At 40.6% G+C, this 234994-nt stretch overlaps 17 protein-coding genes and 1 long non-coding RNA gene across 28 annotated transcripts; 8 read left to right on the top strand and 10 right to left on the bottom strand.

Moving 5' to 3' along the window:
• Positions 1-4583: 4583 nt before the first annotated feature.
• Positions 4584-9494, bottom strand: LOC142382752 (solute carrier family 2, facilitated glucose transporter member 11-like). The gene is made up of 12 exons (XM_075468872.1): positions 9429-9494; positions 9203-9301; positions 8652-8812; positions 8422-8546; positions 7335-7464; positions 7032-7180; positions 6360-6547; positions 6134-6244; positions 5531-5632; positions 5361-5436; positions 5146-5273; positions 4584-5027 (listed from the first exon to the last, which is right to left on the bottom strand). The coding sequence occupies exons 1-12, from the start codon at positions 9492-9494 to the stop codon at positions 4833-4835; spliced, it is 1530 nt and encodes a 509-aa protein (XP_075324987.1). The 3' UTR covers positions 4584-4832.
• An 829-nt stretch (positions 9495-10323) lies between these two features.
• Positions 10324-32497, top strand: LOC142382320 (uncharacterized). The gene is made up of 13 exons (XM_075468040.1): positions 10324-16416; positions 19579-19690; positions 21527-21620; positions 22264-22318; positions 25150-25290; positions 25389-25549; positions 25641-25739; positions 26347-26492; positions 26673-26844; positions 26963-27075; positions 29330-29417; positions 29734-29793; positions 29949-32497. Exons 1-12 carry the CDS (start codon positions 16305-16307, stop codon positions 29785-29787), a joined length of 1347 nt encoding a protein of 448 aa, XP_075324155.1. The 5' UTR covers positions 10324-16304; the 3' UTR covers positions 29788-29793; positions 29949-32497.
• Positions 32498-32603: 106 nt separating this feature from the next.
• On the bottom strand, positions 32604-50358 carry aifm3 (AIF family member 3). Of its 4 annotated transcripts, XM_075468037.1 has the most exons (21): positions 49825-50358; positions 45007-45318; positions 42391-42604; positions 40435-40544; positions 40248-40357; positions 40100-40144; positions 39916-40012; positions 39659-39771; positions 39250-39336; positions 39081-39172; positions 38370-38500; positions 37380-37495; positions 37054-37125; positions 36155-36218; positions 35989-36065; positions 35792-35909; positions 35582-35680; positions 35340-35415; positions 35119-35223; positions 33958-33978; positions 32604-33842 (listed from the first exon to the last, which is right to left on the bottom strand). In XM_075468037.1, exons 2-21 carry the CDS (start codon positions 45035-45037, stop codon positions 33800-33802), a joined length of 1821 nt encoding a protein of 606 aa, XP_075324152.1. In that variant the 5' UTR covers positions 45038-45318; positions 49825-50358; the 3' UTR covers positions 32604-33799. The 4 variants fall into 4 exon arrangements, with proteins under 4 accessions (XP_075324152.1, XP_075324154.1, XP_075324151.1 ...); XM_075468039.1 differs by lacking the exon at positions 33958-33978 and having other exon boundaries at positions 49825-50357; XM_075468036.1 differs by lacking the exons at positions 45007-45318; positions 49825-50358 and adding an exon at positions 43293-44976.
• A 2343-nt stretch (positions 50359-52701) lies between these two features.
• Positions 52702-54155, bottom strand: cldn26 (claudin 26). The gene has a single exon (XM_075469055.1). The coding sequence runs from the start codon at positions 54153-54155 to the stop codon at positions 53499-53501; it is 657 nt and encodes a 218-aa protein (XP_075325170.1). The 3' UTR covers positions 52702-53498.
• A 1410-nt stretch (positions 54156-55565) lies between these two features.
• lztr1 (leucine zipper like post translational regulator 1) lies at positions 55566-62224 on the bottom strand. The gene is made up of 19 exons (XM_075468035.1): positions 61611-62224; positions 61460-61522; positions 61321-61377; positions 61161-61240; positions 60948-61056; positions 60609-60692; positions 60456-60513; positions 60207-60346; positions 59916-60117; positions 59534-59644; positions 59306-59398; positions 59084-59179; positions 58577-58763; positions 58305-58474; positions 57805-58088; positions 57540-57689; positions 57007-57112; positions 56798-56878; positions 55566-56382 (listed from the first exon to the last, which is right to left on the bottom strand). The coding sequence occupies exons 1-19, from the start codon at positions 61775-61777 to the stop codon at positions 56266-56268; spliced, it is 2355 nt and encodes a 784-aa protein (XP_075324150.1). The 5' UTR covers positions 61778-62224; the 3' UTR covers positions 55566-56265.
• Positions 62225-65648: 3424 nt separating this feature from the next.
• gal3st1a (galactose-3-O-sulfotransferase 1a) lies at positions 65649-71914 on the bottom strand. 2 transcript variants are annotated; one of them, XM_075468033.1, is made up of 3 exons: positions 71430-71914; positions 67520-67661; positions 65649-67017 (listed from the first exon to the last, which is right to left on the bottom strand). In XM_075468033.1, the coding sequence occupies exons 2-3, from the start codon at positions 67636-67638 to the stop codon at positions 65868-65870; spliced, it is 1269 nt and encodes a 422-aa protein (XP_075324148.1). In that variant the 5' UTR covers positions 67639-67661; positions 71430-71914; the 3' UTR covers positions 65649-65867. The 2 variants fall into 2 exon arrangements, with proteins under 2 accessions (XP_075324148.1, XP_075324149.1); XM_075468034.1 differs by lacking the exon at positions 71430-71914 and having other exon boundaries at positions 67520-67704.
• A 1072-nt stretch (positions 71915-72986) lies between these two features.
• On the bottom strand, positions 72987-81030 carry pes (pescadillo). The gene is made up of 15 exons (XM_075468031.1): positions 80873-81030; positions 80584-80663; positions 80078-80231; positions 79741-79850; positions 79374-79545; positions 79167-79256; positions 78737-78853; positions 78540-78617; positions 77062-77151; positions 75539-75669; positions 75307-75432; positions 74840-75024; positions 73866-74002; positions 73603-73770; positions 72987-73355 (listed from the first exon to the last, which is right to left on the bottom strand). The coding sequence occupies exons 1-15, from the start codon at positions 80894-80896 to the stop codon at positions 73281-73283; spliced, it is 1737 nt and encodes a 578-aa protein (XP_075324146.1). The 5' UTR covers positions 80897-81030; the 3' UTR covers positions 72987-73280.
• Positions 81031-82371: 1341 nt separating this feature from the next.
• On the top strand, positions 82372-87176 carry p2rx2 (purinergic receptor P2X, ligand-gated ion channel, 2). The gene is made up of 12 exons (XM_075469054.1): positions 82372-82538; positions 83022-83157; positions 83255-83326; positions 83440-83515; positions 83605-83701; positions 84115-84195; positions 84292-84442; positions 86065-86195; positions 86301-86391; positions 86479-86544; positions 86646-86723; positions 87078-87176. The coding sequence occupies exons 1-12, from the start codon at positions 82372-82374 to the stop codon at positions 87174-87176; spliced, it is 1245 nt and encodes a 414-aa protein (XP_075325169.1).
• A 1460-nt stretch (positions 87177-88636) lies between these two features.
• pole (polymerase (DNA directed), epsilon) lies at positions 88637-107684 on the bottom strand. Its single transcript, XM_075468030.1, has 48 exons — positions 107361-107684; positions 107115-107250; positions 106948-107028; positions 106796-106840; positions 106620-106712; positions 106360-106514; positions 106096-106240; positions 105923-106003; positions 105701-105808; positions 105492-105602; positions 105286-105371; positions 104592-104711; positions 104381-104513; positions 104170-104283; positions 103851-104063; positions 103659-103766; positions 103410-103538; positions 103229-103331; positions 102994-103140; positions 102760-102905; positions 102497-102645; positions 102261-102353; positions 101711-102013; positions 101389-101584; positions 100973-101187; positions 100535-100637; positions 100344-100424; positions 100134-100256; positions 99819-100028; positions 99488-99700; positions 99239-99382; positions 99006-99146; positions 98699-98852; positions 98414-98520; positions 97507-97683; positions 97079-97302; positions 96759-96979; positions 96469-96673; positions 96170-96343; positions 95059-95184; positions 91534-91666; positions 91239-91440; positions 90967-91098; positions 90650-90843; positions 90347-90547; positions 90122-90247; positions 89092-89181; positions 88637-88994 (listed from the first exon to the last, which is right to left on the bottom strand). Exons 1-48 carry the CDS (start codon positions 107426-107428, stop codon positions 88872-88874), a joined length of 6882 nt encoding a protein of 2293 aa, XP_075324145.1. The 5' UTR covers positions 107429-107684; the 3' UTR covers positions 88637-88871.
• LOC142382315 (uncharacterized) lies at positions 99459-101192 on the top strand. Its single transcript, XR_012769929.1, has 3 exons — positions 99459-99591; positions 99836-100152; positions 100961-101192. It is a non-coding gene; the product is annotated as an uncharacterized LOC142382315 (long non-coding RNA).
• A 289-nt stretch (positions 107685-107973) lies between the features above and the next one.
• On the top strand, positions 107974-135155 carry acacb (acetyl-CoA carboxylase beta). 6 transcript variants are annotated; one of them, XM_075468025.1, is made up of 55 exons: positions 107974-108034; positions 108287-108493; positions 110720-111296; positions 115666-115798; positions 115911-116049; positions 116178-116287; positions 116411-116492; positions 116581-116679; positions 116746-116855; positions 116969-117079; positions 117180-117389; positions 117481-117651; positions 117759-117920; positions 118015-118178; positions 118477-118627; positions 118726-118829; positions 118928-119009; positions 119093-119238; positions 119320-119470; positions 119587-119721; positions 119910-120056; positions 120138-120326; positions 120458-120558; positions 121493-121581; positions 121675-121799; positions 121904-122017; positions 122185-122298; positions 122397-122486; positions 122573-122691; positions 123268-123291; positions 125658-125798; positions 125902-126001; positions 126100-126207; positions 126311-126367; positions 126629-126670; positions 126759-126974; positions 127098-127253; positions 127582-127785; positions 127911-128066; positions 128145-128267; positions 128358-128627; positions 128727-128824; positions 129095-129215; positions 129293-129403; positions 129562-129705; positions 129798-129918; positions 130015-130111; positions 130199-130295; positions 130383-130518; positions 130933-131110; positions 131222-131334; positions 131417-131571; positions 131664-131834; positions 132140-132276; positions 133958-135155. In XM_075468025.1, exons 3-55 carry the CDS (start codon positions 110740-110742, stop codon positions 134082-134084), a joined length of 7308 nt encoding a protein of 2435 aa, XP_075324140.1. In that variant the 5' UTR covers positions 107974-108034; positions 108287-108493; positions 110720-110739; the 3' UTR covers positions 134085-135155. The 6 variants fall into 6 exon arrangements, with proteins under 6 accessions (XP_075324140.1, XP_075324139.1, XP_075324141.1 ...); XM_075468024.1 differs by lacking the exon at positions 108287-108493 and having other exon boundaries at positions 107975-108034; XM_075468026.1 differs by lacking the exons at positions 108287-108493; positions 123268-123291 and having other exon boundaries at positions 107975-108034.
• A 659-nt stretch (positions 135156-135814) lies between these two features.
• Positions 135815-140837, bottom strand: foxn4 (forkhead box N4). The gene is made up of 9 exons (XM_075469053.1): positions 140758-140837; positions 138446-138612; positions 138023-138135; positions 137821-137931; positions 137608-137735; positions 137422-137518; positions 137120-137327; positions 136640-137032; positions 135815-136065 (listed from the first exon to the last, which is right to left on the bottom strand). The coding sequence occupies exons 1-9, from the start codon at positions 140835-140837 to the stop codon at positions 135815-135817; spliced, it is 1548 nt and encodes a 515-aa protein (XP_075325168.1).
• A 14051-nt stretch (positions 140838-154888) lies between these two features.
• myo1ha (myosin IHa) lies at positions 154889-164449 on the top strand. The gene is made up of 31 exons (XM_075468021.1): positions 154889-155017; positions 155120-155235; positions 156477-156675; positions 156771-156851; positions 157316-157495; positions 157588-157686; positions 157784-157897; positions 157974-158045; positions 158133-158252; positions 158328-158395; positions 158795-158900; positions 158983-159063; positions 159143-159234; positions 159462-159556; positions 159672-159718; positions 159911-159991; positions 160154-160259; positions 160348-160465; positions 160551-160664; positions 160756-160832; positions 160910-160978; positions 162224-162308; positions 162402-162564; positions 162652-162735; positions 162862-162955; positions 163030-163085; positions 163168-163303; positions 163393-163463; positions 163666-163763; positions 163851-163950; positions 164042-164449. The coding sequence occupies exons 1-31, from the start codon at positions 154895-154897 to the stop codon at positions 164066-164068; spliced, it is 3072 nt and encodes a 1023-aa protein (XP_075324136.1). The 5' UTR covers positions 154889-154894; the 3' UTR covers positions 164069-164449.
• Positions 164450-164518: 69 nt separating this feature from the next.
• kctd10 (potassium channel tetramerization domain containing 10) lies at positions 164519-169949 on the bottom strand. Of its 2 annotated transcripts, none has more exons than XM_075468023.1 (7): positions 169872-169949; positions 167376-167589; positions 167110-167279; positions 166396-166482; positions 166254-166306; positions 165930-166125; positions 164519-165818 (listed from the first exon to the last, which is right to left on the bottom strand). In XM_075468023.1, the coding sequence occupies exons 1-7, from the start codon at positions 169872-169874 to the stop codon at positions 165600-165602; spliced, it is 942 nt and encodes a 313-aa protein (XP_075324138.1). In that variant the 5' UTR covers positions 169875-169949; the 3' UTR covers positions 164519-165599. The 2 variants fall into 2 exon arrangements, with proteins under 2 accessions (XP_075324138.1, XP_075324137.1); XM_075468022.1 differs by lacking the exon at positions 169872-169949 and adding an exon at positions 168420-168533.
• Positions 169950-170204: 255 nt separating this feature from the next.
• ube3b (ubiquitin protein ligase E3B) lies at positions 170205-181584 on the top strand. The gene is made up of 27 exons (XM_075468020.1): positions 170205-170745; positions 170923-171091; positions 171322-171439; positions 171875-171934; positions 172023-172127; positions 172225-172321; positions 172408-172493; positions 172601-172683; positions 172792-172897; positions 172999-173119; positions 173249-173426; positions 173982-174148; positions 174239-174406; positions 174503-174674; positions 175105-175223; positions 175326-175440; positions 175545-175644; positions 175729-175848; positions 175943-176119; positions 176221-176331; positions 176424-176561; positions 176676-176741; positions 176821-176879; positions 177010-177192; positions 177450-177561; positions 177655-177747; positions 179127-181584. The coding sequence occupies exons 2-27, from the start codon at positions 170931-170933 to the stop codon at positions 179316-179318; spliced, it is 3207 nt and encodes a 1068-aa protein (XP_075324135.1). The 5' UTR covers positions 170205-170745; positions 170923-170930; the 3' UTR covers positions 179319-181584.
• A 349-nt stretch (positions 181585-181933) lies between these two features.
• On the top strand, positions 181934-186048 carry aldh3b4 (aldehyde dehydrogenase 3 family, member B4). The gene is made up of 10 exons (XM_075468870.1): positions 181934-181992; positions 182474-182669; positions 182803-182913; positions 183204-183324; positions 183425-183510; positions 184516-184597; positions 184677-185066; positions 185150-185316; positions 185415-185514; positions 185590-186048. The coding sequence occupies exons 1-10, from the start codon at positions 181934-181936 to the stop codon at positions 185787-185789; spliced, it is 1512 nt and encodes a 503-aa protein (XP_075324985.1). The 3' UTR covers positions 185790-186048.
• A 54-nt stretch (positions 186049-186102) lies between these two features.
• mmab (metabolism of cobalamin associated B) lies at positions 186103-188700 on the bottom strand. The gene is made up of 9 exons (XM_075468019.1): positions 188563-188700; positions 188257-188315; positions 188065-188158; positions 187101-187158; positions 186931-187003; positions 186746-186843; positions 186601-186665; positions 186448-186507; positions 186103-186358 (listed from the first exon to the last, which is right to left on the bottom strand). Exons 1-9 carry the CDS (start codon positions 188646-188648, stop codon positions 186274-186276), a joined length of 678 nt encoding a protein of 225 aa, XP_075324134.1. The 5' UTR covers positions 188649-188700; the 3' UTR covers positions 186103-186273.
• A 144-nt stretch (positions 188701-188844) lies between these two features.
• mvk (mevalonate kinase) lies at positions 188845-198039 on the top strand. Its single transcript, XM_075468018.1, has 10 exons — positions 188845-189208; positions 189493-189640; positions 190329-190473; positions 192021-192176; positions 193346-193449; positions 193601-193646; positions 193785-193875; positions 194241-194360; positions 194499-194652; positions 197166-198039. Exons 1-10 carry the CDS (start codon positions 189131-189133, stop codon positions 197315-197317), a joined length of 1194 nt encoding a protein of 397 aa, XP_075324133.1. The 5' UTR covers positions 188845-189130; the 3' UTR covers positions 197318-198039.
• Positions 198040-234994: the final 36955 nt, after the last annotated feature.

Below are 234994 nucleotides of genomic sequence, written 5' to 3'. Positions count from 1 at the left end.
CCCTCCCCCCTCACCAGACCCTTTACTCCACATCACCCAAGGTCTCAAAAGGATGTCTCTATCCCAGCCAGGACTCCAGCGACCACCATCAACCGAGAAACGCAGGGCACCCCCTCCTCCTCCTCTTACATCATCTGTCCTGGCAGAGCAGGGCACAAGGGGATGTGCAGGATGTTCAAGGAGCAGCAGAACATCCAGAGTTCAAAACAAAGATAGTACTGTTCAAACCAAAGATACCATGGCATGATGTGTTCAGGGTCCCTGCATTAGAAGTCTGACTTCTGACAGCTGTTCTGAGAACAAGCTGGGACCCAATAGGATTCCTGTATTAGTTAGTAAAAGAAGGAATCGAAAACAGTCAACCTGCTGGGTGAATCAATCTAATCTGTTATCGATACCACGTGCAACTCAGAATACAACAGAGACCACTGTAAACTCCACAAAGCTAGCCTTACTTAATATTAGATCTCTGTCCAATAAGTCACTGTTAGTTAATGACTTCATAATTTCACACAATTTAGATTTTCTTTTTCTGACAGAAACATGGTTAACAGAGAGCACAAGTGCTACTGTTCTTAATGAAGCAGCCCCCCCCAAACTTTAGTTTTATGGATAAATGCCGAAATGGGAGGAAAGGTGGTGGAGAAGCTGCCTTATTTAAAGATACATTCCAGTGTAAAGTGATCTCATTTGGGGAATTCACTTCTTTTGAATATCTGAGTTTTATTTTAAAGATTGTTCCTAAAATCCTGTTCTTAATCATTTACAGATCTCCAGGATACTGTGCAAGTTTTATTGATGATTTTTCTGAATTATTGTCTGTTATTTCGACTGATTTTAACCATTTTATCTTGACCGGGGATTTTAACATTCACATAGATAATATGATGGATGGTAATGCCAAAGAATTTTCTTCTATGCTGGACATGTTTGGTTTGTGGCAACATGTAACAGAACCTACACACCTTTGAGGTCACATTCTGGACCTGGTCATTTCTAAAGGTGTTGATATTTCTTCTGTTGTGGTTATTGATTTATATTTTGTTTTCAGTCCATGTTTAGTTTTGCCTTAGTTTTCCCTTCACTTCCCTCACCCAGGTAATTAGTTTATTCCCCTCACCTGTCCATTGTCTCCAGCTGCACTCACTCTCGAATCACTCCCAGCCCTCTATTTAGTTTCCGGTCTCCCCTGTCTGTTTGTTGGTTCCTTATCTAATGTCAGTTTGTAACCCATGCCACGATTCCCATGATTGACACGTTTTTGTCAAAGTTAAGTATTTATTCCATGCCATTTTGTTTTGTTTTGTTTATAGCAACGTTTTTAGAATCCGGCTTTGCCGCGCCTTTTGTTTTGCACTTTGTTTTTTGTTAATAAATCACTCTCTTTGAGAAAAGTCCGCATCCGTGTCCTCCTACACCACATCCTGACAGCTATGTTACCAACAATCAGCGCAGAGTCGGTTGAAGGAATGCTGGATAATTTTAACTTGAAAATGTTTAATGTAATGGAAGCTGTTGCACCGATAAGAATCAAGAGCACCTTGATCAAACAGAAAACTCCATGGAGAAACACCACTACGGTCAAAAACCTGAAAAGAGAATGCAGGAAAGCTGAACGTAAGTGGAGGAAAACAAAGCTTCAGATTCACTATGAGCTGTACAAAGAAAGCCTGCGTAGTTATAACAATGAGCTGTGCAAGGCCAGACAGCTGCATTTATCTGAAATCATTAATAAGAATGTCAACAATTCTCGAACTCTGTTTGCTATGGTTGAAAAACTCACAAATCCTCCTAAACAGTCAAACCCAGACCTCCTCTCCACTGAGAAATGCAACGAATTTGCCAACTTTTTTAGCCAAAAAATCAAAACGATTAGACAAAACATTCACGCAACACAAAACAAGAAAACTAATCTGTGTCTAAAACCTAGAACTAACTCTGATGTTATGTCACAATTTAATATTGTAGATTTAAAAATCCTAGAGGAAACAGTTCGGCATCTGAAATCAACAACTTTTTCTCTGGACATAATACCATCCGACTTTTTAAAAACTGTTTTTACCTCAGTAGAAAATGATCTCCTACGAATAGTTAACAGCTCACTGGCATCAGGCATTTTTCCCAAGTCACTAAAGACAGCTGCCATTAAGCCACTCCTAAAGAAGAGAACTCTAGACGCCTCTATGATGAACAACTACAGACCTGTCTCTAATCTCTCTTTTATAGCCAAGATTAGATCTGAACACATCACACCAGTTTTAAAATCTTTACACTGGCTTCCAGTCAGTCACAGAATAGATTTTAAAAGCCTGCTGATGGTTTACAAATCCCAGAACGGTTTAGACCCAAAATACATCTGTGATATGTTCAGAGAATATAAACCCAGCAGAGCTCTTAGATCCAAGGACTCAGGTCAGCTGGTCCAGTCCAGAGTCCAGACTAAACATGGAGAAGCAGCATTTAGCTGTTATGCTGCAAACAAGTGGAACAAACTGCCAGTGGAGATTAAACTTTCACCAAATGGGGACATTTTTAAATCCAGGTTAAAGACATTTCTGTTCTCATGTGTCTATGCATGAAATATCTTTTAACTTATCTGGACTGTTGCTTGTTTTTAAATTCATTTATATTATTTAATTTGTTTCTCTTCATGTTCTTTTATGTATTTTTAATGCTTCTTACACTCCCTGCTGCAATGCTTTTATTTTATGTAAAGCACTTTGAACTGTTTGTACATGAAATGTGCTATATAAATAAATTTGATTTGATTTAGTGCCTCATCACCCCCCTCGAAGGCGACAAGTTGAACCAATGCCTTCACAGCAGAACAGAACCATTCACCTCCTCTACTGTAGCTCCTCTCTTTTTTTTTTTTTAAATTTGTCAAACGTTTTAATAAAGCAAACATAAGCTGTTTGTACTGAATAGATGCATGAAAAAATTATAGTGTGGTACATACACTGCGCACGGAGAACAGGAGGCTGGAAAGCCTAACCCTTCAATAAGGGTCATGAGCTTGGGTTTGCCTTGAAGCCCTTTATGGATTAAGATGGCCATCTATGGCTTCTGTTTTCAGTGGCCTGTTGCTAAAAATCAGTAGCACGTTTAACAATCTTGGATTTTTTTTCTGCCAAGTGAAGCACATCAGATGTCAGCTGCAGTGCTAGACTACTGAGCCTCAGTTATTTGTGTAAGCTGCATGCCATGAAATTAATTCAATCACTCATGGTTTTCATGATGCAGTTTGAAGTTAAGCATACCAAAGGAGATAAGAAATGACCCAAAAACTCATGACCAGATTTGGTAAGGTTATTATTTTTGAGCAGCCACCCTTGCAACCTAACCCAGCTCTACTTGCTTGCTTGTACTCAGTAGTTAAGCAGTGTTTGGTCACTCTCTTCAGTTCCAAACTCGTTGGCAGGTTGGTTTTGGATTTAACATTACTGTTCATGAGTTCATGACTGTTCACGAGTTCATGACTGTTCACAGTGCCAAAGCCACTTTGGCAACTTTGCTTACAAATGTACCCACCCTATTGACGTTGTTTTTTTTTTTTTTAAAAAAGAGGATCATTGAGACTGCATTTAAAGAGGTGGTGGACTGTAAACTCCAGACAATGCCTTAAGAGAAAAGCTCTTGTCTTTGTGCAGAGCAGGGTGCACAAAAGGGTGTGCAAAGAAAGACTCAGAAGGTCAAAGGAGAGAGATCAGCCTCTGTCCCATGTTTCAGTATAATTTGGTACGCTTCTTTATTTATGTTGAAGAAATGTGTGAAGTACTTACAAATAATCAAGTTCTTACATTTGGTAGACTGTAGCGTGCTCTCGGTTTGGAAAATCAGAATGTTTCCTGACAGAGAAGCTAAAGCTACTGCTAAAAGCTATTCAGAAGGGGACCACGAGAAGAGAAAACATTTTGCCATGTACAGCTACTCAGCTCTCAAAAATTTAGAGTGAGCGCTGTACAGTATATATTATGGATGTTTTCGCTGTGTCACATCTGCATCATGCAGATAGACTTACTGGACCCATGTAAAGTGGTCTTTGTTGTAACGTGACATTGCAACCCAGCAGGGGTCCCGATGGACCACACACTGTTGTTACACAGAAATTCTGCGAAAAACCATGAAAGCAAGAAGTGGCAAAGTCAACAACTGTCTGATGCCGACACTGAATACACTGATACACACAACCCCATGCTTCAAAAAGCAAAAAAAATAAAAATGGCTGAGGCCAACATCCTGTCCTCAAGAGTGTCTTCGAGATATTTGACTGGAGATGGAAATATGTTGCTACTATTCAGAAAACTAACAGAAAGGATTGGCCTTTTGCTCACCAAGGTGGGAAAAAAAAAGTCTTCGTTTCATTCATATTGTATGTATATATGGATATAAAGAGGTGCAGTCTCTCTCTTAATTCAATTACCTTTGTTAACAAGCTGTCCAGGTAGTAAATGCATAAACCATTCGTTTTTTCAGATCATATGGGTTAGAAAACGACAGTCTTGATAGCATCCAATGTTTCCTTTGATCAAATTATCTTTATTGAAAAATCTAAACAGAGCACCTTTTATAGAGATGGTACAAATCAACATTTAAAAAAGCCAAATGTTACATATTAAAATAGCTTTAAATTATAGATGACCAAAACAAATACAACTACATACCCAGCACTTCTCTGAAGGCCACCTTGGATTATAGTATAATTCAGTAATACGCCCTCATCTCAGATATATTGCGTTATGTGTTGACTATGAATCCTCTTTACTTTGTCATCTAAATATTATCAGATGTAGAGATTTTGTAAGGCATGGTTAGTTTTGCTCAGTCACATTTCACATGGAAGATGATGAGAGTATTGTCCCTGCACCGTTAGAGCTGCAGAACTTTCTCTTGCTGGTAGACTGGAACTCATTTTGGATCTCCACAAAGGTTTTATTCTTTGTTTCCGGAACAACAAGGAAAATGTAGATTGCCACCAAGGAGCTAACTGCCAAGAAGACCAGGAAACAGTACTGCTGCAGCCCGATCTGTGAAAATTAAAAATTTTTTTTAAAAAAAGTCAGCGCAACAAACATGCTAGCCAGGGTCCTTATTCAAAAATCATGTGACAGGGGAAAAAACATCTCAACAATCTTGAACACCCACTACAATGAAGGGGAAGACCAGGCCAATGAAGAAGAAGCTCAGCCAATTCACTGATCCTGCGATGATGAATGCTGCTGGGCGTGAGGTTTGTGTGAACAGCTCGGTGGTTAAGATGTTAGTCACACCTCCTTTAGAAAAGAAGAAAGAAGTTGAATATATCCTTGATGTAACGAGTGAGGATAGAGCAGGGGAAAGCTACTACTTAATTCACTTACCTGGTCCTAAGCCAAAACTTAAGATAAATGCAAAAACACAGGCCATGCTCAAGTATGGAAAAACTGGGCTGACATCCTGGTTGAGAAGAAATCACACAGAGAAAATGTTACAACAAACTTAAATTATAGTCCAAATCTAAAAACTGAAATCTGGTTTTGAGGTTCATTACCTGAAAAGTGAGCGTCAGTGTGAATAAGATACAGCAAAAGCTCATCAGTATGTATCCTCCCGTGATGAGCACTTTCCTTCCAAGACATTCAATGAGCATACCCTGTGAGACACACAGCATGTCACAAGACCAAAAACACTCCCCAGACAAACACATGCTCTGAGGTTTAATCAGACCTTTTGTGCAATGTTATTAGATTTGTTCCTATTATATTCTATATCTTTACAAGATAACACCTTTTTCTATATTCACGGTGATCTTATACATACTCTTCCTCCCCCTTGCTGCTTTGTGTTATTGTGTTAGCTTTGTTTCTCTTGTCCACAACCCTGTTTCCAAAAAGACCGTATGAAATGTACATGAAAACAGAAACCATGATTAGCAAATCATTGAACCTATATTGAAAAACAACCTAAAAGGACACTTAAAGTAAGTTGGGTTAGGGGTGTGTTTGTCCAGAAGACCAGGTGCTTAAGTTTTGAGAGTGAATTGTCTATCCATTCTTACCTGATATGTAGATATCAAGAAAAAAAAAAAAAAACAGACATTAAGGGCTCACAGCAGGAACGTTCTTACAAATTTTGATGAGAAACTCATACTTACACACGTTAAAGCAGTGATGCATTCACAAGCACCGGTGCCGACAGTCGCATATGGTATTTTATCAGTGGGAATACCAGATTGTCTGAACACATAATCTGCGTAGAAGTAAATCTAGAGAACATGTAAACAGAAAAAATATTAATAATTTTTTTACTTTCTGAATAAAACTTTTTCCTAATTTTCACAAAGTCATTCATGTGGTTCATGTGAGGGACGTCATACATACAGCATTGATGCCGTTCAGCTGTTGCGCCATGTTGAGCAGAATGATGGTGAGGAGCTGCCAGCGTACAGTGCGATCAGAAAATAGCTCCCAGGGTTTTTTGGCCTGGAAACCTTCCAAATTGTTCCGCTCTCTCTCAATATCCTCCAGTGCACCATCACAGTGAGCTGAGCCATACAGCTGCCTCAAGGCTGTAGATAGTAACACATGACACAGTCACTTAAATCTTCTGAAGACACCATTCTTCTCATCTGGTCAGGCTACACGAGTCTGACTTTTAGGATTCGATCAGAAGGTTTGCTGCGTCAAACCACTTTCTTTTCATACCGGCACGAGGTCACATGCTTTAACTGATAGCCATTATAAGATAAATGTCTCTGCCTTTAGCAAAAGGGTAAGCGGTAGATCGATGTATTTTACGTTTCAAGACCTGTTGGTTCATCAAAAGGCTTTACATGCCACATTAACCCATTCACACACACCTATAAATTAATCCGAGGCAATGTGGGATTCAGTATCGTGTCTAAAGGTACAACAAATTTCCTAAAAAGAAATCACTGAATGAGCTCATATCAGGAACACTTCCAGAAATCATTGTCTGTGAACACAGTTCACTGCTATCCGCAACATTGATTTTTAAATGCAAGTAATATAGCAGCAGTTGCAATCTTTTACCTTTTTTACATCCCTCATCATCTCTTTTATCAATTAGCAGGTAGCGTGGGCTCTCTGGAAACCAGGGCAGGATTAGGAGCTGCAGAACTGCTGGGATAAATGTCGTGGAGAGCAGGATGGGCCAGTATTCCTCATTGCCCAGGACTTCTCTGTATAGTCACACAAAGCCATCTGATCAGCATGCCTTTTCAGTAAGTCTTTAAACCAGAATGCTCATTTAATCACAAAGCAATTAAGAAAACAGATTTGACTGTAAAGGAAATATTTCATGGCACTATTGTGATCTTAGTGTTCAGCATTTACTTGAGACCCATCACTTGTCCCGTTAAGATCCCACCAGTGATGAAAACAGAGGTTCCCATTCCCATGGCACCACGCAGGGCAGTTGGAGCTATTTCCCCCAAGTACAGAGGTTGAACGCATATGGCAATGCCTTCAAAAATAAGTAAAGAAATAAAAGCAAAAACAATCAAAGTTACATTTCACAAAGCTTGATAGGCAGCCTCATATAAAGTTAGTTTTGGAATTATGTAGGCAGCTTTTACTCATGAGTATTCACATCTACTGTAAATTGAAGGAAGGATTTAGGAATTGCAGCTCTTTGATATATGTAAAAACATTCCTGTGCTGAAATGTAATTGGACAAATGAATATATCTTCTTTGTCTTCAAGGTCCCCTTGGTTGACTTTCCAGCATGTTTTGAGTCCTTCTCAATTTGCATTATGAAGCGCTGTTCAATCAGCTTTGCTGCGTGTTGGCTGAATCTGAAACTTTTACACTTGAATGAATCAGGCTGTCATGTCATCAGGGATCAGTGCATATGGAGGACAGACACGCTCATTTCAAATCATCTCAAAACTTTTTTCTTCCCGTCATCATGGGGGAGATTTGTCTTTGATTATTCTATCATAATCTTTTGTCCTCCTGTTATGGGTTGCTAAGCTCAGCAGCATGCTCTGATTTCTCTCAGTTTACATAGCCAGTAATGCCCCTGCTGTCTGATGGAGTTGTTCACTTGCATCACATGCTGTGGGTTCACAACAGCAGCTTTCAAATGCTAATGCAACACTGAATGAACTTCAGATCTTGTGTCTGCTTAAGTGATAAAATAATGAAGGGATAACCCACACCGGTTCATAGTACAGCTTTTGTGTTCTGTCTGACTGCTTTAGCTCCTCAAACAGCTGTCTCTCTAAAATCCCTTCAGCAGTTTGGATGTGAATACCCTCAAATTACCCTGGAATGTCTGAACTTCAAGTCAATATATTTGTAAAACTATAACTTTGATATGTTTAAAGGTAAATCAGTAACAAAAATGATGTCTGTGTTTAAATATTTCTGGACTTTGCATCTGTTTGAAGGCTTTGCTTGTGTTCTTGAAATACTTACCTGCATTTATTCCACTGATAAATCGTCCAATGATGAGTAATTCAAATAATCCTGCATAAGAACTCAGACCCATCAGCAGAGCAGCCGTCAATGCAAATGCATTATTGGTCAGCAGTGTCCTTTTCCTGATACAACCACATTACAGTACCAAATGTCAAACCTTTAGTACAGACAAAAGACAAAGCCATTTTAATCAGATCAGAATATCATTACTTGATATGGGTCCATACCTCCCCAGCTTCACAGACAAAGTCCCACCTATCGATACACCTATAAGTCCTCCCAGGGTGAAAATGGATACAATGGTAGACCAGAGAAGGGTAAGGAGATCTGCCGATATGTTACTTTGGTAACGCTCCATCCAGGTGGTGTTGATGAAATCTTGTACATGCTAAAGATAAAAGAGGGAAAAATAAATATATGAATAAATAAAAACAGCAGATCATTACAAATAATTTCTTCATTCACAAACAGCAAATGCTACCTCACATGGCAGTAAAGTTTAACATTAGTTCAATAAGACGAGTTCAAACAGTAGGTGTGTGTATATAAATACAGCTTTAGCTTACAGCTAAACTTGTTCAATCATACAAAAATATTATGGAACGCCATTTTACAACTGATAAACATAATCATAAGTGACTTAGACTGAATACTGTGTTTTGTTAGAGAACCACTTTAACTTTACCATTACTACCATTTATCATTAGTACTCTCCACTGCTCTTTGGATCTATAGTCTTTGGTCAAGCCATAACAATTAGAGGCAAGATAGTTATTACCCTTGTGGGCGCATTGATGACAGATATATTATATCCATATTGAAAGGTTCCACCAACACAAGCAGCAAACACAGCCAATAGTAGTGATTTGTTTGGAAACTGAAAGTAGAAAAGCACAAACACACACATATCATTTCAGATAAATTTCAGAAGTCTCAGAAAAATGTAGACCTTGTAGACGCAACCAGCTTTTGTCAAAAGTTAAAATTCATTATAATTTACATACCCGCTTTGTATCTTTGATCCCTTTAATGAGCAGAGGCTCGTATTCATCTACAAGCTCTTTTGGCATTTTGTTGCTCTAAGTCTAAGTTGCTCTAACTTTCAATATCTTAGTATCCTTCATGCAAGCGCTCCAAAAAGTAAAGTTAAATTCGACGGGAGGATGTATTTATGCTGAGGATCATACAATTGAACTGTTGTCAGGAAATGAGTGTGGAGAATCTGCCCCACAATTTGGCCATTCCATGTTTATCAAGATTTAATGGCATTACCACTGCACTCAAACTCTCAACACTGCTCAGTTTGGTACTTGTACAAAAAGTAAGTAAGTAAGAAAGAAAGAAAGAAAGTGGTAAAACAGGCAAATTGAATGTCTAGTATAAAAAGTAGATGTTTAGAATTAAGGACTCTAATTGGTGAAGATAACAGCATCAGAGCTTTCCATTGACTGACCTCATTTGATTATGTCCGGATCTTATCTCCTTTTTGACCCACATTTTCATGAATCACAAACCTTAAATGTCATTAAAATGAGGCCAGAATATGTGCTTGTGTAACGCTGATGACAGATGTTAAAGGATTAAAGATACAATAACTTGTTAGATGCTTAGAAAAATGCCACATACAATCATGAGCAGTAAACACACAATGGGTTGACTGTTTCACTCCATGGGACTAATGTTTTAGTTGCGTTTTTGTATTCAGTTTAGGTCCAGGTTTTGATTTTCAGTCCATGTTTAGTTTTTTTTTTAGCCATGCCTCAGTTTCCCTGCACTCTGTTTATTAGTTCATTCACTTCACCTGTGTTTTTTTCCCTCAGCTGCACTCACTCTCCAATCACTCTCACTCCCTATTTAGTCTCCAGTCTCCCCTCTCAGTTGGCCGGATCTTTGTTTGCGCTCCATGCCAAGAAACCTGTTTGTTCCCTGGTCCTCGTCCCTTCCCAAGATAAGTATTTATTGCTATGCCAAGAGTTTTTGTTTGTTGGAAAACTGTATATAGATTTTCATTTTGAGTAAACAACATTTTATAGACAGACATGTAGTGTGTGAACTTTGCTTGGTGTGATACAAAGTAGTTCAAGTGAACTGTGAGAAACAGGGTGCTCTAGGATAATGTGCCACAACTCAACACATGGGGAACAAGATGTCCCAGTGAAATATTTGTTGCATCTTGCTCACAAGATTATTTTATGTATGCTGATTGTAACTAAGCTGTGTAATAAAAAGAACTACACGGGGAAAGTCGGATGGAGTCGTTTGAGCACGGGTGAAGGAGTAAGTTCTGTCACTCCGTCCGGCTCCTCTTGCAAGTAAAAATACAATCTTGTGCACTGTGTTTTGTTGTTCACTGGGGTTGTCTTGAGTGAACTGTGTTCCAGCTGGGTTAACTTTTAGACCCAACAGTTTGCTTTTTCCAACAGTCAAGTTTTTTGAATCTGGCTTTTTAGGGATTAAAACTCAGAACAAAACAGATGATTAGGTTACAAAACCCAAAACTGCAAGAACAGTGAAGATTGAAAATCACGAGGGAGTTTTACAACTTGCCAACCCTGAAGTTGTTAAAGTATTTCTTTGCTGTTAACAGTAAGGTAAATTAAAGATGCATTACATTTCTTAACCCTTAATAAACCCTGTCTTTACAGAAGGTGGTAGACTACATTTTAGATAACAAAATTTGAAATCTGACAGTCACATCTCGTTAATCTATTTTGACTCGTGCGTCCTGTCATAGATTTCAAAACCAAATACAGTGAATTAACACTAACTCCCCAGTGCCATCACAAAAAACAATTCAAACCCTCACAACAAATGGCTCAGTTTGAAATAACATTGACAACATCTAAAACAGAGGGATTTACCACCAAATAAAAAAAATGAATATCATGCAAACTTGTTCTATGCATTGTAGACAAAACCCTTCCCTAAGAAGCAATGCTGCCAATTACCTTAGCAAAGGAGCCACGCTGCATAATATTCAGGAAGGAAAGTTATTTAAATGGAATCTGCCTTATAAAGCCAGCAAAACAAAGGTTGACAATGTAAATATTCAGCAGGCTGGTTCATTTTAAACTCACCTCTTTCTTTGACTCTGAGGATCCCTCATTTAAGGTCATTTTGATGGCTGCAGTAAAACTATGTTCAAATAAACTATTAGACATGGTCCCTCTCAGTGGTAGAAACCTTCTTACATTATGACCGCCAGTTGTAAGGTGCAGCATATGACCTGAGCTCTGAGGCAGTGGGGCTGATAAACTCCTTGAAGCACATTCCTGCATGGTGCTTGGCAAAGGAAGGATTGCTGACCCGAATATAAAAATATCAAGCAGGCTTTGTAGCACATTTGACACTTGCAGCTTGTTTGAAATTAGTCTACATTTCACCCAAAATAAAAAGAAGTGACTGTTTTTAGTGGCAGAGAGGTTATAAGTAGAGCCGTACCTCAGATATTCAGCTGTCAGGAGAGTATTTGTAAGTATGATTGTGGTTACTTGAATAGAAGCATTATGAATTATTAACGTGTTTTAAAATGCTATTTAGGTTAAAAGGCAATTTTTCAGTCAACCCAAATGTATCGTTTTCTTCTCAGAGTATTTGAAAAGCGATCAAAACTTTTCTGGAACTCTACAATTAGCCCTTGGAGGAGTGTGTAGTTCTCAAAGCTGAATCCAAATGAAAGCATTTGAATGTAATGTTGTGCACTTGACAGTAGACCTTACACAACCTCTCACCCTAATAGTGCTGGTGACATACAATGACACAAGATTTGTTATAGTAACAAACGAGTGCTCCCAGCAAACAACTTATTTAGATTTGTCAGAAATCTATTTGACCACTTAATAAAACCATTATTCCTGCTGGCCAGCAAACAGTCACAGTTAGAAAAAAATTGATCCCTTGAGAAAGATTAAATGGATCAGATTTCATGTATTTCTTTTCTTCATAATTTGACCCTTTTATTTAATCTTTTAAGGTTACCAAATCAATTTTACTTTAGAAATGGGAGATGAGAGTTGATTCATCATGATCACCAAGATGTGATGCCCAGCAGTGACTTCTGAAACGAGGCAAGGCTACAAGGTCCTATTCTACAAGGTTTTACTCAATTATTTTTGTAAGTCAAGAACTGAAAAACTTAAATGTAGAGACTGGAAAGGCAGCTGTGGCCAACTTAGAGTCAACATCGATGGAGGAAGCGCCTCTTATCTTTTTAATCCTTTTTGACTTGTGAAAAGAATTCATCATAACAAGCTGTGTAAAGTTGGGAGGACGTATCAGTCAGTGTGACACTGCTTCAACTATTTGAATTTTAAACTTCTGTCCAACCGGTTGGGCCAAATTTCTAATCTGTAAGATTTCCCCTTCGCTGACCTTATAACCAGAGACAACCCCCAAAGTCATTTTGGCATTGTATGTTGGTAGCTCTTATAAACAAAAGAATGTCATCAGTGAACAACTCTATTTTGTCCAGAACAACCCCCCATTTATAATTTTCTCAATTTGGTTATTGCAGTTGAATTGAGCCATAGAGAGGGGGACGGGTAGACGAGTTGGGCGATGAGACACATCCCTCTATTGGCAATGTAATGTTTGAGAATATTTTACTCCGCTGTTATTCGGATATGCTTTGTATGACCATAGGGATGAACAGATTTACTGCAGACAAGAATGGACAGCACAATATACTGAAAGAAAATCAAGTGCCTGCAAGGTTTTTGGAAAAGAATATACATGATTAGATAAGACACAGGTTTAAAACTCTCTAAAAAGAATGATAGAGAAAAACCTAGATGAAAACATATCAAACTGAAAATGTTTTATCATGATACTTTCCCCACAGGCTCCCACACAATGCTTCGACAGTTTGTTGCGGACTGTACTTCCACTAATAAATGTTTATCTTTTGTCATCTATTTTTTTTTTTTTTTTTTTTTTCCCCCCACTTGTGTGGGTGTGAGTGATTGACAATATGCACTTATTTAGCACATGTATCTAACACTAGCAGTTACAAAACAGGTTAAATTCAGTATCTCCACCAGATACTGTGGTGCTGACAGAAATCCACTGTCAATATAATGGATTCAGTCTGACATTGTAGATAGACAAAGAAGCAACTAATCAAATCAAATTTATTTGTATAGCACATTTCATGTACAAACAGTTCAAAGTGCTTTACATAAAATAAAAGCATTGCAGCAGGGAGTGCAAGAAGCATTAAAAATACATAAAAGAATATAAAGAGAAACAAATAAAATCATTTAAATGAATTTAAAAACAGGCAACAGTCTAGATAAGTTAAAAGATATTTCATGCATAGACACATGAACAGAAATGTCTTTAACCTGGATTTAAAAATGTCTCCATTTGGTGAAAGTTTAATCTCCACTGGTAGTTTGTTCCACTTGTTTGCAGCATAACAGCTAAATGCTGCTTCTCCATGTTTAGTCTGGACTCTGGACTGGACCAGCTGACCTGAGTCCTTGGATCTAAGAGCTCTGCTGGGTTTATATTCTCTGAACATATCACAGATGTATTTTGGGCCTAAACCGTTCTGGGATTTGTAAACCATCAGCAGGCTTTTAAAATCTATTCTGTGACTGACTGGAAGCCAGTGTAAAGATTTTAAAACTGGTGTGATGTGTTCAGATCTCTTAGTCCGGGTTAAAACTCGAGCAGCAGCGTTCTGGATGAGCTGCAGATGTTTAATGCTCTTTTTGGGAAGTCCAGTTAAAAGAGCGTTACAGTAATCGAGTCTACTGGAGATGAATGCATGGATGAGTTTCTCCTGGTCTTTTTGGGAGAGGAAACCTTTAATTATGTTGATGTTTCTGAGATGGTAAAAAGCTGCCTTGGTGACAGCTTTGATGTGGCTGCTGAAAGTCAGATCTGAGTCTATCAACACTCCGAGGTTACGAACTTGGTCAGTGATTGTAAGGTCCCGAGTCTCAAGATATTTACCAACGCTGACCCTCTTCTCTTTGCTACCAAACAGAATGATCTCAGTTTTGTCTTCATTTAATTGTAGAAAATGCTCTCTCATCCAGGTGTTTACTTCCTCCAGACACTGACACAGTACGTCTGCTGCGCTGCAGTCGTCCGGTGACGGAGACACATAAAGTTGTGTATCGTCTGCATAACTGTGATAATTGATGTTAAAATTCTGCAATATCTGACCCAAAGGGAGCATATACAAGTTAAACAGAAGAGGTCCAAGAATTGACCCCTGGGGGACTCCACAAGTCATGGCCACTCGCTCAGATCCATAGCTGCCAATTGTAACAAAATAACTCCGGCCTTCTAAGTAGGACCTGAACCAGTTAAGGACCGCTCCAGAAAGTCCAACCCAGTTTTCCAGCCTGTGCAACAGGATTCTGTGATCTACAGTATCAAACGCAGCGCTGAGGTCCAACAGAACCAGGACTGAAACATTACCAGAATCAGTATTCAACCTAATGTCGTTTAACACTTTTACCAGAGCTGTTTCAGTGCTGTGATGACATCTGAAGCCTGATTGAAAGTTATCAACACTTCCACTTTCATTCAGAAAGTCGTTGAGCTGGTTAAATACACTGCCTGGTTAAATATGTGCGTTGAAGTCCCCACACCACACCACCTTTTCCCTTCCCATTTGGACTATTCCTTCCAGTAGCTCCACAGATAGCTCGTTACATGGGTTGTAATAGTTCATTACCACAATATTCGTTCCCCCTGTCCACCCAACCTCTACAGCCACACACTCACTTTCACCATTCACTTGCAGTTCCCTGTATACCAGCCCTTCTCCTATAAACGTGCAACACCCACCCCCATGCCCTTCTTGTCTGTCTTTCCGTACTGACGCGTACCCTGGAATATTGAACTGCAATTGCGGCAATTCGTAAATAAACTTTTTAAACTCTTGGCCATTGGCCACTAAACTTCTTGCGTTCCACTGTAATATTGTAAGTGGTTTTACTGTCATTCCACTAACTGTGATGATTGCATGTTGCCCTCCTGCAATAATTTTGTCACCTGTTCTATGGTCACATCTGCCATGTCTAAGTGGGTCTTTGCTGCGACTCTCTTTTTTGGTTACACAGTTAATCACATATGCCAGGAAAGCTAGGAATTGTGTCTTATCTGCAATCATTGCATTTGGCCCCACCTGACATCTGTGAGCCTGGGTCGGGTGCCCCTCACCCCCTAGTGCCCTATTCTGGCTTTCTGTCATTCCCACTGCTGTTACCGGCATGTGCACAATACATGCCCAGTAATATTGTTGTAATGTTTTAAATACTTGAACGCAGTTTTTCTAGAGAAGATAATTGCTTTGTATTTGGGAGTATCGTCCCTTGACTCTTTTGGGCTTTCACATGCGCGAGTGTACAACTAACCAGTGAGTTACATGCTGTTTATAAAGTTGTTTTGTAACGTCCCCATGCCAGTAATGTGAGAACCATGCATATGGTTTTGATGGTAAGGCTTGTGACTTTATTGTCGGATGGTTTATAAAGTGGTGTGACGTTTCTGCAGTGTGCAAGTTGTTGTTTTACGTGGAAGGGTTAGCAGTTGCCCCTATAGCCACCACGTATTAGCCTCGCATGACATGCTGTGCGGACAGAGCGATCTCCACACAGGGAGCGCAGATTTGCACCTGTCTGTGTCCTACTATCAGTATTTGACAACCTCTAGCAATGGAAATGCGCTTCAAATGCCCCGGAGTTCCCCTTTAATCCTGAGTGTAAATGGACCCACGGCTCAAACAGACCCACGGCTGTGCACATAGCAGTATTTGGCCACGGGGCGGCGCGTCTTCCGCACAGCAGCTCAATGCGTGTGCAACCCCGAAACCCTTCCCCCTTCGTAGTAACTGCAGTGACGGTTAAGTGGCCGTGCACACAATGTCGGGCAGAAAGCCCCGGTCTGTGGCAAACCCTCTGGAGTCTGCGATCACCACACCGAGTGAGAGGATACTGAAGGAATGCCACAGTCTGTATGTCGACAGCGAGAACGGTAAATATTCAATAACCGGGATTACAGCAAAGTTGAAGCAGAAACACAGAGGTTGTCATGTCATGCAGCTGAGCGGTCCCACATTGAAGTTTATGGTCTGGGGTTAAAAATGAAATGCTCCCCGTTTGGTTTGTAAAGGGGTCTGGTGCGTACGACAGCTGCTGTCAGTGTCACACACATGACACCGAGCAGCGGAGAGGCTCCTCTGCGGCTCCGCAGGGCAGCGCCCGTAGCTGGCTGTGTGCAGACTCACAATGTCAATGTCATTTCCACTGTCACGCTGCATTACTGGCTTTTTGAACACGTTATCCGAGCTTAAAAACAGCCTCCCGCTGTGTGATGTATAATAAACTGTCTCCACGTCGATGTCCGTTGCTGTTCTGCAACCGTGGTCCTGTTATTTTGCATTATTCCCTCAATCCCTGTGTTTGTGTGGAGACTTTTACTGTTGAGACACTTGAAGAGCCCTTTGCCATGTTACTGTCTTAGTTAATGGAGTGTGGACGGTTATTGAAGTGCGAAGGGTTAACTGAACAGAAAAGACTGAAACAAACTGAACATGTGACAAAGCAAAGCTTGGTAAGCTCCGTCTTCTCACACTCACATTTCCACACATGCACACCCGTGAAAAACAGTGCAGACTGGTTCGTGCTGGCAGCTGCAGTGCAGCAGTTTGCTGCTCAAAGCCTCTTAAATGAAGGAGACATAGAGGGGTTCTCTGACCTGCTAAGATTCTATTCAGAGGAATGAGACTGAAAACGTTTGCTGCTCAATTAACTGTATATAAGGATATATAGTTTTTTTTGCTGGAAAAAATACAGGTCATGCAATATTTGATGGAAAGTAGAGATCACAGTTCTGCTTAGTTATGTATTTATCACATGTGATAATAATAATAATAATAATACATTTAATTTAAAAAAAAAAGCGCCTTTCTCAACACTCAAGGACACTTTACAACACATTAAAAAAAACACAATAAATAAAATAACAAGTTAAAAAAGAGGCTAGAGGGAGAATGCAGCTTGAAACAGATGGGTTTTGAGTTTTGATTTGAAGAGGGGTAAAGAGTCAATGTTGCGGATATCTGGTGGGAGTGAGTTCCAGAGTTGGGGAGCAGAGCGACTGAAAGCTCTGCTCCCCATGGTGCTGAGACGGGCAGAGGGCACAGAGGTGGAGGGAGGAGGATGACCTGAGGGAGCGAGATGGGATGACAATGGCGAGGAGATCAGACAGATACGGGGGGCGAGGTTGTGGATGGCCTTGAATGTGTACAGTAGGGTTTTGAAAGTAATTCTGAATTTGACCGGGAGCCAGTGAAGCTGCTGGAGGACGGGGGTGATATGGTGAAAGGAGGGGGTACTGGTGATGATGCGGGCTGCAGAGTTTTGAACCAGTTGAAGCTTATGAAGGGATTTGTGAGGGACACCGAAAAGGAGTGAGTTGCAATAATCTATGCGGGAGGTGACGAGGCTGTGGACCAGGATAGCAGTGGTGTGAGGAGTGAGAGAGGGGCGGAGACGATTAATGTTACGTAGATGAAAATATGCAGACCGGGTAATGTTATTGATGTGGGAGTGGAAAGAAAGTGTGCTGTCGAGGATGACACCCAGACTCTTAACCTGAGGGGAGGGGGACACGGCGGAGCTGTCTATGGTGAGGGAAAAACTGTCAACTTTGGAAAGGGTGGATTTGGTGCCAACAAGGAGGAGTTCCGTTTTATCACTGTTGAGTTTAAGGAAGTTTGCAGTGAACCAGGATTTAATCTCAGAGAGGCAGTGGGTGAGGGAGGAGGGAGGGAGACTGGCGTCAGGTTTACTGGACAGATAGAGCTGGGTGTCATCCGCGAAGCAGTGGAAATGTATACCAAATTTTCGAAAAATATTGCCAAGTGGGAGGAGGTAGATGATGAAGAGGAGGGGCCCCAGGACGGAGCCCTGGGGAACACCTGAAGTGACAGGGGAGGGCTGAGAGGAGAAGGACTTGAGCTGTATGAACTGAGTGCGGCCTGTGTGGTAGGAGTGAAACCAGTGCAGGGGGGTGCTGGTGATGCCTAAGGAGGAGAGTCTATTGAGGAGGATGGGGTGAGAAATGGTGTCAAAAGCTGCACTTAGATCGAGGAGGATGAGAATGGAGATGAGACCGGAGTCAGCTGCCATGAGGAGGTCGTTGGTGATCTTGATAAGGGCTGTTTCTGTGCTGTGGCATGGACGGAAACCAGACTGGAATTGTTCATAAAGGCTGTACTTGGTGAGATGGGAGTGAAGTTGGGAAGCAACATTTTATCCAATGTTGAAACAGTGATTTCTTTTTTCTTTTTTTCATTTCAAATAAATAGCTACTAATCTTTAATTTGATGCAAGCATTATTTCTTCATAGAAGTTGGGACTGGAGCATGTTTACCTCAGCATATTCTGGACTGGAAGTGGGTCAGTTTAGGACCTGGACTGTTTCATTACAGCAGTGTGTTGCTGTAATGAATCTTGTGTCTTTTGGCATCATCCTCATGAAATTAGCGAAGCCTTGCTTGAAAAATACCTCATCTGGAAATCAACAGATGTTGTTCCAAAACCTGTGGATGTCATTCAGTCTGGGTTGTGCCCTTGCAGATGTGCAGGTTATCAATAGAATGAGCACTAATGTGTCCCCATTACTGTCATGGATTCTGGCTTTTTGACATTTTCCCAATTATCCAGTTTGTACCTCTCCCCTCTAGACAAGAGGCCAGAGACGTCCATGACTTTCAAAATTAATTAAAAATTCTATAAAGTCATATTATTTCACCTTAAATGAGCTTGAGCCCAGTTTTAGTGTTCACGCATGATTGTTTTCCTCATGGCATTCCTGTCTTTTAAAAAGAGGGTTGTACCTGGTAAATGTGCATATAAAGCTGTTTTCCTCTTTAGTTGTTTTTGCTCACATTAGAGATAAAAACATCTTTATTCCTATGTTAGTATTTTATGTGATCTCAGAGCCAGTCTAGGCAAGGCAAGGCAAGTTTATTTGTATAGCACAATTCAACTACAAGGCGATTCAAAGTGCTTTACAGAGACATTAAAACAGTAGAAATAAAAAGCATGAAGCAGTCTAGTTCATTACACTGAGTTACCCCCTCAGTTGCTGCAGTCCCCGACTCCTCCGTGACTGTGTCCGTGTTTTCAGGCCTGGTGAAGATTGCCAGCAGCCTCGGCGTCCGGCTCCTGCCACCGAGAAAGAAGATCTTTGTGATGATAATGGGTAACCACTCCGCAGGAAAGAGCTCCTTCATTAACTGGTAATAAATCTTTCTTTTTTCGTAGGATTGGTCATTTCTGTGTCACACTGCCTGACCACCACCACATCCCCTCCTCCATGTGCAAACCAGAGTTTGGTATATAAGGAGTAGAGGAAAAATATCTTCACACGTGACTTCAAGAAAGTGCTTTTTTGATTTGAGAACAGTCCAGTAAAATGTTTATTTTTTTTATTTTTATTTTTTTTTTTTAGAGATTTTGAATGTTGATGACCGAAGATACACAGGTTTTTTTTGACGGCAGCTACGATGCGAAGTTGTTTTCTCCTGCAACACAGTTGGTTTCTTGACAAAAGCTGCATTAGTATTTAAGCCGATTAAAATCAAAATGAGAGAAAATATTGACCAAATTGAAGATTGTATAAAATCCTGGTCATTAGTGTCTGCAACACAGTTTCAGAAGCATTGAATTAGAATATCCTTCAGCGTTGTATAATGACAATATTCTTTTAAAAGTTCAACAAAATATAGGCTTTAACATGTTGCAATAAAGATCCAAACAGTAAATTTGTCAATGATAAGTAGTTTTCTGGATTTATTTAAATTTGTTCCTCACTTGTGCCTAGTTTTTCATCGTTCAAATGACAATAATTATCCAAGAAGGGATGCCGTGACTGCTTAAAACTGTTCCTATAATACAGTTATGGAGACATGAAAAGTGTCTGAGACCTTTGGCGGGCTTTGAATGGATAAAAAAAAAAAAAGCGACGGAATCAGAAGATTACCACAAAGAAGTTAATAAGTTTCTGAAGCAGAGGTTTAAGTTGTAGGTTTCGGGCGTTTCAACAAGAAAACAACTCGCTTCTCACAAACTTGAAAGAGCCTGAACACACAGCAAAGCAAGAGTGGCAGAAACTACCAGCAGAAAGGAGCAAGAAGCCTCGAGGCTTCCAAATGATATATTTACTAAAAGGCGGCCATCTTCCTCGATGGGACGCGTTCAGGGAAAACCTTAACATTTTGCATTTTTCCTGGAATTAATATAAACAAGTAAACACTCTTCAGATGTCATTGTTTCAGCATTATTTAATTAATTTACCAATGGTTTTGTTTCTACATTTGGAAAGTTTGGAGTTATGAATGGTTTAATAATGTACAAGGTTAGCTTCCTGTTCTGAAAAACCTTCACAGTATTGTCCTGAGCTAATTCGGCGCAAAGTTCTGAACTTCCTCCCTCCGTAAGTGAAAGGTGTCAGCCGTGCTAAGTGAACCTCGTTTGTCTCGGCTGGATCCCGTCCCGGGGTCTGTAGGCGTTTGAGCATGAATTTGGATGAGGGTGAGAGCAATGTAGACATTGTATCACTCTTGTGTCCTCTTTAAAATACCACCAGGTTATTTCCAGAGCCTCTGTTCAGTTGATTTATCTGGTAACTTAAACATCCTTTTATGGTGACATTTGTCATTTGGGTGTTGATTGGAAATTCAATTGAAAAATGTTTGATTTGAGGTGGTGGCAGTTCTCATGGCTGTCATTTGGCCTTGTGGCATTTATTGTCCGGCCTCCTGAGCTGCTAATTCATTAAAACCTCAGTGATCATACGTTCACATCCCGCCCTCTGCTAGTCATATAAGACATGACTTAACATTTTACACAGACCTCTGGCCAGTCTGTTTTATTTATATATATATATATATATACACACACACACACATATCATTATACACTGCAGAATAATGTTGGTCATGATACAGTTGGTCTCGTTTGTTTGGCGTCCTACCAGGAATGAGGTTTCATATCTAAAGCTTTTATTACAACAATGATGAAGTGATTGATTTTTTTTTTTTTTTTTTTTTTTTTTTTTTTTTAATGCTTTCTAGGTATGTTGAGGAGCACATTCAGAAAACGGGTGTGGCCATTGAAACTCAGGGGTTTACCTTCATCACAAGTGGCCGCAAGAGAGAATCGCTCACGGTAAGAAAAGCGTGAAGACAGCCGACATGTCCAACAATGCTACAGAGGCACTTGGTATTCATGGTGTGTGAGATTGGAAAATGCACCTAATGCTTGAAAACGGACCATTATAATGACCTTTTTCACTCCAGTTTAACGCCTGCACATCTTTCCCAGATCGATATTTTCTGTTCAGACGTCACCGCTCGACGTGTAGGTTTTTGAATCTTTCACTTCAGTGAAGGTAACTGAAGCTGCGGCCGGTTATAAAGGCAGATGAAGCAATACGTTCGATGTATGAGTGTGTGAAAGGCACTCCCCGCACTGAGTAGGGATTTCTGTATGCTGCTCCAGTGAGGCGCTGTGTTGCACCTTTATGCATCTTTCCCCGTTCATAAACAGGCTTGGGAGACACCCGTCAGTCCTCTCTAATCCATTCACTCGACTCCTCTTTTCACATCGTGCTGTGGTGAAGGTGATGGAAATAATAATATATTTACAGTGCAGGACTGACTGCAGAGTGGCTAAAGCTGGCACCCTGAGCTGCAGCACAGCAGCCGATGTGTGCAAAGTGCTATGAGGAGAGAGGACTCTGCTGGAGAGATGTGGTTAGTATTTATCTCATCAGGTTCTTTCTCACGTTGTGTTTTTGTCTCTTTCTCAGGGGAATGCAACGCTACATCTCTACCCTCACTTTCGACCCCTCCTTGAGTTCAAAGGTAAGACTCGTCTTTTCTTTTTTTTCTTTACACCCTCTTAATGGGGTTTTTCTGAAAAGTGCAGTTTTCACCGTATGTTATCTGGAATCATAACTCTGTTCCCAAGAGAAAATGTCCCTCTTCTTATGGATCTGACTTCATAGCACTCCGTATGTGATGCACCAGATAGCAGTTTTCTTTTCCAAAAGGTTTCGCGGAAAAGAGCGGTGTAGGACTGGTTTTACCTGCGGTGTTTCTCGTGAGGATAATCACTTAAAATCTTCAGGCTTTGTATCTCCCTACTTTTGATGTTGAAAGCAGCACAAGATATTTTCCCCCTCACTGATAGAATCAGCACTGCGGCCGGCACATCACTGATTCATTAACACGTCTGAAAACTCTAATGAACCTAATTAATGTCGCCTTTGTTGTGCATGCAATTAGAGAAATGCATCTGTTTGTGCTCTCTGTTGATTGGGATTGCTCTTTCGCCACTTCATAGGGTGAAAAAACACGGATAAAGTGTTAGAATGCAGCATTAGTCCAGAGTCGCTACGAGGACGGTGAAAAGGATGAGAGAGTGAGAGAGATTTAAGATAACGCTCTGCTGTGCGGTCCATGAATAGTTCCTTCTGGAATTGTGCTATTCAAAGTGTTTGTTATACACTCAGTTCAAGAGTAAAAATGAAGTGTTTTTTTTTTTTTTTTTTTTTTTTAATAAGAAAAGAAAAAAAATCCACAACATCCCCAGAAATCCTCACTGTCATGCTGGAGATGCTTATGTGTTTCTGCTAAGCACAGGTCCGGATTGTGTTTTGTAATTTCATATATACTTGAAGTGCTTTACCTGGATGACTCAACACGGATCCATGAACTTAACGTGTTAAGGTCGAAATCCCTCTCCTGCTTTTTCCCGTCCCATAATGTACGTGCCGTTTGTGTCGGATAGATCCGAGTCGAGATGAGCCTTGCGTGTGAGAGAGTGTGAGCATGTGTGCGTCAGCAGTGGGCTGGTGTCACTTGTCGCGGGCGAGCGTCTGGGTGTGCCCGAGCGGGGCTGTGCGGAGAGGGTGGGGGTGATGTGAGTATGCTGACAGGGAGTATGTGGAGAGCGAGGGTTCACTGGGCGTGGACTCACGGTGGCGTATGAGTCACACGCCCAATCGACAGCAGTGCAGTGTAGTCAGGAGGAGCTGCTGAGAAATGTCACAGCCATTAGAGACAGAACGGCACAGCCCAGGCTCCAGCAGCAACAGCTCTACTCTGCTGGCCTGAGCGATGTGCTGCTGGAACACAAGCAGGATTTTTTTTTTTTTATTTGAACTTCATCGCTACCTCTGGAAATACACCACATCAGGCATCTGTTTCGTTGTCACAGTGACTGAGGATGACTCATCAGAAAGGCACCACATATCCTTACGTGGGAGCAGCTGCCTGGTTATCTTTTTACAATGAACTTGTAGAAACCTTTTAGTCTTATTCAATACCTGCATGGCTAATATTTAAACCTGAATTCTGTTAATCTTTGTACCCTCAACCTGTTGTCAAGAGCTTAGACCACATTGACATCACTGTTGTTAGTTAGGAAAGATGTTTGACTGCTCATTTTATTTGTTACATCAAGTCTGGTTTGATCTGTTTGGCCCAAGTTCTTTTTGAAGTCTTAGATTATGCAGCTTTATGCAGCCTTTACTCTTTTCCTCGTGCACAGGATCGTCTGCGTAACCCTCTCGCTTAGAGTCATTCGAGGATCTTAGCAGCAGATAACAGCGAGTTATCACTCTTGTTTTCCTTTTCCCCATTTTTAGAGAACTTTCTTTTAATCTTCCGCATGGATACATCTGTACTGGGGGCATTTAATTTACTGATTTCAGCAGCAGATGCATCCATTTGTTCTGTAGAGATGACTGACTGTAGTACTGTAGCAATAAATTAAATGACTGTCTTAAAGCACAGTCATCTTTTGCACAATTTGAATGTCTTGATGTTGTCAGACTTTGTGAGTTTGTCTGCAACACTTGTGATAGGAGGCAGATGTATTGATATTGTGGCCATACTGATGTAAGAGAGACATAGGGTTATGCTAATGTGCCACAGCAGCAATGGCCCTACTCTCTCCAGCAACAAGGATGTGATTTGTGCTGGGTTTTGACACCTGCCTCTTCGCATGAAACAGCCTCAGTGTCATCCCAGGCCTCTGCTGTGTGTGTGTGTGTGTGTGTGTGTGTGTAGAAGGGTGGTGCGGTGGGCTTAACCATGGGGATGTGTCCTAACAGCCATCCGGTTCTGTTTGGGAGCCGTGAGGGTGGGGTTCATGTGTGGTGATTGTGGTGGAATATCGTAACCTCGCAGTGCGTTGCCTCACAGTCGTTCTTCACTGGCTAGCTTTATGTCCCACGCCCCACACTAAAGCTGCCAGTTGAAGAGCTGTTGTGTGTAACCATGACAACACATCTCTCCACAGATGGGACAGTGAGAAATGTTAGAACTGACAAGTGCTGGGAAGAAAAAAAAGAAAAAGTATGAAAACTGAAGTTTTATCCGTGAGGGTGCGGCTGCTGCTGACCATGAGAGTTGAACCAGAATCCGCTTCACGCAGACGCCGTAAACACACGCGCCTTTGCAATAACAAACACAAATGATTCGAAAATGCAAAGTCGCAAGCGCACAAAGTTGACTTTTGAGCTCTTGATTTCAGTGTCACCGATCTCTCTCAGGTCTCCATGTATTGACCGCACTGCGGCTTCCAGTCACCCATAATGATAGAAACATTAGAGACAACAGCTTCCTGCAGGAACTCCTCTTTAACACTGTGTACTCACCCCTGAGCACGAAAACCTTGTGTTTTCCAGGTGTTACCGACTACCTGTCTTCTGAGATCTCTACCTCAAAGCAGAAGAAGTTCAGCCTGGTGACATTTGTGGACACTCCAGGTTTGGTGGATGGAGACATGATCTACCCTTTTAATGTCAATAGCGCCATCACCTGGTTGGGTATGTTTTTGTCATTAAGTTTTGCCTCTGGCGCTGTCAAATATGTCGTTGTGAAAGCTGTTGTGTTTCTTGAACGGATGCCTTTTTTTTTTGTGCAGGAGAACAGGCCGATCTGATATTCGTGTTCTTTGATCCGATGGGTCAAGCACTGTGCAAGCGCACACTCAACATAGTGGAGAAGCTGAGTGAAAAATGTGGCGACAAGCTGTTGTTTTACCTCAGCAAGGCCGATGAAGCTGGGAAGGAGACAGACAGACAGGTCTGTCCACTTCATTTGTTTGCTCTGTAACTCATTCCATTTAGAGTCAGTAAAAATGACCTTTTTTTTTCTTTTCTTTTTATAAACTCAGAGGGTAATGATGCAGATTGTTCAGGAACTGTGTCGCCGTCCAGGTCTGAACAAATGTGGATTTGAGATGCCGACGATATACATCCCCAACCCACAGAAGGTAAAAAAAATAATAACTTTGTGCTCCTGTATTTGTTATTTACCATGTAGCTGATTTGAGTTTGTGATTAAGGTTTGAACATCTAGTTTAACAGACAGATAAAACCTTTATTTGATAAACTGAAGCTTAGTCATGGAATTGCGCAGCTCAGCAGTGTTTCCCTCAGATCTCTTTAAGGATCTGGTTGTGAGGCTCTCTGCTGTCTGTGGGGCCAAAGAGCCATCAATCGAACTTTGAATGTAAATTTTTCACTCTAGTTTTCTTGGTGGTCGTTGATTAGAGTCATCCAATCGTAGGGGAGGGGCACAGTGATCGTAAACCATGGACTGCCTTTAACAATGGCAGCCGCAGTCCTGAGTTATTGCTGCACCACCTTGTGATCTACAAGCGCAAGGCTCCACACTGCATAGTAGATTTGTGTGTCCCTCCAGACCTCCAGTTGATTTTTGCTGAGCAAGTGCAGCTTCACTCCCTGCTAAGTGCACAAGGCTGCCTGTCAAAATACCCTCAGGATCTTTCATGGAAGTTTACAGACCGTCCATTCACTGGGATGCAGAAAATGTTTTTACTCTCATTCCAAATCGGATGCGTTTGTTTTGCTGTTTAGCCGAGCAGGTGTGTGAACCAGATCGATGGCGTTTGTCAGACCATCGAGAAGACCATCAACCAGGCTGTTCAGAAGACTTTGGATCAGCTGGAGAAAGACTCTGACCTCATTTGTTCCACCATCAGCAGCAGACTGGAGCAGGACAGGTTTGAGTCTACATTTAATGCTGCTCAAGTTATTGCTAAAGGTTTGATATTCACCCTAATGTATCATGAAATGTGGCATCTTAATAAACCATATCATGTATAAACGGAGGATGTTACTGGCATCAGATATTATCGGCTGCGGTAAACGTGTTAAACCAGATTTCCTCTGTGTGCACTCAGGGCCGATGTGGCTTACAACAAAAGCGTCCGCCTTCACTCATTCCTGTGTGGGGCTTTAGGCGTTTTCCTGCCTTTTCTCTTCATCCTCAGTTTCATCGTGAACACCTTTTCCAAAGAGCATCTGGACGAGCTGTTGGGGGAAGGTCCAACTCGTACTGTCACAATCTTCACAGTAAGTCCAGAGAAACCTTTATTTGAGCGGTGAGCGACGGCAGCAGTGATGCAGCACTACGTTTCGTTAATGAGGTGCAGCTTGTTTTCTGATTGTTCGTTTAACACGTGTCTCACAGGGAATAGTTATGTATTTGTGGGACTGGATACCAGAAGACGGGCAAGTGGTGTTTGTGATTATTTTTGGGGCTTCTTGCTACTTCCTGCTTTTCCTGGCAAAACATTTTTTGGGGTAAGTGATTCGAGTGTTCATCATAAACATTCACACAAATGCATGAATAGCTCGAATGGTTTATTTATCAAAAAGTTTGAAGAATTCATTTTCTAAGTCATTAACCGCCCACATTCAGGGCCAAACCTGACTTGACTTAATCTGAAGGAAGAATAAAGATTACAGAAGGGTATATATCAAGCTCCTTAACTGCGTATTGAGTGGCCTGATGGTGAGTTGAGTTTATCGGTGAAGTCTGACATTTCTTTTTTTTTTCTTTTTAAAAAATGCCCTTTTTGATTCGGGAATCTGGGAACTTCACTAAAATGTCAACTGAGGTGACATTCCTGCCTTACCTGAGGTGATAGACTGTAGAAGTGGGCTGTTTTTGGTTGAGAGTATGTTGTTATAGACATCTCTCTCTGATGTAAAAACTTTGCTACAAATCTGTGCGAAGCTGTCATTTTTTTTTGTCTTGTATTGTATCCGCCTTCACACGACTGTAGCCATATCTGTATGATCTTCAATATACCAATAATTAAATGATATTACCCACAAAATGCAATTGGAAATGTAAACAGCTGTTCATAAACAACTGTTTTTAGAGCCTCTGTGGACCCATTGCTACAGCTCACATGTAAATGTAAAACAAATTGGAGCGCTGTGACAACTTATCCACTAAAACCTTTACTGTTTAGACTGAACCACTCAAGTTTCAAATATAGTTCCTGTACATGTATTACTAATGTTTTTTTCAAGTCTTATATCTCAAGGCAATAAAAGAGACAAACCCCTTTGTGGTTGAGAACTCTGAGGAGCAGTTTTTTGCTCGCCAGGCAAGGAAATTGCAATAATCGCGCTGCAAATGGTGGCACAATCCAGCAGTTGCACTCTCCTTCAGCTCCTGCTTCCAGGCCGCAATGCACGACGGCCTGTTTGGACTGATGTAATGTACAGTTCTTTACGCTAGTTTTTGTTTGTTGTGTTGAATTTGTAGTGCGATATAAAGCGAAAGTTTAAAATGGCTGACTCACTATATTGTGAGGAAAGAGTCGACAGTTTGAACAGACTAAAGTAATAACACAGTTGAACGAAACAGAAAGCCAAACAAACAAAACTTAACACAGAGGCTGTAAAAAAAAAAAGGAGAGAAAAAAACATGGAAATCAGAACAACAAGAAAACACAAAAACCTAAAACTTAACAAACTATGAGACTATGGCAAACACTGAGAAAACAGAAGAGTTTAACAGCAGAGAATCTGACATTATCAACCAATGAGCTCTGCTACTCAGTGAGTTTAGAGTTTTCAGTTAAGCCTGGTTTATAGTCGGTAACGCAAGACGCAACGCAAGCCCTTGCGCGGTTGCAAGCCCCCCCTTGCGTGCTTGCGTGTGTCACCTCAATTTTCTAAACTTCACGCAAGACGCAAGGCGCGAGCAGAGCTATAGAGTAGCCACTCTGGACGTGAGCACAAGCCACTATCTACATCACATCTGGCGGCGTGTTCATCTTCCGGTTTCATCCCCTAATAAAAGACCTCTGTTTTCAAACGCCAAGGTAGAAAGCGAAGAAGAAGAAGAAGAAGCATGAATCCCATAGACATAATATATATAATATATTGTCTATGATGAATCCACTCGAAGAGAGACTTGCCGAAGAGGTCCTGGCGGTGAATTTCCTTTCATTGTAGTAGGCTTGTCATTGAAAAAACCCGCTACTCCACCTACTGTCCTGGCGGTGAATCGCCACGCAGCACACGCAAGCGCCGGCAAAGCTAAATGAAGCATAAACGTCTCGAGCCATTAACACAAGCGCAAGACGCAAGCGCAAGGGCAGTTAAAAGAAGTATAACTCAGCCTTTAGAAGCTCCTCACCCACACTGCTGACCCAAGGTTTGCACAAAGCCTGAGAAGGGGGGAGGGGGGGCGGGGGCAGGAGCCACAAGGGCGAGTTTCAGACAGAAAGGAAGAGAAAGAAGGGCTACGAGCCTGCAGCAGATTAATGAGCATTTATTTTTCATTATGCACAGCTGTTGTAGTGAAGTCCTGGAGTAAAAATGCAGAGCTGGAAATTGTCATGATATATCTCCTTTAACTCTCAGAATGGTTTATGGTGATGCTTTTATCTTGGCTAAAAGCTTGTGTGCTTAATTAGAAAGTGAATGCAAATCAAATACTCATCCACTTTCTCTCGCACGCATCGAGACCTACACGCACACAAGCAGGTAAAGTTATCTAATTCCTCTTTCTTGTCTTTATGTTCTTTGTCGACAGCCGAGGTAGTAAGACTCTGACGAAGAAAGAGAAGAGGGCGATGGCAGAGTACAGTGACTATATCCATGATATCGTCAAAACAAAGAAGGTCAGATTCGTATTTCATGCCATTATGTTGTTTTCTTCAAACCTTCTGTTTTGTTTCATCTTTTGCATTAACCACCGTTAAAGCCACAATGCAGTAATGACTAAAGAATTGCCACCAACACTGCAGTTCTTCTCAGTGTCTTGCAGCTGTCGAGTCTTTGGATTGACACCTCAAAGCTGTGACGCTAAATGTTTAACACAAATTGTACTGCTTAATGCGTGTCAGTGTTGTGTTTTTAAGCTAGTTCCATTACCCTCTAATGGGTACGAAAAAGCATCATGAAAGAGAGTCTCACACAGGTCGTTTTGCTCCACAGGCTAAGCTGTATGAATGGTACCTGCAGCAGTGTGCAGCAGAATATGACCTCTGATTCGGGGTAAGCTGAGGACCATCTGCATGCGGATGTTGTCATGTTATTGCCAATCATGTGTCCCAGTGTGGCAGTTGACATTTAAAGTACAATCAGAGGGACTTTTTTTTTCTTTTTCTGTGACAATCATCCACTGAATAACCAGATTCTCCTCCTCTCAGTCGCAGGTGTAACGTCTAATGCCGCAGAGATCACTGCCAAGATTTTATCATCTCATCAGCCAATTTTAAAAAGTGCCTTGTTTACTGAGCGCAGGACAAGCTGTGATTGTAGCCGTTTGATAAAAGTAAAATTCACAATGTGACAGTTTAGTTTTTCTAGTACATCCATGTAAAGTGCTAAAAGAAAAAACAAAAACCAAGAAAAAAGGAAGTGTTTACAAATGAAAATGTATCTCTTTTAAGCTCTGCTTTAACCAGCAAATATATTTTTGTGATTGTTTCATGTTGTCATGGTCCAAAAATCTCACTTCCCCGTCCTGGCTGACACCCGACCTGAATGTGCTTTCATGCTGTGTGTATGCAATAAAACTCCAGTAAGCAGTGCTGCGGTAACCCCTGGATGGGCATTACAGCCAAGTCTGTAGAGTCAGTAAACCTTTGACATTTACCTCAAAAAAGTTCATCTGACGGGAACCGTCTTGTTCTGGTTTGTGAGCCTCAGCCGTTAAATGTTTTTATGGAATTAACATTGTTATGGACTACTTTAATACAACAGTATAGTAAAGCTGGTGAGCAGGGACGGCACCGCACTGATATGTACATCCTAGTTTGTGTCACTGCGCACTGAACCCTGCAAGTCGTCTACAGACAAATTCAACTGTTAACAACCCTAAAATGCCTTCACTCTCAGTGTTTGTGTTGTATGAATATTTTATTAGTCTCGACAGATTAAGTGCTTTTTTCCGAAGGATGCATCGATCCAGATCACCCCACTCGGTGTCAGAACTGAAAGTGGCCATTTTGTTGCCACATTAGATATAGCTTTCTTCTCAGTTACTTCAGGTAATTCAGTGTTTTTACTGTCGGATCATCCAATTGTGGTGGGCTAACAGCTCGGCTCGGCACAGCAATTGCTGTTGTCACATTATCAGACACAAAATAGATGAGGTGATTGAGGTGGTTAAGTCTTTCCGTGCTGGCAAACCTACCTTAATTCCCCAAGTTCATGTCATGGATTTTCTTAGAAAAAAAAAATAAAATAAGATGATAATTTAAAAAAATATCATGAAGTTTTCTGGGCCTTGGAGAACCATAACAAATACTTTTTAAAACATTTTTTAATGTAGTTTTTAATTATTAAGTTAGTTATTTTTTTTTCTGATTCTTTCCAAACCCAATCGGCTTTACCCAGTAATTTGCACCTAGAAGCTGAATGTCTTACAGAAGTTAAATTGATAATGATAAATATTTTTAAACTCATATCCCCAATTTTCACAAATAAATATCTCCACTAGTTTCAGCTTAATTTATATAGTTGTATTGCGTGAAGGCGTTTGAACAGAACAGATGTTTTACTCTTAGTTGAGGTTATAATGGTTGGGGATGTTTTATAAAAATTACTTGTACTTGTACTTGTCTTGTATGTTAATAGCTGGACATAAAAATAAACATAGGGTAGAATTCATATAGTTAGCAAAAACCTCAAATTAAAACTGAAATGAGGAACCACTGTAGAAGTGACATTTATTGCAAAGAAGTAGTAAAGGGCTTGCAATAGAGTTCACGAGATTGGGGTAACTGATGAGGTGTCCGGTGAGTGTAGGGAAAATGAAAGACTTACTTAATAATTAAACCACTTAATGTTTTTACTAGACTCGGCACAAAGTCCTTATTGGTAAAGAACACAACTCTAAATCTGTGGCTGTCAGGTTCTTAAAAAAAAAAAGATAGAACTGTATTAAAACTGCATATAATTAAAGTTTGCCTGCAAAAGCTGCAAAACTAGTCAATTTATAGATTTATGCAATTAGATGAAACATTTTTCACTTGGATGGAAAATTGTTATAATTGCATTTGTTTACTACACATTACAGTCAGCGACAACTGTATTTATGAATGATCCTGAGGGTTCATATATCTGTTATCTATTAGCTGTCACTTAATTAAAGTTCATATAACTCTGTGACAGTTGAGGCTTAAAGACGTGACGAAATTATTCAATTTTGCTCTCGAACATAAAACATTCACATGGTGTTCGGGGTGGACTTTTCACAGTTTCAAAGTTTTATTTTATGTTATTGCTTTTTTTTTTTTTTTTTTTTTTTTTTTTTTTTTTTTTCTTGATGAAATTCCATGACGTGAACCGTTGGGAGGGGTTTCATCAGTTGGAGTGAAAAGATTGAAATGACTCCGCATGAAATCTCAGTTTCAGAATCTGTACCCGAAGCTAAAGTTGGATCAGTACATCCTTATGGCTTATCCAGAATAATCTACAACAACCTCTATGGGCTGTTTGCAATATTATTGTAGATACTTTCAGTTTATGTTTTATATGTAAGATGCCTCCTAGGTATTATCCTCCTTAGCTATTCATGTTTTATTATATTTTTGAGTTTGGGAAAACTTTTGAATGAAACAAATCTGTATAGTTTTTAATATTTGTAATGTATTAAACCTCAGACTCAACAGATTTTTCAAGAAATGCTCTTGACATAGAAGCCATGCTCTGTCTCTTGCTTGGAAATTATTAAAACTCTTTTACAAACTCACAGATTTGACTGCTTCCTGGTTTATTATCAACTTCAGTCAAGAATGTGTATGAATGACAGTCGGAGAGACGTGAAAGATTAAACAAAGTATGGGAGCGGTGAGTAGTTATTGTTGGAGTACTTTTATTTCAAAGTTTTGATTATAAAAACGCCATTCCAGGCTTTTCTGTAGGATGAACAATGCTTTCTAAATCGCTGCAGTGAGTCCTGTGTTCGGGATGAAAATAAGTGTGGATCTTCAGTACATCAGGAAGTAATCAAACATCTGCCTTTTTTTTTTTTTTTTTTTTTTTTTATTTCATCTCGGGGCTTTACAGCTGCTTTTTTTTTTTTTTTATTATGAAAATGAGGGAAAAAACTGAGCTTACAATAACTGAAGGGGCAAAATACTGAAGCAACAATTTCTGCACATGAAAGAACCAGTAAGCCCTCGACATAAACCTCAGTTCCCTGAGTTAGTAACAAACAATGTCCCTATGGAGGTGGCAGCTATAAAACAAACAAAAAAAACCCTTAAGCTACTTTTGCATTGATCTAGATGAGTTTAATCTCTGTTAGAAAATACAATTATCTATTGTGCAAGCACTAGCGTATTGTTAGTATAATTAGAAGTTTGATTAAAATGTCATTTCGCACTCTACAAGCAAGGCAACCAACTCAAAGAGGTACGTTGTCGTTCTAACAATTAGTCATGAATTAAAGCGTGTGTGTGTGAGAGAGAGTCAGTTAAAGTAGCATTCAGGGTTCTGCAGAATGCTGCAGATTTAAGCGTTATTTTTTTTTATGCATCTGTGTGGATATTTCTCTGGTTTGGGGCTTCATTTAAATTGTTTTGCCATGCAGATCTAAGGTCTGCATGCACGCACGCGCACAGCCAAGTCTGTTATTCAGCTTAAAACTCTCTGCTCTTATTTTGTTACAGTGCATTCATATAACTATATACAATGTTATTTGTACAAAACAATGTCAATGCCCATCCCTGGCTTCGTATAAACAAAAGTGTACAGGTAGATACATCTTGCAGCAGCTCGGCAGCTGAATCCAATATTGCTTTGTTGTACAACATTGTCAATAAAATACTTGCCAAGACAGTGAGTTCTGACCGTGTATGGCTCCATTTGTCACCTTAAAGTGTCTCAGGAACAAAACAAGCTGCTGTGTTGCCCTCAGAAAATTGGGTCTCAAACAGACACAGTCACTATCTGTGTGTGAATAGCTGCTCAGTGTCTCAGCACCATAAGTGTCCGTATTGAGGTGTCCAGTGGACTTTGAGTCTGCCCTTTAGAATCTTCAGCTGTTCAGTCAATGAGAGCCTTTGTCAATCAGCCAAGAAATGTCTCCAGTCCTGTAAAACAAATCCAGTAATCAGTGAATCACAGGTTTCTCACATCGAGAGTCAGTTGATAAGTTGCTGTTCCCTATGTGGTCTTTAAATAGGAAAAGTTTGTATTTTTCCATACTTGCCAAGTCGCGCTAACATCCTTCAGTTTTGTGTGCGTTATAGGAGACGAAAAACAACATGAAAAATGAGGGACACTGTACTTTCATTGGAACAAAACCACAGAGACAAAATGGGAAAAAAAGCATTCAACAACCTTTATCCATCACCAATACAGTGACATTACAATGTAATGGCTTTATGACAAGGCTCTGCTATGTATACAATAAAAGAATTGCGTCAACTAGTTGTAATTACAGTGGATATAAATATATATGTCGACAACTATAGATCATGTAGAGCGCCAGTTATAAACAGTTTGATTACCACTGTGACACTATATGCTTTTGCATTTTATATGAATTGCGATTGCAATTCATGAATGTAATTAACTTTAAAACGTTGGATAATTTACTTTTTTTTTTAAATTTTATTGAAGTTCTGCAGCTGAAAGCCTTGAGTGAATAATGTTTTTTCTTCAAACTCATTTTTGGAGAAGAAAACCATCAAATTCAGCATTTCCCAATGAGCTTTACCGTGTTTATGAACAGGTTTAATCCTGCCAATAAATGATTTCCTACACACTTCAGAGAGCTGTTAATGGAAGCGATCAAAAGAGTATTATATGTCAATATAACTTTGTTTCACTGTTTGAAATCTAACAACATTGATACCTTGTTACGACAATTAAATTATTTAAATGATATTTCCTATGTTATCAATTTATATTATCATATTCTTTTGCAATATAATCTTTATTCTTGCTCGAATAGAGAGTAAAGGTATAGTGGAAATTTTAACTATGTAAAAGCAACTTTTTAGATACCATTTACGGCCAGTCTTTAAAAATACAACGGAAGTCGTATTCAATTTGCTGTCCCAGAATATGTCTCTCCTTAATTTTTGTGAAGTAAATTTTTTCCAGGATACTGAAGAAAATATTGATTTGTAAATGTAACCTATGAAATGTTTTTTGATCAACAAGGTAAAACAATAGCTGATGTTAATGCCTTGTAGTGTTTCATGGTCTTTGGCTCATGTAATACTTTTCATGTGAGTAAAGTCACAAGCTCCACCACTCACTGTATTTTCTGTCTGAGTGACGACATTTCTCTTCTTTTTTTTTTCTTAAATAACAGCTATTGTGACCATGACCAGATTTAAATCTCAAAAGGAGACTTACTCCACATCTCGTTTCTTAATCATCTTTCCAGATCCTAAGACCTCCGCCACTCGGGATACAATGGGGTCATAATTCATGCTGGCGACAGCAACCACCTCCTCACTCCTACAGACGGAAACAAGGAGAAACAAGGAGAAGGAACCACCATGAGAATAAGTCGACCACTTACAATGAAAGAGTGTAACACTAAACACTAAAAAAAATAACTAAGGAAATGTTACCTGGTATAAAACGCTACAAATCGCAGTTCATCCAGATCTCCTTGTATAATGACATCATCAAATCCATCACCATAACCTCCACAAATGGAAAGAAGAACATGTGAGGTTTTTATTTTCAGACTTTGGTTTTTCTTCTTAGTTTTAACAGGTAGGTGGCAGTGACGTCTGGTCCCTCTCTTACTGCATATCTGCCTCATTGGTCTGATTTAATCTAAGGCTACAGCAAACACAGGCCTTCCTACCTGCATAGCGAATGGTCTTCCCAAACATGGCTGACCAGAAGTAAGGCACAGTTTTGATTTCAGTGGCTCTACCCATCATGCTGAGAGCTGCCACCCTGCCTGTCAGCACGGATGACAACAAAAAGCATTCATGTGTTTGTCCTCAAGCACATCACAACAAGTATTGACTGCTTTTTATCTTCAGTCCGGATCAAGCTGTCACACACTCACCATGTACGTGAGCCATCTGCCAGTGAGGGATGTTCACCTTCTTGTTGTTGCGAGGTGGGAAAGGAAACATCACCACATCTCCTCCAGCAAAGACCCCGTCCACGTTTGTCTGCATCATCTACGGTGGAGGGACGGACCACAAAATCTCAAAATGGAACAAAAGCACTTTCAAGCAGGCCTGTGGATTTGTAAAGTACCTTATTCACAGTGATGAAGCCCTTGGAGTCCAAGTGGATGCCGCTCTGTTTCAAAAAACCTGTTGCGGGAACGCTTCCTGCAGAAGGAGACACATTAAAGGAGTTAAATGTGGAGCTTTGATGGAGATTTGACAGAAGGTATGTTTTGCCCTCTGCTTGACATCACCTGCTCCGATGACACACACGTCTGCCCTCAGGACTTTCCCACTCTTCAGTACAACCTCTTTCAGCTGCATAACAGGAAAAACAAAATGTTCCTATCCTAGCGTGCAAAGAAGTACACGAACACATTTCACACTAAATGGAAATTATATGTTAAGGCGCAGGCACAAATATTTTTGAATGCTATTAGAAGTTGACCCTGTACAAAGCAAACACAGTTTTCTGCCAAAGCTTAAGCTGTTTTAATCACTGTACCACATTGTATGTGGTCTTGTCACCTCTGAATTTCAAGTTCATCATCAATGTCTTCTAAGATAAACTCAAGTGAGCCAATTTTCTTTCAACATAATATTAAGTAAAAATGTTCCAAGTCACTGAAACAGTGAAACATGTGTCCATGTGACTTTGTTTATTTGTCTTTGATTCATTGAAGGAGGACGATTCAGAGGAATTCACCAAATGCTACAAACAATTCTGTCCCGCACGTACTTTTAAATTCACAACACAAAATCTTTTTTGTCGTTCTTGTCAATAAATGTAGGTATTTATTCATTAAAAAAATAATAATACTGCTCACTGTAAACTACTGTATGTAGTGTACGATTTTGTACTTGAGTCAATATCTGCTGTCAGTCAAATTTGCTTAAAAAACAAATGTTTTAACGAGTAAACATAGTATGAAAAAACAAATTTCTTCTTTTTCTCCCAAAATTTTGAGGCTGAGTTGCTCAGTTAATTTCATGTTGTATGTTAGTTTGGCTTCAACTTACTCTTTTGCTTTGATTTTGGTCAGTGATTGTGTTTTTTTTTTTTTTTTATCATCTGATTTTCACCATATATTGAGGAGGAGAGAACAGTGCATCCACGCATCATGTCATGCTGTTTCTCTCACTTTCTGAATACCTGTCCATGATGGCCAATCATCTCTGACACCTCGTTCAGCATGTAGAACTTCACCCTGTTCGCCTCAAACAGCTGCAAAGACAAACATACCGCAGTTACAGTAAGCGCATGAAACCCACAAGAAGCGGAGTTCATGGCTGAATTTCCATCTTCCTTCATGATCAGTTGCTGCTAATGAGATGATCTACACTCCCCTTCTGTGCTGCCGTATTAACTTGGAATAAAGTGCGATTTTTAATTTGAACTAATAACGTCCCTTGAGGGAGAATGCTGACTATAGTACTTGTTTGAAAAAGGACATATTGCCCAGGAGTGTGTGTCTTTACCTTCATTATGGCTTTCCCTACTTTCTCCCCGAGAGCTTTTTTAAAGGGAACTGTTTCAATCCCGATGACAGAAATTGAGTGGGCCTTATCAGTCAGAGCCGCAGCCACCTCCATACCTTTCAACACAAACAAACAAAAAAAAAACACACAGTATTTTGGTAAATAACAATAGTTAATGTTGAATGATGCAGAGATTTGACAAATTAGAGGAAACCTCGGGGTAAACGAGAGGAGAAACTCTTAAGAAACACGGTTAAGAGAATTTCTTAGTTTCATAGTTGTGTGTAGGCAGACAGTTTAGAAACTGGACTCCTTTACTTTGAGGCCATACTGTTGTAATACTTATAGAACACGGTTTGTCTTAGCCAAAATAAGTAAGGCCTTTCTGGAAAAAGACATAATCTGAATGTCAGAATGTTTATTGTCAGACATCAGTGGTGCCATCATAGATGCGTAAGGTTTCCCTCCCCATGTTCTTCTTATGCAGTCATGGTACTCATTTGTTGCCAGTTAATCTAATAATAAGTTGAGAAATATTCCTCGAGGTATCTTTTTTGGTTGCCCTTTTTCCACATTCCATTAGAATTTCTCAGTCTCAACGTTTGATGCATTTCCTTTGTATTATTTCAAGTATACAAAGCGTTCAATTAATTTTCAAATTATTACATTCTATCGTCATTTACGTCTAGCATGGTATCCAAACTCTTTCAGAGACAGGATTATGAATGATTATGTGATCACGTAGAGCTGAGAGTTGATTACAGACATGATTCCACATTTTTCTTTTGAATAGGAGCAGTCACAAAAACATTTTTTTAGTCTTCACACTGACCAAATAATGCCTTTACTAAATAGGTTTCCTAAACCATTCTTCAGTGAAAATCCTCGAGAGGAGTTTTTGTATTTTCTGTTAAAAATGTTCAGAGCTGGACACTTGTACTAAACAGCTTAAATGAAAGGATTTTGTTCAGAAAAGCGTCTTTGTCTCACCAATAAATGATGTTCCCACAATCACAGCGTTCTTGTTGTTGGCTAGCCTTGCTATGCTGTTTGCATCTTCAGGTGTCCGGAGGTGGAACACATTCCCGACGTCTTTACCCTTGTAGTTCATCAGCTTTGGTCTTTAAAGCAGTGACATAGAAGCAGTCAGTCATCATGAAAAGCATTTGGTTGCTTGATAATGATGTAGCCTGGGAATTCCCATGCTGCTTTGCGCGCGATTTCATTCACACTGCAAAGGCAGCCTGGAAACCACCGCCCTTATTTTTGCCTGAGTTAGGGAACCAATCACAGACGACGTCTATGCGCGACACCGAAGCTTGTAGAGTGTTAATCCAACATGGCAGCGGACACAACGTTACCGTTCGATGCAGCCTTACAAAGTGTTTTAAGTAGCTTAGAACGCATGTTTACTTTTATTTTACTTTTTTTTCTTCTTCTTCCTCATCGAATTTCTGTCGCTCTACATACGTCATCTGGTATAAGTGATACAATTGGCTATGAATCGCGCACAAAGCATCATGGGAAGAACCAGACGCCATTTGATAGACATTCGTTGCGCCCAATAAACGGCTCTCGGCATTCGTAAACCACGCCTCAAATACGAGAAAATGCACACCTAGTTCCCAGACCACCATCTCATCGAGATGTGGACGTGTCAGCCAGGCTAATAATGATGCAGAATAAAGAAACTTCTCTTACTTGCTTCCTGTAGCGATAAAGAGTTTCCTGTACTCCATCCTCAAGCCATCTTCAAAGTTCACGGATCGAGTCTTCACATCTATTGCTGCAACCTAAAACAAATATTGTAGACTTGCGGTCATGAAAGTTGGATTTTGTGCAACTTTTCTCAGAGCTCACTATGTCCCACCTCTTTCTCTGTGAGCAGTTCAATGTCATGGTCTTGCAGGAAGTCCATGGAGCGCAACCTCAGCTGCTCTGCTGTGCTGTCTAAGGACTAAGGGTAAGCGAGTTAGTGCTTTGTGACAAATAAAAAGAAAAGAATCCTTCAGTCCAAATGCAATCCTTCCCACTCTTTTTTGACACAGACTAGAAATGCTATTTTCAGATAAAAGTCTGAACATCTCAACAAAAAATTATTGTCAACCACATTTTCGGTTATATCTGTTCGTGTCTTCATTTTATTCAGTTTGGCAGCTTCAAAGTGTTCCCTGAAGAGCTCTTCTTTTAGCATCACTGAATGAAGCAGCGTCCCTGTAGTTTGTTTACTGGCAAACTGTGCTCTGTCTCAGCATATGTGGTCAGGTCTGTGTACAAACCTTACTCAGTTTAGGCCTGTCGTATGGAGGATGCCTGTCCATGGTGCACATGACGATGCGGTCTGTGAACCCTTCTTGCCTCAGCGTCTCTGCACACACCAAACCTGCTGGACCTGCCCACAAATTCACTACTTTACCTAAAGAGGTGTCTTCGAAAAATGAGAAACTCAAAGGAAGATGCTGGAATTAAGGGTCAACTGTGAGATGTGAAAGAAACAGGCCTGCATCCCTGTAGTGATGAATAAGAACCCACCAACCTGAGCCAATGATGAGAACATGGCTGAAACCGGAGCTGGAGTTAATGACGGCTGAACATCGAGCCATGGGTTTTGATCTTTTCTGTGACTGAAGAGCCTGGAAATGTTTAAAGAAAGATCATGGGTCCATCAGGAGGCCTGTTTACTTCCTTGTATAAATTCCACGCCTTATTTTTCTCATTACCTGCTTGTTTGCACGAATGATCACCTTGTCCTTTTCAACTCTGACCTGAAGCAAACATACATGAGCGATGTGTACATTTTTTGATGCTGCTTAAAGACATGATAAGGCAGGGTATGTGTTACGAGACAGCGCTGGTATGGAAGGTCACCTGGAAGGTAGGCAGACTGTCCAGACCAGGGAAGTCCTCGATGTCTCCAGTTGCAATGTTGAAACAGGCACCATGCCAGGGACAGCGCACATGTCCTTTTGATAGCACACCTGGAATGTCATCATGTAAGTCATGTGTATTCTTTAGTATAGACTAAATGAATCTCAACCTAAAATATATGATTTACCTTTGACCAAGGGCGCACCGTAGTGGGGACACTTGTGGGCCATGGCGGAGAACTCCCCATGTTCTTTGATCAACAAAGCTCTGCCGCTTCCTAAGTCGACCTCTCGCATTCTGTCAAAGACAGAAAATCAACAAGGTGTATATTTAGGCATGAAGAAAACTATTTCTGTTGTTCTGCTTTGGAGGCAAATTATCTAAGCCACAGCTAACTTATAGGGACAAATATACTCTGTTTGTGGAAACAGGGCATACTTGTATTAGTTTGTAAGTTATCTAAATACAATATTTCATTACAAATCAGACATGGAACATTTTTTAAAAACAAAAAAAATTTGCTTTTTGTGAGTCTACTGACATCAACGCGTTTCTAGAAGTTGAGCCAGAGGCATGTTAACCATTTCGTTGCATGAAATCTTCTTTTAACATCATGTTGTAGGCATTTATGGTATTTATAGCATTCAGCTTGCACTACAGCTCCTTAGTGTCAAGTCAAATTCCTTGTGAGTGCAAACCTACTTGGCAATAAACTTGATTCTGATTCTGATTCAAGGCAGCGAGGAGGCCAGCTGCTGTTTTCTTTGAAAGTAAAATGTTTTCTAATACATGCTTGATGAAAATGTCAGCTGCCCAACAGTGAAAATTCGAATTTATTAATGCGCTAAATATTTTCAGTGTTTGGCAGGTATGGACTACCAGTAGGCCAGTTTAGCAGTCAGACTCTTTTACCACAGACCCATGCAGTACAGAATGTGAGTCGCATTGTTTTGCTGAAATATGCAAGGCTTTCTCAGAAAAGCAGCATGTGTCGCTCCTCCAAAACTCTGACGTGTTAGTCAGCATTAATAGTGTAATTAAGTATACACTTACACTTGTGCAATTTCATACCAGTACACACGTTGGCTTTCAAACTGTTCGCTGATAACAAACAATGTGATTCCTGATTTCTTTAGCTCAGATGGCCCAGCTTCCATGATTTAAACATTTAATTAATCATACCACAGGAGAGTTTATCCACTTTGCCCCTCTCTCTGCATCCCAACTGCAGCATTTAAAGTGATTTGTTCTTTGCACAGTACTTTTGATTTGCATTTGTGGATGTAGCAACATACCGTGATCACTAACAGTGATTTCCTGAGCCAATGTAGTGATTTCTACAAAAGAATCGTGTCCGTTTTTAATGTAGTGCTGCATGAGGACCATGGCTATTTGGTAAGGTTATAAAGCATTTTCCCAAAAGTTCAGAGATTTCTAGAGATTCTTGAAAGCTTGTCATTGTATTAAATCGCAGATGAGGATGACAATGTTTGTCTGTGGAATTCCATGATCAGATATTTGCTCCTGTAGTGTTTAAAAAATAGTGACCTCTTCCCAGTCTGCTTCTAACAGTAAATTTAATGTGAGAATATATTTCTTAAAAGAAGAAAAATAAATCAATAACATAAAATAGAATGGAAATAAATCAATACAATGAAATAATGTTTATCAGTTTAAAAATTTGGATTTTAATTATTTGAATACCATTGCCCTCTATGTTCTGAACAAATGCCAAATGTGGTTAATTTGGTTATAAGAAATGGTCAACTTTTAAGGTTGGAAAGTTTATCTTGGTATAATGTTGGAAGAAAGGCAACATTTTTCTCTCTAATTTGGTAACTAGACAAGTTCTCGGAGAACGCAACCTCTTCTAACACTCGAACCAAATATTTTGCATTTGCGAGAAAGTGATCTTGATTTGCATTAAAATGTAATGGGATCGCCACCCACTTCTCCAACTAGTTTCATGAAATTTTGCCCGGCAAACACGGTTCTCCACCTCACTTTTGCTGGAAAACTAAATAGATCCCTGATCAGTTTAATACTCAATAACTCCTTTCTATTTGTTACTGTGTGTTTTGGTTTTTAGCATCATTCCATAAGTGGCACGATAGAGGATTGTTGGATTTTCCCATTTACTTACTGTCCGTTTTCCAGGTCCTTGACATGACACACAGAGGCCTCCACATAGTCCCGCGGTTTGTGGTTGAGCGGGAGCAGGGTGGAGTCCTCATCAGAGCCATGTCCCAGGGCCCCATTAGGTCTGCTGTCGGCAAAGGGACTCGCTTTTCCATTAGGCGACAGACCGTCCACCTCTTTTTCTTTGTCCAGGAGAGAGAGCTCCACTTTAACTTCAACTGCACAACACAGACACATCTTTGTTAGATTAGATTATTGACAGTGCCTGACCAAACACCTACAGTTCAATCACTTCGACATGATGTTCTGAAGCTTTTAAAAAGAAGGGACTTTAATCTGTTTCACCTTTAATGTCCACACTGAGGAAAAAGTAAAGGAAAAATGTTTCTATGCATCTTTTTGTTTCCAGTAGGGGTTTTTTTTGGAAGAGATGGTTTAGGTAGGGATAGTTCAACACATTTTCATTAATGCAAAGTATGATCACTGGAAAAGGACTCGAAATTATTAAGAAATATACTGAAATTATCTTGGCGAAAATACTGTAAATGTAATTTTCCCTCAAACTAGGATAGAAGTTTGTGTCAAATGGAATCAAACATCTCGACAACTGAAACAAATGAGAGCTGGAATCACCCTGAAGGCAAACTTCAGTATTCTTATTCCTTTTTTTAAACTTTCCTTTTTAACTTTCTCCTTCGTTTTGTTGAAAAATTAAACGACTGTGTATATATTCCAACTAAAATAACTTTGACAGGAAAAATGATGCCTTTAAGTCATGTAAGACACTGATATCAGAACAACTTAAAAAAAAAAATCCGATTTTGCTGCTTTCCTGAAGAGTCATCAGAGAAATCTGAGTGTAAAAGAGTGAAGCTGAATAATCTCAGTTTTTGGACACATAGTTACCTTTGGTGGTGATGTGCTGCTGTTGGCTCTGCATTAATGAACATTAAGAAAAGGTTGTGTAACTCCCTTTTCACTGCAGCGGGCCTTATCTGTTGGGCTGGAAAAATGTGCTGATCATCCGGTTCTTACACAGTAATCTGGCTGGAATTTTCTCCTGCTGAGCAAGTCTTAATTAAAATCAATGGAAAATCATAATAGTGAATGCAATCGCAGGAGAGAGGAAAGAGAAAGCTTTCCGTGGCCGAAGAGAATCTCCAGATGCTGCTTTAATACCAGCGTCTTAATCACCACATTGATGGTTCCTTTGAACAAAACTGAGGCGTCATCAGTTCAGAACGTGTCAAAATATTTTCCGTCGTGCTTTCAGTTTGATCCACATCCGCATTTTCTTGATAGAGAGGACAGGGTGTTTAGCTGCTCATACTGTAAATCACTTCACTTTACCAGTAAGCATTCTGTATTTTTGCACATTTTCATACAAATGAAGTATGCAGTGTGCCGTGTCTTAAAGCCTTTCCTCCCTCAAAGATCTTTTATTAGCGCCAGTTTTCTCCCACTCACACTCCAATGAAGAGACTCATGCAGTACTTACTGTGAATCTAAACTGGAAGCTTTCATCATCGACACATCAGTTTAAAACTCAAAGAAGGATACTTTCATATTTTCATGGACAGCTAAAACATTTTCTTTTCTTATCTAAGTAACATTGGAGTGTAGGAAGGAAGGCAAACACAAAGATACTTTGACATCTCGTGCCCCATTTTGAGCTTCTGTAGCACTCAGACACCGCTCTCTTAAGAGTAGAGTTTGCCTCTTACAGACTTTCTCAGAATTTCCGAATGATTTCAATGATAATATCAATAAGATGGAATTATGGAATCGGTATCAACATACATAATGTGCTTTGATAGAAGGCGTAAAATCTGTCGATTTCAGATTAAACAAGCTCTTACCATCACAATGGAGCATGACAGATAAATCTAACTTTCAGTCGATGTTCGCACTAATAAAGTCACAAAGCCATCGTGTAAAAATGTTTCCACCTTTCCCGCTGTGTGAGACTATTTCAGTAGATGTTCCTGTTCATTTATTCTTGTTAATGGTGGTTCTGCTCTCCATCATTTACATATATATTTTTTCACTGCTTCAGGTGGCGCACTGAACACGTGATTGTTGTTTCACGGGGGCTGCAGTGGGTCACATCCATCTAACACTGAAATCGATACACATACTGTTTCAATATACATTTGTGCCTCAGTATGTAATCCTCTTGACTGTAGATGGCACATAGAGCATTTCAATTCCTCCCACACAAAAAAACACTGTACTGCAAACAGAGGAGGCTGAGAGGATGTGGAAAGCAGGATTTGGAAGCAGCAGCTAAGATGAATATTCAAATTATCTGTAAACATTTTACAGCAACTTTTAATCTTCAACACACAAAAATAACTGGATACGGTTTCACTTATTGATATGTACATTTCCTTGAAAATCAACCCTGGAACTACGACTCTGACTGCAGCATTTCTTTAAAACATTTATTAACATTTACAATTGTTTTTATATTGTAATTAGACGTTCATATTATATCTTCCTCTGGTGGGTCAAAGTACAACAATAAGTGTTTTTATCTTACCCACACAAGCTTGATTTGTAGATTAGTTCAAACTAAAGCAGTCCACCACTGCTTGAACTGGCGAAACATGTTGCTCACCTGGTTTGGGTTTGGAGAAGCATCCTCCCATGGTGGGCCCAGGAAAGAGGGACGCCAAGGGAAAGGGAGGGAGGGGGGAGAGGGAGGGGAGGTATGGTCAGATCTTTGGGCCGGGCTGCCTGCTTGGGAGGGAACAGTAACACAGAACTGGCAGTGTGAGAACCTGCAGGTCCAAGATGGCCATCGCACACGTCAGCTCTTCCATATGGTCTGCGTGGACAGAGGGAGCGACGTCGTCAGCAACACACGCAGCACAATGATGTAGCTCTCTGACGTGCCCAAGTGTGACGTCGATTAGGATGACGAATAGTGCTGTCGATTTAAAAAAACGGCATTTTAGAAAATAAAAACTGCATCCGGTTAAAAAAAAATGCAGCAACTATTTGTTGACAGTTTTAACATCCACATATCTTTATGTTTCTTCCTGCTTATTTGTGGTCGTGATTTTGTCATTCCACATTTCCGCTCATAGTTGCAAATTCACAGGCTAAGGAGAGCAAACCAAACCGCTATTTGTGTGTTTGTCTATCTGACATGTTAGTGCTTGTAAAAAGGAAACAATCTTGTTAATTAGGAACATTTCCACATTCATTGTCACCTTTGTTCATGCATATTGTATGGGAAACTGTTAAACAGTAACAGCACTCTAACACCCATTAACTTTCTCATCACACCGCGTTTTAAAAGGGGAGTAGGGCCCCCTGAGTTTCAAAATCCCCCTTGTTTTGTTCCAACATTGCCCTCGCATTTCTCCCAGCTCTGGTATTTCACACACGCATACTGTAGTTGGTTACACACACAGATCTGGCAGCTATGAATCTGAACACACACAATGGCAGGTGTATCACTCAGTGTGGTATAATCCATCAGCAAATTATCCATTTGAGGTTCAACCAGACGGACTGCTTGATATTCTGAGCACAACTTAATGTCCTTGAACTTCAGAAGAAAAAAAAAGTGGGCAGTGTTGAGTAGCGTACTGCTTAGAAAAAGTTCCTAAGGATAAATGAGAAATGGAAAGATCTCCTCAAAAAGCCCCAAACTCAAGTATTCTAGTAAAATTTTAGGTTTGTTCTCTACTTAACTCAACTTAAATACACTTGACTATACGCTTGAACATTAATCTAAAACCTATTCTTATTTTTAGGAATGGCTTTGCGAGAGTTTATTTAAAATGAGAGTAACAAATAAATTAATTATTTCAAAGTTGGGGACTTTTGCCTATGTCTTAGATGATGTGTAATAATGGTATAAAAAAGAGATTTCCCCTATAAACCTTTCAGATTTTTTGGTTTTATTATGATCTTTTTTTTAAACAGCTCATTACTCAAAGATGACAATGAGGCAAGACCAAAAAATTGAAACAGGTATTTGTTGCACATCACTCGTTAATCCTCTTGTGACACCTTAGATTTGTCATATCACAAAATTTTTAAGGAAAACTTTAAAGTTATACTTGCTGATAATTTACTTTAATTGAAATCATTGTGAATAATTGAATGCCAACCAATTTAATGCCCGTTCCTGATGATTTTTTGCTTTTAGATTGGAGGCATTTGACAGCCACCTTTTTATTGTATAAAAACAAATTACTTTCTCCAAAGACAGTGACTTTAAACCTAAAAATCTGAATAAAGCTCATTCAGACATTTGCATGGAAACATGTTATGTGTCATAGAAAACAGTTTCTTTAAACAAAGACTGAGAACCTGATTTTGTTCAGGATTTTTAAGATTTAAAGAGTGGGTATTTAAAACAAACAATACCGGCCCCCGAGTCTAACATTGTGATGTTGTAAAAAGGTCTACTATGATGCATCCTTGAACTATCTGCTTATCTGACAGTTGCGCAGCAAACTGTTCATCACAAAAATGCATCTTTACTGAATAGCACAATTTGCAGAACTTGGGCTGTGTACTGAAATGGCTGCCGGCGGATTGGAGCTGTGGATCATCATCAACATCCGCCTCATTTTCACCTGGTAGCATTACATGTTTTTACTGGAGACAGCTGATCTTTGTGCCCCACTGACACGCTTCATCATAGCTGGACAGACACACCTCTCCTGCTTGTGTGCTCAGTGTGACAGTTCAGCCAAACTGTTGGTGGGACATACCCATTCTGCAATTTATTTCACAGTTATAATGTAACCAAAATATTTAATAACAGAGTAGTTTGATTCAGTTAAAACAAACTCAACTTTGTTTGTCTTGATAGAGTGGTTCATTTGAGCTGGTCCGAGATCTGTAGATCTCGGTTATCCCTCGCAGACATGCTCCATGCATCTCAAAGCGGAAAGTACTCATTTGATCATAATATTCATTTTTCTAGGATTTTGAACTCTTTGATTTTGACTTTGTTCTTCTCATTCATGTTTGATGGAGTGGTTTTTAACTTATCTGAGATATAAAAAAACTCAGAGGGCATATTTATTTCTGCTTTACAAAGACTTCAGGTATGGGACAGCTTCTTTCATCTCTGTTAGCAAGTGTTGCTTAAAGTGTCGTGGACCAATTGTCAAAATATTCTCTCCAATAAATCTATAAATTATGATGATTTATGAGTTTGAATACTAATATTTTATCAGACTTTCCATTCTGACAGTCTTCCAAAAAGTGTAAAGCCTGGTTTTTTTTCTGCACTTTTGACAAGAACTTTTGTCCTGCATTCAGCTACCAGCCATGCTAATACAGCAGAGGCTTTGATGTTGTGGATCTCAGTAAATGTGCGGAGCAAATCCCTTCCTGATGTATGTATGTTTCTCACATATTGCCCCTTTAATAACTTGTCAGCACTGAAAATTTGATCATCGATCAACACATTGGATCACCGAGAGCCACCATACCAGATTTCCAACAAACCCAAGATATTTTATGAAAAAAACTAAAGTAGGTTAAGCAGATTTGGTCCTCCGAACATATGACGCAGATCCCGCTTTCTCACTGTTAGGCCTGTCCCCAAGCAGTGCTAATAATCCTGCCTGCAAACAAGCTGTCAGTTTCACTACAAATGTAATACCTGTTACTGGAATGTTGGAGGGGAGAATTAGCTAAATGCAGTTTCTCATTGGAGGAGAGGAGGCCCATCTGCTAACTGACTGTTAAAGCTCCAAAGGCAGTGCCCTTTAAAGGTCACAACCATCACTCAGAACTCAACTCAATCTTCAACAAAAGTTGTTTTGCAAGCGGTAATAATTTTGTTACACAGATGAACACATCAGATAAGCACATGCATAAAAAAACAACCATTATACTCGATCCTCGCCCGTAACCATCAGCGAAAGAGGAACATCCCGAAACTTAAAAATTTAATAAAATTAAACATGTAATTATTTTATGTTATTTACTCTATATGTCACTTTACAGCCCTTCTTAAACCCAGAAGATGTAGCATCGCCTAAATTAAAGAAGATCTGCTGTGAACTGGCTCATTCCCCCTCTAACTGTGCTAATTTTGGTTGTCTAATCTGTTAATAAAGTTGTCTGACCAGTTAGCCTGCAGTTAACGACTAGAGCTCTCTGATCCTCAGATGATAAAAGGGCAAGAACTTGTAACGCTTAATATTTGACAACACCTCTGTCACTCAGTCTGCACATTCTCCGGGTTTGTGAAGTACAAGATAAGCCTGCTTGTCCTCCGATTGCGCAAACCAGCTGTTGAGCAAATGTCCTTTCTTGCCATGTTACTAGTGGTCAATTACTATGTTTAGTGTCAGCTCCGTGAATAAGAGATGCACATGAAATTGGAAGATGTTTAATTGTTTTGGCATTTCTCACTTTAAGCAGAAGGACGCAAGAGCAACAGTATAGCTTGAAAAGTAAAACTAATTTTTGCTGACATTATAACAATTACAATAACCACAATCTATATTAAGGGACTGTGCAAGGTGCAGTCATACATTCTGAGCAAGTTTATCATTCTTGTGCTGGTTTGTTAAAAGTTTAATACTTGTTTACCCGCAGCTGAATGGCAACAGGGATACTATCGCCTTGTGCTAAACATGTAAGTAGGCTATTTTTCAGTTTAACAGAAAAATTAGACTAAATTTAAATATAATACCTGAGATGTGGGCCATATTTTCACCAGATTACAGAGGTCACAGTTAAGCTTCAAAAGGAATTCAAAAACTAAATTAGGTGTTAGCGATAATGCACACTATAGATGCCACGTGGAACTGAAAAACATCTCATTCAAAGTGTTTACTCTTTTACACTACAGAGTTCATTAGGAAGTTTAAAGTGACTTTATGAATATTGTATCTTAAACACACCAAGTTGACCCAAAATCTTTGCATTTTACGTGTACATTTTCCATGAAACTGCAGCTGCCGAGCAAAGGCACAAACGAATTGTATCAGATCATTTTGCTGCTGCTTTGAGTGATAACCTCTCCATGATGTCATGGAAAACTAGAATTGAGGTTTACAAAGGGGTGTACACCCCTGCAGGGGAGCTGTGCTTCCATGTAACAATTCTGCTAATGGCCAGTTTCTCAGCAGGCAAACACAGACACACACAGATAAAAAAAAAAACACCGCAAAAGACTAATTTATGATGTGCTATGGAGCGTTTGGTTTATTGGTATTAACAAATCAGCTAGATTGTGCTAGAATATCTTTATTATGATTTGATAAACTGCAGCACCAGAGTCCCAGACAGAAAACAACTTTTTTCCAAGTACTGTATGTGCCAGCACTGCAGGCAAAATGCATTTGAAGAAGTAAGCCCGTTTTTACACAGAGCACCAAACAAACACATCATATAGAAAGTAACAAACCTGGGTATTTCCCTGGTTGTGAAAATGAATAAATAAGCTCACCAGTGTGCATGGAGCAGGTGCACTGAGATCCTGTCAAACTCCCTGGAGCTCAGCTTCCCCTGCGGAGCATGGTAGCATATTACCACTAGTGTCCTCACAGTCCCTCTCAGGGATTGGCCCTCTTTGTCGGAGTATTCCCAGGATATGTGTCCCTCCTCCGCTCTCTTCTTCTGCTTCTCGCTGCAGCAGAGGTTCCAGAGGGTGTTAGAGAGTGTGTAATTGTATGTGTGTGTGCTCTGCCCCTTGCAGAGAGCCCCTCCAGCAGCAGACTGAGCCGATCAGTCGTGGGAGTTGTTCTCTTTCTCTGGCCGAGCCTGAAAATGCAGCACGGAGGACCTTTGCCAGTTTCTCAGCTGTATGCAGTATTGATGGAGTTGCTGAGGGGATGCTAACACAGCATGAATCCTCATCGGCTCCCCGCTCTCTTCCTCCCACCCTTCCGATTCTCTTTAACCAGCACAGACTGTATTGTCTCTCTCTCCCTCTCTCTGTTGCAGCTTCCCCCGTTCAAATGTCAAAGACCTGACTTGCCAGTTATACCTGATCAAAGACACGCTGTCTTTCTCATTGCACTGCCTGGTCTGACTGCCCACTCATTGCACTGCCTGCTGTCTTCACATGTATAGTACTGCATCCCAGATCTGCAAGGCTATCAGCTCTTAAAACCTACCAGTGAGGCATTGATTGTATTTACTCTGACCACCAGGAAACATTAAATAACTTCTGTTAGACTGCTACAAACACTGACACAGTTCTTATAGTTTGCTCCATTTCTTTTCAGTGTGATCAGCAGAGGGTGAAAGCGTGAAAGTGCAGCTGTTGCAGTAAATCCACGTTTCAGTCAGGGGGAAAGGTGGAGCAGGATTAAAAAAGTATACTAAGTCTTAAAGAAATGAGCTCCCAAGATATTTCCATTCCTCATGGCGCTACCGCGGGAGGAACTGTGCCCCCCCCCCCCCTCCCATTAGATAACTGCTGGGACAAGGTCATTCGCCTGTGAAAAGTCGATTAATTTCTATAAAACTGATGATGAGAGCAGTACAAATGCAGTAAATATAGATGATGAATGCTAAAATGCAGATTCCTACTGTCAAAAGTCTAATACAAACAAAAGAAAAATTCAATTACAACCTCTTAGATTGACCAAATCTAAGAGATTTGTGGGAAAATGCCCACACGGTGTAATTGTATTTCCACGGGAGCTGATAGTTGACGTGTGCACATGAACTCTGCTGTCAGTATGTTTTTGTTGCTCTTTGCATGCAAGCACTGGTAAAAGCCTGTTTGAGTGGAAGCCAAGATAGGCGGTGCACATGTGCACGACAAAACGACCGATTGGGGTGTCCCAGTGTGCAGGGAGGACTACCTTACATCGCTGAAACATCACGCAGACTAACTGAATTACAGGAGGACTCTCATCTGCAGCAGCCAGAGAGAACTGCAACATCTAACATCCCAGGCTGAGAAACAAGTAATTCATACATACTAAATTATAAAACCACAGCATACCAACAGTTGTTCGAAAAGATTCAAACTGAGTGTTGATTAGTGAAGCAAATGAAGATGTTGACTACAGCCTAACTGATATGATGTGATTTATGACATCCAAATAAAGCTGTGATGTGTTGCCTCCTGTGCTGTACACATCCCAGCATGCAGCAGAATGACGAGGAGCTGATGTTACGAAATATTTCTCTGAAATGAAATTCAACACAGAAAACTGCAGCACCGTCATACAGCTCCTGTTAAACTATCCCCTCCTGCTCTGGCGTTAGGTTCAAAGACAGGTTCCACACCACTAATGCTGGACCTTTTCATGAATCTTCAGATTCGTCGTGGCTTCCTGTGTAGCGACCTTTGATCGTGGATTTTGATTTTTCATATCACACTGTATTTGTATGTTGAATTAACATTCTATACCGCACTGCTGCCACGTGTATTTCTATAATACTTTTAGATCTCAAGCTGAGCAGTCAACAAATCTGAGCGATTACCCTGCAGACCCAGTCCACGAATAAGACGAATTTCAATTAGAACTTTCTCATCTGTGGAAAGTAATTATTGTATTGGCCTAACTATTGTGTCCACAATGTAAACAGTTTATTCAAAACCGAAATATGCTGACCTTTGGTACATATCGAGGTAAAAATAATTACCAGGCATGTTCACATATCTGTTGAACAGGTCAGTTCAACGCTTATGGCCTACAGGTGCTGATCGGAGCTCTCCTTCAGAAATGCTGCTGTTCCACAGGCTGACGCAACAGTTCTGAATGACATTTCTTTAAATTTATCAAGCTTTGTTGCATCCTAATTAGCGACTTAAATGTGTTTACATATAACAATGCGAATCAAACTGATTTACTTACTAACAAACGGCCTTAGAAAAATTGTTTGTCGAGGGAGAGAGAGTCCAAAGAAAAGACAAAGGGAAGTAAAGAAAATAGAAAATATATGTACAGGTATGTTTATACTAGCAGTAGCTGGATTTAAATCCACAAGGAGCTTTTGAAACATTGTGCAGTGCTTTATTGATTTAAGTGTAAATAAGACCTGAAATATCTGACTCAAAAATGATTAAGGTGAAAACATAAATTCTAATGAGGCGAAACACATTTTTACTCTCTACAGCATCCCTTAGTGGTCAAAATGAAACTTATTGTACCTCCTCATAATAGGAACCCGACTCAGTGTTGTTGTGCTATAACCTCTGTTCCAGTTTGCAATAAGGCTTTGATAAAGTATTGCATTCAAACATCAAAAGTTCAATAGTATTTTATATATATATGTTGCTTTTTTTTTTACCCTCGTTCTGAACATCATCTTTGCCAATTTTGGGGATGATTGGAAAAAAAGGCTTACAGGCTACACAGCTCAGTGCAAGTTTATCTTTTTATTTCCATCAGTTCAGTCATAATCCAATTCTCATTTGTCAAACATTTTGATTTATGAAAGAATATTAATTTACAGTTATGTGTACGGTATTGTGCTAATGATCAAGGCTGGATTACGCAGGATAATTCTGCATTTACATTTTTATTTGAAAAAATAGGGAAAAAATATTTTCAGCTATTTCTTTTTCGCGAGATTGTCTTTAACGTGCGCTGAACATTAAGTTGAATGCATAAAATGACATCTTAAACTATAAAACTTTTAGTGTCATGTATGTTTTGAAATCTGTCCTGGTTGTCATTATCGCAATTTTAACACACCGATATAAAGAGCAAAGCTTCCATATTCTTACAATTTTTTTCTTATTCATTTACTTTTGTTGACAAGTAACTGTTGTATAACTGCTTCAAGTAAAATTATATGTACACTACAGAGCATGTTTGCTGCTAAATAAAAGATCCTGTCTTATTTCTCTGGGCACTAAAGATTTTCACAAGAATTAAAACAACCACAGTCGCTCATTATTTTGCTTTACATTCATAAAAACATTTTCAGTCCCATCACAGTTGCATCACATGCTGATATGTCTATGGGAGGCCACAGAAATGTTTTACTTCTGCCAGTAAATCCAGTGAAAAATGCAGAAAGAAAACAATGATCGCCCTCAAACTTGTATAAGCCGCTGAAGTAGTTTACAAATGATTGTTACATCGTTCAGATGCACACGCTGATGTGCTTCCATGTCAAAAACATGACTGGGCAGAGACTATACATGTTGCAAAGCTACAGAACCTCTGTCTTCAGGTAGTGCTTTGCCCTGTGGTTCACCTGCAGGTTGTTTGGTACTCTCAGCGGCCGCTGGTCGTAGTCCCCCATGCATACAGCCACAAAGAACAGGGTCCCTCCGATGACCAGTGCCAAACCTCCAAACCATCCAGAGAACATTGCCTCGCCATATTCCCACCGAGGCATCACATCAGGAAAACCTTCATCCCAGAACTCTACCACAGTCGTGTACGCCACAATAGAGACAGGAACCAGAGTAGTGAGCCCCGATATCCAGGACAGCACCCCGGCGAAGATAAGGAGCCCTCTTTTTACACCAGGCTGCCAAACGCACATCTTAACTCCCTCCAGACCTGGGAAGGCGGCCAACACAGCTAAACCTCCAGTGCCTATAGACATTAGCATGAGAACTCTTGAGATCTGCAAATCCATCGGGAGTCCCAGGATGGACTCATAGGCCTTACACTGAATTCCCACCTCCTCAGTGTAGAGGCAAGTGTGCCACAGTCCTGAAAACCAGTTCTCCACTTCATTGAGATCAGAGTTCATTGTCTTCCACAGAGGTAAGAAGGTTGTGATCAGAGATGTGACCAAGCCTCCGAAAGTCACAAACAGTGCAGTTCTTTGCATCATTTTAGTGGTGAGAAAAACCATGGTCTGCATACACAAAGTCTGAGCTGTGATTCAGCTGTTAGAGTGAATGGAACAGAGGAAGAGATCCAGAGTGGCTCTGAAGCCCGTCCCACCTGTTGGAAAGACCCAGTTCCTCAGCCTCCGTAATGAAATGCACCTGATAAGAAGGAGATAATCCAGGACTGTGGCATTACAATGGACACACTGTGTTGTTTCAACGTTCAATGTCATCACAGTGGATAATGAACTCTGTTTTCAGATGAAACCAGATATGTCCAGTGGAATTCTGGGCTGAGTGAGTGCACAAGTCGGCCTAAATGAATGAAACATGAGCGAGCTCAGCATGGGCGACACACACACACACACACACACACACACACACACACACACACACACACACACTCAAAGGAAATAAAAGCTGCTCCAGGTATAATGGAATATTTCTGCATAACTGTGAAATTAGTCCATCTCTTTGAAAGGTTGACACTATATGAGACAATTCTTTTGCACAATTGTCACTGATGAGACTTATGCATTATTTAGAACTAAGACATTTACATTCTAAAGAAATCAAAAGGGAAGTTTTTTATTGGCCAAGAGTCTCAAGTATCTGGACACTGAAAAGCACTTTGTCCTCATTGCAATGGTCCTTTCAACGGGCCTTTAAAGCTTTTGCAAAACAAGTGCCTGCTCACAGAAAACCTTCCCTGTGTTGAGTTCAAGCTTTTTCTTTCCTGAGTCCTCAAGTCTGTTCAGGAAAAAACAGAAATAAATCTCAAAACCTTAGTTGTCCACAAATGATTACATTTGCTTTAAATGTCTATTTTAGTCAACACATGCTTAGATTTCAATCCTTATTTTGCTCATTTGATTTTAACATCATCTTTGCAAAAAAAAGTGCAAAACTTGGTCAAGGCTAAAGGAATTCCTCCTCTCAAACCAGGAGCACTGAATGACCTTACCATCCACAGATCTTTGGAAAATTAAACCATAAATCTAGATCATTCGATGAAAGGCCAAGGATTAACCTTCAGCTTTCTCACATAGTGTACATAGCAACAGTCTTAACTTATGGAATCAGCCTGTGGAAGAGTTTCACATTTGCAAAAAGTATTTGAAACGAAAACATAAAGTGAAGATATATAAATATTTCAAAACAGCTACAAGCACTGGACTACTGAGAGAGAGGGAATGGCATCTACATGAAACTGTATGAAAGCAGTGAGGCTTCTGCAGCTTCAGGAGGCACAGATATTATACGTATGCTCGAGTGAGCGTTAGATTTAACAGCATTTAAAAGGTTAGGTCAGAGCTGGAGAGAGTGAAGTCACTTAACAGAAGGATGACACAACCTTTGCTGTAAGGCTTTATCAAAGGTCAAAGCACCAATACCAGGACAAAGGGGAGCATAAACACTCATAAGAATATGACTCACTTTTACATTAGATTTATTAAGGCTTGAAATACATTAAACCCATGTAGGTATATATTTCATAACACTATACTGACATTACACATTACAATGTTGTATGCATAGATTTTGTCATTAGTAACGGCAACATTATTTTCATAAAGATCTGAAACAAATGGTTCCCACGAACTGGATATTTTTATGGTTTTATAACTGTGTTGCAGCTAAGAATAATACAAGTAATTCATAACGATTTAGATAAATTATACAACTGTTTTAAATTAAAGAACAGATCTCTTACAAACAGCCCTGGTACATTTCTAGTGTCAAAAAAAAAAAAAGGTTTATACAATAAGCTGCAAATTTATATATAAAAAAAACATTCCGACAAAAAAAAGACATTCTGAGCCAAGAATATCTTTGCGATTTTTTTTATGTATACAAAATAAATAAACAACAAAGTAAACATGAAAAGGGGATTTTTTTTAAAAGTTTTTTTCTACATTCTATAAGATTTCTAAGCAAGAAACCGGTTTCACTCCTGACTCGCGTGCAGAGCGCGACACAAGAACAACCTGATACAGTGTAGGTAAAAAGGCAACTATTGTACAGAGGTCTGACACATGCAAGGTCCGAAATGAGGTGTTAGGGACGGGGGAATGGCTAGAATTAGGTGTGGCAGAAAGAAGAAAAAAAAACAAAAAAGCCTTAGGAGTTATCCTAAATATCGGAGCCCATCTCTGCACACTGTTTGTCTGATATGTGTGTAGCTAGAGACTCAATGATGTCCAACAAGAGCAGCTGGCTGAGAGACCGCAGGTTGGGGAGCTTGGATACCTTTGGGAGGGGAGGAGAACAAAACAAAATGAAAAAATGCGACATAACTTAAGACAATGAGTCAGTGTAAAACGGGCAATAAGCAGCTGTTGTTTGCACATGCATGAAAAATGAAAAACAGCTGAAGGAAGCTTCACAGAAACATCAACAGCAGAGCTAACACTCCAGTGAAGTGAAAATTGAGTGCTTCACTGTTTCTTTGGATAACAAACAATAATCAGAGTGCCACTGTGACCCTTATGCTTATTCAGCCGGCCAAGCTGTAAACAGTCTCATCTTTATGTAGAAGATGGAGGGTGATCCACTAAAAGGCCAAAGGTGTCAGATTCCCACAAAGAAGACACGACTAGAGGGTTAGCTCAGCTGCAGCGACCGGGCAGCACACCCTCAGGGCTCCGGACACAAGCCCACCCACCTTTATGAACTGGTGGACAATAATATGGAGGCAGTGTTTCTTCATGTCCAGAGCCTGGGTCTTGTCAGCTGCCTCCATAATCTGTGGGGAGAAATATCGAGGGAGAACTGAGAGAAGAAATTGTTCATTCTAAAAGAAAGGGACATCGTGGTACAACTAGGTCACAAACCCCCCCCCCCCCCCCCCCCACGGATGAAAAACATAAATACCTGCAAGACATTCTCCACAGTGACGTTCATCTCCAGATTCTGCTTACAGTAAGCCTGCAGCCTGTTATTGGAGAACCCATAGTAATACGGTGCAGCAAACAAATAGCTGTTCATCACAGGTCAAGGAGGAGAAAGACAAGTTCTCTATGTGCATCACTGACATGACAAGTCATAAGTTGTCATAAAAGGAGTTTAAAAGGTGCTTTGTTTTAATGCATCACAGAGTTGTGTCCCAAATCTTAGTCACACTGAATCACTACCAAAAAGTCACTTCTAATTCTACCTTGAACAAAACCATTCCCAACTGTTTACATAAGAATACAAAAAGGCATTTTTCCTATCGGAGCAAAACTTCCCATTTTAGTGACTTAACTCAAGCAGCACAAATTTCTGTGTAGGAGCACACAGTCTAATATTTTTAAAGATCTAAACAGAAATTATATTTTTTTTAAAGTAGACCTTCTAGCACAAAGTAAACATTTTCAGTGTATTTGTTAAATGATCTGGTCTTTGCCATAGTTTGAGAAGGATACAGGGAATCCTCTGGAGGCATGTTGACATCACCATAATAGATATAACGCAGCATAGACTCAAAAGCCTGCTTGCTGGGGACCATCTCACCGATGGATATATTTACCTGACCGTCCTCTGGCATGAAGGAGCGGAACATTGCCTCAAAGTAACTGCAGGATGTCAGTGTAAAGATTACAAGTCATGTCACCAAGCTCAAACGGAGCAAGATTTCAATGATTTAGAAAGAAAAAAGAAAGTTCACACGTAAAACATGTGTTCCTCTACCTGGATCGGGCTGCCAGTATGGCTTGATGTGCAGGTCGTGGGTGGCCATCCAACAGCAGAATAATGTTGCAGAACTCCAGGCCGCCTCCCTCCAGGTAAGCCTTCATGTCCTGAACCAAGGAGGTCCCAATGTCCACAGGTTGGTCCGAATAAACCCTGGGCGGAGGCTGCTGCTTTCGCCGCACTATCTCCACTATCAGCGGGGTGGAAAGACGCTCAAACTCTTTTGTCATGATCACTTGGTTAAAGTGGGACTCCTTCACCACAAAATTAAGACAGTGCTCCTGGAGAAAGAAATAGATTTTTTGGTATTAGTGTGAAAATCAATAATCACCTCTCCCCAACTTTTTTTCTTAACACCAAGCCGACTGGTTGAAATATTTGAACCTCTTACTTCTGAAACTTTAATTAAAGCACTTTGTAATTCAACCACTAGAGGTCAGTAGAAACAGCGTTTTCAACTGGGCTTTTCAAGTCTTTTAACTGTTATCTGGATGTACCTTAAGCTGGTCCAGTTGCAGCTTGTTGGCATTTTCACATACACTGAGAACATTCTGCAGGTCCACAGATGCCTCGATGTACTGCACACAAAGCTGCTCCAGCCGTGAAAGCTTAAAGCTTAAGGCCAGTTTGTATACATCCATGATCAGAAGAACGTCCTGGACATGACCTGCATAGACAGTCGAGACAAAAACAAATAGAATCTTTTTCATCTTCTTGAATTAATTGCATGCGCCATAAAAAAAACAGAGAAGTATGAGGACAGAGCTACCTCTGCGGGGGTACTGGATCTTGTCTGTGTAGAGAAACTGCATTAAGACTTCAAAAGGCTGGGCCTCTGCTTCCCTGATGGATACCTCCAGCAGGGGCTGTGTGCCCGATGGTCTATTGCTCGCTGGGATATCCCTCGGGCCTCCAGCAGCCTCGTCAATTTCCTCACTGCTCTCCTGTTTGGTCCTCTGCAATACAACAAATGAAAAGAATACTGACCTCCTGCTGTTACAATTGTTTTGTTTCAATTTGGACACGAGATGTGTTGATTTTGTTCCTCAGCTACACATTTACTTATTTTCTATTTAGTTCAAAACATCCAGTGCCTCATACCATTGTCGCCGTAGCTTTTCTAGACAGAAAGGAAAACGGTCATATCAAATTTGAATATAGAACAAGGGAGTTGGAGGTTAGGCAAATCCTATGACCACTGTGTGATTTCAGAGATATATTCAGACACTCCTGCTGTCACAGAGGATATGAGGTGCTCTGGCTGTGTGACTCTGACCTGCTGCTGCCTATCACAAGCCTGCAGGATTTTCTTGCGCAGCCACTGACATCTCGCAGTCACTATGGCAATATGCCCCAAGACTCTCTCCTCTCTCTGTAAATAACAAACAAGGAGGCAGAGCAATGGGAAAACACACGTTAGGCAGACCACATAAAAGTCCCTTTGTAATCTTAGTCAGCGGTTTAGGGGTGTCAGCCCTGTACAGCGATGAAAACCCACCTCTCCCAGTATAAACTCCACGTCACAAAACTGTCGGTTCTCCCACAGTTTGCCATAATCCTCGTGGAGGGTACACTTTGGGTAGCTCGAGAACTGCAAGAGACACATTTCTGCTTCAGTTTGTGATCTCACCTTTAGGCAGCAAAGTGTTTTTTTGACCAGTGTCTTAATGACATAAAACATTCTTAAGCAACATATGTGAATATTTCCACAGTCATTCACACCTACCTGGAATCTGTACATCTCACCGCTGCGTACGTTGTTGTCCACTGTCCCTCCGAAGATGTACATGGCATCTTGAATCACAGCAGCAGCATGGAAGAGTCTCCCACTGGGCATCTGAGCGATAAGAAATAAATAAATGAATCAGCTTCTGTTGGGGGAGTGTTTCACCACTGCTTAACAACCTGTAAGGTTCAATAACAAATGTGTTTAACTGCATATTCGGGGTTTGCTATAGGGAACGTCATACTATTGTGAGGAGGATCGATTCTGACGTAAAGTGCTAAACAAATGTATTCTTGTACTATGTTAACAAAACACGTTTGTGATATCACTCATCCATTGTAACATCTAATAGCAGTTATTTCTGATTGTTTTTGGTTCCTACCTCACTGTCAAGGCTGGGCAGGATCACCTCCCAAGTCTGAGAGTCCACATCATAGCAGTGCAGCTCATTGGGCAGAGTGTTGTCAGCAGCACCTCCAAATACATATAGGTGGCGGTCAAAAGCAACCATTGTGTGCCCATAACGTCTCTGGGGAGGTGGCGGGGAGCCTCGCAGTAAATGCTCAGTTGGGATACGTGTCCACCTGAGAAGATGGATTGAGAAGCACCATTTCACTTCAATTGATATCAACAACATGAGTAAACAGGCTTTGTAATCAAAGGTTTTGCTTACATGTGGCCTTTAAACTCAAACTGAAAGAGGTTATTGGTGATCTTGGCTCCACTCTGACCAGAAAATACAAACATCTTGTCCCAGCATACAGCTACCGGGAAGTTGCAGCAAGAGGGGGGAATCTCACCGCTCTGATCAATCTGATGGGCGAGAAGACAAAGAGAAACATCAACACATGTGCAGCATTTCTGGGCCTTTTAGTTTAAATGATTTTTCTTTTTTTAATTCTTGGTGAGGACTTTAACCGACCTCTTCCCAGCATGCATGCTCTCGATCCTGCAGATTGATGGTCCACATGTCATTCAGCCTACACACAAAGAAAAAAAAATAAATAAATCAATCGAGACTGAGCACATAAATCAATATGCGGCTCTGAAAAAAGGAAAATGGTTTCAATCATACCTTGCATTTCCATCATAGCCAGCAAATATCCACAGCTTATCATTGTAAACTGTAGCACCATGTGCGGATCTGGCCACTGGCAAGCTACAACAGACACATCAAACTGATGAGTCCAGGTAAGTACCTGCTAGGTAAGCATTAATTTCCCTTGTCCAGGCTTTTAATGCATATTGCTAATATAAACAAAGAAATTCATATAATGTTCTTTCTTTAAACAAACTGTTCAAATAATCGTCCTTTCCAGGTGTTAAAAGATGTTCATAAGTCTCTTAAGAAATACAAATGTATGAATAAAATTGAAAATAGATGGATGGATGGATGGATGAATAAACATGTTACCTTCCTTCCACTTTCCATTCGGTCCACTGCCCTGTGGCAAACTTGTACTCAAAAAGGTCATTTTTATTTTTCAGGTTTGAATTTGAGTAGATGTCTCCAGTGTAGCCCCCTGAAAGATATCAGAGTAGAACATTATAGTGATACCACTTAAGTTTGAGTAAAGGTTGAATGAATGGAACGTTTAAATATGAATTTAAAAAAAATAAAAAATACCAAAAACAAACATGCTGCTGCCATAGACCACAGCAGAGTGGTGGTATCTGGGAGCTGGAGGAGTTCCAGTGGTGAAAGCCCTGTGAAAAACATCATTAACTGGAGTTCAATCATATTTTGTGTTCTACGTGCTTATTTCTTAAGCATGCTGCAGCCTTACCGACACCAAGAGCAGTCCTTCACATCAAAGCGGAGCAAATCATTCAGCATGTTCTTCCTGTTGGGTGGCACAGAACTGTGACATACTGTTTGTGGTGTCCACACAGACAAAACACCTGTCAGTGTCAAGCAATACTCACCCGTTGTCTCCCCCAAACACGTAAATGGCATCCCTGTAAGCAACAACAGTGTGTTTGCTGCGCCTGTGTGATGATACACGAGTCTCAGGGTGAGCAGAAATAAATATGTGGGATGATTTGTGATGATACTTTTCATCTGTCAGCATGTTACCTTGCACCAACAAACTCATCACACGGAGGGAGTCTTCTCCAACGATGAACAGTCTCAAATGGGCCAAAGTTTAGCGTCAAATATTCCACACTGTCGGAGCAGCTGTGGTCGAAATCAACACTCGGGGCCACTTTCGTTGATTTGCAGGACATTTTTCGCAAACTCATCCAACTGGGTCAGTCCTCAGGGCCACTCATCCGCAGGCACCTCCTCTGTTAACGGCATCGTCGATGACGGTCCTCCAGCTCAAGAGCAACTACTTCTACCACCGCTAATTCGGCTGTTGCATTAGTGTAGATTACACTAAAGTCAGCTTTGTGTAAAGGTAGAAACTCCGCTCCTTTGGCTGACAGTTAGCTTTTAGCTATCCTCACAGCTCGGCTTGGCTAGCTAGCTTCATGCTACTGCTACACAGCAAATAAAGAAACACTTTCAGCGAATAAACATGAACGGTTGGCAGCTCAAGTTACACCAAAATATCTGCTCGAACGGTCTGATACTTCGTTGAGTTCAATAATTATAGAATGAGTTTGTAGAAGGGTAATAGGTACAAAAACTAAACTAGCAAAATAAGAGTGCCGCTATCATGGAGATCAGACAACTACGCCCCCGCGAGACTGGTGGGGACTTCACTTCCTGTAATGTTGGAAACAAGATACAGGACAACCATAATCTGTATTTGTGTGCAATGCAGAAGTTATAGATGCAAGAGTCACCCAATGAATAAATAAAGTTATTAATTATATATAATTATGATCCAGTGAGCCCTTTGCCAACAAGTGTAACTGTTATTTACACGATTTACATGTAATTATGATCAGATATGCAGTTTGTACATCCGTGAATGTGATCATAATAAGGCGCAACAGTTATAAATGTGTTCGGTGACTTTGGACAGGGCAGGAGATGTTTTTGATAAAAGCTGTTCTTATCTCTGACTTTTTGCCACACGTAAATTATTTAGTAACACTATTTAAAACCTTTAGTCCAGAAGGTCTTAATTATCAGCGTCATTTCTCACACACACGTCCGTAAGGATCATATAAGCTTGTGTGGAAAGCAGCTGGACAAACTCTTTTGAATTGTTTTCTCAACTGTTTCCTCAGTTTCAGCTGGCTGGTCGTGAGTCACAGGCCCTTGACCTTGATCAGCACTTCGTCTGTTACCTGGTCATCATGTAGGTCATCAATTCCACCTATTGGTGTTTATTTTTATTATTATTATTATTATTATTATTTTAGTTTCCTCAAAAAGTTGTGGAAGGATTTGAATGTAAGCTCATCCAAAGGTGTGATATGACCCAAATGGAGGTGATGCCTTTTGGGTGTTGATTCCTATCCAGGTTTTTGTTGTTGAGCCTTGGCAGAGATATTCTTTCTCTGATTGTTTTTTTCTTTTTTCTTTTTTTTTTTTTTTGTTCCTATGTGAGATATTATGGTGAAACCACGTGGTCTCATTGCTTTCCACTGTTGCGTAAGCCACTCCCAACTCTCTGCCTCCAGCTCTGAACACAGCTTTTAATAGAACATTCGCCCTTCTAATTGCCCTTCGGGGATAAATAAAGTTTTTTCTGATTCTGATTCTGATGAGAGATGTAAGTGTTGACTGAGCTCATAAATCATTTTCTTTTTCTTTTATCTCAGCCAGATTACTGTTGCAGATGTAGATTGCTACTGCTTCATAGAAATCCCTGCCAATCGATTTACTTTATTTACACTTATACATTACATGGTTTAACAAAGTACTGTTAGTATTAGTAATGCCTCTGGTACTTTCCTACCAAGATACATCAATGTCTGTAAAGAAACAAATAAGGATTCTCATAGACAGTTACATTTTTTCTCGCTTTACCTTTATGTGTCAGAGTCCTGTGTGTGTGTATATGTGAGTGCGAGTGTTACATCTTTCCTAGTGAGGATCTTGGTGGAGAACCTGGGCAGCCTCACAGGTGGAGCTCATCAGCCTCATCAGGGTGCTGGGAACAAAGGAACGGCAGAGCCTTCACTCTGTGCTGGATGATTAACGTTACTGGTAGTCTCTCTGGCCTTTTGTTGAAATTTCATGTTAAAGTTATCGACTATGTCCTGTGTACTTACCAGATGACTTGTTGACTTCGTGTTAACTGCCTCCAGGTTATCCCATTGGTTTCCCCGAGAAGAATCTGTTACGCCATCTCCTTACCTGTGGAGCTACCTACAAGCTGCCTGCCTGCCCGCTCTGCCGTTCCTCATCTCACCACCCAGCTCCACCTGACCCTTGGCTCTCTCTGGAAAGACCACCTTCCTCGCACCACTCTAAGGATTCTCCACACAGGACTCTGGACCACTTTCTGGATCTGTTTATTGTCTGTCTCCTTGAAAATAAAACCAATTCCGTATCTGGACTCTGTGGAATCTGTATTTGGGTCAAAGGTAAAATCTGAACATGTCATTATGTTTGCAAAGCGATCAACATGCTGTAATTAATGCGAGCAGCGTCTAATTTTCTTATCATTATAACAATTTTTAACAATTTAATGAAACTCGTGCGTTTCTTAGGAATATCTCCATCTTTAAATTCTATAAATGTGAAAAACACATTTTACTGTAATTCATGAAAAATAGGATTTTCTTATAAACAGAAGAAATATCTACAAAGGTCTGGTGTCGTCACCTTGGTGTATTATCTGTAACCAAAGCTTGTTTTAACAGGACAATCTTCTTATATAAATCACTGTGAGTTTAAAAGCTGATGATTTAACTTCACCTATCATTTCAATGGGAGATGATACATATTTATGCGCAATGGATCCAGAGCAGTCTTTTTCCCCAGTGTAAATATATATGATAATAAAGATGAAACAAATAGTTAAAGACAGAGAGGAGATTGTGAGCTTTTTAAACTGTTTTTTCATCACATGTAATGTTACATTTTACTTTATTTTAAGAATAAAACACCTTGCTGCAGTGGGTCATTGTTTTATGTAAATAGCTGGTAAATGAGTAACTGAATCCATTGATTTGTATGTACTGAAAACAATAAGAGTACTGGATGCATGAAAAGAACAATATATCAGTGGATGGATGCAAATGAGGACATAAGTGAATGATGCAGAGCATTAACAGGTGCGATATAAAGGTTCTGTAAATGCACAAAGCTGGTGCTTAACACTGTTTTGTCACTGTCAAACTCATTTGACTCACAGTGATTACATTTTTTTACACTCAAAATTCAAATACACCATCAGTGTGAGACAGCTGGTAAATGCAAATGCCGTTAAGGTTTCGTGCTGTGATATCAGCAGAAGGGGGAGGGCTGCCTATGACTGCACAGTGCCCTGGAGAAACTAAAATGCTGTATCATGTAGCAGAAGGCTCAGCAAACGCCATGTACTCTGAAATGAACTTGAGTTTATCTAATGTTTTCTTTACGTGTACTTTGTAAGACCTTTTCATGACAGGCGCTATGTCTGTAATTAACTACATGATATAAATGATGATATAAATGATGATGTCTGTTTCACATCCATACAGCCGCTGCTTCACAACCAAAAGTAACCACGTTGATATCTAAAGAAGTTTGTTTTCACAGTATTTATGTCTCATGGCTTTTACTGTTTTTAAAGGGAAACATATTTCCATGTTATGAGATGTAAAAATAACGTCTGCTATTACCAACCCTCTGTGTGCTAATATGCGTTCTTTTCAGATACGGACAGTTTTAGACTTCACAGACATCAACGTTTTTACATCAGCCTTTCGCATGGATCCAGTGTTTTACAACGTAAACGTTTCCACTTGTGGCGGGATAGACTCAGACTTTAAGATAAAATCCTTCTAATGCTATGTACGATTCTCCATGTCTTTAAACAACCTTCAGAAATTGGCAGGGCAACAATCAATCCTTAGTTTCAACTTAATTAATTGTGAACTTCATAGTCCATGCAGGTGCTCCATTAGAAAACACACCTATTAGAGAAAGAACGTTTTAATGTTTGAAAATTGACTCACAAACATAGAACAATACTAAGCTTCAGCTGCGTGTAGCATACGTGTTCAGTATTTGCAGATTGTGAGGTCAACAACATTTTCAACCAATCGGGTACTTTACAGTGCACAATCATGTATTATGCAAACAATTAAACCGTTTACATTTCAGCTGAATCAGAAAAGAAACGTGGCAGAATCTTTAAACCTCTCAAACTATGCACAGTCGGATATCTTTTCTTGGAATACAGTTTTTCAAAGTTGAATGAGCCTCTCTTCCTCGCATGTGTAGTCACCAGTTAATGATGTCTCGGACATGTCCCCACAGCTTGGTGATCCACAGGTTCACCCCAAGTTCTGTTAAGTATTGGATCTCTGGCATCAACATCTTACGGCACAACTTCCTATGTGCTTTGTCCACATTCTTCTTCAAGTTATAGCCCATGATAGATTTCTCTCCGATCGGCTGCCAGGGCTGCATGGCTGTCTCCTGAATGCTTCCAGCCTCCACAGCACGCCCTCCCTCAATGCAGATAGATGCCATCTTCTTGTTTCTCTTCCTCAGCTCTGCCACGTCCTCAGCCATACGCTGCCGTCCATATGCGTCTACTTTTTCCCAAAATGTTTGGTTGAAATGCTGGTATACCTTCCAGTCAATTGCATTCCACTCCAGGGCCCTGGCCCTCAGCTCAGGAGTAAGTTTAGACACAGTGGATCCTTTGCGGGCATTCAGCTTGAAGAAGAGCAAGTCATCCATCTCCCAGCAGAGTGCATCTTTGAGCAGGATCAGTGACTCCTCAAAGTATTCCACCAACATGACCAGCTGGAAACGCTTAGAGATGAATTTGATTCCCTTGTCTACCTGTGGATCATTCAGCTCCAGAGTGTTGACTTGTCCAAAGTCAAAGAACAGCAGATTTTTGAGGTAGAAAGAATTAAAGCCTTCTGGATCAAAGTAGCTGTGAGGGTCACGCAGGAACTCTGTCAGCTTGTCATCACCTGGTATCTTCCAGGTTAGAGGCACCAGTCGGCCAAAATAATGGAACGATGACTCGAAAAGCTCAGCAGGATCTCGCAGAATCGTGATGTAGGACGTGTCTGTAGGTAGCAGCTTTGCCACCTCAGGTGCATTGAAACGCATATGATTGCAGATGATATTGAAGCACATTCCAGGTCTGTAGTCTTTCACCTGTGAGCGCTGGAAGAGGGACGGATAGAAGAAGTCGTTCCTGCTGTCTGGGAAGGCAAATTTGAGCCGGTGCTTCTCACCGAAGCGGAAAAGTATGTTGAGGAAGGTGCTACTTGCTGTTTTGTGAGTCTTCATGAACATGATATCCACTTTAGGAGAACAGGGCCGTTCAGATGGTTTTTGTGAGCTGTTTGTGGTTTGCTTGGTTTGGAGCTGGGATGGACGGTGGGCACAAGAGTAAGGTACTGGGACCCTACAGAGAGGGAGACAAGCAAAGGATAAATATGCTGATGAAATATATGCAGCAAAGAACTAAATCTGAGAAGCTGGAACCAAAAACAGAGGCCATTTGGAAACTTCAGTCATTAATTCTCTGTAAAATAAGTGATCAATTTCGCTCTACAATACATTAGCAGCAGAAGAAATTAGAGAAATTGTACAACCCACTTTACAGAAAATTGTGACACTATTTAATGTATAAATAAATCATCCAAAATGTATTTTTATTGTACTATACAATAAAATTCATGCCGGCATTCCAGTTTCGGATTTGAAATGAGAACATATTTTAAGATACAATTAAATTCTCTATCTCAGCATTTTCATTTAAATAATCCAAACTATAGGTATTCTGCTTTTTACTTGCATTTCATTCAACATGCCGACCTTTTTTTTTTTTTTTAAACTTTGACACAGCTTTATTTCTACACATACGTTTTTCTGAAATACATGTACACCAGCATTATTAGTCTTACTCAGGCAGAGTGAAGTGGACCTGTGGGGTGGAGAGGCAGTACAGCAGGATCATGAAGCTGGTCAGTAGTGTACCCAGGACCAGGCCTTTGCACATGGACCTCCCTTTCCTGCCAGTCATGGTCCAGCTGAGTCAAATGAAACCTTAAAGATGTACAACATATCTCTTTTCACATATTTGTTTTAATAATCCATCTTCACATGTCACATTTCCTGCCTGCATGCTGCCCAGACTTTTTTTTTTGTTATTCTCAATTACAAGAAAGCTGAGACCTACGTTATGTTGTCACAGTTTCGACCAAGATCCCATCTAATAAGTATTAAGACTCTTAAACACAATGACCATCACACGTTGAATGAGTAATAGATAGCTGCTTGGTCATTTATTAGGAAAGTGACCTCGATGTGTAGACCTTTGTTCTTTGGTTTTCAGAAAGGTGGACATAAAAACAAAGAACACCTGGAATATATGAAGCGGTGCACTGTAATAGCCAGTGACAGAGAAGAGTTAAGTAAGCTATTTGGATATCAATAAAAGGCAATGTTCAATTTATAGCTTTTAGAATTGTTTTTTGGACATATAGGACCAAAAGATAACACTCACAGAGAGATAAGGAAAAGTCCTTCATATGAACAGGTACGTTGTCATAACTATTTACGGTAAATCGCTAATGGCAGCTCCACAAATAGTCATCTTTATGTGGATTAGAGTATAGCCATGAGGTGCACCATAATTAAAGGTACCAAAAACATGGAGCCCACAGGGAGGACACACATTCACAGTTCACCATATTTCCCATTGATAAGCCATTTAGTCACAGGGTGTGGTAAAATTGTAGAGTGAGCTACAAAACCCCTAGGCCTAGAAATGACTAACCTAGTGTTTCTTAGCTGCTCAAAGGAATAAATTATGCACTACCGTGGAAAGTGATATACTGTTCTCCCTTGCAGACTGTGGTAAGACGAGCTACCTGCTGACTCAGCAACATAAGACACAAAGTAATACCTACCACCTGGAATTTGTGGCATTATATGACCCTGTATTACCCCAAAGCAGTGCAGGGACAAGGAGGTAAACCCTTTAGAAGAAAATGTGACTCTATGTGCACAGTAAGAGAACAGTCCTTGTTACGTCCTTATCACAGTTCGAGGACATGGACTATAGTCTTCGACTTTAGGAGCTGCTGAGCAGTAGCTCAGGAGGAAGAGCAGTCACCCACCAATGAGAAGGTCAGTGGATCAACTCCAGCTTCCCTGGGCTACATGTCAAAGTGTCCTTGGGCAAGACACTGATGACTACCGATGCATCCATTGGTGTATGACTGTGTATATGAAAGCGTCTTGTTATGTATAGACTTAAGATGTGCTGTGTGAATGTGGTCTGTAGTGTTAGAAGCGCTTTGAGTGGTCAGCTACAGTCAGCTACCATTCAACCAGAGGCTCAAGAAGTTTTTTTAAAACTTAGGTAAATAAAACCAATACTACGATGTGAAATCTCAAACAAACAAAGTAACAAAAGTACTCATTCTGCAATAAAATATTCCGTGTTTACTGTATTTTTAAGCTTATCAAGGTGGGATGGATTTTAAATACTTCAGTAGTTCAGATCAGTAGTTTTCTAACCTGGAGATTGGGCCTATCCAACGTGTCACAAGACCAATGTCAGAAGACATTAGTTTAACAATGAATAATACATAATAATGATAATCTAATAATTTTTTTCTGGATTTAATCATAGAAACTGCATAAGAAGTTTGAAATAGATTTAATATTTGATAAAAACTACTTTTTGTACTTTGTAATCTACAACCTGTTTTCCCTGAATTCTCAACCTGCAAAGGGTAACTGTGCCGTCAGCTGATGGAGCACTATAAAATACAGTAGGCCTACTTCCCATAAAATTAAGATAACATCATGGAAGCAGCATGTTAATAGAAATACATAAGTAGCTTACAGGACCTCAAATCTGCACTTAAATAGTATTTGATTATAGTCCACAACAAATAAACACAAACTGTACACTCACTGTGATGTGCAGACTGTCGCGTTGGCCTGTTATTCGCAGAGTGAATCTTTCATTTGTGGCATATGACGTGAAATCACGTATTTTAGATTTGTAGTTGATTTGTTTTAATTCGAACTATATCATGATTGCATAAATAAGCCAGTATAGTAACCAGAATGTGTTCATAAGCTATTAGGATGTGGTCTGATTTTTTGTCCGAATGAATCAACACTTTCAAATATCTCACTGTTGGAAAACCTGTTTAAGATTATTATCTATTGTTATACCTAATGTTATGACAACTCTTGTCATTCTGTAGATATTTGTTGCTCAAAAGGATTTTAGTAAAATAATTATTTTACTCTGCATTGTTCTGAAAAATCTTTCTTTTCTTATTCTTATTAGAATACCAGTGATTTTACTATGATTGTGAATAGCCAGTTCAGTTCTGTGTTCTTTATCACTTTTTCACATTTGTGTGTCCTGCGATGTTTTTTTTTTTTTTTTTCAACATGTGTTTATAACCAGTTCAGCGATGAGCCCCAAACTTACCGGCAATATTCAGTGTCCGAGGGAGCGATCTGCCCTTAAAAACGGTCTAATCTGAGTTGTTTTTTTGTTTGTTTGTTTGTTTGTTTGTTTGTTTTGCTAACTTCTGTCTGATAGAAATCAACTCGGGGAAACACGGAGGTGCAAAGATGGTTCCCGTCCAATTCTTTGGTTGCCATGGAGACAACTCCTGCCCACATGATAGGTGTTCTGAAAATGATGACGACACCAGCGCTTTTCTTTAAAAACAACCGAACGCGAGGGCGCGAAAAACACGTAGTAAACTGTACTTTTCTTTAGGCATCCGCAAACTACCTGCTGCATGGTAATACTGACAAAAGCATCTTGTTCCAAAAAGGCAAAAAAAAAAAAATGCTAAGGGGATAAATAAGCCTTTCTTCCTTGACGTGATCGGTGGGCCACTTGGAAAACTCGCGAATCTCTCCATTGCCCTTTCTACCATAGGGCTGTGGAGTACCATAAGGGTCAGTTGTAGGACTACTTTTTAACCAGTATAACATCCGACGCCTGAATAGTGGTTAAGCCAATTATCAAAGCCTTGATAACTTGAACAAAAGGTTCACAAAGAGAAGATGACTCTGAAATCAAATACACTTCTTGGATTTAAGGCTCGTGTCTTCACAATGGTTGCTTGCCAGTTTCAAAGTTGGCTCTAAAACTCTGTTTTTAGCTCTTTAAATGTTAACCTCTCTGAAAATAACATTTTACAAGCCCGGAAAGCCACTTAGATCTTTCAGTTCTTCTCTTTGAGTTACTCCACGAGGCAGAACAAAAACATTTGGTGACACTTTTAGTCAATATGCTCCAATGAAGTGAGATTGTTTCCTCTGCTGAGTATGACTCCAATCACAAGAGATTGTATTGGATAAAGAAGCTGTTACTTTCGTAGTAGAGCTCGTTGTTTGCTTGAGTTTCCATAGTACAGTGCCATGTAACCTAAATGTGTTTCCTGATTGTACATAAGTAAAACTCTCATAAATGTTCACTCTGCTCAACATTTAGACTAAGCTGAGCAAATTCAACAGCCCGCATTTAGAATAACTTGATTCAGTTGATATATGCATGGCTGCACATTAAATTATCAATGGATTCATCTTTTAACATATTTTCCAGTCAGAACAAGTAAATCTAGACCAATATTAACAGTAAATACGGCTATCCTAAAGGATTGTAGTGAACAACATCCTTGTCCACCTTTCATGCGATTACATGACACAGTAAGTTCTTGCAAATCTTGTTACTCAAACATAATTACAGGGATCATCGGCAGTTTTACAGAGCATTCAACGAGGTATTAGATCAAATATTTTTCAAACTACTAGAGAAGGATTCCTTACCCTTATGCATAAACGCAAAGAGAAGCTATTGAAAGTGTTGCTTGTCCTACTGCATCGTGTTGTCCATCCAGTTCCAGATGATCAGTACAAGTTAAGCTCCCTCCTATGGTTTTTCCTGTGCTTGATCTTGACATACTCATTGTTTCAGACCGAGCACAGTCCTGTGCTCCACTTATCGCATGTCCAGTGCTGCGGATCCCATTTATCTGTTTGCTGTTCCTCTTCTCCTCTTTCTCTCCTGCCTCTCTGCATGCACACCTGATGCCTCCGGGCTGCCTGCCGCCTCCTCCTCCTCCCTCAACTTCCAATTCAAAAACTGATCTCACTGAATGAAGCACTGCGGGGAGGTTATCGAGCCACCTGTGACGTCAGGGTCCCTGCCAAGGGACATGCACTTGTCAGTTAGTGTAAAAGAGGCGGGGAGGCAGGGCAGGAGAAGAGGAGGGAAGACAGGGTATGTATAGTCCCTATTCTGTGTCTTCATACAGAGGGCCATTGAGAGTGGAAACTGAAGTTTGAGCTGCAAGCTGATAGGAGGGGTGGAAAACGGAATAAAAAGAACAAATGCAGAAATGCAAAACACAAAGGCCCTAATTGTTCCAACTGATCAAGACTGCTCTGTCTATTGTCTGAAAGGCTTATTTAGCAAGCTATGTCTATACGTGTGCACAGCTGTAAAATTTTGAACAACAGATGAGCAATTAGACAAACAAATAAACCCTGAATTGTCATGTCAGTTTTATGTATAAACTTAGAATAGCTCATCCCAAACTAACAAAGGACTCAGATAAAAATTTGGAATTTAAAATAAGGAATCCACGTTATTGCCTTGAATCATGTAAAATAGAGTGAAAACTTTAAAGCTGTGCTTGTACAACTGCCATTTTTCTCTTATCTTGTGAGCAAAAGAGAAGCCATTTCAGTACAGATTGAAATGAACATTCAACCACGAGGGTCGAGTCTATTTCAGCAGAATGTAGCAATATGTGGCCACAATGCCTTACCCAATACAGTACACACCAACTCCAACTCTTTATAGTCAGGCCCAGATTCCAAGAAGGCGCATTGATCAGGACTGCTCATCCCACGCTTGTCATGCTGAAGCACGACACTGCTGCTTTTGTTCCAAAGGGAGTGCCTTTGCACCCAGAGTGCCAGGCTGAGACCTGAACTGGGTGGGCATGCGTGGAATGCTGTTCTGGGTGTCACGGGAGTGGTGGGAGGGGGCAGCAAGTGTCACAAATTGTGCTCGGAGGCTTAGGAGTGCAGGGCATGACTGTCCTGGCCTTTGGCCCGCGGGGTTGCAGCACCACCCCAGAGGGCATAAGGGCGAGCGCTCATTCGTCATCAACACCCACTGCCAAAGTGCGGACCAATCAGTTAAGGCATCCAAAAAACGGCAGCAAGAAAATTACCTCAGCCTCGTCACAGATGTGAACTCTTCGGCCTAGTGGTACATACACCATTTGCATCTTTTGGTGTGAAAAGACTGATGGGTTGCCTAAATCATAAAGAATCATCAAATAAATGGCCAGCATATACACAAAAAAAACAGACTCAATACACTGTTTTTATTTTAAAATAGATACTAAAATGAAGTGGCAGGAGTCTGGAATAGATGTGGTCATACAAACAAACAGAGGGCAATTACTTTTACATCAATAATTATACAATTTGCATAAGCAAACATCCTGCACTTCTGTATGAAATTATGCGGAGGTCATGCATCTAAATCACACCTCACACAGAGCTCTCCAGTACACTTAAAGGTTTTATGACATGTCAGCTGTAATGCACTCTATCTCATGAAGTTTTATACATAAAGTCAGTCTGAGTGTGACTTCATAACAGTTATTTTCTGGTCTTCTTCTTCTTTGCTTTTTCAGCATCATCATGGGCTTTCCTCTTGGAAGCGAGCTTGTTAGCCTGTTAGAAGAGATTGAACGCAGTTAATAAAGAGACAGAAGCATTTTTTGGTGTTGGTGAACTCAGGGGGTCATGGCTGGGTTCTTCACACAGCAGCTACACAATACTGACAAACATTCTTAGATAAAGAGCAGGTACTAGCAAAGACTAACAAAGAACCCAAAGTTAAAAATGTTGGAATGTTTTCTTTTCACATAGCTGAGCAATCTTATCTCCACGTGAATACATACTCAAATACAAAACGCACCTCTCTGATTTTCCTTTTCTTTCCGAACATGATCTTGTCGTAGAGATACTTCTCCTTTTTCTTCATCATCATGATGGCGAGACGTTTCTCCTCGGCTTTCTCCTCCTGCTCCAAGCGGGCGGAATTTTCTGCTTTGACTTTTCCAGGCGTTACTTTGACTTGCAAAGACTGAAAAGAGGAGGCAAAAATCAGAACAAATTTTATAAAACTTTATAAAAACTGCCACAACAAGTGGCAAGAAAACAGTATAAGAAAACTCTTACTTTGCCCTGGGATCTTTGTTCTTCCATCTTCTTAAGGTTGATCTCTTCATTTTCTTCCTCCTCATCCTCCTCCTCCTCCTCCTCCTCCTCCTCTTCTTCTTCTTCTTCTTCTTCTTCATCTTCCTCCTGATCTTGAGCTATGATGGAGGAACATGTTGCATGTATTCAACCAGTCTAAAGCTAAGCAAATAATTTGTTTTAAGGGGCAGAAAAATATTTGAAGAAGTAAAATGAACTTAAAATAATCTTGTGTATAAACAAGTACATTAACTGCACAGCAATATTTCGAGCTGTCTTTAGGTAATCCACCCATCTGTCCATTATCTTACGATTATCCGAGGTCGGGTCGTGGAGGAAACTCTGATATTCCTCCACCCAGCGACACTCTCTACCTGCTCGTGGGGGATCCCAAGGCCAGAAGGAATATGTAATCTCTCCAGTGAGTTCTAGGTCTGCCTCTTCCCATTATGCCCAAAAAAAAAACCTCCAAAAGGGAGGCCACCAGGATGCATCATTACAAGATGCCCAAAACACCTCAGCTGACTCCTTTTGATGCGAGACATGAGAAGCAGCGGCGCTACTCCGAGCTCCTCACACTATCTCTAAGGTTGTGCCCAGCCACCTTCCCGAGTAACCTTTCTTTAGAAAGAACCCCGTTCTTTCCAAGTAGCTTATTGTAAGCAGACCTGGCAAATGCGGAGACTAAGACATGCGTCATAAAGCTGCAGTGTTGTCGAATGATGGGAAAACTTATCGGGGAAACATTTCTATATAATGCGAGTAAGATCGGTAATAAGAAAGATGCTGTTTATATGTCAGTGTCTTACTCAAAGTAAGGTTTTCAATGAAATATTGCAGTGAACATAAATGTAGCCCCAGGCTGTTAAATACACTTTCACTTAATTATGTTATTACTATTTAATGTTATCAGAGCGCTGTAAGAACACAGATATCAAGAGATTGCCAATACGCACCAGTTTTTTCTCCTCGCTGTAAGGCCATTATCTTCAGTTTCTCTGGGGGAACGTAATCCCCATCCTTCTCAACAACAAATGGAGACAGGTGAGGAGGAAGAGTCACTCCAAGGAAATAGTCTTCCACGGGTAAGAGTATTTTGGCATTGGCACAATCATACACCCACTGAGGCTGGATGTAGTACCTGAAAAGAAAAAAAAAACAAAGGATATTAGAACCTAACGGCAGAAAGTAAAATATGAAATGACGAGCTTGCCATTTCCTGCTTCTCTCTTCCTCACTAAGATGAGGAACAGGGTACGGCAGAAAGATGACAGAAAGGAGGAACGGTAAAAGACATGGGAATGTAAAAGGAACGCAATCGGCACGCTTCCTGTATTCAGGATTTCTGCAAGAAAAGTTTTGCACTTAATGCTTAAACAGCAACAGAATGATAGAAGTCAGGAAAACCACGATCGTTCTTTACCTGTTCATGTACTGTTTGTCAACGTTGGGTCTATCAACAATTTGATGCGTGATCGTCTCATCCGTCACGTCGTACTTGCTTCCAATGCAAACAGACTTGTCCCAGGACACTTCACCACCAAAACATCTGGAAGACAGCAGAAGTGAAAAAGATTTGAATCAGTTTGAGATTCACATTGAATTCATTTCTTTCTAAAGGTTCTGTGAGTTTGACTTCTACATGTCATGCTCACCTGATGGCAAAAGCTAGAGACTCTCTGGGCACTTCTCTGTTAAGGAAGAACTTGAGCCCCTCAAAAAGCTTTTTCTGTGCTTCCAGCTGTTTCTGTTCCTTTTCTTTAGCTTCCATCTTCTCCAAGTCCTCCTGGAGAAAAGAAATAAGGGAAAACATTAAATTTGCAGTTTCTCTCTCTCTCTGAATACCTTTCAATGCTGGACCCACGATAAAAATGACAAGGTAAATATGTTTAACACATTTATTGTGTGTCCCAACATTACACACATTGTCATCTCATGGCCAGTTTCCCAGTCAAACTCAAGGTCTGAAAACCAAAGAAATCTCTTAAAAACAATAACACAACAGGACCTGACATGAAAGCGGATTTACTTTGGTTACAAGCACGAATACGGAATGAATTACTCCTACTTTAATAAAAAAAAAAAAAAACATGCATTTGTTTTCGCAGTGCACAGGATTTTTGTGGCACTGGAAGTCAAAGTAAAGACTAGGGATGTCACGAGAGCCGATACTTCGGTACCAAGACAATTCTGAAAACGTGACGGTACTCGTTTTTCTGCAGTACCGTAGATACCGTTGGTACCGGGGATGAAATTCCTCCGGACGTAACCTGGGTACCATATACACCTAAAAGTGTTCTAGTGTGTCGTTAAATGCCAAAGAAACATGGAAGACGGCAGCTGCAGCGACAGCTCCGTCTCGACTCTTCGAAAAGAAAAATAGTAAGAGTCGTGTCTGGAAGTACTTTGCGTTTGAGGCGGATGATGAGGGATTAATAATAGATTCGAAAATACCTATGTGCAAAAGAGCTTTTCAGACGAGGAGGAAACACTTCCAATTTAGCCAAGCACCTCAAAGACAGACATCCAGATTTACATCAAATAATGTATCTCCTTACATTGTAAAGACTAAAGTTGCGTTCAAAAGACGTGCGCAGATCACCTGTGTGCCGGTAAGCTAAAGCTACAGTGCACATGCGCGATAGAATATCCCACTATCATGGTTCTGATATTGCCTGATCTCAATTCAAATGGATCAAATGTTAACAGTGGTTTATTTTTTATTTATTACTTGTAGGCTACATGCCAGTGCCACCGTTGTTTTTTGTAATTTTCAAATGTTTTTAATAAATGAGTATGTTGAAATATATGGAATTGTTTTTTTACCGTGGTATCGAATTAGGTATCGAGAATCGTGGAATTTCACTGGTAGTTTATAGTTCCTAACAAGGTTATGCATGTCTGTGGAAAGTCCCTGTGGTGGGCTAATGGTTGATCATTTTAAACCAAACAGGGAAAAACAAGATTCTCGAGTGAAAGGCACCTCGACTGTAGCAACCACATAAAGCTGCAAATCCCCAGTCGCTCCAGACAACAAAAACTTTTCTCACCTCAACCTTCAGAGATTAATTAGGTCATCAAGCACTGTTTTTGTGTACGTTTTCATTACATTGTCTTTTTTTTTTTTTAAGCATCATTGAACCAAGTACAGAAAATCTTATGGTGCGAGTTTTCTTACGCCTTCAGCAGGAAACTGGTCAAGTTGAGCCTCCTCTTCTTCTGCTGCAGAAACCACACGTGCCAGACTGGCACTCAGAGCCGACAGTTTCTGCAGAGGGAAAACAACAGGATCTGAACCACAACCTTTTCAGTACATTAAACTGTAAAGATGTATTATCTATACATCTATACAGTGGATAACTATATTAGGAGAGAAGTTGAGTTGGGGAAAAAAAACTGCATGAACAATGCAGGTTTAGATCACCTCTGTTAAAACAATGAAAGATGTGTGGCACCTTACATACACACATATGAATCAAGAGGGAATCTTATCTTATCTGTATATTTTTTGAACTGCTGCCTTTAGGTATAGAGATGGTACTTTGCATTAACGGCAACAGATGCCACCTCACAGTGGCATGCCTCTGGCAACCAGTCAAATTTTAGTTTACATTCATGTCTGGCACAATGTTTCCAGGCGAAAATGCTTCAAATGTGGATGTTGCTGCACATAATTCTAAAATGCAGATACTCTGCTTACTTATCCAGAAACAAACACTCAACTTGGCTGTTTAGAAAACCTGTCCAATCACTACAGTTTTAATGTGGGGACCAAGAAATAACGACCCATGTCTGACCTAAAGTAAAATGCAGTTACAATCTCCCATGCTTTCCCTAAATTACATTGTTAAATGATAGCCAGAGAAGAGTTGTTGGTGAACAGTATGAAGGGGATTACAAGGGAGTTCAATTTTGCCATAATTATCTTCCGCATTCTTTGATTATGGGAAAAAACTACTTCTGTGAGGCCCTAAAGTAGCATACATTTGTCCAAATTTTTTAAAATTTATTCGAGTCCAAATGTACATTTGCAAAACACTTGAAGGAAGACATTAACAGACAGATGTAGATGTAGCTGAAACAGAACCCCTGCCTGGTGGGAAATGCATAAAACCTCTATAAGAAATGAAAAAACAATAAGGCCTTATATCAAACATTAGACGGACATATCGTATCACATACCAAAGATCTGACATTCCCACTCTCTTCACATCCTAACTGACCAGCTGGGCAATCAACTAGAAGACTTTGGATCTCTTTCTTCAGCACTCTGTGAGCACAGCTAAATACAATGCCATCACTGTCTGCCTGAAACTGTAGCTCTATTGCTATTTTTAACCATTAAATCTCTGCAGTTGCTCAGAGCAACAATAAATATGTTTTATGTCCCACAGTGCCGTACAGAACAGATTCAGCAAGATAATAACTAGATACCCAGAAAGACAAAGATTTTAGTTAAGTTAGCCATAGTTTAGCCTTTTTTTTAAATTTTTTTATCAAGAGCTTCATAAACAATATTCCACACATCCTTGTTAAAAATGGCAGATAAAAAAAATGGATGAGTAAAAAAGTAAAATATTAATCCTAAAACCATCAATGTGATAATGCACCCAAACTAAGAGGTCTAACAGGTTCATCAGAAGTAAAGGGACTTACCTCTGAGTAGCTCTCTGAATTCATGGCATAGTCATCCTCATCCTCTTCCTTCAGCTCTGATTCCGTTTTGCTATCCAGCTGCAAGAAAGAAAGAAAATTAGCAGAGAAAAGGTGAGCGAGGACTTGACCCAACCTAACATTCATAAATAATCTATTTATGAATACAGAAATTTCATTAGAAATAGAATCTGAGATACCTTCGGTGGGTAGACCAAGTTGAGAGAATGGTAGAGTCTAAAGTTGACAAACCCCTGGAGAGTTGTGTAGAACTCTGTGAAAGTTGCCATTACTCTGTAGTCAACATCTGTTGGGTGCTGAAAGAGCAAAACAAAAATCTCTTAGAACCAAAAAAAAACAAAAACATTTGTTTCAGTTGTACGGGCGCAAACATTAATAGTACTTTTTATCTTAAGGAAAAAAAAAATTGTGCAATATGAGTTTGGAAATTTTAATCAAATTGCATCCTTAATAAATATATACAGCAGTGAACTAACTGTGGTCTTCATGTTTGTTAACTTGGGTGCCAATTCTGACAGAGCTGTGCCAGGCTTCAGTGTACTGCCATAGCAACAAAACAACTTCATTAGTATAATCCCTGTTGGCCACATTTCATCAATCTGCACTTACATCATGGGAGAACTGATATGGTACCAGCCATGTAATGAGCTGCCCCATCACCTCGGCTTGATAATATATTCCCTTGATGGAGATGAAAACCTATCAGGAGCAGACAAAATGTTCAGTGCATTACAGAGTACAGTCAAACTCTCACAGAGTCATACAAATACCCTGTTACCAGTCCCTTTTCAGTTATTGTTGTGTGTAAACTTTCACCTTACGAAGAGCACGAGCTGCAATCACATAGTTCATCCACTCCACAGTAAGCCGTCTGCACAGCTGGATCGTCTGCACATGGCACTTTCCTGTTCTGGCGAACGTGGAGAAGAGGAAGCACATGCAGAGGGCGTCGTCGATATCACGGAGGGCATCGATGAAGGAGGGATACCTGTCATATAAAGGAGCACCAGTGAGACGGTGCAATTTAATATGCGACTGTTCCAACCTCACTTTTTTAAAAGAAACAAATGACTGCCATGCCACCGTTTAGATGGAGAAATTCCCAACATCTTATTTGACACTGAGAAAAATCTATCAAGTTAAACTACGCCCTCTAAGGTTGAGTGGAGAATAACCGTCTAACCTTTCTTTGATGATGTGGTCCAATTTATAGGTGGGCTTGTTTTCTCTCAGCCTTTCCACTGCAGACCACTCTGTTTTTCCATAAGCCTTCTTTAGTTTACGCACAAATATCTGTTGGTATAAAACAAGTAGGCAGTTAAGACTTACAACACAGCTGAACTACAAATGAAATAAACCGAAAAGACAGAGACACATATCAACCATTTCATTAAATCAATAGAGAGAGAGAGAAAAAATGCATCATTGACCAAAGACAACAGAACAAGTCAGTCATTTTTTTATAGGTCAACTCTTTAGAGCGAGGCATGTTCAAACAAAGGTGTCGGATTTTAAAATACCTTGTACTCTCTGAACTTTCCCACAATTGGCTCATGCAGAAGAAAGCGGATGTCTTTGAGCAGGTAGAAGGTCCTTGGAGCAGTTGAGCCCTTATTGACCTTCTTCTTGTGTTTTGGCTCATGAGGATAGATGCCTTTAAGGATGCATAACCGCCTGGGAATCAGAAATGAACGATATGCTTTTAACATGACTGCTGGACATCCAGATTTGGAGCTCCATGAAGAATTAAGATCATCAGTGGTTTATCGCTAGTCTCTGAAACAGAATATTTCAAGATCTGGGCAGATAAGATTTTTAGCAAAAACACGTGTATGATTTCAGACTTGGTTGTAAAAGATTAGATTCATAACTCACATAAAAAATAAAAAAAAAGGATACGAAGCGTGAGAAAACGCATTGACATATTTCAACAATAAATAAAAAGATTATAAAATGTCAGATTGCACCGTATAAAAGCGTGCATTTGCAGGGCACAACCCCAATCCAATCAGCACTGTGATGTTACCTGAAGTCCGGGAGGCTCAGCAGTAGCTTCTTACGGGCTCTGTTTCTGGTGATGTAGTTGGTGGCTGAGCCCCTCTCAAACTGCAAGACACAGACATAGGTTGATCATAAACTCACACAAACTGCCGCATAATCATTAACAAAATGCTTCTCGTGCACATCTGCATCCAACGGACTCTACTGTATCAGGAATAACAAACTCGCAACTAGCTCTGAGAGCTAACAGCCTAGCTTGGTAACTCCTGTGTTCCTGTCTTTTAGCTTAACTTCTGCGGTACGTCAACTCTTACCTTTTTCTTTTGGATACCTCCCATTGAAAAATGACAAGAAACTGTCCAAACTAGTCTATTAAAATGTAATTATCCAAAATAATTAAGCAGTTCACAGCTGAACTCAACATCCAGCACCACAACCCGTACCGCACGTGTTGTTTGACGTGCTCAGGGGAGTTGTGTTGAGCATCAACCAGGACCCAGGGGTGACCGTTTGTCTGCCTGTTAATAATACTGTTTTTTTCCACGTTCTTTTTCCACGTAATTATTTTTTGCTTGGTGAATATTTTTAATTACATACACGACTGTTTCAACATATCTGTCTTTTAAAACATTTATGGACAATTAGCATATCGATCATGTGTGTCCAAGAGGGTGTTCTGATATTAATTCAGAGAAGACATAGAAAGAAAATGAATAAATAAATTAAAATTAGTTTTTTGTTTAAGCTTGGTCATCGTGATCCTCAGCACTGAGTCTTTATTATAGCGATGTATAGCTGGGTATTGAATTTTTCCTTTCTTTTTTAAAATCTTTTCTTTCTTTTTCCTATCTTTGCTCCTTTTTTGCATTTTAAAGTGGGTCAAATGAGATTACTTCCCCTTTTGTTAAAAACTAATCTTACGTTCGTCTTCCATTTTTAATGAAAGTACAGGGGATTTAAAGCCCGATCACTCGTAAAAAAACGCACAAAAACAAAATCAATTTTTTATTTCTCTTTACAAAAAAGGCAACGTGTGTGAAGAAACCTACCTTGATATACACTGAAACATAGGCCTCTATCATGTTTGGATATAGGCCAAATCAAATTATAACTTTACAAAAACATCCTGCATACAAATCTAGGTGTCCTGCACAGTTTTTATGAATTAGTTTTTTAAGATTTTGGCTTTTTACTTGTTTATTCTTTTAAATATTTAATTTATTCTAACGACATACCATTGTATATGACATCTAAAATGGATGCAGTTATATATTTTTGCGATCTAATTGTAATATGCAAAGTAATTAATAATTTAACTACAGTGAGCCATACATACACATGATAGTACAGGGGTTTCTAATAGATCAAGGCAAACTTTTTTGTTGGCCCAAAGACTACAGTAAAACTGCCCTCTGTCTCATGAAATGAAACTGAAACAGTGTATTGCACATTTTTTCCTCTAATGAGATTCAGTGATGAATAGACACACTTCTTTGAAAAGTGAACAAGAAGGCTTGATTTTCTGACCTTTCTCACACAGAAACAATTTAGATAAGGTGACCATTATGTTTATCCGTATATCTAATTTTCTTTCACTTTATTTACATCACTTACTTTTCATATTCAGCATGAAGAGCATGAGATTCACCATCTGTGGGCCCCACCCCCCTGTCCTCTCCCTCCCTCACTGGTACCAAGGATGTTTGAACTGGATGCAGGCTGGAGCAGGGCAGCAGCAGAGAGTGAGAGAAATAATGTAGAGAAGCAGAGATAGACCCCTTGAGAAAATATTGACTTAATCACATCCGTGGATATGAGTGAAGCATTCCACACCATTATCACGGGGCTCCGTGACTTTATAAAGGATTACTTTCAAAGTTTCTGGGACTATGAGACCCCCAAGGTGATGGTGGTTAAGAACAGTACTCTTGGAGTCATTTACAGAGCTGTTCAGTTTCTTGTGATCACTTATTTCATCTGGTAAGTTATGAGCATGTCTGTATTGATGCATGACAAAGAACAATAGATACAATTCAAATCTTGATTGTTAATTTTTCTGTATAGGCTGCCATAAGATAGCATTTCATATCGAAGATAATCAGTATTTCTTTGAGTGTATGAGATGTCGAATTTTATAAAAAGGAAATTCAGCTTTAAATTTTCATAGAGAATTGTCCCTTTTTCATGGAGAGCTGCAAAAGAAAAAAACTAAAGAAAAAACATAACCAATGAAGAGAGCAGTTTTTAGAGATAAGGGGTGTGTAGATCTAATAATTCATGTAAGCATTTCAGAGCTAATTCATCTTTTAGTTTTGGTGCCTTGGATTGAAGTGCGTCATCTTCTTTTCTTGGCTTCGGCGAAGAGTGTTGAATAGATCTGGAGTAACCCGATACCTCCCATGGACTTTCACATTATGGTAGCAAATGTGATGATTGCCTCTGTCTGTTCTATCTTCCACAAAGGTATGTTTTTATAAGTGAAAAAGCATACCAAGAGAGTGAAACCCATCCAGATAGCTCCGTTTATACTCGTATGAAAGGCACAGCAGACCACGGAGATGACATCCTGGACACTGTGGAGTACGCTCGACCCTCAGAGGTGAGCTGAGAATAACTAAATACTTCCCAGACTCTAACAAAAACATAATTTCTTCATGCTGGAACAATGATCTTTTTTTTTTTACCTTTCCTCTTAGGGTGGTGATGTTATCAGTACATTACTGAGAAGAGAGTTCACTTACGATCAGAGGCAAGGCACCTGTGCTGAGGTTAGAGGTCAACAAAATGTCTTTTCAGTAATAACAGCACATGAAGCATAAAGTAGCAGGTATAAAGACCCTTTCATCCTCCCACGACTAAGCTATGTCTTTTGTCTCTTCAGTATTTCAATGTTACCAATGCCAACTGTACGACAGACTCTGACTGTGTCCAGGGGGACGTAGACTTTGAGGGCCACGGTACTACTGCTCTCACGTCATCTTTCCTCACATCTGGTTGGTTGGTATTCACCAGGTTTTTTTCCTCTAATTCAAACTCTTTATTACAGGCAGGAGGACTGGAAGATGTGTTCAGTACTACAATCATACCTTCAAAACCTGTGAGATCCAAACCTGGTGTCCTGTTGAGGAGTATGCTGTAGTACGGTAAGACAGGTGATTCATAATCTACCAGTTTATATGCACAAGACGAGGTCCAAAAGGATCTCAGCTTGACCCTTAAAGAATATTACAAAAAACAAAAAAAATGTTGCAAAGATGCAACTCAAAGATACACCCGAGACTAAAGTTAATTATATTTGTATGAGAAAAATTGGATACCACAAACAATATGCCATGAAAATGTGTTATAGAGTAACAGGATATTCACATGGATTGTCTTTTGGCTGTGGAAGGAGGCAGAAGATCCAGGAGGAAACCTATTCATTTTTAAGGAGAACATGGAGACAACCCCCCCTAAAGTGGTCCCCATCAACCCGATGGTTCAGAACGTTACTGATGTGAGGTAACAGTGCCATGGTGCCTTCCCTTGATAATTCATTACTAACTGTCTTCAACAGAGAACCACCACTAGTGGAGGCCATCAATTTCACCGTGTTCATCAGGAACTCTATCCACTTCCCCAAATTTAAGGTTTTGAGGTAGAGTAGCTCCAACTCCCCCCTCCCCCCAAAGTCAATGATTTTGGACCTTTCGGTTGCAGATTTTAATAATAAGCAGATTCTTCTCTTTTGCAGGGGAAATATAAAGGAAGCCCCACACAAGAAAAAAAAGAGATACCTAAATAAGTGTCATTATCACGAGGATGAAGACCCCTACTGTCCAAACTTCCGTCTGGGTTACATCGCAAATCAAGCAAGGGAGAATTTCACGGAGCTCTGCAGTACTGTAAGTATGAGGCCTCTATTGCTAAATGGGTCAGTGGCTGAAACCATGAAGATCGTTCCTCATTTGAAAATGCGTTTTTTAGATTTTTTAATTCATCATTTTCAGTTTTTTTTATTCATTCATGTGACAGGTTCTTACTTCCTTTGATCAATATAAGTAAGAAATGTACGTGGGCAGACATGCTACAATGGGAATGAATCATGTGATATTTACAGACCCGGCTGTATTAATGGATGCACTAAAGCATGCAGACCAACACAATACAAAATAACCAATTCAAATGTAAAATGGGTAACCAAGTAAGCAAAACTGCTAAATACTAAAGAAGTTTTGAAAATGAGAAAGAGTAGCGGATTACTGAAAGATAACAAAACAAAACAAAACAGCAGAATTCCTCACGTTACTTCAGTTAAACTTACGTCTCTGGTAGTTACAGTTTTAAATCCAAAAATCCAGATCTAGAAACTTTGTCATGAATGATATATATCGTCCTGAAATCATTACAAGTTCCTCAGGTACATTGAACAAACTTTCAGTTTTTCTGCAATTGGCACAATTGACAGATGAGTTGTAACATTTCCTCTTCCATTATCAAGCTCGAGCCGGCGTCAACAGCTGCATTATTAAACTGAACAGAAAATATGTTGACTGATAAACTGGCAGCTTTCCATGTATCTGGAAAAGCCTTTAAAATATTTAAAGTCTCATGATGTTTGTAAGATATTAAGCCAAAGACTCCCTCTGAGACTTAAACATTACTTAGAAGGTATTGCTTGTACTAACCAGGCATTCACAAAAAATCTGCTCAAGCAGCAAAAAGCTGCCCAATCTCAGTGGCAAAGTACTGTACTTAATTAGGCTTTCATGATTCTAATGGATGTCCTGTAATTTACTTACATTCAGATTTCCTCCTTTCACTGTTTCAAATGTCCATCATAATTTATACAAGTCCATTTCTTAGTTTGATACCACATTTATTTCATACTACTTCTAACCACACAAACAAGATAAACAAATTTTTTTAAGCCTTTCTCAAATCAACGGTAACCTGTTTTGTCACGTCTTGTCATTGACCAGCTATGTGAATTTTCTAACCATGTTCTGTCAATGCTATTTTCGTCCCCTTACGTTCATCTCAGATATTCAGTCTTTCCATTTTGTTTGGACCGACACTATTCAAAACATGTCCAAGTTCACTCTTAAGAGCACTGCTCAAATGCTTTTCAGTGAAAGGTAGTGATATGTGACATGTGTAAATGATTTATTCCATCTCTGGCCTATTTCTAACTATTAAACCAGGGCTTGAGAGGGCATTTTTGATCAGCATACTTCATAGTGATCATCTATGACCAGCCATCATCTAGCAGTAGTTGTGTTAGTTTTTGAAATTAGATTCCCTAAAACTGTAACCTCATACCCTGAGTATCCCCTCAGTCTTTGTGTATTTCTTTTAAACTTACCATGAAAAATGGGCAATACAGAAGAATGATATCAACAGACATGTAAGATAACAGAATAACGTACTGTCACAGTGATTTGTAGGAGGCACATTTATGTGTTAAAGAAGAAATACCAAACAGAAAGGCATTGCTTCAGATATTTGTTATGCTGTTTGTGTTCAGGGAGGAGTGATTGGGGTTTTCATCAACTGGGATTGTAACCTGGATCTGGATCCTTCACACTGTAAACCTATGTATTCATTCCGCCGTCTCGACCTCCGAAAGGATCAGGACAACTCTGGCTATTATTACAAGTTAGCACCGTCACCCAACAGTGACTTTGATACCGTATATTTGACTTGAATTTAGTCACTTAGGCTTAAGAAAAGTGTAACTGTTTTTATCATGCGATTGTCCAGGTTTGCCAAATATTACAATAGGAATGGGGTAGAGTCTCGGACACTCATCAAAGCCTACGGCATTCGTCTAGATATCATAGTTCATGGACAAGTAAGAGAATTGTCTTTAAGCACAACAGTGTACTTTCTGCTCATACTTGTGATTATCAGTGTATCACTGTGTGTCAATTCTGTGCAGGCGGGTAAATTCAGTCCCATTCCAACCATCATCAGCACAGTGACAGCTATGACCTCAGTTGGGATCGTGAGTAATGACTACATGACATTTCATACAGAGACTTTGAAGTAACAACAGTTTTCACCACAATATTACTTACTGATTTTTCCTCCTCTCATACCCTCTAGTGTACCATCATCTGTGACTGGATCATGCTGACATTCATCGACAAGAATGAAGTCTACAGTGAGAGAAAATTTGATGAAGTGAGTAAAAAGCACTGGATTTCCATCCTTAACTTTTCATGAAAGGTTTCGTATTTTACGCAATGTGTGAACTGAGATAAATGTTAAATCATTTCAAGTGACCATTATATACAAGTATATAAGTATACATCTGTATTTTAAATGTAAAAAACAGTCGGATGTTCCCCTTCTCCATGCACTTCCATAGAATTCCCTCTCAGCTTCTTACATTTCAAGTAAACGTCTGCAGAAACCACTCTGCTGTACTTAACAACTATCCTACAGCATGGCTGTCACTCACACATAAAGGTGTTTTGGCATATTTTTTTTTACATGTAGTTACGTGTCTGAGTGAACTCTAATTGTACTTTGCAGGTGATTAAGGAGCCCACAGTGCACATTCCCACAGAGCTCAGCTACATCAGCAGCTATGGCTCAAACCATTCGGACCTGTCAGACGGTGTTCCACTCTGATGTGCTCAGAGCTGCCTCAGCTCTCAATCACCAAATACGCCAATTCACTTCCTCCAAATGACGGTGGCAACAGCAGATCCCAGTGGTTTCTATGTTATCTGCAACATCTTAGTGATGGATTCACAATGCTGTGCTGTGGTCAGAGGGAATACACAGAGAACCACGTGCCTATGGCAAACCCTTTGAAAGACAGCTACTGTAGTTCTCTCCGTGTTACTTGATATACAGCAGGTTCAATTCCTATCACCTCAAATCTCTATGGACTTCAGATTTTCACCGTGGAATGAAACCTGCTTCTCTCTAACTTTACAATATGCTAACACCATGTAGAGAATGTGTTTATTTTCTCAGGATGAAAAAGCTATTTCATAGCAGAACCATAAGTGAGAATCAGATTTACAAACCATGCAAACTATACTTCTGTATTGCAAACCTTCTGTCCATTAATAAATGTCCGCTGTTAACTTATGTCACAAACACGAGTGTTACTATGTTAGCCGCATGTTATGTTCAAAGAATACAAACGCGATGGTTCATTTTAATTCTCCAATTCGAAGGACAAAAGGAGCCGAACAGAAGTGTAGGCAGCACGATAAGAAGATACAAGAGGAAAGGAAATACACTGAGGAAACGCATGAGGGGAGCAATGAACTAGTAATCAAATACTGCAGACAGTTCCCATAAAATGGTTTCCATAACAAGATTGCGGGGGAGTGTGAATCCATCTGTTTGCCTGATAGCATTACAAATGTCAGCGGTGAAATAAGACTTTAGGATCGATGCTGGCCATGATGGAGGGAGGAAACGAATGGTCGGATGTATGGTTTGGAAATGATGTGTTTTATATTAAGCAAAGCGGAAATTGGAGTTAATTTCACTTCAGTTTTTTTTTCTCCACTCAACATTTTTTTAATATTAGTCTCACGCCATGAGGTGCTCCAATTTTCCCTGTGCGTCATCCAAGGAGCCGATCTAATTGGGCCTTAGTTGGCGGTTTGAAATGCGATTACTCGTGCGGGAAACAACTATCAGCAGGCAAACACCTAGGTGTGTAGATTTAAAGCATTTGCAAACCTACTGTATTTACAATGTCCAACCTATTGTTTTTGGATAACAGGAAGAGGAGATAAAAGTAACAAAACCAGCCAGATATGCCAGTTTCTTTATTTTTTTAACATGATTTGATTAACATGCAGAATCTAACCAGACGAGGTTATAAACATGATACCAGTAAGTGTTTCACTGCTGGCTGCCGTTCAGGTCACTGGAGTTGCACGAAAGCCACCACAGACACATGAGCTCCCAAATAATGAGGAAAATCAAGCAATTTGCCTGCAGATTAGCGAAAGTCTCCAGAGTACCGTAGATGGCACTCAGGAAGGCCATGTTTTTTGTCAGAACTCCAGTCTACAGCACAGAGACAAATAACAGAAACTCTTAATTCAAACACTTACCAAAAATATGCATAATTTCTTTATTAAAATGTGAAATTCGGATATCCATACAATACAAAGCTGCAAAGTAGTAAAAATCAAGTTCAAACATATATACAGCGCACACATTTTTCAGTGTCCTCGTTACATGTGATGACAAAGCACACAGACAATATGGCTGCGAAAGTGCATTAAGTTTCAGCACTGAGTGTCTCCTCGATGCAGTACAGGAAGTGTCAGGCCCTTTTGTCGCATGTCACATTTACTGAGTGCTCTGGCTGATCTGAGGGCTCATCACAATTAGCCAATCAATGGTCTCTTCCAGGAATCTCATGTTGTAGTGGGACGCTATGTTCCGAAACACAGTGATCTGCTCAGAGAAGCCCTTTAAAACAGAAAGAAGAAGAAAGCCGAGTCAAACAGAACCCATCGTGGGCTTTTATCGCTAAATTGAATAATGTAATATGTTTAAGAGTGGAAACCTTGGTTGAGAAAGTCAGGTCGAAGTCTCCGGCACATCCACAGTAGAGGGGCATGTTTGCCTCCTTCACCCCTTTGCATTTGGTACACACCTTAAAAATCACAAAGAGTTTTGAGTAGTGAACATCAGTTACACGTTGTTTTTTTAAAATTGGATTGGGTAGAAATTTGTATGACGTGTAATACACCTACAGTGCACTCACTGTCTCTACTAAGCTTCCTAGTGAGATCCAATGCAACAGCTCTGGTATTTATTCAAAGTTCTTGTTGATTTCGTCACCGTTTTGATCAACATTGAAATGACAATTGGGAAATTATTCAAATTTAATTCTTAAAAAGATGAAAAAATTGTTGTCTCGTCATGACTACGCTTCTAACTAACATTAGAATTAAATCAACTGATCTACGCTGGCTGACAGAACTCAGCATCATATCAAACTAAATACTGTTTAAAAGCTGTTTTATAACTTCACAGTGGTATCAGTCTGCAGCCCTCTCAGCCTCCGCATTTTTCAACGCAGGCGGACAGACACGCAGTCCTAAATTAAAAAAAAAAAAAAAAAAAAAAAAAAAAAAAAAAAAAAAAGGCCAACAACATAGTTTTGGGTGATTACACACTGATCCAATACTGACTGGTTGAAAGTTAGCTGGAGCCGGAAGGGGCTGACAATAAGCGATTTTACAACAAAGAGGACAAAATGCTAAAAGCCTTGAAAAGCCAAAAGGGTAATTACAATTACCACAGCTGCACTGAACAATCTTCATTAATTAACATTAGGTTGTCTTTTCCACAGAAGAGCAAAGCTCAAGTAACAACAACAGCATTTACACAGCTGAGACCAGCCCACAACTCATAGCATTCTGCTGCCTCTTGAGGACAGTCTCTAACTTCCTGCAATTACGAGGCACCAACAGACAACCCTGTCCAGCCCTTCACACTAAAGATAACAGGCGACGTCATGACAGGTTGCATCTTTATGCTCAGAGTGCTAATTTTGTCAGCAGAGTATTTCTAAACATGGTGTTACTCACCAGGTCCTGCAGCGTGTAACTCATAAGTTTCTTCTGCAGAGCTTCTACCAGAGCCATCTCAACAGACTCCATCTCATACTGCGCCTGGCAGTTTGAACAGAACCACTGCGGCAGGACAGATCCGTCCTGAGGAAACGACACAGTTCACGCCCACGCCCCCTTAGATTTTTGAAAAGGAATTACAATGTAATAATTCTGAGGCCGTTTGTACGAGCTGTAACTTACCTGTGCCACTGATGGGTCCTTGCAAAGGTCGAGGTCCCGGCAGAAGTTGCAGTGGTGGCAGATGACTTCGGGTAGGATGTAGGAGTTACACGGGTCCCGGAACTGGGCTTCCTCTGAAAACTCTCCGACATCCACGAGACGCAGAAGGTCTCTCTTCAGCTTGTTCACTTGATTCACAATGTTGCCATCAAGTGAAAGAACCTAAAAAGAGGAAATATAGGGAGAAATCTGAAGAACTGCTGCATCAGTTGCAATTTAACTACAGAACTTGGGCGGCCCATAATGGGGCACTTAGCAATTTACCTGGCAGACATATTTGATAAACTCCAGCGCCGGGTTGTTGAGTGCCAGGTGTGATCCAGGCAAGACGGGGAACATCTCTGAGGTCTGGGTCACGCTCCTGGTCCCCGTCACCTTTTTCTGGATTTTCTGAGTGATGGTGAAAATGTTCTGTGTCAGCTCGCTGGCCACATATTCCTGGGAGAAAGTGATCATTCCTATGGAAGAAACCATTGAAAGCTGTTGAAGCATAACAAACACTGGCTTGTGGAAGGTCCGAGGAATACAATATACGGTTTCTGACAAATAAATTGGCAGCCGGCTCCTAAACCGCATCTCACCAGGAAGTGCACTCAAGTCCCCGAGTGCTTGCTGGGTAGCCTGGCTACCTCCACGACGTTTGACGGGCGTTGCTCCAGGAGCGTTGCGTCTCAGCTCCTCTTTCATACTGTGGTATACTGCAGCAATGTAGGCTGGCATAGGTGTGTGAAGGTTGTTTGTTAGAGATGATGACAGAAAAACCTTAGAAAAGCTGATATGTGTATGTGTATATATATATATATATATATATATATACACATACACATGTTGGCTTTTTTTTTTTCTTTCTTACCCGAGACGATCATGAGGAAGTATTTCTGGCAGGAGGCTGCTTGGGGAAGATACTGCATGATATTCCAATTGCTCTCAATAAGCTCCTCTACTTCATCAGATTCTCCATCTCCATCATCTTCTTCACCATGGTCCTCTTCTTCATCCTCGCTGCCATCCTCATCTCCCTCCCCTTGTCTGCTTTTCTTCTGCTTGTCACCTCCCTAAGAACGGCAGTCGTGGTGGGAGAGTAAGCTTTAATAGTTTAAACTTTGATTCGTGAAAAGAGACTGGTGAGAAATGTGGGTTTGTCGTACCTCCCCACACAAGATGCTGGAGGGCAGTTTGCCTTTCACACCTCCATAGTTGGCCGGGTCCATCCACAATAGAAACTCCCAACATCGTGAGAAGGAGATGGACAAAGAGTGGAAGATTTCTCTGGAATGTATACTAGAGGTGAAACAGAAACAGGGGTTTAACAGGTTTCCAGGCACATATAACGAGACAATCAAGACTGAAAATGTCAACTTTTAAGGAGTACATAAATATTGTACAAAATACATTGCAGCTTGTTTGAGCCAGACACATTCATAAAGACTGATGTAATGCCTCTATAATGATATATTGGCATGACTTTCCTTTTTATGCATCACAGACTTCCATTAGTGTGATGAGCAGCGCGTCTCTACTGAAATCACTTCCTATGAAGGAGACCACAAAATCATCTGTGGGTTCAACAAAAGCAATTATGCTTTTCTTGAATTTCAGGGTTGTGGCTCTTATTTCAGACCACTGAAGACAAACAAACACAAACATCTGTTGGCTAAGCTGTCTGTGTCAAAGTCATCAACCCCAGGTAGGACTTGGTCTCATGTTGCCCGTCGCAGAGGTAAACCCAGCACGAAACCTAAACCTCCAGCACTCACTCCACCACCTGAAGAAGTCCCATTGCGTCATAGATACGATCTGTTGACTCCAAATAGAATGTGTGATGATGAATGCCAACCATTCCATCTACACATCCAGATGGCATGAAGATCATTGTCCACACAGGGTCTTTTGATATTTTGAGAAGGAAGACTGGCTCTGAGATCCCGAGGAAAGACTTTTCTCTGCTGTTGGAGAGACTGTGTCACTATGGAGCACACCGGGTCTCCATTTCATGTTAGCCCATTCCTACTGTGGGTAAAGGAATTTAACTTTTCAGCAGACTTTTTGGCCTGAACACATTTTTGTCAAATGCATGCATCACCCATGGGATTAAGTTCATTGATAACTTTGATATCTTTTGGAACCGTTTTGTTTCAGAGCTGATGGCGTGCATCCAAATCGAACTGGATGCAGATTACTTGGTGCCCACTTACGTCATGCTGTTGGGACGGCAAATCCAAACATGACTGTACAGATTAGACTGAAGGACACAGCAGCGAGGCAAACCACCCCCAGCCCCCATCCCCCCCCCTCACCAGACCCTTTACTCCACATCACCCAAGGTCTCCAAAGGATGAATCTCCCAAGGTCTCCAAAGGATGAATCTCCCAAGGTCTCCAAAGGATGAATACCAAAGACAAAGGGTCAGCGTTGGTAAATATCTTGAGACTTGGGACCTTACAATCACTGACCAAGTTGGTAACCTTGGAGTGTTGATAGACTCAGATCTGACTTTCAGCAGCAACATCAAAGCTGTCACCAAGGCAGCTTTTTACCATCTCAGAAACATCAACAGAATTAAAAGGGGACAGAGAATCAAAATCGTCTTTTTCACGTTTTTGGTGTTAGTTCTGAGTCTCCCCGCCATGGGGAGTACACATGAAGTGCCAGCAAGTGTCAGAACCTCTGTTTCAAGTACTCCCCTTTTTTGAATATCCCCCAGAAAAAGTGCCAATCCGTTTTTGTGAAAAAGTGATGTCACTTTTTCAGCAATCGCCCCCCCCCACACCCAAATCCACAGCCACCCCGTTTCAGACACGCCCCTTCAGCGAGAAACAGGACCTGGTGTGCCTTCCAAGGCTGATAAAGCGGACTACGATCGTTACATATTCTTCCCCCGGAAAGCAATGTTCGCGATCAATGGCTTTTATTTATTTTTAACAGCATCCCCAGTACATACAACCGCCGACTTTTCCTTTGCTCCGCGCATTTCACGGAGTACAGTTTCACAAACCTTGCACGATACCGAGCAGGCTTCAGTCGGAATTTTGCTCAGTAGAGGGTCAGTTCCAACAGGGACAGACAGACTGCAGCGAGGTGTGCGCTCCGCTGAGAAGGTGATTGGCTGCACGTCTCCAGGACTATGGGGCGAGCAGGTCGGATCACAGCTGACCCTTCTCTATTTGCACCACTCCCCTCGGGCAGGAGGCTTCGGTCCATTCGGACCAGAACCTCCCGTCACAAAAACAGTTTTTTCCCCTGCAGTTGAACACTTCATAATCACCTCATAACCTGCCCCAGTCACTTTACCTTCATTAAAATTGCACTAATGAAGCTGCACTGTTGTTGCTCTGTATATTGGATACTGTGTATTTTTGTACACACCTTGTACATTTTATATTCATATATTTTTATTCTTTATTATTATATCCTATGTTACATGTTTGCACCTTACGCCGCAGCAAATTCCTAGTTAGTGAACACTGTTCACTAACAATGGCAATAAAACGAATTCTGATTCTGATGAGCTTTCTTTTCAGTCAGTGTATTACTCTGTTGCTCTGTTTTCAGTGAGAGCAAGGGCAGCCAATCAAACAACGGCAACCGAATAGCGCCAACACCTACCTGCATTTCATAATGAGGTTGCCAGATAAGCTCTGAAACGACGCCAATAAGGGAAAACGACGCATTCTAAACCCAGCATAGTAACATAGCAGAGAGCCTTTTAGGGAGGTTCTGAGCCATTGCAGACCCAACCAATTTTTTTGGGCTACATATCACATCACAGAACAAGGATTAATGCCCCATTCAACCTTTCTCTATCACCTTTAAAGGTTTTCTCTCCAAAAAAAGAGCAGGAGAAACTCTTCCATGCATTCATCTCCAGTAGACTCGATTACTGTAATGCTCTTTTAACTGGACTTCCCAAAAAGAGCATTAAACATCTGCAGCTCATCCAGAACGCTGCTGCTAGAGTTTTAACCCGGACTAAGAGATCTGAACACATCACAGCAGCTTTAAAATCTTTACACTGGCTTCCAGTCAGTCACAGAATAGATTTTAAAAGCCTGCTGATGGTTTACAAATCCCAGAACGGTTTAGGCCCAAAATACATCTGTGATATGTTCAGAGAATATAAACCCAGCAGAGCTCTTAGATCCAAGGACTCAGGTCAGCTGGTCCAGTCCAGAGTCCAGACTAAACATGGAGAGGCAGCATTTAGCTGTTATGCTGCAAACAAGTGGAACAAACTACCAGTGGAGATTAAACTTTCACCAAATGGAGACATTTTTAAATCCAGGTTAAAAACATTTCTTTTCTCATGTGTCTATGCATGAAATCTGCACGGTATCTTTTAATTTATCTCGACTGTTGCTTGTTTTTAATAATTTTATTTGTTTCTCTTTATATTCTTTCATATTTTTAATGCTTCTTCCACTCCCGCTGCATTGCTTTCATTTCATGTAAAGCACTTTGAATCGTTTTGTACATGACATGTGCTATACAAATAAATTTGACTTGACTTTATGTAGTTTAAAAACAAACAATGGAAGCAATCAAGCTTTCACCAGTAACGTTTAAATATTATATGAATACAAACTTTTATGTGAAGTAAAAAGTCTGGAGCTGGAAATACATAAACAATAATTAGGAATAATATTCATGTGCATACAACACAGGTGGAACCTGACCTGTTGGTGATGTATTCCACGTAGGCAATAGCGTCATCTATCCTGCGTTTTTTAGTACACAAGATGATCCTATTAAAGTTTCCGTACGCCACAGTTGAGCCCAGACGTTTAAACTCTGCAACCAACCTGACAGCAGAAAGAGAGAATAATTAACAGAAGAACAGCATAACGCTCCTTTTGAGAATTCATCAGCAGAAGGACACGCGTGAAATGAGGAACCATCAATGTTGATAATCACAGGCTGCATTAGATTTTCTAGTTTATTCACAGGGTTCATTAAATTCAAAATCAGACACCAATAGTATTGTATAATACTATAATCATGTCATGCTACCTATGCAAATACAGCCGATTTAGTACATTTTAATACAAACAGTAGCACAGCTCAGTGGAACCTGCATGGAGCCTAAGAGATATACTGCTGATATCAGGGTTATCGGTACAAAGCATTTTAGCCACATGAAAAACAAACTTACAATTTACTCAGTTACACTAATTACAGTACACACATATTTACATCAGACAGTCCTTTGGATGGGAAGCTGAGGCTGTTGTAACGCTCTCTTAAACCAGACTCTTGACAAAAAGGGTAATTTGCCACGTGGAGCCGTTTGAACAGACTCGTTTAGATCTAACACATTAAACACAGAAAAACCAGTAAGTAGACCAGTAACTCCTGTGTTCTGTGAGGTCAACTTACTGTTTTTGTCAGTGGTAATCTATGCCTTTGAAAATGGCACAGGGTGGCAGAAAGGTGGATCTGACAGCAGTGGATTCCAAACCCTTGAAATGATCTTGATCTTGTCATTTCATTTAGGTTTTTTTTTTTAGGTGGTTCAAATATGTACACAGCCAAACACTAAAGTCTGTATCTATTCTCTTGTATGCTTCTCCAAAACAGAAGGTCAGCTTTAGGTATACAATGACACGGGACTTCACACAGATCCACTTCTAAGAAACTGAAACCATCTCTTTAAAAGATACGATGAGGTCAGTGTCCATCTGTTAATAAACATCCGGGATTTCAAAGCTCTCAAGATATGACTGAAAAAAAAAAAAAAAAAGCTTCTTTGTTGGGTTTTTTTTGTAGTAAAAGTGATTGTGCACTTACTGTAGAAACACCTTCTTCATCATGTTGTGCAGGGTGCGATGCAATGCTGGGTCATAGAGCAGAGAGCTTGGAGAACGCAGCCACCGGTAGAAGTGCATAACCTGGTTGTCTGCGTACACATTGTGGTACTGTGTGATCTCCCTGACCCATCCAACCACCATGCTCTTTAAGATCCTGCTCAGAAAACATGTAGAGCAACAAAATCAAATAACAGCTGTAAAGTAAAAGGAAACCCCACTGACAATTTACAGAAATTTCTTTTGTGGCTTTAATGGATCACAGCACAGATATTTACACACCTGAAGGTGTTGGAGCAGAGAGCCGTCTCATCGTAGCTAGCCAGAGAACTTGCGCCCTGATTTCCTGACATCATGTCCTCCAACGAGGCCTGCTGGATAACATCAAAACTCACCCCCAGACTGGCTCCGCCCTCCATGTCGTTGACATGCTGGGACTGGAGGATGGTATTCACCGCCAGGCTCTGCAAGTCCAACTCCACACATGCTAAGAAAGAAGCATAAAATACAGAAATGCAGGAACTGACGATTTTAAAATAGATATTTTTGAGAGATCCTGGTCTTTTGTGTACCTGTGGAATAGCATCCCTGTGCATTGATCTCCACAGAGCCCCTGTCATCGTTTTCCATGACCAGGCGACTGTCATCAGCCTCTTTTCCTCCAAGGTCGGGCCTGGCTGTGGGTGAAAGCCACAGCAGGTGGTTGTGTTTCCGTAGATGTCTGGCTAGAAACAAGTCTGAGCCAAAGATGGACACATCCTGGGGCAGGTTCCCCACAGGTAAGTGGTAATACCTGAAAGTGTGAGGTATTATATAGGTTTTGAACATGTTCATTAACTGTGCAGTGGGAATAAAAGACAAATCTGCAAAAGGAAGGGTGGGTTGTTCATACCTGGCCATATCAAAAGCCTGTGACAGGCAGCTGTCCAGGTTGAGATAATGGCGGATCATGCGCCGGGCACCGTGGCGTTGCCAGTCCAGCACATTGTAGCTGATCTCATCCACCACATGTACTGGAACAACTGGGAACTCCTCAAGCACCGGCATTCCTGCTGTCAGTCGCCTCAACTCCCAGTTTGACTGCACAGCAATGAGGGTGGGTCCACGGCGCTCCTCCTGTAAACAGCAACAGACAAACATTTACTGATTTTGTGCCTTTAATATTTTACAACCAGCTAAACGATTTCTGGTAGAATTAAACTTTATCTTATAATATACAAACAATACGTCACAAAAAGACGGACTGCATGTTAACTTTTGTTGTTTGAGAGAGCTAGGGTGCTATTAAACATTGTAGCAAATACCAACAATGTATTCTACCTTGTAATTCAGCAGTATGCGCTGCAGTGCGCGGGAGATGGCCTTCATGTCATTTTCAGCCCGAACCTCGAAGGTGTGTTTCTCTGGAGGCAGAAGCTCCTCTGTGGTCTTCTCTAGGAGGGCAGTGCGCTCAGCGCTGTAGAGGTTACTCAGGTTGGGCATTTGGTTGCTTCGAACCTAAAAATCCAAACGAGTGACAAAACTTAAGCTGGCTGGAGAACACTGCATTGAGATTTAAGCATTGAGAGGAAACAGGAAAAAATATTCGCCTTTAAAGGGATATGCCACCCCCAGGCCAAATTAAGTGTATCCCCGCATTCCCGGTACATAAATAAGTGTGTGGGAGCGTTTTCCTGGCGTCCCAGGCATTGTCCGAATCTCACAGCACTGACCACTGCTTGGTTGCGCGTAATACCTCCATGCTACCCCCCCCGGCTGCTTCGCTGGTTTGTTTGAAGAAAGCGGGGGTGGGGATTCCCAAAGACGTAGCGGGGAGTGTGCTTCGGCTGTGTTTTCCACACTGGAAACTAGTTCCCAAACCGACATGAGCAAAGCAAGCCTTCTGTGTTGATTTACACAGTCATTTGCACTCGATGTGAAAGTACACCACTCACACAGTAATTAGAAGGTAAATCAAGTAAATTAATTCACGTTGGGCGAAATATTTCGAGTGGCGACGCTAGCATGTATGTATTACGCGCAACCAAGCAGTGGTCAGTGCTGTGAGATTCGGACAATGCCTGGGTCGCCAGGAAAACGCTCCCACACACTTATTTATGTCTCGGGAATGCGGGGATACACTTAATTTGGCCTGGGGGTGGCATATCCCTTTAAGAGATCAAAACAAACACATTAAGTTTTGTGTAAAAAAAAAAAAACAAACAACCAAGAGTTGTGTCATTCTTACGGTGTCCAGGACAAAGATGTGAGCTTTGCGTTGAGAGGGGATGAACAGGCCAAAAAGAGCCTTGTGGCCCTGGGCGTGATGATATAAGTACATGTGGCGGACACTCCCTGTGAAGACACGTCAAACGTATTAAATACAGCTACATTCACATGTAGATTATCAGATCATTCTTGCTGTTGGCAAACTGCTGTTGGCACATAGCAATTTTAGGAGAGAGGGAAACTGAAACAAACAAAGCAACAATCTCTGCAGGATAATCTTCAGTGTTTTTTTAACAGGTCTTACCAGGTTCCAGGTAGCTGAACTGGGCCAAAGACCTCATCTCCAGGTGCTCCAAATCGAAGGCGTCAGCCTCCCTGCCAGCCAGATCTCTCACAACACGTTTGTTGACCATACACACACATCCGAGCTGCACCAGTGCACGGAACAGCAGGGGGACCTGAAAGGAGGAAGAATTCAGCTTACAACAATATACACCATTTTATTTACATTTAACATAAGCCGAGGTCATTCGTGCTGGACTGGACACACAGACCGAGCCTTGTGGGTGATGTTATGTCAAGACACAGGAGATAAATAGATGGACAGTAACCTGAGTTTCATAGACCCCTTCGATGTCTGGTGCAGAGAGGTCGGCGTTGATCTCATTGATGTGCTCCAGGTACATCTCCTCTGGCACAGAGTACTCATAAAGGTAGTACACCACGTTGGAGCGAGGCAGCATGCGGTTCACCTGAAGTCACACAATCGTAAAAATGTATTCGATAAAACTTTTATGGAAACGCATCATTTCAACATTTGTGGTGACTGCGTAATGTTGCGTACCTTTTTGTATGTGGCTCCCTCCTCCTGTTTTGGGACTTTCTGGTTGACGTAGAAGACACGCGGAATGTTGAGTTTCATGCAGTGGAGGTCATTTCCAATCACAGCCCACAGCTTGTACAGACCAGGGTGGCTCGTCTCTGCAATCTGAGAGGTAGAACGTGGACATTATGTCACAGATCATATTTATCTATCAGGATTTTTTTTTCCTCCAAAGGTTAAACTGACATCAACGTGGTGACTTTGCCCTACCTGCACGATCTGCCATGGCATGTCCAGGATGCTGCGTGCTGTTCTGCGGAGGAAGCTTCCCAGGCCAGTGGTGGGGCCATCTCTGATCACTCCGCCACCAACAGGTTGAGCTTCACCATCCAGCAGCTTCCTCCTCTTCTTTCTCTCCTTCCTTTGCCTTATCTGCAGCTCCCACTTTTTCTTATGGTAGCGCAGCCACACTAGCCGCTCCTCCTACATAACAACATAGTTGCTAAAACTAGTGCCTTTTTTCTGACATCACTATTATCACAGCACGACAAATTGAATGGAGAGACTAGAAGTAAGTGCGTCGACTGTTCTTTTTTCTGACCCGTGTCGTCCCTGTAGTAGGCGGAGGTCCCAGGATTTCTCTCCAGGACTGTGTGAGCTCGACGTCCTGAGACTCCACCTGGCTTTCAGCTCCCTGTGAAGCCCGCTTCCGCTTGGTGCTGATGAGGATGGCTGGCTGCAGTGGTCTGGCGGGCATCCCAAAGTCCTCCATGTCTGCAGCTTGGCCTGCTTCAAGAAGCTGATGGGCCACCTGAGAGAGATAAAGAAAAAGTAAATAATGGAGCAGCAAAATGGGCTTGTGATTGGAGACACCGGGGAAACCAGGGGAAACTCTCCGTGTGGGAAGTCAACCTACCTGTCTCTTGCCCTCACTGGTAAACAGCTCACTTATTTTCTTTTGTTTGTAGATATCGTTTTTCTCCAGGAGTTTCTTGTGAAGCCAATCAGGATGCCTCACTCTGGGAACTGGATTCTTCACCTAATGATGAACAGAAGCCATTTCAAAATCAATGTCCAGATTAAGACCTGAAATATACTTAAAAAAAAATTCAATTTCATCTTTAACCTGTTGTAGAGCTGCAGGGATGGTGATGATCTTCTGGATTGCGCTACCCAGTCTCTCTATATAATAGCTCCAGTCAAGGATCTGGAAAAGCCCAAAACAAGAGGAAATAAAAAATGACAGACTGTAACTTAAGGCTCGTCTCTCTGTTTATTTAATTTGAGGTTATATTCAGAGCTGTTCTTCAGACTCACAGAGCGGATGTCCAAGTCATGCAGGCTGGGCATCTTCAACCACTTTCTGAGGAAATGTTTCTTCACACTGGGCTCTGCCTGGAAGATGGCCAGAGGAACGGCCCTGATGGCGAGAAAGAGATTTATTAATATCAAACCCAAGGCTTTTTCCCCCACTAATATTACAAAGTGAATGTTCTTCACATTCATTGGGGAACAGCTCTAGGATCATGTTATTTGTATTTGGTGCTGCTCACACCGTCTTAATTCACACAGTCAACAGACAGAGTTAAAGAATCTGAAACGTTATTTCATGGTTTACCAACAATGTGAATGAAGCTGTGGCATTGGACCTCTGTCAGCTATGCAACAAAGTTACTGTGTAAAAGTAGCACTGTTAACAACAGACTTTACTGTGTGCAATAACATGAATTCTTATTTTCACAGCTCCTGCCCCACCTCTCTGTAACGGGGGATCCCTCAGGTTTACGGGAGATGACATAGCGACAGCTCAGACCAGCATCTTTCACCATCTGGTCTCCCAGAAACTCGGCCAGTCGCTTGGCTGTGCTGATCGATGTGGATTTCTGCTCTCCGTAGTCCTCCAGCTTCCTGGACATTGAGCGATTCTCTGAAATCAGTTCAAACAGCTCTGCATCTGGCATATTGGCAGCCTGGGAACACAGGGAAACACAGGGAAAAAAAAAAAAAAAAAAAAAAATCAGCTTTTTGTGAAGAAGATTAAAGCAGGAATGAGAATGTTTCTTTTGTTTTGTGTAAAATGTTGCAAAAAGAAAGTACAAAATAAAACCCCAACTTGAAAACATTTTAGAAAACAAATGACAGCTTTCCAGAATGTGATCCTTGACATTTACCTTGCTGTAAAGGACATCGAGCCAGTAGTCGGCCACTTTGGACACAGATGCGTACACTTCCTCCAAAGTGGTACCTTTGAGGAAAGCTTCAAACACGGATGACTGAAAAATCTTAATGAGCTGGAGCTCCCCTCTTCTCTTCACTTCAAAACCTTTGAGCTCAGCCAGAGAGCCATCCTCGTTAAACACAGCATACCTTAAAAGAACAGGGAGATGTTAAATCCTTCATTCCAATATCATCACACAAGAGGTGGTAGATCAGCTGGACAAGAGTTCAATCATCTAATAATAGAAAACAAATCAGAATGAAATACTGGCATACCTCTTCTTCAGCTTCTTGCCTTCCTCTTTTGATGCTGGCAGGATCATTGCCAGGTATGGTCCGTCCACTTCAAAGAAGATGCTGTTCTCTGACCTGATGTTGTAAGTGAGCGATGCAGGATCGACCAGCTCGTGGTACTGGTCGTTGGTGAATCCCTCCTTTACCATAATGTTCAGCATTGCCCCTGGGTAGGAGATGGTCACCTTGGGCTTCTTCTCATTGCTGGTTTTTACCACAAAGTTCTCAGGGAAGGTGTTGGGGAGGACACACCAGATACCGTCAGTGTCCAACTCAAGGGGCCTCCTGGGTCACAAAGAACAGGTGCAACGTGAGACAAAAATGAAGTCCTTGCAGGACTAATACATGCAAATACTTGTTTGACTTTATATGCTTATAAAAGTCACAATGGTTACAGTACAAAAACATGAAGGAGCTGAATTCAAGCCCCTATGTTAGGAAGCGTCTACAGACAAAAACATGGTAACGAAACCATTGATCTCAGGAAACTACTCTCTTCGATCTGGAGTCACATGAGCGACAGCATACTCACCCTATTTGTTCAATGAGCTCTCTGGCCTGTGTGATAATGTTGGCTCCAGTGTAGCATACAATACCAGCCATCTCCATGGAGTACCAGCGGGCCCTGACGGAGACACAAAGACAGCACAGATAACATCAGGTCAGCAGCACGGACCGATTCCGCAACGGCAAAAGGTTTAAGAGTTCAAATAACAGTGAGAGTGGATACGTGATGATTGCACAATGAACACTGAAGGTGGCCCCTACCCTTTCCTCATGACGTAGCCATAGAACGAGTTAAGAATACATTTGTGAGCCAGTTGAAGGGACTCGTACAGGATCTCCATGTTTTTGCAGCGCTTCACCTCAGCAGCATCTCCGCTGTCCTGAGCTGCCGACAGCTTCTTCTTCCACACCTTTAAAAAAAAAAAAAAAAAAAACACTGAGCAACTGGAATCGAGTTTAAAGTGCAATTACTAATGAATGACGGTCCAATGAGTGAACAGCTGTGGAGATTTAAGGTCACATACCTTGTGAAGTCCTTTGAATTCATAACGCCGATCCCTGAAAGCTCTGACGGTGTCAACGTAAAAGGAGTTTTCTCTCTGACAGATGGTGGTGACCCGCTCCTCCAGCCTGGTGACGTGTATCTTCTTATAGGCCTTCCTACAATAGTCTGACAAAGAAAAAACACCCCCAACTAAGCTTTGGCAACCAGTAATTAGGAACAAATCTACAGCAAGGACACCAAGAACAGACCGTACCTGCCAGACGTTTCTTCTCGTGCTTGGCCTGCTCCTCCCTGTTGAGAGTGTGGAAGGCCCGAGGACGCCCGTTGGGAAACAGCGGTGGGAACTTTTCAGACTCAAGCTGCTGCTGGATGCGGTGGAACTCACTGCGACTTGCAGGCACTGCAGACAAATGAATATTCTTTGAAAGTCAAAGAGAAATGCACTTGTTCAATTTCTTAAATGCCTCAATTATAAAACGCTAACTTACTGATTTCTCCTCTCCATTGCCAGGCCATCTTCCTTTGGCAGGTGGCACCGGGCTTGTTAAAGTCACAGGCAGCACACGTGGCCTCATCAACCATAGCCGACGGCTAAAAAGATGACAACGACACTAAACCTTGTGCATTTCAACGGCATTTGCTACATAACTTTGGATGTTTCATTTTTACCTGCAGGCGGTTGGTAAGAATGATATTTGGGTACATGGCACCCACATCCAGATGGTAGATGAGGGGGCATTCAATCCTGTTTGGAACCTCCTTCAAGGAAGTCAGCTTATCTTTTATTTCGTCACACACCTGATAAAATACCAGAGATGTTTTATCAAGATGTTAAGTCACTGATCAAAAAGCATCATTTCAAGAAAAAAAAAAAAAAAAAAAAAAAAAAAAAAAAAAAGAAGAAAGAAGCCAACTTACCTCATTAAAGTTGGTAACTTGGTCCAGAGGGATATTTTCCTCTTCCTCAACAGCGTGACGCATTGTTCTCTCAACTCTTTGCAGCAGGAAGTCAAAAGCAGCTGGGTTCTGTTAACACATCGCACCAAACATTCGCTTAAAACACACAAACATGATAAGGAAACAGCGCAGAGCGGAAGCAAGCGTGGCTACCATTTTAAAACGACAGGGGATGTCACTACGAAATACTCCAGACTCCAGCGCCTCCACGTGTCCGCCCACATAGGTTTCAGAGTCCAAGACGTGACCGTTGTCTGTCAGTTTGTTGAAGACCTGCTCCTGCTTGTTGGGAAACACGATGTTTGCATGGAAGGCCTGCACCATGAGCAAGGCTTCACACAGAGTCCCAGAACCTTTACGCAGCACCTGTTGACAAGCAGACAATACAAGAAAAAGGAAAGAATAATCACTCAAAGGCAAAAGTTTAGTGGATTATTCAAGACCTCGTTCACAACACACAGCTGAGACTAACCTCATCTGGCTCCATGGGGATGATGGTACACAGTGCAAAGATGAAAGGGTGAACGTATTTCATGTAAAGGTAATACGTGGCCACAGCATCTGACACAGAGTAGGTTGCCAAGGTCTGGTAGAAAGAAAGAGAAAATAAAGAGCAAATACCCCCTTAAATCAATTGAAGCCTCTGTTTTCTGGGCTGTAAAAGCTGAATCCCTTTTCTGTACCTGTGGTTCCTCAGTTGCCATGCGGCACATCTCCTCTGGGTCCAACTCCACTGGGTCGTAACCCAATTTAGCCTTCGCTGCTGCCTTCAGATTGTGGCTTCCTACAGGTAAGTAACTGTCTCTCTTTACCCACCTGACACACAGGAGACGCAGGTTGGAAGGATGAAGTCAGAGATTAATTTAACTAAAAAGAAATGTGAAGTGCTCCCACCTATAGCAATCCATGTGGATGGCTTGACTGGACTTGTACTCTCCCTGGTTGTCCTTCTGAAAACCGATCTCTCTGTGCATGCTAAGCCCATGGAGAGAGGCCCGAGTTTCGATGAAAGGCCTTGAGAGATTCAAAACAATATCAGAAAGGGGAAAGAGTTTCCAAAAAAGTAGATACAAACTTTGGTAGATGTTGATAACAACAGCGCCTCGAGGTCACTGAGAACCCTTGTGTACTTTTCACCAGACTCTGTAGCTTTTTAAATATCATAAGGTGAAGATTATGAAAGCCCCAAATTCCTTTCAACTGAAAGACTACACTGTGATGCTCTTTTTTATACTCATTCATGGTACTGGTTTGTTAGCAATTAGTATGAGCTGTCAGATTTTCCACAATGTGTTGTTTTTTTACCACTTGACATTGTTTCCAGTCTTTTGTTGCAACTGTCAAAATATTTTTTAAACATGCTGCAGGCATTAACTCAAAATCAATTCGCAATTTCTTTTACTAAAACAATGATTTTCCAGATTCAACATTTAATATCATGCTTGTCTGCTGTGCTCAATTAAATCCAAGATTTAGGTGATTAACACTGTTCTTATCTATATTTCACATTGCATCACAACTTAATTGAAGACAAGAGAGGGGTAGGGGGATGTTCAGCAAAAAAAATGTCACTATAAAGAAAACTCACCAATCAAAGAAGTCTCCATTGTATGTTACAAAGATGTTTGGCTTGGTTTCTTGAACGTGATCAAACCACCTCTGAATGAGAGCAGCCTGCAGCCAAAGCCATGTAACGACATGCTATTACACTGATACAACAATCCATCAATGTGCATCAAAAAACAAAAAGTGCTATCATTTTTGTGCGTCGTCTACTGCAGCGGAACTACAAACCTCATCCTCCTCATTAAAAACAGTGAAAGGCCCGTCATATTCAGGTTTGGGAGTGAACTCGAAATCCTCAATGTTCTCAGAGACGATCTCTCTGTTTGTGATCAGAAACCCCTGAAAAAAAAAAACCCAAAAAAAACGATCAAGCGCTGTCAAAACTGGCGCTAACAGTACGGACTGAAACACGACCTTGTAAGTTACAGGAAACACACCTGTCCGTCTATCATGTAAGATATCATCATGATCTGATCCGTGTCTGCGTCTGGGAATTTCAGCGGAAGTTTGGTGGTCTCGATGTCAAAAGCCAAAACGACTGGATCCTAAAGGAACAAACGAGGGAACCCGTGTTCAACAGAAAAGCTCTGGCATGCTGGATGGTAATGAGTGTATTACGGATGGTGATGTTAAGAATATAAACGAGTAAATCTTCATACTGGGCGCTCAACAAGGTCGTCTCTGCGTACGATCTCTGGCGGATAAGCGCTGCCCCTGTATCGAACATTGTACCAGTGAGCCTGAGCAAAGAAAAGAAAGCACAGATCAGAAAGAGCGAGAAAACGTGCCCGATGGAAATTTCCTAAACACAAGCACAGAAAATTGCTCTAACCACGTGTATCTTGAGATCGATGGACACTCGCACGTGGTAAGGCACATCGTACTCTCTCATGTCCACTATGTTGTCTAACTGATCTGCAATACTCTTTAACGTCACGTCTTCATCTGCTGTGGTCACACCGCCTCCAGACAAGGCGCTGGAAGAAAAAAAACAACAACACCGATGATCATCATACATCATGAAAAAATAACAAAAAAACCCCAACAAATATTTCAGCATAAACCTCTCAGGGTGGGACTGATGGCTTACTGTTACCTTGACAACATTGAGGTGTAGGCATCATTGGACTGCTCCCTCTCTCTGTTCTTGCGTACAGCCGGAGCGATGTCACGCTTGACTTTGACGAGGTCGTCCACGGTATTGAACAACAGCTTGATGTAGCTTCTTTTCAGGCCAACTAGATGGTTTGGCTGGTGAGAGCAGGTTGTTGTGTTAATATCTTACGGATTTTGTTTGACGATCATTAAAGAATCACTTGAATGCTGTCAAATGACGTCTAAATACAAAGCTCTCACCAGGTCCAGGTCCTCTTTTGGAAGACTTTCGAGCTTTGACACCTTTCCTTGGAACTTCTTAGACAGGTATGAAATGACCTCTCTGTCACAGTTCTGGAAATATCACAGATTTTAAGATTTTTTTTCTTTTTAAAACATAATTACATGACATGAACTAAACAAAGTCACTGACTTACCTTTTTAGTGGCAATGTAAAAGTAAGGCTTAAAGGGAAGAGCCACCTACAGACAGTGAATATCAGGAAAAACATGTCAGATTAGTGTGCAATGTCTACGACTGTAGATTTAAATGTTTTGTCTTCCAGAGATGGGCTTATACTTCTACACACCTTGAACCTGCTTCCATCTTCCTGGATGAAATAATAGTCCACGGCACTGATCATCCTCTTGTCTTCATCCAGGATCTCTGTCTACAAAATCAGAGGAGGAAAAAAAAAAACACGTTCAGCGTCGCCTGCAAACTCAACTCGATCCACTTAACACTGCGTGGACTTACAGGGTGCATGTTGATCAGCCAGCCTGTTTTCTCCCCCGGCTCGTTCATCCTGTCGAAACCGAAGCGCGCGTCCATGTCATCGGTGAACTGGCTGCGCTCCAGCCGCTTGAGGGCCGACATCGAGGAGCCATCATCCCTGGTTGAAAACATGCGGCTACATTGAGCGACAGCTTTTCTTCTAGCTTCTAGTCACCTTCTTTATAAGCATTTAATTTAATTGGTAAAGACCCCCGTAGGAACACTTACTGGTTTTCCTGATCTCGTCCACTTTGTCCTCGGTCCGACTTGAACCGTCCGCTGTTTTGCAAAACCATCGTCTACTGCGGTTTTTCGGACAACAGAGCAGCAAAATGAAACAAACAGCCGTTCAGTTGTAACAAAAGAGCGAGTAAAGCCGCATTTGTAGAAACGCTCCTGCTAGTTTAAAGCGTTTCTCTTCTGTCTTCCTCCGTCAGCGTATCTGACACGATTTGTGTTTTCTTGTTTTGGCGCGTTCTTGCAGTTGCCGCGAGATTGAGAGCAAAGGAACACAAAGATCGTTTATGTAACAAATATATCACTTTGCACCGTTTCATTGTCGAGTATATCATAATTCCACTTCAAAACTGCAGATTGTGCCATGCGAGTATATAAAAAAAGCTAAAAAACAAACAAAACGCGGTTTTGTTCAGCAGAAGCATAGTGAATTAAACATTTTGGAGAAAAATGTCATGTCATTTATGAGAATCTAACCGACAGAAAACATAAAGTTATAAAGCTCGGAGGTTGAAGGTCTTTTTTTTACAGACGATCTTCGGAGTTTCTGCTTCCTGGGAGAAGTGGAACCCCCCTCCCTCCTCCACGGATATGTTTACTATCGCAGCCAGCAGACGGAGATGTTGAATGGCGCTGAGAGGATGACAGTTCCCGTACTAGTGGTGGTAGGTGGCTTTGACATTTGTTGCTGCAGCTGGCTTGGGCATTTTTAATCTGTCAGTTCCTTACAAAGCGATGCTCTCTGAATGCTAACCCTTTTATTTCCTCCTCTGACAAATAAGTAGCTAAGAATGTTTTTCAATTCAAAATAAGTTGTGTAGAGTTAAAAAAAAAAAAAAAAACTATGTCAGTTAACCAACTCTCTAGCTCAACACAACATTAGACACGAGAAGAGCTGCTTTTTCTTTTTAATCAAGGGTACAGCGTACACGACATGTTTCCAGCAGGACTGACTTCAACTGTGACCAGTTACATCGCAGGTGTACACAACTTGACCTTTCGAAGCGGCCCCGTTTTCATGCTCGGCAGGAAAATGGACTACACTGGGGGAAAGTACTGTTTTACTGCCACTTTAATTTCCTGTTTTTTTTCAAGAGAGTCAGCTTGTACTTTGGTGAATTCAGGTCAGTTTCAGCTGATGAGCCACTTCAGTGTGACTTTTGGTGTGGGTTTGGCTGTGGGTTTGAGGTCAGCACGGAGCTCAAGTCATCAACTCCGTGCCCTCATTTTATTTATGTTATTGTCATATCATTGACTTTTAATTGTAGTCAGGGGCACCAAACACTTTAAAAAGAAAATCAAAAATATGACACTTAAAATGAAAAGTTAAAGCTGTTTTTGTAAAGCAATCCTCTCGGGTTGAGTGCTTGTGAAAAGCGATGGCTCCAAGTGACTCCAGAGGACAAATGCCACTTTGTGTGCCTCCTCCACATGGATGGCATGTTAATAAATACTTGTTCTTAATTCGTAATTCAATCCATGTCTGGGCCAAGAAATACAGATGTGTGCATGTCGATATCTATTTTCCATTTTTAGTTTCTGTGTTTGGGTACCTCCAAATGTTTATGTGGATGTTTCCTCCTTCCTTCTCTCCCTCGGTGTTGACCTTTAGTCCATATCTAGAAGCCACACTTAGCTCTGATGTCAGCTGTTGCATGCAGCCTGTTTACTGGACACTAGCCTGGGAATGTATCCTACTCGGTCCTGCTGGCATGTAGAGCTGCAGATCTTTACTTATCATAAAGAAGAGTAGGCAAAAACGAGTGCTTATTCATATAAATCAAATGCTTGTGAGATTATGACCTGTTTTCTGTCTCAAATTATCCAAAATATGTGTATGCTTAGAGGGCTTTTGACCTTGCTCTCCTCACAGAAACGTCTTAGAATAGTGAATCGACATAAATACTACATAAGTTTAAGTTTTTTTTACAAAGATGCTCCTATAGTTTGACTGATTCTGTATATTTGAAGCCAGTTTTGATACATACCCAAGGATTTAAATTTTTTATTGTTAAAAGTTAAAGAATTCTGTGTGTGAGAAACGCCCTGTGTAGAACCTTTAATGATGTTTTGTGATGGACGACGTAGCTTTTAAATTGTCTCTAATCAAACAATTAACACAGCGTAAGAACTGTTTTATTTACTTTATTATTTAATGATAATCATATTCTCATTCAATGCATTTATCGCTTTGCTTAAAATATCAGAAAGTCGATGCATTCTATCCGCGTTTTGAGCCAAAGCTGCAACAAAAACTAACGCCTGAAAAAATCTAACTCAAACAATGAATCAAAAACTTATCGTTGACTCTGCTTCGGTTGCAAGTTACATGCAAGAGTTTGGGCACTTGGCAAAGTCTGTTTCTGTGAAGTAGAGGAAACGCATGAAATAAAAGATGTAAAGATGAGACATTCCCCTAAGCGTTTGAACCCCGGATGAGCGTAGTATGTTGGTATTGTAGAATTTGTTTTGTGAAACTACAAAAAGAAGAGCCGTACACATCCATTGTTCACTCACGCTCATCAGCAGCAAAGTCAGCTGATGGCAATTTTACAAACTATAAGCACTCCGACTCCTTATTCCTTCTTCGAGCTGTCAAGAGTCATTGGCTTTTTGAAACAGCGGTCTGGCACTTTGACAACAGAAACAGCTCAATCTCCCTAAGTATGAAGATTGCGAAGGCAGCTGTTTCCTAATTCTGTAAAATGATAAATAAAGGGAACAATGGAGATTGAGGTGAGAGGCCTGGAACAACAAATAGGCTTTCTGTGAAAACCGCTTCGAGGGTTGCTACCTCAGTTTGAGTCCAAAAGAGCTTCAGGGAGATTTGTTGGACCATTTTGCAGCCACATCTATATGATTTTGGCCCACATATTTGTGGGAAGAGTCATCAGAGGGAAAGCTGCATCCTAAACAACAGCCTGCAAGTAGACATGTAAACACGCTTAAGGATTTTCTTCTGTGGACTGGTGAATTTGAAATACAGTGTGCAGTCTCTGAAGAAGAACACTGCCAGCTTTGAACTTGTGCCGCAGTCACGTGAAAACATTTCACTGATGAAGGGGAAGCCCAAAAACCTCACAGAGTTGGAGGCCTTTTGTAGAGAGAATGGCTGAAAAACCCTGAAGTAAGACGATTAGCTGCTAAAACAAAAAAGTGTTGACAAGCTTGCCGGTTGCCAAAAAAAAAGCGCTTTTCTATTTTCTTTGCTAAAATTCCTTAGAAATCTGTCATCAGGTCATTTACTTAAAGTATGTTTTTGTTAGATTCAGACTCAATGAGTCAGTCCTTTTAGGATGTCAATACCATCTGTCGTATGAATGATAATGTTCAACTTGTTTTTGTTGCAGTCTAAGGAGGATGTCTGCAAATGCTCCTGTTTGCAGCTTTGGGATTAATCCTGTGGATATTATTGACACTGTGGAGAAATAATACCAAGACAGTAGCGATGCCTTTGAAAGGAGAGGAATCTCCATCTGACTGCGATGCCCCTGCAGATGGGGAGGACATATCCGCTGAACACAGCCCTCCTCATGCAGGCAAACATTCCCAGTCAACAGTTACTTCAACCTCAGCACACAAAGTGCATAACAATCTTCTGGCCAACGGCGAGTGTGTGGGTCTTGCAGTCCAAACAGTGGCGTCTGATCCTCCGCAGGCCTCCTCTGAGGAGAATTCAGAGCAGCCATTGCTGCCAAAGACCGAGCAGAAATCCCACAGAACCAAAGCACCCATGTTCAGCTCGGGGCCTGAGGCGAGGAGGCGCCTCAAGTTCATTCTCGGAGCATCAGAAGATTATTCCTCAGACGACGAAGCTTTGGTCACGAAACCTCCGAGTGGTGTCTCTCAGTCATCGGTTTCTACCCTTAAACCTTCCACAGAGCAGGCGCCCTCTGCAGTGCCACCACCCAGATCTTCAGTCATCAAGTAAGACTTTGCTTCTATTTACAGTAAGTCCATTTAATGTCCACTCTCTGAGGTCAGGCCCATTGTCTTCGTAGTCATGTGACCTCACAAAGATGAAAAGCCTCTGAAGAATGAGAGCTTCTCACTCAGCCAAACACTAGCCTGAGGGAGTAATATGACAGTATAGCAGTCTGTTGGAGTGGTAACCTGGCCTAAGATTTGCAGTCATGTATCTAGTGAGTGAAATCGTGCTGTGAGTTATCACCTGACCGCACTGAGTGGCGTTATTGTCGCCTGCCAAACATCTCGGCTCTATTATTGGAACAAAAGTCTCAGCCAGTGACTTTGAACACTGCTGGTGACATGACTCGGGTCACAAACAGTGAACACCATAACAGATTTTAAGTTACAGTCTTGAAGGTGAAGCTTTTTTTTATTCTTTTTTTTTTTTTAAATGTGCAGACTGGATAGTACTTCAAGTGATGGAGGAGCAGAGTTGTTTAGTGCACATAGCTTGACTTGCTTATTGGATCAGCTTAAATTCACATGGCTATGTTTGCCTGTGGGAATCATGAAAGGGAAAAAGGTAAGAAGGAAAAAGGATTTTTTCACACGTGAAAAACGTGCGTGCGTGTGAATGTTTCAGCCTTAGCACATTTGAGGAGTTTGTTACAGATAGTTCAGAAATGTAGTTTAGCGTATTGAGCTTAAAGAGAGTCAGAGGTATTGGAGCTGTGTATCACCATATCGGAATGTCTGAAAACATTATATATGAGTACATTAGGATGTGTGAAATATTATCTAACCCAGTAGATTACAACCGTGGGGATATGTGTCGCTGTGTTTCAGATTTTTGAGAACGAAAGAGAAATTGCTCAAATCATTTCCGGAGTTCGGATGCATAAAAAAAGATTTGCAAGCTTTCCAATTAAAGATTAGGTTTGCAGTCACAGATCTGGTTGTAAATACAGAAAGTCTAAGAGTATTATTATTTTTTTCAAAAAAGCCTAGAAAACAATCGACAAGTTTGTGGCAAAACTAAGGGCTCGACACAGTTTCCACAAGCGCTCGACTTTGTATTAAATATAATAAAGAATGTGTTTATTTTAAAGTAATTCACAGTCCAAATTAAGTTAAGACAGCACAGACGACACATATCAAATGTTGAACTTGATCATTTTGACACGCATATGTATTGATATTCATCAATATTTTTTTTTCATTGTCAATCATCAGCAGACATTTTCTTTGACTTTGACCCTTTTTCTTCATAATAGTGAGTTTGAGGTATTTTGTTTGTCTGGTAAACAAGTCACTATACACTTAGGTCATGTAGCCCAGTCTCCATACAGTTATACTACAAAATCTTTCTGTCGATTATAATGCGACGCACAATCCCTGAAATGGACAGAATATACCAACATCATTCATTCAACATTGGCATAAAATTCACATATCCATCAATACCGTTATGGGATTGTAAAGTGGAATTATGCAAGAATTAAACTTTTTAAAGCTTAATTTTATAACGGTGTTTGTGTAGCTCATGTAGAAAATATCCAGTCCACTCAAACATAACTACCTGTAATGTAATATTATTGCTCTTGTCATCATCAGTGATGATAATAAATAGCTTAAAGGTTTGAGAAACTACTGCTTTGAAGAGTCGCCCCCTGCTGGTCATAAGCTAGAATGCAAAGCACTTCGGTGTATGCTTCACTTTTCAGACCAGATGTTTTGTATTCTCTGTCATTGTTACCAGAGTTGTAAAAATGACTGTAGCCTGATATTAGATCATTAATATTATTAGTAAAATATGTCTATTTTCTTTTAATCAACTTGCGTTCAAGTTGACACCCAAGTGCAAAACACTTAAATGTACCCATTTCTCCATCCTGGATATCAGTTTATCACCTGATTGGTGGTGTTTAATGATACTCGTTAAACAAAGGCAACACTGCTCTGCTTGCAAGACTTGTGTGACCACAGTTAATTCACTAACTAACTGAACTAATGTTCAAATTGTATCCATGCTGGTATAAATGGGAAATCATCCGAGCGGATGTTTGTATTTATTTATTTATTTATTTATTTCTTAAAGCCGTGCGCAGCAGATTAAAACATCCATTTCCCCAAGATACTTTTCTAAAAGTTTTCAAACGTTTGACCTGATCAGATCTGAAGGTTTTCCCTCCACATCTCAGTGTAGTTTGAAATGTTGTCGCCCGGTCAAACGTGGTGTTATATTACGGCCAGATTTACGACCCCATTTTGGCTGCATGGAGAGAAGTATTTGGTGTCGGTGCGCTGCTCTGTTTATACTTGCTGAGAGCAGCCAGCGATCTGTCTCAGAGGATCTGTAGATATTTTGCTGCACATGTGGGAGGGGGGAAGGGTGGAGGCAGGCACCCTGGAGGAAGCATGTACAGACCTCTTTGTTATGGTCTTAAATCTTTTAACAAATTTTTTTTGCCACTATGGAATCTTGCGTAATGCCTTAGGTTGAATAATGGAGGGAAGGAACTTATTCCCATATCTCCAACGGTGAGTCCTAGAAAGAGGCTTCACGTCGCCCTTCGGACTTTGACACTTTGATAGCCGCACAGTGGTACGTGGAAAATTAGCATCAGGTTACAGCAACAGAAATGGTGACAGATATAACAGATATTGTTTGATATGTTTGTGAGCAGGAAGCAGCGCTCGCTTGGCCGCACCGTTCAGTTTGGGGCGCAGCTCGGCATAGCGGTAGATATGTGTGTTGAGAACGTTTACAAAACACCAACAACTTCCAACTTTTGCAGGAAGGCTGTGTAAAACAGAACCGGAGTCCCTTTGAGGCGTGGCGTGGTCATGCAGCGGCACAGTAATGCGCGCTAACAGGCTTTCGCTCAAGTGGTTTCCTTAAAATCCCCAAATCGTGACTATGATTAGGTACTAATTGTTCAATAAAGCATGCGCCTGCTCAAATGAACCCCGCCTGCCCATGCCGCTTGCCTTGGGGAAAAAAACAACACCAAACAGTGACACGCGACTCGTAAAGGTTATTGCGCATCACTTAAATAGCATGTTGGTGAACAGTTCTTGGTGAACTGTACAGTGCAAGAGTTAAAGTTCACCTAAAGCCAGACATATCTGGACTCCACCTTTTCAGTAATGCCCACTGATGCCGGTGTTTCTCCGCCCTAAGATGGGACAGAATTTGTACGACAGTACTGGTACAAAGACAGTGAGGAAACGAGGCAGGAGACCGTAGATAATGATGGTATGTACTTGAAATGATCAAATGTTGTTGCAGTCTTCAGATTGTATTGCCAAACATGGAAGGATCCCCATGTCTGTTATCGGTCTTGGTCAGTATTTTGTAATACTTCTGGTAGTCAGCTGTTGTGCTGTAATTTTAAGCCAGACAATGTATTTGTTAATTTGAACAGTTAATTGTTCAGCATTTACTCTGAAGCTGAACACATTGAGATGATCCATTATTATGCAGTATTTGTAACTTGCAAACAGTTTAAGCTGCTTTTTTTTTTTTTTATTAGAGTTGGAGATTATAGTAGCTGCTCATACAGGCAGATGAACTGATTTACAGCGGTCAGATTTATTGATTGATCTGACTTTCGTTTAATATTTAGAAGCTTAATTTAGGAAAAAGCTATTTGTACTTTCTAAGCAATATCTTAGTATTTTTTTCTAGACTTAAAGATCTTTGGCTTTTTTCTAAAATCAAAGCTGCAGGTCATTACGAGCACTTCCATACAGTGGAAGGTAATCCAGTTTCTTAAAAGAGTTCAGCAGCAATTACCAGATTTTGATCACAGTCGAGCAGTGGATTGAAAATCCATGCAGTGGTTCTTGTCAAAATTCTTGTTCAGTTGAACAGCCACACATGGTGCAGTCTCCTGGAGCAGCTCCTGTTTGCAAGAATACATCACTACAGGCGTAAATGATCCAAATCTCTGTTGCTCGTAGTTTTTTTGTTATTGTGCAGCGAAGAGCTGCTTGTAAGGGTTGTTGAGGATAAGGTCAGAAATTAAGGAGTGGCTCAAATGTATGCTTGTCTGTTGGAGATTGAACTTTGACCTGTTTTTTTTTTTAAATTTTATTTCCAGTGCTGTTGTAATTCACCTGTTGCTGTCATATGGTCTGTACACAAGCTCTGATTGACGCTGTTAAGTGGACGTTTTCCCGTATGCTTTTAAAAAACCATTGAGATCCGACTCTGTTTAGTCTGTTTTGGTCTAACATTGTGGAGAATCGCATGAAATGTGCTGTTTACTGGATTAGTCAATGGTTGTTGCACCTATTTTACAGGGAAAATATAACCAGGTGATGTTTAATGTTGCGGGGCATTATTGGGCAAGATGTCTGACCCAAAGCTTTTCTTCTCCAGGTCTAGCATGTCTGGTCATCACTTGGTGAAAAAAGGACGTGAATACAGAAAGATGGATCTACAGAGGGACTTCACGGTGGCTTCTCCTGCCGAGTTTGTCACACGATTTGGTGGCACCCGTGTCATAGAAAAAGTAAGAATGACTGTCCCTGACTTTTTGAATGTTTGTTTTAATGATCCCAGAGCCGCTTACATTCTTTATCTTTTTGTTGAGACTAATCCAAGGGTTTCTGTTTCTCTTACAGGTGCTGATAGCTAATAATGGCATTGCTGCAGTCAAATGTATGCGCTCTATCCGCCGCTGGTCCTATGAAATGTTTCGCAATGAGAGGACCATCCGCTTTGTGGTCATGGTAACCCCCGAAGACTTGAAAGCTAATGCAGGTAATTGAGAATTAGATCTTTTTTTTTTTTCTATCTCTCAGCAGTCGTCATAACTAACTTATCTGGAAGCTGTGAGTCAGCTGTTTGATCATGCATCCTGATATATGTTACTCTTGTACTCTCTCTAGAATACATTAAAATGGCCGACCATTATGTGCCTGTGCCTGGTGGCACCAACAATAACAACTATGCCAACGTAGAGCTGATAGTAGACATCGCTAAAAGAATCCCAGTGCAGGTATGTTTCACAGTTTATCTGCTCTGCCTGCCTCAAGAAAACTTTTCATCCTTTTTTTTTCCTTTTTGATGAACGACAGTAACCAGTGTTCATATACAACTACATGTGTATTACTCTGTACAGGCTGTGTGGGCTGGTTGGGGCCATGCATCTGAGAACCCTAAACTGCCTGAACTCCTGAACAAAGCAGGGATATCATTCTTGGGTAAAAACTGTTTGAAAACAGCATTTTGCATTACGTTCATTTGGCTAGTCGCGTGTCATTTTCAAGAAGAGACTGCTTTCTCTCCCAGGGCCATCCAGTAAAGCCATGTGGGCTTTAGGAGATAAGGTGGCTTCTTCCATTGTGGCCCAGAGTGCTGACATTCCCACACTGCCATGGAGTGGATCAGGTGATAAACATATGAACTCAATCATATGGTAATTATGTGCTTATCTGATGTGTCATTGTGTTCCAGGTCTGAGAGTGGAGTGGGCTGAAGAGGACCAAAGACGGGGCAAAATAATCAGTGTTCCTCCAGAGGTGTACAAAAAGGGCTGTGTTCATGATGTAGATAATGGTCTCACAGTAAGAATATTAAGCAGGTCTTCATATTAACATCAACACATTTGCTTCTTTTTTTGCTCTCATCCACTAGTTATCTTCTGCTAAATCATATCACATATGTTGTTTCTTGTCAGGGAGCAGAGCAAATTGGTTATCCAGTTGTTATCAAGGCCTCTGAGGGTGGAGGTGGAAAGGGTATCAGGAAGGTTGAAAATTCAGAGGATTTCCCAAGTTTTTTCAGACAGGTTAGTCATTACATTTTATAAACTAATGCCTTATTTCTTTTGTAATCAAGCTCCCACGTCTTACCCTTTGAAGCAATTCTCACATGTGTTCTGAGTGCAGGTTCAGACGGAGATACCCGGATCACCCATCTTCATCATGCAACTGGCTCAGCATGCGAGACACCTTGAGGTGCAGATACTGGCTGATGAGTATGGAAATGCTATCTCTCTGTTTGGACGAGACTGCTCCATCCAGAGAAGGCACCAGAAGATCATAGAGGAGGCTCCTGCCACCGTAGCTGCTCCTTCAACACTTGAGCAAATGGAGGAGGTGACTATGCTTCAGAGCACGATTTTATTTCACCTGCAAAAGTTCTGCCCTTGTTGAGACTGAATTTGTTTAATCTTTCTCTCCCACCTAGTATGCTGTTCGAATGGCCAAGATGGTGGGCTATGTCAGTGCAGGCACTGTGGAGTACCTCTACTCAGAAGACGGAAGCTTTCACTTCCTGGAGCTGAATCCTCGCTTGCAGGTGGAACATCCATGTACAGAGATGATTGGAGATGTAAACCTACCAGCTGCCCAACTTCAGGTAGAATTCAGTCTCTGGACTCCGAAGTGTAATTGTATGGCAACAACATAATGAGTGACTCTTGCACGATGACTCCGAGGGCTTTAACTCACTGTTTCGTCTGATAGATTGCGATGGGCATCCCCCTTCATAGAATTAAAGACATACGATTGCTTTATGGAGAAAGTCCATGGGGCGACACCATCATCAACTTTGAGACTCCAGACTGCATTCCAAGTCCAAGAGGACACGTCATAGCTGCTCGGATCACCAGTGAGAATCCTGATGAGGTACAAGTTTATTTTATCGGCACTAAAAACACAACAGTGTGTGTCACACTTTTGATTTTCACCGCTGACTTGTCACCCTTGCGCTCCCACACAGGGGTTCAAGCCCAGCTCTGGCACCGTGCAGGAGCTGAACTTCCGCAGCAGTAAAAACGTCTGGGGTTATTTCAGTGTGGGGGCGACTGGCGGCCTCCATGAATTTGCAGATTCCCAGTTTGGACACTGTTTCTCATGGGGGGAGAATCGTGAAGAGGCCATTTCGTAAGCCTCTTTTTAATGCCTTGAAAACTAATCTTTAACAATGAATGTTTCCTGTTTTGTTGGCTGTGACACAACAACCAACAACGCAATATCTGTACTAATGTTGTCACAGCCCGTGATGAAATAAAACAAATTGAAAAAGGCTACGTCCTGCTGATTGTATAACAAAATCTTAGAGGAAAAGATTACAGCATCCTTAAGCAATTAACACAACAATCTATTTAAGGTTAAACCATAACAAAATATAATCTCTAGTTGGGTACATGTTCATTAGGTGTTGTGTTTGCTGTGTTTTCAGGAACATGGTGGTGGCTATGAAGGAGCTGTCCATTAGAGGAGATTTCAGGACAACTGTTGAATACCTCATTAAATTACTAGAGACGGAAAGCTTCAGAAACAGTGACATTGACACCGGCTGGTTGGACCATCTCATTGCAGAGAAAGTGCAGGTCAGAGACTGAAGACTATACGCCATAACTCATTTCTCTGCCAGGTGCCCTGTGGCTGAATTTGAGTGTAGTTTTTTTGATATTTGCTCCTGCTGCAGGCAGAGAGACCAGACACCATGTTGGGAATCGTCTGTGGGGCTTTGCATGTTGCTGATGCCAGCTTCAGAAAGAGCATGTCGGACTACCTCCATTCACTGGAAAGGCCAGTATATGCGTTTAATTTTTAATGATGTATTACTGTATCTCTTACTTTGTGTTCATATTATTGACTTTTACAAACACTATGTTCTGCATCTATAGAGGCCAGGTGCTACCTGCAGCCAGTCTTTTCAACTGTGTCAGTGTGGACCTGATATATGAAGGAGTCAAATTCTGTACGAAGGTATTTGTCCCATTCCTGCTCCTTGTTTGCCTCAACTTCCCACCTTGTTTTAATCAATAAATTACAAGTCATTTTACCTGCAGGTGGCCCGGCAATCTCCAACAACTTATGTTGTCATGATGAATGGCTCCAACATTGAAATAGACGTCCACCGGTTGAGTGATGGCGGCCTACTGCTGTGCTACGATGGCAGCAGCCACACCACCTACATGAAGGAGGAGGTAGACAGGTAAGGGTTCAAGATCCAGATTAGTCAGTTCGCCCGTCTGATTTTGGGTTTACTAATTATTGGTGTTATTTTACCTTGTAGCTACCGCATTACTGTTGGCAACAAGACTTGTGTGTTCGAGAAGGAGAAGGATCCCACGGTGCTAAGGTCGCCCTCTGCTGGCAAACTTCTGCAGTATGTGGTTGAGGATGGTGGTCATATTTTTGCAGGAGACACTTATGCAGAGATTGAGGTAACTTTTATAGATTATGATCAAAATAACAATGCGTCAGATTACATTGTGCTTGTTGTGTTCACTGGTGTGTTCCTGTGACTTGATTTGATGGTGTAATTTGATTGTGGGTACAGGTGATGAAGATGGTTATGACTCTGACTGTGCTGCAGTCGGGTTGTATACACTTTGTAAAGAGGCCGGGGGCAGTTCTGCAGCCTGGCTGTCTGGTAGCACATATAGCCCTGGATGACCCCAGCAGTATACACAGGGTAGGTTACTTTTACAGTGTTTATATTAAACTCTAAATTGTCCATTTCTTACATTCTCTAACAACACTCTACTTGTCACACCGGGGCTTAAAAGTGTTAGATGAGACAGTTTTGGTCTGGATTTTGTCCGGGTTTTCCCATATAGTAGTTATTGTTGTTGTTTTTTTCCATTTTGCTTTTTATTATAGGTGGAACTCAACACAGCCACACTTCCACCCCAGCAACCGCTGCCAATGGTCGGGGAGAAGCTTCACCAGGTGTTCCACAGTGTGCTCGAAAATCTAGTCAAAGTGATGGATGGGTACTGCCTTGAAGAGCCCTACTTTAGCAGCAAGGTACAGATTAGTCCCTTTACCACTACAAAAAATATCATTGATTATCTGGGCTTATTTGAGTTTGAACGTCTCTTTCTGTAGCTAAAAGAATGGGTGGCCACCCTGATGAAAACTCTAAGGGATCCCTCGTTGCCGCTGCTTGAACTCCAGGAGATCATGACCAGCGTGGCGGGTCGTATTCCACCGAGCGTTGAGAAAGATATCCGTAAAGTTATGGCTCAGTATGCGAGCAACATCACGTCTGTCCTCTGCCAGTTCCCCAGCCAAAGGGTAACAGCTGTGCAACAACAACACACTGTTCAAAATAGCGTCTGTGTCTCAGAGCAAGTTCTTTAAACATAAAGAATCCCTCTTGTCAGTTTAATATGATTATTATCACTATTGTTTTTTTTTTATTGCAGATTGCAAACATTTTAGACAGCCATGCAGCAACGTTACAGAGGAAGGCTGATCGGGAGGTCTTCTTCATGAACACTCAGAGTATCGTGCAGTTAGTGCAGAGGTTAATTCCTTAAATTTCTTTGTCAGATGCAGATTGCACAGCATTTTTAATATGTATTATAGGTGTGCACTTATTTACTATATGAAGGTGAATATACTATATTCACCTTGTTGATTGAAATTTTAATGTCTGCCGATAAGCCTTGTGTTTATTTATGGTGTTGCATCAATATCTTGCCTGAAATGTTGTGTCGGCTAATTGGGTTTTGTCTACAAATGACAAAAGCAGAAGGTTGACAGGTTTAAAAGGCATACAGTACAACGCATTTCTAAAAACAATGACATGTAGACGCATGCTTAACTAATCTCCTCGGTACTCTCAGGGAGACTTTCTGGTACAGGTGTGTTTATCTGCAGATATGTAGCCCTTTGCCCTTTGTTTCTTCATATTTTGTGGAATGCATATAATATCTGGGCTGCAGCCTGTGGGCGAGGGTGTGTAAACACCAGCCGATAACAGCACATGCGGTGAGAAGTAAAAAAAACATCAAGAATTCAAATCAACATTACACACACACACACATAGACACACACGTTTCACATAAAATCCCCTGATGCAGCAGCTTCCTGCAAGGTGGTATGGAGGTGTGTGGGTTTATTTGTGTTACAGTGCATGAAACAAGTTTTTTCCAAGTTTTATTGTTTGTTCGCTGAGAGACTACCATGTTTCCCACTTCCACATAATTCAAAACAATGACTGCAACGGAGCAGGAGGTCTTGACCCAGTTATCCTTAATCCAGTAATCTGTTGGATATTTGAAACCCCAAAATCACTGACTGTTGTACCCGGAGGCTAAGTCATCAACAGGCCACCAAACAAAATGCTGTTTTAAACATCTGTGTCATCCCAGAATTTAACCTTTGAAGCATCTCTAACATACATGAATGGTAATAGTACTGCGTTTGTTGTTGCATTTGACTTGTTTTTTGTTCAGATACCGCAGTGGAATCCGTGGTTACATGAAATCTGTGGTTCTTGATCTGCTGAAGCGCTACCTGCAGGTAGAGATGCAGTTTCAACAAGGTAACGTGAATTCTTTCCCCAGACTCCCTCAAATGTCACATTTCCCATATAGTGACTGGAGCCCAGCTGAAATACAGTTTTTCTCCGAAACAGCTCACTATGATAAGTGTGTCATCAACCTGAGAGAGCAGCACAAGCCTGACATGAGTCCTGTGCTCGACTACATCTTCTCTCACGCCCAGGTGTCCAAGAAGAACATCCTGGTCACAATGCTCATTGTAAGACATATCTTCAGCCTCCACAAACACAAAATCCCTTCTTCGTATACCTGATCCTTGTGATCAACTTACTCATACAGTGTTTTGTCTTTGACTTTGTGTAGGACCAACTGTGTGGACGTGATCCCACCCTGGCAGATGAGCTTATGACTATCCTGAATGAACTCACCGAGCTGAACAAGATGGAGAACTCAAAGGTGGCCTTGAGAGCCCGACAGGTAAGTCTGCCTGCATCTCAGTTAAAGATACGCCATCGATTGTTTTCTGTAGTTTTAGCACAGTATAAAGAAACACAATATTAAATGTTTTCTTTATGTTCAGTAGTTAATGCATTTATTTTCAAATGTCTCTTTAAATTGATGGAGTGTTTGTAATTGTCTCATAGGTTTTGATTGCCTCACATTTACCATCATATGAACTGAGACACAACCAGGTGGAGTCCATCTTCCTCTCTGCCATTGACATGTATGGCCACCAGTTCTGCCCAGAAAACTTGAAGGTAGATGTGTGTGTGGAGAAAGGTATTGAGACAATCTCTTTGCAGCAACTTAAATATCAAATAAATAATAATTTTTTTTATTTTTTTATTTGGCACAGAAACTAATTCTCTCAGAAACCTCAATTTTTGACGTTTTGCCCAACTTCTTCTATCACTCCAATCAAGTCGTATGCATGGCTGCTTTGGAGGTATGTTTAGTGGAGTCCAACTATATCTCTCTTTATTTGCTTTCTATTTCGGTATTAGTGATAATATCTTCTGTCTTGACTTCCAGGTGTATGTTCGCAGAGCTTACATTGCCTATGAGCTGAATAGCATTCAGCATCACCAGCTGCTAGATGGCACGTGCGCAGTAGACTTCCAGTTTATGTTGCCGTCATCGCATCCAAACAGGTAGCGGGTTCGCCTCAGACAGGACTACACTTCAATGTCACCTTCTTTTTTAATTCTTGAGTTATGATTGAGAGACTGCCGCTTCCAAATTTGAACAGATATAGTGCCTCTTTCTAGCATCTAGTATAAAGTCGTGGATTGTTGCACTTTCACTTGTGTTGATGGCAGAGTGGACTTCCACTTATCAAGGGATTCATTCAACAAAATCTCAGAGAAAAATGCCTCACTTTGTTGCAGTTTTTAAAGAAATCCAGGCCATACCAATATAATGTGTCTTTCTGCCCTCCATAGTCCTCTTTACGACACCTTCAGTGTCATATCAGTAAAGATAAAACTGTAAATATTGAAGCCGTGCTCAGTGGTACACGTGGAGAGTGGCCTTTAAACTGCTGCTGTAACTGCTTATGGCTAACTTCTGATGCAGTGTGGGATTTATTTTTATCCAACTTATTATTAATGGGAATGTGCACATCTTCTTGTAAAGTGCTTGCTTGAATCTAATCATGATGCACAAAGGTGGTGGTACACTTTGATCACCTACTGCTCATATTCACCTGTCGAATCATTTTATTTCAGAGGGAGCAGCCCTACTCTGAACAGGTAGAGTAAAGCTCCTCCCGATAAGCCAAAGCTCTTCCTCGTCTGTATGTTTCACAACAATGCATGCTGGATGCACCATGTTGCTTTTTCCTCTTATTCCTATACAATTGTTTCAAGGCTGGTCTAACAAGTCCTCTCTTGTTGACTTTATAAGCTGAGCTTCTTCAGTTGTTCTGTTTGTCGCTTCTCTCTACATGTAGCCTAAAGTATTTCTGAGCTTTTTGAGAGGTACATGTTCTTGTTATTTCGTGTTCCTCTTAAAAACATAAAGCCTGAGATTTCAGTTGATTGCCCCCGAATGGAACGCTTGTATTCTCCAGCATCAGATATATTTGCTTGATTTGCAAATCTCAATCAGATCTTGTAAGAGTCAGTTCTGCAAAACAACAATTCACTGATCCCTTTCATTTCAACATATAACATCTGTCAGCCTGGTGGGGACTCGACTCGGACTTGACACAGACTTTAGTCGTGAATCTTGGACTTTAATACCAGTGACCAGTAACTACGTTAGAATATGAGATTTAATATCCAAACATGAAAATATGTTACACAAAAGTGTGGAACTAGGAATTAGGCACGGGATACACTAAATGCACCTGACATAGCTGTTTTAGAACTTTCCTGGCATTTTTGCATCCCTTTCTTGAACATTAATATATCATGGATGAAGTCATATTCAGAATTCTTTTACAGTCAGAATTTGTGTTTCTTGGGGGGGGTTTGCAAATCAATTGTTAACACTAAATTATTTAGAAAATACAGTCAACGATATAAGAAATAAATATTTTTGACTTGTTTTAGTGGAATTTAATGTTTAAGTAATCAAGTTCTAAATTATGTGTTTTTTTTAAACTAACTCTGTATATATTATCAGAATGTGGGTTGGAATAAAACTGGAACACTTTGTATACGTAGGCACTGATAAAGTGGAGATTTGGGGCTTATGGAATGAGAGGAAAAAGTACATTTTGATAGAACTGTCAACAAATCAGACCAAAACCAACACAGTCATAAAGAAACATGACATCTTCCCAACAGCTCATGAATCTCTAACTATCTCGGATAAAACCGAGCAGTTTAGACTCAGATTGTGTCCTCCTCTTTGCGGGAGGGAACTGAGGAAGGTGCGATATCCAGTGGTGGAAAAGCTGAAACTTTGCTCACCGCAAAAGACATGCGTGCACGTTTTGTGTTCACACACATGTGCCATGCCGGCCTCGCAAGTGTAAACTAAGCAGGAAATGCAAGGCCCGCAGTGGAATAGGCTGCATGCTGTGGTAAGAACATCCAAACACCACCAAATCTTCAAAGAGTTTGCTGCTGCATCAAGGTTTAAACCATCAAAGTTATAGTGTGACTTTAAAGACATTCTTATTTGAAACCTTTTAACTTATATTTTACATTTTGATAATCACATTTGAAACTGTACTAATTGATTATTTAAGGACAATTACATTTTGTATTGCTTTTTTTTAAAACCTTGTTTAAATATGCAGATGAAAAGCAGAAGCAGCATGAACACCACTTGTCTAACCTGTTTCATGGTGGATCACATGCAGCAAAGAAAACAGCAACACTCGTATCTCCTTTGCACTGATTTATCAAAGTCAATAAAGCTATGTCATGGGTCGATGTGTCGAGCCATATTATGGACACAGCACGTATATTTTCAGTGTCACTTTATGGTTGATGTGGCTTGAGAAAGACCTGCTGAGCCATTTTCAATAAGTTAATGCAAAGGTGCGTAGTTTGGGCTGAAATACATTTGTTTATTTAAATGTAACTATGCAAATGAGTAAATATTTAAATAAATTGTATATTAAATAAATTATATATTAAATATGCAGTGTGCAGTATAAACCAGTGCATGACCCTAACGTCACTGACATCATGTTTAAGAATGACAAAAGAAGGACCCCCCCCCCCCAAAAAAAAAAAAAATGTAACCACCACTTATCTGAGTGCCTCAAACTTAACACTGCACTTACAGTACACAGCTCCTCAGTAACACTGAAGTAGACTGGACAAATGACAGACAGTATTTTTTATTCATTCACAAAAGTTCTCAGATGGCAGATTACATCAGCTGAATGCAGCATTGCATATTAGCCCTGGACTGAACTTGACTGGGGACTTTATTGTCAAGGTCTGAGACTTGCATAATTGGTGATGATTTTGTGGTACCTCTCCTGTCAATGTTATTAGAACTGGACATAAAGTGTTTCATTGTTCTTTGTTACATAGATGAGAAAATCCAGTCTTGCTTTGATTCTTCTCTGTTCAAAAATTTGCACATTTGTTGCTCATTTGGCAGAAGCCGTTCTTCTTTATGCGCTCATTCAGTAATCCTGTGTCTTTTTCAGGCTTCCGGTGCCCATAAGTGTATCAGGTCAGTCTAAGATGAGGCGGCAGAGCAGTGAGCTCTTCATGGATGGGGCCCTGTCTCCACCCTGCCAGCGCATGGGAGCCATGGTGGCTTTCCAGTGTTTTGACGACTTCAGAAGGTCACTTTTCTCTCTTCCCTTATTTAGTTATGGAAAATGGGCTTCATCCAGATCAAAGTCAGAACGAGATGTCTTTTTTTTTTTTATTGGATTTCTTCTTCAGGGATTTCGATGAAGTTCTATCCAGTTTTGCAGAACCGCTCTTGGAGAGGGCTTCGTTTGTAGAGTCCTGCTCAAGTTTCTATGAAGAGGAGATCATAAAGGTGGGCCTGCAGCTGTATGAAGTTGGAACAGTCGGAAAAAATGTGTCTGTTTTCATCAGGGAATCTGTAACCACCAATTTCTCTTTCATCCTCTACAGAACACAAGGGAGAACCCGATCCACATCATTAACGTGTCCATAAAAACAGCAGACACGGAAGACGACGATGCCTTGGTCAAAACCTTCACTGCATTCGCTCAGTCAAAGGTCAGCTACCACTTCTAAGATAAAACATTATTGTTATGTATATATGATTTTTTTTTATATATATATATATATGATAACTGTTTCTTCTGATTTCTGTTTACAGAAAGTCATCCTTTTTGAGTATGGAATAAGGAGGATCACATTTTTGATTGCACAGAAGGTACAATTTTTTTCGAATGAACATGAATATCCCATTTGTAAAAGCACAAAAATGGTATTCGTGAACACTGAGAGGAAATTAATGAAATTTGATGTTTAAATGTTTTTGATATGGCCATTCCAACACATTTAGTTAGTAGCAACTAACTAACAAAACAAAAACACTTACTGGTGCCACCTTTTCTAGTACTCTAAAGTTTATCTTTACTCTAGGAACACCAAAGCTATCTGATTATTCCGTTTTGCTTTTTCATTCAAACAGAGAGAATTTCCCAAGTTCTTCACCTTCAGAGCTCGGGATGGGGTAAGTTCTGGTTAACCCTGACCCTGCTGTAAAAGAGCCAAGATGTGGCCGACTAAAGAGATTAACCCCAATCTATGCTTCTCCACAGTTCAAGGAGGACCGTATATACCGAAATCTGGAACCAGCTCTAGCGTTTCAGCTGGAGCTCAATCGAATGAGGAACTTTGATCTGAAAGCTGTTCCATGTGCCAACCACAAGATGCACCTCTACCTGGGAGCCGCTCGGGTCCAGGAGGGTGCTGAAGTTACGGACTACCGCTACTTCATTCGAGCAATCATCCGCCATTCAGATCTCATCACTAAGGTAAAAGAAAGAAATCAAACCGGAAACTTTGGAATTTACATTGTCATATTTTGGATGTTTGCCTGCTTGTTGCTTGATTTATGCAGAATGGTGATGTTTTGCATGTTATCTGTCTTTAATCAGGAAGCTTCTTTTGAATACCTTCAAAATGAAGGCGAACGTCTGCTGTTGGAAGCCATGGATGAACTGGAGGTGGCCTTCAGTAACACCAGTGTCCGCACAGATTGCAATCACATTTTCCTCAACTTCGTCCCCACTGTCATCATGGACCCCTCTAAAGTCAGTGTGCTGCAGTTTCTTAGACAATCATTCTTCACGACAAATTATTAACACTACATGTTGTATACAAAATAACAGTGGCTCTTATTATGTTGTGTATTATGTGTACTTAAACAAATGTCTAATTGCACCGTATTTTTGCCTTTTTACCATTTTTTTTCTAATATTTCTAAGGTGTGATTCCTTAAAGGTTTAGCTGCTTTTCATATTTCATGACATCTTAACCATCTCTCTTACCTGTACTTTACATACAAATGCATCTATTTTCTTTTTTTGTATCTTTTTTTCCATGAACCTTGGGGCCACTTCCTGATGTTGGGGCCATCAGATAGAGGAGTCAGTCCGCTCCATGGTCATGCGTTACGGCAGTCGTCTTTGGAAGCTGCGGGTTCTGCAAGCCGAGCTAAAGATCAACATTCGTCTGACACCGACTGGGAATGCCATTCCTATCCGCCTGTTTCTTACTAATGAATCTGGCTATTATTTGGACATCAGTCTGTACAAAGAAGTCACTGACCCAAGTTCGAGACAGGTTAGGACAGTGGAGTGAGCAGTTTATGAATAGAAATATGAACCGAAACAGGTGTTGAATCCTCACAGATTTTACTGTGTGTTTCATGGTTGACTAAATTCAGCTCCTCATATTTGCCTTTGCAGATCATGTTCCAGTCATATGGAGACAAGCAGGGTCCTTTGCATGGCATGCTGATCAACACTCCCTATGTAACCAAAGACCTGCTGCAGGCCAAACGCTTCCAGGCACAAACTCTGGGCACTACATACGTGTATGACTTCCCTGAGATGTTCAGACAGGTACTGCTGACTCATTGAATTACATTCACTTCTGTCTTTGTTGCCCCTATGTTGTCCTCACAGAAACTCTCTTTCAAGGCATTAGTCAAGCAGTGGGGTCGTGGGGACAAATTCCCAAAGGATATGCTGATGTGCACTGAGCTCGTTCTGGACCAAGAAGGCCGACTTGTGCAGCTGAACCGCCAGCCTGGAGACAATAACGTAGGATTTCAACTTCTACTTTAACTGGTGCATTTTTTGTGCTTTCTCAGTGTGATGACACCAATGCCCACTGTAATCAATCTCCACCAGGTCGGAATTGTTGCCTTCAAGATGAAGATGAAGACTCCAGAGTACCCAGAGGGCAGAGACATTATAGTCATCTGTAATGACATCACTCACATGATCGGCTCCTTCGGTCCTCAGGAGGATGAGCTGTTTCTCAGGGCATCTGAGCTGGCTCGGTCTGAGGGCATCCCCCGCATTTACATTGCAGCCAACAGTGGAGCTCGTATTGGACTCGCCGAAGAGGTCAAACACATGTTCCAGGTCGCCTGGATAGACCCCACCGATCCCTACAAGGTGACTGTTAAGACATAATTCTTTTCATATTTTCAATTTGTATATGGATGAAAAAAGATGCGTAGTTTTACTTTTATTTGCCTCCATTTCATCCTGTAGGGATTCAAATACCTTTACCTGACACCACAGGACTACACTCGTATCAGCTCCTCCAATTCTGTTCACTGTCATCATGTAGAAGAAGGAGGAGAGTCAAGGTACAATGTACTCCTCAATAGCCTCTAATAAAGCAGCAAAGTCAGCTAATTTAAGTAAATTACACTCCTCCTAATCATAATTCCTAATCTTGTAAATCAGTATATCTACCTGTTATGTCATGGATGTGGGATTGTGTTGGACACACATTGATAAAAATTGCACCACAGACAAGTGTGGTGTCAGAAGTGTAAAAGTGTTAGTGGAGCTAAACTCAACTGAACTGAACTGAATAATAAAGATTTGTTGATCAATGTACCGTCTTGTCACAGGTACATCATCACTGACATCATTGGGAATGATGACGGTATCGGTGTTGAGAACCTGCGAGGTTCAGGCACCATTGCAGGAGAATCTTCTCAGGCCTATGAAGAGATTATTACAATCAGTATGGTGAGAATGGGAATGTTGACTCCTCGACAGCAAGAACACAGTAAAGTCTATTGGCCTCTCACTTAATGCTCTTGCAGGTGACATGTCGCGCGATCGGAATCGGAGCCTACCTTGTTCGTTTGGGACAGCGAGTGATCCAGGTGGAGAACTCTCACATTATCCTGACTGGAGCAGGAGCTCTTAACAAGGTTTGCCGGTGTGATTATTTTCAACATGATAGAATTTTTTCCTGTAGGATGTAAAGTCAATAATTAACTTAGAGACTAATTGAATTTCTTTATCTTTATTCTTTTAGCTTCAAAGGAATTCTACAGTTATCATAATTTAAGTTCTTGTTTCGTTCCAGGTTCTGGGCAGGGAAGTCTACACCTCCAACAACCAGCTGGGTGGCGTTCAGATCATGCACAATAATGGAGTCACACACACCACTGTGCCCGATGACTTTGACGGAGTCTTTACCATCCTGCAGTGGCTCTCATACATGCCAAAGGTACTGCTGAATGCTCGCTGTCGAAATCTAAATATTCAGTGACTGCACCAGTTCTCCAGATGACTGACGGAAGTTCTTTTATGTCCCCACAGAACAAACACTCCCCTGTGCCTGTGATAGCCACTGCAGACCCTGTAGACAGAGAGATAGAATTTACTCCCACTAAAGCCCCGTATGACCCCCGCTGGATGCTAGCCGGCAGACCTCACCCCAGTAAGCCGCACAGTCCAAACTATAAGACTTTCTTTTTATGTGTGTTTGTGTGTCGGTAGTAAACCAAGTAAGAAAATGTTCCATGTGTTTTGGCAGCGGTGAAAGGTGGCTGGCAGAGTGGATTCTTTGACCACGGCTCTTTCATGGAGATCATGGGGTCTTGGGCTCAGACTGTGGTAGTAGGCAGAGCGAGGTAAATGCAGACCAAAACCAAAATGCAGACCAAACTTAAACTCAAATTGACTACTAAAACTGTTGTATTGCTGTTACATGAATTCAGGTTAGGAGGAATCCCTCTTGGCGTCATTGCTGTTGAAACACGCACAGTTGAGGTCACGATCCCTGCAGATCCCGCAAACCTGGATTCGGAATCTAAAGTGAGTCTGTCCCTACATATTTTCCATATTGTGAGCTTTGATTCTAATTAAAGAAGCACCATTTTTTTTCCTTACTTTTCATGTCAGGTTCTGCAGCAGGCTGGCCAGGTGTGGTTTCCAGATTCTGCTTTTAAAACGGCTCAGGCAATTTGTGACTTTGACCGTGAACATCTGCCTCTCATGGTTTTTGCCAACTGGAGGGGCTTCTCTGGGGGCATGAAAGGTACTAAACTTTGCAAAGATGTTACATAAATTGCAATGCAGACTGTGAGTACTTGAACAGTTCCACATGTTCCACAGTGGAACTGTTCCACAGTTTTCTTATCTATCTCAAGGTTTAATGCTTCAACAAAAAATTCTGTGATGCACTCCATGACTGTCACTGCATCTGCATTTAGCTTTTGTTTATTGTGAATTTCCTTTCTCATATTCTAACTCTTCACCTACATGATTATCATACTTCTTTGTGGAGTTTTTCTTTATCCAATCTGCAACAGTTGCACTCAGTCTACCAGAAGAACTAGTGGACTAACAAAAAAAAGAAGAAAAGAAAAACGTATAACTGAGCAAGTACTTGCAGTCTGGGCTCTACAGGTATATGATGCAATTATAGCGTAACACATTTTTTCTCTCCCAGATATGTATGACCAGGTATTGAAGTTTGGGGCCTATATTGTGGATGCCCTGCATGGTTTCCACCAGCCAGTATTGGTTTACATCCCACCACAGGCTGAGCTGAGAGGGGGGTCCTGGGTAGTGATAGATCCTACCATCAACCCACTGTGTATGGAGCTCTATGCTGACAGGGAGAGCAGGTACATTACGCAGTTTCTTATAGTTTCTAAGCGATGCCTCCAACCTAAGCAACAAATATGTATGATTATAAATTTGTCATTGATGCTTCCTTTTATGCGTTTACTTCTCAGAGGTGGTGTGCTGGAGGCTGAGGGCACAGTGGAGATCAAATTCAGGAGGAAGGACCTGCTGAAGACCATGAGAAGACTAGATTCAGTCTATACTAGTCTAGTTGAGCAGCTTGGTAAAGCCTGTTTCTGTCTCAGGTCAGAGTTCTGCAGTGTTGGTGAGTTCTTCTAAACTTTGAGCTCTTCTGTTTCCACCAGCTTCCCCAGAGCTGTCTGACAAACAAGGCAGAGAATTGGAGGCAAAGCTCAAAGCCAGGGAGGAATTCCTGTTGCCCATCTACCACCAGGTGGCAGTGCAGTTTGTGGACCTCCATGATACCCCTGGCAGGATGCAAGAGAAAGGGGTCATCACAGTGAGTGTGCCCTGCATGAATAACACTGAATAGAGTGGGATTTTGAGAGGAGGTGGGTCTTAAAACTTATTTTGCTTTGATACTCTTAACAGGATATCTTGGATTGGAAGAATGCACGGACCTTCTTCTACTGGCGTCTGCGTCGTCTCCTGTTGGAGCAGGTGGTGAAGTGTGAGATTGTGCAGGCCAACAAGGATCTTAGTGATGGACACATACAGTCAATGCTGCGGCGATGGTTTGTTGAAACCGAGGGAACAGTCCAGGTGTGTGAGGACAACAGAGCTACTGTTTCTACTAATAAGAACAATACAGTTTCAAATTGTGCATAAAGAAGTGCAAATTAAACTAATATTGCGTTCATTTATAAACATTCTGGACTTTAAGTGAAGGGAAGGCCTGTATTTGACATAGTCTAAGGGCTTTAATTTTACCACCATCCTCTGTCAGTTTGTGGTTGTGAATCACAAATTATGAGCCAATCTTTCTTCTTTCTTCTTGAGTATTTCAATGTAAAAAAAAAAAAACTGAACCTATCAGAGATTTAAAGGTATGTTTGTCCCCTTTAAAGGCTTACCTTTGGGATGATAACCAAGCAGTAGTGGAGTGGCTTGAGAAGCATTTATCCAAGGAGGATGGCACCCGATCGGCCATCCGAGAGAATATTAAGTACCTGGAAAGAGAAAACGCTTTGAAGCACATTCGCAGGTATGTAAACACACACAGAGTTTGTGGACCACAAATAACACATTTGATCTATAATGAATCGGTGAAGGGGAAATGTTGCCATATGCATTGTTGAACAAAACAGGATGCATAACTGGGTGGCCGAGTTAGTAAATTATCAGGTCTATCCTGAATAGGAATATCCCTGTGTGAGATGAATAAAGGTCTATGGAAAAGTATGGTAAAATCATCTGAGCCTGTCAGCAAGTTTACATGACTCTAGAAAAAAAACAAATTATTGTGTTAGTCTGACTAAAATCAGAATTTTAGAATGCAAGTGAACATGTTAGTCCGACCAAAATTGCATGGAATCGAGTTTTTCCAAACCGGACTGATACACCCAGATAACGTGGTTGGGGTTTGAATCACTCCTGCATGTATATGCTAAACTGGACACAAACACACCGAGGTGAAATCAGTTAAGCATAAACGAACTAGCCCATTTTTAAAATTCTTTAAAAAAAAAAAATTTTAATTTCAAAATTTTAAAAATCAAGTTAATGAGGATAATATAGATCTGATCCTCACACCGAATTCCTAATAAAGCTGCTCTTATTCACATATTCTTCTTTTGATTTTCTCGGATGGTGAATGTGAATGTGAAATTGTGCCTGAAAATCACACCATTAAGACTGTTGCAGTCACTTAAAGCATTTCCAGACTGTCAATCTGATCTAATAAGATCTTGATTTTTATAACCACTGTGCTCATCATTTAAGTAACTTAAAGACATTGCCCCTGAACTAAAATCATCTACACGAACAGTCCACAGTATTGCAGCAGGTTCAGGGTAGATTAGGCAGATTAAGTCTGCTGAAGTGTGTCACTGCTTGCTGGAGTGTCAGCGCTGCTTTGCTTAGTTACAGCAAAACCAGGAAGTGCTCAGCTACATTAACTCAAAATCTGCTCATGATAAACACTCTTATAACATTTAGATTTTTTCCATTTGTCACCCAGAGCATAACCTTTGTGAAAAGATGAAATGAACATTTTATCGCTCTGATTTCACTGTTTTCTTGTCACAACTGCAGCATTGTCATTTTGGAGCTGTGGTTTTTCAGCTGTATTTCTCTCGCAGTAGAAACACAAGGAAGTGCTCATCGGCTTTAGTCACTTATAATCAGTTAATGTTAGAAATTTCTACAGAGTTGCAGGCAGTTTTGTGTCTTGGAGTATAACCACTGTGGAAAAAATCAGAGATTTTGATTTTGATGCTCTGAGTTAACTGCTTTCTTGTCTCCGTCTGAGCTCTGTCTTCTGTCTACTGAATTTTGTGCTGACAAACAGTAACAATCAGAAGTGTTAGGCTTTGTAAGCCCAATCCCAAGAGTTCAGAGTAGTTCTACCTTCTTACCAGGGCCCAGAATTCTTTTTAAGTCTCTGGTTCCAGCAGTTTAAATAGAGGGACTGAGGAAAAGACCCCCTAAAAGAACCTGGTTCCTGCTGTGGCCACTTGTAGTGTTCTCACTTAATATTGGACCAAGTCTAAACAAATGTGTACTTATTAATCATTTAGACCCTAAAAAGTGGAATGATAGGGCCCAAGCTCAAGAATACCTGTATTTTACTTTAGTGGAGACCACACTCTTATTTTTTTTCCCCACTGAAAATACTCAAAAGTCAGCATTTGATGTGCTTGTTGTGATTTCTTCTTTGTGTGTAGCCTGGTGCAAGCCAATCCTGACGTAGCCATGGACTGCATCATCCACATGAGCCAGAACATTACTCCCTCCCAGAAGGCCAAGTTGTCGCATCTGCTGGCGACTATGGACAGCGCCAACACCAGTTAAGCTGTGGGACTTTTCCCAGTTTTACTATTAAAGATGAAAAAAAAAAAAAAAGATTGCAATCAGTCGTACTGTTAAAAGGTATGAGCACAGAATCGCTTTAGTGTTGAAAGATGCCAAATATTTGAGCTAAAAGAACATTTTCTTGGATTTCACAGTTATCGTTTTTTTTTTTTTTTTTTTTGTAAAAGTACACGCACAAGAAGAGAACTGTTGTCAGACATGTCTTTCTCTACTGCCTTTCCATGTGTGTCATAATCCACACAGTGGTTTTTAAAGCCGAGCCATTTCACTTTTCAGCCTTGGAAGCCTGCTGCTCCGAACCACAGACAATCACTGTGAGGCACATTTCACTTTGCTGTATTTGTACACATCTGCAATACCGTTGCAGTTTATTGAAGCAGGCATCTATCAAGCTTAAAAAAAACGAGGCGCTTAATATTTAGGTGCTTGCTCATCTGTTTTGTTAAACATATAACAGAGAATGTGTGTTTACCTTTGAATATGTTAAAAAAATAAGTTCAGATAACTTCATTCTTTGATAAACCTTTGAATGAAACTGCCGTGAATACGGACGCTTGTGCCAGAAAATGGGGAACTCTATGAAATCTGGTTTCTGCGTTGACTAAAAAGCATTGCAGTTATCATCAGTATTGTGGTCTAAGCAGTTTTTTTTAACACTGTTTTACTTCATCGATTTATTGTTGATGTGTTCCCATCTTATTTTTCTCATTGCCACTTTCAGTCTGTTTTCCTATTGTAATTTGCTTTGTCTGATGTCCTGAATGATAGAAGTTAGTGTGACACTGTATGTGAAACTTCTGCATATTTATTTAACTTTTGTCTGGATCTCTCCAATACAAAGCAGTAGTTCCCAAAACTCAGGTTTCATCAAGAATGGACATTATTTGCCAAAGTGGTACCTCAGATGATAGTGATGTCTTGATTTGCCTAACCTTAGATCAAACATCAGCTGTGACATTTCATTTGAATGTATATAAACTCTTTTCTTTGTCTTGAATATTATCAAGAGTTGTTTGTTAATAAATACCACAAATTGATTTTAATCATAAAGAGACTTCTTTTATTTACCCTTTTTTTTTTTATTATGATCAAGTTAATGCGCATAAAATACATCTGACCTTCGTGCATGTTGCTCACAGTGTGTAAAGGAAGGATTTCTGGAAGTGTAGGCGCACCTGTGCATTTGGAATGATGTGGGTCAAGAGAAAGCTTTTCTGAGGCCATAGCAATTTCAAACATTCAAATATACACAGCAAAAGATTGATGGAGTCATCACTTTCTCCAGCTGCCCTTTATAAATATAAATAAAACATCACAGCAATAATAACTAGCACAATACAACAGACAAGGGATTGGAAGCTACATTATGGAAAGGCTTTAAAACGAAAAGTGAACAGTAGAAGAACAGGTGAGCGCTAACTTACATGTAATTCTTCACAAAGTCTTTGTACTCAAAAAGTCTCTCAGTCTTTGCTTGGCAAAGCAAAATATTGTAGGTCATAGTTTTTCTTACAGTCATCTTTTCATTTATCAACAGTTTAGGTTTCCTGCGCTCTGAAATGATTCTCAGATGTCTTTCTCCAAGTGGTTCCTCAGGTTTCCAAAACTTTTTGGAGCACAAAAGAAACCAGACCTCAGATTTCTTCAGCTGGCCTCCTCAGACAGCAAAATAAATCATGTCACATCTGTCGGGAAACACTTGGGCTCCCTTAAAGCAGGGCAATGGGCTTGCTGTTGGCTGGGGCGCCCATGTACTGGGAAGATAATGGATCCTGGGACGTGTAGGAAGTGTAAAGCCCTGTCACTTGCACATCAGACAGTGGCAGGTTCACTCCACTGGAGGCAGGAGGGAGGCTGGCTGTTCCCAAGTCACAGTCTGATAGTCGGAGAGGTGAGTTACTGAAGGTGCCCAAAGCATCCAGGTTAAAGCTGTCGTCCTTCATTTCTTCCCACAGATTACCTGAGCAGACAGATGTAAGCTTTAGTCCACTGATGCAACAACAGTTACCAAAATAAAATAAAAAATAAAGAAAATATGCTAATTTACTTCGGATTTATTTTAGAATAGACACACTTCACTGTTCAAAAAACGTTTTTTTTTCTCCAAACTGTTAATTGCTGCGGCTCTCTATCAGAAACACTTTGTTTTAGTTGCTGATTCTTTAAGGCATTTTTATCTCTGTTCTAATTGTTAAACTCAATGGCCACAATTGATAAAATACAGGCATTTCCTCTGAGTCCACGGCCCTGCAGCATAACAGGTAGATCCTTTTTGGGGCAATATGTTACAATTTTTATATCAAAAAGGCTTTTATTTGAGGTGGGTCAAACTTGCCACCAGGCACGCTTTATGCAATTATGCAACATTGTGACGGGAATAAATAAAGTAAGAAAAGCCTGAAACAAAGAATGACTCCCTTTGCTGAGGAATTTAGGCTTTCTAAGTTTGCAGACCTTTAACTGGCACAGAAAGTTATGCAACACAGTAGAAAACGCCAAAACCCCAATAAGACCTCTTTAAAAACTCTGTTTACCTTGAAGGGCAAAGTCCATGATGCTGGGGTCCAGTGCATCCACCTCTGTATGTGTGTCACCATGCACGATGTAGAAATCTTCGGGAGGCTTGCTGAGCTGCTGGGTGAGCGGACTGTGGGAAAGATCGGGGACTGTGTGGAGGGGAGGCGTCTGGGCCGGGGCGGGGGACATTGGAGCCAGTCGAGCCTGAGCCTGGAGCTGAGCCTGAAGCTGGTGGTGCTGGTGCATGGGTAAACACGGCAGGGACAGCGTGACAATAGGTTGAGCCTGCATCTGGGCCGGGACCGGCAGCGGGAGGCCAGTTGGACAGCCAGTCAGCCTGGTCATACCTGGTTCCAAAGCCTTTCGTCTGCAGTTCTCTGGACGGTCTGTTATAAGTTTGTCCAACTCGTCTGTAGGGAAGCAAGACAGACTGTCAGACTAGCAGCAAAAAAACTTAATGTTAGACCTTTTTGTCTTTGACAAAACACATTTCTGACCAGGGTTAGCCATGCTGCGGCGAATGGCTGGGAGGTCCTTGCGTTTCCACTTCTGCATTTCTTCCTCCATCTTGTCAATTTTAGCAGGGTTCAATGCCCATAGACAGCCCTTACGGGATGAGTTGCTCGTCTTGTTCTCCACCTTCTCAAAGCATTTGTTTAAGGAGAGGTTGTGTCTGACAGAATTCTTCCATCCATCAGGTGCAGTCTGCAGGCGAAAAGGTAGTGCATGGTCAGTTATATTCTTCGCCTGTATTTACCTTCTCTTTCAATCTGTTTCTGTACAGTTAACAGTGCCATACCTTGAAATAAGGAAAGTGTTCCTTCATAAAGCTATAGATCTCACTGACTGGGAGGCTGCCAGTTTTGCTGTTCTTCAGAGCCATGGCGATTAAACAGCTGCAGGTGGGGAAAAAAAGAAGCTCTTTGAGTGCGGTTCACAGCAGATTAGGTGAACGAAGGAAACCATGTGGTAACTGTGTGCCCACCTGTAGGAGTAGATTGGCTTGGGGAAAGACTTGGGCTGCAGCTCCTGCTCTTGAGGAGCCAGGCGAGGTTGTGTGAATAAACTTTGGTTGTTGAAAGAGACATTGCTATAAATCCCGCCAGCCGAGCACTAAGAGACAGAAGAGAGAATAATGAAGACCTTATCCCTAACCGTTTCTCCACTGAGAAAATCTTGCTCTTCAATGGCATGTCACCTGTTGTCCAGTTTGGGTTAGAGAGTACACCTGCTGGTGTGTAGGCTGATAGACTGAGGTAGGGCACTGATACCCAGGGGACGGCAGCCCATTCATGGAGAACGGAGACATCTATGAAACAAATGGACGGACATTTTACTTGAAATTGTGCACCATAAAACATTGATTTATTTTTTTTTCTTTCCATATTGGGAAAACTTACACTTCCGCTGTGGGTGTTGATGATACTGATACCCAGAGGGCTGTGCTGCATGTTACTCTGGAGGTGCATCATGGAACCCTGACTCGCAGGTATCGTCATGTTGTTCAGCTGAGCTGGAAAGAGCCAGAACACAAATATTCATATGTCTTTTCCCCTCATAAAGTGAAATCTATGCCTTCCTGGGTGTTTGTGGTATTTGAAGTCAGTTGTTGTAGTTTATGACAGTTGTATGAGGCACAGTAGAAATTGTTCCAAAAGCTGTGTTGTATTTTCATAGGCTTTTATCTGTCAGAATAGTGGTCTAAATGTGTTTCTGTGGAACCAAATAAATAAGAAATCCAGGAGAATGTAGCAATCCTGTTTTATCCAATCGGAGTTGTTTCGGTTTTTGAATTTTGCACGTTCCCCTTCCTGTCTCCTCACCTGTCTGTTGCTCCAGCAAGCTGCCCTGGGAGGGCCCGTTGCTGTGGCCTCTGCTATCAGCCATCTGCTGTAGCCGGGGCACATCCACAGAGGTGAGCCATGACAGAGACTGCAGGTCCCCAGGGAGGTCCTCCACCCTCAGTTGGGAGGGGTCCGTGGTCAGAAGCCTTCGAGAAAGGAGGGGTTGCAGGGTTAACACGGCTGTCAGCTCAGACATACAAAGATCACAAGTGGAATTTAAATCTAAACACTGGAAGGAACATTTCATCCTTCATAGACAAAACCACCTCAAAGACTCAGAATGAGAGGCCGGTTGAAACTGTGCATTAGCGATAAAGGACTTAGCATAAGAAGATTAACCAAAAGTGTTATTTAGCAGTGACAGTTTTAATCAACAATAAAGGAATTAAATAAGCTTTTCATAAAAAGTAAATGCTTTTTTGACATTACGCTGTGTGTGTGGTGCTTTTTTTTTTTGGTGCATTTTGTTGCAGAGCACAAATTTAAAGATAAACACATAACAGAAAGTGAACTTTAGAGTGGCTGATTTTTATATAATATTTTCCTCTGCCCAATTTTTAGTTAAAAGAAATAAAGAATTCATTGCTTTCTTTTTACCCAGTGCCCCACCAGTACCAGTCAATTTTCATTTATTCTGTCTTTTAAATGGCAAGCCTTCAACAGAAAGAAAGAAAAGACAGGAATCCTCTTGAATCCTCTCCAGTCTTCTCTGCACACACATACAGGGCACCGTAATTGGGGTCGCTATGACAACACATACAATTCAGTTACTTTGTGGGTCTGTGGACAGTGCAGAAGCACGACCCCCCTCATACAGACACACAAAATCTTCTGATAAAAAAAAAAATCAACCCTGTGTCAGGTGACCACGGCCTTGCCTTACCCATTGGCTGAATCATAAGTAAACAACGCATGAGATCGTTTGAAACATGGGACAGCAGCACATGTTGCCCGAAACAGTTGGCCTCGTCTATTGAAAAATGATCACCTATTGTGTCCCAAACGACAAATCTGCCCAGTGGCACGTGTCTCTATTGTCTTCATCAGACCCTTCCTTGATTGTCTCTGTCATTTCTTTTCTTTACCCGGCCCCTGCATTAATCTGTTGGAATGACAGCCCTCCCATAAGAGGGACAAATAGGATGCCATCTGCTTTCCTGTCCCTTTCCAGCCTCTATCCTCACAACCCCCACAATCAAACCTCCCAATCCCTCCTAAACGGAGAACTCAACAGAGCCTCAGGCAAAAGGGGGTGTGAATGTAGTTTGAGGTCAGGGTTCTGCTTCAGCAGTCTGATTAAGTGACATCATAACAGCAAGGAATCAGCGACACACGTCCACAAACACCTCGCAAGCACTTTGCAGTATAGCTGCTGGAGCTTCTTAAGATAATATACCTCACATCAAAGACAAAGAGAGAGCGACTAATTTTCTTTTCTGCTCTTCCTCTGTCTTGCTTCTGTGAGCTTCCTTTTACCTTGAATAAGAATTACGTCCAAGTTTAACAGTCTGAAGGTTTAGGACTCAGTGTTGAGCGAACACATGAATGTTGAAGTCTTTAAGTGGTGTAATTACAGAAACCTTTCCCAGTGTTATTTTTCATGCTAACATACATAAGCAAATCAGTCAAATGTTTTAATCGTTCGTTATAAATGCTGAATATGAACTGATGGCAACTATCAAATAAATGACACATTGTTACATTCTCACCTCCCCTCCTCACTCATTAGCAGAGCATGGAAATTGCTCACTGGTGCAAAACATGTTGAGCTGGTGTTTCCATGTATCATTCAAGCCTTTCCAGGAGTTCAACCATTCTAAATGTTGCCCCCCCCCCCTTCTTGCCTCCCTTTATTTCTCGTTGGTACCTACTTGTGGACACTGGTGACCCAGAGCGCCCCGTCTCCCCCTGAGCCGGCCAGCCGAGAGGCTCAGGCTCTCCGTGTGGCGACAGCGGGAGTGTAAACAGAGCTGATGGTTTCTGACAGATCCATTCAGACTGAAAATCATTTATTCTTCAGGATTTTTTTTTTCCTCTCTTTTTTTCGTGCAACCCTCCCCCCCATGCACAAAAAGAGCTGTCCATCTACCATAAGATTAAACATGGTTGTTTGGACAGTTTAGAGAAGCATCTTGAAGGATCTGACTAATAAAATATGCTTTTTACCTATTGAGGCGTCTCAAATCTGAGTGTTTTCAGCTATATGTAACAAGGAAACATGGCTCTGCTTTTACTAAATGATTCTAAGTTGTCATAATGGAGCTGAAGATGGTGTAAAGACGAAATCCTACCTGTAGTTCTGTGGAGACGGATGATGTCCGGCATTCTCAATTATTCCTGACATCCCTGAAGTTATTCCACCCTCTATCATTTCCCGGGATATGTAGTGTCCTATCTGTGGAGAACATAACACATTCTAGTTTCATGTATTGAATTAATACCCCTACAGAAATAAACAAACGGTGCAGAAATAGTCATCGCATTTGGCTACCTCAGACAGCGTCACCCTTCAGTAAATGAACATGTGGATTTAAAGAAATATAAAATTGCTCGTTAATCAGGAAAAACGCCTAAACTTGAATCAATGAAAAATAAATACAAGCACATTCAAGTGCATACACTTACTGTTTGGCATCTCTATGCCTTTGTTTTTGCTCAACCCCATTTCTCTGTTTGAATACTTTCTGTCCTCCTTTTACTCAGTGAATTCAATTTCAAAATACAGAGAATATATAGAATAATATATACATATACATACGTTCAACATAAAGTAGCTGTAAAATGCTTTCTACATTGCCACATTGTATCTGACTAGATTTAAATGTATAACTATTTAGCCAGTCCACAGAGAGATGATGGTCAAAGTCTAAAAATCACTGAAGTGACAACCGGTTCAATAAAACTGACTGACAGACAAAGACTGCGGTTCTGAAAAAGAGGAATTATTTGAAAAAGTCACCTGTTTTAGTTGATATAGAAGGATGTGAGAGCAGGTCTGTGTCTGTACTGTATTCCGCTGTGTTGCACTTGATTCTCCCAAAAACCGTTTTTAAATTTCCCTCTCTGGAGCTGTCCAGCGCTCAGGCATGCGCAGTAGAGACCTCAGCAGAGCTCCCAGTTTCCCGGGGGGCAGGAGGATGCCATGAGTTTGACAGCTGTTGTTAATGTAGTACCTGTCAACAGTTCCGTCAACATCCAGCACTTAAACAGCAAGTGCTTAGTTTTTAGGGGGTGGGGAGGTGGGGGGTTGTGTACACTTCGTGCGCTCCGTCATGCACAGCCACAGCAGTCAAACATATGTTTGTTGCACCAAAAGTCGGACCAAACTCCACTCAGACACTGTAGTCTTTGCATTGGAAGTTTATAAAAACAAATGAAAGCATGTAGTCAATCTCCGAGGTTTCCAGGCTTTAGTATTATGTGCGCGCTTGCTGCTCCACAGGTGTGCCCAGAGCGTCTTAATCGAAGACAAAATACATAACCTCAGACCTAATTTATGTCCAGGTTGTGCAGTTTAACCCACATGGCATCGAAATGTTGTATTCTAAATTGACTGATCCAGACGTACCGAACAGAAGCAAAGTAAGAAAAAAATGAAAGAAAGAAAAACAAACGAAAAAAAATTCCAACAAAAGCAATTTTAAAAGAATATAATTAAATATCCATTTTGCTCTTCATTTCCTCTTGAATAGTTATTCTCAGTAACTCCCTCGTTCAGGTCTAAGACGGTGTGAGTCGCAACTTGTGGTGGCATCTGTGTATGTAAGTGTGAACTTCTTTTTTTTTTTTTCTTCTTGAGGAAGTGCTTGGAGATAATTTGCTTCCCGCCGCAGAGGCCGCGTCCCGCACCCCTCAGCAGTGGGAAAAGGAGCCGGGGAGGCGGTTACAGGGGGGTGGGGGGGAGCCAAGGGCTCGGGTGGGCTGCAGCAGGAGGCGGCAAAAGCTCACGTTGGAGCTACACTTGTCTGAAGAGCAGGTCCACTGAGCAAAGTACTTTAGCATGAAGACAAGCTTCAGTAAATGACAGGGTCGGATGTCTGCTTAAGGACAGGGATATTTCTGACCTGAAGAGAGTGCAGAATGACAAGAATGGGCTCCCAAATTTCAGCTCGTGTTTCACTTCAAGTTGCTGCACACTTTACCAGAACAGCAAAAATGAAAAACGAAAAAAATCCCAGAAAGGAAGGATTTGTGCAACAGAAACCTAGAGCATGTTGGGTCATTCGATAGCTACCAGGTAAAAACATGTGAAACCAGTTTGATGTTAAACTGCGACTGGAAATGAAGGGGGATTGTAGTATCAGTAGTATCAGCCCCATGGGACCATACAGATGGTAAATCGGCCTGTCACAATAGGCACAATCGATGATTACATGCATGAACGTAACGGACAAAAACAAGACCATACTCAGAGAGGATCCTTTAGGTCCTAAAGCCCGCAGGGTTATGATCTGGAAACAAGCTGAGCACTGCAGGGCCTCGTGCTCAAACTGTTACAGCCCTAATCCATGGACTGGTGATGATGATGATGATGATGATGATGGTGGTGGTGGTGGTGGTATAATTTAGATGACAGTCTGACCCTTGCACCCAGGGTTCATGATGCAGGACAATAACACAGTACCATCAACAGATGGTGGGCAAAATAACAGAAACACCGTAATACAGCTGGAAAATATGTCAAGTACAGACTTGTGTGTATGCAGTACAATTATCAGATGTATATAAACTAATTATGATAATCACTTAATGATTTCAGGATTATTTTAACAGGAAAATGCAAAAGTGAGGTTTCACATTTTACATCACTACTGCCAACGATGCCTTATAATATAAACAACAATGGCGGACAAGGTATGAAAGGATTTTCTCTCAATCTATTAAAAACACACACCATGAGCCGTTTTAATTTTACACCTATGTAGCCAAAAGCCATTCATATAAAAAGCCATCCAAACAATATTAGTCAGGATTAAGGCTCTTAATGCTGCTGGTATTTCAAAAACTAAAAATCCACGCTGCCCTCAAATGTGAATGACACGGACTTTACTCTATTTTGTTAAATCAAATCAAACTCCATATTTAGTTCAACTGATGGATAGGTTGAATTCAGTTACTTTAAAATGAGAACCCGTGCTTTTATTTATTATTTTCAAAGTTTAGATAATTAGTTCCTCCATTAACATGATGAAATTAAATCTAACTATTTTCAAACAGTTCTGTGCCAAAGACAGTGAGATAATAATGAATCGGCAGGAGGGAAGACACTGAATTCATCTGAGCTTTGGCATGCTTTGAATTGCTTTCACTATGATGAACATATAACTCTTTAACAATGCCTCACAGGGAGACTTCCAATTCAGATTTATAGATAAGTAATACTTCAATTGTTCCATAATTAAACTCCTAATTTTAAGTTATAATTGCTTGAATTACAATAAATCGTTTTTTTTAAGTTCTAAAAGTAATCTAACATAAAAAAAAAAAATAGACTTTTTTAGTTGAATTCTTCAGAATCTGACAGGGTGTAAATATCTGCAGTTAATACATTAGAAGTGATGAGTTTGCTCAAGTAAATTCATGCATCTTTTCTTTTTTGTTCAAATGCTGTTGTTAAATCAAGTGTTTTCTCATTCCGTCCATGTGCACTTGTACAGCTGTAATAATGGTGATGTTGGTAAAATGTTTATATTTGTGCAGATAATGACATGTTTAGGACTATCAAGGTAACGGCAGGGACCTGTGGGAGTGTCCTGGCTCTGTGTAATCCATGCAGACTCAGTGCCACTCAGACCATGAGCACTCCCTGAAGCCGAGGAACACAGAGTGTCGGCTCTCGTCCCTCATGCCTGTTCAGAAGTAATGTGGAAACAATGGGATCACAGCCGGAGGGTTGGCCTGGGTTTGCAGCCTGTGTTTTTTGTCTTGCACCAAATGTTTACTCAAAACACATCGGCCCCCTCTGAGAATGGGGTCAGCTCGCCCCTCTAATCGCCTCTGCAGGCAGAGACACAGTGTCCCTCAGTGGAGCTTGTCACCCAAAGTGACCCAGTGGTCACACAGAGGAAGCGACTGTCAGCCATACTTAGCCGAGGAGCAACATCAGTGTCCTGCCAAATACTTTGTTTCCCCATTAAAGCCTCAACCTGGATGGAGCAGAGAGTCCAGACTGTCAGGTCACAGGCTGTCCTGTTGAAGGTCAGTCACTTATAGGTGACTTACAAGAGCATCTGATGTGGATGCACCTTTACAAAAGAAAGATGATGATTAACTTATAACACCTGTGGCAAGTTGTTCATATAATCATGTAATACCGCCTCTTCACTTCTTAACAATAAAAATGAGAAGTACATTTTTTTCACAATTCAATTTCATTCCTTCATTCTGTATTTCAACTCATTTGCAATATAGCCAAGTAAAATAAAAGGGAAAAAAAGATCCCTGTCATTGTGACTCAAAATATCCAATGAATGAACTACATTAAAAAAACCATGCAAAAAGGCAAACAAGACAGTGAAAACTCAGATAAATTCATAGGAATGTTGAAGAAAGAAGATGGGTGAAACAAGAAAAGTTGGAGTTGAAATAAATGGGTGAATGAAAGATATTTTCTTATTTTGAAAGATATGATATGATGATACTAACTCTTGATAAATGTCAAGCTTTAGATGGTTCTCTGGGTTGGAGGTGCAAAGCAAGTAAAACTGGAAGTGGCAACGAGGCCTCAAAATAATATGGACAAAATCCAGTCACTGAAACATAGTTGAGCAAAAAGAAAAAAGGCAGCAAAGCAGTAATGTAAGTAAATAAACCCTAGTGTCTATTACACTCTGCAGGGATTTGAAGGGAAACCCACCTTTAGCAAACAGCTTAGAATGATGACCATCTCTACTAATAGGTCTTAACCATATTCCACTAACCATAAAAGTTAAGTCACTAAGCATCTCTCTATAATGCTGTGATAGATATGATTTATTCCCATAACTCAAACCAACTTTGTGTTTCAGTTTGCTCACCATCAGGAATGTGATATTCAGAGAGTTTCCTCTCAGTGATCCAAACTCCAAGATACTTGTACTTGGTCATTTTTTTGAAGATTCGTTTAGTTCTTACTGGAGATGAGAACTAGTTTGAGATTGTCATGATCTATATTTTCAGTTCTCATGAAAAATCATAGCTCAAACAAACTTAGAAATCATCAAAGCAGCTTAAGGGATTTGTGCATCATCTACACTGCAGTGCAACCTGGTATCATTAGTACATGTATATTCTCATTTAGGAGTTTGCAGAAACATTAGTAAATCTGATACTGAAATGTCCTGTTTGTTGACCATCCCCGACTGTGTGTGCCATGTGTTTATTTGCAAATAGAGCAGGGAGATGACATTTCAGCACAAGTGGCCATTCGAGACTCTTGTGAGTTCCAGGTGTAAACTGATGCATGATGAGCTTTCCCCCTGTGAGTGGATCACCCAGCACACATGTTAATACCAGGTGTGTATATAGGCCTTCTGTAGCCATTTACCAGCAGTCTTGTCAAATCTTACACTGTGACGTATCTTTAAAAGACTTGATTGTTGCTCAGCGTTTTTCTCCACACATAAAACAATGATTTGTAGCCGTAACAGCACTGTCCTCTTCATCAATTCATGGTGGACATGAGCACTTTTGCAGAAGAAGTTTGACGTTCCACCATGTTTAAGTGAAGTGTCTACAACACAGCCCTCCTTGTACCAGAGGTCCAAAGCTATAGTAATAGATTCTATTATGCGTACCAAGTTACAATTTGAATTGCAGTTTTTAAAGGGAAAAAAACTTAGTTGTCAGAGTAAAAAGGTACCTAAACCTAATCAAACATTAACTGAAGACAAAAGGTAAAGTAACCCAAATGGTTCACATGAGACAGTAACCATGTCCTCCAAGGTAAAAACAAAGTAAGTAGTTTTAATCTACAGGCACTGAAATGTGACCTGCGGCAACTAATGAACTCAATGTGCTGCATAATTAGTTCTACTTAATCCCTCTAATTCAGTTTACTACTTAATCCATTACATTATTTAGTCTTAGTCAAATGTTTCCAGTCCTTTCTGAGGTTGCAAATGAAAAGGTTTCGGCGTGTCAGTCCATAGGAGCAGCAATATCTTTTCAAAACAATAATATTGCATTCATTCCTGAGTTACCATCTCATTAGATTTTAGTGGATGAGTGTAATTACAAGTGTAAAATTAGATACTGCTCTGGAGTACAGTCAGAAGTGCTTATACTTACTATTTCCATTCTGTACTACAGTTCAATAGGTATGAATTTAGTTTTCCTTCCATTGGATTTATTGGACTCTGAGTTTTCTATTAAAAACACATTTTTTATGGTGTATTGTTACAGATAACAGCATACAATTAATTAAGAGAAGGTTGAACTTATGATGTATGTACATGCAGTGTATTAAAGTCTCACATTGGCTGCATTGTAGAGCCTTTTTCACTTTGAGTTTGTGTTTAATCAGTTAATGCACTGACAAAGTACTGGTCCATATTGGTCAATCACAAATGCCAAAGGTCCAGTCACACCATCTTCCCTTCTCCTACACAGCAGATAACTTCTCTGGAAAGACTACAGGACTTCCAAATCCTGTTTTCCACAGTGATCACAGAGAGGGATTTTTTGAATCTCCAGAAAGGTCATTGGTATTGACCTTTAAGTGGCCTGTGTCAACACCAAAGCCTCGGGTCTAAAGCGATGTCAGGCGTTTTCACTGCCCTAAATGGAAAAGAAGGAGCAAAAGTCCTCCTCTTTTTCACAGATGATTGAATTTAAAAGAGCATTGTTTCTAAATGAGCTTTTATCTAGTTTTTAATGTGGCACAACCTGCACATGGTGTGTCCAGTTAGAGTGGCACTCAGACACCCATAAGTCATGTTCTCTGAGTCCCTTTGCATTCACGCCTTGCGGTACCTTTTCAGATGTTATCCTGCCTGACAAAAGAAGTATTTCTGGTTTACTCATTTTTTTGGGCCAATTCTCCAACCAACTTTGATGCTAGTTGATACTTGGAGGTTTTGTACATTAAAGAATAACAAAATTAAAACTTTAAGGGAGACATGTTCATGTTTTTCAGATCACTTTGTTTTTTAAAGCAAGACGTACATTTTTATCTTATGAAAAATGTCCAATCTGGGGTATGAAGCAACCTCACTGACCCATCACTTTGGGACACAAGTGATGACGGGACCCAGCCTTCGTTACGCTGCCCTGAAAAATTAGAATAATGGACTATGAAAGCTCAAGAGATCCAAAGAAAAGAAATGGGAAGAAAGAAATTCCGAGGGAAAAGAGGAATTAGATAGGAAGACAGAGAGAAATAACGGGAGGGGGACAGTGAAATGGACAAAAAATAAAGAGAGAAGAGTGAAGGGGGGGTGGGCAGCAGTGGTGTGATGTGAGTGTTATCATCAGCTCTCATTCTCAGCATGGAATCTATAATGGGAAAATCAACCTCTCTGACTCCTGTGTAATTGGATTTGCCGGGTCTCGTGCTGAATCAGAGCCCAGTGGGTAGCACAAAGCTTGTTAAGATTGGACAAGCATTGCTCGGACGGGGAAGAGGTGGGGCGATGAGCAGAGGTAACCTTGACAACTTTTCTAGAGTGGAGAGTGAATAATTTAATATGTTGAACACTCAACTGGTCTTCCATTATAGACAATTGACTGAAAGCTTTTTAGACAATAATCAGTTCATAAACTGGGGGAAACCTGAGCTTTTCTCACTTGTGGGTCACCAGAACACAGAAAATGGACACCTGTGTTACCTTGGAGAGAGAATGTTTTCTACCATTGGTTACTGGGTTACATAAGTAAACACTTCATTACACCAACCTTGTAAGTTCCTCATACTTTAAGGTATAACCAGTTTTGTAGGGAAAGGAAGAGATTAGCTGGAGATCAAAACTCTTGTACAATATACTAACTAACTATACTAATATTGGTGTATCCAATTTTGTGCCTTTTTTTTGTAGCAAGCCTTCCATTTCTTCCATTTCTGTGAACCGCAAAATGATTTGGCTAATTGAAGACAGCAACTACTGTGTTTAAACAAGAGGAAAGACTTTACCTTGTGCCATTTGTACAATTAGACCAGTTGTGTTTGCAGCCAAGCTTGCAGTGTAGCTCTTGGTAAAGGCAAAGTTGACTGGCTGGCCCACCGCCTCAGTACGGTGTCAAATATGTAACTAAACAGATTGTTTACAGGTGATAACTTTGAAAAAAACCCTCCTCCCTAACTTTTTTTTTCACCTAGGTGTGTAATATAAACCTTACTCAGCAACAGCAAAATGGCACATGCTTTAGAGAAAATAAGAGAACAGGCCAGCAGCTATGTGTCAAAATCAGGTGGGACAGCATGAAGACAGATGAAATCATTCTTTGTGGCATTGCATGACACAGATGGGTGGAGGTGCAGCTGTGTGCACCAAGGCCAGAAGAGTAGTTCAACTTAGATTACAGGTGCTCTCCTCAAGCTTTCTGTTGCGCAAAGTCATCTATTATATCCTTCAGATTCAGCTGGCAGGTCTCACTGTTTCAACTTCTTTATAGTTCCCCTCTGAAACCTGCTTTTTTTTTTGGTGCACCCCTTTTTGTCAGGTTCTCTCTTGCTGCCTGCTGCGGGAGTATTGCTGTGCAGCTTCACACATATATAACTACGCATGCCTGTTATTGGTCTACTGTAGATGTAGTAGTTGTATTTGCAGTTGTCATGTTTGTGTCTGGTACAGAAACTATCACAAGGCCTGGTGGCTTCAGCCAGAGTGCTCACCCGCCTGGTCCGTGCAGGCTCAATAAATCGTGACATGTTCACCGTCAACAAGAAACATTCTGTCAACGCTGTAAGAAAGAGCTGCACTCACGTCATGTTCCTCAGTTGAAAACGACCTTGTTCAGCTTAAAATCCATGTGAAATATGAGCCTTGCTCGTGAGCGCTCTCATTTTAAAATGCTCATACACAACATTGCCCCGTTCCTTCAGCGGATTTCTTTGGTCTTAAACATTGGTTTCTGTCCTGATGCTTTTCTTCCTGTATGTTTCCCTTTTACCAACCTTCCCATTTTGTTTGTACTTCCTACAAATGTTAAGACACACCTGACTGGGAGCAAACAACGTATTCATACACTCTGTCCTGAATTAACTCCTTTGAGGAAAGATGTTTCCTGACCATTAAACTCATTTGCATAGTAAAACTTGAATATTGGTTTTGAAAAGCAAATTACAGTGATTATGTAATTATTTCTTCGTGATTGAATTATTCAAAATGTTTTCCCTCTTCTTGATCTAAAAAAAAATTACAGCAATTTTTTAAATTATTATTTTTTTCTTGAGGTAGGTTAGATAGCTTTTTGTAATTTGTTCATTAATTTTACTATCATTATTATAATTTTGTTACAATTAAAACAACAGAATGAGAATCTTGTAAGGCTTGTGATTCCATATTTTTGACAGACAGTGTTTTTTTTTTATCTTTCCTTTATTACAATCCTAATAACATATCATTGAATTTCTATATATACCATCTACCAAATCATGCTAAACTGAAAATGGTAACACAGATTGAGCATGGCTGTTTATGAAACCCGAACCTATAAATCTTGTCAAGTTGTGATGTTTTAGAAACATTAATTACAGCAGAGGATACACTTTACGAGAGCATTTTTGGCTATTTTGGCTATTTTTTTTGTTTTGATTTTGGGTGTTTTTATTTTATCAGTTTAGCACGATACAACACATTATATCATGCGAGTGTTAAGTGTAAATTGGAGCCTGATCGGGTATCGCGGGTGATCAATCAGAGCAGTCATGTGCAGTCAGTGGCAGCTCCTCGTCTCTGGAATACTTTGCCCCCTGATATCAGATCTGCTCCCACAACCACTACTTTTAAATCCAGACTTAAAACACATTTGTACACATTGGCTTTTGCTTCCTAGTTTCTTTTTTCTCTCTCTCTTCTTCTTATTTTTTTTATTTTTTATCCCTATTCTTTTATCTTGCCTTTTTTATTACACTGTAGAATGCCTTCTGTATCTTATGTATTTTAATCTTGCTGTTTGTTCTTGCTTTGCTTTTAATCTTATTTTTATGCTTAATTTTAGTCTTTTAGTTTGACACTGTACAGCACTTTGGTCAGTTCTTGCTGTTTAAATGTGCTATTTAAATTAAAGTTACTTACTAGTTACTTACAGTCTGGGCTTTTAATACTTTAAAAACTATCCAAAAACGCAACAATACAAAATTTGGGGTGTCTTAGGTATAAAGTCGTAGAGCACTGCACAATTTTGCTGATCATTTAAGTTGATTTATTGAACTTCTTTTTAAAATCAATTTAAATTCAAGAGACATCTTGGAAGTCAATGGATTTAAAAAGATGACATCATCACCCTGCAGTTTACGGATCTTTCCTTCCACCCACACCCTTTTATTTCTTTATTTTTGGCAACAAAACATCCCCGAAAATCTTCAACTTCAAACATTTCAATTTCTAAGGGGAATTTCAGTTCAAGATGTTGATTTTTGTGGGTGCCAATCTGGACAGATGTATTTAGGCATCAGCCTGGCGGCATCTTACGAAGCACTACAAGTGGTGGCAGCTCTAAATTTGGTTTGAAACAACATTATTCATCTGAGCAACCTTGTAATGCTGAGAGCAGTGGGTGATCAGCCTGTAAAGTACCCACCTAATCAAAGATCAGTTATCAGACCTGAAATGTGCCAGCTGAAGGAATGTGACTGTTTTTTTTTCTTCTTTGTTGTTGTGGTAGTGATGTAATGGAGCTTTGAGAGAGATAGAGAAGAAAAAGACAGGTGAATAAATTGGTGTGGTTTGGATCTTGTTTCTGTATTGTTATGTTACACTCATGAGAGCAGTAGATACCCAGGTAAGCACTGAATAAGATCTCTCTATTCCTCCACCTCCCAGACATGAATGATTAAGCACTCAGCCCAAAGTGCCCTGAGCTTGAGTAAAGACAGCAGTATATGTGTACATTGGGCTCCATGCAGCATCTCTAGCATTGCACTGCCAGGACATACTGCATGAATGAGCCACTGCACATAACAGAGAGCATAGTAAACGGGGTGTTGTAGTATTGTACAATTCCGACTTTTGCCAACTACCTGCCAAGAATCTAGTGGCTCAGTGACTCCATGCAAGCAGACACAGGAGGACTCACTATTTTTGTCTAACTTCTGTGGTGAGGAGGACACTTTTTTCAGTTTGGATTGAGACTGAGACTCTGCATCTGGTTAGCAGACTAAACTAGCTTCGGAAATGCAGGTTTGGCTTTACTTTATGTTGTGAAAGTATAATTTGCTCTATGTTAATTGTTTCTTTTTCTTTCCTTTCCTTTTCATGTTTCAAAGATCTAGCTGCAGTTCAGATATCGCGCCGTCAGCTAATTTGGCAAGAGAAGCATGACAACTAACAGTTCATTTATGTTCTGTGAGTGATGCTGAGATAAGTCACCTGAAGGCTAAAATGATCTTTCCATCAGTTTAAATCTGTGGGGTAGGATGACTCATGATCACCTCAGAAAAAATGTTTTCCATCTCAGAAACCTGCTTTCAAGTAGAGTGATACCAGTGGGATAAATGTGAAGCTACAGCCAGCATCCATTAAGCTTAGCAGAAAGGTGGGACATAGAAAAACTATTCAAGTTGGATCAGTTTTAGGGTGACAGAATTTGCCTAACAGCACCTCTAGTTATTTACTTGTTTTGATTAGTTTACTTGCAAATTTCAAAGAGTTGCTTTACTATAATCTTTTGACTACAAAGTTTTGACAGTATCACACTTCTCCGCTGTTTAATTGGCCGTGCAAATGAAACAGACATTACAGTGTTAGTGGGCTTATGAGGTGCCAATGGACACCCTCTTTAGAACAGTTTATACAAAGTTAGGCTTGACTGTGGAGTAGGTTCATATTTGACATTCAAATCTGAGCGCTGTATCACTCACCTCATTTAACTGTTTACAAAGAGAGCAAATGGGCTGTTTCCATAAAATGTTGAAGCAATTCTCCAAGATGTTTTTGGGAGGTGGGGCCCACTGAGATAAAATGGTCAGATAAAATTTCTTTGTAACAGAGAAATATATCTTCTTGTTAGTGAATAAAACCATAAAATGTCCCAGCAGCTGCACCCCCCCTCCCTCCCTCCCTCCCTCCCCCATCTAAAGCTACCTCCACTTCTCACACAGATGAGGTCATTCTGTCTCAGGCAACACTGACACTCTAGACCAAGACGAGGGACCATCTCTTAATTAAAATACAATTGCTTGTGCTCTGAGGTAGCATGGTGATCCACCTGACCTGACGACGGCTTTAAGGATTCATTACATAAACTTTCTTTCAGTTGTGCATTGTACTGAGTTGTCTGTTGTTTAATTTGAATTGCAATCGAGCTGATTTAGTTTGTTGAATGTATAGGGCTACAAATAACACATGCATCAACCTTTTCAGTAGTCCGATGTATTCTTCAGTTCAGGCTCCCTTGTCCTCCTGGACTGAATACGCCCATTTAGTGTTCTGCCTTTCAAGTACAGTCATTAGAAACCCTTCTGCTTACCGCAGACAGCTTTCTTAAAAAGAAATACCGGCAGGACACCAAAGAAACCTGAATGGAAAACAGCAAACTTTTAGATTTAGTCAGAAAACCGAAAACATTAGCATTATTATCAAGACTGAATTCATTAATCCTTCTCTTGACAGGAGCTTATCTATCCATGTTATTACTTGTAATACTGTATGGCAGATCCCTAAGTCACGCTGTCCCAGCACATTGTCTGCTTGTACTGCCCTGAGAGAAGTTTGTTCCCATGAAGGAAGGGGTGTCACAGATACCCCACACCAGCACCGCTACCATCACATCGCCAGATTGATTCTGACGTCCAAAAAAGGGTTTCTTCAATGATATTGTTCACCTGTCTCATTGGCTTAAAGTGGGTGGGTGGGGGGGCTGATGTGGGAAGGGGGTCGTGTGAGGGTTATTGGTGGGGACACGGGGTGAGCAGTATTGTTGAAAAGAGGACTGAGAGGATTGGGGGTGCAGTGCTGACAGGTGGAAAAAAAACACTCATCTGACGAGCCTCCTCAAAACCTTCCATGGGGCCCTGTATGAGCAAAGTAATGAAGTCCAAATTACAGCACAGGATTGCTAAGAACAAGCCTCTATTGTTTGCCCTCGGGGCACACTAAAGCAAACTAAATGAGTGTCATAGCAAACAGCAGGGCACAGACCGTTACTGCACTATTTAGTCTGTCCCGTTGTCTCAAGACGGCCCCGTTTCAGAGGTTCTCAGATCAGACAAATACTGCTCCCCTTCTCCCCCCGCCTCCTTCGCCTTCACCCTTCCTCTGTACAGCTAACCCCTCCCCAACTCCTCACCCCAAAATAGGCCAAATCTCCTCTATTGTGTTTCGACTGCCTAGTGTGAAATTCACTGTGACGTTAAATGTTTTCTAATGAATAATTACTGAATGGATATGCAGGGGGAATATGTGTAATGGATTGTAGACTGCATTTTAAAGACGTTTTTTTTTGTCTCTGCTCCGTGGTATTTACAGGACAAAAACACTTGGCCTTTCTCAGAATAAATGAGGGCCATAGGCGGAGGACAGAGCAGGGAGGGAGGAGGGAAGGAGGGCTTTGTGTCAATTAGATCCATTGGATTATCTTTTTTAATGTTTTTGCAGGGAGAGTTGAGAATCAAAGGACTTCTGCTTCCAAAAGAGGGAGAAAAAAATACAAAACCAACAAAAGCTGCAAAAACCTTTGGTCTAAGTGTTGATGCTGCGAATGCAAAACAGATTGGTGGAATTTTTTTCCCACTATGCTTCTTAAATGTGCCGCAGGCTCAGCCAGTCCATTTGCACACTGTGTTGTGTTTGGTTGGTGCGCCAGCTCAAGTCAACCATGGGCTGCCAGCCAAGGTCCTTGTGTGCTGTGTAGCAATGATTATCTTATGTCTGTTCATCTGCACAATCACAGACCGGCTTCAAAGACATTTAAGACCTCTAGACTTCTGATTTCAATAGATCTAACAGACACCATGTTTGTGCTTTTTCTGGTGCTTTTTCCAGCACCGTCCTCTCTCATGGAGCCATTTATTCAAACATCAGCTGCAGTTGTCAACATGCATGAGTTTAATTAAAAAACAAAAAAATTCTCTTGTGTGCACAAGTGTTGCACGTGTTATTGTTACTTTGGCCTTGTTTGCTTCCTCTATCTATACATATTTTAGTTAGAAATGGCATATTCTTGATCAGGTAACTATGAAGTAGAGATTGTATCAGTGTTGTGTGTTTTAGAAATACTTGGCATTCAGCTTTCAAGTTTAGCTTATTTATGGTTGATGCTGTACCACTTGTTGCTTAGGGTCAGCTAGACATGGAGGGTGCCCTGACTGCGAGGGACCAGGTGGGAATCCAAGACTTTGTACTTCTCGATGAAACCACAGAGGCGGCCTTTATCAGCAACCTCAAGAAACGCTTTAGCAAGGATCTAATCTATGTGAGTCTGGACAAGGACGATTTAAACCCTGCTCATGAAAACTGCGTGTGCATATTTGCATTAACATTGTAAACCCCCCCCCCCCCCCCCCCATTGTTTTAGACTTACATTGGCACATTGTTAGTGTCTGTCAATCCATACAAGGAGCTGGACATCTACAATAAGAAACAGATGGACATCTACATGGGTGTCAACTTTTTTGAGCTTCCACCTCACATGTGAGTGTGTAGTTAGCATGGGCACTACAATTGTTTATTTCAACAGTATATGACAAAAGTGAGTACCACACAGTTGCAATATTTCATAGATGTCAAATGATTCAAAACTGTATCCCCTTACAGCAGCTGCATTACTCATTTTAACTGAAGGCATATGTTCTATGTAAAATTAAGAAATAGATTCACTATGTTAAAAACGTAGTGCCGGTATAATTTAATGCACTATTCATAACCGAGATTCAAATATATATATATATATGTATATATATATATATATATATATATATATATATATATATATATATAATTTTTTTTTCATTACTTGGACACACTTGTTTTTTCAATACCTGTGTCCAACTTTATTTTTTATGGCTCACTCCTCCTCAACATGGAAGATACCCATGTTGCACAAATTTTAGGAGAGATGTTCAGATTTTCTTGATAAAGGGGTTGTATTGCTCTCCCTCTTCCTTTAAAACATTCCAACATACTTACAATATTTATGACTCGGTTTTAGGTTCCTTGAATAAAAAATGATGATCTGAAAAGTGTGATCTTGGAAAAACAATGTTTTTATCGTTATCTGACAATTTGTTCCACCTCTCATCTTTTGGAGACTGGGAATTATCCTCATAGTGCTTCACTACCACCTCTGTGGTTCACTGTCAGAACTATGAACTCACTCGGATAGTCTATGTCCAGGCCAGGCAAATTACACAAGACCACAAATGGAAGTAAAGGTTTTATCTTGCAGATGAGCAAGCAAGGGTTTCTTAAATGGAGTCGGCCCTCAGAGGTTGCCATTATTCAGTGTCCTTCAAACTGTCCGAGTTGTCACTTGAACTCAGATTCACATTGATAAACCCGGTATATAGTACTTTTCTATTTTTCGAGTCATTTTAGGAGGATGGACACTGCATCTAGCGTTAGTGGTACTGCGACTCATCTGCTGATTACTACTGTGACTGTGTCACCAGTCATCTTGATCATTTCATCTCCTCCTCTCGGAGCAATGATTTGGAGGTGGACACAGCCCAAAGGTCCAAACAATATTAGAAAGTTTAGGTATTCAGATGGTATCTTTAAAAATAGATGGATAGATAGATTGATAGATTGATAGATACATTTAAGATTTTAGAAGAGGAATTCCTTTTCATCTAGAAATAATGGATTTGGATTTGATACAGTTTTGATTAATTTGATGTTAAAGTGATATTTCACAAGTTTGTTGTATGCTGCAGCTATGCCTTGTCAGATAATGCCTACCACACGATGCTGACAGAGTTCAACAATCACTTCATGCTCATCTCTGGTGAGAGTGGAGCAGGGAAAACTGAGGCCTCCAAGAAGATTCTACAGTATTATGCTGTCAGCTGTCCGAGCACCAATTTACTAAACACAGTCCGAGACAAAATGCTCATGTCCAACCCCGTCCTGGAGGTCAGACTGTTACTTTATGATTTACCATTGCTGCGACCTGCCTAAAAGCAGGTGATGCTAACATTGATTGCTCTGAATGATATGTTTTACTGCAGGCTTTTGGGAACGCCAAAACATTGAAAAATGACAACTCAAGTCGGTTTGGAAAGTATATGGATATTCAGTTTAACAACCAGGTAAGGAGCCACAGAAATAGTAGGGCATACAATAATTATTTAAAAGAGACAGAAATTTAAAAAGAAAGAAAAGGAAAACTCTTAGAGAAAAGGGGAAATGCCTTTACAAAAGTCACCCTGATTTTTTTTTGTGGTAACTATGGTTTTGTTTCATGATTTGTTGCCTTTTCTTATTATGATGCCCTAAACAAGAATGATAAGTCCTCAGACAAGGGGCAACCATGTTTATCAGTACTGAAAAAGATTAATGAATGTTTATTTTTTTAACACAGAAAATATAGTTTGCAAGAAACAAATAAGAGAAAAAAAATAGCAGCACGGGCAGATTATCAACTTCATCTCAGAAGACTGAAATTAAGAAGGAACTACATCCAAAAAAAAATCTTAAATCTGGTCACTGCACCATAGGCTGTTTTTTTCTGCAAGTTGTAGAACTGCTGTCTTTAGGATCATGATGCCCATAGGGGGATGCTGTTGGAGGCCATATACTAAACTACTTGCTGGAGAGGTCGAGGGTTGTGCATCAAAATCATGGGGAGAGAAACTTCCACATCTTCTATCAGTTGGTGGAGGGAGGATCAGATGACTTGCTGCGGAAACTGGGCTTGGAAAGAAACTGTCTGCATTACAACTATCTAGCACAAGTGTGTATGACTTTACGAGGCTTCTTTAGATAAAACTGCTTATGAACGTGTTACACTTTGACAGTTTGTTTTATGTTTATTGTTTCTGACAGGGGGAGTGTGCCACTGTGCCATCCATTAATGACAAAAATGATTGGAAATCAGTCAAAAATGCACTGCAAATCATTGACTTTGATGAAATGATTACTAATGTAAGTTGGATGGTATTGCAGATGCCTTGACCGACCGTGCACCAGTTGTTTTTGCTTGTCTGTTTTGCAATATTGTAAAAATCATAATTCTGTGCAGCACTTGTTTGGGGTTGTTGCAAGTGTTCTCCACTTGGGGAATGTTCAGTTTGACACTGACGGCAAAGGCCGTGCCCTTCTGGACAAAAACACAGAACTGCACTGGGTTTCAAATGTAAGGAAAGGAAAATATGTTCTTTTGATGTCCAGCAAGCACAAGAAACACTGTCTGAGATCATTTTTCCTCGCAGCTGCTAGCTGTGGATGCCCACAGTCTTCAGGAGGGACTCACATTCAGGAAGATAGAGGCCAAAATGGAGCAGGTTCATGCACATTGATATGTCCTTGAGTTTTCTTAAGCGTTCAGTTGGTATTTCTGGTCAAACATCCAATGTTTTCTCACTTTAAAGGTCCTCAGTCCATTCACAGTTGATCATGCCATCTATGCCAGAGATGCCCTGGCTAAAGCCATCTATGGACAGACCTTCACCTGGCTGGTCAACAGAATCAATGATTCCATGGAAAACAAGGTGAAGGAGGGAAATGTGTGTTACACTTAAGAAATCCCAGACAGTTACATGCTTTTTAACATGTTTTTATGGTAGGACTCCTCACAGAAGACGGTTATAGGCCTTTTGGACATCTATGGATTTGAGGTTTTCTATGTCAACAGGTAGGTGGTAGTCCTTATAGCAGTGTAGTTCTGTCACCTTACAGCAAGAAGGTTCTGGGTTTGAACCTGCTGGTGGGATGGGGCTTTTCTGTTTGTAGTTTGCATGAACTCTGGGTTTTCTCTGGGTGCTCCAGCTCCCTCTCAGTCCAACTGAACTGAATGTAGTTGTGAGAGTGAGCGTGCATGCATGTGTTAACTCTGTAATGGATTTGTAGCAGAGGATATGCTGTGGGCTCTGTGGCAATTTCGAGGATAAAAAATGTATAGTTGATGAATGGATTGATGGATGGTTGTTTGATGCCGCGCTAAAGAATATAGTACATAAAGAAAATAAGGAACTCTTTGTAAAAACGTCAAAGTTGCTGAGCTTGGTCTCTCTGTCCTGACTCTTTTCCTCAGTTTTGAACAATTCTGTATAAACTACTGCAATGAGAAGCTACAGCAGCTTTTTATCCAGCTGACACTCAAATCTGAGCAGGAAGAATATGAAGCAGAGGGAATTGAGGTAACGTAATGAAAAAGGAATGACTTCGTGAATGAATGACTGTTTCCCTTCATGTGCTCTAAACAGTTTTTTTCCCCCCCAGTGGGAACCAGTTCAGTTCTTCAACAACAAGATAATCTGTGACTTGGTTGAGGAGAGACACAGAGGAATCATATCAGTACTGGTGTGTATTTTCAGGATGTTATACATTTATTAAAAAACAAACAAACAAACACATACACCAGCTTATGATTATCCTGCAGGATGAAGAGTGTCTCAGACCAGGAGATGCCACAGATCTCACCTTCCTGGAGAGGCTGGAAGAAAAGATGGGAAATCATCCCCACTTTGTAACGTGAGTTAAATCCTAAAAGAGACAATGTCACAAGCAGGGAAATTCAAAACCTCACAAAACATTGAAGTTAAAGATTGAACTGTAATCATGTATAAGCTTTTGTTGGGTAATTAATGTTCTTTGATTAAATGCCTTGTCTAAGTGATAGAGCACAACACAATGACCGCAGAGGATTAGAATTTACTCACTCTTAAACGCTTTGTGTTTCTCCACCTCTTGGATTGCAGGCACAAACTGGCTGACAAACTGACACGTAAGACTCTGGAGAGGGGAGATTTCCGTCTCTTGCATTACGCCGGGGAGGTCACCTACTGCGTTGTGGGTAAAAAAAAAAAAAACACAGTCTTTGGCCTTCTACCTTACTCAACAGAACTATTTGATTGTAAACCTCCCATTCTGTGATTCCAAAATTCACCTTTTGTTCTGTTACATTCTAGGTTTTTTGGACAAAAATAATGACCTGCTGTACAGAAACATAAAAGATGTAAGTTGTCGGTTTTGTATACGGTTTAGTTCGGGACATGCTGATCCAGAGTTTTCGATAAGATAATCTTTTATTCAGTTCATGTTGGAGGCTTGTAAATGAAACAAGAATAAAATGTTTGGTATGAGACAAATCAGTCTTAATGTGACAGCATGTTTGTATTATTGTATGTTATTCCCCCTCTTCCTATAGCTGATGTGTCAGTCTAAAAATGCCATAGTCAGAGAGTGCTTCGCCACCATGGAGACAGAAAACAAAAGAAGACCAGAAACGGTACGTTAATTTATGTTTGGCTCCTTATATCCTTCGACTGTAACATCTGACACTGTTTTTCAAAAGCTTTTCATCAGCAACCGTCTGACGAGCGCATCATTAAGCCATGTGCATTTGCCAGATGAACTATTTGGGATTATGACCTTCATCTTTCGTCTGTAGGTGGCAACCCAGTTTAAGGGCAGCCTGCTGAAGCTGACAGAGATGCTCATGGCGAAAGAGGCCTGGTACATACGCTGTCTCAAATCTAATGAGTCCAAGAAGCCAGGTAGATCAATAGAGAGGCAGTTAATGTTAAGAAGACAGAGGTGTAAGAGCTTGTCTAACTCATGCTTATGTCTAACACACAACCAAAGGTCAGTTTGATGAAGCACTGATCAGACACCAGGTAAAGTACCTGGGCCTGATGGAACATCTCAGAGTTAGACGAGCTGGATTTGCCTACCGACGCAAATATGAGGACTTCTTAAAGAGGTATTTAAATGACCGTCCCCCCAAATTCATCTTTGATTTTTCAATCATAAAGTGTCGCTTCTGAGTCATTTGGCTCTTCTTCCAGATACAAACCTCTGTGCCCAGCCACATGGCCACACTGGAGAGGAGTGGCTTCCGATGGCGTCGAAGCACTGGCTCAACATCTGGGCTACCTGCCAAATGAGTACAAAATGGGACGGTGAGGAAAGCTTTCACTGCAAGTCAGGGATTAAAAAATAATAATAGTAATAAGGATTTCTTATAAAATGTTCATCGTTTGATTTTTGTAGAACCAAAATATTCATCCGCCATCCCAGGACCCTTTATGCCACAGAGGATGCTTTTGAGAAATGTAAACATGACCTGGGTGAGTTTAAATCAAATGTTAAAAACTCTCACCATCATTAGTCATCATGAATGAAGTTTTATGCTCTGGATTTGCAGCAACACGACTCCAGGCAAAATACAAAGGATACAAGGCAAAGGGAGAGTACCGAAAACAGAAGGAGGCTGGTAAATGTGACAACAGTGCTGCTTGAAAGTTTGTGAACCCCTTTAGGATTTTTGTAATTTCTGGGAAAATATAACCTTGATCATGAGATTTGCACAAATGTTCCGAAAGTGGATAAAGAGAACCCAAGTAAACTAATGAAAAAGGTATCTGGTTTCTTAAGTGGCAAAAAGTCAGTTAACAGCAGCTGTAAATGAACATTAAGTGATGCTCAGTCCTACACCTACATCAGCTTAGAGGAGTTTTAGTCCACTCCTCTGTACAGAACAGCTTGAAATCTGAGATGTTGGTTTCCTCACATAAACAGCTGTTTCTGCATCATTAGCAAGGTTAGCATTTTTAATGAACTTGATTCTTCTTTAACCATTCTTCACCAAATGACTTGTGTTTTTAAGATCGTTGTCTCTCTGTGCGACCCACTCACTTAAGATTAAGTTCATGGTTACTGCTCCGGACATTCTTCTCTAGAATTTACTGGTATGATTCAAATGTAATTGTTCCGTCAGCGATGGAAGGAAAACAGCACCAAACCAAGATGCTGCCACCACCGCGTTCCACAGACAGGCAAAGATTTCTATGCTTGAATGCAGTGTTTTTCACTTTGGATTTAAACTACAAATCTCTATTCCTGACTTGATGAATCAATGTTAGTTTTGCAGAGCTGTGGCGTTTTTTCTTCTGAGCCGTCTCATGCACACCGTGTAATGTTTAACGTTCCCCTGATGGTGTTTGGTCAGAGCCTAACTGAGCTCCTTTTGGACCTTGCAGACATTAAAAGTCATGCTTGTGGACTGATCTTTGGTTGACCACTCCTGTAAAGGGTAACAGTGATCTTAGATATCCTCTAATCTCTTATCCTATAATCAGACTGACTGGGGATACCAAATGTTAGAGATGGCTGTACAGCCTTTTCAAATCTGATGCATCAACAGCTCTCTTTTGTCCATGCCCTGATACACTTGATCCCTCTTAGAACCTATTTAGTCCTGATGCAACATGTGGGTGTACTCAATAGCACATATTCAGAGAGCACCACAGGTCTTAGGGTTCTCTTTATAGACTTTTAGTACTTACATAATAATCTAGTGAGTTTTTAGGTTATATTTATGCAGAAATATAGAGATCTTTTCACATTTCACAAATATTCAAGCGTCACTATAGATGGCCACGAACAATACTATTAATTATGCTGATTATGGATGATATAAGAATTACATAAATAGATACATCTGCATATTTCTACGCAGCCATTAAGATTGAAACTTGTTGGAGAGGAGTGCAGGCTCGGAAGGAGAAAGAGAAGAGAGCCTGGGCTGTGAAAGTCATCAAGAAGTAAGTAAGAAGATTAAAGCATGATTACCGCACCATGCCTCTCAAATTTACTGTAATATTTTCACTTGCACATCATTTTACCACCTATTTCAGATTCATCAAAGGTTACATGACCAGAGGGCAAGCAAAAACCACGGATAACTCTGAGTATCTCGTCTTTGTGAGACAAAGTTACTTGAACAGATTAAGAGACAATCTGCCAAAGACTGTTTTGGATAAAACCTCCTGGCTAACTCCACCACCTGTGCTGACAGAGGTATAGCAATACATCGTATCATTTTGTCAACCTAAACCCAAGTTGTTGTGTTTTTTGGACTCTGCATGATTTTATCCTTTTTTTTAGACATCAGAGATACTGCGTGAGCTCCACTACCGTTTAATGGTGCGGAAGTATGTGAGGGCAATCACACCTCAGAGGAAAGCACAAGTAAGACACATAAATAATATCAAAGAATGGACTGTGATTTACTGTAAATTAAAAAAAAAAATATATATATATATTTAAACTCAAATTTAAAACAAACAAAAAAATTGCTTTTTTTTGTCCTTTCAGCTTCAACTGAAGCTTGTCACCAGCTCCATCTTCAAAGGCAAAAAGGAAAGCTATCCACAGAGCATCCCTCAGCCTTTTATGGACACCAGGATCAGTAAGTATCAGATACAATAACATAGTGCCGATCTATTTTTGAACAATCGTGTTTAAATCACATAATGTCTTCAGGTGACCAAGAAATAAACGTGAGGATTGTCCAGATGATTCGCAATGAGCAGATTAAGGTAGCAAATTTTCCTTGGTGCACCGAAAGGTATTTCGGCACCATTCCACACATTAGCTCACTGCGCTGTTTTGTTTTTGTAGTACAGCGTTCCGGTGATTAAGTACGACAGAAATGGCTTCAAACCAAGGCCAAGGCAGCTCATCCTCACTCAGACCGCTGCCTATCTGATTGAGGAGGCCAAGATCAAACAGAGGGTGCTGTACACCTCTCTCAAAGGTCAGAGAAATGTGACAAGAAATATCTTACTGCTCATCAGGGATGTTCTCGCTTGTTGGGCGTAAAAACTATCATTTGACTCATTGCAGGGATTTCGGTCAGTAACTTGACCGATGGCATCATTGTATTCCATATAACATGTGAGGACCCCAAACAAAAGGTATGTGGACACGGATTATACAATTGATATTTAGAATTGCTCGTTTATTCATAGTTGAAATAGAAATGTTCAGATTTTTAACAAACAGTTAAAAGATTTGAAGGTTTTTCATGACCTCTGCATACAGGAAATCATATTTTTAAGTGAAATACTAGCGTAAGGTCCTTTTTTATCTCAACATACTTTACTCTGGTTGTTTCAGGGGGACCTGGTAATGCAGTGTGACCATTTGTTTGAGTTTTTGACCAAACTCAGCATCATTGCAAACAAACAGAATGCGATCAGCGTGGTTCAGGGCAGGTGAGTTTGAGCTTTGAAATCGAGGTTCAATTTGATACGAACAGTGGTCTAAAACACTGTTTTCTTTTGTCTTCAATGAATTGTCAGTATAAAGATTGAAATCCAGGCAGGGAAAGAGAGCGCGGTGGACTTTAGCACGGGGCAGGAGCCCATGGTGTACAAAGCTAAGAACGGACACCTCATGGTGGTGAGTTGAGTCCTGTGATGAGGTGAATGTGCTTGAGTGCAATTCCAAGTTCTGGTCTAAGAGACATGAATCATACTGTTTGTTGCTGCAGGTTGCCAATCGGCCAAGGACAAGGTAACTCGTGGGGTTCGTGGAGGAGACACACAAGTAGCACCTGCATATTTCATCAGGAGACCCCTGAGGAGAGTATCAACATGCCTATAGGATACACACCTGACCAGAAACACACGCAGCCCATGAAATAGCCAGGATGAGCTCGCTTGTTGGATAGAAACACAACTGTCCTCTATACATGAATCTGGAATCAAATGTTTTCTTCCACCTCACAATATAAAACAGTCTGTCTGTACTTAAGCCAGTGACCGAGACTAGTATCTTGAGCACTTTAATTCAAAGCACAAGTTGTCTTAAAATTGAAAATCATTTCTACATTACCTACAAAGGGTTTGAAATTAAAATACAGCACACGACTTAAAACTTTATGCAAATCTGATTGATGAAGCCATATGTATCATAATTTTGTATGCTCACCAGTAATGGGATTACGCAAATTAAAAAGCAGCAAATGAACATTTGTAGAAATTTATTTGTGATCCACTATGTATAAATATAAAACATACATTTATGTTCACTTCTGTATAACAGACCTAAAAGTACTGCAAACTGCATATTTCAGCTTTAACCTTTAGTGTGCAAACTGTACATTCTCCGATGAATGCAGTGATGAAGGACACGTCTAATTTCCCTCCCTGTTAAAAGCTTGTAGACAGGGTTCCCTTCCTACCAGGGAGATCTCAAATTACAGTCATTCACTTCAACCTCAGCCTTCCATCTTTCAATCAGCCCAGTACATTTAACACCTCAGGTCACAACTCAAGTTCCCTCCACTGAAAATAATGATTTGTTCACTGGACTGAAGGGAAAATGAATCAACGTTAGAACTAAATAGGACAGAAGCACTGCGGTGAAATGTTGCATCCATCTGTGATATCTTCACTAAATAAAGGTCCAGAAAGTTGGAACTGGTATAATCAGCAGGCTACGAAATAACCATGGTAACATGCAAGAGTGAAACGGTGACACTGTGTGACCGCATTATGTACAACACCAGTTTCATCCATTGATATTTTTTAGTGGATCCTTTAGAACCAGGATAAAAAGAAGCTGAACTATCTACATTATTTTGTTCATTGATTACATGATGGAGTTCTTATTCTTTTGTTTGTTACATAGTTAACAACTCCAATAACAGATGTATACTAATGCTTCTCTCCCACTCCCCATGAACTGGTGAAATTGCAGTTGCATGTAGTGCTGAATGCAAACATCCATGTTCATGAAGCTTCTGCATTACAGCAGAAATCAATGATAGAACTTATTGTGGCTAACAAACGGACAATAATACACTACAGCTTGAGAGCTTCACAAATAGACAAGTGGACACGCACACACAGAAAAAAAACAAAAACAAAATCAATTAATTACTACACATTGTTGTACAACAGTCATCTCATAGCAGTCTCCCGGAGAAGCTGGGAAAAGAAGAGGGGAAGTCAAAGAGAGAGGCGCTGGTTGTTGTAAGGCACAAGCGTGGCGCGAAGACAGTTCAGGGTCCGAGACGCAGGTGTGCAGGTCAGAAGAGACAGAAGTCACTGGTGGTGATGTGTGCGGTCATCGGGTCGTTTGATATGAATCCTACGAACTCGCTCCATTCGCTCTCGCTCCTCATCCTCATCCAGATGATTGGATCGTCCTGCAGCGCCCCCTGTGGCCTCCAGCAGGGCATTGTCCGGACCCCTCCCATCGTGGGACTCGTACAGGAGGATGTTGAGGGTCTCCTCATAGATTCTTGCCTCAGGGAACTCAACCTAAATGCAATGCAGGAAACCGAAAAGAATAACACGGTACACCACAACTCTATGCCTAAAGAAGAAAAAAAAGAAAAGAACAGCGCTCTAAAGCACCGAATATGTATTTACCTTCGTCTGCTTCTTTTCTGTGGCATAAACAATGGAAGTGCAGCACACTTCAGCAATTTTACGACCCTGGCCGTAAAAAGACCAACAACAGATCTCATCCCCGATCACATCTTTGATGAAGAGCACCCGACCATTGAAGCGCAATGACAGCTTGTCAAACAGCTCAATATTTTTCAGCATGTTGTCATCAGAATTGCTGGAGAGGAGAAAAAAAAAGAAAAAGCTGCTTAATGGCATTTTTTTTTTTTTTTTAAAGACGAAGAGCATGATCTCACCACATTATGCTGTCATAATAGATGCTGTTATCATAAGAAGGGGACTCACCTGGTGTATGAATATTTGTTGTTGCTTCTGTTATATAGCAATTTCACAGTGGGCTGGAAAGAAAAGAAACAAATTAAAAACAATTAAAAACGACAAATTTCTAATGAAACTAACTAAGCCCATTATTAGAAAAAAAACATACCTTATTCGAGGTTGCAATGAGTCTCTGCTCTTCCTTGGATGATGTCATCAGAGGTACTTTACAAAGAGGTTCATACGATTCTTTGTTCTGAAAGAAAGAATTTTTTTTTCAATGAAAAAAACAAAATCCATCAATATACTGTACTGAACAGACTAAGGAAAGAAACACCATTTTGTTAAAGAGTGATGAATTCAGTTCATAATTCAGTACTATCCACCACAAATGATGAGAGACATCTATATCTATGTAGTGCAACTGTGATCCAACCTGAATCCGATCCAGCTAAATGTTATTTCACATGCATAATACCGGCTCCACTGCCCTACTCTGTCATCTCAGTGTGAAGCAGACATTTCCTCAAAGTCCATTTGACATTCCTCTGTTATATATATATACATCCCAGATATTTGGCACTCTTATTAACCAAATAAACTGATATGTTTTCATGTTAAATGTCCCATTTCAGTAAAAATGGTAAAAAGTGAAAATGTGGTACTGCAAAGAGTAATGGATTTTAAATCTCTTGAATTTCTTTTAAACCACAGATTTTTTTTCCCCCAGAAAGATTTTATATCCTTGTGAACTTAAACATGGATTTAAAACAAGGTAATCCCCTAACTAAACAACGACTTTGGACATTTCACCGATGTCTCAGCTTTAGGTGGAAAGTATTTCAGAAATTGTGCCATAGAATTAATGTTCTGGAGATGGTACCTGCAAGGCCGCTGTACATTCATCAGCTAGGCCTTGGACAAGGTAATACTTGGCCTCAGCAAGAAGCTCCTCAGTTTCCCGACGGCTGTCTGGGAGTGGGACTGCCCCATCTCTGAGGTAGTTAAGGATTGTTCCAAAGTGTTTTCCACAGCGATCAATCAAGATCCAACCTATTAATATATAATGAGGGGGAATTAGAGAATAACAGATCCCATTGAGAGCAGCGTTTACTTAAGCACTGTTTAAAGTTTTCACCAAAAGCCTACCTTCACTATCTGTGAGCACCTCCATCCTGCCGCTGAACATGGCTTTGAGCATTGTGTCCTGCTTGGTTAGTGTCTGCATTGTAGTGTAGTACAACGCTCCACCCACGTTTAACTTCACATACTTAGAGCTGGGACTGGAGCCTTTGAAGGATGTGGTCCGTGTTGTAGCTGCCGGCACTGCCGAGCTCACCACAGTCTCTCCTGACATCTCTTCCTGCAAAAACACAAGATGAAACAAGGTGACATTGGATTCTCACTGAATTACTTTAAGTTTAGTACCAACGAGGCAATTAGTCAGTCTATTAACTGCACTGATTAAGCAACGTTGAGTGCAGCTCGACTGAATTTGGGTCAATAATAACAATAAAAGTGAGCAAGAAAGCCAAAAGCTGATTTATTAGCCAATACCACTCTCCACCTCCCACAAAGATGGGATTGTACAATCTTTTACTGAATTAGAAAAACTTTCAGCAGAACATTTCAGTCAACTGCTTAAAAAACGCCATTTTCTACACTAGAGCTTTATTACATGACCAAAATTGATCGTTAATTTTAACACAAGTAATCTCAGGTAACCAGAATCAGTCAAAATGAAAAAGGCTAAGAAGAATGAACGAAATATAAATAAATAAAAATAACACAAGAGAAAAATGAAAATTAAGCAGCAACTGAATAAAGAGGAAAGATCATAGTGGTTGTTTGGCAGATGTGGAAAAAAAGAAATTGCGACTGTCTGAGCGACTCCAACATAGAAATCCTGGAAGATATCAAAAGAAGTTAAAAACTGTACACGTAGCCAACATAGGAGGAACATTAAATGACAAGGCAGTATGTCAGACAAAGACATAGCTCCATCACTGAGCTATGTTTGCAGGCTTGTGTTTACTTAAGCTCCTGCTGAGCCTTTTTTTTCTATTAAAAGCATATTCTGAGTTAATATGAATAGCATATGCGAGTGAATATAGGCTGAGAAATATAATTGTCATGCACATCTGCTTATATGCTACAGATATGCCATGACATGCTAATACGTGCTCAGTTTACCTTATGATGAGTAGCTTTGTGGAGCGGCTGTCTGAGACATTTGTGGCTTGCTGAAAAGCATATTTGATCAACGTTTAAAGACTGAACAGTTTGAGGCATAACAACATGAACTTCAATTCATGTATGGACCCTTTATGCAAAATGATGTGTCCACGTGTAAAATGGCAAAGATGGTGTAAAATTGTACAGCCATTAGCTGTACAATCACAAATTCCTATGGTATGCATAATGTCCTTTCAGCACAAATTAACTGGTCACTCAAATAAATTAGTCAACCTTTAATTTTGAAATAATTATCTGCCACCAATTATTTTACCAGGGTTATAAAACAAAAATATACATAAAGACATCTGGCATGCAGACAGCCTTGTAATTGTGGCAGCAGCAGAACACATTTTTGATAAGATACAGGACACTTGATATATCTGGCTCCTGCTAGGCAAGAAGTGTGACCCTGTCTGTATTTATATGAGAATTGCAAAAGGACAAAAGCTTACCACAACACCAATCCCCACATTTGATCCGGAATTTTAAAGTTGCCTTCATAATGCTTTATCATTACAGTCTGATTTTTCAGAGCAGGCAAGAGCAAAAACTGTATTAAAAGCTAACACAGTTGTCTTCTTACTATAGAGCGTTTAAGATATAACTCCAAAGTTAGAACAAAAATTATATCAGAGACTGCCAACATCACCCAGAAAATTATTAGGCTACTTTCGAATTATAGCTGCTAATGATGGTCTTACAAGCTATTAAACCATGGGGTGTATCTAGTTTTTCACAATCCCCTTAAGCATTTTGGCTTCATTTTGTGTTCAATAAATACTGACACATTGTAAAATGTCATGTTGTTTTTCATTTGAGGTTGCATTCTTAACACCTTTGGTAAAGACTGAATTATTTTCTTGTACTGTCCTACCCTAATACCCTAATATAAAGACTCAAGAGGGTGCACTTTCTTTTTCACTAGACAGGATAAAAAGCAAATTTATAATGTTTAGTTCACTTAGCGTAACTGTGGACGTGTTGTGGGTCAACTGGAAACAAAAACACTTACATACATTTGGTCGAATTGGACATAGCGAGTCTTTCAGGCCATCGATAAAGTGAAAAAAACGCGAGCAGTGTACAAACAATGCGAAGACTATAAACTTTTAAATTACAGTGGGTAATCTTTTTCATAGCAAAAATTCTTAGAGTTTGGTGTGTTTGACAGATTATTATTTTTTTTGTGTGTAAAAAGTTGAGCGACAATACTTAAGTCAGTAAGTAGTAATTTACTCTGAGCCATCACGGTTAAAAAGCTAGCAAGCTAGTTAGCATTAACTATATCTACCAATAGTGTTCCATATAGGTAAAAGATTATACACCATAACACTGGCGATTAAACTGATTCCTCTATAATTAATAGAGTGATTTCAATTGATTAAAAAAGAAAATTAGTACATTTACCATAGAACCCACAACAGACTTCGTAGTAGTAGATTGCTAACGTCAGTCAGCTAACACCCACTTCCTTCCGGTTCACCACTGCGCAGTTATTTAAAAATGACGTCAACGGTTGCAAGAACTGTTTAAAGTGACAGATAACATTATTTTGTTAATAGTTAAAGTGTTTATTCAGTCGCATTTGAGCTGATAAGTAATAACCCAGAACTTGACTTTAGTTCATTACATATCCAACTGGTTTTAATTCACATAATTCATGAAAACTACTTTAATTACTTTAGCCTGCACGTTTCCGTTGGATGGAGTAACAGTAATAACACTCCTCCAACCGCCCACCCAACACACTGGATGAAAAATTTATTTGACCAAAGAAATACAGCGTTGCTACCGATGTAACCTAAAAATGTTTAGTTTGGCAAATCTCAAACTTTTTATCGACATGTTCTCTTTTATCACTATTTATACATGAGGATAAACACTACCCGGAATTATTTAATGCGACACCAGGGATTAATGGCTACAGTCAATGTACGGATCTCTTCTTATTATTTACATTTCAAAACAGGGTCTTCAGTACGTTAGAGGTACTGTCATCGATAGAGGATCAAACATCAACCGACAGTGATGTTGAATTTTTCTAAATTTATGTGAACAAAATTCTCAAAGAGTCAGTTCAAGCTGAGAAGCTGCGAACTAGCCCTGTGAGCTAACTATCGCTGCTCCATCTTCACTGTCGTTTTTTGCTTCAGAGATGGCAAGTTAGCCTCATTGTTTTATTTGGCCTCCCTCCTGCTCAAGGACAGCCAAATGACTGAGACGGTATAGCGAAAAGAGAGGCTAAAGGCCACACGGAAGCTTCCTATTTTCAGTATCGTAGGTAAGTTCACTGATAAGATCATTCAAAGCAATATGATAAGGTGCAATTTGTAATATGTTAGGAACAGATGGTGGTACCGACCCTACTGTCCAACACTGTCTTTAATACCATTGTGCAGATTACCAGAGAATAGGTCTGTGCTACATCAGCCACTGGCGTTGTATTCTTCTTTTCCAGGGTGCACAATGTTTGGTGTTCCTCAAAGCTCAAAGTCCGAGTTCCTGGACAAAGCCAGGCAGGCCAGAGAGGAAAGGAAGGGATATAAGGAGAAGGAGAGGGCAGCAATCCTCATTCAAGCTCTGGTCAGAAGATTCCTCTGTCGCTGCAAACTCAAAAGGCAATTAAGGTGAAAGCATTTTTAAATTTATTTGGGTACTTAATATTTGCCATAATTCACACTAGTTGTATAGCCTCTTACTCCCACCCTTTTGGGTTATCCAAACCCAAACTACTTAGTTTTAATGCCTAACCCTAACTGTCTGTGATTGGAGCAGGTACAGTCTTCAAACCCATGTATTTTTCCAGGTTTACATTCATGTCATAGTTCTTTCTGTGTTTTCACTCTTTGTTCACTAGGAAGGATGTCGATGACTATTTTCAAGCCTCTGAAACTGGAACAACAAAGAGAAATGCACTTTCAATTTTCAAAATTGCTCGGAAATTACTATTTATATATTGTCAAGAGGATAAGATGGTGAGTTACCTGCTTCAGTATGTATCTAAATAATAATCTTGATTAACACTTATATAGTATATGTAGGGCTGCGATGATGTACCAATTTCGTGATACATTTAGTGTTGAAATGGTAGAAAGTTTTAATGATCAAAGAGCATAAGTTTAAATTAATAAAAAAAGTAAGTTTTAATCTATGTAGTATACTTGTGATTAATAATAATTATAATACAGCTATTAATAATAACTATGTTATATGGTGAAGCTGATATTTTGATAGGTGGTCAGTGAATTGTAAACATTTTCCCTATGCAAGTACAAGTTGTTTTACCTTTGTAATAATGAGAACTGCTCTGATCATTTTATTTGCACAGACTTTTGAAATGCTCTGGAGTGATGATCTTATCATAGCAGTTTATACACGTGTCCCGGTATGTCTGTCGTTTTGCCTTTCAGAGATTTGAGAAGCTCTGCCGTGCTATCTTGGCCAGCATGGAGGTTGAAAATGAACCAAAAGTGAGAGTGAATATGTTCATACAGTCCACGTATTAGACATTTTTTGATGGTGACTTTTGTGTCAGTGACAGTTACATTTGGTCCTCAGGTGTGGTATGTCTCCTTGGCTCTCTCCAAAGACCTCACTATTCCCTGGCTCAAACAGGTCAAAGATGTGTTATGGACCTGCTGTCAGCTACTGAAAAATCTAAAGGTTAGTCTTGATTAGAGGTTGGAAAATATTGATGTTTTTGTATTAATTTTACGAAGGTAAAACTTTACGTACAAACTGTCTGTTTTGGGATTTTCAGCCAGACATACTTCAAGACAACAAGCTGGTAACACTGTACCTCACCATGCTCGTGACCTTTACCGACACGTCAACATGGCGAATAGTCCGAGGGAAAGGTGAGTCGACTATAAACACATCTATTGTTATTGTGGGATGGGCTTTTTTCAAAGAGAAACATAATATTTTGCCCACAATTATGCAGGTGAAGCTCTCAGACCGGCTTTGATGAGGATTTGTGAAAACATCATGGGTCATCTCAATCAAAAGGGATTCTATTCAATGCTGCAGGTTCGCTATGGAAGCTTATAGTTAACAGAAGTGGCATCCTCAATAAGTGTTATTCAGTGGTCCTGTTAATCGAAACAAACATTGTGTGTCAACCCCCATATATTTAGATTTTGCTGACCAATGGCTTGGCTCGTACTAGACCGTCTCTCTCCAAAGGCACTCTGACAGCCGTTTTCACTTTGTCACTAAGGCAAGTTAGCGTCTTACTTGATCTGAGTGGAGTAAATGTACAAACTGCAGTTTTTCTGAGTTTATTTTCATGCTGCCTTTTGAACTAAATGTTAAAAATATTTTACAGGCCAGTCATTGCTGCTCATTTCTCTGAAAACCTGCTGCGATCATTCCTAATCCACATCATGTCAGTTCCTGCCATCATATCCCACCTCAGTGTGCTGACTCCAGAGGTAAAAATCCTGGCCTGTGTGTTGTTGTTGCACACTCGGTCTTGTATGTGGTCATTTAGAAAGAAAGAGTGTTGGTTTTAATATCCGCTTTGACTCAACAGTGCATGACATCCATCCAGACGCATGACCTGCTGCGGAAGTTCATTTTGTTTCTCAGTCGGGAAGAACAATGTTTGGACATTTGTGTCTGTCTCGAGGGCAGCCACACACTCTGCTTGCTTGGTATGGTTTTTGAATGACTCGGGCTCACGCTATCAATCTGAAATTTTGGGTACGATTCAAATGCTCATCATGTCTCATGGCTTGTCTTAAGTTTACCACTTGTGGTTGCATGCTTCTTATTTTTAACAGGCAACCTGATTCACTTGGGCTATCTTAATGAGAAAGTCCTGGAAGAGGAGGCCAACCATTTTGTGAAGGACCTAACTGACATGCTGTCCTACTGCCAGAGATATGTTTCGCAAAAGAAGTCCAATTTAACCCATTGGCACCCTGTCCTGGGCTGGTTCTCTCAAACTGTGGACTATGGGTTAGTGACCGATTTTGTATGTGCTTCAGTTAATCCCACAATTTAACTTTCTTTTGTAGGTTGATTAGAGAGAGGCTTCTTGGAACAGTAAACATTTCAAATTTGCAGCATGGTTTTCGAGTTGTGCTTAAAAGACAGCAGACAGACAGAAGGTGGTTTGACAGACGAACTCTGCCTGGTCCTTTATGATGGAGAGTATTCTTAAAGAATAGCCCCCCTATTAAATTGGATTACATGTATTCTGAAAAACGTTTTTCAGCGTTCCCTGAAACCTTTATATCTCACCCTCTGATGTGGATAGAAACATTATATGGGAAAATTTGCAAAGTTTGAAAAGCCAGTTATATAAAATATACAAACACTAAATTGGGTTCTAAAGGGAGACGCACACGTCGTCTTGTGTGGTAGAGATATAAGCCCATGTGTTCATCTGGTCTTAAAAGGCGAGATAATACACTGCTGTCATGTAATTAGTGCTTTGATGGAAAAATAATGCAACATACATTTACTTGACTTTGTCTTTGTCCTGACTCTTCTCTTTCTTGTTGTCTTTAGTCTTAATGAATCGATGCCTCTGGTCACCAGACAGCTTCAGCACCTGTGGGGCGTGTCTGTCATTCGAACACTCTTCAGCGATGTCCTCTCTAAAAAGCTGGAGAGTCAGGAGCCCACTCCCCCTCCCCCACAGCCTAGCACATCACAGAACAACCTACCAGTTAAAAGTAAACCTGGCTCTATTTTTTTTAAATCGATACAAAGGATTTGAAGGTTCTTTTCCATCAGACTGTGATGCATCTGTTTTTTGTTTACAGACCTTTTCAAGAGAGCGTTTCAGAAGTCAGCCTCCGTGCGTAACATCCTGAAACCAGTCGGAGGGAAGCGAGTTGACTCAGCTGAAGTTCAGAAGGTGTGCAGCATCTGCGTGCTCTACCAGACTGCCCTGTCTACTCTGACGCAGATACGCCTCCAGATACTCACTGGTCAGCAACCGAATCTACCTTTTTTTTTCTGTTATACAATCATACAGTGTGTTGATCCCTATGAAGTATATCTTTGAACATTCTGTTTTTCTGCAGGTCTGACGCATCTTGATGATCTCTTACCCAAACTGTGGGCCTTCATCTGCGAGCTTGGTCCTCAGGGGGGCCTCAAACTCTTCATGGAGTGTCTTAACAACGACACTGAAGAATCCAAGCAGCTCCTGGCTATGCTCATGCTCTTTTGTGATTGCTCACGGCACCTCATAACGTAATTCCACAGATTCTACTGTGTTTTGCAAATATAGCTTATGTGTAGACAATATATTAGGACACATTTAAAGTCCGTCTCCAGTCACTGCGTGAAACCCCAAAACTAATTTCTGTTAAAATGCTATATTTAGAAGATTTTTTCTTTCTCTTCTCCCCTATGAAAACAATCTCTACTCATTTTCCTCTTGTTATAGGTGCAGAACTGTGAGTATTTTTTTGACAATGCCGAGCCCTTTATGAACGGTTTCTACAGATGATTTCCCAGATCGTTCAATGGTTCATCAAATTTAATTGATCACAATTTTAAGCTTGTGTTGACTGTTAATTTTGCTCATTGCGTCCTTCGTTTGATATAAAAGGAGCACCACATGGACATGGACAAGTTAAATACTTAATATTAACTGGAATGAGTATCTAATCTTTTGCAGAATTCTGGATGACATTGAAGTGTATGAAGAACAAACGTCCTTCAAGATAGAGGAACTCCTCACCATCTCCTCTTTTCTAAATACGTTTGTGTTCAAGATGGTTTGGGATGGTATTTTAGGTATTTGTGCCATTGACTTGAAATCTATGATTGCTCCTACTTTTGAAAGGGTTTTCTTTATGATGGAAAAAAAAATGTTGTTTTGACTTTTGTGTTGAATAGAAAATGCAAAGGGTGAGAAACTGGAGCTGTTTCACAGCGTTCATGGTTGGCTGATGGTGCTTTATGAACGGGACTGCAGACGCAGGTTTACCCCTGATGATCACTGGCTGCGCAAGTAAGCGCAAACTCCAAAACACTCGCTGCTGTCCTCCTTAGCATATTGCGCTTTAGTTGAAATTTTCAGTGTGTTGTGTTAAACGTTTCTGCTGTTGCATTCAGGGATCTGAAGCCGAGTGTGTTGTTCCAAGAGCTGGAGAAAGGCAAGAAAAGAGCCCAGCTTTTACTGCAGTACATCCCACATGTCATCCCACATAAAAATGTGAGTTTTGGGAGTGGGGTTCTTTCTTTTATGCCAATGTCATACTCATTTCCAGACCTACAATTACTTTTTCTTCTCGTTCAGAGGGTGCTGCTGTTCAGGAACATTGTCACAAAGGAAAAAGAAAGCTTAGGGTTGGTCGAAACCAGTTCTGCTTCACCGCACGTCACCCACATCACAATACGTCGCTCACGGATGTTGGAGGTATGGAGTCAAACATTCCAACAGAGATTCCATAGTGTACTCTCATAGTGTGAGTTGTTCCATAATAATACTTGGATTTCCCCATCTTTCTAAGGATGGATATGATCAGCTCCGCAGGCTGCCGGTGAATTCTATAAAAGGTGTCATTCGCGTGAAGTTTGTCAATGATCTGGGCGTGGACGAGGCTGGAATTGATCAGGATGGTGTTTTCAAAGAGTTTCTGGAGGAAATCATAAAGAAAGTTTTCAATCCTGCTCTCAACCTGTTCAAGGTAACCCAGACAAATCCTGTGCCATTTTTGAACCGCCGCACTTCTGCTGCCGATTTTCCTTTTTTTTTTTTTTTTCTCACACTGCGTTTCTTTTTTTATAGACCACAAGTGGAAATGAAAGGTTGTATCCTTCACCCACATCGTACATCCATGAGAACCATTTGCAGTTGTTTGAGTTTGTGGGGAAGATGCTCGGAAAAGCTGTTTATGAGGTACAAAGGAATACTTTCTTCTTCTCTCTTTGTTCTCACTCTGAATACGATGTTCTGGTGATCTTTAGTGATGGTATGGTCTGTGTATTCAGGGCATTGTTGTGGACGTCCCCTTTGCCTCTTTCTTCCTCAGCCAAGTCTTGGGGCACCACCACAGCACTTTCTACAGCTCCATTGATGAGCTTCCCTCACTGGACTCTGAGTTTTACAAAAACCTCACTTCGATCAAGGTCAGACAAATTTAAATTAGAACTGTCACTTCTCTTCTCTTCTCTGTTATGCCAAGCTTTAATCTGTATCCCAGAATTCAGTTTCTAATGTTATTCTATTCATTCTTTCCCCAGCGCTATGATGGAGATGTTGGGGATCTTGGACTGACATTATCATATGATGAGGACGTTATGGGACAGGTAGAAATGGTGTTATGAAATAAATGTAGTTGAATATGTAAAATCCACAAATTAAGAGTTATTTTATGTTCCCTTACAGCTTGTCTGTCATGAGTTGATACCTGGGGGGAAAACCATGCCAGTGATCAATGAAAACAAGTATGTAATTTTGCTTATCTATAGAATTTCTTTTTTCTTTTTTCTTTCTTTTTTTTTTTTTAGCTTATTGTTTAAGGACTTTGTAGAAATCACTGTCAATCTCTGATTTCGTCTTCGCCATCTGCTGCAGGATCAGCTACATCCACCTGATGGCTCACTTCCGGATGCATACGCAGATTAAGGAGCAGACGTCTGCTTTCATCAGGGGCTTCCGCAGCATCATTAATCCAGAGTGGCTGCACATGTTTTCCACACCAGAAGTTCAGCGGCTTGTCTCAGGAGACAATGCTGAGATTGATCTAGATGACCTCAAGTATGTGACATTTTACCTCTGTTTTCTGATGTCATTTCTTTCCAACACCAACGATGTCCTTTAATAGATCTTGTCGCGTGCTGTTTAATGAGCAGAACTTCAACTGGTTTGTCAATGTAACAAATATATAACGAGTAGAAGGTGTTACAACGTATGTCCCTTATTACACTACTCAAGTCAGATCAGTTTTTGTACAATCATCTGGGATTCTGTCAGTTTAACATGCTCATAATTTTTGTCTGCCTCCCCTTTTTCAGGAAACACACGGTCTACTATGGAGGTTTTCACAGCAGCCATCGTGTTATCATCTGGCTGTGGGACATCCTGTCCAGTGACTTCAATGCTGAAGAAAGAGCCATGTTCCTTAAAGTAAGCTTATTTGTGTTTGACAGACCCAAATAGTTCTCCTCGTAGCCACAAGGGGGTTTAGCTATTCACTATCTTTTCAATGTGTTCTTACAGTTTGTTACCAGCTGCTCAAGGCCGCCTCTTCTAGGTTTTGCTTACCTCAAACCACCTTTCTCCATCCGCTGTGTGGAAGTTTCAGACGATCAGGTAAGAATAGGGGGGGAAAAAACCCGTCTCATCGTATTAGATTTGAAATGAGGCGATCAAAATATAACTGAAGTGCAGACTTTTAATTTGAATTTAATTTAATTTAAGGAGTTCTACACAGTTCCCTTTGTTGAGGGGCTCTTATGCAACAAATGAACATAATGATAAAACATGGTATTTGCAGGCAACAATTGCCCTTAAGTCTTGAACCTCGGGACACCATAGAATGGGTTTCTTGCTTTAGGACGCTTTGCCAGGCCTTTATTGTGGCTGCCTGTTGTTGATTTCTTTTTTACTTTTTATTTTTTTTCTGCCTTTAGTTTAACTTTCAAGTGAAAAGTAGCTTGATCAGACAGAGAGCAAGAGATTGCTCAGCCATTGAAATTTGTTGAAAATATTTTTCTTCATATTTGTCTGTCTGTACTGTGGAGATCCACCCTGTTTGCTTTCCAGCATCGGGCTGAATCTGAGCAGAAGCAACACCCGTGTATTTTTCATCTGCTTCTGCCTTCAGTTATGTCATTTATAAGCACTAGTGAACCTGTGCTACCAAAAGCCATGCGTCTCCATGCTATCACACTGCCACCATGTTTCATAGGTGATGTCTTTCCCGTACGTTTTTCAGTTATTCTGGTCCAGTTTGATCTTAGTTTCATCTGTCTAATGATCGCTTCGTCAAACGTGGAGTCTAATTTGGCATTTGTTTTCCTGAGGCTCATGAACGGTGTGCATCTTTTGCTGAAACCTCTGTATTTGCCTGCGAGTTTTCCCTTTATGATTGTTTGGATAATGATATTTCTGCCCTCTGGAGGGCGTTCTTCACCAAGCTGGATGCTGTGAAGGATTTGTCTTTTCCATTAAAAGAATCTTGAGATTATCTAACATAGCATTTCTTCCCTTTTTTTGCTGCTCCTAATGTTCCCATGCTGTCTCTAATTCATTTTTTTTTATTGTTTTGCAACCGAAGGTATGATCTTTTTAACTAGCGAGAACTCCTTTGACGGCATGTTGGGCATTAACAAAGCCTGCTTTTTAGATAGAAATGCCACGCTCAGATTAAACTCTTAATGTTTTACCTGCTTTATCTATGGAGACATACTGAGGGAATATCCTCCACCTGTCTATGAAATACCTTTTCAGTCAGTTATCCAATTACTTTTAAGGTGCCTGGGAAAAAAAATGTCAACATATATTAGTAAAGCCACTTACAGAAACTCTTTAAGCACTTTAAAGTGCGCTTTAAGCCTGTGTTCATTATATATGTTTGACATATATTGTTAGACAGCTTGATAAATCAATATGTCACAGGTCCCAAATGATAAGTAAAATCCGATTGTGTGTTGTGAACTACATTTTTATGTTTCATCTTGTGTGTCCAGGACACTGGAGACACCCTCGGTAGTGTCCTCAGGGGCTTTTTCACCATTCGGAAGAAGGAGCCCGGTGGTCGACTTCCCACGTCATCCACATGCTTCAACCTGCTCAAGCTGCCCAACTACAGCAAGAAGAGCATCCTGCGCGACAAGCTGCGCTACGCTATCAGTATGAACACAGGCTTTGAGCTCTCCTAACTTGGCTGCATCGGGACAGTCTGCACCGAAGAGTTGTGTTCAACTGCATAAACCAAGCAGAGGCCTGTCTTCCCTGGACTGGAGCCTGGAGCCCACACTTACGGAGCTCAGTTGAACAAAAGGGAGTCATGAAGGAACTATGTAGTCTCCTTTTGCTCTTTTTGTCTTGTGAAAAACTCCATGAGCTCTTCTGTATCTCACTCTCTCCCATCAAAGGATACACTGCTACTGCAGCACAATCAATTTTTAACATCTCCCTCTGCCTCTCCATAAAGTGAATATGTGATGTATTTAACTCGATAAAGTACAGATACAACGTGGCTAGATCACTGTTTCTCAGGCTTAACAGAATCGTTCTTGGATCTAACGCTACTATTTTAAGCGAACTGGAAAGCAATACAGATGCAATGTAAGCCATTAGACATTTGGTCAACTCGCTCAAGTGAAATCAGATGATGCATCTTTAATATACTTACAAGTTTAGATTCCATCATCCAGACAACTTTAGGATGATATTGGGTGAGTCTTAAAATGTTTCGCTGAACATAATGCATCTTTTACAAGTGGAAGACAAATCAATGTCTTGCGTTCAACCTCTGTGAAGGAGAGGTGGCTCATGAGAGTGATCCGTGGAGATTACATTATGTTCCATTTTGAAGAAAATCACTTGACCTCTACCCGTTTCTCCCCACTCCAGGAACACTTGAGAGACAATGGCCCTCTGGTTTTTATTTCCTCGGTTCATTTGAGAACCTAACATTGGCTTCAGTTCTGGTGAAGCAGCACAAACTGAAAATCTGATAATGCTGTTGTTTGATTTGAAGAAGATGTCCTCGCTGAAGACTGGAAATGTTTTGTTAATATTTGTATCTTCAGAGAAGAGCAGACACAGTTGTGTTACGTCCCACATCTGTGCTTAACATCCCTTTTAAAAACATGAAGATTAGAGTTAATCACCCATGTTAGTCTGTTTTTATTTTTAGAAAAGCGTTCGCACTAAACTTCTAACGCTGAGTGCCTCGTGTTTTAGCATTACCCCTCGCTGTCACGCGTGTGACTGTGTTTCAGCTCGAACCAATAACCGCATATATTGGAAACAAGCCATAGAAATGGGGGCTATTTTCCAGGACTGCTTCTCTGCTCCTGCTAACAAGACAGAGCGGCAACCCAACCACTGTACAACCACCACAACGACCACGGAGGGTTTACCTGTGATGCTCTCTGATCTCTGTGGACTTTTTTAGCCATGCCGGAAAAAAAATTTTGAGGTCTAAAATCTTTTCAAAATGATGTCATGGACCGTTTTGTCAACTAACTGCAACTGCTTAATTTGACGAGGTTCCCTCGGGAGATGTTGAAGACGTGTTTTTGTGGTATGTGGCTATGTGAAAGGGGTGAATGTGACCTTATAAGCCTAAATATTTCTTTGCACAGGGTTCATCTCCATTAGAAAAAGAAGAGATGAGAATTCTTGGTCATTTACCAGAAAAGTAACTGCAACTTTTATTCAAAGAAACGATGAAAGGAAAAGAACAAACTCTACTAAGTTCTGTATTATGCAAAAAAAAAAGTGTTTTCTGTCATGAATGAGTATGAATACTTTTGTCCAGAAGTAACCAAGTTTCTTAATAGTTATACTATGGCCACTAACTTGTCTAAAAACTATTTAAAAAAAAAAAAAAAGATTTATAATTCAATTGCAACCATTACATATATACATAACGCTGGTTGTAACGAAACAGTCTCCCTGAATCAAATATGACAAATCAGAGGAAGATCTTAACTTCAGTTCTCCTCTTTTTCAGTTGTTACGAGCAAGCATTGGAAACGCAGAAAAAAAGGATTTTTTTTCTTTTCTTTTTTTAATACACTACAACGAGTGTGTGTTGGTGTGCAAGTGATAAAAGACACCTTTACATGTTGCACCTTTACATTTTGGTCTTCTCTGATGAGCTCACTCCTCTGTTTAAGATGATGTCAAGAGAAGGCCAGACCTTCAATGTACCAGTGGGCCGCTGATGCTGGCTTTGACTATCCAACCTTTTTAGTACAAGAAATAAAATAAAAATGGTCGTGAAAACGTTCCCAATCCTCTCGTGAAAATGTACTTTCTTCTTTACGTGTCTTCTAAACAGATGGTGCACCGGCGTGTGGAGTGTTTTTTTTGTTTGTTTTAAGATTCCCATGTAAGATTGTCCACGTGTAAGATACTATGTCCTGTTATGTTAAATCATGTACACAAATATTCTATAAATCCTTTAAATCATTTACACATACATTGTGCTTTTTTCCCCCCACCTCTGTCCCTCCTGCTCAGATTTATTGTTGATTCAAAACACCTGCTCGGTCGCATCGCAGTGGAGGCTGATGCACACTGCTGCTCATGCATTAACAGACCTGGAACTGACAGCAAACCTCGGGACATGGACTCTTTCCTCACGTTTTTCTTTTTTTTCCCCCCACTAAATACCGCGCATGGCGGATTATGGCGTAAATACGCACGCCTGAGTCAAACTCTTCGCTGTGGTCAGTGACTGAGCTGTGTGAGGTGAACGCAGCGTTTTGCGAGGATTTCCACAGCAGTGATTGCAACTATCTCCGTTTGAACCTTCGAGATGACCATGAGCAGTCCTCCGAGTCCTTCTCCAACCCGATGGTTCAAAGCGCTGCGCAGGTAAACGCACCATCCGTTTGAGCCTTGGTAGATAATGTGAACGTGCAAAACAAGCTTGCACGTTCAGCGTCGATGTCGACCCAACGTGTTGTTTGATCCCCGTGGATGAATGAAGAAGTGGATGGGATGCCTCTACAGCAAATCTCAGAGTGGCAGAGTGGAACAATATCAGACTGCAGCTTTGTGAGTTTAATGTGCATCACCTGATTGGCTGGAGTTATTAGGATTTTCCACTATTCTCCCTTCCAGTCAGACTTTTACTGAGCGGGTGCCCAGGCTTAACTTCATACTTCTGCATTCAGTGGGGCCAACACTGGAGCTTTAATGAGTGGAAGAGACATGAGTGGGAAAATAAGAGCATGCTATGTTTGTCAGAGGAATGGCCGGTTAACATGCAGAAGGTATTGTGATCATGCAAGGGCCGGGAATGTGTTTATCCAGAGAATGGCCATGTGGTGTTAACATTAGTCTGTTGTTCCAGGACCAGGCTGGGGGAGCCGTGTTTGAAGACATATCCTCTGGAGTGTGTGGATCTGCTGAGGAGGGCTAGAATCGCCTTTCAAGCTGGACGCACCTTGAAGGAGAGCTTCAGATTGGCCCAGCTGGAGGCTGTGGTGCGGATGTTGGAGGAGCACGAGTGTGACTTTGTGGATGCTCTTGGAAGGGACCTTCACAAGGTGAGAGTTGAGTTGCTGTCTTCTGTAATGTGTTTCCTCCACTGGTGTCATCTTTTTTTAACAGAAGTGACCAAACGGTTAAAGTGTTCTATTTGTTGACATTTTGAACTGCTTGCCTTTTCTGCCCAACCAGCCACGGTTTGAAACGGTTGTGTTTGAGCTGATCATGGTCAAGAATGAGGCTCATCACGCCATCCGCAACCTTAAGAAGTGGATGCAACCACAGTCTGTGGAAAAGAACCTGGTGAGACTGTAGTTTGTAAACCCCCCCCCCCTTTTTTTTTTTTTTTACCAAAACTTCTTCACAATAACATAAATGGGATTATTTAAAGCTTGTACAACCTTTTTGGGGAGAACATTCCAGTCTGACTTCCCACAAAGAAATGTATTGTGTTGAACTCGCCAAAGCAGATTAAACTTAAGTTGCCTTGACCTTTATAAGAATTCAGTGGGCTGATGTCTTTGCTTCTGTTAGTCAACCTCTTTATTTTGCTTCACCTGTAACCTAATTTTGAGCCTCTCTGGTTGGTGCAGTCCACCACGCTGGATGAGTGTCTGGTGATCAATGAGCCACTGGGAGTTGTGTTCATCATGGGGACCTGGTGCAGCCCTGTCCAATTGTGTCTGGTTCCGCTGGTTGGGGCCATTGCAGCAGGTGCTGCAGTCATTAGTTTCTGAACACTCACCCACCCACAGACAGGCTTATTGAGGCTCTCACAACCACTGATGGGTTTTTTTCTTTTCTATTTTTGTAGGAAACTGTGCACTTATTAGCCCCTCTGAGAACAGTATACACACCGCAGAGCTTATCCATCGTCTTATTCCCTTCTACTTGGACAATGTGAGTAAACAAGCATAGAGGACTGACTGCTCTATATGTCTTGTTTTTCTTTTCTTTTTTCCTTACAAGTTAGGGTGTTTTGATATCTCTAAAAGTATGGCTGGCAGATGGTATTTTTTTTATTTTTTTTTGGACCGTGGTAGAAGAAGTATTTAGAGTATTTTTTTTTTTTTGGAAAGTACCAATACAGCAATGAGAAATGATTTGATTCCAATAGAGGTCCAGCTGAAGTACATGAGCAGAAAAATGTGTGTGAAAGTATTACTGAACCTTCTTTTGAATTCTATTGTTTTATTATTTCCACAGATGAGATTATTAATGTTGAAGTATCAGTTTGTAAGCATGCCACTGTTATTGCTGTGAGCCAGTTGATGGGTGCAGGTAGAAATATTATTTTTGGAAATTTGAGATGAAATGTGTGAAGTTTAGCGGTCGTTTGAAATGTGACCTTGGCCACACACTGCTTTTTCTAATAAACCAGGGGCCTAAAAAGGTGGAAAACCACTGTTTTAATCTTCAATAATGTGTTGTATTTTGAAACTATGGTCTTTCAAACGTAAATATTATTCGGTAACTTAAGCTGTCAGATAAATGTAATGGGGAGGAAAGTACAATATTTCTCTGGTTATTATATGATGGAAGTGTAAATTGGACCCTTGAGTGCAGTAATTCAGTAAAATTAATTTCCAACATGGCAGTTAGTACTTCATAGTACAGGATATTTAATAGAATATTAACTTTTTATTTTTGGTGGTTGCAATCGGATCGAAATCACCCTCTGTAACTGAAGCCCGAGTACGGTTCAACACTGGCACCTTTTTTGTTTGTACTTAAAAAAAAAAAGAGAATTTAGAGATATTTTGGTGCGCTTACACTTCGAGACACTCAAATCTGGCTTTGTAGGATGTACTTTCTGTCATTCAAGACGACACTGACATTGCTGTTTGTCGGATGATGCTCAAGTAAAAATGAATTGTCTGATGCAAAATTCTTATTTCCCTCAAGGAATGCTTCCATGTGATTCTCGCAGGCATCAGTGACTTGCCTGAGATTGTGGAACTCAAATTTGATCATGTTTTCTTTATGGGTAAATAATCATCGTCACGCATGTTTAGAGTATCATTGAACTTTTTTGTTATGCATTAAACAAGGCTGTCATTACCTAGGGAACAGAGAGGAGGGAAGCAAGATTGCTGTGGCGGCAGCTCGCACTCTCACACCCGTCACCCTGATCTTAGGAGGCAAGAACCCATGTTACGTGGACCAGGACTGTGACATTTCCACCACAGTCCAGCGCATTGCTTGGGCTCGTTTTCACAACGCGGGACAGAGCTTAATGGCTCCAAGCTACATTTTATGCCACACAGATGTCAAAGCACGGCTGGTGCAGGCCTTGAAGTGCTGTCTGATGCAGTTCTATGGTCCTGATCCCCGAGAGTCCCGCAGCTTTGGCCGAATGGTCAATCTGGAGGTTTTTAACCGTACAAGAGACCTATTGTGGAGATCTGGGAAGGTGGTCGTTGGTGGGCAGGTTACAGAGGCAGAAAAATATATTGGTGAGCATATTATTTAATCACTTTAAATGAATCTGCTCACACATGCAATGTGTTATGCCGTGATCATTTCTTTTCCTCCAAAGCCCCAACAGTTTTGACAGAAGTGGCTGAATCAGACCCCATAATGCAACAGGAAGTTTTTGGCCCTGTTCTTCCAATACTGACTGTAAATGATGTGGATGAGGCAATTAACTTTATCAATAAGCAAGAGAAACCCCTCTGTGTGTATGCATATTCCACCAACACTAAGGTACACAACAAAAATAAAGTTAAGACATTGTATCCATTACTGTTAATGTGCTAGTCAGCAAATATTTTAATAATGCTCTGGCCTTTGTGACAATGCAGGTCATTTCGAAGCTAATGAGTGAGACTTCCAGCGGAAGCTTTTGCTCCAATGACTGCATTCTGCAGAGTCTGATGGTGGCTCTGCCCTTCGGTGGAGTAGGTAAGTCTGCAACACCGTCTGCCCACATTATGGTGGGATAATACCGCCTGCAGCTTATTCATTTCTCCTCGATAGGTGCTTGTGGAATGGGGTCCTTCCATGGCCACTACAGCTTTGATACCTTCTCTCACAGAAAAGCCTGCCTGCTAAGAAGCACGCGGTTTGAGTGCGTCACCTATCTGCGATACCCACCCTATGAAGACCGCAATCTGTCTCTAATGACATGGGCCTGCACTCTGTCCCAGAAGAGCCAGGGCTGGTGCCAGATCCTGTGACTGTGTGCTTTTGTCTTAATCCACATGTGACAATGCTCTGGGAGATTTTTCTACTTGCTGCCTTTCTTAAGTACTGATATGCAAGTGTACCATTGGTGTATTAAGAAAAAATGCTGTAACTACCAGAAGATATCCAAAGTAATTACTGAACCTCAATGCTAGATAGCAATTGTGGAATCAACAAGAAACATAAGTTACTCTAAATTATTTCAATTTTCTATGGAGAACCACTTTAAACTGCACATTAGCTTGGGCAAACGTACATATTTGATTAAACATTACCTGTGCAAAATTACACAAGGGGATACAGATATTTTGGATGTACATGTAACGCCTGTATGTTTTATTATGTCCACACATTAAGAAAGTTGCATCAAAATGAGAAAACGCACTATATGTATTAATGCATTTTTATTCCGCATCAAACATCCCAAAAACAAATGACAAAACAAGCTATTGTTTTAATTCACATGTGAGAGTTTGGTCATTCGGACCTCTTGTAGATTTTCTCCTCGTTGCTTTCCTTCATGGCTGCATATCTGGCAACTGTGAACAGGTAGTCGCTCAACCTGAGAGAAAATAGAAGGACCGTTATCAGATGTACTGTAGGAAAAAAAAAAAAAGTTTTTCATGTTATTTCTTGGGGCACAACTCTAACCTGTTCAGGAACTTGGCAACATCTGGATCTGCCTCACCCGAGCGCACAATAGGAGCAACACTGTAACAAGAACACAAAGCTGTCCAGACAAAGTAACAGTGAAACGGGACAAACAGATTATGCTTTTAAACCACAGAACATGCTGAAACTGACCTGCGCTCTGCTCTCCGACAGACTGTCCGAGCTAAATGCAAAGCCGCACTGCTCTTCCCACCAGACTGAAAATGAAATGCAAAGCACAATCATGACAACCTACACTCTCTTAAGACTATGTCAACAGGAGCACAAATGGGCTTACTGGTAAAATAAAGTTTGTCAGCGGAGGGAGTTCTTCTGAGAATTTATCAATCCAGGTTTCCAGGTCTACAATTGGCTGTGCAATAAACTTTGTCCTCTCTTGCATAAATGGAGAGAAAAATCCTTTAAGATCAGGAGATGAAAAATGCATCAAATTTCAATGCAGACCAGCCATAATGTGCATACTTATGTGACTGTCTCTTGCAGATGATCGAGGGGTGGCAACATTGGAGCCCACATCTTGTAGAATACACTGTATCTGCAAAAAAAAAAAAAAAAAAAGGCAAATCCTATCTTTAGTGAATGTACAGTGCCGGCTCTGAAGAAAGTTATTAAAAGCAACATGAAAATCAAACCTTGTCCAGCTGATATGTGAAGGTGTGACCTTTGTCAAGGCAAAATTCTCTGGCCAATCTGTAATGAACGCCGAGATATTAACTTCAAAGTTATTTTAGTTTCAACGGTTTTCTTAATCATATGTACTGATTACATGTACTTATTAGTGTTATTGGTGACATTGATCATTTTAACAACTCTGCGAAAGAAAATTTTGCTTTATTTGATACGTTGGTGCTTCCATAGCATGTGACCGACTCAACTCACACCAAGGTCATACACTAGATTTGGCTATTGGTAAAGGCCTTGATATTTCTCACCAAAGATCTAGCTGTATCTGATCACTCCTACATTTTCTTTGTCACTGCACTTGGCAATCTAGATCTAAAATGGTTCATGAAAAAAAGCGCTTTATTTACTGAAACCACGTTTGCAGACAGAAAGCACAGTGGGGAAAAGCCTCAACAATATCAAATCTGATGAGAGGAAATGGGGAAAAGCAGAGCAAAGTTCGAGGAAATTTAAGCTTTCAATTGACTTTGACATATACAAAGAAAAACTCTGAGCTCCAGTCAACTAAGAAATACAATGATTTTGACCTTACTACAATGAAAAAGTTGTAAATATTAGATGCAGTATGAGATCCATTCAGCCCTGAAGTGACATGCTCTTATCGATCTGTAATATCAGAGCGATATACCCCCACACTTCTTTTGATTAATACGCCACTTTCACTCATTCCCTAAATCCCATCTTCTGCTCAACCCCACTTTTACTAAACATGACTTTTTAGAGTAGATTTTATTTCCTGATCATCTTGTAACTTACATTTTCAGCATAACTGTTGCTTTTAAGAGCTACATTTTACTGTATTAAGTGATTATTTATCTATCCTCTCTCATTTTAGAGTTTTTTTTCTTTGTAATGTCAAGCATTTCAAACTGTGTATAAAGTGTGGATGAGACATTAAAATGAACTTTTTACCCTATGGCTGATGACAGCTCGTCTGTATTTCCTAAAGCTTCGAAAATATGATCTTCCTTTGGCCTCCTTTCTCCTGTGAATGTGCTGGAGAAACCTGTAGACAAAGAATAGATAATTATTACTTTTTAAAAAATCATTTGTATATTGTAAGACAACTGTGATATAGGTTGCTGAGAAAATTTGACAATAAACCTTTGTCTCCAGTTTTGGTGTATATTTTGAGTGCCTTGCTGTCTCCTTCAGTGACATAACTGTGGAGGAAATGACAGGAAGTTATAGAATGGGCTTCATAAACATTTATGAGCACATAGTAACAGATACCAAAACAACTGACATGTATCGCAGGTTTCATTGAGTCTCCTTTCTCTTATGAGCCACTAGTGGTACTTTTTATGAGCATAAGACAGCTGTTTTGCAACAGTGCTAACAGGTTACATGAACAGAAACTCAACACTTTAAACGAACGCTTTGATACAGAACAGAGATGTACAGAAATACCTTCTGTCCGAACATAGCTGGTTCAAGAGCCAGCGTGTCCGCACAACACAGCGCAAGTGAGCAGGTTTGATAATAAACGAAGTCATACTAAGCTACAAGCTAGCAAGGTGAATGTTGTTTGGCTATTTCTTTTGTCCCTCTGTGGTATCCGTAGATTATGGGCGTTTCGTTTTCATCGCATGATTGGTCAACTCATCGTGTCGTAGCAGATTACGAGACGCCGATTGGTTAATAGGAAGTTTGTTCAACTGTCTCTGTAGCTGATTGGATACTAGAAGTCAAGCCCATGCTCGTCTCTTCTGAGTGTTAGTTGTGTTTTTAGCACCACAGCCACGCTGAACCAAACACAGTCTATGTTAAGACAGTATTGGGGATTTTAATTGTAAAAATACTTCGTTAAATGCCTGACATTTGTTGGTCGTTCGTGGAAAGCACATAGCTTTAGGGCCGAACAGTCGACTGCTCGTTGTTGCTTTAGCGGATTAACATTAGCTGAATTAGCCAATGATAATACTGATGGTGAAAAGTTGAATTCATTTTTTTTTTCACTCTGTAGACTGTTAAAGAAATGCAAGTGAAGGACTGCTTGGTTTCTGCCCCAGGGAAGGCGATCCTTCACGGAGAGCATGCCGTTGTGCACAGAAAGGTAATCTGCAGAAGGATGACAGCGCAGCGCAGATTATGTCGAGTGCCCGTTTAAATGGGAACGTGTGAAGCAAAGCTGTGATTATAGTCGTTGGAAACAAGATTATCGTGACCAATTTCTATCACACACAGCATCAGTGTTTAGTTTAATTTTACTTACATTTTTGTTCTTTCTTTGCAGTGTCATTGCCAACTCGTCATCGTTTGTTCCAGTCATTGTTAAAACACACAGACCAGCTTTGATCCTTTATTTCTTCTTTCTTGTTCCTATGTTTTTCGTTACAGGTGGCCCTTGCTGTGAGTTTAAACTTGAGAACATATTTGCGATTGAAAGCCACGTCTAATGACAAAGTTTGCATCAACCTTCCCAACATTGACACTTTCATCTGCTGGGACCTGTCTGAACTGAAGCAGCTTGCACATGATGTTTGTGGTGAGAGATAATGTGGCACTGAGGACCATTAGTGTCTTCAAGCACTAGACATTTACTGCTGCATCTGCATCATGCATCCGACAGTCCATCACATATAGCACCTGCTCATTTACTTTGTATGTGTAGTTGTGGGGAGAAAAAGAAATCTGTTGAGGAAATGTACTAAATATAAAGAGGAATCATTAAGTATACATTTTTATGAATAAATTAGCAGATTAATTGATTGTTACATTATTTAGTTTATTTCTCTTTGATTCATTCAATTAGTCTTTCATTATTCTTTTGTTTTTTTCAAATTTCCACAATTTTAATGAAAATTTTATTTTCATTAAATTTTTTGGCACTCCCATTTGTGGAGTTTGGCAAAGGCTTCCAAATGAACTCTATTTTTAGTGTGGCTCAGTAACATTGGAAAATAATTGTAAGATTGGACTGTAACAGTGACGAATATGAATTAATATATTTGGCAAATTTTTTGGCCAGAGTGGGCACCTTTTAAAATGATGCTTATTTAAGTTGTAGTGCAGCTTTGATGACATTAACCTTTTTCCAAATTGAAATCATAATTCAGTTACTACTACGGTAAAGAATTCTTCATTGTAAAACACTGTTGTATGTATCTGTTTCATACAACCACACATCAAAGTGTGTGTTTCCCTGTGTTATGTCTTTTAACTAATGTAAATAGGCAAGAGGGAAGAGCAACAGCTTCTAGATGCTGAGCTTGTGAGAAGACTGCGTGAATTTATGGGTGCAACCAACGGAAACTTGGACAGTTGCAACACTGCCACCTTAGCCTTCCTTTACATCTACCTGTCACTGTTTAGGTCCAGGTGAGATATTTCCATTGTTCTTCTCATAATTACTTCAGCTTATAGAAACTGAGCCCATCAAATGCTGAATATGTATCAAATCTGCTCGTTCATATCTATAGCTTCAGTCCAGTTCACACCACAATTATCAAGAAAAGCAGCGACAGTTGAGAAATGCTGAGTTTATGTTTTGCATCTGCAAGCAAAGAAGTCAACAGCATCTGCAAATGTGACTCTTTCACCACCTGCAGGCATTGAATGTTACAACTGTATTTCTTTTGAGAATAGGTGCTTGTTGCGTTGCTGTATGTAAAATGTTAAATTTTTTTGCAAAGGAAACGTTTTGTGCTGAGTGCTCTGTGTACTTTTGGAAGACAAGTGGAGGAAAGGGGAGGGCCTCACCAGAGTCATTGAGTACTTGTGGTGGTTTGTCATCAGTCTTTGGTGCTGAGTTGGTGAAGTATAGTGTAGTTCACTAAAATCCTAGATCATATCATTTCCATGTTTTAACAAAAAAAAAAAAAAAATGTTGTTTTTGGGTTCACTTGTAGCAGTAGTCTTAATCACAATTTTTTTTCAAGCACAATTTGGAGCACCTTGGAGCATTTCAGTTTAGTTGTGTGTGTGCACGCAGGATTGATTTGTTCCCCATCTCATTATCTGGGTGTGTTAGTCCAGGCTTGAGAAGCTCGGTCTTGTTTGTTTTCTGCCAGACTAACATGTTTATGACATTTTAAATGTCCAGTTTGGTCGGACTAACACGGTAATTATTTATTTTTTTTCTTATGAAAATGCAAGCTTGTAAGCCTGTTTAATAGTGTTTCTGCCTCACTGCTGTCATGCAATTATTATTATTATTTTTTTTACCTCTTTACTCTTTTCAGCTCTTAATTGAATGTTGAACAAATCTACTCCTTATTAACATAGGATGGTTCACAGATGAAGAATCTCTTTTAAATTAAGACGATAAAGAAGGACAGACAGAAAAGTGGATGTTAGCTGCACCTGCTGCTCTGAATGGGAATGATGCCCAGGAACATTAGAACCGCAAGTTGTCGGAGGGGTTTAATCGGCACTGACACCTTGCTGACGTGTCTGAGAGAGGTGAAGGGTTTCTGACAGGATGGCCACTAATGAGCGTCTGGCACTGGGCCACTCTGCACCCTTTAACAAGTCTGGATGTGTTTCTCCCCTGAGAGAAGAACTGGACAATTAGTTTATAGTGTTCCCCTCTCTGCCTGAATGCAGCCTCTCTGACAAACAGTGACAGAAGTGTCAAGCAAGTTTCTGCTGCATTAAGTAGTCTGTGGGTGACTGTGCATTACATGTGCTGTGAAAATAATGTTTCTCTGCTTAGTAATCTGATTTAGAAGAAGAGAACGGGAAGGGAACGTAGTGTGTAGCGTTTTGTCATAAGAAATTTACCTTAACAGAATAGTAATTGCCATTATAGGTTAGGTTTTTTACTACTGCTACACTGTCATACTTACACTCAGCATTTCATAACTACAATTGTTGACATTCGAAGTCGTATACAATCCTGATCTCAGTCTTGATTGTTTCCTTAGAGAGCTGCCCAGCATGAGTGTTTCTGTGTGGTCGGAGCTACCGACCGGAGCAGGACTGGGGTCAAGTGCTGCCTACTCTGTGTGTTTAGCCTCAGCTTTGCTCTGTGCAAGTGGAAGGATTCCCACTCCTCTCAGAGAGTTGGATCACACTGCCAGGTAATGACATAATGTTAAGGAAAGGGTCTCCATCATGAGCAGCGTATGCTGCTTTTGTCTGCCTGTAGTTTGCATTGACATAATCATACTGCATGAAATAATTCTTTTATGGTCACTTAGTTTAAAACTCATCTGTGTTTGATTACAAATTGCACAATAAGACAGCATTTCAAATGTTAAAATAGAGATACTTTTTTTTTTTTTTTAATAATTAGATTTTTTTTTGTTTATGATGAATTTGCTTTAAAAAAAAAAAATTGGGGCATGGCTAACTTTATCGCGGTGTTGCAACGTCTCTTCTTTTAACTGCACTGCCAGTGTTTGGGAACTGAGGAGACCAGTTAATGTAGCTGAAAAGTGATGGATAAACTGTCTGACTCCAGCAGCTCAATAGCTTGCGGTCCGCTTCTCGTGCGCTTTGCTTTTGATGATGCACAAAATGTTTTCAGCAAGCGGCAGGTGTGGACTGCAAATGGGGTATTTTTGCTGGAATGCAGCATAGTTGCTCCAGTGCCTGTTTGTATTGTACAGGACTTCCTGTCCTGTGCCAAATGCATTAACGTACGCCCACACCATCATGGATGCCCCAATTGGCTTCAAATCCAAAACGAGCAGAAAGAGACAAATAAAATCTATGTCGACATTTAAGATATTTTCTTTGTATAATTCCCATTTAAATAAATGAATTTAAGTGAGCTGGCACTGATGTTATAGAAAAGCTGTGCACACATAAACACCAACGACATAATAAAACATAATAACCCCCAAATGTAGCCTTGAATACTCCAAGTGCCTATTGGTAATGATACATTTTGAAATGATGTGCCAGCACTTTAGCTACTTTTAAGCCCTTTTTACATTGTGACTCTGTCTGGGACATTTTAGAAACACCCGTGTTCCTGTTAGCGTTCCTTTTCTTATCATTCCTATTTGAGGACTTTGTAGAAATGCAAAACTCAAAAGTGTTAAAGAAAATAAAAGAGCCCTGAAAGTGATGTCTTAATATATTTACTGTATGGTATTCTGTCAGTGTATTGCGCTGCTATACATCATGTCAAATCGGACGATGTCATCTCAGACGGAATCTCTATAATCATTAAGTGAGCCCACAGTTGTAGCTCTCAATGTTTATTGATTTGCTTGACCTTTTCATTTTCAAATGACTGCAGGTGGTGTCAGGAGAACCTGGAGCTCATCAACAGTTGGGCTTTCCAAGGGGAGATTATCATCCATGGAAATCCTTCAGGGGTAGACAACGCTGTAGGAACATGGGGTGAGGCGCAAATTTATTAAACATGTGGCGTTTTGTCCCTTTGCTTTTATTGACAATGCTCCTTAAAAGGAAACATCAGAGTATTGCCTCACAACTGGCCATTATTAGCTGATGAGTATCCGTTTGATGAGTTTGGTTTCATTTGCTTTAGGTGGCATGCTGAGATTCTCAGCCGGGAAGATAATACCGCTGAGCAGGTACTGCCGCTGAAGTGAAGGGTTAATTAATGACGTCTTTGATTGATTATTGATTATTGCTGATAGAAACCAAAGATTATCTGTGTAAAAAGAGTGCATCAGCTGTTGTATGAACTCTCTGGTCTGCCTTACTTCCAGGGTTCCGTTATTAAGGATCCTCCTCACTAATACCAAAATACCACGTAGCACCAAGGTACTTGTTGCCGGGGTGAAGGACAAAATTAATAAGGTACTAAATGGCTTCTACCTTCCTGTGTGTCACTTCCTGACACTGTAATTAATATAATAGGCAGGGCTTTTGCATGGAGGATACTACAGAGCATGGGGTTGAGTGCCTCCATGAAATATTGAAATTAAACTCTTAGCCAGCACCCCTGTATGCTGTTGCCTTGGTGACGCCAGCAGGTGTCCAGATCTCTTCCTGCATGGTGTTGTGGCAATGTTGAGCCCAATCAAAGTCAAACATGCCCCTGTACAGTCTGCACACAGCCTGTCCGTCAAACGTCCCAGACATTCTTGTTTGTCATCAATTCTGTGCACAAGTTATGCTGGAAATCTCATTTTCTTTGTTTGTTTGTTTTTCCCCGAATGCAGTTTCCCTCTATCATGACTCCTGTGCTTGACTCAGTTGATGCCATTTCCTGCACCTGTGAGAAAGTCCTCTCAGAGATGACTTCTGAGCCCATTACAGGAGAGCACTACAATATTCTAGAGGTACAAATTATTTCTATATTCTGTTTGAAAAAAAAAAAATCCCATTGTATACCCTTATAGTCCATTTTTACATTGACATGAAAATATTTCTACCTGTAGCAACAAGTATGAATTCCAGCTGTGTCGTGTCATTGGTAGGAGCTGATTGACATCAATCAACACCATCTGAATGTGATGGGCGTGGGGCACCCTGCCCTGGACACGCTTTGTCGGGTCACGTTGGCCAAAGGGCTCCACAGCAAGCTAACAGGTGCTGGTGGAGGAGGCTGTGGCATCACTCTCCTGAGACCAGGTGCTGTAGACCTTTAAATGTTTTTGTTTAATTTTTTTTTTTTTTATACAAATGAAAATTGAGAGTAATACTCTTGTTGAGACTAAACTGCATCCTTTAATTTCTTTCTGTCCAGAGGTTTGGGCACTTAAAGCAAATCTAAATCTAAATCTAAGCAGGAAATGAGCTGATTCCCAAAAGTCATGTAGTTAAAGATGACTTATTTCTTTGATATTTTAAGGAACATTTATTTATTAATATTTATTTAAATTATTTCTATCTTCATAACACAAGACAAAAAGGGCTAGAGATAAAAATAAATAAATAAATAAATTGGGGAATCTGTATGGTTGGTGTTAATCAATACCACCTTTGACAGGAGGCCTCCTAGTCCACAATCCACAGAATTTTTTTTATTACGTCTCCATGGAGAAAGATTCACCTTTTACCTTTAGTCCATTTTGAGGATTGCTCAACCTGTTGCAGATGCCATGCTCTTTTCACCTTCAGCTTTTTCACCAATAAGGGAAGTTTACTCCCAGAATTTGTAGGTATTTGATTGAATCCCCTCCTCCTTCCACCAGCGAAACACTCCCTGCTCAACCGCCTGCAACACAAACTCTAAAGCATGATCGATTGTCTTCTGTGCTTAAAAGTTGGAGAGGCGTTCCTTTTCTAAAATTGATTTTAGGTTGATTTGCAAACTTCTGATTCTTAACATTGCGGTGACGATCCACCATTTCCTTTTTAATGGCACTTCCAGAAAGTTTATATTTATCCAGTGGCAAATGAGTCTGAAAAAAAGCATTGAAGCTGCATTCACACAGGGGTTTTGAATCCCCTACTACTACCTACTAATGATGATTAATAACAAGCCAAAGCTCATTCAAGCTCCTGAAGATCTGAGACCTTCGTAAAAACCATCTAAGAGCTCATTTCTTATGCGATGCTGAAGCCTTTTCGTGATGCTTCTCCAATTTTTTCTTTTTTTCTTTTTTCTTTCCAACATGCATTCATTTTTCTTGTTCTATTCACAGTCTCTCCTCTTTTCCCATGGGTATCCAAACTTTTGCATGTAATTAATTTAGTTTGAAGGAAGTTGGTGTACCAAGGAGACTCCTCCTGACAGCAAGTCCCTCTCTCTGAAGCTCCTCTTTGTTGATACAACAGTTTGAGTGGCAGGAAAAGATGAGACGCTTATACGTGAAGCGTGTTTATAGGTCCTACGTTTTAACTGGTTAGAGGGGAACTTTGTTTGATCCTCTCTGTGACAAAGCAAACAATTGAAGTAACCTACAAGTTCAGTTTTTGTTTACGCCCGCAGCCTGAAGCAGACTGAATTGTGATAAGTTCTAAATTCCCCAAATACATTTCTAAACACTCTTTGTTTTTTTTTTCTCCCAAGCCTTTGTCTAAATTATAGCCATTGTGGAGTGTGTGCTTACCTCTAATACTCTAAAAGAGTCTTTATGATAAAGCTCTTTGAGTTAAAAGAGTCACTAAATTATTTAATCTGGGCCTTTCAGATAGATTTGTGTTTTACTTTTATTGTTACTGTCCAATTTTGTCCTTCCTGTTGACCTGGCACTGATATTTTCTTTGTAACAAACAGCAGGGATGTAAACAGGCATGTGATACTTGGGTTTTCCGTGTAATTTTGAACATTCCTCTTGAAGGCACAACTGTAGCCCATGTGGACAAAACATTTCAGTCTTAAGCAACAGCAGTCAGAGGGAAATACACTTGGCTCCCAAAAAGCTCCAACACTGTGTAAAATATTAATAGAAATGAATTTGTTAAATTTGAATAGCAAATATCACAGGTCACTATTTCATTCACGCAGAAAACATGAAATATTCAAAGTGGGACATTTTGCTACTTCGTGTAAAATATCATCTCATTTTGAATTTGTTGGCAGCAGCACGCCTCAAAAAAGTTGGGACACGACCATGTTCACCGCTGTGTAGCATCCCTTCCTCTTTTAACAACAGTCTGTGAACCAAGTAAACCAGCTGGTGGAGCTTTGTGTGATATCTTATTGAAGCTGCTCAACAACCATCTTGTCTCCCCTTTGTCATCTTCTACTTTGCACCAAACTGTTTCGGGTGGTTGAAGGTTTGAAACCGCTTGCAGGCCAGTCCAGCACCAGTCTCTCCTCCTGCAAAGCCATGCTGTTATGATACATGCAGTGAGTGGTTTAGCACCGTTTTGTGGAGAAATGCAAGGCCTTCCCAGAAAAGCAGCTGCTCCCCCAGCTGCTTGTTTTTGGTACGGTTTACCCATCTCAACTTTTGTTGCTGGCATCAAATTCAACATGAGCGTATATTTTTCATGAAATAGTTAAATGTCTCACCTTAAACAACTGATATGCCCATTTAATAGTGTGAATTGATTTGCAAATCAAGGTATTCTGTTTATTTTCATTTAACACTCAATTTTTTGGGGGGAATTGGTCTTGTGTGTTTTTCTTTTTTACTGTCCACTCTGGCCTAACTTTCCTCATGAGACATCATTCTGACTTGTCTGTCTCTTAGAAACGGACTCCTCGGTTGTCCAGGCTGCAGTGCAGGACTTGAGAGACTGCGGCTTTGACTGCTGGGAAACAAGTATCGGTGGACCAGGTGTCCAGCAGCACTCGCCCTTCTCTGTGAAGGAGGAAGTTCTGGAGGTTTTAAATCGGTACTAAAATCCACCTGTGGTTGAACAAGAAGACGGATACGCTGTTTGATTTTTAAAAAAAAAAAAATTTTTAAAGATTTTTTTTGTTTGTTTTTACCTCGAAACCTGAGGTATACTGAAATAATGTTGAGGGCTGAGACAGCCAAAGAATATTTCCTAGTGAGTGAAGCTGGACCAGAATATTAAAAAAAAAAAAAAAAAAGATACTTTTTCTAACTAACAGCAATCAACTAAGTCTTGAAGCGTCTGATTGAAGCTCGTACCGGTGTACTGAGCTTTTTGTCCACTAGATGGCATCAAAGTAGCACAAAAACTTTTCATGAATCTGGGTTTGAATAATCGGCTCTGATGAGTCATGTCCAAGCGAAGCGCTTGTGAAGAAATAAGTTATATTTTCTTCCAGATGTTTAAGCTTGTAATGCCAACCTGTCTTCTGAATAAGATGACGGTCAATCACTTCTTACTCCTGACACTGTAACACTAAATATGTTGGATACCTGCTAGAATGAATATGATCATCTTTTAGGGTTTAGTGAGCTGGAAATGATTATTGAGGAAGTCAGAAAATCTAAATGATCGTAATGGGATACTCATAGATTACAACTACCAAATGCTGATGCGTGACATTTGAAATTTAACTCAATTATCGTATTTATTTTTCCGTTCGTGTTCAATGTGCTTAACACTAAACATTAATATTGAAGTGTGAAATTAAAAAGAAACCAAACACTTCTGTTATTTCAAGAGGTTTTTTTTTGGCATGTTTATGTCTCCAGTTTAAGACTAACTGGTTGGGTTGTTTTGATAATAGAGGGTGGAAAAAAAAGGGGGGGGGACAGCAGGAGTGTCTGGCCTCTCTGGAGGCTCTGGATTAGCACCACAACAATGTGAATAAACAACAACCAGCATCTTTATGAGTCACACATATATGCTGACACACACACAGCGGCTTTCCCAAATTCTCCTCCACCTGATCGCTCATCCTTCTAAGCATGACAAAATATGCTGCAAATGCCGCAGATGCAGATGACAGATCTGCTCAGAATATCCCCGATTTGGGGGAAAAGGTCATTCTGGGATTCAGTTGAGTTTGAATATCAATTTCATTTTCGACTTTTTAAATGTCATGAAGATTGAGTAGTCCAAATCTGGCAGTGTACATGAATAAACAACGTTTGTCACCCTCCCTCCTTTTCTGCCCGATGCCCCCTCTGTCCTCTTGAATTGTGTCATCTTTGTGTCAGAGCAGCCCCCCCATCAGCTTGCTGCACAGTTGCCCCTAACCCCTGCTGGAATTTAATTACCACTGCGCTTTTCAATTGAAATGGCATTGATGAGAATGGAGGGTTGAGGGGGATGGTGGGGGGTGGGGGACAAGAAGGCTACAACTGAGCCAGTTTTATTTGAAGACCCTCTTTTTAATTTCTGTCTCATTCTCTTACTGCCTTACCCCTGCAAGGCACAGATGGTATTTTTTATTATTTTTTTTAAGATCAATGTCAGCGGCTGCTGCTTTCTGCTCTGATGAATAGAATCTAAGGAGGGCCCGAGATTATTTCAGATAACCGAGGGAGTGAGGAAAGGCTGTCAAGGATAGGGGGAGAATGTCAGGATTAAGGAGGCTCGGCAGCGATGAGGGACATGTACAAATCATTTAATATTTTGGGTGTTTTAGGGAGTTTTGTCCAGATTAATCAATGTTAGTGAGTCGAGAATGAATAATTCATTTAGTCAAAGCAGGAGGAATAAAATGCGAAATGTGAATTTGCTGAGTGGTCTTGCTCACTGTGTCATGTTCCCTCTGGCCCTCTGTCGACTGGTGAAATGCTTGTCAGGAGCCATTACGTTTGAATACAGAATTAGAGCTGGCCGACAAGATATCATGGTGCTGATGTCCAGGGGTGTAATAAGAGAAATTTGGTGTATGACTTACTTCCCACAGCAGCCATTTGTGTTCACATAAATAGGCCACTGGATCACAATGAAATATTAGTTGCTGTTCTGAAAAAACGGGTGTTTTGTATTTTCTGTCTGTATTGGTGTCGAATGAGGATACGGAATTGACCTCAGCGGGGAAGATTTGGGTGACCATCCTCTCCCAGCATTTATAAGAACACAATGATAGAGGTGACATCAACATCATGAGCTCCTCTCTGCCATGATGAGCTGTATGATCCTCTTGGGGGTGTTTATCCTTTCAGTATGTGGTGGGGGGGGGTTGGCTCCACTTAATTTTAGAGGATTTAGTTTTGCATTCTGAAACATTTGGAGAAAGGCAGTGTTGTGCTTCTTGTTGCAGCCCCTTGTCTTGTAACAAATAGTTTCTAAGAAATAAGCTTTTCTTTAAAGCAAAAGCCGACTTTAATGAAGTTAACTGCATCTTTAAAGTGAAATCATTACGAATCAAACGTACGCCTGCACTTGGGGACTTTGCTGCTACAGCTTTATTCGGTATGTTACTTATGACCCCTGGCTAATGTGTGCGCATTTTAAATGCATTTGCTGCTGCTACTGAGTCAGTAATCCGACTTAACCGAAGGTGATAAGAATAGTCATGTTACGTTTTAGCTTTTATCATCCAGGAGCTGCAGTTCAGCCAGACTTACAGGATTTGTCATCTTGCCAGGAGCCCCCCAATACTTTTGACTTCTAAAGTCTCAAAAACAACACTGTGTTTACTTGTTGCTGGCTGCCAATGTTTTATTTTTCCTTTCTTTTCTTTAATAACCCTGAGGGCCCTGAGAAAGTTAAAATAGTCCTTAGTATGCAAAAAGCAAACTGTCAAAATATATGATCACATATTGCCAGTTTTAGTCTTTTATTTTCCCTTTTACTTCTTTCCTCTTACTTTTACTTTTTATTACATATATATATATATATATAAGTTTCTCATCAAATGCATGCGACTGTTGCTGGAGTCTGCTGAATGATGCTTGTGTGCCGAGCCGTCGCCCACTGCTGATGTCATTCGGTGTACTTTTGCGGTCCGTAGCTGCGTATTGATCACAGCAGCTTGCCCAAGGAGCTTGAGACTATTGCCGTTTCTTATTCCTGACCCTCTTCATTACCACAGCCAAGCAAAGTATAGACAATATAATTCTATCGGCCCAAAATGACCCTGCTCAGAGTATCGGTACCTGCCTGCTGCACAGACTGGAAACATGTTCTGAGCTGTTTTTAACATAGCCATAACATTTCAAATGAGGTTTCCACCTGGAGGATCTGTGTGGTCTGGAACTGTTCTTCTGCCATGCTCATGTAGCAGCCTCGCAGTGCTCAAAATGCACAATTGTGAACATCTGAAACACAGGACACCCAGCACCTCCTGTCCACATCGCAGCTTCCATCATGGAATTGTATGATGTCTTAGTATTGATCCCGAAATTGATCCTGTGAAGTTGAGGGCGCGAGCAACGTACTCCGTCATCCCTCAGTAACAGGAGCGCTCTTGTTTAATTGCAGAATAAGGCGCTGTTTTTTCTTGTTGCCTTTGAAAAGCCTCATCGATTTTTATTCCACCCTTCATCCTTGTTGTGCACCGTTTTAAGAGCAAATCCCTCGTGTCGGAGTTGCCTCGAATGTAAAAGTCTGAAATCTGTCAGCGCTTTTCACAAGGCTTCCAGGTGCTATTCAGACTTTTTTTTTAATGTTCAAACAGAACAAGGAAAAGAGGTTGTGCTGCGTTCTGTCACATGGGAGCTGTTGATCAGACATTTAAGGTCAACGTGTGTTACCTAAAGTTTACTTATCTGTGTTGTTTTTGTTTTGTTTTGGAGGGAGAAAAAAAGAAGCATGTACACTATTTTCAGATAAATCCATACTGCAGCTTACTGGGGTGTTTTTAGAGCCTGAAAGGTGATGTGTTAAAATTGTTTATTATTTTGTTTAAGTTTGCAAGGCTCTCGGATCTAAAATGTATTACTTCAAGCCACATTATGATGAGAATCCAATGATCCAAACAGGATTTTTTTTTAAACTGCAGCTTACATAGAAATATTTTAAGAATACCAGGGTCTATAATGTACAACAAAAACATCCTAAATGAAATTTGATTTGCGTTAATTTGAAAAGCAGCTTATCTTATACATTAATTGAACTTGCTTTGAATTCGAAATAGGTTCTCATCATTTTACTGGGATTGCAGCCAATTTATTGGAGTCTGTTGTTTTTTTTTCCCCTCTCGGCTGCACAGAGGAGGATGAACTCAAAATGCAATCACGTGACACTTTGTGATTGATGGACCATTAAAATGTCAGCCAGATGTACTTAAAACCATAGCTTTTAGGTTGATAAATCATGGCACAAATGGATACATAAAGCTGTTAGAAACAAATATTCCCATCTAGAGCTATCTGCATTCGGATAGTAATGGATGTTCAGGCTGATGGTCTGTCTGTCTCTGTTTGTTTCTGCCTTCACATTTTTTTCCCTCCCCCAGTGTACAGTATGTCTGGACCACTGCAGCCGTGTAATTACAATGGAACAGGTATGAGTGTTCATATTCCATCTGCTGCATTCACGATAACATCTAATAATCCAAAAGCGTAGCAAAATTGGTATCTCGTTGCTCATGCATTATGAATGAGTCACTGATTGCTTTTTTGCATAGATTAGCAATCATTTCACAGAAATCTCTCTTATAAAAATGTGCCAGGATGGTTCCAGCTTTTTTTTCTTCTGAAGAGTTTAGTCCCCACATCCTGCTGCTTTTTAACATAAGACAGATCAGGTGATACCACTTTTCCCTTCTGCCCCTCAGCTCCTTCTCCTGCTCTGTGATTTATTTCTCTATGCATATCATCATGGGTGGGGGGGTAAGTGTAATTTTCAGCCCACTTTGCAAGTGATTGCTCACTTAGTGAATATATTCAGCAACTGCAGTTATTGTGTTTGGAGACGAGTAGCTATGAACCACTGAGGTTCTTGGGCATCGAAGTATACAAAAGTGTCCACAGAAGCAAATCTTCAAAGCTCAAAGATTGTGTGAGGCACGTTGATTTCAGCGACCTTTGACTGTCCTTACTTGTAGCCACAAGTTGGCATAACACATAAGGGAGTTGCATGGTCTAGTGGTTAGGAAAATAGTCTGGTGACCAGATCCCTGTGTGAAGTTCCAGGTGAGGTTTACATACTTGTTCTGTTTCCTGTCAGGCAAATAACCTGTTTTACCTTTTACCCTGATCCACACCATCCATTGAAGTGTCAAGTGAAATGTACTTAACAGAGTACTTGAAGGGTGTTTTATGAACACTGTTAACAGTGCCACTCTTGTTTTTACAGAGACGGCATGAAGTAGATTTTCTGCTTCAAACGCATAGATGTAAAAGCTTCTGAAGCACTTTTGTTAAGGTTTTGGTTTGACGATTTGTTTAGTATAGATGTAAGTTTAAGTGATGGCTTGTTGCAAACTGAATGATGATAGAACAGTGTAAGTGTGCAAGGGGTGTTTGCATGTGTGGATGCCATCGCTGTTTCTCTCAGCATAACCCCTGGCCTTTGCCCCCTCCTCTCCCCAGATGGGCAGACTCTCAGCCGAGGCCCTGTGGAGGTTGGTGCCCTCTGCTTGACAGCCCGTCACTGTGCTATAGTAGTGATTTTTTTCTGCAGGAGATGGTGTCTGATTGGGAGCAGTGTGTGAATAGCCCTGTCACACTCGATAAGCCAGCAAGACGACCTGTGACGGGGACATATGGCATGTTTGACAGGGAGAGAGGGTGCGAATCACACTGAATGATAAAATGGTGTTTTTCCCCCTTCGGCAATGTCATGCTTTCAGGCAAGTGTGTGGACCATCGCTCACTCAAGCGTCTGACTCCGGCCTCCTTGTGACATCTCCTTCAAGGTCCTGGGTTTCTCTGCCTCGCGCCTGGACAACTCTGACACTGCGAGCCTCTGCTGCGCTCGCAGATGCTCTGTTAGCTTGTCGATGTGGGAAACATAATTGGTTATCAGTTTAGTTTAGCGCTGCAGACTGAGAAATTCATCTTAAGAGCCTGTTTGTCAGAGCTCGTTTTAAAGCTCCCTGGCACAGCAGCCCTCCCTGCTGTCTCTTCTAAGACTGTCACACGCCTCACACTGTTGATTAATACACACAGTCTCATCAGACGGCACTAATTGATGGGTTCAGCCTCCTCAGGACCCTGATTTATTTAAAGGGCCACAAACACAGAGGAAGGAGAGGGAAAGAAAAGCAAGGGGAGGGAGGAAGAGAGGCAAGCTCTGATTTAAGTGTGTCGGAGAAATTATTGAGTTGAACTGCATGCTTTTCATCCTTACTGTCAGCCAGGTCTTGACTTCTGGTGTTGCAGCCTCAACTCCAATCCTGTCAAGTGTCACACTGTCAGTGTTTGTGGCCCTGATAGACAGCCCAGGTGTCACACTCAGGCTTCAGTGCACCATCGGGCACCTCTGCACGGGTCCCCAGTGGTTCACAGTCAGAGAGACAGCACAGTCCAATAACCCCTCTCAAACCCAGCATGTCTTGCTCCCTGGGGAGTCCCCTGTGGAGTTCACTCTCTGTGTCCACTGGGCCAGAACTTAGAAACTGCCAATGGTCACATAATTCTGCTTTGACTCGCTGAATGTTAATTATAACACTTCAACTGCAACAGTGCTGCTTCTGCCATTATGCTGACTGTGACTGCTGATTCTCTACGAGATACAAAGACGCGTGTCCCAAAATTCATATCAGCCGATCTTAGAATTCCGATTAATCTAAAAAAGATTTGCAACAGTGCTTAGATCTATGAAATTGGACTTATTTAAAACAGCTGCTTTGATTTAAAAAAAAAAAAAAAAAAAAAAAAAAAAAAAAATTTATGTTAGAATACAGTATAATTAGTTGACAGGCACTGTAGGTTTGAATGACTATGTTTGATCTTAAACTGCTATAATGAACCCACAGAAAATAATTGCTAGACTCAGTTGAGCTTTAATGCATCTCTCGAGCACCATTTTCCACTACAGCATGCAGCTGCTTTTAGCAAAATACTGTAACTAGTGGATAGGTAACGTTAGCAAGTTTCATCTATCAAATTTAAGGGTGATGATCTGTTACTCTTATATTTATAGCTTTTTTTCTGAGGCACTTTTGTCTGGATTTTTGTCAGATACAGCAATCCAGAAGTTGAACAAAACACAATGTTAAAAGTTACAAGTAACTTTCTTTCTTTCTTATTCCTTTTTTGTAATTTTAAGCATTTGCTGAGCCCTTTGCCGTCACCTACACAAAGGTGGAGTTGAATGGGCCAGTTGGATATTCTCAGATAGTTTCTCATGATATTTTAGGTTCCAAGCCCACTAACCCCTAACCCTGCACCCAACCATTGGAACTGGATTTAGATGGAGTTCGACTGAGGCTCATCCGAAGGTGGGTGGAGTTGGATGTTCCAACGGCTGGTTGCATCCAGACATACTTGCATCTGCTACTCAAGTAGACTGCTAATATTTAACAAATAATAGCAAACCTATGAGTGTATATGCAGGTTAGAAGATGGTGTCATTTTTTAAACCTTTTAAAATGGCTGTAGAATAAAAATGTTTCATTTAGCATTCTTCCTGAAATAAGAATGAAAATCACATAACTAACTTTGACTTTGACTTGACTAGCTTTGAAAAATAGAAGTAATACCACTGATTTAAAAATGAAAAAAGTACGTTTTCTGTCTTATTAAAACAAAACATTGTTTTTGCTACAAGTAAGCTGAAACTGATGGAAATATCTGTGGGAATCTCTGGAAAGTCTCTTTAGATTCTATCTTGGGTTTGTTGAGAACTATCGGTGGCAGCCAAATAACTTCTTTTTTTTTCTTAAAGCAAAACAAATAGTTTATTTTGCTCAAGTTACAATTATCAGTAATGATTAGAAAAGGCAACTTGAAGCTTTCCTGTTTACACATATCAAGTCTTGTCTCATGTTTCAGTACAAATAGAGATGGCCGCTGATGCAAAAGAACAATATTTGAGTTAAGCTTTACTTTTTCCAACATATTCTGTTACTCTGTGCTGTTACGCCTTAACATTACTCATTTAATTTGAAAAGTTCTACTTCCTCTGCATTTTACATGTACATATAATCGCTTTCTTTAGATAAGAAAACCAGATTATAAGATCACTTTTTTCCTTAAAGTACCTCAATAAAATGTTACTTACCATTTGTAATATCGCTGTGTCTCTGCAGTAATTTGTTACTTTTACGAGAAAGAAGAAAAAAAAAAAGGTTAGAAGATGTACTTTAACCCTGAAACCCTGTTCATGGCTTTGAGTGAAGCCCATTTTACATGTGATGTTTTTTTTCATCAGTACCAATTTGGGAAACAATAGTAATTGTTGTATTCTTAATTTGGTTTTCTGATAATATCATGATAACCTAGCTAATTTAAAATGATTTATTTAATTTGAAATAACTCTACTCCAATGTGGAATTACCCCTTGTCTTTCTTTGTGAGTCTCATATGTGTCGATGGTATTTCATTATCCAAACACTGTTTGGCTTTCGGTTTTTGCATATCCATAAATCGTGCTGACGTTTTTCCATTTTCCAGAATTGCTGTCCATGCTTGTGTGAACACTACTGACAGCTGCTGTTCCACTGGACGCAGTTTCAAGCTGAGCAGAGATAAGCCAGGACCTTCACTCATTGACCCTGCATCAGATTTTGTTGTTGTTGTGCTTGATTCCATCAATAAGGCTTGAGTGGCAGGTTACCCTTTCATACAGACGCTATGCTGAATACTTAAGTGCTCTTGGCCTTGCACTGTGTGATAATCCTTCCACATCGTCAACAGGAGACAAGAGGGGGTCTTTATCGCCAACTGCAAATAAGTAGTGTCTCTCTGCGATGATTGTTTTAATAATCGGCAATTTTGATCCAAAATGATGAAAGAAATTTTTACTTACCATTTTAAGAATTTGGTCATATTCAATACATTTCCTCAGAAGGTTATAGGGATGATTGGCACTACAACCATATTAATCATCATGCATTGGGCTTTGTGAAATACTAGAAACACAAAAGTGGCCATTTTGCATGATTGCATTCACTTACAGGATATTACTCTGGAAGCAATTCAAAAGAAATGTGAAGCAACCAAACCCTTTGATTAGCCAACAAAATCTTTGACCATTATTAAAGAAACAGTTTGTCTAAGGCCAGAGAACAATGAGGCTAATCTAGGAGTGCATTTTATGGAAATTGATTGTGTAGATCATCACTTTTGCTTTCTTTCACTTGTGTTATTTGTAATGTCTTTAATTGTTCTAGTAATTATTACACATTGGTTTCAGCGGAAAATGACTCAACACATGCAATTTTCCTTTATAAGGGTATTATGTTCCAACTACTGTGTATTGCATCAGGAATCCAGTGATAACTTTCCCCTGCTTGGGCTGCTTCTAATGCATTTGTGAGCACTTGTGAAATGAAATGGAAAAAAATAAAATAAATCACTATCACCGAGGACAAACACTGAAGTATGTAGTCCTCATCTGTAGTCATCAGAGCATCAGCTCTGATGAGCGTGGTCAGGGTCACAGCACTTAACTCTCAAAAGAAGGACCAGTGCTTGTAATCACATCATATGTATGATCTCTCATTTAAGTGGAGCTGACATTCAGCAAATGCAAATTATTTCATGGACTGTATGGCTATGCTTACTATGATGTATAATAGCATTATGTAAAACAAGCCAAATGCAGGCTGTTGTGCTCAAACTGGATGGATGATTGATAAAATATTGATATTTGTTTTTAGCACAGCGTGTGGACTGTAATGCTGCAATGTTCAATTTGCCTGTGTTTTGCAGTTCAGAAATTGAACCCATGGGGATCATGCAGGAGCCGCAGCCCCTCTCAGTGCTGTTTCTCCCCCTCTGTAATTAAGCGCAACATTTTGTGTTAGATTATAGGGAGACCCATCGTGCCATAGAACTGGCCTGCCTGATTAATAAAAGGCAGCTAATTTCAGTGGAGGAAGGCAGCGTTCCGAAATGGCTCCTAATTACACATTAGGAGTGTGAAAGGCTCCCTCCGCTCTGGCCTCAATCCTCCACCCAACCCACAACCCCTCCCCAGCCAGGGTGCATGGGCTGGCCTCCCATCACATTAACGCTGCTCCCAGGAGTGCCTAATTCCAGCCAGCCCATCGGCACAATCAGTGGCAGATGTCAGGAATCGAAGATGATGAATTATGAATATCCCGGAGATGTGGATAGGATACCATTGTTAGGGGAAAGGATTCCTTTTTTTTCTGAGCCATTTTGGATGGTCAAATATGCAGCCGGATTCAGGAGGAGTGTGCAGTGGTTAGAGTGATTGATTTCTATTTGTCATTATAAATGGGTGTCCGACTGAAATTGGATGTTTTAGGGAAGTTGTCAAGGACTTTATGAGTTGGAGGGGCTGTCTGGCAGTGTAAGGCCTGCGCCTGACTGTGATAGCAGTAATGACTTCCTCTTTCCCCTCCCCTGGGTGGTCAACTCAAGGGCCCAGGCAGCTGGAAATGATGTCCCAGAGAAGGCAACATGAACCTCTTAGTGCAAAGCATTTGCATGGCTACATGATTACAGCTGAAATGGAGGAGGTGTAAGGTGGTGACAGTGACAGCTGCAGAAAGGAGAACAGGAAATAGAGAGCAGTCTTTTTTGTTGCCACTGAGCCACATTCACAGATGATGGGAACTTTTCGTTAAAAGATAACACCAGAACTGCTGCAGATGTTATGATAAAACCTTACTTGATATAAATACATCCATAACATTTTGCATTTTTTGTCAATTTAAATAAAGTTTTTTTTAAACTGAGTTATTTCTCTAACATTGTTATGCAGCACCAGATCAAATAGAGGAATAGTTGACCTTTACACTTCGCCTTTTAATAAGAATTGAGGAGAAGCAATGGACTATCCGAGGACATAGAGACATGCTGATGGGTCTGATTTTCTGTCAAAGCAGATGTCAAACTGATGCTGTGGTCAATTACTGGATGACCAGTCGACTGATGAGCTGGCTGTGGATATGTGAGTGTACGCCTGGACATCTGTGGAGGGTCACAACCATAGAGAGCTTTGAGCCAGGGGCAGGCTGCCAGGCCAGACTTCACCTCGCCATCTCTAGTGAACCCCAGTACATTTCCTCAGCCTTCCTGGCATTCATCACCACACCACGACCGGCAAATTCATCTAAGCTGGAAAGAAGGGCTAATCCTCTATATCTGCGACAGTGCTGGACTTACAAAGCAGGACTGTCGCAGACCAGCGAAACTTAGCCTACAACTGCTTGGGGGTTTCAAAAGACATTAGCCTTCCCAATCTTATGCAAAAACCCGGTCTTGTCTCACAAGCATAAAATTTCCTGTGAATCTAGCCAGGATCTGCTCATTTAGACTGCTCTATTTTCATAATGCAGTTGTATGCATCTCTGCCTTTCACTGCAAAGTTGTAGCTCTCTTTGACAGCATGCACATATAAATGCAAAAAGTGTTCTGAATCCATAATTCAGATCATCAGAGGTAAATAGCAATCCTATGTCCACAGAAGAAGATCAAGTGTATATTATTTTAGATCTCTCCAACTCTCTCCGTGTGGCCGTATTGATGTAATTTCAACCCATTTTCCTGATGAGTGCCTCAGTTCTGACGCCCACACAGCTTCTCATAATCGCAGCGGTCAGCATATAAGTGGGCTCTCCACCAGCAACTCAGCAATATTGAAAAGTGAAAATCTATTCATCAACATGTTTTCCTGTTAACTACATCTGAATGCAGAGTAGAATCCCCAATAGGGTTGAATCATTACTTTCAGTAAAATAACTCCATTAAATAAGAGTGAACAAAAAGCTGTCCCCCACATGATGCCTCTACTTTCCCCCGAGCTGCAGACCTGCCTGCTGTCTCTCAGAGCTCTTGGTTCAGAAACATTAATGCTGTCTGCCAGTTCAGTCCTACACAGATTTGTGAGGAGACCAGGAGTGATCATTTCTTCCCCCTTTTTTTCCTCCCCTAAGGTGACTCTCTGAAATATATTTTGTGTGCCCTTTCACTTCAGACGAGCTCAGTGTGGAGGAAGCCCAGAGGAGACTAATGAGAGAGCACAGGGGTATGGCTCTGTCTGCCTCCATGCCTCATTTTTCTTGATTTCAGCCACTCCAGTGTCGGCATGGGCTCCTGCTGGTCAGGTGATGGTGGTGCCAGCTGGTGCATCCAGCTCGGACGGACAGCGATTCATTTCCCCCAGCTGGTGATTTATGGCACGGCAAAGCAGAAAGAAGCTGGTGTGCATGGCACCAGGGCGCCTGAGTTAGTGCACTGTCCGGCCCCGTCATGCTTTACCACACAGCGGGCTGGACTGCCTAATTTACGCTGGCAGACAGTCACATATATCACACCCCGTCTGGCCAATGAAGATTGGTGGTGTTTTAAAGGGTCTGTATACACAGTCGATTTTACCCACGTGTTACTCTATGCCCGGCATTGCACCAAGGAATATTGGTTTTCCTCTCATTCTTTGTCTATTTGATCTCCCATGCTTCATTTCTGCACCTCTTTTTGTTCTCTTTCATCCCTCTCTTTTTCTGTCGCCCCCTCTCTCAGTATGTAGACTTAATGTGAAGTGACTGTGTTGGAGGGAGGCCCGCTCTCACTGGTCTGGCTCCTGAGGACTGTGCCCTTCTGTTCAGGGAAACTGGGGGAGGTCACAGTAGGTAGCTCCCTCGAGCCATTGCGTATTAATGCCTGGGCTGACCTGGGTGATAAGAAGGAAGCTTCGGGCCCATGTTTGATTCATGAGTCCATCCTCAGTGGGCCCCTTGGGGGCTTTTTCCACTGCTGTCCTTTTACTGGCAGGGTGGAGGGTTGCTGCAGGGGAGATCAGTCCTGTCTGTCACAGAAAGGTTGGGGTATGATAAAGGCACAGGGCTGGGAGTAGGCCATAGCCCACAAATCTGCCCCCTGTGTTGGACACAAGCGATGACTTAATGGTGGGTGGTGATGTGACAGCCAAGTGTTGAGGGATATTAGAACGGATATCAGTGATGGGGCCTGACATCATGAACACCTCACCTGCCTGGAGGGAGTTTTTTTTTCCAGGAGTGGAATAAGAAAGTGAGTTGAAGGGCACTTGGCAGCTCCAATTCTTTCAGCTTTTTTGTCTGTATTTTCATTTTCTTCCTCTTCAAAATATTGGATGTGTCTGACGGCTTGCAAAAAGGAGTTAGGCGACGCAGATCGTGTGAAAGATGGGGTTTTTGGGAGTAAGCCGACACAGTTTCAGTTCCAGCGCATATCTCCAAATTACATCCTCTGGAGTTTGGTTAGGGATTACTTCTGTCTAATCCTGACAAATGCCGCAGAGTGAGACACATCTCTGACAACAGAGCAACTACACAGCCTGCAATGACCATGATGAGCGTTCATATAAATTCAGTATACTGGCTGACTCATGCAAAATAAAATATGAACGTGCGGCAATAAGAATTAGTTTGTCTACAATCACAATCTAGAAATGTCTAAGAACAGACTCATAAAGTTAAAATCTGACAGATTTAGAGGATTTCTTGCTCACTTAATGGTCTGTGAAACATTTAGGTTGTGTAGAATGTGAGTATTCAGCCCATGGTGACATGGCCTCATAAGAAATGGTTTTCACCAGTAATTGCAGAGCACATACAGAGAGGAAGGCACATCATTGAGCAACACTATCTTGCCAAACACTTCAGAGCTTCTAATGTCAGCTGTTTGAATATGGCTATGTAAAACATAATCCTGATTTGTGATCCTTTCAGTCACCAAAAGATCCGTACATGCCTCAAAGAAACTTGTCAAGGCTTTTCAGCACACATTGCCTTCTCACAATCAAGTCGATGCTTGTCAACGCTTTTACTATCAAAATAGTCACAGTAGGGAGGGGAAATCCACTTTTAACACATCCCATTGCTGTCACCTCCTTCTGCCCATCACTAATCTTTAAAAGCTATTTGCAGTTTTAATATAGATCTCAAATCCCGTTTTTCCTTTCTCTCTACCACTTGTACACACACACACACACAAACACACACGGTCTTTGTTCCTCTTTTGTGGTTTGCTGGAGAGCTGGGTTTGATGGATAGAGCAAGGCTTCTCATTCCACTATGCGTTCCCATGGTCTTGCTTTTGTTTTAGCTAAGCTGGTGCTCCCGGATTAAAGGGAAAATAATCCCTCTTTCATTGTTGTTTTTGTTTTGAAAGCCTACTGAAAAGTGATCTGTTGATTTTTCTCTCATCTCTCACAGATTGAGTTTAAACTGAACGAAGAAAGAATCATTTACCGGTAATGTCTGGTTATGTTTGTGCACGCTTCGGCTTAGGTAGAAGTAATGTTGACACTTTTTACAGGTGATTTTCTTTTTCTAGGTCTAAAAGCTCTACCTTCTGTAAAAAACATTTGCTGTGAAATGTACTGTTTAATGTTTAATTCAGGCAATCTCTGATACATATCACCTTGAATTATTGTCTGGCCCAGCAGCCAAGCCACCCATTTGTGTCAGATGGTAGACTAATGGTGATATTAATGAAGTCATTGCTTTAGTCAGAAAATCAATAGTCACTCGAAGCAGTCAATGCAAGCGAATAGGCTTGAATGGTGACCTAGTTCCCATGTAATGACAGTTCCTAACCCATTCTGTATTGTTTGATGCTTGCAGCATCTGCTACCTTACTGCCGTACAATCATATTTATGCAGGAAAACACGGTAGAATCCAAAGCACAGTGGTGCAGAAACATGTCAGGAGGAATTGGGGCAGTTGTAATTTCTTTGTTTGTATGTGACAAACAACGTTGCCAAGTAAAAATGAAGTTAGTGATGCCTCACATGGCTGGTAATAGCAATGTTATTCCACATCATTAGCTGTGAAAAACAGCTCTAAGGAGCATCAACCCTAGACTTCTTTTAGTCACAGAAGGCAAAGGCCAAGTGGGGCCAGAAGGTTAACCTGGCTGTGGTATTAAACAGCCCAGCTGTTATTGTTGAATATTCTTACTCTGTAAAAGACCCAGCAGCGTCAGAGTAGGAGTGGGGCCACGTAGGGGTCAGTGGACCAGTGATGGTGAAATGGTGCAGGGGGTATGTAAACCAGCTCTGGTTCTGGCTTCCTGAAGCAGCCCTGCGCCTAACTGACATCAGTCAAAACTCCTAACTGTGTTATTACTGTGTTTTGTTGTGCACTCTGAGATGAATAGGCTCTGCATTCAGTCTAACAAAGAGTCTTGGCATGTATACAGGAGCAGGAAGAGGGAGTTCTAATGCTGCTTTATCATGGGCAATAAAAGAAGACAATATGAGCTGTCCTCTCTGAACTGGTCTGATGAACACTTACATCCCTGTCTTCCGCAGAGAGACACACCCTACAAGTCATTTTATAGAAATAAACTTTCAAAGTGGCTTACAGTGGCATTATTGTACGTTTGTTCTAGCACCAATAGCTCCCGTCAGAATCACTCATCATTAGTGGCATGTTACCATGCAACAGTCAGATTTTTCTTAACATGACAATTATCTCTTTACACCTTGCAATTTATTTTGTGGTAAATAGATTTTTGTAATGAATGGTTCTGAATGTCAACTCTGATTTCCATAACAGGTTTAATGAAGTAAGCTTTTGCTGTTGTACACATTTTGACTTTTTGCAATTGAAAGGACAGCACATGTGTTGCTAATAACATTATCAATGGCTCTGTTCTTTCAATGGGTTTCTGTAACGCAGTGTGGCCACAGGACCATATGCACTATGCCAAGACCCTGCAACCAACCAAAGAAAGTAAAATTCAGCAGTTATTTTTGGTATTTACAATGATGTCACTTTGATTACTCATTACAAATTCTTTGGAAATCAGGAATGGGATGATCCAAGTAATTCATCCTTGTTTGTGAAAATTCAGCTTGTGATTCAAAAGTTAAATGCATATAAATACCTCAGAATTAGATCCACTGATAACGTTACTGTCCTTGAGGCACAGATGTAGGGATCTATGGACTTTGTCTTTGTCCATGCTCCACCTCTCCACCACGTTTCAGGAAAACTGGAAAGTTATTTTTTCTAACAAACTCCACCAAATTTTTCTTCTCACTTTCAGCTAAGCAAATAAAACACAATAAAGTTCTTTTTTCCATCTTTTGTACCATGCGTACTGTGTAGAGTTTATCATTGTGTTTGTATATGCACATGAAATTGATTTGAATAGACTGGGGTGTGGTATATGTTGCTCACATTTAAAAAAATGACTGTAAGTACACTCACTTTAAAATGTATGGAGCTTAATAGTGAAGATTGTTTGCGCACAAAGGGCCATAATCTGTGTCTGTGGGGCAAACAGATGAGTGGGGATGCAAGTGTCCTCTGTGGGCTGCAGAGCAGATGCAACTAAAATGCTGTTACTAGAGAAAGCCTGTTCCTAAGGCGAAGCTCAAATACCCAAATGCCAGTCCTCCATTCCCACCTCCTCAACCCTTCAGCAAAACTTCCACATTTTAATCCAATACTGTGTATAAAGCTCAGGGAAATGATATTTAGGAGACAATGAGTGCCCTGCAGAGAAAAAGAAGGGAGGGGGGATTAGTGTGTGTCTCTGAAGTGGCTTTGACTCCCTTACTGATGGAGAGTAATTAAAGCAACCTACTGTGCTGTCAATGTAGCTAAAGGGGGATAGTAATGAAACATCACAGCTCATAGAGCTTGGGCCTGCAGCTCAACACTTTGGCCTCGAGTCCTGATTACAGTCACTATGTATGTTGTTTCTGGACTTATTACCTAATGCTTAACATACACACTCACATGCCAACGTACTACTTCTTTCAAATGTTTTGTTTGGCAGTGACAAAATTTTGAAAGTGGCAGAAGCTGTAGCCAAAGGAATCATTGAGTTGTCTGACATTTTGATCAAATGACATACAAAGGTCTGTGTGCCGGCAGTGTGAGTAAAAAATGAAGTTATCTCATGTCACTATTTCCTCACAGGCTAATTACACAGAAAACTGTTTGAAGTCGGTGACGCATCCTCATCGCCCCATTCTTCTTATCTTTGTTTAAGTTAATCTGGCAAACCCTAAATGTCACTGCTTACATCTTGAGACACGCCAGCATGCTCAGCAGCGTGAATCTTTGTTACAGCATGGAGTAAAATGGATGACTGACTTGCACCGAATGTCCAAGTTGAGCTGTCAACCAGCACCTGCACACTATTCTCTGTAGGTTTCCTGGGGTCATGTGAGCAAATTTCTTACTGAATTCCAAAGAAACATGACAGCCATCAGATACCTGCATGACCCTATATGACTGTTTTACAGGAAGAATGCTCAGAAGTCTAACCTTATACAGGTGTCATCATGTGTCTTTTATTAGTTCAAATTCAAATCCACTGGTTAGCCTCTGTTGGATTTAAAGTTTCGGGGAAATTGTGGTAATGCCACAGCACACTGCTGTTTCTGACTAATTAAAGATTCAATTGACTAATTTCCTCCTATTTTCTATAGATAATTGTTTTTTTTTTGTAGCAGCAGAGTGAGGTAGTCAAAGATTGGTAAATAGGCAAATATCACTGAAAGAGCTAGAAGAACCACACTTTTTTATTTAAATCCATGATATCTCTTCCAATTAATTCAACAATGTTTAACTTAATATGAATGCAGCACAATGTTCCGATTCAAAGTTTTGACTTCATGTAAATCTGTGCAGTACCTTTACTGAAACATATTCAGCTCTTTTAGTGCTTGTTGTGTTGTTGGCCAGTCCCTCAGAAGAAATGTTTGAAATATTCATCAGGATCAAATGCTGATCATGTCTGTACCTTAGTTTTGTTTATTTTTTTTCTATGCTTTTTGAAATGCAAATCGACCGCAATGCATCACGTTTCCTCTATCGCTCTTTGCAATGAATATAGCTGAAAGAGAGAGAGAAATAATGGGACATGTGATTGAATGTGGAAACGGCTAATGTAGGTTTTCTCTGACTAGTGTGTCTAATTTTGGACATTGTTTTCCATTCCTTTCATGATCACAGTTGTTTGTCGTGTATCATTAATATAAATTAGCCTGAGACTCTCCCCATTGTGTGCCCTCATTTATAGTCACTGAGACTCAAGGTAAAGGTTCAATGCAACATCTGTGAAGACTTGGATCTTATTATTTCCCCAAACCTCATAAAACATATCAAACTTCATTTCCTAAGGGTATCCACTTTGGGTATATGGATGATAAATTCTATATGTAAACTTAGCAGGATGTCACCGTGACACAGTTTGTTTTGCACATGGTATAAACATGAAAGAGGGGGTTACATCATGAAAGATGAATGCAGATTTCCCCAGTCTTCTTCTGTCATGATCGACAGTTGCCGTCTGATCCTGAGCGGCTTCGCTTGGAGACTATTCAGAGCACACTGAAGAAGAGATCACAGACACGGAGAGAAACAGCTGGGATACAGCTCACTTTGCCCAGACACATGTGCATAATGGATCATATTCATTCCATCTCCCATTGCCCAAGTTAGGAGCTGTCGAGCAAGGGTGGAGGAGTCAACAGATGTTAAATTAAGTATGGAGTGAATACACAATTAGTTATTTAGGGAGGAAAACATGCCCCAAATATGGCAGTATTTTGCACACACATCCCAAATGGTCAAAGGACTCTATCTCAAAGCTTGAACGCCTGCAGTGGTCCTGGAGGGGCTGAGGAAATGTGGAGGGTGGATTTAGTGGAGGGCAATTGTGGTGCTTTTTGAATTTAGGATTTCAGCTTTTAGGTCAAACTTTACCTCAGGTCTCACAACCATCTGCTCCAAGGATGCAGGCCAAGGCCACAGGGCAGGATTCAGGCCTTATTGGGTTCAGTGAAGAGGCCTAACAGAGCTTAGTATATCCCTATGATGTGCCCTCTCCATACCCTGTGTTTCAGGTGTTTTCCCTTTTTAGCTGCACCCTCCAGGGAGCCAGCTTTAAAATGGATGATTGCCTGCGACCGTCGCATTAAAAGCATTAATCCCGCTCTTATCAAGCAGGGAATGATGAATTAGGAGCGTCAGCTCTGGGCTCACCTTTGTTGTCATTTGAACAGAATCAAAGCTTTAAATCACAGGGCTGCACCTGGTAATAGGAGGGGGGAGGCATTCTAATACTGTGTGTGACAGAGCCGCACTGCTTCCAGCTGATTTAATAACTCCAGAAGGAGGGGGTGGCACTGGGCTAAATGAAAATTTGAGCAAGGCTTTAAAAAATATGATAGCAGGATGAAATGGCAGTTGCCCTCATTTCTCTTTGGTTAGTGTTCTCTTTCTTTGCTGTGTGCTACAAGTCAGCTGAATTTGAGCTGTCATGAGCTCAATGTCAAGCCACTTTTGAAAAAGATTCCCAACAATACAGTGCTCCATGTGCTCACTGTATAATACTTGCTTCCCCTGTTAAAACAGAACTGAACTTCTCAGTACACAAACAGAAAACATTTCATTGAGTTGTAATGCTCATAAGGTGTAAAATTTAGTCACTGCAAACTGAAAGATAGTTTGATTTAATTGCTTTTCGGTATTTTTACATTATTTTGATACTGGTGTGAAGGAGTACAGCAATTGAACACAACAAAACAAATCATCCCAGGCTTTTTATATGTACATGCTTGAATATTTGAATGAATTTGAATTTTTTATGAGCGTTATTTAAGCAGCTAACCTCTTTTTCTTGTCTATGGAGTGCTGCCTTGTATATATGATTAAAACCAGGCATGAAATTAAGCAACTGCTTTAATGGGAAAAGACAAAGTAACTTTGTTATTTAAATTATTTAACCATGTTCAATTCAGTAAATTCCCACATCAAAGCAACTCATTACATTTTGCTAATTAGACCTAGAATAATTGACCCCCACTTCAAAATGTAGCAATAAGAGTAGGTTTCAGTTGTTTATTGAAACAGGGGTAAACACTGAATGGTGGAAACATGATTTTCCACTTTATAAATTATTTTATTATTCCCCCTCTCACTATCTTCAATACCCTTCCTATTTTATTTTTTCTCTTCCTTCGTCATTTCTTGTCTGGACACCCACAAGGTCTGTAAAGCACTCAGGCAGCTCACTCCATACCCTTCAAGTTGCATGGAGACTACTCTCCTTTGAGTCTGTAAATGCTGGAGAAAAAATATGAAAAGACAGTTATGTTGCAGTGAATATTAATGACTCTTTGAGTGCTTGCTCCTTGGTAAACAGAGGGATTGAGTTGACATGTACCCAAAGACATAATTTAAATCTGGGGAGGTCACAGGAAACATTAGCAAATTATCTACCCAATGCCTTCCAAGATCTCCCAGCAGATAATGGAAAAGCCAATCTATTTGGCTGATCGGTATCTTATCGGCATAGGCTGAGAAAAGCTCACAGTAATTTCACTTGATATGATAGAAGATTTGCCTTCACTTTGAGATTAGCTTTGCCTCAGGGGTCTGTGCTATAATTGTAAGCCTCTAACAAGGTGAAACATTTGTGGAGTTTGCAAGCATATTTTTCATGAAACTGAAAGACGACACTGAGTGTGATGTCTATGAAGGGATATCATATACAGATACATTTGGAGGCTTCGTAAAATATAAACAGAATGCAATGATTTACACATCTCTTCAATCAATATCTTATTTATTTTAGAATACAGAAAAAAAAAAAAAAAAAAAATCAAATTTTGAAAGTGAGACATTGTCTTGAATTCAATGGCAGCAATACTTGCGATAGGGAAACAAAAGGCTGAAAAAGTAAGTGGTACTAAGAAGAAAGCTGGAAGAACATGTTGCTATTAATTAGGTTAACAGGTCAATAACATGATTGGACATAACAAGAACAAATTAGAGGGTCTGAATCTGCCGTGTGAAGATGGGCAGAGGCTCAGCAATCTGCAAAAACTATGTCTATAAAATCTGGACCAATTTCAGAATAATGTTCCTCAACGTAAAATCGTAAAGACTTTGAGTGTTCCATCATCCACAGTACGTAACTTTAAAGGAGTCAGAATCTCTGTGCAAAAGGGATGGGCCAAAAATCAATATTTGATGTCCGTGGTCTTCAGGCAACACTGCACTAAAAACTGGCATGATGCTTCCAGAAATCATTGTCTGCGAACACATTTCACCGTACCAGCCACACATGCAGATTCAAACTCCATCTTACAAAGAAGAAGCCTGATATGAACAGCATCCAGAAACACTGTTTTCTTCTCTAAGCAAAGCTCATTTAAGAACTAATTGAGGCAAAGTGGAAAACGGTTCTGTGGTCAGATGGGGAAAAAAATTTAAAATTCTTCATGGCAATCATGGACACTATGCGCTTTAGATTAAAGAGGAGGGAGGGCATTCAGGTTGTTATCCAATTAAAAAAAATCTGCATCTGTGATGGTAGTGCCTTTAGAACTGTATAGAACTTGCACATATGGAAAGGCACCATGAATGCTGAAAGGCTATAGAGCAGCATATGCTCCTGTCCAGACGATATCTTTCTTATATATTTCAGCAAGACAACACATACTGCATCTATTACAACAGCATGGCTTAATAGTTTATTTATTTATAGAGCATAGTTGAAAGTCTGGGTGCTGCCTGCAGTTCAGACCTTTCACCAGCTGAAAAGGTTTAACTCATTGTGAAACCCAAACTATGACAAAAAAAGACCCAAGATTCAGCAACTGGTCGCCTCAGTTCCCAAACATTTGTGGTCTTTTTTAAAAGAAGAGAGAGGTTGGTACACAGCGGTAAACATGAGCGGTTCCACTTTTTTCATGATGTATTGCTGCCATCAATTTCAAGATGAGCTAATATTTTCACGAAAGAGTAAAATGTCTCACTTTCAACATTTGATTCTATCTTGTAATGTGAAGAAAATGTTGATTATGATCATTGTATTCTGTTTTTTTTTTTAAGGATTTTATTTTGGCAATAGTGGCCTTTATTAGAAAGTTGCTTGACAGGAAGCAGGTCAGGGAACTTTTTTTTAGAACTGGAAGTATATGTATAAATGATACCATAGCAGAATTTAGATAGTAATTGGCAACAAGTTTAATTTGTTGATATGCAACATTTAATTCTAAATAATGAAGTTTTGAAAAATCGTCACGTTTGGCCATCAGAAACATACATTCCTTGCTTGTGGCCAATTAGAGTTATTATTCAGAAAACTTAGATCAAACGATATCTATTAGTGTTGTTTTTATAGATATATAATATTCATTTAACTTAGTGACTTCAGTTACTCATATTAATGGCTCACAATGGCTAATTTGTCAGCTTTAAAGGCTACATTGTCACGGCTAGGTGACTAGCTGTCTGAAGGTATGGACTCAAGTGCAGAGCACTGGGAGGATTGGAGAAACAGAATTTATTAATTAATGAAGTGTGAGCTGAATCCGGGAAAGCGTGGAACTCTGTGGAAGGAGATTAAACTTTCACCAAATGTAGACATTTTTAAATCCAGGTTAAAAACATCTCTGTTCTCATGTGTCTATGCATGAAATTGCACGGAATCTATTAATTTATCTGGACTGTTGCTTGTTTTTAAATTCATTTAGATTATTTCATTTGTTTCTCTTTATATTCTTTTATGTATTTTTAATGCTTCTTCCACTCCCTGCTGCAATGCTTTTATTTTATGTGAAGCACTTTGAATTGTTTTGTACATGAAATGTGCTATACAAATAAATTTGATTTGATTTGATTTGAAGGAGGAAGAAGATTAGAGGGATTTTCCAGTTTGGTGAATTGTCCGAAGTGGTTGGTTTGTCCTTACTTATTTTCCAGAGGGAATCCAAGATGGAGGGGAGGGTGCTGGCTGTGGTGCAAGGTTCTGAGTCGGCAGTGGGGCGAGCAGGCAGGTAAGTGGAAGAGGCTGATGAGAGGGATCCAACCATGGACAGCAATAGAGGGATGAGGAAACCAGGACATGGAGCTAGGACGAGGGAGACGAGCACTGGGAAAAAAAACAAGGCAAGGTGAGGTAAGGTAAGAACTTAGGAAAAACTCGCAATGAGGCAAAACACTGGAGTCGACCGAATTACCACAAAGGTAGTTAAACAATCTGATGAAAACTGGTTGCTCCTGCAGCTCCTATAACAGCGTCCTGATGAGGGCAGATGAGAAGCAGGTGTGACAGCAGGAGCAATCCAGACTCCGCCCAGGGCTCCCAGGTTACTGCTCAGCCCCACCTAAGACTCAGACACCAAAGCAACAACACAGCCAAGCATGATCGAGACATACATAAAACAATACAATGACTGTGGCCATGCGGTCAGCTGCTCATGTTATGCAGCTACAACTATATGATTAGATGTCATGTTCATGTAGCAGCAGTTCAATTTATACAAGGCAGAATAATAGTTATTTATTCATTCATGTATTCATTTACATATATATTTATTTAATCACTTTTTGCTAGTTTTGCATTTATTTGGTCATAAAAAAAATAATAAATGCTTTTAGTGGGAAATTGGAAACACTGTTAACTAACACAATTTCTTTATTATTATTTTTTTTAATTTGAGGCAAGCTGCAATATGTTATCTGTCAAATTTGTTTTGTAGAAACAAATAATCCATTCATCTAAATAACTAACAGCTATGATGCCATGTCAAAGATGTTAAAAAATATACAAATTACTCATTTATATGAGCAGAATGCAAAGGAATAATGTGGCAAAAGCTAGCATTTTTCTTCATTTAAGCTACAGCCCCTTACATGCACTGCTTTCCCTTTTTCAATTATCTGTTGATGACTAATGTGAACATTTATGGCAAGACAACATGTTTCTATGGAAAATTTGGAAATCTAGAGGCATTAACAAAGTTGACGCTGCCACTTCTCATTCAGCAGGGTCAGTGAAGTATCCTCAAGTGATGTAAAATATCTTATTTTTTTCTCAAACTGATTACAACTGTGCTGTTACAGCAGTGCTGCTAAACCCTCCTGATTATAACACTGACTTTTGTATATTACCTCACTATCGTACATGCCTCGTTTCCGTTTCTGTCACTGTTATTGGGATGTCTGAATGAACTCATGCGAAACACTCTGTCATTTACAGCGGGAGCCACATTCATCACATCCAATGCTTTTCATACATTGAGCTCTAATAGAGACACACACACCAATGAACACAGAGAGAGAGAGAGAGAGAGAGTTCTTGGGTTCAGTTTCTTTCTCAGCATTTCAGCTTAAGCACTGAAGAAGATGGGGATCAAACCACCAACCTTCTGTTGAGTTATAGACCGAGTTAAGGACCGAGTTGATCCTGAACCACAATGGCCCTAACTTTGCCGTCCTGACAACTTATCCTCTGCTGAGCAGAAGGTGCTTTAAGCTAGATGTTGATAGTATCTTGTGAAGACAACATATCGGTTGTTTTGTTTGTGGTGAAACAAGCCCTGGACATCTGGATAAACTAAATGAATCCACCAGAAGGTGGCAAGGGGCTCAGTAGTAATGATAGCGAATGGTGCTGTTCAACCCGAATGTGCTAGTGAAAACAATTGGCTCTTCATAATAGTGCAATTACAACTTTACTCTTTAATGCTATCAAACTATGAGAGACCATGATATTTTGTATTCAAAACCACAAACGTAAACTTTATTGTGGTGCAAAAGTGAATCCCCGGATTCAATAGGCTTCATCCTCTGGACACCATGAATTGCTTTACACAAATTCATCACAAGTGATTCAACAGATGTTAAAGCTCATAATGTTTCAGTGTGAATCAAAATAATGGAGAGATGGATGGACTGAAAGACCTACCAAAGTTCTGAACGTAAAACAGATGGGAAGTGAAATAAATGGATGGATAGATCGTTGCATGAGGAAAGAATTAGTCTTTGATTTAATGACAGTGTTCCCTTATCTGTGGCCAAATAACATAGCAATCTGTCTAAATTATGCTTAATTGCTATTATGGGATCATTCATGGTCACACATATTTCCACTTGCTGTTGGTGAAGCAGTTGTCTGTGACCTTAAACATACTGTAATGAGCCATCAGTGAACTTGAAGCCATCTGTTGCACATCTGTATGAGAATCCATGTCTATGAGAAGAATACAAGAGGAAATAAGAAAGAAAGGCAGAGACAGACTCAGACGAATTTTGCCTTAATCTTCTGTCGATCCGGTCAGATTTTATCAGGCTGGTTTTTGCTCCCCATTGCTCTGCCCTCTAAGGTTTTCTTTCAGTTAAGACCAGCTGAGCTACCTTCAGACACTGTTGTCCACCTTGACGAGAATGAGCTGTGACAGCTGTGGCTATAAGATGGAAACAGATCTGTGACTATGTGTCTGGCCTTTGAAATTCCACTGCTCTCTGGGGCCAAATTGGCTGTCCTTTACAACGATCGATCCAAGACTATTGATTGCTCCACCGATTTAATTTGCTTTCTCTTGTGTGATTAGTAATGATTTACACAGCCTTTTCTTTCTCCGTGCGAAGCCTTGAACGATCTTTTTTTGATGAAATATCTGCTATTTTTTTTTCTGTTACTCTTTCATGTAAGAACCTTAAAAATTCATGGGTTATGACCCCTCCCACCAGAGTAAAACAAAATGTGCCCTTTGCTGATCAGTGGGAATTGGAGGAGCTTGGTTGCATCTCAACACAACAAATCCAGTGGTAGAGGTCAACAACACCCGAAGCACTTTCACGAGAATGCAAGGAGGCCGGTTTAACCTGTATTTCCTTGAAACCAGAAACAAGACATAAGTAGTTTGATGATAGTGATCGCTTACTTTTCTCTTAAAATTTTTGTTCATCGAATCCTTTATGTTAAATCAAATTATTTACATTTTAGTTATTTATCATGAGCATTGCAACTGCAATGCATTATAATGAAACATGTTGTCAAACATTTGCCAAATCTTTGATAAAACCTTGATTAAACAGAAAACCGATAAAGCTGCCAGTATTATGATATGGACATTGACTATTGACTATATTATGTTTACATAAACAAGTCTAAATGCATCAGTAACATATATAGTCAAAACATATCCAGCAGAACCACATGAGCATCCTTGTGGAGTTGCTTTGTTTCTCAATGAATCCCCTGTTAAAAACAAGTTCAATATAACTTTCAGCTAAAATATACAGTATAATGCTTGCAGATGACTGTATAAATTTTGTCCACCTAACCAAATATACAAGAAAGAAATGTTTTAATCTCCTACTAAAAGAAATACCTTAAACTGTGTGACAAACCTATGATGTCAAAAAGTGCCTTACTTAAACATGAGTGGGTTGACGTTTCCAAAATAAATGCAGGAGCTGCGAGTATCAAGAGCGTACATACAAAAATAGCCCACATTTCATAGACCAACCCTTCATGCCATGCTTTCTACTCAGTGTAACCTCCTCCCACTATGCAGTGCAGAGAGAGCTCTGAGGTCACAGCTGCAGCATGCGGGGGAAGTGAGGGCAGACCGGATGGAAACCTGGGGCTGAGAGGAGAGGTTTTGTTGAAGGGATGACTTAGAGCCACTCTCCTGCTATCAGTATGAAGAGCCAGCAGTGTTTCGTTTTTTTCATCAAAGAGGCCTCATAAGCATAAGACCCCTGTCATGACCCAGTGACTCCGGCTGCAGGTGCTTGTTTTCTCAACTTGCATTAAGACCCTGAAATTTAACTTTGTGAAGAAGTCACACATTCCATGAAAGATTGGTAAAATGAAGAGAATATGATATTGATCATGTTACCACAATCTAATTTTTACTGTATGGTTCAGCTTGACTTAGCTCTACTCTATTCACTTCTTTGTTTTTCACTGCAGTGAGCTGCCCTCAAGGTTGGTGGAATTATGTGATCATCGTAGTGGTGCCATGTGAAACTGCTGGTACGGAGACAAATTGCGCAAAGTAGACTTTGTGCTGTGGAAGCCTGTGACCAGCTTTAAGCACGCAACTGTCTTGTCCAGATGTTTCATGAGGGGGTGTCTGGACATGTACACATGAGAGATTGGCTGGCATTGTATCTTTCCTGCTACAGCCAACACAGCACAAAGCAGACGGACACCCCCTATACCAGCACATGTCCATGCTTTCTGACCGGTCAGTGGTCGGCACTGTTCTCCCCTCACCTTTTAGTATCACTGGAGCTCACTTGGAACCTTGACCAACACAACAAAACTAGGACCATGTACATCCCTGTGCTTAATCCCACCCCTGCCTGCTCCTGCTGGATTTCTGAACATTACCATCTGCTCCGGCACATTCTGATTATTCACATGACGTGGCCATTGATTTAGCTCCTTCTCCCATCTTTTATTTAACGTGTTAAACATGTTTGCAATGGAGAAAACTGTCCAGTGTTGAAGTTTAAAGTCCTGCTCTAATCTTCTTCTTATCTTTACCATTTTTGTTTTTTTACTATATCACTGTTGTTAGAGCTAGCTAAGTACTGTCACAATGGGACCCAGAATTTATATTTTGAGCATCCACAGTAAAGTTCAAAACTCCTGCTCAAAGCTGAGTTAAAACTCCCCGGCAACTAGTCTCGGGCCCAACTTGGCTAACGCTGGTATGAAGCTTTGTTTAAGTGAAAGGTCAGGTTTACCTGTAGTTTGAAATAGCGAGACTAGATGCTCATGAACAAGGTTAATCTCACCACTTACTATTTCTTTTTCCTACAAGAGACTCGCCATTGACAGGGGGTCATGTTGTCTGAGGATATTAAAGCTCCACTCAGTATCTGGGCAGAGGATCATGAACAAAGCCAGATGTGAAGGTGTCTTAGTTGGCGGAAAGAGTGCTGGATGTAGATTTAGTTAGAGAAGTTTTTTTTTTTAAATTGATCAGTGAACTTCCTTCATTCAACCACTCTTTGGTTTCAGTTTATGCACTATATGTGTAAATTTTGAGCCTTTGAGATACTTAGCTTCACAGTAGAAATGTATCTACCATTTGGTATTTTGTGTTCACATGGAAAACTAATCTATCTGTCTGTCTGTCTCTGTGTAAGTGTATCAGACTTGCTCATAATTCTAACACAATACCCAGTAATATGCCTGTCTTGCTTTATGCAGTTTTTTTCATTCTCAGTCTGGAAGAAGTCTCAATCAGTTAATTGTTGTTGACATCATCTTTTCTGATGTCTTCCAATGCCTCCAATGTCTTTCCTGCAGTGAATTGAGTAAAAGTTACTGCTATTAAAGATTTATTCCCTAAGTGTTAAAAACACTTAACTTTTCAGTCACTTTTATTTTTTAGAACAAAAAGATACATAACATTGCAGCATCAAAACTGTTTTAACCTCCTGAGCACATTTATTAACGTTCATAACAGTGTAGGCCACTTCAAGGCTTCACCAGGCTCTGCTCAGATCTCTGAATATCACCACACACAATTACAAAACCTAATCTTATTTTGTAAGGACTTGGACCCAGTAATTATTACATAGGAGTTAGGTCTCACATCATTGAGTGGAATTCCTGTTACATCAAAAGTATTTAGTAACGTTTATGTCCATATTCATGTATTGTAATTTTCACATTTGCTCTTGATTGCTGTTAAGCCAGGTTTGGGAACCTAAATACATGTTTAGGTTTAAAAATGAAAAACTAGATGGTTATAGTTAAGAAAAATTAATAAAAATGTACTCTCTCAAATAAATGATTGCATGCTAGAAATCTCTTATTTCCCTTGGTGAAAAGTCCCACATCATTGGTCGCTAAAAACTACGCTAAGCTGATTAATTACATTGACCTGAAAAGCTGGTTGGCCGTCTTTGACAGGGCTTGTAACTCGTCATATTTATTGTAATAATATCACCAACACAGTTTATGAATCAGAGCTGACAGCACTTTAACTATTGGTATGTAAGAGTCAGATTTCCATACCGGGTGCTCCTGATGGAAAAGGAGGAAAGGCACGTAACCTCTTCAGGGTAAATGTGAATGTTTGCCTCAAGTCATTTGCTTGCCAACAGACATGAAGACTCAGGGGAAATGAGGTGTGACACACGGCCCACACATGGCAGGTTGCTGCTTTGATGATTCGGTGAGCTTATGGGTCTCCAGGTGAAATGCAACTCCTTGTCCCAGACGTTGACTGTAAATAAGCTGCTGTTGTCTACACCATACTAGTAGGGGTTTGACTTTGCCTTCACCTCTTTTAATGTTTTCACCATACACGTTATTTGCTGTCTTCTTGAGGTATTTTTCCAATTTGTTGCATTGCAAAGCACCAGCTCAGTAGATTGTTATCCTTGTTTTTGTGCACTCTGGACTGTCTGCATGGAACAGCGGGTGAAGATCAGCTATGATTATTTAGAGACAGCTGATAATTGATAACAATATTTGAGTGTCTGCAGCCGCCAGGTAGATTACAAGTTCTTTCTGGCAACCACCTTTACGATAACCCTCCAGCGGGCTTGATGATGAGATAAAAACAAGAGGAGCCATTATCAGCTCACGATATCCTGTTCTTAAAATCAGCTAAGCGCAATAGTTGGGAACAACAAACTTCTTTGACATGAAAGGAGCCTGTGTTTGTACATTCCCAAAAATCAAAGGCTATGCATGCTGCTTTTCTGTCTCTTGGTATGTGAGTTCAGGTGAGGTGACATTGATTGTAAAACCAATTTGTTTTCAATCAGAAAGAACATCTTGTGCAAAGAATCCTGTGTTTTCAGAGCAGGCCTTGATTATTCTTCTATTCCTGCCTTCAAAGTGTGCGTCAATACAGCCTCACTCACAGGTGCCAAAAGTACAAGGCCTCCGAATACACACTGTCAGATTTCCTCTTTCTGTCAATTTATTCCTCTCTGTCTTTACACTTTGTTTGCCATCAAAAAGCATCAAACTGTGCCTGTGTGTTCTTTTCAAGCCTCTGTTTGTTTGTACATTGGGTGCACACAAACACATAGCAAAGCTCACGATGTCTTGTGATGGCCTGATTAATTTCTGTCAAACTTACAGCTACCCATGGCTTCAGTGAGAAAGCAGATGTAGAATTCTGTTAAAGGAAAGGAAGACCAGATATAAGTGTGGGTATAACACACTAAAAGCTCATTTTATCTCTTTTTTTTTTATTGTCAAGTCAATACATTCCCATTCCCAACTCATGAATATACTGTAGCTTGGTGGACAGCTTTTCTAATCAATTTTCAGCACATTGGCTTTATCATTCCTGTCTGATGCACGAAAACTGCTTTACACCTGCATATCGCATGCCCGTCGATGGCTGGAAGTGATCTATTGGCTGCAGTGACTGTAAAGGGCTTGAGCGGTAAACATTATTCTTCAGTGCTGGTTTATCAACAACTTAAATGAGTTTTGTAAGGAGGTCAGAGGGGAGGATTGAGAAAGACACAAGACTCCCAAAGAGATAACTTGTGTTGGACTCCAACCTTGACTATCTATTTTTCACTTCTATTTTTACCCTTATTTCCATTTTGACCTCTACCCTTTATTCTAACTTCCTTTGCTTAACCACTATACTTCTTTTTATGCATTAAAAGTACCCAATTAAGCTTAGGCTTCAAAAGCACCTGGTTAAGGGTAGCCAATAAAAGTACTTGGTTAAGATTAGGAAAACATCATGGTTAGGGATTAAAAAGACCACACAATAACAATAACAATAACAACGATAACATAAATTTTGTTGAAGAAAGCTTTGCTGGCATCTTTTTGCATTGCCATGATGACATATCCTGCAACTGCTTTGTCAATAACTAGGGAAACCCTGCGCAAGCTAAAATGTGGCACCCTCTGCGTTGAAAACAGACGCAGTGGGCTTCTGATCAAGTGTCAGAATGTGACCAGTTGGGAGTGAAGTGGGAGTGAGGGGTTAGTGGAAGTAATTAGTGTTTTACTTGAAGTAAGAAGTGGTCAGCATAGTCTAAGGTTAGAGAATGGACAGCAGAAGAGTGAATTCTTGCCACGTAAAACAGCTCTACATTCATAAATGTATTCAGTGGTTCAAACAAACACTTGGATGTAAAACTGGTAGAATCACATCTTCTTTTTTAATAAATTAGATATATGAGCATCACTCCAGAGACCTAACTATGCAGACCCAGCCAAAAAAAGTTCATATTCAGGAGCAGTTTATGGGTTTCTCATTTTAAAATCCACATGAGCTTAATTAGAATAAAGTAAGGTGTCAGTTGTTATTTCTGCCAACAAAATTGACTGTCAGCAACTAGAAAGGAGTGAGGCTTTTGCTGCCACTGTCAATTTTTTCTTCTTTTTTTAATGATCAGCAAATATTTTTTGGTCATAAATTTGCCACCATCATCACCTGCAATGGCAAGCTTTACAGGGGTGCATTAACATTTAGGGAGCAGCTCGGTGAACAATCAGTTGTCTCTAAGAAGAACCCTTTTACATCCTGTCCGGATAGAGTAGTGCTACTTCCTGCCTCCAACCACACTTTTCTCCTATTTATTGGCTTTTCCTCTCCTTTGCTGGTGGTCGTCGGGTGTCCTCTCGCCTCTCCTCCCCAGAGGGCCCTCTCCCTTATTCACTTCCCTCTTATCTGACACATCAAAGGATCTCATTACGAGCTGTGACAGAGCCCCACCCTGAGCCAACCTGTTCCTACCATCACATTTAAATAGCATCACATTGTATTCATAATAGGTAATGTCATGCACCGTAGTCTCTGATGTCTCACAGATACCCATTTCCTTTCCTTTCTATCACTCCCTCTTTCAACCACACATGCCCGACAGACACCCCTCTATAAAATTCTCTTTTATTTATAGCTTGTTTGCTTTTTATAAGGCAGCTGTGTAGACCAAAGTTGCTCGTCTTGTTTGATGTGTGTATCTCTCATCTGTGATTACTAAGTGAATCTTTAAAAAAAAGGAAAGGCTGTTAAATGAAACGACTGAAGTGGAGCCTTCTTAGTGAAGATTATTCTGCATGCATTTTATTTTCCTCCTCTCGACTGACAGCACATAATTTGTGTCTGAGATCCAACGCTCCACTGCAACACACAAAAGGGTCTGATACGACCATCCAGCTTGGAGCTTCAGAATCCCAGACCCTACCTGTTAGCTCATGAGTCCCCGAGCTGCAGCCAAGGCCATAATTAACAGGAGTGGGGTCCCACTCCTGCTGCCCTCATTTACCCCTTAATTTATTTACTAAACAGAGCAGAGCCACACTGACAGGCTGTTAAAGAACAGAGCAGTGCTCCCCTCATGTGTCGTAAATAGTCTCCGTGGAAGACTTTGCCGGGGGCCTCTGAGCACAGCCAGAAATTAATCTGATTGGAACAGCGGATGAGGAGCATCTGTGAGCTGCATTTATCATGACCACTGTGAAAACAATAGTATTCAGCAGGTATAATGGATCTTTAACTTTTTACCTGGTAGTTTGACAGATTTCATTCAGTCTCTGCCCACTTAGAGCCAATTAAAGTATAAAGTCTAACCCAGAGGCTCTCGCTTCACGGCCACAGCTACGGTTTACAGGTGGGTTTTTGTGTAGGCTTGTGTGAGTACTCTATCCATGTTCAAAAGGGCACATGCACTGTTCAGGCAGAGAAAGCACAACTGCAAGGGCAATTCTTGATCTCTCCCAGAAATTTATCTCACGCTTGAGAGTAATAAATGAAGGTTGCAGCATTTTTGGATGGAGATGCTGGAGTTTTATTTCACAGGATGTTTTGCTTTTCCCACAGAGGATTTATTTTGGCAGGGCTGTTACTCAGAAGTGCTGCTCTTTCTTCCCTCCTCTCTTCCTCTTCATCTATCTCTGTCCTTTCTACATCTCCATCCTTTATTTCTCTCTGAGGCGCTGTCTCTTTCTTACAGCCTCCCCTTCGTTTGATAAACTTTTGAGATTTTGTATAACAAAGCACACACGAAACAGCATCCAAGAGAAGAAAAAAAGGGACAATCGCTCTGTCAAGGTGCTTTGAAGAGCAGAGCGCTGCAGCAGCAGATTAATGTCCTCATAAAGCAAGGAAGCTGATTTTGATGGAGGACTGTATAGATTTTGTAGGTGGTCCACCTCCTTTGGGTGATATTTCTTTTCTCTTTTGTTCAACATACTTGAAGCAAAAGAGAGAAAGAGTGGAGAGATGTTCGAGTAGGAGCAAGCAGGAGAGCTCAAGATGACACACAATAACAAGATCAGTAATGCAGTCAGTTGTGTATATTTAGTCTGTCTTGTATGAAAAAGTCATCCCGTCTTAATGATTATGAACTCTGGGAAACAATACTCAGCTTCAATCACCTTTAGCTTTGACTCTTAAAACCCTCAATCACGCAGTTTTCAAACATCTAAAAGCTGCCACTGATACCGCACAATTAAGAGGCAATTGTCAAAAAATTACTGGCCCCTGACAAGCAATGAATCAATAGTTACTATGGAAATGGAGGCAAAAAGAAAACAGCCATGGCAATTGATGTGAGCAGGTAATGAAATGATCATACCTCACAGTTACAACGGTTGTCAGGGAGTCATTGACCTTGATTCCTCCCAGAGTTCTTGTCTTCTGCTCTCTGCTCTGGGTTGATATGAGCAAATGAGAATGTGCTGGTTCAAAAGATCTGCCATGTAAGATTTTTTTTTTTTTTTGCCTCCCAACACATTTAGAATTTGCCACAAATTATAGATTTTAGAATTGTGCCCATAACAGGCCATATCTATGTTGTGTTTGATGATGACATGTAAAAGTGAGGGTACATCCTCTGCCAGTGAGTAAAGTTTACTGGAGTGATAAATGAGATGATGTTTGCTTTGTATAAAATCAAAACCAAACAGCAACCCTTCCCAAACATTGACTGTATGTGGCTGCATATTTGCCTGGAAGGCAAATGGAGAGTCAGTGGAATACAAATGCCATATGCTATATATCTTCCCTTTTTTGTCGAGACCTTTTGACGAAATTCAATTTGATGGCCCAAACAGAAGTAAAAAGAGAGGCTTGACGGAGGAGAGTTAAGCCTGAACCACACAAGCCAGGGTAAGGAGACCTCCCTCTGGGCCAGGCAGCCCAATCCAGTTTATTGATTTTCTGTCCTCTCCTTCAATATGTGGAATGCACCAAACTCAATAGATTATGACAAACGTGCCCGCCAGAGACCACCGATCCTCTAATTGATCTTGATGGAGTAGAGCTGAGGATCAAAGGTTGGGCAAATTTGGTGACATAGCAGGTTTCCCTCACTCCTCCCATAGACACTCTTTAAAGTCTATAAAACAGACTAGGGCCTTGTCTCCCCTACTTCTATCAAGCCGTCTCTCCTGTCCTGTCTTCTCTGTGGCCATGGATAGCTAGACTTTCACTGCCCTGCTGAGCACAATGGAGTCAGTCCTTTACAATAACAACCTCCTGCCAAAAGCACAAAAAAACAAGGGAAGAGAAAAGCTTAGTGCTCTATTTTGATGAAAGTAACAAGCACAGCTTGTTGTAAATAGGCTTTCTGAAGCCTGAGGCAGCTTTTCTCCCCAGGGGACATGCTTTCTGCATCTCTCCCAGGGTTGCTGTCGCCAAAGGTTCTCTCTGTAAGGGAAAAGGAGGCACAAACATGAAGTTGCTTCAGCTCTTCTGTCAAAAGGAAATCATTCCTCTGTTGGGTACAGTAGCTTGGATTTACTCCATTCAGATTAGGAAAAAATATGTTTCGATTACAATACACAGTTGTGTATGGGCCTTTGTGTTAGCTGTATTGTCAGGATTACAGTCCAGGTGTACACAGAGACACATTGTTGGCTGAGTATGTTGAGATGTTGAGCTACTGCGGAAAGAGGTAGCGCCCTGTCTGTGAGCTGATCTACCTGATTCCTGATAACTCGGATGTGTGCTCATTCAAATGAGTTCTGCTCCGGGCAACCTCTTGCAAATCAGGTGCCATCCACACTAGCATTGTCACACAAATTAGAAACGGATGTTTTGGACTGAGCAGAGGTCTGGAATGGACATAGTTGGTCCTGGATTCTTTGACACGTTGGTGCCTGTCCTCCCACCACAGGAAGTTCAAAGATGATTGAATCTCTCTGACCTCTTTCTCCCTGAAGAGGTAAAAGGGATGTGAAAGATGATTGTCTGCAACCTGCCACCCACATTTAAGAGAGTTTTTTTCTTTTAATAAATCTCCTCAAACCTCTCTCTTCAGTTACCTTTCTCCTCAATGCCTATAAGCCCCTCTGATCCTTTCCAATAATAATGGCATTGCCAGCCAATCTCTCTGAAAATGGGTTCAGTGCATACCTAATCCCATTTAATTACTTAGACACACAGGGCTCAGGACACACTCCTCAGGCAGTGCCTCCCCCCCTCTGTAAGCATGCCCTGTTTGCACCCCATCCACCTCTTCTCATGAATTATGGATCCCTGGCTGCAAGGCGAGGGGTGATCATTCTGCCTGCTCTGTCATAAGGCTCAGGGAGAACCTTAGCTCAGTGTAAATATGGTGTCTGTCTGGGGTTGAGGTGCCCTATTGTGCGTGGTATTAAAAGCTCACCACTCTCCCACTCAGTCCCTTCACTGCTGCAGTGCTCGCAGCAGGAGGCAGGGGTAATCGCACAGGCCTTCCAGCACTTTGCTCTACTACAGCCGGGCTCATGCTGACCGGCATTATGGTTAGCAGTCACCATACCTGTGAGGTTGGGAGAAATGAAACAGAGATGGAAGTTGAAAACTGGAGAAATAGGCTGAATCAGCCCAGACTCGGTGTTGATTTGTCAGACAAATGCCGCTTTATACAGCAAGAGAGCACCAACACTTCCAACAAAGCCCGCCTGACCATGTTCTGGGTGACGTAATGGTGAAACAACTTTAATAAACAGTCACTGAATGATACGGGTTTTGAATGGCAAGCTGCAGTTTTTTGTTGTTTTGACAGGGATATCTTTATGCCATCTGAACACTGAGCAGCTGCTGTTGACTCCTACTGCTGCCACAGCATTAGTGACTGAGTGCAGCAGAGGAGCACACTGGATAAATCATGCTGTCCACTCCTTATGCGCTCAGTTGACAGGATCAGGCCTCGACTTTCCAGCTGCTATCATGTGCCTCAGTTGCACACACTTCTGGGCTTGATATACCTTACTCCTTTGTCACTTTCTGGTTGAAGACACGATGACATGTTCAGTGAGAGGAAGACTCTCCAACAGGGTTGTACACATTCACAGACACAACTAAATAAATAAAAAAGATGGCCATCCAAGGACTCTATAATTGGTAATGTCACAGTTCTCCCCTTGCCCAAGGAAAAGAAAAGAAAGATGATGTCTGTGTCAGCTCTGAGATGGTTCGATGCTGTCTGTCAGGGCCCTTAGCACATTTCCCCGTTGCTTGATACAGACAGGGCTTGTCTCGCTGCCCTCAGCAGCAGACAGACGTCTCATCTTTATCTCCCCAGATTTTTACCTAATCTGTTTCTCTCCCCCTTGGCCTCTCTTCATGAATCTGTCATAAATCATTTTGGATTCTGGCCCCGTTTGCACAGACGGTTTCATAAAAGGAGAGGAATGGGCATCAGATATCCAGACTAAATAGCGATCAAATTACACAGGATATGAAATGCTGTAGTTTGGAATCCATTATACTACTCAATAAGAGTCTTTGCTCTGTAATATGTCAGCACTGGCCCTGAAGGGACAAAAGCACAGATGGTACTGTATATGTGCAATATGCATATGACTGAACAGTTTAATACGTATGGTTGACAGCTAAATGAACAACATACAAACTGTGCACACAACTTCTTCTTCATACCAGTCTGCTACACCATTGGTCTTACCGTATAGACATCAAAATTTGCCTGACAGCAGCTAATTTTGTATGTTATCCAAAGAAGCTCTCACACACAGCAAAACATTTGAGGCCTTGAAAATGAGTTTGTGGTTGCTTTCAAACCGCCCACACCAGGTGCTCTTATCCACAGATGAGGGTTCATCTTGAGCTTAGCCTTCTTTACAAGCTACATTGATAACAGAGGTTAATTACAATGTTTTTTAGTTTAGTTTTTAGCTCTTTTTTTTCCATTTCATTTCACAATTATATAAAAACAACTAATTACATCGAATAACAAACTAAAGTGATGATCGCACAAAATGGACTGGCCTTATCTGCCTCCATCTGTTAAAACCATGGCCTCTTTCAGAGGGCTCTTCATTTTGACAAGTATCATTAAAAAATTGAGTCGCCATGGCAACGGCAGACTCATTACATTTAATCCACTAATTGCTAACTAGCTCCACAATTGGCTGTAATTGCTTTGGGGACACAGTTAACCCCTTGGTTGGTACGAAGAGCCAGGCTACTTCTGCCGGAGTCAGTCAAAGGCCAGAAATGAAAGAGAAAGAAAAGATGCTGCCCCCCCCCCCCCCCCCCCCCACACACACACACACACACACACACATCATAACGACAAAAAACGGTCCACACTCCATCCTCATCATCCAAGCATTCCTAAATCTCCTTGTGCAATAATAATTAATGGGGGTGGTTGCTATGGAGATTGATCGCCATATTCTCTGTCAGCAGTATTTAGTCAAATGGGCCCTAATGTTTGTTTGTTAATGGCGCCATAAACAACGCTGGTAGAGGTCTTTTATTATCTACTCAGTGCCTCTGCTGGCACCTGGGCCATTCAAAGGCACTCTGAGTGCCAAACATCAAATGAAGGAAAGGAAATCTGTTCAATGAATTGCAATTCTTTTTGCTTTTGTTTTCAGACTAACTGGGACACTTGGAGATAGATAGTGA

Source organism: Odontesthes bonariensis, chromosome 6, assembly GCF_027942865.1.
Source record: "Odontesthes bonariensis isolate fOdoBon6 chromosome 6, fOdoBon6.hap1, whole genome shotgun sequence".
Taxonomy (NCBI): Eukaryota; Metazoa; Chordata; class Actinopteri; order Atheriniformes; family Atherinopsidae; genus Odontesthes; species Odontesthes bonariensis.
The sequence above is the reverse complement of the archived record's forward strand: the minus strand, read 5'-3'. Positions and strand labels throughout refer to the sequence as shown.

Bases quoted from the DNA above. Each gene is read 5' to 3' on its own strand.
- LOC142382320 (XM_075468040.1), top strand. From the start codon at position 16,305: ATGTCGGGCAGAAAGCCCCGGTCTGTGGCAAACCCTCTGGAGTCTGCG. The intron at 19,691-21,526 runs GTAATAAATCTT...AATGCTTTCTAG, and splicing joins AAGAGCTCCTTCATTAACTG to GTATGTTGAGGAGCACATTC. The intron at 21,621-22,263 runs GTAAGAAAAGCG...TCTCTTTCTCAG, and splicing joins GCAAGAGAGAATCGCTCACG to GGGAATGCAACGCTACATCT.
- aifm3 (XM_075468036.1), bottom strand. From the start codon at position 43,326: ATGCAGAGCCAACAGCAGCACATCACCACCAAAG. The intron at 40,545-42,390 runs GTAAGTAAATGG...TGTCTTTGACAG, and splicing joins AAGGACCTGGAAAACGGACA to AATGCGAGAGGTCGACTTAG. The intron at 33,979-35,118 runs GTAAGTCTCCTT...ACAAAACTGAAG, and splicing joins ATTAAGAAACGAGATGTGGA to GATGTTAGCGCGACTTGGCA.
- foxn4 (XM_075469053.1), bottom strand. From the start codon at position 140,837: ATGATAGAGGGTGGAATAACTTCAGGGATGTCAGGAATAATTGAGAAT. The intron at 137,932-138,022 runs GTAAGTTTTCCC...TTTGTTTCATAG, and splicing joins TCAACACCCACAGCGGAAGT to ATGTCTCCGTTCTCCATGAA. The intron at 136,066-136,639 runs GTAAACAGAGTT...CTGTCTGCTCAG, and splicing joins CATGGACTTTGCCCTTCAAG to GTAATCTGTGGGAAGAAATG.
- p2rx2 (XM_075469054.1), top strand. From the start codon at position 82,372: ATGAGTGAAGCATTCCACACCATTATCACGGGGCTCCGTGACTTTATA. The intron at 83,158-83,254 runs GTGAGCTGAGAA...CTTTCCTCTTAG, and splicing joins AGTACGCTCGACCCTCAGAG to GGTGGTGATGTTATCAGTAC. The intron at 86,196-86,300 runs GTTAGCACCGTC...GCGATTGTCCAG, and splicing joins AACTCTGGCTATTATTACAA to GTTTGCCAAATATTACAATA.
- cldn26 (XM_075469055.1), bottom strand. From the start codon at position 54,155: ATGGTTTTTCTCACCACTAAAATGATGCAAAGAACTGCACTGTTTGTG.
- acacb (XM_075468025.1), top strand. From the start codon at position 110,740: ATGCTCCTGTTTGCAGCTTTGGGATTAATCCTGTGGATATTATTGACA. The intron at 126,368-126,628 runs GTACAATTTTTT...TCATTCAAACAG, and splicing joins CATTTTTGATTGCACAGAAG to AGAGAATTTCCCAAGTTCTT. The intron at 130,519-130,932 runs GTACTAAACTTT...TTTCTCTCCCAG, and splicing joins CTTCTCTGGGGGCATGAAAG to ATATGTATGACCAGGTATTG.
- pole (XM_075468030.1), bottom strand. From the start codon at position 107,428: ATGGTTTTGCAAAACAGCGGACGGTTCAAGTCGGACCGAGGACAAAGT. The intron at 105,809-105,922 runs GTATGAAGATTT...TTGTTCCTTTAG, and splicing joins ACGACCTTGTTGAGCGCCCA to GATCCAGTCGTTTTGGCTTT. The intron at 96,344-96,468 runs GTGTGTAAATAT...TTTTCTGAGCAG, and splicing joins CTCTGCTCCAACACCTTCAG to GATCTTAAAGAGCATGGTGG.
- pes (XM_075468031.1), bottom strand. From the start codon at position 80,896: ATGGGAGGTATCCAAAAGAAAAAG. The intron at 80,664-80,872 runs GTAAGAGTTGAC...TGTGTCTTGCAG, and splicing joins GAGGTATCCAAAAGAAAAAG to TTTGAGAGGGGCTCAGCCAC. The intron at 78,618-78,736 runs GTATCTCAGATT...TCTTTCTTGCAG, and splicing joins ACTTGGTCTACCCACCGAAG to CTGGATAGCAAAACGGAATC.
- mvk (XM_075468018.1), top strand. From the start codon at position 189,131: ATGCAAGTGAAGGACTGCTTGGTTTCTGCCCCAGGGAAGGCGATCCTT. The intron at 189,209-189,492 runs GTAATCTGCAGA...TTTTCGTTACAG, and splicing joins ATGCCGTTGTGCACAGAAAG to GTGGCCCTTGCTGTGAGTTT. The intron at 193,876-194,240 runs GTACTAAATGGC...CCCCGAATGCAG, and splicing joins TGAAGGACAAAATTAATAAG to TTTCCCTCTATCATGACTCC.
- mmab (XM_075468019.1), bottom strand. From the start codon at position 188,648: ATGACTTCGTTTATTATCAAACCTGCTCACTTGCGCTGTGTTGTGCGG. The intron at 187,159-188,064 runs GTAAAAAGTTCA...CGTTCATTACAG, and splicing joins GAGCTGTCATCAGCCATAGG to ATTGGCCAGAGAATTTTGCC. The intron at 187,004-187,100 runs GTTTGATTTTCA...TTTTTTTTGCAG, and splicing joins TCACATATCAGCTGGACAAG to ATACAGTGTATTCTACAAGA.
- ube3b (XM_075468020.1), top strand. From the start codon at position 170,931: ATGTTTGGTGTTCCTCAAAGCTCAAAGTCCGAGTTCCTGGACAAAGCC. The intron at 171,935-172,022 runs GTGAGAGTGAAT...TTTGGTCCTCAG, and splicing joins AGGTTGAAAATGAACCAAAA to GTGTGGTATGTCTCCTTGGC. The intron at 172,322-172,407 runs GTGAGTCGACTA...ACAATTATGCAG, and splicing joins GCGAATAGTCCGAGGGAAAG to GTGAAGCTCTCAGACCGGCT.
- aldh3b4 (XM_075468870.1), top strand. From the start codon at position 181,934: ATGACCATGAGCAGTCCTCCGAGTCCTTCTCCAACCCGATGGTTCAAA. The intron at 181,993-182,473 runs GTAAACGCACCA...CTGTTGTTCCAG, and splicing joins TGGTTCAAAGCGCTGCGCAG to GACCAGGCTGGGGGAGCCGT. The intron at 185,317-185,414 runs GTACACAACAAA...GTGACAATGCAG, and splicing joins CATATTCCACCAACACTAAG to GTCATTTCGAAGCTAATGAG.
- myo1ha (XM_075468021.1), top strand. From the start codon at position 154,895: ATGGAGGGTGCCCTGACTGCGAGGGACCAGGTGGGAATCCAAGACTTT. The intron at 158,046-158,132 runs GTTCATGCACAT...CTCACTTTAAAG, and splicing joins TAGAGGCCAAAATGGAGCAG to GTCCTCAGTCCATTCACAGT. The intron at 163,951-164,041 runs GTGAGTTGAGTC...TTGTTGCTGCAG, and splicing joins AGAACGGACACCTCATGGTG to GTTGCCAATCGGCCAAGGAC.
- lztr1 (XM_075468035.1), bottom strand. From the start codon at position 61,777: ATGAGTTTGCGAAAAATGTCCTGCAAATCAACGAAAGTGGCCCCGAGT. The intron at 57,690-57,804 runs GTAGAGGAACAC...GACATCCTGCAG, and splicing joins ATACTGGCAGCCCGATCCAG to TTACTTTGAGGCAATGTTCC. The intron at 56,383-56,797 runs GTGGGTGGGCTT...CCCCTCCCAAAG, and splicing joins TTGTCCACCAGTTCATAAAG to GTATCCAAGCTCCCCAACCT.
- gal3st1a (XM_075468033.1), bottom strand. From the start codon at position 67,638: ATGACTGGCAGGAAAGGGAGGTCCATGTGCAAAGGCCTGGTCCTGGGT. The intron at 67,018-67,519 runs GTAAGACTAATA...CCCTCTCTGTAG, and splicing joins GTCCACTTCACTCTGCCTGA to GGTCCCAGTACCTTACTCTT.
- LOC142382752 (XM_075468872.1), bottom strand. From the start codon at position 9,494: ATGCCAAAAGAGCTTGTAGATGAATACGAGCCTCTGCTCATTAAAGGG. The intron at 9,302-9,428 runs GTATGTAAATTA...TTCTACTTTCAG, and splicing joins GGATCAAAGATACAAAGCGG to TTTCCAAACAAATCACTACT. The intron at 7,465-8,421 runs GTAAGTATTTCA...TTATTTTTGAAG, and splicing joins TATCAGTGGAATAAATGCAG to GCATTGCCATATGCGTTCAA.
- kctd10 (XM_075468022.1), bottom strand. From the start codon at position 168,518: ATGCCTCAAACTGTTCAGTCTTTAAACGTTGATCAAATATGCTTTTCA. The intron at 167,590-168,419 runs GTAAACTGAGCA...GTGTTTTTGCAG, and splicing joins ACAAAGCTACTCATCATAAG to GAAGAGATGTCAGGAGAGAC. The intron at 167,280-167,375 runs GTAGGCTTTTGG...ATATATTAATAG, and splicing joins GGTGCTCACAGATAGTGAAG to GTTGGATCTTGATTGATCGC.